Source organism: Telmatherina bonti (assembly GCF_933228915.1).
Source record: "Telmatherina bonti genome assembly, chromosome: 9".
Classification (NCBI taxonomy): domain Eukaryota; kingdom Metazoa; phylum Chordata; class Actinopteri; order Atheriniformes; family Telmatherinidae; genus Telmatherina; species Telmatherina bonti.
The window spans coordinates 28,781,758-29,025,550 of NC_136627.1; the positions used below are offsets into that span (position 1 = coordinate 28,781,758).

General features: G+C 40.3%; 1 protein-coding gene across 1 annotated transcript; it reads left to right on the forward strand.

Moving 5' to 3' along the window:
- Positions 1–115,652: 115,652 nt before the first annotated feature.
- robo1 (roundabout, axon guidance receptor, homolog 1) lies at positions 115,653–241,603 on the forward strand. The gene is made up of 29 exons (XM_079246683.1): positions 115,653–116,302; positions 131,964–132,290; positions 197,374–197,531; positions 201,877–201,997; positions 203,719–203,857; positions 204,009–204,136; positions 209,743–209,897; positions 210,251–210,422; positions 212,035–212,240; positions 213,817–213,898; positions 214,044–214,212; positions 214,293–214,459; positions 214,548–214,669; positions 216,297–216,528; positions 217,330–217,451; positions 219,050–219,221; positions 220,991–221,191; positions 224,585–224,611; positions 226,190–226,232; positions 227,902–228,056; positions 229,906–230,286; positions 230,952–231,068; positions 233,104–233,248; positions 233,486–233,716; positions 234,281–234,759; positions 234,846–235,010; positions 238,385–238,660; positions 238,745–238,938; positions 240,438–241,603. The coding sequence occupies exons 1-29, from the start codon at positions 116,242–116,244 to the stop codon at positions 240,450–240,452; spliced, it is 4,962 nt and encodes a 1,653-aa protein (XP_079102809.1). The 5' UTR covers positions 115,653–116,241; the 3' UTR covers positions 240,453–241,603.
- Positions 241,604–243,793: the final 2,190 nt, after the last annotated feature.

Consider the following 243,793-nt stretch of genomic DNA (forward strand, 5'->3'; position numbering starts at 1 on the left):
TTCAAGGCCATCTCATTTGAAAGACATGGCATGAAATGAAATTCTAATGCAATACAGCTTAAAATCAAGATGGTATAAACTCCACAAATAAGTCTGAAAATCCATCAGCACCTTTGCACCTTTCTGAACCAAGTTAGATTGCATTGTGTGGTCATCAGGGCTGAGGCCGATAAAGCGACTGTCGATCAATAACCATTTCTTATCCTCACCCTTCATCTTCTCCCCATCGAGGGGCAAAAGCTCTTTTCACAAGTGATTCTACAGATAACCACCTGTTCAAGCCTCGGTTGGTTCAATCTTCCTCCCTCTTAACAGTTTGCCTGTATTACTGCGAACCACCTCTGACTGTACATTATGTCTGCAAACCCACCACTACTAGTGGGAGGGCACAGGGTTTGTGTGTATAATTTACTCTGCTTCTCTCTTCTCTTTCTGTATCTGCTTCTTTCCTGCAGCAGTATTCGTGTACGTCTGTGTGGAGTACAAAGTCTGTGCAGGGTTTTTTGGCGCTCTGTGTTGACCACATGCGAGGAAGATGAGAAAACACAAATGTGCTTGTGTTTTGCAGACAATTATGTTTACATGGAAGATCACAGTTAGGATGAGCGAACATGCCGCGTTTGTTTAAGGAAAGCACACTGAGCGTTAAAAAATTACAAATCATGTTCAGAATGACAAGAGAAATGTTAAATTTCATCTATTTACACATGGATGTTCACTGCATTTAGTTTGAAAAACCAGATTTGTTGTTCTGACAATCATATTTAAACTCTCCTATTGAGAGAATTCACTGATGCCTCCGTTAATTGTATTTCCATAACAAGCTGGACTTGGTTCAGCATAATTTAAAAAGCTTTCACTGACCTTTTCTCACCCTTTAAGTTACTGTTTTAACAAGAACCTCTCAGAATGCATGCGGCTCTTCACACCTGGCCTTTTGCTGTTCGGTGAAAACCACTAACCTTTACTTCCACTGCGGCCGCTGCCTGTCAAGTGAAACTGAGGTGGGAATTTTCTTGTGAAATTCCATATAAGTTGAGTGGTGTTGAGACAAAATTTCTGAGCCTATTCGGACAAAATAGTCTAGAATGTGTAATTACTATGTTAGTGTGCAACACCAAACAGTAGTTTCACTATGAAGCAGTGGTTCACAAACTTTTTGAGCCACAACCTCCAAGATCGCGTACAGAGGTGTTCATGACCCCCACACAACAAATGAGTGATACATCTGATGTTTTGTCCTGCAGCATCCTCTAAATGCAAGGCTCAGAAACTGTCAGTCTTTATAAATAGTACTGTGACAAAGCACCTATATGCCCATTATCAGATTCTTCTTCTTTTTTTTTTATATATGTCAAATTCAATTAAATTCAATTCAGTTTTATTTGTATTGCGTCAATTCACAACAATGTCATCCTAAGGCACTTTATACACACATCAATTTGAGCCAATTCATAATAAATTGCCTAGCTAGGGGAAACCAACAGATTGCATCCAATCTTGACTTTGATCCAATCCCCCATCTGGCGCATGCATGAGGTGACAGTGGAAGGGAAAAACTCCTTTTTAACAGGAAGAAAACCTCCGTAGAAGCCGGCTCAGGGAGGGCAGCCATCTGCCTCCTGGTTAGGGTGGAGAGGACAGGAAAGACAGATGAACATGTACTACAGCTTTATCTAGGAAGACCTGCAGATAAACAAGAATATGCTAATGATGTCACTACAATCCAGACTTTTACTTTGTAAACTTTGTTTAAAAAAAAAAAAAAAAAAAAAAAAAAAAAAAAAAGGTCAGATTTCACAGATTGATCTTTGCATTAATTTTTTTTTTTTTTTTTTTTTACTATGCCAGCCCTGGTAAAAATCCATATTTTGCTAAATGTATGCTACTTTTTACAATTATCTGGCAACCCCCTGAGATTGGCTAGCTACCACCATGGTGGTCCCCACTCCCAATTTAAGAAACACTGCTACAAAGAGTCAGGAAATGTTATATCATTCTTGTACTTGTTATACTTTACAATAATGGCATAATTGTTGGCAGATTTTGACAAAATGTTACCATCTTGTCTTTTTTAATGCCTTTTTTAAACCTTTGAGACATTGCTGCTTTTTTTTTTCTTTTTAATTTTCAGGAATGTTTCTGCTCAGAAAACATGCTAACAAGAAGAGTCAGAGGGCTCATCACCGGGTCATTCAACCACATATCAGACTTCATTTGTAGATAGGAAGCCTTGGTTTGTTTTACAGGGCAGAATAATCCCTGCACAGTTTTAGGGACTCGGGCAGTCGACCCTGCCCATATGTTAGTAAAACCAAAAAGAGGAACAATTTGAGTTTAACAATGTTATGTACTTATGTTTACATCAACTATGAATGCAGTAAAATAATAAAATAAGCTCTTTCTATAAATGAGCACAGTCAGCTAAAGGAGGGGGATGTAGCAGGACAGAATGGTTGTAGGAACCAAGGTGTGATGTTGGAGGTTGTAATGTTAATAAATACCCTGATATGAGGATGTGCTGCATTCAAATACCATTGTGTTAGTTTTGGTTTAACTTGACTGACCTGAACTTTGATTTGGCTCCACAGGTCCAGATACACTAACCCTTAATCTGATTTCTTTTTCTTTTTCAAACTGCATTTACATATTTCTATCAAAAGAAAATCTACAAGTTTCTGAAATGTATTTCTTTATGTCAAAATAAGTATTTCAAGAAAATGCTTTCCAGGGTAAGATTTTTACTAACTGGGATTGTATCATGTATGTGTATACTGGAAAATTTGAGATGCCAGATGAAATGCTCCCATCAAACATTTGAATATGCACAAATTTTATTTAAAATATTTTACTTGGCAGTGGCACTAAGATTGCACTGCTGTTAACCCTATTTACAGAACAGTTTCTATAATCATGTACATGTTTATGCATAAATGCACATTGTAGTAAAATATTTGACGTGTCAGCAGTTGACCATATCATCTTATGAATATTCAGTAACTTTCCTACTATAAGAGGCTTTCACATAGTAATAATAATAAAATGATCTATCTTATACTCTATATTGCTGCAATACTTATTGTCACTCATAAAATCTTCCTTTTTAGCTCTTTTCCAACCTGAAAAGCTCAGTTTGCTCTGATTGGCCATAAATTGTTTAGTTTGTAGCAACTCCTCAGTATTTGCTTAAATATCAAAATGGCTGCAAGATATGTATTCACCAAACATCTTTCACTTTGATATATATAAATAACAGAGCATTAGTTTGGAGTCCTAATGAGGCTGGGGCTTTAGGTGTGGACTGAAGGTTTTGTAACGCTGTTGTTTTTTTTATATCAGCAAAACTAATATAAACAAATTTGTTAAAAAAAAAAAATCCTGCAACAGAATAGGAACATGTTTCCAGCATACTGGAATTAATATGTTGTCATGCATGTGTGTAACCTGCATGATAGACTCCTGGAATCTTGCTCCAATAACTATCAGTTTAGCACTTCTTCCAGTTGATTTCAACCTGCTGGATCAATAGCTGCATCCAGGGATCTTGCCATCCCAGCTGGAACAGACTCATGGATCAGATGTCTGTCTGTCTCCCTCTGAGCTACAGAAAAGAGGGAAAAGTCTTACTATCAGTCTACATTTGCCTTCCAGCTTATCCACATCAAGCTGGAACTCAAGACTAAAACTGGGATGAGAAATCAGACTAAACATTTTTGCTTGTGTTATTTGCACAGCTATACAACACTGAGCATCTATATCCCATGACGGTATTATACATGGTCATTTTGCTTGGTGATGAGAAATCACATTTTAATAGAAAGTGAGAATAAATGTTTTATCAGGTAAATCCCTCAGTGAGATGTGTTGGGTAATATTGTCTGCTTTGACATTTGGGACAAGGATGAAACCTGCTCTCAGTCGATCCTCAGTCAGATGGCGTATTAATCTACCCCTCTGCTGTGTGGTACCACCCCCACAACGTGCTTCTGTACCAGTGGCCTCTGAAATGGGAATCAGTGGGAACAGTGGAAAGGCAGCAGGTGTATTACTTGGAAGCAGAGGCCCTCAAGCTAAAAAGAGAAACGGCTCATGCATTAGATTACCAATGCCCCAAGCCTGTCAAAAAATGCACCTGCTTGTGGCTTGACGGTAATAGGTTTGGACATGGTTTATAATTTAATTCCATTGTAGAATTAACTTTCAATACAGGAAGCTATTAACTGGGGAGATGGTGATCTGCAGAGGATCCTTCAACGCAGTCCTGGCCAACCCATGTGGATAGTAAAACTTTGACTCACCTATAAAATACCAAATACCTATGGATTTTTCACACTATGGAACCACAATATAAATCCAATATAGACTTTATAGAGTCTCTCCCCTCTATAGACAATATAGAAGGGAATCCGTCACAAAAGAATTGAGTACAATCCGCCCAACCTGTCATGCCTTCTGCTTTATTTCCTTTGATACAAATAGAATGATAACTGGAAAGTAATTCCCAGTGAAGGATAGGTAGATGCCCCGTTGTTGGGATGGAAGTATGTTTTTTGCCAGAAAGCTGTTCTAAAAACTATCACGCTGAATTTCATGAAACTTTGAGAGGTGCAGCCAGCAAGCAATAGACCATTAAATTATGGAGATTATCAGCATGAATAAAAAAAAAAGCACAAACTAAACATGTATTTTTGTTTGCTGTTACTGAAAATAAATGCAGATGCAAACTATTACAATTGCTTCACAGAATTTTGTTTTTCTAACAAGCCATGTCAATGACATAATTGGATCCTGTGACAAGACAACAACAACAGCACAGATTCCTGCTATCATATGTATTTTGAGCTACACCTGTCTTTAGGATGCAAAATATCTGCTAGAGGAAAGGTTTTCGGGTAAGAAAATTGAAGAGAGGAGTTGAGGCGGGCCTTGTCTCTGTTTTGTTGTTATCTTATAACATTCAGAGAAAAAATAATGGAAAATTTTCTCTTTAAAGTGGAACTATTATGTGCATTTCAGGCTAGTTTATTTTTATTTCTGAGACCAGAAGGGCTGGGATTGATCGAGTTATTGTCACAAATTGCTTTATTTACTTCAGACCGACCCTCTCCGTAGGCTGTCAGATCAGCCTGTGGGCAAAACGAGTGGATTGAGACTCTTCCGCATTAAGCCCCGCCTCCCGCCACCGCGCTATGTCGGGAGCGCGCACCGCAACTGCTTTCGCCATCATATTACATTCACGTTTATGAAATGTAATATTTCATAAACACAAGGATTAGGCTCATATGAACTCAATAAAAAAACAAAATACAATGTCAACACATAGCCTACAGCCCTACATGTTGGAACCTGAATCAGACCCTGAAAACGAAGTGGAAAACAGCAACCCACAGCAACGAATGCAGCAGGATGTCTCTCTTTGGTAAACTCACCAGCCATCATTGGAAATAACTTTATCCGACGTTTTCCACCCGCCTGATGTATTTGTACATGCCCTTGTTAACCAGTAGAAGGTAACCAATCACCGAACCTTATCCCCTGGGACGTCACAAAGATTTCATAGTAGAAAAAACTCTCTAAAATGACGCGTTTTTCATCGCCATGGAAACCGAATGGAGAGCGTGCTGGAACTCAAACTCAAACTCAAACATGCGTTTAGGTGATAAAAAAACAGTGTCGTTCACACGTCTGATGAGGATTCAACGCCGTAGCACTGTAGAAAGCTCAGAAAACTCCAAATACCATAATAGCACCACTTTAAGTGAACTAACGTAACCATATATATTCATGCTTTTCTGCTCCTTTTGGATTTCTAAGTATGGGATGTGCAGTCTAGCAGTCTGAATCTACATTTCAGTCTCTACTAGTTGGATGTAAAATGTTCTATCATTTATGATGCCCAGAGGATCTGTATTGTTTTTCTAGATGATCCCCAGATGTTTTTTTTAGTACAACAGTGGTGTTCACAAATATGTGTTCCCCTCAAGACAAATCGTAATAACTTGTGTAATTCCTTCACTCTTTATGTATCTCATTACTGGGACAGAAATTGAATTTGTCAAACAGTCGTCAGGTAAAACAGAAAATAAATGACATCCCCTTCAGCCTCCGCTGTGCTGTGTTCAATCCTGCACACTAAACTAAGACAGTCAATGTGGCAGACATTATATCTGTTTAACATCGGCATTCACATCATATCTTGCACTCAGGACATAGTAGTGTACTGAACTGAAGACTCTTGTTAAAGCACATTGCATTAAACTTCTCCTTGACTGTAAAAGGCTTGTTTAGGAAAATCATTTCAGTAATGTGTATGTACACACTGAAGAATGTATTCTTGTACTGCCAGTTTGATTAATATTATATTAATGAAGAGTTTTCTTTGAGTTGTGTTTTAATTGTGGCCTGCAGCACATTTTACAGTTTGCAAATCTGCAGCAGTCATTGAATAAATGAGGAACCATCCACTGTAGGGCTTTAGACTTACAAAAGGCAAGAGGAAGTGGAAATAACACATAAAGACTATGCTGTCAACTCTGTGATCAATTTGTGACAACTACTGTTCATTGGTAAACAAGACTGTAGTAAAGGAGGCTCAGTCTTTTATTGGAGTTGGGTTGCTTTAGGGGGAAAAAAAACATTTTATCAGGCTGTATCAGATGCTGGCAGCACGCTCCAGGCTGTCATGAAGTGAGATGACAGCATCACAGTAATAAGTGGGCCAAGCAATTAGGACTGTAGGAAGAACAGAGAGAGTCTAAAAAAAATCCACTCACAGACCTTGAATTGTAACAGAAAATTCCTGTGTTTTTAAAAATCCTCAGGACAGAGCATGATTTTCTTTTTTTCTGTCCACCACAGAAAGATAGGAAAGAAGACCACCCCAGAACTGAATTCATAGCAACAATACACTGCTTAAAATAAGAGGAGATGGAAATGTATACCTGTGACACAAACTGCATATCATATCTTCATCCAGCTGTGCCCAATCCAACAGGAATTCAAACAGCTTTTTTTTTTTTATCTACGTGGTGTCCTCCCTGAAGCTCAGGGATGCAGCAAAGGGCACAGAGAAATCTAGGAAAGGGTTGGGTTCGCAGACAGAGTACTTCATGGATTATCAGTAACACACAAAGACTAAGTCAACCAGAATGAAGAACAGAGGTGCAATGAAATGATCTTATCAGCAACACATATTACATGCTCTTTGACTGTGACTGAAGGGGAGTGAGGGCTTAAACAGACAAGAATCAGCTATGCTCTTTAAAGGAAGCAGAATATAACGAGACATTCTGGAGTTGCAGATATGCTTTTTGCATTTGGATGTGAACTGGCAATTTGTTGAACATCATCCTTGTTACAGTTGCAGTGTCGACATGATAAGCAGGCGGAATATTTACATCCCTGAAAACATCAGTGGTTTGTAATACAGGGGGTGGGCGGGGAATCAAACTGTGATTCTTTTAACATGTCACAAGTCTGCAGTTAAGGTTTCCACCAGTTTTGTATAACTCAATTTTATGACAACAGATTACTACACTGAGTTTAGATTTACTTTAATGTAGTAAATGAAAGTATTAATTACCAGAAAAATAAATGCAATGTTGCTATTGCTGTCTATGAGATGTGGAGTGGTTTATCTCTGTCGCCCCTCTTTTAAATGTTTGGTACTGCATCTCATTTATGTCAGATATTTTAAATGTTTTTTTTTTTTTTTTTTTACAAATGTAGATAAAACCAAATTGGATTGACTGCTATCCATATATCATGTGTTTAGTCAAAAATATAATTATTGTAACCTTTAAAAAAAAAAAAAAAGAACCATGATAGAACATGGCTAATAGAATAGAACATAATGTCATGAGTGACATCCGAACATCGGCTTCTTGTTCAACTCAGATGCATGAAATTGGCTCCATACTTAAAAGGTATTCCATCAAACTTTTATTAGGTTGGAGGTCAGATAAAAAAAAAAATAAATAAAAAAAACTGTCATCAGAAATCATACCAACTATGGCTGTTTTGCTGTGGAAGGAAAGAATAAATCAGAAAATGTTCAGGATGAAGTGCAGGATGAGTCTTAAAATAGCCACCTGTTGAATAGAGGTAAAGCCGTGTTCATGTGTATTGGCCAATTACGTTAAAGAGAAGACTGGATTTATAAGAGTCCTTCAAATAACCAGAAAATGTAAAAAGTATTTATAGATTGAAATTTGCTAAATTATAAAAAATTGAAAAGTGACATTGTTTTTCAACGGTGGGTGTAAAGAAGAAGAATAAAACCTCTCTAAAATGGTTTACAGTTCTTTGCTAATGAGTAGAGGGCCAGAATATATCTGCCAACAGGTGCAGAAGTCTGAGACTTACCGACAACACCTGACTGCAGGGATCACAAACCGGTTCCATCATGATTCTTGTTTTAAATAATTCTGTTGAGCCACAATTGAAAAGATGTGTCAGGATTTTTATTTAAAGTGTCTCTATAATGCACATTTCAGTCTGGTTTATTTTAATATGCAAGTCCGGAAGGGAAAGAAATAGTCAAGCATTTGTCACAAATCCCTTCACTCATTTTGTATTGATCTGTATTGATTTGTATTGATCCTCTCAGATCAGCTTCTGCCAGACAAACGAACAGAGAAAGCTCCGCCCTATGTCCCGCCTGCGAGCTGCATCTGATTGGTCAGCTGCTAGGAGTAGTTATACTGAGCAGTGAAGGTGGGTGTGGCTTTCTTCTCGTGAACATGCACAACCTAGAGAAGATGATCAATCACTGCGTCCCTCCCCCGAGATGCCACTAAAATTTTGAAGTTGAAAAAACTCTCTAAAATCAACAGTTTCTGTCGCTATGGAAACCAAATGTAGAGAGTGCTGGAAGACTCAAACATGTGTTTAAGTGATAAAAACTGTGCCGCTTATGTTTGATGAGTATTCAACACTATTGCACTGTAGAAAGTTTAAAAAAACTATAAAAAGCATACCAGAACCCCTTTAAGGTTTATTTATCATTCTATTTTTTCTGCAGTGCACTGGCGACCTGTCCAGGGTGTACCCTGCATCTCACCTGACAACTGCCTAGATTGGCTCCAGCAATCATCAGGGCCTTAAATGAACTTAAATGGAAAAAGCAACATAAATTAATGTATGAATTTAGTCTATTTCAACTCATTTCATTGACAGCTGTAGTTCTTCTCCTTATTTGATAGGAGGGTGCTCATACACTTGAGTACAACTACATAGATCAGAGCTTTCTTCAATCCCCTCCTTCCTCCTTTTTTAAGCATGTGTTAACAAAATGATCTCTAGCAAGATGTGTAATGTTTTCATCATGACTTTAAAATACATATGGAGGAGTAGGATGTTGACATTGATGATGAATCACATCACTTAAGCTGCATCTGTGAAGGCAACAGAATAAGGAAGACTTAGTAAATGTACTAAAACTGGAAGAGGGCTTCAGTAAGTTTCTTCAAGCATTGTTTTCAAATCAATGTTCCCTTAAAAATATTTCCCAACGCAAGCATGAGCTGTCATCTCAGCTCATGGTTTCTACAGAGCAGAACTGCTTTGAATGTTCTCGTAGTTTTCCATGAAGCAGCTGAATGTTGTCTAAACCTTCAATCGTTTTGGAGAAACCGCGCATCTTCTATTTGGCAATAGAGACATTTTGTGGAACCTCACAGTTGGTACCCAGCCTACTGTGCCAGATGAACTGGGTAATGTGTTTTCAAATGGCATCTTTCAAGGATGTGTTCCCACCACAGGTACCACCCCCTACAGGACCTCTGTCATGCTCCATTTTCAAGTGAGGCAAAAACCTCCTACTCTGAGAGAGGTTCTTCTGAAAAGCTCTTAAAAAGAGTTGATGCTCATTAGTTAAAAAACACATAAAACTTTTATTTCTTCAATAGTGCCCTCAACAACTTCAAATTTGACAAAATGGCTAATGCAAAAAAAAAAAGGAAGCTTTCCACCATCTCAGACTTGCCTGTGTTTCTATAGTGGGAAGGGGCCAAATACTCATTTTCAAATTCATATATTTACATTTTTTAAGTTTTGCTCCCTTGCAGTACCAATATCATTTATCTTTTTTAGGCTCATGAACTGTGAAATGACACCAGTGTGCAATGTACAACCTGATATGTCTGAATAATTGAGAAGCAACATAACTGTAAACATAGCGTGTTATATACCACAACAAAAGACCGTTTGCAGCCATGAGTTGTCTAAAACAACAAACCCCTTAACAAGGACAGAGACAAGTGTCCTGCGGTGAACTGAATGTCTATCTAACTGGGACTTAAAGTTCATGACTTTTCTTTCTTTCCCTATAGAGAAGCTTTTTTTTTGTAGCTGAAACTGCAATTTTAGTTGCAGCTTCTGCAGATTTTGTTTATTAAAATTAGTTTAAATCACCATTTGTCATTAAGCAGATGTGGACATATGTTTAGTGAGAACTGTGATAACGGTGTAACAGTCGGGTTGATGTGTGCCGTGATCTGAGAATTCAGTGTGAACATGTGGACTGAGGTATTTCTGCATTTGAATAACAGCAGGGTATTTTTGGCTGTTTGAGCTGAACATGTGGTGGTCTTCCTGGAGAGATGACCTGTCAGTCTGTCTACAAGTTAGTGCTCAAGTCAACCAATGCCCATCTGAAATGGTTTCAGCTTTTGTTCCATCTGTTCCTTCTGCTGCAAACAAAACGACACACACGAAGAAAATGACTAAAAGTCACTGCTACAAGGTAACTAAAGAGAAAAAGCATGAAACTTGCCATTCATCAAGTATATGTGAAATTTAGACCTCAGTATGCCTCTGGTAAGGAGGATTGATGGAGCAACATCTTCAAACAACATAAAAGAAGACATGTTTGTCAGATCTTGGGTAAGGGTCTTGTTCACACCTCCGCCTACCAGCTGCAACATCACCAGCTCATTGAGGTGTAATAGAGGTTCCCTCAAGTTCTCACACCCCTGCATTGCTTTCCTCAATCTCTGAATAGATATTGTATCAACACAATAATCTATTTAATCTGCAATGAGTTCATATTTATGCAGAGTAAACAGTTAAATTATACCTGGCTTTTCTTCGTCGAAGCACCTGTGTGTATGAGCAAATAATGAATAAAAGATTATGGAGTGTTATTCTCTTATTCAAGATTAATGCATGACCTCATTGTGTGTCATTGCTTTCTTGTTTTTATATGATTAGCAAGTTGCAGATGCAGCCGCTTATCCCGCATATCAAGCATGGTCGCAGTAGCTGACTCCTCACTTTTCTCCACCCAGGCACAGCATGTGAATCTAAATGGATTTGAACTCTAGCTGCCTTTCGGCATCACATTTGGACATATTGCTCCGACCTACTGCGGCAAGTCACTGACTCAAGAAATGATGCGTATAAAAATAAAAGAAAACAATTTAGAAACCATCTTGCAACTTGATATCACTTCCGCAAACCTTTTCATATGTATTCATATGTATATAAAAGCTTGCTTTTATACTTTATACACTGGAAAAGATTCATGGACAAATATCGAATTATGTTCTTTATAATGACAGAATGATATCAGTGCATGTCAAAGTACTGAATACCATCTTTGTGATACTATTTGCTAATACAAGTTTTTTCAGGATAGGACAGTCCATTCTGTTATAAAAGAGACCAACTGCAGTAATAAACTAGAGAAAACTTAAACCTGTTGTAATGTGATCACATTTGCCATGACTGTTATGACTGTCAACATTATTTATTTCCTTTTAAAAGCGAACACTGTTAATTGAAGATGGAGATGGTCACTTAGTGTCAAAAATTAGGCTAACATGGAAACCTTTCCAGGTACCGGTCCACCAAATGCCAGCTCCCAAAGATAAAGTCTGATATCGTAAGATTTTTTTTTTTTCAGATGTCCCACTGACAAGCCTGGAAAGCTGTATCAGTATTGTTAATAACAAATGGAAATATTTATCTTACATCAGACTGTGAGACGGGTTTAAATAACTTCAACATCATAGACTTGTCACAAAAGATACCCAAGGAAGGACAAAGTTTTGAGTGTCAGAAATAAATAATAATTGTCACATATTTTGCCGCTATGGCCTAACCAACCAGTGCTGATCAACCCACTGCTGTTGCTAAATAATAAAAAATAAAGCAAATAAAATAAACATCGTTTAGAATCCATATAAAGAAGTGCTATGGTTGAATTTTGACGATAGTCTGTATGACATATCCTCCACCTCAAACCATTAATGTGGCAAAAAGTATGCAGCATGAAGGAAAAAAAAACGGCAAACACACATTGTAATGAAAACTGTAGTTTTACCAAGAGACAAGAAACTTATTCTGCTGTTTGGAGATGCAGCCTGCAAAACAGCATCGCAGGTATTTTAATAGTGTGGTCTGCACTCATTAGACAAGAGGTTGTGACCATGAATATCTGATTCTGGTCCCAAAGAGTTGATCACAACAAACTCAAGTGTCCACCAACAAAAACAAAAAACAAATAAACAAAGACTGAATGGCATAAGTAAAATACCAAACAAGGTCTTCAAAATAGGAATTTAAAACCTGTGGGCATTTCCACTGTGGCTCAGCCCTATTCATTCATTTATTCAGCCTTTGACAACAACACACCTGTAAAGTTTCATGACTTCTTTCTTGCACAGCGGAATTGCTTGTTGACAAGATTTGTCCAAAAACCAGCCAACATGGTGATAAAGAATCCGTCCACAACACTGAAGCCCCTCAGTCTGAATATAGAACATTATGGTTTATGGAGATTTCTCACATTGCAGTGCATTTGAGTTTTCCTCTTTGCTTAAATAACATATTTCTTTACAAAATGCTTCCATTCCACACATACCATGTTGGCTGGTTTCCAGCACATAATCCAACAATGTTAATGCGTTATAAATGATATGGTTTTAATTAGCCAGTGTACAATTGCCAAGTTCAATACTGACAACATCAGCATTTTAACTTCTAAACAAGAACATTCAAATGAATTGTCCTAAAATCAAACTTTACATCCTGTTATTAAATAATTGAGCAGATTTTACATCTTCCATTGATTAATTTATTTTGAACAATTTAGTGATGAAGCACTCAGCCACCTGATGTATTTTTCTTGCAGAGTGGGAGTTTGTCCGTGGGTTCATATGTTGGATTATGAGTTTGTGAGGAGAATTAAGATTGATCATTGTTCTCCAGTCCCTCAGGACATGACCTCTCTCCCTGTCTTGACCAGACAGACCTTGAAGATGCAGGGAAAGAAAAGGAGAAACCTGCCATTTCAAAAAGTAAGCATCTGCAGTGATTGACAGGAGGTGAGGTTATCCTCATATTTACCCTTATAGAAATACATGAGGTTGTAGGAATATAAAAAATAAACAGAAATACTGGAGCACAAAATGGCTTGGCAACTGAATAGCCAAACAGGAATAAAGAGAAATGGAAAGCATAATGCATAAACTGATGGGCTGATTTCAGAGAATGACCGAATACATAAATGCATTAATACAATATTCATTTTTAAAGCCAAATAGAATCTATTGTCCTTGCAGTATTTCCCCTTTTACAGAGAGGTTAAAAAAAAACTACTCATATAAACGTAGCAAATTATAAACAAGTCTAGACATGTTGGAACTGTATGCCAAACCTTAACCTTGCAGCGCTGCATTTTTCTGAATAATCAAAATAAACAGAAACAAACATTTTGCATCAGCAATTAGGAGGCTGTTGGTTGTGCCCTTCCTGTTAGGAAATGTTAGGTAGGTAAAAAATAAGGCTTTATTATATTCATTCATGGTCTTTCCACTGTCAATATGGATATCCACACCATTCCTGCTTCCGCTTGATAAGAATCTAATTTGAACTCATTTCCAGCTTTTTTGATCCATTGAAGTCATCCTCGACTGTGTTTTCAAAGGTTTTCTCTTTTTTTTTTTTTTTTTTAAATCCATTGGATGAGTAATCCTCCAGCAAACCTAATTAATCATCATACCCCCCCCCCCCCCCCCCCCCCCCACTCAGCCCACATCCTATTTTATCCAACACGTTTGCACATATGACCCTGTGGGGGCATGAATGAAGCTTATTCCCATTGTTGAATTACTCACAGTGAATCCTGTTGAAACATGCAAACCTCTTTATTCTCTTTAGTTTGACTGAAAAGCCCCACTGTCTGCAGACACTGAGCAGTCATCCTGCAGGGGCCACAGCAGTGGGATGTGAAACCATTTTGCGCAGGAGGATGAGTGAAAAATCAAAATCCAGGGACAAAACGTGAGGCGTTGGTGTTTGATTGCAGGCCACTAAATAGAAATTTGCTTGTTAATGATCAGCGTGATTATTCAAGTGGTTTTCAAGAGCTTGCTGCACTGTTTCCTAAGTGATGATGAACCATGCTTCAGTTCCAGGTAGTGATCAAAAAAACAGTTTTGACTGTGACACCAAGGAATGAGTCGTGATTAACCACAAAATAAACCTACGTCTCTGTTTCCAATTATTTATGTCAAGAATTGTCCAGACCTCTTCAAACTAAGCGGACTTGCAACCTAACATATGACTATCAAAATGAACCAGCAATGGGGAACAAAAACCAAGGGGTATAAATACTGCAACACAGAACAAGAAACAGGTGAGATGGGTGGAACTAAGGAGAGCAGGTGAATCTAATTAACAGGAACAAAAGGCTAAGCAAGAAACAAGTGAACTAAACAGGAAAAACTACTAAATAGGACAGAAAACCAGAAACTAAAGAGAACTAGAAACATCATGACATCTGTTTGGATAGAGGTCACGTGGGGTTTAGAAAGGGCAGCCTGAAACCAAAAGCCAAACCAGCAAGTGTGGCTGCCTGGCTGCGATATTCTGACAAAGAGTGAGGCAGTGGATAGGTTTAGCGCAGCTTTAGGACCCGGGGAGGCTGCCGCTGCTGCTGCCTGCAAGAGCAGCATGGATAGATTTGTATGCGTCTGGCTCTTCGTCCCTGCGCTACCCTCACTGTAGCCTTCAGAACCGCACAGGATATTCTGTTTTTTCACCCACAAGGATAAGTTTAACTAAGGACTCTGCTTTGATTCCACTTCACAATGGTGTGTTTTTAATAAAAACGGATAAGTCACTAGTTGTAGACCCCCTTTTTTTTTTTTGCCGGGTGTCGTTCTGAAACAGGCGCGCTGCGAATAAAAGTTTTACGAAGCCCGGTATGGATCACTTCTGCTCTTAGGTGGAAAACACGAAGCAACTGTCGCATCGTTTTTTGGAAAGGTAAGAGAAACGTTTACTTGTGTCTGTGAGACTGCTGTAAGTGAAGTGAGGCGCGCAGTTTGGTAAAAATGGCTTTCTACTCCGGTGCGGAGGAGAAGGAGATGCTGCCTGTGTGTTTCATGCAGAAAACGGCTGCAGTTGTTCTCAACATTTTACACACACTCTCGAGCTCATTGTTGGCTATGCGTAAAGCTTAGTAGCTTTTACCCAAACCGGATCAAGGCTACCTGAGCAGCAGATTCTCTGTTCTGTTGGGTCGCTTGCAGAACAAGTCTGTTGAAATCAGAAGTTTGATTTAAAAGCGCGCGGCTTCCCACTGTTATTTGACAGGTGTGTGTGTGTGTGTGTGTGTGTGTGTGTGTGTTACTTGTCAAGGCAGTCTGTTGACTGACGGACTGACAGGCTCGTGCTCCTCGAACGGAGCTGTCCGTTCTCTGTGGTGCTGAAAGTTTCCCAGCTGGCCACATGGCTTGTCGCATCACCGGAGGAGACAGGCGGGACTGGAGCTTTGTGGGGGCACGTGTCGTGGTCTTACAGATGATTTTACACCAAAATCCTTCCTTGTCTTTTGTGTCATTGTACCTGCGGGATGTGTAAGATCCACAGTTTGCGTGGGAGGGAAAAGGGGGGGGGGGGGGGGGGGGGGGGGACTTACTTCCAGCACTGAGAGCAGGATTCCAGCAGAGGCTGAATCAATACAACTTGAATCAACAGAGAGCGTTATTCTACTATTAAGTCTTATATTCTGAGTCATGTAGTGGCACCACGGTGACAGTTCTAATCTTTTCAGGGACTTTGCTGCGCCACAGTGCAGTTATATGAACTTTGAATTGGCAAAATAGAGAATTATTCTGCATGTCATCATTTATGTTTGCCACAACCACGCCAGGGTTTCCTCCAGATGGTTTCTCAGCCACTCGGAGCTGTGCTGCTGCAGTGACTGTTTTTTTTTTTTTTGTTTTGTTGTTTTGTTTTTTTGTTTTTTCTATCTTATTCTGTGAAGGACTTTTTTTTTTTTTTTTTTTTTTTTTTTTTTTTTTATAAAGGGAGGTGGATTATAATCCACGCAGCGCCTTCTGTGGTGTTGTGCTTTCTGTGATGTAGTCAGTCCTTTGTGTTCCCCTGTGAGTCTTACTGGTCTTTGAAGCAACTGGAAATGGTACCTCGCAGACTAATTTACTTTCTCGGATACAATAGGAGGGTCTTCTCTTTCAGCTTTTTGTGCTTTTCTTCACATGGAGTGATGAAAGAGATAACTGACTGGCTGGATAGTAGCCTATTACTTTACCACAGTATCTGTTGATTTTAAAGGAAAACTTTGCCTTGAATTAGCAACGTGAGGAATGGTTTTCAAGTTTCACTTTTTCCCTTTTTTTGTGAGCCAAAAATAGTCTTTGATATTGCAAACTTGGGTATCTTTAAAAAAAAAAAAAAAAAAAACTTTAAAAAAAAAAAGAAAAAAAAAGCCTTACTGCAACCACAAAGCCCTGCCATAACCACACATCCTTTTGAGCTTGTTTTGCATTTATAATTTTATGAAGAAAATATATTTTAACTCTGTCTGACAGCAATCCTGCCTATTTAATTACCCAGAACACTTTATTCAAACATACTGAATGTTAACAAGAGAAAAATATGTCAAATTATATGTATATTCAAAGGAAACAATGCCAGGAAAGAGAGTGACTTATTACCTTATTCTTGCTTTTATTTGTGGTGTCGGGGACTTTTGCTATAATAAACTGCTGGTCACACGTATGTGGTTGCCTCAATACATCTCTCTAATCCAGAGAGGCGGACCAGATATGCCTTCATGGCAAATTTGGGGCTTATCGGTTGACTTGGAATTTTGAGTGCGACAGCTAATGCAGAACATTAATAGACTTCATCTAACAGGATTAGTGATATTTAGAAATAAGACAGGAGGCAGCAAATTAATCAGACATTAATACTCAGTGAGCAAAAACTAACAACACCAACTAATGTGTGAATAAAGATTGTTTGAAAAGCATAAAAGCTTCCGTTGTTAATTTCCTCCAAGCTGCATTGCAGAATTATGTTTGCAGTCTCTCTCCCTGTTGGTAAAAAGACTCATTCTTTCTGCCTTGTATTCACTGGTAAAAGGGAATGAAAGGCATGTAAAGACCATTATAAAACTTGCACATTTCTTGCATGAGAACATTTTTTGTCAAGAAACCGATGGAAAAAAAACAACATAATAACCTTTTGTCAGGTGAAAATGATGGAGGAAGTTACCATCAGTCTCCCTTATCTTCCCTCCGCCCTTACATGTTTGAACGCCCTGAGGCTGGCCACGATTGATTTCTATTTTATTGTTTTTATTTTTCATTTCACTGCCAAAATGCATGGAATCACTGTCCTGTAAGGTTGCCTGATTGAAAATCTCCAGTTGCCCTATCATCTGTGGCTCATCCCAACAGGGCCCCCAGGCTGTGGGTCCTACATAAGGAAAACCCCGTTTCATCTGACACCCGACCTCACATGCAAAAGGTCGAGTGCTGCTAGCTGTCACCAGGTCTCATCATTTCCTTATGACATGGTTATAATGGTGCCCCGTAGATGGCGTGTCAGTCACCCATGGTGGCAAGTCAATTAGTCATGTCCAGAGGAAGGCAGAAAGTGTTTACTGGTATGATATCCTGGTTTGTATGGACACATTACAAGATGACAATTTTAAGTTTTCCTTTAAATACTTTGACATGTATGCATGTAAGGAACTGAATAAGATTATTTGATACTTTTCCACTTTGTGTTGATGACTTTGTTTTAGTTCAATATGCTGAGTAAAGGAAAATTGATTTGCACAAAACAGAAGATGATGAATGCCACTGAGATTGAGAACGGAGGAAGAGGGGGTGTGATCAAAGGCATGAATTAAGATATCTGTGGTTGTCTCATAAGGAGAATCAGCATTTGTGTTAATCAAACATGCAATCTGTCGTGTCATGTTGAGATTGATGCTCTTAAGTACCTGGAAGATTGTTCTACAGAAATGTGTCATAATGTACACTGTGTGTTCATGTGTGTGTGTGTGCTGACAGTAGCTTACAGATGGCTTGTGAACTAATCATTTTCACCGTTTCTGATCATAGCACAAATACATATGTTCAAAGTGCGAGGATACTGATGGGACTCTGGTTTTATTTATCAGGGCCATTTTCTGCTCACACATATTCTTGTTGGGCTGGCCCAGTTTGGTTTGTATTTACTTCAAGAACATACGGTCATGGAAGAGGAATTTGGGCTGCCTCCAAGTCTGTAATGCCACACTGATGTACAGCTCCATAAAGTGTGAAATGGAAGAGATAGAAAATGTAGCAGTGAGTGTGCTCAATGATTTGTCTGCGGATAAGTGTTCATTTACTGCTCCAAAACTCGCAGTAATGTAACCCACATAAAACATGATCTTGATTACTTGCAGCTGGCAAGAAGCAGCTCAGTCCCATGCCTCATTCTCCGAAATGTTTTAAAGAGATAAAAGCAATTCAACTGCTGCATGCCACCCAGTGATAGAGCAAATGCTTTGGGAGGAAGGTTTTGTGATAGACCGCTGTCCTATCCACAAGTTTGTGTTGTTCACCTGCTATAAGCTGCTTCATGCCTCTGCATCAGATGATAAGCTCCTGGCCTGTCAGCCTCCTCAGCATGGATGAGTCCATCTTACACTCAAATGGCTACTGGAAAATGTAAATGCTCAGAAAAAGCACCCTGTGAATGAGCAAAAGCCTGTACTGCTTACTGTCAGCCTCAGCTGCTGCCTTAGGTTTATAGTTTGAAAGTGGTGATTTTCTTTTTTTTATTTGTTTGAAAGGCAAAGTCAAACCAAAATTAAAATGTGCCAATGCTTAAGGCAAAAGAATGGGAGAGAAATAGTTGCAGGATTTGGTGGATTTCAACCATGACCACACATCTCAGATCTAGTATCATATTTATATGATGCAAAAATGACTATTTAACACCCATAAATACCAAGCAACACATGCACTAGCAGAGCCATGTAAGTTCTGTTGCTGTCAGCTGGCCATCGAGAACTGGCATCTTGCAGCAGCCCCAATGTGGCCATTATTGGGTAAGTCCTTTGTAAGATCTGCTGAATAAGTGCATTTTTAAAATGGATTTTCTTTCATTTAAACATAAGTTGCAGGCTTGTCATTATGTAATTTTTCACACAAGGTGTAAGAAGAATTTTAACATCTATTTAATTTAAAATGAAAACCAAAGGCACACATGATGGAGTCTGTAATCTCCACCATCACCAAGGCACTTTTCACAGTTTCAAAGAAAGTTGCCCAGATTCGCACCAGTATTTGATTGGTTATTAATTTAGAAACACCACATTGTCTTACTAAATGTCATTGTATCATCTTTTTCCTCTGTAATCTTGCTGACAAACAACCAAGTTAATGAGCAGCACTGAGAATGGATCTCATCCTTGGTTCTCACCTTGGTGGAGTAATTAGCTTTTAGTTCAAACCTGTGTTATCCAAACAACATTGCATGCACAGCTTAAAATAACATAAAAGATCCAATTATCACTCAACATGCAGCATGAAAAGTCATCCTCCTGTGCAGCCTTGTGCTATATTTTGGTTTCCTTTCTCCATAGTTTGCTACAACCATCACAGTCTGGTCAACTCTTACAGCAGTGACACCCAGACAATTTGGCAGGCTATCTGGGTTTTTTTTTTCCTCTTTTGGTAAGGTGCTGCATTATTAAGCAGGTTTTAAAATCATAAAACAGCTTGGATCCCAGCGGGAGACTCTTGCATGTTTTTCATTCCCAAGCTTTATAAAGTGTCTTTTGTGTGAGGGCTGGCCTTAACTTAAGCACAGTTTGAAATCTGGAGGAGAAAATGTTTAAACAGTTTCATTTTCACCATCAAACCCTCCTTCCCTTTAGTCTTTTTGCCCTTCTTGCTCTTCAGCTCTTTCGAGTATCTCTAATGTGACTAATCATCAGCTGCAGGGACTGTTTGGGAAGAGAGTCCCTTGCTCTTTATTTGTAACAGACTCCATGGTATCTGCTAAACAATAATAATAAGAATTATTTACAGAGCAATATAAAGGAGATTGGATGCATATTTAATCAGAAGTAACATGTACTTCATCTCTAAAAAAAAAAAAAAAAACAACAACAAGGTCATTTCTGCCGCATGTCCATGTTGGTTAGCGTGTAAGCTGCTATTTGCATGTTTTGTTTGCATCAAGCAGCAAACAGTGACAAAGTTTGTGCATGCTCAGCAGTGACAGTGTTTGATGTCAATACCCACTTCCAATTGGTATGGGAAAGGGTACACAGTTATCTGGTGTGCATTGTCTATTTGTGTCTCAGATGTGAGCGCTGCTCTATTTTTGCAGCTGATTCAAATGCATCTTTGTGCGCATCAGCTTTTACATTGTCTGTAAATGTCTGCATGTCTGTGTGAGTGTTGCATTCATCTCGCGTGTGGCTGTTTAAATTGGCGGTCACCCAAAACACCGGGCAGGTCATCACAATGAAAGCACATTGTTGTGTCTGGGTCAGAGGTAGAGACAAAGGCAGAAGACGCTGTCGGCAGAGAACAAAGCCATGTGAGTGCAGCACTGCATTAAAACAAGTAGGTAAAAGAAAGATTCATGGAATATTCTGTTCAATAGTTATATGGAAATGGGCTCTCTTTTTCATAGACCTTAGAATCAATGGCCATTATGCTTGCAGAATGGATGTGTGAAGAGTCTCTTTCTCCTCATGTGTGGACACATCCTGCAATAGTTGTGCTTTGCTTAATGATGGGCTGGTGCGGCCCCATGGACATCGTTTGTCCCCTTTAATTACCTGGAGGTAGAGATTGTTTTTCATTGTAAGGGGCAAGGGAATAGTAGTCTCCGCGACCCCCTTCCCTGAGGCCTACTGCTCTGAGCATTGATGTGGGAGGGTGTGCAGAAAAACAGATGCTACCCCATCATTTCTGAGTGTTTGTACTAATGATGAGCTCCACTAGGCTATCCTTTCACACTTTAATGGAAGTTCACTCTGATTTAAAGTCTGATTTTTATGGATGGAGAAGTGGTTTCCAATACTGCTTTTCACCAAGGGCCACACTTACTCTACAGTGGCACTGTATCTTTTTTTTTTTTTTTTTCACTCTGTCTTGTCCTTTTGGTGTTAAAAAGAAAATTGCTTTATGTCAAATCTGCTCCTGCTTGCTTTCAGAGCAAACCATGGCCAAAACATAGAAAAGGTTTAAGATATTGATCTGTCAGCAGGCAGACATTGATCGCTGCTTATTTCATTGCAATACAAAAATCTACTTGCAGACAACTGAACATATTCAGATTGGTGATCACATTTTTGCCACTACAGTTTCTCCTATTGTTTAGCTTCATGAAAGGCATCTTTCACGATGTTCTCCAAGAGAGCCAGGCTGTTCTTATTTCAGAGGCGACTGTTATTGCTCTGACAGAAGGCAAACAATGATTTTTATTGGGGATGGGAAAATCAAATCGAAAAATTGAATATCGTGATTTTTCTTTGATTTTTTTTTTGTTTCACAATTTAATTTTTTTTTTTTTGTTGACTTTTTTTCAGTAAAATAAAAATAATAAATTATAAAATGTGTCATTTTAATTGTTATTGTTGATCTTTTTACTTTTCTTTTTGGGCATTATAGCAGCAGAATGATGGTTTGACTACTGAGTTGTTTTTTTCCTAATTGAAATCAAGAAAAATGACTAGCAAAAATATGTTTGTACATCATTTTCTTGTTTTTAGTCTACAAATCAGCAATATCAATTAATTTGGAGAATCACAAATTAAATTCAACCCAAAAAATTGGAATCGGAATTGAATCGGGAGAAAAGCATACTGTCATGGCCCTAATTTTTATGATGTAAAACATTTACTGAAGCCACTCCCTTAACCTTTAGTTTTGAACTTGCAACAAAGGCACCCTTATAAAGGGTCCCTCCTTACAAATGTTATTTGAAATCCTGACAAGAGATGAAAGCAAGAATAAGAAGCACCATTTATGATGCTCCTGAACACCAAACACACTGTTTGTGTTTTTTAGGCAATGTGAAGTCTTAAAACCAGTCAGAAAAGACACACAGAGGTACAGAATCAAAAGCCAGATAAGTACGTTTTTCTTTCCTGTCCCGTGTGTGAGTGTCCATCCTGCTTGTGTTTAACTGTACGAAGGGATATGTCCCATAGGCTGGCTCTAATTCCCAGTGGTGTCCATCAGACCCCTGTCCCTTGAAGCTCTGACAGAAGGAGCTATTATTTTCTCATCGCCCCGGTGGCTCGTGTCCCCCGGGAGTGGCGCCACCACGTGACGGACAGCTTCGTAAACACAGCCGGCCAAGGGATGACTGAGTGAAAGCTGACCGCAGTCACGCCCTTGTCCCGCCTTTTCTCCCTCCTCCTCCTCGTCAACTCTCCAAACCTCTCCAAACCTTTCATCTCTGTGCATCTTTATCATGACCTGGTTCACCCTCAGCCTGATCACGTTACCTTCACCTGACATGCTGGGTCAGAAGTCGCCTGTGTCAAGACTGTCTATCCTCGCTGCACCCTTTCTCCCTAATGACCACGATGCAACTGTAAGCATCTTTGAACTTTTGTCCTCAGTTGCAGTCATCTAAACTTGTTGTCCCCCCCTCTCGTGATAGTTTCAATATTTTTTTCAGATGCACTCTATTAGTTCCTTTCATTCAGTATCATAACAACATAGCAGAGATTGCAAGGGCTGGCACAGCTCCTGCGTGTGTGTCAGTAGGTCTAACTCCTGTGTAACTAAGACAGATGACTGTGTCAAGGTTGTTTCCCCAAAGGGCTGGCATAGTGGTTGTCCTCCCAAGCTGCTCTGCTCTCACCACTTTACCAGTTTCGTTGGGGGCTCGCTGCTTATAGTAATGACCTAATGTAGATTCAGGCTCTGCAGCCAGGGACATCTATCTACATCAGGGTGCAGGAGACAGGAGCACCCTCTGGCCTGTTTGCTGGCTTGGGTGTCTGTTTGTCTGCGTGTTCTTGTCTGTTTTTTTTTTTTTTTTTTTTTATTGAACCTTTTTCTCTCTTTGGGGAAATTATATAAAAACAAGAAGAAATCACATTTGACAGATGAGTTATTCCAGATCTAAATTTTTGGTTGTATTATCTTATTTATTGTTTGCACAGTTGTGTACATTAAATGTTTTTGTCAATGAAATAGTTTCAAACAAAAATTTCTTTTAGCTTTCTATGCTGTGAACGATGTTAACTTCTAAATATGAATAAAGAATTTTACTGTTAAACTGGCATAACAAACACTTGCCATTTGACATTATATTATATTATATTATATTATATTATATTATATTATATTATATTATATTATATTATATTATATTATATTATATTATATTATATTATATTATATTATAAGAAGAGATTCCCATTTAAACAACAGCAAATTTTTGCACAAAAATTTCCATTTCATAGAAACTACTTCTCTACGGGACAACAACATTATCAACGCACAGCATTGTGGGAAGTAATTCATCATTTTAGGAGTACCTGCGCACTGTTTACATAGGTTCAGGATAGGATCTGTTTTATTCAGAATTTCTGACAAGTGTTTCATCATAATGTCTTTTCTTCTAAGTCGTGTACTCCACTGTAGCAGCAGATTTGTGATCAGAACGCAGAAAGGAAATTAGCAAGCAGATTTTCATCCTTAGTTTCCGTCTTAGTGCAGTGCAGTGATATGTTGTATAAACATCCCAGAGTGCATTTCTGCAGAACTGATGTTGTTTTGGCTCACCGTGGTTTGGATATGAAGAATAGTTTGAACTTTATGTGTGCAGAAGAAAAGACAGCTGCATGTACAACTTGTCAACTTGATCAGTGGTTCCCAACCTTTTTTCCTTAAGGACCCCCTTCATGCAAATACTAAAATGCCACAAAGCCTCCACCCAACGCTGCATTAAAACTGTGCTTGGTTTTATGCATTTATTAGCAATGTTAAATTACCAACATATAGTCTTATTTTTTAAAGAAATAAATCATCTGGCATGTTTAATGAATTTAAATTTGCAAAACAAATCATTGTTACCAGGATAGAGATGCTGTTTTCCATGACTGTATCTTCAGTTTCTATGTGTTGATATATTAATAAGGTTATATGTGTTCAAATGTGATGTAGCAGATTTTGATGACTGCATTCATTCACTTTGGGATCTGGTTTCTAAAGTTTGGGTTTTTAGGCTCCCAATATGGCAGCTCCATGTGAATTAAATGTCGTGATGATAAAAAAAAAAAAAAAAATCTTTAATGGACACATTTTGGCTAGTCTGTGTGGACATAGTCTTAATTTTTAATCACAATGGCTGTGAAAGGTCAAAGCCTTTGAGACCCTCTTGGCTCTTTGAGGGGGTTATTCTGAAAACAAGCTGGCTGTTTTTGCAGGAAAACAATATTAATGTATTTTAAAACATGTGTTAACATGCTCAGCTTTCACTGCCTGTATAACGAACAGGACAGTGGCCTATATGCTATAAATATTTACCACTTTTTAAAATTACACAGGAGAAAATTAACAGTAGTTCTATTCCAAGTCTGCACAGATTTTTAAAAAAATCTATGCTTTTTGCATTGAAATAACAATAACTTTTAATCATACTGGACTGAATGTTGTCTTGGTTTGTGAGATTTTCATGTTTTGTTTTTTTTTATCTTCTCCTCTCACACCGCAGTAAGAAGTCATAATATTCAGTTCAGCTTGTAAATTAGCAATGTTAGGAGAAAAAAGGATATAGATTTCAGAAAACCAAAGTTAATCTACCTTATTGATCGATTAAAATTGTTTTCAGTGTTTCTCCAGCTTTGCTGGAGCGAATTACACTTATGTCAATATAATTATTTTGTGCTATGAGACAAATGATATCCTCCTTGTTCTACATGTAATGACCTTTATCAACAGAAACACCTGCAATTCCCTGCATGCTTCATTTCCTGTGGATGCTTTTTCTGTCTATGCTTCATCTCTTTTTTTTCACAAACATAAATAATCATTTAGTTGATATATTTCATAACCTCCGAATGCTAAGATTTTTTAGGAATAGTGCTCAAGCAATGGCCAAGTTCCAGGAAATAAAAAAAAAGCATAATGTGCTTTTGTTGAATAAGAAATTCCTGAAGACAGATTTTTCAGAAGTTTTACAGACAGTTTAATAGAGGAGGATGATAAATTCCTGTATGGACTGATGATGCAGGCAGGACTTTTCTTCAAATATCAGCAATCAGCAGAGCGGTAGAGTGGTTGGTGATTTTTATTTTTTTATTTTTTTAATTATTAGAAAATTTACCTTCTTTCCTATTTCTGAGAGTGGAGTGACAAGTCTGCAGATCTTGCAAGGCTGTGACCTTTAAGCAGGACAAAGCTCCATCACATGCATCCAAATACATTATTGCTTGGTCTGCCAGCACATGCCTCACAGCTGACCGAGTAATGACCTGAATCCCCTTCGTCATCAATTAATCCCATTGAGAACTTGTTGGCTCCTCTCAGCTGGTTGATTTCTGCTGAGAAGAGACAACAGAACTCTTTGAACAGAATTTGGTCAGTTCTGGTTGTTGATGGTCAAACCAGAGACAAACTGTGAATTATTTGGCTCATGGATGTTAGTGGGATTAAATGTGGTTCAACTAGTTACTTTGCAAGGTAAAAAAAAAAAAATGTGGACATGCTTCCAGTTAGTTGTACTTGCTACAATTTCATTTGTGACGTTGCTCATGCTGTTATTCCCTTTCTAAACTTCCAGATTGAATGTCAGTGAACATTTTGTATTGAATATTTTAGAAATATCACATGAAGGAGCATGATTTCAGCTACAATGAAGAGATCTGTAAAGGTTTATGTGATTGTAGATTTTTCTTTGTTTCTTTGTTTCTTTGTCGAGAGACATTGTTCTACCAAACTCTTATTTATTTTACTCAAACATTAGATGTTTCATTCATGGTGATATGTTTTGTACAACAGAAATCAATATTTCCTATGTTTGTTTAGATGTAAGATTAAATCAAGTTCTTCATGTGATCTCTACAGGTAAGCCAGAAAGCAATTCTGAATCATGCCAACAACTGTAAATCACTGATACTGTCAACAACGAGCAATCATAAAACCTTCATATGGCTTTCAGAGTCCAATATAGATTTTAAAATCTTTAAGCCACTTATAGCCAACCTTTACTGTATATTGTAGACTTCCCATATTATCCCAGCTGATCACATTGCCAGCAGTGACTTGGAGTTTCTGAGAGTACAATACTTCTCAGCTCCTTTGTCAGTCGAATCTCACATCCCAAACAAATGGCTACAAGTCTGGGTTTTGGAAACAGACAGCCTCATTATTTCTTTGATTTTGTGTGATTTGTGTGATAAAACGTTGCTATTTGCGAAAGTATATACTTAAAGCTGTCTTGCATGACACTGCCAGCGCTTTCTCGCTTTTACTCTTCAGTGTTGCGAAGTGCTGTTGAAGGAGAATGAGCTGGACTCACCTTTGCAATATCAAGGCTTGACCTCACTGTGGAAAGTTTCACAGATGGATTTTGTCGTGTGAAATGTAATTAAAGTGAAGAGTTTTGTCAATCATAATTCTTTCGCAACGGCTTATTATTAGACGTGGAGATTCAGTATAATTAGGTCCTTTTCATGTCTCTGTAGCGTTAACACATTTAATAACAGAATTAAAACCTCAGGGCACAACCCTCCATGATATAGCTTTTATCATTAAATGAATCAGTCTCACACGCTACTCATAGTGTTCTTGATTGAACTGACCTGAGGACCACACAAGGAAACCACAGTTAAAATAATATATTTACTCAACTATTTGATAAATCACATAATATGAAAAAAAAAACATTTAAAGCATAACCAGAAAATATATGAGCATGATTTTTAACCATAGTTTGTATTGCAAAGAAGTGTGAAGAATGTAGGAAAATGGAGAATGATTTAATTAAACTTTTCTTTTTAAAGAATTGATTAAGTGGTGGGTTTAATTAATGAATTAGTTTAATTATTCAGTTCTGGAAGCTGAAGAAAGAATTTCAGAATCCAACTGAACTAAATTAAATGGGCTGCTCAAGAGCAAGGCCTAGATTAATGACTAATATAGAAAGATTAATTCACTGTCACCAGACTTTTGGGACTGTTCTTTTGAGTTATTCAAATGGCAAAACTAGTTAACTGATAATAAACTTGTTCTGTGTGTTTAATGCACTGCAGTTATGTGACTTAAATTGTTCCAAAATCAATAAACATCAGGGATGGAGACTAAACTAGGTAAACAAACACAATGATTATGCAGAGAACAACAAATAATTAGATAAAAACACATTGAAAAACTAAACTAGTACTTTTATTACATAACAGCAAGTGTGAATGTGATAATGTCTAATTACTGATGTATAATGCAAAAAAGCTGAAGATGTCACTGAAATTAGTGGCAACACATTCCAGCAGCTAGCAGATGTGCAGCATTCTTTCCAATCTGATGAAGTGTCAAAGAAATCCAAAGAAAATGTGTTTTGAAATGACGAAAACTGCAGAGAGAGGAATAATTTCTTGAAGATTAAAAAGAGGAAGAAGATGGTAAGTTGTGCACCCATATTGCATAATTTGTGGGAACAGATAAAGCTCTTCTATTGAAAGATATTAAATGTTTGACTATAATGCTACAAAGAACAACTGCAGAGCACTATAGACTGAAAGAGCACGCACTCTCTTTTCATTTCTGGTCTTAGAGTGCCATCTAGTGGTGATGTAAAGGAACACTTTTCTTTTTAGTTGCGATTAATAGGTACTATTTAGAGGTACTCAGCTGACTTGATATACCAAGACCATCTCTTTCTTTTATAAATAAATTACAAATAGTCTTAGCTGATACTAACTATGCTGATTTAGTTACTAACAAACAGACGTTGTTGGTTGCACCACGCAGGTGGGAGCAATGTGTGAAATCAAGTAACTTGACACAGTGTGCATGGAAGCAGCTTCAATAAAAAGTCATGTTTCACCATGAATTTGTATAAAGCTTAATAGCTTTCAAACAGTACAGGTCAGAGTTATGTATATGAGCATTTCTGTGTGTACATGCCTGTTGTGAAACACTGCCAACGTGATACAAAACAGGAAGTTCTCAGTATTAATACAGTGATGAATCGCATTCACACTGATAAGAAAGATTAAGTCTTTTTTTCAATATATTTCTCTTTCTCTCTTTCTTTCTTCCACTCTTTAAGTTCTCCGAATGTTTGAACTGGTGGGACTGAGCCTGCAGGGAGGCGGAGTTTACAATTTGTAGCCAATGGGAGCAGGCCGAGTCTGGCCGCCAAAGCAGTCCATTGGACTTGCATTTCAGTTTAAATATCAGTGTTTGTATTACAGTTACAATAGGTTGTTTCTTCATTCCCTTGTCTTGGAATGTCAAATTTAGACTTTTGTGAACAGGTCTGTAAATTGTAGGTTGTTTAAGCCATTAGCAGTGATCCACTCGTTTATCCTTTGATCAGTTATTTACCAAGATGAAATAAAATTAACAGCAACAAAAATAAGTGATTGTAAAGCGAAGCTAGGAGGTGTAATAAATGTACTGAATAAACAAATCATGTAAAATTGATTTAACATGGTATAAATCCTGATTGTAACTGTAAGTATGTTCTAAAGGTATGTGTAGCCATGAGGAAAGATACGTGTTATTTGACTTTTTTTATATATATATAAGAACCAAACATATTATCATACGAGTGGATTAATAACAAAATAAGATCTGTCTTTTTCTATATTTAATCCACCAATCTTTTCCAGATCTCATTAATAGACTGAAATGCAAGTTTTGTGAAGAATGGCCAAACTGTCCAATCTCATCATTATTGATCAGAGAACTTCATAAGTCATATCAAAAGAGATATGACTTGTGTTAAACTCTGGCATCTCTGATTCAAACATTTAATATTTGTCTAGGGTCATCACGTTAATATTTATATGAAATATTCATATTTAATAATTAATCACATTTACCTGAGAGCTCCACTCTTTGATTTAGGCAATAGGATAAAGAGAAATCATGACTGGATTTATATACTTAAATAAATCAATAACTCATAGTCATTGCTTGACTTGATCTTAATCATGACCCAATGAAATCGGACAACAGTTTAAACTGCAGGCTAGATAAGATAAAAATAATAAAATGAGGAAAAAAAAGACAAGAGAAAAAAAATTTACTAAAAATATGTTTAAAATGAGGTTCCATCAAAAGCGATATGTAAAGAAGTTTAAAATTTAAAGAGGAATTAAACTGTGGTGGTAATTAATGCCCACAAGAACAAAGAAAAGATTACAGAATCAGATAGAGCTGAATTTGATGAGGCAGAGTGCCATTCATGAAAGGGAAGATTAGGCTAATTCAATATCACCAGTTTATGATGCACCAACAATGTTGATAGGATTTGCAAAAGGGTATCGGTCTTTGGAAAGTTCCGTTAAGACCGAAGAGACGCACTTATAGCCAGTTGAACTGACAAAAATCTTTTCACCTCATGGGCCGGAATAAATGAAAATAACTTGTATAAGTTTGCTGACTGTAGCGGTTTGGCGGTTAATTTTGATAATGTGTGTTGTGGAGTGCGGGAGTAGAGTTTAACTAGTTGAAAAAAATCAATAACTGTCATATGAAGACTGTTTTGTTAAAAACAATAAAACATAACAAAAAGACAAGGATAAAACCAGTGCTTTAGGTGGGCCGGTATGTAGCGGTACGCAGTTCCAGCATTTAAATTCTATCCGTTTGCATACCGGGACTATTTTTTTTATAGCTTATGGTGCACACCAGGACTTTTACCAGCTTTCTTGAGCAATCAGTATAACCCTCCTACGACTTCACCACATATTACAACTTACATTTGTTGATTTCTATAAAAATAAATAAAAGTCGCCTCAAAAGAAATGTATTAAGACCTTTTTAGGCACACAATGTTTCCTGTAGCCCACAACATCACGCCGCACTTCACGTTGTTCACTCGCTTCTGCGTTTACATTGAAGTGGACGTGCTTTGAATGAGAGAAAAGGCAGAGAAAAAAACTATCACGGCTGTAATGTCACAAACTGGAGCAGAGTTGAGTGATGACAGTAGTACTACTTAACAGTCATTTATTACACCAGATAATGAAGGTCAGATGCTGCAAACTAAGTGCATGGCCGCTCAGTATTTTGAGTTTTTGAATATTATTTCTAGATTAACGATAAGATAATATTGCTAAGTGGCATGGACCAGGCCTAATGCTGTGAAAAACATATTTCACAGAGGAAAAGTGTAATAGTAATATACTGTTAAATTAGTCTGTTAATAAGCTAAATAAGTATAAATGTTTTTTTTTGTTTGTTTTTAACCCTTTCATGCATAGTGGCCCTGTAGTGGAAACCTATTTACAAGCTTTTTTTCTTGCATATTCATGAATGAGGAGGGTATTTTTGTAAATAAACCATTCAGTGTTTTTTTTTTTTTACAAAAATGTAAAAAAAAGAGTGCATTGTTTTTATTATTAATTCATGCATGAAAGGGTTGATGAACTTTAAGTTTATGTATTTACTTTTCAGTGTTATTTTTAATGTCCATGCAATGAGGCTTGAAGTTCATTAAAGTATCTCCATGGCACTTTGAATTTGGCAAATGTGGATTTGATTTAGAATTTGCTGTGTTTGTTTGTTTTTTGTTTTTTTTTTTGTTTTTTTTTATCATTTCTGTGCTATAAAGCTATTAATCTACAGATCAATTTATAGATCTACATGTAAGTATCAGCCATGTTTTTGTCCCATATTTACATGACAAACTGACAGCAAGTTATTAAGAGAGTACCACCACTTATTTTGTTCCAGTTAAAGCACTGGATAAAACCATGTTAAGCATTGGATTTTCCTTCAGTCCGTCTCTGCATCTTGTCTGATTATTTTTCCTCATCGGTCTCAACGAGTCTTTCTCTGAGTTTCTGAACCACCCTTGTCCTGTGGCTTTCCAGTTTCTGCTCAGCTCCTCTCCATCTGTTCTCATTCCTCCTTCAAAACTCACTCAAAACTCTGTCTGCTGTTGGCAACTTGCAAGTCGTCCACACAGAGGGGCAGTTTACTGTTGTTAGCCGGCTGCGAGCAGCAAAAGCTCAGACTGCTCAGATATAATTTGCATTTCAGAGGTCTTATTAGTGTTATAAGTGGTCCTGATTTCTTCATCTACTTTGACTCAGAGTATAACATTTAAAACATTTGTGAACATGTGTAAGTTCTATGTTAGGACCATCAGAAGATGCATGAAAAAAAGCCTTTATCATTCATTCAGACAGGATGCATGAATGCACAAAAAAATAATGAAAAAGACGCTTATATGTACAAGGAATGCTTGAAATTAATTAGCTAAATAGATTAAGATTGTACAAATTTGGATGATTTGAACAGTTTCTTGGCCTAATTGTACATCTTGCTATTAGAAAGGATGAAGATATTGTTTGACAAAATACACAAACATATAAACATTTGTTTATGTTCATCTTTCCCTATACTCCTATATTTGTCTTCTCCAGTTCTCATCTCAATAATAATCATTTCATCTCTAATCTGATCTCTATTGATCTTAGAATTGCATGAGTACTATCAAAAGAAAAAGTCTAGAGATCAAAATTAGTTTATATTTGGAAGAAAATAAAACCTTTTTTAAAGCTTTTAGAACACATTTGGAATAAAACAATTCTGTTAGATGAAAAGGAATTTAGAAAAGGGATCCAGACAACATTTTCTGTCCTTCCAGTGAAACATTAAGTATTACAATGAATGACTTGTGGTTAAAAGTCAGTCATCCCCAAGTTCCAAAAACGTCCAGCATCAGCTGAGCCAGTACTCAAAGTACTCTCTCAGGTCTGTGGACCGTCCAATTTTGACATGTAAATTCATAAAATTCCAGAGCATGATTTCCTAAAAATGCGAGTGTTTTCTTGTCTGATTCCTTTTTTTTCTCCAGAACTACATTATCCTACATTCATAAGAAAAGATTACACTTTGTCAGCATTTTTGGCATGGACCTTACACCATATTTCAGGGGTTTGTTGATTCCTCAGATGATCAGATGTGCACTGGTTTGAGTTGATCAGCTTGTGACTGGCTCCACTGGCAGATTCATGGGTAAGGATTTTTCCTTAGAGCCATGCCCAAAGTTGTCTCAAAGCTCCCATAATCAAATCTATAATTTAGTGGCAGACAAATTGTTCTCTTTCAAGAGGAGCTAATCCTCTGATGCATCTTACTATGGCTTCTTGGGTGCGCATTATCTTTTCTGGGCCCTTTGTCCCACCACAGTTTGTTACATCTCCATCTTTAATGTGGGCATTTCATGTCAGAGTGGAAGTTTCTGTAGACCCATCTTCGCAGAGTGTGGGTGTTTCTTACAACAGGACGGGCATAAGAAGGACATGGAAATATCTCAGTGGGCTTTATGTTCCTCTTTCTCACAGAAATTTAGTGCTGGTTCTTTTTCTTCCAGATAAACATCACAAGGAATTACAAAGCCTCCTCGGACCAACTGTGTATTGCTGTGATGAGGCTTTTAATGCAGTTTTGAGGATCAGCAGGCACTATATTAAGTCTGCAAAATGGGGAAAGTTTTTATCTATTCAGTTCAATATTCTGTTTTTCAAACAAATGCAGGACCAAGAATATTAAAATAGCCTTTTAGCTGGTAAAAACGAAGGTAGCTCTTTCCACATTTATATGCTTGAAGAAAAACCTAAAACTAACTTTTGTCCACTTTGACCCTATACTTTAATTGGCTAGGGGAAATGAAGGCAGGAATCTCTGTCTGTCAATGTGTGAACACTAATTAACCAGAACCTTGGAGCATTGTAATCTCTGGATTTTGGGTATCATAACGTATTAACTTTAATTAATATTGTGAGCTATGCTAGCTAATTAGATGAGTGTGCTTATTTGTGATCTGGATAATATGAATACATTTTATACGAGCTGAAATCGGTGGGTCTTGCTAATTACAGAGTATGTGATAGCTCTAATTGGTGTTTGCATGTCTGCCTGTGGATCCTAGACTATAGCTGTTGCTATCTGTACACCCGGCTTAGGCTAATGTGATGAAATCCTCATGGAGAGATGATGTGCTCTGCTGAAGGCTGACAGTCCCAAGGAGAAGGGCTCACCATGTCAGAGGATTGTTGAACCGCATACATGTTCAGGACCACTGCTTCTATCTGTCAGCAGCAAGACAGTTCAAACCCACTGTGTTTTCATTATCTACCTCTTTTCCCTCTCTCTTTTCTGCTCTGCAGCTGCTGCTGTTTATCCCTGTGTAGTTTTCATGTCTCATAACACACATTTGATCTTTGTCTGTTTTTTTCTGGAGCATGAATGTCTTCCGCTGTGGTTCGTCATGGCCAGTGGTTTGAATTTTATAAAGGAAAGCAGGAACTATTAGACCAGCTCAGACTGTACCTGAGAGACTGTTGCACGGTATCATAGAGATATTTAATGTTACATACATGCACACACACCTCCCCCCCCCCACACACACACACACACACATTTATGTATATATATTTACTGAAAGAAAAAATCAATTGCATCGAGTTTTTTCATAAACTGGAAGTTGAGTTACTCTTCTCCTTTTAGAGGAATTGACTGTCTTAATATTCTGTGTTGACACAACTTGCAAAGAAACATATAATTCACTGCGAATATGAAAAAAAGGGGTAAAGGGGAAAGAAAACATTTAGTGAGGAAAAATTTATGTTACTGTGGTCCCATTTTTAACTCTTTTTGAGTCATGTTTTGTGTTCGTGTGAGGTTCAAAATTCTGTTTATTCAGCTTGAGGCGTTCTCCGACAGCTGTGCTGAAACCAGTTCTTCAGAGGTAGAAAACGGCCTGTGAAGTCTAAAAAAAGCTGCTCGCAACCATCAGTGGGACATGTCTTACAACACGCAACACCAGGAAATGGCAGTGTGGTTGGAATCAAGCATCACAATGAATAGATGAATAACGATCTGTTATCATCATCTGTACCTTGACTGTAAAAGCAGCAGCTGCATAGATGTTATATTGAGTCTTTCTGAAAGCCTTTATCCATTTATAAATTATTACAAAGAGCATGCTAAAATTTATAAGGGCATATGGTGGAGGTGGAAGGAAATTTCCAGCCACCGTCACTTGCAGTGAATGAAACCTCTGGTTCTCTTGTCCTCTACAAAGTGCATCTGAAACACACTATTAACTTTCCCATTGCTGATGTCACTTTTTATTGCCTCGCGGTTTCAGGTCTTTCTGAGTTGGCAAGCGCTGCTGCGCTGCTTTCCAAAGCCAGATAGATGCCTGTGTCAGAGCCCAGAAATATAGCAATGACAGAGGTATTATTCTGAGGATTTAATTTGCCAGAGTGGGTTGGGAAAGTGCACCCTCACAATGATTGATGCAAAAAAAGCCGCTGTGCTGAACTCTGGGAGAATCATGTCACTTCTCACTTTTATTTATTTATTTACTTTTGTAAAGTCTTTGATTTCAGCTCTGTGTGGGAGTGCAAGAATGTAAATACACATTTAAACACCTCTATTTATATGTTTATTTGTCAAAGTTTTTATTATGAAAGTTATGAATAGGTAATATTAAACATTATCATAAAAGTTGGAGTTTTAAAGTGGTATTTGTAAATGTGTTTTATAGTATGTTTAATTTTTTTAAAGCTGCATCTCAGTCGTTTATTCCTGTGCCTGGTTATTGTGGCTGTGACAGTCTCTAAAGCAGAGTGTGTCAGGAAAAAGGTCAATGAAGAATCTAAATGCAGGAATGTGGGAAGTGGTTTCTGTAGTATGAAGAACACGTTATTTCGAGTAAAGACTCTTGTAACTCAGCCTTCTCCTGCTCATGGCGTAAGTGAAATAGAGTAATAAAGTGGGCCGTCTCATAGGATGTCATTCATCAATTAAAACTAAATTCACGGGCAGATTGGTTTCTGTCACATAATCTGGTTAAGGGTGATGCATTATAACTATTATTAATGAGATATTATTAATGACAAGGATTGCACAGTGAGAGTTAGAACCAGCCATCAAGGGACTCTGCATTGCTCTGCACATGGCAGAGGGTTAAAATTTGTGCCACTTTTGTGCAGCGTACAAAAGCAAATGGCATTTGAACATGCACTTTCTCTATTGTGCACGAGTAATTAACATTGCATAATCTACCTGCAAACAAAGCAACTTTTGTAATTAGAGTTATGATTGCAGCAGGATAATGGCAGTGATTCTACAGCTGATAATGACTGTTGTGCTCATGGCAGTTGCTGCTTTGTATGTGTGGCAGACTTGTGACATATGGGACACAAAAGGACACATCAACCAGACGGTCAGCCTTTGTTCCCACTCAGGCAGACCCAATCACTGCAGACAAATTGTGCTGTAAGCTTTCCAAATGATGCTGACCCGGGGACAATGGCTCAGACGCATGAGAATGGGTCCATAATGTAAAAAGTCTTGGCTTCTTAGAACCTCATGGACAGTGAACGTGAGCTTCTTGGTGCACGATTATGCCACTTCTCTACTCAGCCAAACTTAACTTTATCTATACATCCCTTTTAAGCAAATGTGCAAAGTTTACTGTTGAACTTACAAAAACAAAGGGAAATAACACAACAGGAGAGAATTAAGAAAAATATTGTTGAAGTTAAAAATTAAAATCAACAAAAGGAACATGAAAGCAGGAGCGGCGCAAACAAATCAGTAAAATAAATATTAGCCTGTTAAACAAACATTAAGATTTAAAACAGTGTGAGAGTTAGCATATTGAACTTAGGCTGTAAACTGGTTCCACTGGAGAGGAGCATGATGAAGAAAAATGCTTCCTCGTTTTGAGTCATACAAATTCTGAGAACCACAACCATGCTAGCATTGTGGGACTGACTAGCATTGTGGGACTGACTAGGTCTTGTAGGTCACTATGGAGCAATACAATCTTTCAAAGAAAATCATACTTGGCCATTTATAGATTTGCATGTACATATAGAAAATGAATACATTCTTTTCTAAATTTAATAGGCAGACAGTATGGTAAAGTTTCAACAACAGAAATGCAATCTTTCATGGCAGTCAGAACGCCTGCAGAATCTTTTTGGATTAATTGAGGGTGTTTCAGGAATTTCTTTGGACATAGAGTTAAAACAGTATTGTAATGTCCCAGCCAAGATGGGATGCATGCGTGGAACAGCTTTTTAGCATTCCTTTTGGAGAGAGAACCTCTGATTTTGGTAATCTCCAGAAAAAAGAAAGCTGCTCAAGCAACCTTTTTCATTTGGGAACTGAAAGACTGATTCAAGTATGCTTACAAGGGAACCAAGATTCCTGGTTTTTCAAGCAGACCACAGTTCCCTTCTTTGGTCCACACCACAGTGCAAATGAGCATACACACTACTCCAAATAAGCTGTGTTATCCATAGAAACGGGCCAAGGCTCATCTAAAGCAGACCAAACGGTGCCAGTGTGAAGGCACACTCTTACAGCTGTAACACCCCAGCTGTGGAGCTAATTGTTCTCTCTCATTTTGTTTGTAAATTGCCATGCATCATCTTCTGGTGAGGATTGGCAGCGTCCAGCCACACCTTCCTCACTTTTGTCCTGATTTGCTGTCCTGTTGATTAATTGCTGCCGCATTTGCCTCTTTCCAAAGACAAAGGCTGCGGAGTCCCCGGATTCAGCAGCAGCTGTGTCCGTTTTGTTAGACAACTCGCCCACTTGGTAAAGACTCTGCTTGTTAAGTTGTAATTTGAAATGTGTTAGATTGTCGCTGACCTTGTGCTTTTGCTGAGGTCTAGACTTGTGCTTCTAAGGCTGTGTTTGTTTGCTTTAAACGTGTAAACCTTTTGTTGCATGGAGACTTGGCCAGTTAGGTTGGCTAGCCGCCTTTGTTCTCTTGTATTTTGTGTGTCAGGATATTAGTTAATGATGCTGCTTCCTGTTGTGATTTTGGCTTCTAGTGGCTGCAGTCAGGTTCTCCTTTGTCTTGAACATTTGTCAGGTATTTAGTTTGCATTTCCACATAGTCCCTTCGATATTGCTTTTTTTTTTTTTCATTTGAGCAGCACCATACACCCAGCCCTCCTGTTTATTGTCTTTGTGTAAAGTCCATCTGCAAGTTGGGACAATAAACTCCTTATTTCTCCACCTTACATCTGGGTATCTTTATTTTATGTTACCTCTTTCTTCCCCAGCTGTGCTAAGTCATAATACATATTAATATGCATAAGGAAAAAAAATGCATATTAAAATGTAACTTTGCATAAACTTATCATAACTGCTAATTTGCATCTTTTGTCCATTGGAAAGTTTTAGATGTAATACATCTCACACAAAGTCCAAAAAATTATCACAAAACATACAGAAACATTCTGCCTTCATACGTTAAGTTAAAGATTTGTACATTTTATGTTCTTTAAAAGGGATTGAACTAAGTCTGTATTTAATGAAACTTTGTTTCATTGACAGCAGAAAACAAGTGTCTGTTATATAAAGGAAGAGATAATTTTGCTCAGCTTCTAAAACAAATGCAGTGTTACTGCTAAATAGGGTCATGTCTGTAATTCAACTAGAAAAAAATGAAAGAACTATCCATCTGTTTCCTGAGAAAATGAAATTGTCCTCTAAAGAGACGATGGCGCATTTATTCAAATAAATTAAGAGTTGTCAGAGATGGCATCTTGATAGGAGGCACTTAGGCCTGTAGCGTCAGGGGCTGTGCAGTCAGTAGGGACAACTCCATCGTGTAGCCTATGCACTAATCCATCACCGCCACAGCAAGGAAGCTCTGGGCCATGCGCTTGGCTTCTCCCTCCAGGAAATAATCAGCTTTTAATTTATCACAGATCACATTCATAAAAAGACGGATCACTCTGAGGAGACCACATGGGACCAGACCCATCTCCCCAGTCACAATGAAGTCGATTGTAAATATATATATATATGTGTGTGTGTATATGTATAATTTCTTTTACTTTCAATTCCATCTCTATTGGATCATAAACCTTTTATTTCTTTTAAAATAATTGTAATTTCTCATGTAATCGATTACAGACCTTGTAAGTAGCAGTTTAGGCTTAAACACACTCTCCATCATTAAAAGCTAGTCCACTTACCAGTCCCTAGAAATGCACAGAAAGTAGGGCAGTGACGCATTGTCTATCCCTGTGGAGTATGAGGAACATTGCTATTATGTAAGTTAACTGCAGGGTGTCTAATAGCTTTAGATTTCTTTTTTTCTTGTACCACAGTGTTGCAGTCTGAAATGTTGCCCCATCGGGGTGTGGGTGATTGATAGCTGGGCACAAGAAATGTGATTTACTCAAACTGGGAAGGACAGTTCAGCCTCCTGTCATCCACCCTCTCCACATATCACCTCAGATATAACAGGCAGGTTAATCCTTTTATTGTAATGAAGAGAAGGCACATAATATGAACGTTAGATCCTTAATCCTGGTGGCATTTTTATGAGAAAGAAGTAGCCATAGTGACAAAGAGAAGAGAGAGCACTTGAGAGGCACAGAGGCTATCTATCAAAACATGACGCTGACATAGCACAACACAGCAAACCACGCTTAATGAAATTTGCAGGTGTGTGTGTACACCATGGCAACAAACCTTAATTCTGTGGATGTCCAGCGCACATTTTAACATGCAGCGTCGGTGAAGCTCATGGGAGCAGGTGCGCTAGTTACTTTTTAATTTCAGTCTTGGCTTGGTAAGTTATTAGTTTTGTAAGTGTAAAAAGTAAATGTTTATGTCTTGACATATGAAACCATCTCACTGTGAACTGGAGTCCTTGATTCATCAGATTCAGTGTGCTATTCTCGAATGCTTGGCGAGCTATTGTCTGTGTGCTTTATAAGGCTCTTTACAGGGATATATAAAGGCAGATGATAAAGCTGACATTTGTGGTGTAAAATCCATGGATTCTGTTGAATTTCACTCTTGTGGGTTTGCAGAAGATGAGCCAGAAAAATGTTAGTGGCATGGCCAGTCTGAGACCGTTACTGCTATTCTAGTCTAACAGACAGTATGTGTCATTGTTTCTTCTGATTGACACACCTGCCAGGTATCCAGCTAAGTTGTTTTGGTCTCCCCTGTTTACCTACACAGACATGTCTCCAACTTTCTGAACTATTATATATCGTTAGGTGAAGATATGCAGCAAGTTAGTAATAATAAAGGTGTGGGAATACCAAATAAGTGTATACTTCTTCCCACTCCTTTTTTCTTTAATTAATGAATTGATGAGGCCTTATTATTTATTATTATTGTTATTATTTATATTTTTTATTATGAATAACATTTTCTCACTTGGTATGCATGTGTGTGTGTGTATGTACATATGTATGTATAGATATGTACATATATTTTCTTTTCTCACCACCTTTTGCGCATTTGAAATAAACTAAACTAAACAAATTATTGACTTAAAGCACAGGAAATGACTAAAGATATGTTGCGTTCTAATAGGATTATTTATACCAGTTAAAATCATTTTCATTGTTTTTCTCTGTTTAGTTTATTTCTGATGTAAATTATTATTTTTTCAATGAGTCAGATTTGATTTGTGTTTATAGTACTCTTTCAGGGTTTTCATTCTAGTCTAGCATGATTCTGCAATATAAATATTAATGTTTGTTCAGTTCAGTTGAAGCTTGGATCTGGTTGAAAAGGATTGTGTTTAACTCATTTATCAGTTATAATTTCTAATTCTAGTTCTAATTCTACTGCAAGTTACCAAGAAATTTATGCAACATTAAGTGATTATAAAAAGTGCAATGTTAATTAAGCCAGACTGACCTATGGCAGTGATCCCCCCCATACATGCTGTATGACTGAACAGATGGTTTGTCTGCAACACTATAAATGTGATCATTTTCTAAGGTAAACCAAATATACTAATTATGATAAAATCCCTAAAAAGGTTATATTGCTGCAGTGAAATTAATGATTCATTGCTTAAACATCTGAGATGAAAAGATAATGAAAAAGGTACTCATTGTTTGACGCTGGTGGTTTTTGGCATTTTGAATCTGGTTTTTACTGCAGCGGTGCTGAAGAAGCCTCTGGTCGAAGGGACGTAACTGTTTGTTCCATTGTGTAGAGGATTAGAGGTTAATTTTTTTTTATTGGTGGATTTTGCAACATGCGTTTTGCAAAGCAGAGCCCAGCAGTTCTGTGTTCGGTGGCTTTGAATCGCTGTCTCTGATGCTGCTGCCTCAACAATCTCTGCTAAAAGAATTAGATTTTGTACTCCAGTCACATTGAAGTTGTTTTCAACATCTTGCTGAAGACCCAAAAGGACCTAAGTCCTCCTATTTGACTGATAGGACATTCTCTGTGTGTTTGAATAACTTTATGTCTGAAGCTACTCCTTTGCTGTATGGTGTTCCTCAGGGGTCGGTTTTAGGCCCAATTTTGTTTCTGTTGTACATCACCCCTCTGAAGAAAATCATCAGCCTTTTTAAAAATGTGTCCTATCATCTTTATGCTGATGATATCCAATTGTACTTTTCATTCAAGGAATCAGAGTTGCATACACTTTCAGAGTTAATGGATTGTCTGTCAAGTGTAAAGATGTGGCTGACGGAAAATTGTCTTCAGCTAAATCCTCAAAAGACTGAAACTTTAATCATTGCCCCAGAGCAGAAAATTCCTTTAATTGCTGGCCATCTTGGTTCTCTTGCTTCATCAGTTCAGCCAAGCATAAGAAATCTTGGAGTTTGGTTTGATCAATCATTGTCCCTTGACAGCCATTCCAGACTCTTGGTAAAAAACTGTTTTTATCATTTGAGAAACATCGCAAAGCTGAGGCCAATTTTATCAAGGTCTGTTGTTGAATTGGTGATTCATGCTTTTATTTCGTCACGCTTGGACTATTGTAATTCCCTTTTTACTTGTTTTAACAAATCTGCTTTAAATCGTCTTCAGTTGGTTCTAAATGCTGCTGCGAGGCTTTTAACAGGATCTTGTAGGCGCGCACACATTACTCCAATTTTATACTCTCTGCACTGGCTCCCCATTAAATTCCGAATTGATTTTAAAATTTTGGTCTTGACGTTCAGAGCTTTGCATGGCCAGGCCCCCTCGTACATCTCTGAGTTGCTGCAACCCTACAGCTCCAGTCGGTCCCTTCGGTCCTCGGGCCAAAACCTCCTCATGGTCCCAAAGACCCGCTTTAAAACCAGAGGTGATTTGTCCTTTCAGGCAGTTGCTCCAAAACTGTGGAATGCCCTGCCTTTTTCCCTCCGTGAGATTGAAACTGTTGATTCTTTCAAAAAGCAGCTGAAGACGTATTTATTTAGACAAGCTTTTAGTTGACTGTCTTCTACAGATACAGATTTTTCAAATGTACATTTGTTTATTTTTGTGTTGTTGCTGTTCCCCTTTGCACTCTGTGAAGCACTTTGTGATTTTATTTCTGTGAAAGGTGCTATATAAATAAAATTTCTTCTTCTTCTTCTTCTTCTAAGCACTTTCAAGTAGTATTCTGCTTTGTGTCATCTTTTGATCTGTTGCCCTGTTGAACACTGGAGCATCTGCAGTCCTCCATCATCCACTTTATCACACAATATGGAAACAGTATGGAAATAAAGAATATGTTTAGATTACTTTAACTGATGAGTTGTTAGTTTTAATGATCTTACTAAACTTAGTCTTTACACCATTCACTACATTCAGTTATGGTTAGGAAATGTAAGAAAGCTGCAACATATACTTTCATTATTCAATCCTAAGTGGTAGTCGCTGTGTTTTTCAGTTAAACCAGTTGTGATTTCACTAAATATGACTTTAAATATGAAACTCCTGTTTACTAGCTATTGGGGCTTGGTACCCCAGTTATGGCTTCGAAAAGGCAAATAGGGATTAATCTGTCTGGTGCAATCCAAAGTAAAAATGCTTTATCAATGCACAAAATTTGAATGATTTAAACACATTTACCTGCTGGTGTCTATGCTGATATAGCTCTTTGGACTCATCATATTTCATTTCAGTGTCTCAGCACAAGAAAAGTCTTCACAGGAAGAGGTAACTAATCAATTTTTCAAAAGATCATGGCCACAGAATACATACAAATACAATAAAAATGATAATACAATACATAACAAATGTAAATAAGCGCAAATTTGTTCTCACCATAGTGTAATTGTGTGAGTTTTCCTGTGTGTTCATGCCTCACTACAGTTTTTTCATTGCCAGGCTGTGTATTGTGTTTCAAAAGCACAAAAACAAACAAAAAAAGTAAAAAAATAAATAAAATAAAGCAGAGATGACTGATGTGAAGTTCATTACATATCTTAAATTAGCTTTCTGTCAAGTTACTTACAAAACAGGGTATTGTTTGTACATGGAGCTTTGTATTAAGTCTAATTTGTCAGAAAGATAAAATCATTGGCCAAATTAAGAAATAGAACAACATTTGTTTAGCTCTGTGGACAATGATAAAAAAAAATCCTCAGTTTTCTGATGTATGCTAAATTTAAGTGCTTTGGTCATGAGGATGTGTGAACTATAAGAAACCGCAGGTTTTGAATGACATTGCCTTGGTTTACAATGTATTCAAAAATCAATTTGTGGGCAGTGACTGTTGTGCTGATGGTTCCTGTCTTTTGTGGAAGTTGGTCACTGAGCCAGCAGCAATGCTTCTTGTCACTGCCTGATTAATTGGCTTGAATTCATTCAGCAGTCATTGAGTCAGATAAAGAGAGACAATAAGGGCCTTTCATTGCTTTCGTACTGAACTGGTAGTGAAAGCCGAGGAAGCCACTGAAACAATCCTGTAAAACCTACTCATTTCCTTTTGATGTAAGCGGTCTGAATAATGAGGACAGAAAAAAAAAAACAGTCATTGATTGGACTGTGACGCATCTTTGCATGTTTCATGTTGTCCAGGAGGGATTGCTCAGATAAATATTCCTTTATCTCTAATCTGTTCGTTCATTAATCAAACAGTACACTGCGATGCATTGAAGTACGTGCTCAGCTCTGCACTTGCGGTCGGGTTGAAAAGGCGATCTCGCTGCCATGTATCCAACATTCCCAAGCCAAAGACCTCTGGCGCCAGCTTGTCTCACCCACTTTCTGACTGGTAATTGGGAATTTATCAGACTGCCTGCAAGAGAACGACACACTGTTTATCTTACACAATTATCAAGAAAAATGAGGTAACCTAGTCCACCACTTCTTCAGAGTTCTGGGTTGAGTTATGCACTGGAATCTTTTAGAGTTACAACAGGGACTTCTTTATCAGACATTTAGTTGGGAATACGCTCGTCATCATTACATGCAAATGGGGCAATTGTGCAAATACAACACATAATTCTTCAGCTCTTCTGTGACACTAGAGGAAAGAGGTGATGATAACGCACATGCAGCACTGCGATCCCCACAGTTGAGATCTGATATAGCCTTTTCAGCAGCTTCTCTAATTCCAAAACCAGGAAATACCCTTAAAAGGGCAACAAAGTGTTCATTGAGTATCCGTAGATAAGACTTGGAAAAAGCAAATTGGCATGCTTTTGCTTTCTGCTCCTCCGTTCCTATTAGAGAAAGGAGTTGGGAGAGATGAGAAAAGAGGATGGCATAAAAAGATGGAGTCTTGAGTAATCAGTGGCAAATAGCTGGTCTGTTTAAGGTTGCATGAATGAAAATCAATTTAGGAAACGTTGGATATTGGAAAAAGGAAAATGTAGAGGAATAAGGCTACAGTGCAAAACCTTTATGAGTATTTGTAGCATCGCGAAATGAGCATTTCTCTCCTTTTCCTTATTGCATATATTCACCTTTTTGCATATATTCACCTTTTATTGCATATATTCACCTTTTTACAGGCAATATAAAATGTTCTTTATCATCTCTAAAGATGCATGGTTTTTAAAGACTCACACTCCTGTTCTGCCTTGGAATTTATGATAAAGCAAGTCCATCATATTTTCATTGAAGCATATCCAATTCAATGAGTATGCCATGCCTGGGGAAAGGGCTGCAGCAAGAAAATCACAGCAGAACATTGGGTGAGGTCTGAAGAGAGAGTGAGATACAGTGAAAGACCAGGAGCTGCTGATGCTGCCTGGACTGCTGGATGTAATCAAACAAGAGTGAACAGGTTGCTCCACAGATGGCTGATCCAGAGAATCCTCCGATTTATTTCTGTGCTGCAGACGGTCCCTGTCACTATGTGCAGGTGATGTCAGCATGGTGGCATTGTCTCGCATACACCACTAAACTCTGACACGTCTCTGCTGCCTGAAATCAATCTGACAGTGGCTTTTGTTGTGTGTCTGTGTTCATGTTATGACCCCAGCTCACTGGGGGGGGGGGATAAAAGTAACAAACCAAATCCAAATGAAGAACAAAATAGTTTTACTTAGAATAAAGAGAAAAAATTAACTAAATTAAAAGATTAATAAACAAAAAGGACAAAGAACAAAGATTAAATCGACACTATGGAAAAACAGCCACATTAAAAAGTGACCCAAACTGCAACTTTAAGCCTCTTCTGCAAAACAAATAAGCTAAGGGCTAAAACATATGAGATAATTTGAGATACTTAGGCTATTCTAATCTAATAAAACTAAAGCTTTTATATCAGCCCTAAACCTAAACTTAGCTAAACAAATGTGTATGCTTGTGTCTGTCTTTAATGTGAGAGGTTAAACTAAACCCTGACCCAGTCGCTAGGTTCATAACCTCTAAACAAGATGAATGCAGTGTGGTGACATAAAACCACTGCAGAAACTAGCTTTTAGGCTAACACACAGTTTTGTTTTGTTTTTTTGTGCGAGGTTAGGCTCAACCTAAAACAAGTAATTACACACACAGGGCTGAACCACATGTATGAAATCACAGCAACTTTAGCTAATAACCCAGCTGCTGTTAAATCAAAGCAGGTGCAGGTAAATGTTGTGGTATTAGAGCTGTGGAACCAGTCCAGTAAGCCCCACTGGTAAGCAGGACGGAGGGACAGCAGGGGCAGGATCAAGTTCAGGCACCAACCACGATCAACACATGCTAATTTGCACACACAAACAAAACAAAAAAAAACTAATTATGAGCTAAATGAGGTACTCCGTAGTTGACAAATAGGTCAGATTGCAAACACAACTTATTATAAATCACCGCTTTATACACACAGCTTTATGGGAGCTTTAGAATCATTTCGTTTTTAAATACAGTGATCCTATAAAAATGGCAAATGAGAATATTTACGTATTGTCATGTTGTTGCACCGTTTGTTTTCTTGTTTACTGTGGTGTTACTTACTAATCCATCTTTTTTACATACAAAAAGAGCAATCCTAAGTATACAACCACTGACCATTTTATTTCCATCTTTCCCAGATTGATATCAAGTGATGCCAGGACAGTGAACAACATAATGCGTGGCACTTGGTCAGGGGCCACGCCCCTCTTCATCATCATTCTGCTCGGACTGGCTCAGGGCCAAGACGCTCCTTTAGTTCCAGGTAAGATTCTACTTCTCTGCACCGGCATGTCGACCCATCAGTGAAGCCTTCATGGTGTGTTCCATCCTCACGACTTGTCATTGTCTGCCAGTCTATGTCTGACTACTGTGTGCTTGACACCTTTTTTTTCTTTTTTTCTTTTTGGCCAAAAATCTATTTTTATTTGATTTAAGCAAAAGAGATTTTACTCAACAAGGGAGGCTTAGTATTATAAAACATGACCTCAGGATCCCCTGGAGGATACATCACCATGGGAGGTTGTGATAGGCTATTGCGTATCCAGATGAAAAAACAAAAAATAAAGAACTGAATGAATTAAATACTGGATTAGTTGAGTTTTATATTTTTTGTCTCTTAGTGCAAAATCATGCTGGTTTTGTATGAACATAAATTTACAAACAGCCTCAGTCAGCTCAGTTTTAGAATGGCTTGGACTGATGCTGCAGAGTTATTATATTATTTATACTGTGTATTTGTCTGTGTATATTTACTTGTATTAACACAATCCTTCTTGTTACCCAACGACCACTTTGTGTCCAAATTACCTTTAGAAAGACACAGCTTCATTTTTCATGTTAGACACTGCTAGTGAGAGTTGGTTTTAGTGCTACATGGAGAACATCATTTCAAAGGCAGCATTCTGACTCCACAGCTACTGAATATGATATGTGCAGAGTGAAAAGCATGACTGAGTCTTAATATATATTATTAAATGTGTTGGTTTCTGTCAAAAAATTCAAAGGTTCACTGAGGAATTTAACATCCTTGCAATAAGAAAACTTTTTAAGAACAGATATTTTACCAGAAGTACTCCACGGCTCACAGTTAGGACTTTCTTATTAATATTCCCATCAAAATGGAAATCTGCACATGGTTTATATTTCTTTTGAACCATTTTGTTTCTCTTTATTTTGTTTAAAATATTTAATTTTACATCTGTGCTGTCATGAAGAGGACTTTGAAAGATTATGATGTTTGTGTTTACATGGCAACGGCTTTGAAATGTCTCCGTAACTGAAATAAGTACAGGAGCAGTAGCTAAGTGGTTATAGCTTCGACATTTGACAGTCGCCATAGATGCACCATGCTGCTGTCTCTGTGGTTCCACGCAGTTTTCATCAGACTGGATCACATGTTTTTGCAGTCCAGCTTAGTGGAGCTGCTCTGTTCTGGCTCCTCTGCTTCCTTTTTATTACCTTTCACCTCTCATTCATTTTCTTTAACTATGGTCATGCTGTCACCCTCTTTCTCTCCGCGGTTTCTTTTGCCCACACTATCTAGGAAGCAATTTACTCGTCAAGCAGGGGGTATGTGGGTCTGTGTGCTTTGATTGTGTGTGTTGCTCGCAAAAAATACTTTCAATCACATCTTTAGGCCGTGATCTCTGACAGGCGGCAGATGGAGCTGTATTTGAACTGAATTCTGCTTCTAATGAACAATTCACCCAAACCAGATAGGGATTTCAGATGGAAGTCATTGATTTCACTTTCTGCACATGTCCTCGTAGTAAAGAAAGACTTTCATAAATATCCATACACAATGAGGCTGTATTCCACCAGGAACATGAGTTTTTCTATTGCTGTCTCCTAATGAAAGACAAATGTCAAGGCTTCACATTGATTTTTTTTTTCATGTCCTTGCATGCCTTATAAGTTTCTTTTTGTTAAAATAAATTCTAGCAGCTCCCAAAAGCAATGCCTCCCCATTTCCTTTTAGAAGACTTTTTCATCATTTGGGTTTTCTGGGGTACTTTGGTGAACCCTGTCAAATTCAAATTCATGATAGCATGCCAGTTTCCTGTGTGCACTGCTCTCACTCCGACTTACTTTCTTACTGAAACTAATCATAGTACTATTTGTAGCACTACTGTTGCATGCGTGATATGTTTCATTTAATCTTAGCGGGCATATCTTCACCAGTTTCCACCATTCCATTAGGGCTGGGCGATATATCGAATATACTCGAGATATCGTGGCTAGTCCCCTGTGCGATATAGAAAACGTCTATATTATATTATATTATACGTCTATATTATCTATGTCATATTCGAGTATCCTGTTGTCACGCAGTTGTTTTTAGCTGTGGGTGGGGTTTTCTCACTCCTCCTCGACTCTGCACCACTTTGCACAGAGAGTTAAAGCAAGCGAACCTCGTTACGTACATAACGTGAGCTACGTGCTACGTCATGAGAGGCAGCATGTAGCCACTTTCTCGCTAAATTTGGCGACTTTTTGTGAAAAGCGACTAACGACAAATCTAGCAACTTTTACAGGAGTTATTGGAAACTTTCCAGGTGTTTTGGCGACTGACTTTAAAGCGCATATTGTAAAGTTATTGTCAGAACGAGAGTCTCTCTCCGTCCTAAAACACTCAGTCGCTCCGGCTGCAGCTGCAGCCAGTCAGAGGAACAGAGAGGACACGTGCACGACTCCACCTACAGTCACAATGAACAGCCAAATCCGCCACTGATCCCGCTCCGGATTACAGAGTGGGACGTAAATTACAAAGTTTTTCACGTCACGCAAAAATAATTAATTATATTTGATTACATTCACAGCCTCTGTCACTTACTCACCTCATCCACTGTGTGTGACACAAGCATATTTATCTGGCTCGTCATGTCTCTAGAAAGTACAGAAAGGAGTGGGAATCAAATCCTGAATTAAAAACTGGCTGAAGCTGTTTATTGGAGACGATACGAGGGCATTCTGCCTGGATTATAAGACTGATTTCTATGCTAAACTCTGCGATTAAAAAAAAAAACACGACAACTCAAAAAACGTATCCATAAAGCAAAGCCTTATAATAGTTAATCATTTGAAAAGATCCCCCCTAGAGCACCTATTTTCATACGTTGCATTTACTACATCATGCAAAGTCACTTTATTTTGTTTTAAAATGACATGTTTCTGCCACTGCTTGAACTGTTCAATAAATGCGGTTTTGATCAGTTTGCTTCGTTACAATTTCACCCTTTTGGCATGAATGTTTAAAATCAGCATATCTTAATGCAGTATGAACAATTATATTTTAATAGAGACACTAAATCATCTTACTGATGTGATTGTATGCACCAAAGCATAAATTCAAGGCAAAGGTAAATATCGAAATATATATCGTATATCGTGACATGGCATTCCATTTATTTAGAGAAATTTATTTTATGGAATGTCCCTTGGGACGAACCATCTCGTTTTCGAGGGGATCCAAAAACATAAAACAATACATTATAATCAACAATTACACAAATTATACACAAAACAACATTTAAGATACAGACAAAACAAGACAAGACAAACTTACTCACTCCTACACCTCTTTATTCCAGTTCAGTGTTGCAGGAAGCTGGAGTCTTTCCCAGCAATTAGCAGGCGAGAGGCAGGGTACACCCCGGACAGGTCGTCAGTCTATCGCAGCCGTCTGTATCTTTAAATGATGTAATTGGTTTGAGTATTCAGTGAACACCTACGCTGCAGCAGGACTCGGAGTCCGCTGCCCAATCACAGGGAGGCAGGGTGGATGGAGAGTTTGCTGGACTGATTAGTATGGAAACTACAATCTTTTTGTGAGATGACCAACAAACAAAAGCTTGAATGTCTTCACTACAGACATGTCATGAATATTATCCCACAAAATTATTTGTTTCCCTCCATTTGACTTATGTTTTTATCAGTAAAGCTTCATATTTATGGGATTTTTGGGACAAACTCCAGAACATGAGATGTTTTATCTTTTAAAAACACATACGGCAAAAATCAGCTTTAAACTTTTAGGTGTTCTGAGTTGTTTAAAACATTTAGTCTCCCATGTGATTTTTTTTTCTCTAACTAAAGTGAAACTGTTCCTCTGCATGCTCTGAGTCACCCTCAGCCCTCTTTTGCACTGCAAGTCCCACTTCTTTCCTTTACATTAGTTATTCAGCTTGCACACCACCCTGAGGGTGATTAAATATGTGGTTAATACAGCACCATGAGAGTATTGAATTACACAGGAGCCACGCTGACCTTTTTAAATTACAGAAGCAATTGTGCAAGACGGCAGAGGAAGTTTATAACAGGTACTGCCAAGATGGAGCCCGAAGGAGAATGGATCTGCTGCCGCTGTCCTGCTGACGCTTTCCTTATTAGTGTTCTGCACTATAAGCACTCTATTTGACACTCTGGCTTTCCTTTCATTCTCTTGCTGCGAGTTTCATTTGACTGCAGCTTCTTGTCTCTTTGTCCCTGCATGCCATGTACACACAGCAATTAAAGCACACACACACACACACATGCATGCACACCCACACAAACTAATTTGACATGTCATTTCACCGTTGATGAGACACGTATCACTCTTGTCACAGCGCAGCTTCACCCCATAAATCTTGATCCGTGGCCATTTTGTCAGATGCATCCTAGTAAGCATATTGGCTCCGCTAAAATCTGAAGGTCGCCTCTGTTGTCTGGTTTAATTTGAAGCTGAAGCCAGAAAAATGAAGCAGTCTACTTAGCATCAAGTGCATGAGTCCGTGGAGTTGGTGCCATTTTTCCGGAGTGACTGTAGTCATCTTCAGTCCACATCGAAAGAATCCGAACGTGACTGGCAGGAACACAGCAACTGGCATAAAGCAGGGAAAGCTTTTTACCAATGAAAGGTCCAAATAAAACACAGGGACATTACTCAGCCGCTTTCTCTCCTTGCCAACTTTCAAGAGTGATTCCTAATTGCTTTTTACAGCACTTTGCAAAATGCCCAGTAATTGTATTTAGGTGAAAAATCCTCATTTCATCACTTTTGCTCTCCTTTCTCTGGGGAGAAAGTGGTGTTATTAAAGAACGGAGAGGATTGAAGACTTGGCATTTTGTGTAATGAAATTGTTCTGGTAGAATATTTATTTTATGTGTAATGATAAAATTCAGTGGCACCATTCATTCCATTGAGACATATTGAAAAGCTTTGTCAAAGGAACTAACACTTAGCTGTTCTCTGGGCTCTGTTTTCAAAGCAAACCAATCTCAGGCTTGTCAGTTAAAATTGGGTTTTGTGAATGTAGCACTTGTCAGACTATATATTACTTTGATGTCCGCTTTCTTAAGCTGCATTGTTTATCACTATGATTTAGGAGCATTTCAAAAGAATATTTGTTTATTCAGATTTAGTTTCTTCCAACAGTAAAAAGACAGCGTGGGGTCAACATGACCCGACCCGAAATGTTATAAAACCGGTTAGTTAACTTAAAAAAATGTCTGGATTTCCAGGAGCATCTTGAAAATTGCATCGTGAATCCACATTGTCATTCACACTCACAGCCAATCACAAAATTTTATTTCATACAAGCAAAATGGCAATCATGCCCTGGTTCCAGGTCAAGCACAGTGGAAGAATCTTCCATGATTGACTGTGGCTGGTGATTTTGCAGAGACTCTATCATCAGTGCAGTCGCATCCCTGCTGCTGCTCGTACATGCATCCTTCTTCTGGCGTGACATCGGTGCTCTTTTCAGGGAGACTTTTGCTCCAGTCTTCCTTACAGTGTCGTTCCATCAGAGTGTGCACAGCAGAACTCTGTGTTACTGTCATTGCTGTCCATTTTTGGGGATGATTCATTGATTGCAAATATTGCAGAGTAAAATATAAGCACTGACATGTAATTGAAAATTAATTGTGTTCACAGAGTTTTATAGAACTAATTGTTGAATTTATTTTCTGCTCAAATGTATTCTTAGTTGTATTTTTGAGCTTAAAATGACTTTATAAAAATGGATTTTTTTTTCTGTGCTGTGATGTGTGATAATATGTAAATTAATCTGTTTTGTTTTGTCCCTAAACTGGTTTAAAGCCAACAACCTTTTCATTAGGAAACAATAACAATCTGTCTGCCATCTTTGTTTTGGCCACAAAAAAAGGAGAAAGCACCTTGGTCACAGATAACCATATTGTTGGAAGCGTGTGGCACATTTCTTCTATCCTGGGGCACAGAGCCCAGTGCTTATCGTCTCCCAGCCTCTCACTCCGTCAGGCCACCATTTAATTACAAAGCAGGGCACAAGCCAGTGTTTCCTCATCATGCTCTACCCTCAGGCCACTATTTAATGATGAAAAATCAGCTGCAGTAGATTTGGGCATTTGTTCTTTTATTATTATCCTCTTCATTCTTTATTTTTTATTCTGGCCCTGTCTTTTTAAAGTGTGTGTACATGCATTTATATAAAGGTTGGTTTTGTACGTACTCAGAACCTATTTTAATCTTTTAAAAAGGGGGGGAAAGCACATATTTTGCTCACAGGTAAGAATTTAATGTCTTCAGCTTCAGTTCTTTATTTCACACCTCTTGGCAATAGCTTCACATTTAATTATCCAGCGTGACCTCATCTTAGACTTCAGCTCACTACTCTAATACAGGGGAAGATGAGCTTTAGGTCAGGTTGAACATAGAAAAGCAATCAAATGTGATACATAATTCTGAAGTAGAATAAAAGTAAAGTAAAATTACCAGGAATTTGAAATCGTACCAGTAATCAGAAATGGCTACAGTTATACTGAGATATATTCATTCCCTTCTCTTGCATCTACAGTATAAGCTCACATGCATCATGCTGACAACTAGTTAGCAAGTAAGAGATTAATACAGCTTTAGGATCTGTGTACAAGTTAAGTGGAAAGCTGAGATTCAAGGTCAGTTTAGTTATTCTGGTCTGTAGTCGAAGGCACTTTGGAAACAAAGTCTCACCAGTTTCCAGATAGTGCTATCATAAGTATGTGGTCTCAAAGGACGGCACATATTCATGACCTCATACATTGTGTAACCTTCTCAAAGATTATGTGACTTCATAGGAAAATGACTCGTCTAGCTTTGCTAAAGTTGCATGTTAGCTTTAGCAATTAGCAATGGTCCCGTTAGCCAGTAAAAGTTGGAAAACCTAATTTAAAGGTTTCATTGTTCAAATTTACATTTTATCTTTTTGACATTCAGTAGCCTGTATGATTATCAGCTTGTGGTTTATATAAATATTTTGTTCCTGAACAGTCCCATGTATTCTGGAAAAGCAACAAAACAATCATGCTAATGTCTGTCTTGTGTCGTACTCCTGTGTCAACTTAAAGTGAAACAGATGTGGCAATATACCAAGAGTTTAGTTGCACAGTTTTTGCACATGCATGTCTGTCACACTTCTTTATTTCCTGCAGAGAATATGGTTGTCTGTACACATGTATGCATGTGTGACATGAGATGTACATGCTGCAGAGTTTATTGATTTCCACAGAGACATGACACATGCACCTCTGCATCTTTTCACCCTATTTTTCAATCTGCCCCTCACATACACGCGCGCACACACATCCTCCACAGCACTTCTCTCCTGGGGTTTCCGCTGTGGAGCTGCAGGAAGGTGTCATCTCACAAATGAATTTCTCCTCACATCCCTCTCTCCATTAAAGAACCTGTTTTGGCTCCTACAGCAGTACGCAGCACTCCCCCTGCAGCTGTTTGGCTCTCAGACAGAAGCACTTGTTATTTATGTACCTTTGCCGTCTTCTGCGGATACTTGCATCTCATTCACTCAACGCACAACGCTGATTCTTTCTTGCCATAGTGTTTTCATTGATGTGCTCAAATCCGTGCATGAGTATGTTGTTTTTCATAACTTTTCAGACGTTGCCTAAGCAAAATCTTCTTTCTGGTTTGCAAAGTGCCTCCTTGAGCTGCACATCCTGAGGGCCAAACTAATCCTTAATCCTCCATAAAAACACAGATGTCGACCTTTTTTTTTTTTTTTTTTTTCAGTTCTTTGGTTCCAGGTTTGGGTAAAGCTTGCCTTGTCCTCTGTTTCCTTTTTCTTTTCTTACAAAAGCATTTATGAACCTAATACAATACTTATAAAATGCTCATAAAAGGACTTTTTTTTGTCACTCAAATGGATATTTAAAGTGTTATTTTAAAATAAATTAAATAGCAAAAAAAAGGTTAGTTTTGTCGTTCTCTTTCTCAGCATGCATCCATCTCCACAAGCCGTTCATTTAAATTCTGGACTCAGCTCTACAGATTGTGTATACTGTAGGACTGGCAGACAAACAAAGCAACACCCATGATTGGAAATCTATGAATGTACTTGCTTAGCACCGAAATGTACATTTTGATTTTGTTCAGAAATGAAAGGTTTCCAGGCCTGTTTGCTTTTTGTTTTTTTGGGGTTTTTTTTTTGGGGGGGGGGAGGGGGGGTTGTTTTTCCTTCCACTGCAAGGACAAGCCAGTTTTGACTAATCCGTGTTTGTTTGTGTACCTCTTTGTGTCCCTTGTTGATGCTGATCTTTCCTGAGTAATAGAGAAGTTAAGACGGTATGAGAAGTTTCTCACTTAAGAGAAAAGAACAGTTGGATGCAAATCCCACCCTGAAGGTTTCTGCTCTATCTTGAAGTTCTATTGAATCTGAGCTTTAAAGGCCCTGCAGCACCACTGGGTATTCTGTGCATGTAGCCTAAATGGCCTTTTGTAAAGTGCTGAATTGTGAGCTCAATTTCCCATGCACGCTCATCTTTTCCCTTTCCCATTTGAGACAAGATATTGGAGATGATCCCTCTATTCTGGCAAGTGGCCATTTTAAATGGAAGCTATTTCAGCTCTTTCATTTGTCAATCAGTCTGAAGAGTGACTCTAACAGTAGCTCAATGCGAGGCTGTAATTGTTAGCGTCCCCTTCTGCCCAGTGCACAGCCCGGTGTTTTGCATGTGAAAGGATATTGAAAGAAGACGTGATTGCTGAATTAATACTCAAACTGCCTTTTGTCTCCTTCACTTTAGCTTCTGCTGCCAGTAGACACAGAGGCACAGACATTGGGACAATCGGTGAGGAAGATGAGGAGGAGGGATTCCTAGATTCACTTTAAGACTCTTTCTTAGTAAAAGCTGCAACGTCCAGGGAGTTGAATTCACCTGTTGAAGCCTTCCTCAGTCACATCTATTGTTAGCCATTTGATAATTAGACTGAATTTATTCTTCCTTTGTTAGAAAACATATATAAAGGTCACCAGTTCTATAAGCCTGAATTAAACCAAGATGCAGAGCTGGGTAACCTGATATTTAATAAATAAAGGCAATAAAAACATGTTCACGTTTCAGATGTGACAAGAAGCCCTCATATGGAACCCATCTGCAAGACAGGTTAGAGCTGAAAAAGATTAAGTCAATGAGAATATGATACATATTCATTCATTCATTCAACTTGTTAACTGTTTAATCCAATTAAAGGTCACAGGAGCCTATCCCAGCAGTGATTTGGTAAGAGCCGGGATACACCATGGAAAAGTCCATCACAAAGCCAACACAGAGAGCCAAACAACCATTTATTCTCACACTCAGTCCCAGTTTAGACAGTTTAGATCAACCAATTAAACAACACACATGTCTTTGGACAGTGGGAAGAAGCTGGAGTACCTGGAGAGAACTTGTGCATGCACTGGGAGAAAATGTCATTTGAACCTCCCCTCAGCTGAGGCTCAAACCAGCTCCCTTGCTGCTGTGAGACCAGAGTGCTAACCACTACGCCCATGTTTCACACATGTATCTTTATATCAGCATCTCACACAGAGAAAAAAAAGTCTAAATTCTTTATAATAAGGACAAGAAAGTGAGGAACAAGTTGTGCTTCTACTTGTAAATCCTTTGTGGATTGCTAAACCCCAAATCCAACTTTTGCAAAAATAGAAAAATGGTTGCACATCTCAGTATAAAAATGAAGGAGAACAAAGTATTCACATTGAGTAGTTTAGTCAGCTCATATTACAGATAAAAGTACGCTTTTGCATTTTGTCACAGATTCTTAATCAGAGTCTTTATTTCTGACAAAGTTCATCACAGAATAAATGGAAATCCTCTAAACGCATTACAGGTGTCAGTCTCAGCAAATTAGTCATTGTCCAGTCTGCTTAATCCTCTCACAAACCACTCCCAGTCACAGCTGTGTTTTTCCTTATATATTATATCCTTATATTATATATAAGCAAGTGAGAATATTATTGCTTAGAGGCAAATACATTTCACAGCACCCCGTGATGTTTAAATGTTTAAAATCTACTTCCTAGCCTTAACAGAGGCAGGCAGTTTATTTAAGAAATACATACATTATATGTATGTATTGCATATGTATGTGTGTATAGAACCCCAGAGATTGACAGTCTAATGTGCTGTAGGATTTTCCTAACGCTGAGGAATGTGAAATGGAATATAATAGCTGTTTTCCTCATGCAGCACTTCCACACATTTTTGGTTCATGTATTGACTGCAAGGAATTTGGCTCCATCCATAAACATGAACATGTAATATGACAATATCTTCTGAAAGTTTCCATGCAAAGGCTTACCAGTATGCATCAACCGTCGAGCCAAAGCTGCCTGCCAGGTCCTGATCTACCTCTGTTCCCATCGATAACCCAGTTGTGAATCAGCTGACAGCTGATAGTGGTCTGTCAGGCAGCTTTGGCATCTATTGTGTTTTTAGGAAATGAAATGCTGTTTTTTTTATGAGTTTCCCTTATCTCCTCTTAATGTTGTCCTCCACCATCATAATCTGTACAGACAGCCTCGGCTCCAACCTCTCGTCTTCTATTTCACACACAATAATTTAGGATAATGCAGTTAGCAGATTTTGGATGATGGGGTTACTTTTTCGAAAAGTTTAACTCTATTCATTATATATATATATAAAAAAAAAAACAAAAAAAACCTAAAATATAGAAAACAGTAGCCAAACAGTATTTCTTTTCAGTTTTTTTTTTCTTCTTTTCATATGATCAATGTTTCGCAAAGTTCTTATATAAAATCATATTATAAGAGACTTTTCTCTCCTGGATGGCTTGATGTAAATGGGCCAGGTGGTCTTAACTGTAGCAAACCTTCTGTTTGATGGGCATTAAGAGATTTCCCAATGCAGTCCATGCACCAATGATCATGGAACAAGCCTGACACAGTATGCAACCCCATTTTCCTAATGTTAACGGCAGCCACATGCTGCTTTTATTAGTAAAAGAAAGAAAGGTGCTCCTGTTGCTCTCATGTAGTCTCACCTGATCAGTCCATTTTATTTAGAAACGCAAACTCCACCATAGAACCCAAATGCAGCATGACTTTAAAGCAGCATAATTTCCTAATGAGCACTGAAATCAGGCAAAGAAATTAGCCTGCTGTCAGCACTAAATGCCTCCCAGAGAATGGCGCATGCAGAGGTGGTGGGAAATTAATTTGAAACAAAACGCTAGAGGAAGAAAGATTTTCTTCGCTTATCTCTCGATGTGAACTTCACAAGGTGCAGGTTGACATTGGTTTTATTACCGAGGAGCACCGATGACGAGCTGGATGAGCGAAAGTGCTGACAAAAGGGAACGAGAAGGTAATCAGTCACTGGCTGGGTGCCCATCATAGGCGCTCAAGGATGCTGAGAGGACGCTGGCCTCTGTCATATGATTGTGTGGATGAGGAGACCTATGGCAGAGCCAAAGTGTGGTGGGGGTTAAACACATACTGGGGGGCTTCAACATTCAGGTTGGGAAGCCTTCATGCACACAGTAACACACCTGCATCCATATTCATATATTTGTTCAGTAAATACACTCTTCCACACACACAGACTGTACATTCAGCACACTTTTGTTCGTACAGACAGGTTGATGGTGATGATGATTGCGCTGATGCTGGTAGAACCCCAACTGCATTCAGGTGACTTATGTCAAGTGTCAGTTTTTCTGCTCCGTTCCTTTTCTTCCCCTCCCTCCTCTTAAATCCATATGTTGCACTTCCCCCACCGTCTGTTTCTCTGCCTGTCTCATATTAATGTCATGTGTCTGAGAACAAGGATGAGTGTAAGCCGAACTGCCTCCACTATCTTCTTGTTCTTTGCTGGGTTTTATTGGTTGTGTGTGTCACACCTTCTGGCTTTGCTGCACAATTGCAGCTGTGTACTCAACATTCACTTTTATCAGCCCCCTGGAGCTGATTGCAGGAGCCGTAGCTTGAAGGTTACAGTGTCCCTCCAAACAGCAGCCATTCAACCATTGATGTATTCTTTGCAACCACTTTGTTGCTGTAACATTAATATTACTTACTGTCTTCGTGCCTGAATTGCTTTGATGGAAAGTTAATTCTAATTGTTTGAGAGTGTTTGTTCTACCTGTTCAGTTTTTACCTACAACTGTGAAGTGAGAAGTCCTCCCCCCACACTGATAGCTGGTAAGATGCTAAAAGATGCATGTCATACTCAGTGACTAAGTAAGCATTTCATAGCTTCATGAAGTGAAATTAGTAAATTTACAAACTATTTCTCATATATAATAAGCTGTTATATTGAGATATCTATGTGTTTACTTAAAAAAAATAATGCACATTTTGGCTTATTAGGACATACTTTAAAGATTTACCCCCTGAATTTTCATCCCGTTTGTATGCAGTCTATTTACTATTGAGTCGTGTCATGGTCTTGAAGTGTTTTGAGCTTACCATGTAATTGCATCAATAAGTATGTCCCAGCAATCATATTGTAGACTGGAGGGGAATCTGGTCATTGACCCAAGTATATTGAAACCTGCATTGCTTTGCACGGCATGAGAATACTTGTCACATTACTCTGTAGGAGATCAATGTCTGAGTTATCGGCACAGATATGTTGAAGTTACTTGAGTGAATCATGAGAAGGAAGGGAGAATCAGGTTTTTTTTTATGTGGCAGCTAGTGGGTTGCTCTTTAGTTGCTGCTTTACACTTACACTTTTGCTAGTGTATGTGTCACATGCTTTTTTCTATTCCCAACTAGCATTATCTGTCAAGGATGTAAACCACTTCTTGTCCAGTGCCAGCTGCGATAGACTCCAACCATCTTGCATTTACTTAAAGGGGCCTAGACAAGAGATACATAGAGGAAGGGTCTTTTCTTTTTCTTTTTTTTATACATCTATACCTTTCAAATGTTGCCAGTCAAAGCAGATATTTAACAAATGAAGCATATCAGATAACAAATTTGACCTGCTCATGTCTACAAGTAAGCATGTTATGCTGATTATGCAGATTCATTTTATTTGTGTTATGATACAGAAGTTATCCTGGTGGGTGTAGAGGTTATTTCTGAGCCACATTACACCCAAAGTTACTGAACAATGCTCACACCAACCTGTATGCAATAAACAGACTTCATTAGAGTGTTTTGATTCTAGTGTTAAAGAGCTGGAATAGCATTTAAATGAATATGTAAATGGACAGTTATTAATGCTTAATAACAGCACTCAGAGCGAGTGTTGTGACGAATTGGTAAAGAAATAATAGTTGACAGCAGCACAATACAGCCTCTTCAGGGTCTGTGACATCATTCCTCTGGCCTTCTGCATTCACTTTTATCTGAAATTAATTACCTCCTGTGCCTTTTATCACGCTGACAAACCAGAAAGGTGTGAGGTTGACAGTGTTGACTTTATTACTGCTCATTTCCATATGAACAACAGTGCTGAAGAAGCCTTCAATCTGCCCATTTACCTTTAGTCTCCTCATAAATAGCACAGTAAGACACACACACTAAATAAGCGGTTGCACACACTTGCTTATATTTAAGACCATCATATTTCCGTAGATAGCAGCGCCTGACAAAAACTGGCAGACCTTTTATTCCCCTTTCTGTCGGGGATACATTATCAGATCATCTAGATTAGGTGCTGGAGTGTATGGGTGGGTGTGAGGGACAGGATCATTTCAGAGTTGCTTTTTAGTGAATGCAGACACACACAGGACTTTGTATGGATTGTGGCCAGGAGATGGAGGAGGTTCAGCATTTCTTATAAAGCAACCATGCTCCTCCAGACCTTTGTGTGTTGGGTGATTAATCTTCCTGTCAGCGGATTGTCATTGGTTGTATCTTTTGCTCGGTTTTTGCTTCTTCTATTTTTTTTCCACCCAAACCAGCCAAAGTTGTTAGCGTAAAGGAAGGTGATCTTTTCCAGGCATCTGTGCAAACACAACCTATGTGATTATTTGATCAGACTAAATGTTATGCTGAGAGCGCTAAGTGGAGGAGGGCTGGAAACACCCACCGGGTGGCTCAGCTTTACCTGTTACTGATTTGGGGTTGTACAACAAGAGACCCAAGCAACACAGCAAAGTGAGCTAATCTACCGTTTTGTGTTGCACATGGCCCCCTTTCGTGTCACTCTAACTTCTCTTTGTGCAGTGCAAGGTGTACTACAAAATGATGTTCAAGCCACAGTGAAGCATAGTAGACATTTTAGCATGCTGGATAGTCGAAACTGTCCTCATTGTGTGCTGACATGGCCGTTCTGTGCATGTCTGAGGCAGAAGCCAAGGGGCTGAGCTCATGTTTCCTGACCCAGCAAGCAGCAACAGCAGTAAGGACAGCATAGTGATGAGGAAACATCCACTCAACAGTTGCAGTCAAAATTGCAAAAATGCACAATTCAAAACTGTTTTCTTAAATCTGCCCTTTGAGAGGTGAATAAACAAATTTAGTGCTTTACTCCTCTATTACCAATCTTTTGTCATTTTCTATTACATTTCTCACAGCAATTTGCAAGAGCACAAGCTCAGACTGCTGTCCCTCATCATGATCTTCCTCACGGATGAAGTGGGGTTTGTTTAAACCAGATTTCCTCTCAAGATTTGAACGCAGGGGTGTCTTAAGTCAGTCCCTGAGGCCTGCTGTCCTGCAGGTTTTTCATCTATCCCTGTTCCAACACAGCTGGCTCACATTAAATAGATCCAACAGCCTGTCAAGTGAGTCAGGTGTGTTGGAGCGGGCATACATGGAAAACCTGCAGGACTGTTGCCCTTGAGGACTGGACGATCTAATGTATCAGCAGGACAGCAGGAGAAAGAAATGGCAGGAAAGTCTCAAAGTAGCAATTACAGTCTTTAATGAGACCTTTAACAGCAGATTTAACACTTGTCTTTTAATTTTATAGGAGCTATATAAATCGATGGGGATTTCTCAGTGCCATGTTTAAAAAGGCTTTAAGTTGAACCCAGATGAAGATGATGATGCTCCCTGTCTTTTTAAAAACACATAGACAGTCATTAGGGCTGCGAGTGTGTCATTGGGCTGGGGCTTTACTGGTCTGGCCAGTGCTGATTGCTCAGGGAGGCAGCTGCTGGGTTATGTCAAGGTGACTGTGCCAGTGTGTCATCCCTGGGCTCTCTCATGCAGAACATTGCTTATTTATTCATCTGATTTCTCTGTGCAATTGGTTTTGCTGCTCCCGCGACAAAGGATCAAGCCTAAATTCTCTAAAGAAACCGACTAATCAATAATGAGGTAGCTGACGCAGCACTGTGGGATGTGCTGAGAGTGAGGAGCTGACAGGGCTCACATCACTCCTGCCTGACATGTTCTCAGCACATCTGACATGTGCTGTCAAACACTGACTCCTCCCTGCTTTCCCACAACAGCGATACATACATCTGCAGTAAAGATTTACATTGCTTTCACGCCATTTCATTACTTCTTTTCTTGGGATGTTGACAGATGGCCATCTGTACAACGAGAAGGGGTCTGTTTGCTTTGTGATGTTTATTTATTCTTACCTAATATCTTACTTTGCCATCTTCTAATATCAGCATGTTAGCCAAGTGTCCGTTTTTGTTCTTACTGAAATACTGTTGTACTTGTTGCAAATTCTGCACAATCCCTTTATCAAATTTCTTAGTCTGACCACTTGCAAAGCTTTGATTCAGCTTGATTGTTTTTGGTTCATTCTTAAATTAACATCAGCTCAACAGCAACGACACCTGATCTGTTCTCCAACCCATACCCAGCCCTCCTCCTCTCCCATCCCCGATGGTTCTGCCCTGACCTACAATGCACCACTGCAGCTGTCACACATACTTATTTAGTAGTGACAATCCATCACCTCGTAAAGGTCCCATGGCTTTTAGAGTATTAACACACATTAACACTTTTCTCTATGCCAACCCCACCCCCCATCATCCTCTTCCTGCTGGTCTTCCTTTGAGCACTGATGGAAGAAAGGTGAGATAGACATTTATTGTTCAATACTATTGACCCACAGATTCAGAGTGATTTATCCACCTTTTTTTTTCCTTTTAAGTGTGGAGGTGTTTTGATCAGTGGTGCCTGAGGAAAGCCCTCGTGCTACTAAACAGCCAATGACTTCTGACTTGATTTATCTGTTGGAAGAGGAAATTGAAGAAAGCGAGGGAGAAGTGACATTCCACTCTATTCATCAATGTAAAGTCCACTTTACCCTTGGAACCGGAGTAAATCCAGTAGTGCCTTAAGTGCACCACTTTGGTCACCAGAATGAAAAAAAAAACCAACTTTCTCTGAGGGTCCAGTGTTCTGTAGATTTCCGAGAAGACAAAGACACGAGCAGATGCTTGCAGGCAAAGTAAGCCTGAACCTGTGCACCACGTCTGGAGCCTTTATTTAAACATATCATTCGGTTTACCCCGAGGTGGAGGACGTAGGGAAGGCTACATCTCTTTATACCCAATTAAGCTTGCCACAGGAGGTAGACGGTCCCGAATGAAAGCTCCTCTCCCTTGGTGCCCCATTAGAGTGCTGAGAAGCCTGTAGAAGCCAGAATCCCTGGCGAACAGAAGTCCTGACCTAGAGCCAAGGAGAAGCACTCTGGCTTCACTCACCTAAATATACAGACATGACTGCAGAATAAGAAGTTGCCTGTAGTTCAGGAAAAATTGAAGTGGCTCTTTGTACGCACTTGTGTGTGCGTGGTTGTATGTGTGCCAAAACAGATGCGAGGCTATTTTTTTTATTATTTTTAGAAATCAGACTGTCTGGGGCAGACGTTGAAATCAAGGTGAAGACTACAATGTAACTAAAAACCCCAAAATCTCAACCCAACCTTGATTTACTGTCTCAGCACATACAGTTTTAGGTTTGTCCTCCTTTCTGTCTGTGTTCATCTGTAAGCCTGTATGGACTTAAGGAGGATATATATTTAATATGTGTTTTGTTTTGTTTTTGTTATTGGAGCATCAAAAATTCCCTTGGCCATATATTTTCTCAAATCATGACAAATGTTCCGGCGTGCTTACCCAGTAGTTTTGCATCACTCATAATTCATTGTCCCCTGTCCTCCCAGCCATCTGGGATCCGCCAGCCCTAACAGTGGAAACCGAGTTGGTGCTTCTGTGCTCTCCAGTGGCACCGACCCATCTGTCCCTGCCTGAAGGCTCTTGTGTCAATCCTCAGCAGTCTTACAATCAATGACCACATAAACAACTGGGAGAAAAGCTCCCCCAGTGTGCACTTCTATCCACCTCTGACTCTGACAAGACTCTTGGTGTAGGACATTTACTTTCTACCAGAATGTCTTTGTCTTTATTTCCCTTTATGTTACCTGTAGCTCATACTGAACACAGCGCACCATCATCTTCATCAGACTTTGTGGCAGGCAAGGGAGCACTGAGACTGCATCGAGTTTGCAGTGATGATCATTGCCACAGTGACCTGGGTTCGGGTTCATTTCTAGCATTAGGTCAACCCTTTTAATACTGTATATTTCTATTTATCAGCAACCACTTTTATAGGTTAGGGTGTGGATTTGGGAACTTTTTATTTCTTAGACTGACGTTTCCTGAAAGAAAATTCCAAATGTCAAATGGAAAGTCTCAATCTTGTGTGAATCATTTTTTTTCTTCTTTAGAGTACTTAATTCATGCTTAGAGGATGATGGATAATGGGGTAACTGGTAAAAAATGGTTCCAACACCCTTTTAATTTCACCACAAGCTGCTAATTTCTTAAGATTCAGATGCTAAGTTGTGTTAGAGTGCACTGCAAAAGTGGTTAGAGGACATTTATGTAATTACAGAGGATGGCATTTCATCATGTGAGATTCCAGTAAGACGCTTGATGTGCCCACCAGTGGTTCACCGCATAGTGGCAGGAATGATTCGAGGATTCATATGCTTGTCAAAATGAGAACGAAATCAAGACCCCTGCTGACTCGAGTTTTCTTTGTCTCCTTCATGACTTTCTGGACTGTCAAGTGCACAGTTAAGAGAATGATAACTAGCTGGAGAGGAATCTTTTAATGTAAAGATCCAAGCACTGCAGGAAGATTACTCCTGTTGCAAATGTAATCTCAGCGTAGCCTCTGAGGGTTTTACACTCTCACACATCAAGACAGAGACTGCTAACTGCAGCGCTGAGTATTTAAAGCCAAAGACATTCTCACTGGCACAAAAATGGAGTATAATTGGTAATCAGGCCTGCAGCTTGTGAGACTGCTCACATAACTACCTAAATAAATAGGTTGGCAACAATCTGATGTCGCTGACTCCAAATTAGCCTGCGAAGATGGTGAGAGAATCACTGAGACGGAGACAAATTGACAGGCTAAACAACAGATAGATGGCTGGAATCTGACATTTTGAAAGTAAGAAAGGGAAACGTAGGGGTAGAAACTTTGGACACCTCCAAAGCTTTAATGCCAATTAAGATGTTGTGCATTGAAGAAAATTCCATTTCAGCCAAGGTGGTATTCTCTGCATTATTGCTTGCCCTAATGCATGTGTGAAAAGAGACAGAGAATTAAAAAAAAAAAAAAAAAAAAAAAAAAAAAACAAAGAGAGGAGAATGGTTGTGTGGGTGAGTGAATCTGAAGCTTTATTACCAGCCTATATTGCAAGCTAAATTACAAATCTTGGAGCAGTTATTCCTGCCTTGAGATGTTACTTCAAGCCTACATTTGAGTCAAATCATCCTGTAATGATATTGCTTATTGCAAATGAGGGAAGTGATGGAAGGTAATGAATGAGGCGGAGGTGCAATCCGATAAGGCAGCATCTAACTAAGAGGGTCTCTCCTTCTCAACCTTCAGCTATCCGACCCTGTCTCCCACTGCATAGACCATTATTCAGACCATAACAAGCTGATTCATTTAGGCTGTCGGTGAGTAGAATTAGATTCTCGCTTGAGCGACCATTGAGCAAAACATAAAGATGTTTTCCGCACCAAACACGCAGCATTTACATAATTTCAGCTCAGAGTTGGGGCAGCAATAATAAGTTATGATAAAACTGTCATTAGGGGCAGGAATGTGCATGGAGCAAGAGATGCTCGGCTCAAGATTAATATGGGAGCTCTCCGCAGTGCTGAAATGTCAGGGGACACAGAATAATGAGACTGGCTTTGAAGTGGTGACATACCTGTAAGAGCATATACTTATTGCTGTGTGTCTGCATAATTCAGTGTGCCTACATTTGCGAGTCTATGTATACTAATATGAAGGTCAAAATGGGTGGTCTTTATTGTGCATCAAGCACGCTGCCCTCTAACAGATTGCTTACTCTTTCCAGCAACCCATGACATAAACTGCTGTTCAAGATATTAAAGCTTAATAAGTAAATGTTTCATCTTACGTTTAGTACTCCGTATATATTCACACATTTAAATGGAGCATGGGTTGTTTGCATCATGCATCTCTGAAACAGTACCTTGATACATTTCAGACAGTCACTGTAATCTTTTTAAACTTATAAATATTGTAGACATTCTACCAAAAGTGTGTGACAACTTTAGTTCAGGTGAAAACATTATTTTAAACAATCTATATGTTCTGAGCTACATCATTCTTTTACTCATTTTTTTTATTTGCTTATTATATAGATTTGTTTTTATTTGTGTGATTAAATAGGCAGCTGCAGCTCAGAAACCTACATGAAGCTCATGGCCTGTATGAAGGCTCTTCCATCTACGGTGTGTCTCTGAATGGTTGCATCTGATAAAAGGCTAAATAAACGCATTTAAAGAGCTTTGATCAATGCCAAGGTATAAAAATGCTATAATATGGTAAATCTCATCACTTACTCTAGTTATAAAGCAGTGTTATTACCCTAGTGGGCTTAAAGTGATTTACATTGTTTTGTCCTCATTGTTATGCAGGGAATTGGCCTGAATCAGGAGTAAATTCAGCTTTAGTGTTGCCAGTGCACACCTCACTATCTAGAGGGGTAGTGGTATTGATGGTCAGCCCTGTAATTAATGGACAAGCCACTCTACCACCTGAGACACAGACACTGATGAGCATCCCCAAGTGAAAAGAATTTCAAATAGACCTCTGTGTCTGGGTGTGTATGTTTTTTATGCTTTGCATGTAATTACTAGTCTGAATGATAAGTAGAAACCGTTTAACCATGTTGGGAGGAGTTTTTTTTTTTGCACTTAAAAAAAATTTGGTTTTAACAGTTTTATCTTTACAGTATCTGATTATTATCATTCGGTTATTTAGTTTATCATGCTTTTGTTCAGCTTCTACACATAAGTTTCAGAGGTGTCTCTCATGGTAAGGAAGGCACTCCAGCTGAATGATATTGGATAAAAAGTACTACAACTCGGGAACACCTTCACAAGGACACAGCATCCATAGTAATATGCGATTTGTCACAGACAATGGCTGTAAACAGTGCATTAGATGGGCATCTACCTGGATTTAATCATGTGCAGACAAAAGCAGAAATGGGACTGAATGGGTTGTTTGGCCATTATCTGTGCTGCAGAGAAACATTTGCTGTTTGGTTGCTGCAACAGTTCACAGAAATCCGTCTTCTGTGGGACCAAAGGTGCTTTAACAGGAGGATTTTTTTTAATGAAGACTCATAACTTTATGCTCACCCAGCCACTTTATGTTATTGGCTTTTTCTAACATAGTGTTGTGACACAGGTTATTATGTCGGCTTGATCCATTTGGCTATAGAAATGTCCTTGGTTTTAAAAATAAGAACCAGTGGGCTGTGAAAAATGCATCTGCACAATTTTCCTTTTGATAGTTTTCCTTTTTTTTTTTTTTTTTTTTTAATTCATTTACAACATTAATGCATCTGAGTCAGAGATGATGAGCTACAGTAACTATGGTTTGGGTGGGATGTGGAGGCATGTTTCATCATCACCAGCTAAACAAAGATTAATTTCCTCCACTTACACGGCCTCACATGTTTGTTTTGGAGCTTTAGTAGATCAGAAGAAGATAAATCGAGAACCATTTTCCAATTGAATAACATGGGCCTGTGCACACAAATGTACATTAATGCATAGACAGCGTGCATTTATTAGCACTGATAAAATCCCACATTTCCTAACCCATATATTCTGTCATGCCCTTTCTCTTTTTTGTGGTTCAACCTAAGTGCTGCCGTTTGGCATTGATGTGCTGCATCTGAAGCAAATCAAAGGCAGAGTCTCTCGCTGTGTCAGACCGATCTCGTTCTTGACACAGGGCTTTATTGAAAAAGCTACAGCCCTTTATAGAGAGAGTGTCAATTTCAAGACAAAGTCAAGATGGCAGTCGCACAGAATCCATATTTAATAGTGGCAAACGGAGCAAACACAATTGAGAAAAATCAATACTGCTTTCACGTTTGATCATACATCACCTTTCACTGAACTACTGCTTACCTCTGTCCTTTTGTCTCCCTGAAAAAAGGTTGTCAATCTCTAACAATGAGTTGTAAACAAACACATAACAGTTCCCCTTCTCCTTGTGGTTTGTGGATAAAGCGCTGCCTATAGCTGTGTACCCATTGGTAAATAGCTGTAGAAGTGAAGTATTTAATCTGTAAGTGTAAAGGCAAACAAAGAAAACAGTGCTTTTATCTGTTTTTGACTTTATGTTAAATTTCTTTTATATTAAACACAGATTGCTTCTACAGTTGATCAATCTGCCATGAACAAAGGGAATGTTATTGAGTAAAATTTAATATGAGATGTTTTTCTTTGGGGTGTCTAAACAAAATGGGAGCAATATAATGCTAAAGCCCCCACTTTATAATGATTGAACACTGATTGTAAAGTTTGGGGTTATGAAACTTTATCTACAGGCAAATATTGACATTCCATCCATTTTATTGATTGCTCGTTGTGAATAAAAGCGCTGGATGCTGTTGAGGTCAGGGTGGCATAGTCTTCATCTCCTTTAACTTTGTTTGTCACCAAGCAGCTTGTTCAGCAGATGGGTCTTGGTGCAGACAGCACTAACACAGAGTGAGGGGTGAAGGATGACGAGGAGAGGACATGGCGAGGGCATGCACATGATGACCTGTCGACTTCTATCACCTGTCTTTGTCTGCCTTCCCTTTCTTTGTGCCTTTACCCTTCCATTCACATTCACATGCTTCATAGTCTCCCAGGTATTATGCATCGTTTGGTGATAAAAAAGGACCCAGTAATGGATCTTTTCTATATCCAACCTCAGGTAAACTGGTATGACAGCTCCTCCCTCCCCTTAGACTGAGTTTTATATTGTCTTTCTGGAACCAAAAAAAAAATTTGAGCAAAGGAATTTTATTACAGTGTGTGTGTGGGTTTTCCTAGTGCCAGTGCCATGCACCTTCTGTTTACCACACATGGATTAGGCTACTTATCTGGCTAGTGCCCAGGTGTGCATGCAGTATATCCGTCTGTGCTGACCCAGAACAAGCGGCGTGTGGTGAAAGCAGAGTTATGGTGAATGACATGGAAGAGGAAATGCCTGTCTTTACTCACTTAACAGCCAAACAGTGTACCATGACGGCCTGTGTGCTGCTACTCCTCGCATATTCGCAAATAGAGACAACTTCTGGTGATGCTGCCCATGTCTGTTTCCCCGGGACCTTGTGTTAGGATTCGAGAAGGGGAAAACTATTCTCGTGCCAGCAGGAAGATGATTGACATGGGGGGAGTTTCATAGTAATGTATAAAAATGTGCTGCTGATCGCTGTTCACTCATGCAGTGGAGCGTGCTGGAAAATACCAAGCCTGCCTCAAGCTCCTGGTCCTTCATTGGTGGCAACCCCCCCCCCCCAAACTACTACCTACCCCAATGCTTAGTCTGGTGTACAAGTGCCCATCCCTCCCCTGATTCCATCTCCTTCCCCCTCCTCCTATTGCTGCCTTGGCACGCACACTCTGGTATGCACTGAAATTCAATCAGATGCTTAATTACATCTTAACATGGGTTCCTACCAGCTGGCTTTATTCCCCCGTTTCTGATTAAAGGGATTAGAAAAATGAAATTTAACAGTGGATTTGCATATTTCTGTGAGAGTGGGACTGGCGTGTCTCTGTGGCTGTCTGGCCAGCTTTTGCCACTCCTGCTCCCTTTAGTCAATCAAATAAGGAAGGATGTGAGCACAAGTTTCTCCCTCCAGTTTTGCACACCAGGTTGAAGCAATTAGAAGAGAAAAGACATCAGCCACGTCTCTTCTCCCGATCTCCTTCTAATCACTGTGACATGATGCCCTCTGACACAGATATTCTGATGCATATATCACACCAAAAAGCAGCGTAGAAAAGGTCCAAGAATGTGTTTCTTTGTGTCTCATAGTGCATATTTCATATCTGTTGAGACTAAGCCATCTCTGTTGCTCACGTTTGCCTGATGAATGGCATACAGCAGAACCAGGTGGCTTTAGGCTTCGTCTTAATGGGGCCAAGTAGGCCCACTATCCAAGCTGTGCAAAGAAAATGGGCCCATTAATCACAGAGCCACCACCATCATCTCCATATGATTATTCTCCTCATGTGTTAGCAAACTCCTGGCTGCACAGGAATTATTGTGACATCCCGTGCAATTCTCCACACTTTCATCTTTGTTTTTTCTTCCAAATAACTTGCATCCTTTCTTTTCATCGTAATGTGTTATCTGGAACCAAATCAAATAGACCCTGGGTGGAGATCCGGCAATGCTTTGACAGTTTATTTTGTAGAATCACAACGATCCTACTGAAAGTGTAGGGCCTGTGGGTCTGTTGAATCAAACACACAGAGAGCAGCCAGTGTTAATGAGTGAAAATGAAGCAAATACTGAGATCTGACAGGTGGTACAATAATAGTGTTTAATGTTTGTACTATCTCAGCATACCTTGCATACAAGTGTCTGTTTTTCTCCTAAACCAATTAGAGAAAGAACACTGACCTAGCGCATCCGTGTCAGTATCAGTTTGGGAACGAACCAGATCAATCATTAACATTTTGCTTTTGATGAAGGACACTTTAATTAGTCCCAATGAAACAGTTTGGGGAGCACAGGCTCAAGGAAAACTCAATGAGCAGCCAGAGCTGTGGGTCAGCTGCGCCTCTCTCTCAACAGGACTCCACTGCCCCCTTTTGGAAGAGGAAAGAATATCAATTTGCTCAACAATGATCCAAACTGGATTTAAGTCAAGAAACTGTTGATGGATGATGTTGATGATGCAGTGAAAAACTGCAAAGATAATAGATCATAAAAACAGAATTTAAAAAAAAAAAAAAAAAAAAAAAAAAAAAACAAAGAAAATCTTAAATTATGTTCCCTGGTTCAGCTGCAAACAAAGAACCATGACACTTTCAATAACTTTTCTTTTAAGTAAATAATCCAAACAGAATGACCTGTTGTGCTCTCTGATTACTTTTTTTTTTTTTGAAAAGGGTAAAAAAAAAAAAAAAAAAAAAAAAAAAAAAACACGGCTGCTGAGCTAGAAAAAAAACCAACACTTTTTAATCTCTTTTAAAGCAGGTGCTGCCTCATGAATGTTTTTGTTAGGCTTTTAACTAACAGAAGACTACAATATACTCTAATATGCATACTTGTGTCCTTAAAGATATAAACTGTTTGTCAACCTGTAAATGCATCTTGTTTTATCAGAATTGTTAACAGTTGTGTCCACTTACATATGTGACTCATTTTTTGTGCGACTTTTGCACATCAGTGCTTCGCTTCTGAGACTTCATGAATTTTGTTACATCATGACTACCTTCTGCTTGTTGGCAGACTTTTGTGCAAGTTGTACCATGGTTTTTATGTGTACAAAAAAGATAGATAAATTAATAGTAATAATAGCAGCCTTTCCAACAAAAAAAAAAATAAAACAAATAAAAAAATAAAGATTTTATTATTTATTATGGTATGTAAAGTCACATCCACAAAATGCATGGTAACAATATAAGTTGCACTGTATATTTTCATTATATTGTGTATTTTATTATATACCTGTGACATAGTTGTGCACACTGATGCATGATTCCCTGTCAACTTCAAGATTATGTTACATTTCTGATTTGTTTGTAAACATTTGTTCGCCTAAAATTATTACTGACTTTTGTGAACATGTTTTTTGTTAATGAAATACAATATAAATGTGTGTGTGGCCGGACACAACTGATGGATTAAGAAACATTTCCTCAAGATGAACAGATCCAGTTAGTCTTGTGGCCTGTTTTGAGCTTTACCTTAGTTTAGAGTGCCCCCTTCTGGTCAGATGAAGTAACACACACTATTAATTTGTGCTTCAAATAACATAAAAATTGATTTACCAGAAGAAATAGTGCCATACTTTTTTTATGTGCTAAACATCCATTCAGTGTCATGTTGTTAAAGTGAAGGTTTTAAAGTCTTTAGCCCTCCAGAGATTTGTTATAGTATACAGTATAGTATAGTATCGTAGTTATTTAAAGTGCCCTTCTGTGCAACAAATTTAATATAACAGATGCCAGAGCACACACAAGTTCAGGTCTGTATATGTGAGCTGTAAATACTCATAAACACACGCGCACACACACACACACACACACACACACACACACACACACACACACTTGAATAACTTGTGCTGAGATTTGGGGAGTAAGTTTAAAGCCATAAAGAAAGAAAGATAATGATTATTTTATTGTACCCATAGCTCTGTACAAGTATTATAATTTCTTCTTATGTGAGACTTTTATTCTGTCTGATCTGACAAACCTTGAGGAAAAGAGGAATTATTATATCATTACATCAGCATTTTATTTTAACCCTTGTGCTCTGTTAGAAGCTGATGTCACTAATACTGCAAGCATTGTACATGCTCACCCTCCAGGCTGATCGACCTAAGAAAGTACTTGTCCTTGAAATTCTGAGGATATAGGATTGTGTACATCTACCTGTAAATAATTAATTCCGATCAATCGGTGGGGAAAGTGATCTTGTAGATTAAGATTGGCTGATTTACAGATCTAATCAGGATGGGGTCTAAATCAGGACCCTAAGCTTTCAGGTGTCACTTTAACACCTAAACCCTGATTCCCCCCAAGGGTCCCTACCTTCCCCGAGGTGGAATCAGTTGCTGAGGTGGCTTAACCTGATATTTACTAAACCAACACCGCCTCCTGCTGGACAATAATCATATTGCAGAGGCTGACCTCCCCTTACATCTGCAGTTATGTTGTATTACTCTGCTCTTAATACTCTTAACATCTTTTATATGACACCAGATGTTTCACCTACTTCTCATTACACAGTTCACTGCATACATGGTGCAACATAATACTCTTTAGAGACACTCTGAAGGAGAGACACAGGTCATTAAAGATACAGACTTCCATTTCTAACACTCCCATAATCATAAATGAATCTCATTCAAACAGATGTTGGTTGTTTGTTAATCAGCTACCTCGTGGAGGCAAAACCAATATATCTGTGTTAAACCTGTGTAATGGGCCTGGATTTAATGTGGATTATACATGAGACTGCACTGTTCCACATCATTTTCATATGTTGTACTCTGCAATGCATCGCTCACAATCTGACAAATATTCTGAATACTTCCCGTTACTACATCCTCACATTTTATGAAGTCTAAAAATGTCCCGCAGTTATGACTGTTGAGATTCTTTCATAAAGTCTGCATGAACATCTCTAGACATGTATACAAGTACATGTACACTATTCACAAAAAGTTAGGGATATTCAGCTTTTGGGTGAAATTTCACAACAAGCCTAAAATGCATTCAAACCTGTACAGGTGAACTTAATGTGATCTTCTCTAAGCTTTTAAATGCACATGTCCAACTGTTAAATGTTTCAATAAATTTTGCACAAGTTGCTGTTCTCTAACAAGGAGCTTAACGGCAAAAATCACGGCAGGTGTGTGATCCTTGAATTGAGCAATAAATGTCCTGGTTCAATTAGAGCTGGTGTTTAAACAGTTGTCCTCATCATGCTGTTCACATTTTGACATCATGAGACCAAGACGACACCTAACAATGGAACAACAGTCCCTTGCCATTGCGATGCTTCAAACAGGACGTTCTCAGACAGAAGTGGCCACTGAGCTTGGAGTGTCACAGAGTGTCATCAGCAGGTTGCAACAGAGATATGGAGAGACTGGAAGAGTCACAGAAAGGCCTAGAAGTGGACGTCCTTTGGCCACATCCCGTGCTGATGACCGCTACATTGTGAACACTGCCCTGAGAAACCGGATGATGAATGCCACTCAACTCCAGGCACGTTTAAGAGAGGTGAGAGGCACCCAAGTGTCACGTCAGACCATTCGAAACCGTTTCCATCAGCGTGGTCTGCGTGCTAGACGACCTGCACGGGTACCTGACCACACCACCAGGCACAGGCATCATCGTCTTGCATGGGCCAGGGAGCATTTACGCTGGACGAGGAACCAGTGGGCCTCAGTGCTGTTCTCTGATGAAAGTCGATTCACACTGAGCAGAAATGATGGCCGGCAACGATGTTGGAGACGTCAGGGAGAGCGCTATGCATCAGCCACTGTTGTCACCAGGCGAGCTTTTGGTGGTGGCGGTGTTACAGTGTGGGCAGGGGTGTCCACTTGGTACAGAACTGCCCTACACTTTGTGAATGGTACAGTGACAAGCCCATACTACCTGAATAACATCATTAATCCAGTGATTGTGCCCCTACATGAACAGCACAGGCCTAATTTCATCTTCATGGACGACAATGCTCCTGCTCATCGAGGCCGCATCATCAGGGAACGGCTGTTGGAGACTGGTGTACCTCAAATGGAACGGCCTGCACTCTCTCCAGACCTGAATCCCATTGAAAACCTGTGGGATCAGCTGAGCCGTCGTGTAGAGGCTCGAAGCCCTGCACCCCAGAACCTCAATGACCTGAGGGCTGCCCTTCAAGAAGAGTGGGATGCCATGCCTCAGCAGGCAATAAGTTGCCTTGTGAACAGCATGAGACGTCGTTGTCAAGCTGTAATTTATGCTCAAGGGCACATGACGAGATATTGAGACGTTCAAATTTTTTGTTGTGGTGTAACTACCATTGTTGTTACCTTTTGTGTTGAATGAATTTTTTGAGATGAGGAAATCAGTAGTGCATCCTTCTACTTAAATGTCTTACTTTTATGATATTATATCACTGTAGCGTGAACATATTGCATTTTCCATAAATTTCACCTGAAAGCCAAATATCCCTAACTTTTTGTGAGTAGTGTATACATGCAAAGGCTGAGAAATGAGGGAGAAAAGGAAATCTAAATTGAGAGTTTGCATGCAAATGCTTGAGAAAGTATGTATTTACTTAACAACAGAAGATTTACACAGAAACCACAGAGCACATGGTGAGAGAAGGACGCAGAGCCCGATGTTAAGTATTCAGGAGTGGTTATGGTCCAGATGGCCCTGCAGCTACAGCAGCTGTAAATCACACGCTGTTATGTGCTGCAGGCTGGAATCTTTCTGCAAGGTGAGACCGCTGACGACAGGCATTACAAAGATGAAACCAGGGCGTCAGGGTGAGAAGGGGAGGGGGCGAAAGGCATTTATCCTGTTTGTCTCAGTAAAAGAGCACATGTTATCATAAGCCTCCCAGTTTCCTTCTTATAAAGTCACCTGATATTTATCACTTGTATGCAGTCGTTCCGCATTTCTGCACCTTTCTGTGTAAAACCAATGACAACATTATTCATGCTACTTCATATACATCTTAAAGCAGATTTCATGCATTAGATCAGAGATAACCATGGTTGTACTTGTTCAGTCTCCACCAGGAATATAGATGGGTTGAATGAAAATAACACAGAGCAATCCCTGCCTTTGGAAATACTATTTCCGATTGCAGGAAGGATATAGGTGAACATAAACTTACGATACATCTTAAGATGGAACCATGAGGGCTTAAACTGAAGGTATGTAGCTACAATAAATCCAGGCAAGTTGTTTCTTACCATTAAGAAGTCTTTGCAAGTGATCACCTATATTTTTTCCTGCACACATTAACCTTCAGCCACCTTCCCCCTATGACTTCTCATTGATTGTATAGAGCTGTAGGAGGAGGAGGAGGAGGAGGACTGTGCATGTATTTTGAGGAGACGGATAGAAGGCTGAAGGCGTGGCGTTGATGGAGTGTGGGACTGTAACCTGGCCATGCAGTGAAGGTTGGGTGTGGCCCAGTTCATCATGCTCCATATATGCTGACCATAACTCATTTATAAGCACTTGGGGCTCTGCAGCAGGTGCACTAATATGCGTTTAGACCTAAACAGTATTACTGCGCATGCCAAGGCAGCAGAGCAGATCCATTCCTGGATTGTATTTACAACCTGTAGATTAGATGTCACTGTGTTGTAATTCTCATGCCGGGGTTGACTCCCCTGTGTCTGCAAATGGGAACAGATCTTGAATTCTCTTTGCTTTCTTGAGGTCAAAAGTGGGAATGAAATATGAATCTCTTAGAACTCTGGTATGTAGCTTGGAAAAAAAAAATCTGTCATCACGGTGTCACTGTACAGTCAGAGCCTCGGTAGCTGATTTATGCCCCATCTGCCTTCCTCCGAAGCACCATCATTAAAATTCTAATCAAATGCACTGAAAAAGACACAAATTCTTAGATTGCTAAGTTCCAACAAATAGTGACAGTCATCTTTCTTTATTTTCATGAGATTTGCTGTATGAAATGATATCATTATTCCAATTTTATCAGAAGAACTTTGACACAAAGAACTGATCTGAGCTTCAGTGGAGGCTTTTTGTCTGTGCACAGACACAGAGCTTCACCCTCATATTTTATGTTAAATGCCTTGTTTTGTTTTTCTTTTTCAACAATTAGACTGATTTTTCACTTTCAAAGTAAAAATGAAAATTTAACAGCTGAGTAGTTTATATTTACACCAAATTACAATAAAGGAAAAAAAAAAAAAACAACTATATTTATATTTCACTATTTTACACCAACACCTGAAGCTCCCAAGTAGTTACCGAGAAGAGGAGACTTTCTGACTGTTTGCGCTAAACTAAGCTACTATATACAAATTACTAAAATGAAAATGATGTCAGTAGCTCTCAGCTAACAGGCTGTTTCAGTACATCAGAGTAGGAGCAGATTGTCTTGGTAAAGTTAAAATGCTGAAACACAATACATCAGTGCAAGATCCATACTACTTCTTGCTTGTTTCAAAACCACATAAGAATAAGTTTCTGACTGTACATCCAAATCTTTTTCCTTTTTTTTCCACCCCTGTTTGTGAGAATGCTGCTGAGAGACAGAAAGTAGGAACCAGCCCCCTCCTCCTGAATCTCTTGCTGTGCTCCAAGCTGTGTACGAATGTCCAGCTCCTCGCCTGCTCATCTCTGCTGGGCGTCTTTGTAGCATCCATCAACCCTTCTGTCAGATCACATTGGCAGAACTTAGAGGGGCCAGAATGGGAGCATCATAAACACAATACTGGCATTGCAGAGAGGAACAAACCATGAATCTTATTCTCAAGATATTTTGTAGTGTGTTGTCTGAACACTGTCGTGCAGTAATCTTTAATTACATTCTTCAAGTGTCATATATACATTTGCATATAAATAATAACTCAAACTCCAATATAGGCATTAAATCAAACCTTTTCAAACTTCAATCTGTTCATTAAAGCTGTATATTTGGTTGTTTTGAGGCATAAAAATGTTTATCTTCAACTGGTTTAGATGTAACTTTGCATGTAAAACTCCTGTATCTTTTAACTTCATCATAAAGCATTAAAAAATGCCTTTCTCATATTCAGTAAACCTTGTTCCTGCAGGCCAGCTTTGGTTCCTGATAACTGGCTTTGTATGTTTGGATTAGTTTCTCATCAAGCTGATAGGCTGATGGGCTTTGTACATGAAGTTCTCAGCCATGACACTGACGGCTTATTTCATGTTTTCTCTTTAAAGAAAAAGAGGAAAAAACTGTAAGAGAAATAAGCTTTTAACATGAATGAAAATATACGTTATTAACCCCATACGGACCTTTATTCATCTCATTTATTATTTATATTTTAAAAAGGATTGTAGACCTATAATAAAAATGTCAGTTTAACCACAGCTTAGAAATGGTCAAATTAACAGGATTTCTGGGCTATATAACTGCATCATACCAGTGTTTTGTAAAAGATGTGCGAAACGAGGTAAAAATTGTTCGCTATTCAAGGCCTTCATACTTCATACACAAGCAAATTAAAAATATCCTGCACAAATTCTCTGTCTTCTCAGTGACACTAGATCATTGACATGTTGTCTGAACTGGGCTGATTTAGGGGTTAACCAGGTCATTTAGACAGTCTGCTACAATTCTTCACTCGAACAGCTTGATTGTGTGGATGAGGATCCAGTTGCCTGCTCTTGCTGATACACACAGGCAGAGGTTGATGTTTTCATTCAGTGATTATCAATGCTTTCATTCACTGCACTTATTTTAAACTACTTGCCATTAAAACTGCACAGTGATTTTAACCTTAAAGCCTATTTACTCTGATGCTCATCTTTTATCCTCCACATCTGAGCTGAAGAGTTGGTGAATTTTCCAGATGTTTTAGTTCTGAAGTTAAAAATGAAACTGTCATGTTCACCCCAACAGCTGGCTGCATGTAGAGCACGAGGATGCACAGGTTTAATATTGTTGGGCGTAAAAACTGATAAGATATTTGTCAAACCTTCACTCCACAAAAATAATTTGGAGATGCAGATGACGAACTGAAGTCAGTGAGACCGAGATGCATTAAAGCATCCAGTTACAGATCTGGAGTACTATTGATTCAGTTTTTATTAATAGAATATAAATATTAAAACAAAGTATTTTACAAGGTTACCATTATGATTAATGGTGACCCACTTAAAAAAGCAAACTGATGAATAATACAGTGCATGCTTCCAACAACTCTGGTTAATAAGGGACTGAGTAGGAAATTTATAATTTCACACATATTCAACCCAGCCAATACCAGATTCTGAGCTCATCATGAGCAACCAATGCTTTCTGTCCTTTTAAAATCACACAAACACAAAAGAAGAGCATCATGATTTCATGTGTATTTGTGAAACTAAGAAGGATCTTTTCTAAAGTTGACATTCTGGTACGTTTTAAACCCAACACTTTCAGACAGAAGCTGGTCCGCTTGAAGTAGCACAGAGGGCTCACACCTTCATACAAGAGAGTCTGATTGCCTTCTTAGCACATGGCAACCCACAGGAGAGCCGGCAGTCAAGACTTAGTTACCAACCAGCTAATGAACACATTTTAAACATAGAAAACATACAGGTTAAGAGAGGTTTTTAGGAACCAGTCTATGTAAAACTGGACAGAACTAATGTGAACAGGCAAGGTGCCTTCATGTATCACCTTCCCTTTGCCGTAATTACCCTCCACTTCCCTCACCAGGCGATCTCACAACACTTCACACGTTGCATCTTGTGACAAACAGTTCTGGTCACACAGGTAAACAATTCACAGCTGACAATGGCATGCGTAACTTACTTTATGGTCAGTGTGAGTCAGTGACACATGTGTCTGCATGACCCCTAATGTGCAAATGTTTCTGTTACACTTCTTTTACACAAGCTAAAACTCCCCACATTAGTTCCAACTTCAGAAGCCTTTCGGATGAGATAGGAAACATTTTCAAGAACTAAGAAAAAGACGTCCAGATGTCTTTATCCAGGCTTTTAGGACGCGCTGGTTCTATGTCCTACACTGAACTGACATAAGGCTCATCTCATACTCACAGGCTTGAAATTACATAAAATAAATTAAAACATGCTTTTCACCTTGAAAACTTGCACAAGGCTGCCTGTGGACAGTTTGTAAATTTGCCTTTAATAGCAACATACGACTGCAGTTATTGCCCCCGCATAGCATTAGTATCAGAGTGTGCACATCTCTTTGCAGGTGGCATTAGCAGTGACATTTAGTAGGTAGTAGGAGTGTTAGATTGGCATCCTGAGGGGTTGAAGTAGCCTGTCCTCAACGCAGTGGTAATTATTCCAGAGGCCTAATCATTAGAGAGCTCCTTTAATCAGACTTCCATCAGCTGCTAATGTAACACACTTAATTAGATCTCCAGGAGCACAGCCCGTAAGGATACCTACAGCAGGTTTACATGACTGACAAACAGAATCGCTTTTATACGTCAATGTCCACATTATACAGTAACAGAAGAACAGTAGGAGTTTCAAACTTAGTCTAAAAAGACATTTGATTAAGGCTGACATGTTCCATTTTATAAATGAACATGAAGCAGAAAACAGATAGATGACGTGTGTATTCTGTAAACTGTAAATGCTCATTTATCTGGCGGAAACAGTGTTTGTGTCAGAACATATCACTATTAGGGAATACATTTTACACAGTAATGAAGGGCATGTGAAAGAGACCAGGAGGGGGAAGGGAAGCGGGGGAGTGCTGCTGCTGACACCTCCAGTTTCCCATGTTAACTTGCACTCACCTGCCTTCTGACAGTCGGGGCAGCTGGAGGAAACGAGCTGTGAAACTCTAAACCTAGACTTGCTGAGCTTGTTTTTTTTACAAAAATAGTCTTTGTGGGGTGTGTGCTTTTATGCATGTGCACAGCATTGTGTGTATTTCAAACACTACATCAAGTGCGTGTACTTGAATGTAGTAGATTAAGACATATTAGGCAATGTTTATACAGATGAAGCTTCTGATGAAAAATCTGCAGATTTTCACACATTTCTGTTCATTTAGATGGACTTTAACAAGCTTAAATGTGAGTCTTGTTGCAGCACCCTCAAGCCGTTTAACTTTCTGCAAAAAACAGAATTGATTTAGAGATACTTTGTCAACTGTTGGATGTATTCATTTGCAATGATGCACTTACTGCAACACACTTCCACACCTTGTCAAACAGGTCTTTATGCTTGTCCTTACAGGGCAGGGCGGTTGGTGGTTTTGCATGTAGGTACAGCAGTTTGTCTTGTTTTCCACCTGAGAGCACATTCGATTATTTTAATATTGTGTCACAAATAAAGAGAAAACTTGTTGAAACTAGAGATCTCCGTTAGATTCTGCAAGTATCTGTATTGATAATTCAGTCATGAATGAGCATCATGGATTTTCAAAAGCGCAAGATTCATTGCACTTGAGAAATTGTTATTCACACTCCCCGCGCTTGTCTCACTCAGGCTCTCCCCTCAGTATCTCCCTTCCTCCCCCTTTGCTTGCTTTCTTTCTACATGCTCTCCCTCTCGCTCTCTCTCTCTCTCACTCAGATGCTCTGTTGACAAAGTGAAGGCTGCTCTGTTGTGAACTATCTCTGATTTATTCCATCTTTTCATATCGACACTGCTTCATGTGATGTGAGACGTGGGGTAGGTGGATGAAGAGAGAGGGGGAGGAGACGCTTCCAGTCTCATTCGGCCGCTGCCTGATGCTGGTGACAAGAGTTGGCTGCAGCTAGAGAAGTCATGTCACCATCAGTGTGGCTGTTTCACACTCTAACATGAACTTTTTCTTTGCAAGAGAAGGAACCATTTCTGTCTATTTTTGCTTCATCTGTTGTGGAAGCTGCACTTTCTGAGCTCACTTTGAAGCTTTGAGCAGGACCGCAATAAATATCACAACTCCAGGAGACAAGGAAATAGAGGAAGTGTGCATAGAGAAGAAAAAGATCAATATTTTTCAGAGTTCCTGAAATCCAGGCATACTCTGTTTTTCAGTGCTGGAATGTTGGTTCCCCAAGGAGGAGGAGGGGAGTCTGCATTGAATGTGTGACCCACTCTTGGTTGTCAGTGTCTTGACCCAGACCTCACGCTCCAGGGGAAGCTGAGGAGGACGTGTTGTTCTTTTGAATCGCAACAGACAGCTGTGTGAGACATGTCTATGTGTGGGACAGCACTCCTGCTGGCCCTTGCCTCTCTGCTGTAGCCCCAACGCCAGCATCAGAGATGGGCACAGCCAGCAGGCGGATGCCCCTGCTCTTGCTGGTGGTGCTGGTGGAGGTGCTGAGTGGAGTCTATGCACCCGCAGATGGGTCAGGAAAGCACAAGGCAAGCTGGAGGTGGAAAGGTGACAGGAGCAGTGAGTAACTCCTCATCTCATTCCTGCGTTTGGTTTCCTCTCCTTATTCTTCTGTTTCTGTCCTTCTCTTCTTTTCCATCTTCTAGCTCTCCTCGCTGTCAGACATTTTTCTCCGTTCTGTTTACTGTTCCTTTTAACTATGGGTTTGTGAGGTGAGATGCGGGAAGCACTAAACATTGTGTGCCACTTTGATTACTCGGGCTGCTGTTTGAGTCTCGGCTCATTTCTCTGTGACAGGCACCTGGATATGGGAGCGAAATAAATCATCTATATGAGGCCAACAACCCTGGCATTCACTGCCACTTTTAAAAGGTATCAATATGTGCACGTGGGTGCAAAAGTGCTTCTGCGTTTGAATTTGCAGTGAGTTGCATTTCATCCTTTTAATATCCTGTTCCATGTACTCTTTCTTACAGCATCAATCTAATATTTCGATGTGAATTTTGGTCTGGATCTCATTTATAGTCATTAATTGATCAGTGTTGAGTTGTAAAAAGCTACTTAGAGTGATGGGACTGCTCATTTCCTTCGTGGAAAAGCTGAGTGTAGCTTACAGTTCATTACATATGCTGACACATGAGTGCATGCATGTTGAGGAGGAGAGAGGGGCTTCAGATGAGCAGAGAGCTGCGGTTGTTTCAGGACATGCTGTCTCTGGGCTTTCTGCTGCTGCCTAATGGGATTGTTTGGCACGCCACCTCTGTGTGGTTCTGAGTGATGAAGTAGGGTGCATGTCCCTTTGTATCTTTCCCCTCTGTGGAGGTTAAAGGGAGATCACTATCTTGATACTGTTCCAAGATTAAATGACTGGAATGAGATGGAAAAGGCACCAAAGCAACCGAGGCGCTTGCCTTCCAAGGAGACATGAGCTGCTCTCAGGGTGGCATGAAAAGTGATGCCATTTACAGATTTGGGTGGCAATGTCATCAGAAGTTAGGGTATTATATTTACCTGCTTTCAAGATACCGTTTCAAAATTGGTGAGATTTTTGTTTCTGTCTTCAGTCGGAGCACCGTTACCGCTGCTAAAGATGTCTAAATGTGACTTTTAGAAAACAGTAAACTCTCAAAAAAGTAGATAAATCCATGAAAAGTTTAATAAAAAATCTTCAGTGTATCATTTAATTAGGCTTTTATATACTCAGAACAAAGTGAACTAAAAACTAACTTTTTAAACTTCTGAGAGCACAAATAAAATTCATTTAAAAAAATCCCTTTTAGTCATATTTGCCAAATTAAAACTTAATCTAAAGTAAATCTGCTGTTAACAGTATATGATGTATTTTGGTTCATTTTAAATTATTAGAGTACCAACATTTCAGACTGTATCTACAAACATGGTAGCATTTTTACAAGAGCTTATTGTATATGTTTCTTGTGTTTATATTTTATTTTTACAATATGTTTATTTTACAATATTTATATTTATTTATTTATTTATTTATTTATTCCTTTATTTATTTAACTTTGCTGTTTTTTTTATAAATCTCCACAAAAAAGTAGAAACTCAAGAGACTGTCAGTGCACTGCCTGAAGCCATTCTCCTTTAAATCAGGCTTTGCTGTTTCTGAGGTATTGGCAAAAAAAAAAAAAAGAAGCAAGATTTATGATGTACAGCTTCAGCTTTGTTTCGACAGATTTCATCATTGTTATATGCCATGGTGACCTCGGTGTCAGACAGGGAGGCCATGCACTAGACTCACAGTTTTGTAGTTTCAACATAAAAGTTGCAGTATATTCTCACTGTCAATGAACTTTAGTGATAACATCTGTACTTTTATAGCAGGAAAGATGAAAATCTGTTCCTTCCATGACCAAATCCAGCACATTTCATGAATGTTTTTATATCAGTTATTTGTTTTTATTCACTGTGTATTATTGTTTTGTAATACAGTAAACAGATGCCTTTGACTACTTAGAGGATGTGCATGATGATGCAAAAGTGCAGAAAGAGACTGGTGAGAGATGCTAAGGCTGAAAACAAACCCGAGCTAGTTGGCTCGTCACCCAGCCATCCTTCTTTTTCAAAGTTCATTAGCAAAGTCTTGCACGTTGTTGCAGTCATAGTGAAGTTTATTGACACTGTGTTCTTCACAATAAGCAATATGTGGTTTTAGTCTTGAACTTTACATACATCCTGATAGTTTACAGAGAGGCTCAGGGGGAGCTCCGAGTGGGAATCTCATATTTCTGGATCACTTCTTGGAGATATTTTCCAGCACCTTAGTAAAATTTCTGGAAGATCACAGAGTGAGATAATGAGTGTATGATATTACATAGCATTTACTGCAAGCCGTTCTGTTTCCTGATTAGAGTTGCTGCAACATGGTCTTTTTTTCCTGCTGACCTGCGCTTTTAATTCTTGTTGCTATTTTGGATCTATACTCAAGTATACATGATATTGATATCAACACAGAAGTAGCAATCAAGGTTTCGTATTTGCTATTATACATGCCATAAACAAAGCACAGAATCTGCCTCTGTGAGATGCATGTGTGAACAGCAGCTGTGGAGGGCATGCAGATTGTCAGCTAATCCCATTGAAAACTAGTCAAATTAGATAAACCGGTGTAGTCTGAACTTTCTTTTCTAAGACTGCATTCTGATTAGATTCCTCATGGACTTACTGAGTCATCTTAAAATAAAATATGATGCAAGATGGCTATAACTTTCCTGTATATATTCCAGTATGTGTTATCTTTTAGGGGAAAAGGTTTTGCTGTGCAGCTGTTGTTCAGAATTGCCTTCATTACCGGAACAAAATATTAATTTAACCTTATTTCATAACAAAGAAAAATACACAATCTGACCGTAGTTACACACATGTGCATAGAGGAAAGTGCACATAGTGTAAGAATTATACAGCTTTTCACAATGTTTTATTTGTAGGCACTTTTATGGAATTAATATTTATAAATCTGTGAAAAGGAACCACATCAAAGAAATCCACTACCGTGTGTGCTGTCTTTCCACTTGAATCCTCTCACTGGTTGATTATTACATGAGCCAAACTAAATAATATTTTAAGTTTTCCATATTTTTAAAGATCTGGTTACATTTATTGTACAGTAGCTTGACAGAATAGAGTCAGAGATGGAGAGGGAGGGGTAATGTGCATCAAAAGGTCCCATGACAGGATCCATAGCTCCTTTGAGGAGCTCTAGCCTCAGTTTGTGGGACACCTGCTTAAGTAGTCCAGTTACACAACATCCCAAGTTCTCCATATTTGTGTGATTGGTGAATCTGTCAGCATATTTGTTGGTCTGATTGTGCCACTGTTGTGTTAACAGCATATTTGTACCCCCCTCAAAATGGTCTGCAGGTTAGTTAATCCAGATTTCAATGCCCAATTTAAATTAAACCATATTTATGAATGTTTTCTAATTTGTACTGTAATTATATCATCGTAACCTTTTTATTGTGGCGGGGTATCATGTCTGTAATGCTAATCTTATCATCTTACCCAGTAGGCAGAAATCTGACTGATCATTAAAAAGGGAAATGGCTTCCATAAAAATGTTTCTTGCTCTATCTGAGTCTTCTGTGCAAACAGAAAGTTGCATCCTGCAGTGTGCACACCAAATTCCATTTGGCAGTGAGAATAAAGTGATATGCTTGAAGGGAGCCTGTTGATCTAGGTGATACTGTCACCAACTACTATTTGCCATCTGAGACTAAATCCTCTTTTGGGTGTGAGTACTGTTAGTGTTCTGTCTGTCAGAAGACTGTGTGTGTCTTTCATTTTGTTCACAAAGTCTCACAATCTAATTCTACTTCCTTTACAAGCTAGTAAGAATATGACCCAAATCAGAGCTAAATACACTAAACAAGATGTTGTTTTTACATGTGTTAATGTCCATATTTTGACAATTAGGCAAGGCAAGTTTATTTGTATAGCACCTTTCATGTACAAAACAATTCAAAGTGCTTTACATGAAACATTAAAAACATTACAGAAAAAAAGCATAAAAGAAAATGCAAAAACCAAAATCATAATAAAATCATAAATTATAGAAAAATAATTAAAGCAGAATTAAGTAAAAGTTACTGTGCAGAGGTCATGCATAGGCGCATGAGAAAATAATTGCTTTTAACCTGGATTTAAAAGTTTCTACATTTGGTGAAAGTTTAATCTCCACTGGCAGATTATTCCACTTGTTTGCAGTGTAACAACTAAATGCTGCTTCTCCATGTTTAGTCTGGACTCTGGTCTGGACTAGTTGACCAGAGTCTTTGGATCAAAGAGCTCTGCTTGGTTTACATTCTCTGAACATATCACAGATGTATTCTGGTCCTAAACCATTCTGGGATTTGGAAACTATCAGCAGGGTTTTGAAATCTATCCTGTGACTGACTGGAAGCCAGTGTAAAGATTTTAAAACTGGTGCGATGTGTTCAGACCTCTTAGTTCTAGTTAAAGCTCTAGCAGCAGCATTCTGGATGAACTGCTGATGTTTAATGCTCTTTTTAGGAAGTCCTGTTAAAAGGCCGTTACAGTAATCCGGTCTGCTGGAGATGAATGCATGGATGAGATTCTCCTGATCTTTCTGGGAGAGACAATTAGATATGTGTTAGATAAGCTGTCTCTCCCTGTCCACACTGCATTAAATCCCACTGTGAAGTGCTTTCTGTTACATCCATGACTTTAAAGGTCTGTTATTTACAACATGTCCTTCTCAGTTTTTGCAACTTTATTGTGGAGACCTCCAGTCAGACTGCTATGCACCATGCAGATGGATAGACTCTCGAAACAATGAACTCCTAATCAATCATTTATACAGTATATTTACAGTATTAATGCATAAAGAGAATATTAGCTTAACTTATACCTAGAAGTCCACAGAAATGGCCCACCATCCTTGTGCTGTTTGCTGAGGTTTTGGTTTGCACACTAAGCCTCATTCTTGTGATGGATGGGCAGATTATAGGATTTACTGCTGATTTGCTCTGAAGATTTCACATAAATATGACCAGCTTCCCCTTAAATAGGTTTCCCATGAAGAAGTAAATAATTCCCTCCATTTTATTCTTTTGAAAATTTTTTAATAAACATATATATTCATGGAAAGACATTGGTCGGCCCGCCTGGAAAGCTCTACAGAATTTAACCCACTGTGTGTAGTTTCAGTGTTTTGCCTTTAAACAGTCCCAATTAAACTGAGAATAAATTCTTGTGAGCACATTAATGCTTCTTGTTTTGAACTACACTGTAAATACCATTCCCAATCATTCTCATCATTTCCTACAGGAACAGCACAAAGATGAACGCGTGTACATATTAGTTAGCAACAGCAGCATTCCAGCATGTTGTGGTTTGAAGGAAGGATTGAGTGTTAATGAGCAATGGACAGGATCATGTGGTTTAGGTCAGAGGCCAGATAGATTCCAGACAGTCTCTGCCACAGACACACAGTCATCAGAAACCCAGTCCACACCAGCAGACTCTAAGAAGCATGTAGCACAATTATTATAGATGCTTCACTGTCTCTAAGGAATGCATGATATCTTAAATGGGTCCCATGAGTATCAGGTTCGAAACTTACTAATCTTACAACTGTTATACTTTGCTCAAAGTCCATCAATTCTTTTCCCACATCTAATATTTAGAATACTAATTAAAAATTTAAAGTTAATTGTTTAAACTCACAATGTTTTAGATTAATTGCTCAAAGTGTTAATGAGCTCAGAGACCCTATCTCCTTTTTTTCATGTTTTTGTCACACATTTTCTTTTTTCTCTGTCTTTTCAAAGTTCTTGGCACTGCAGGCTTTTTTAATTAGCTGTGAATCTCAATTACCGCATGTCACACACAAGGTCAAAACTGCAGAAGGTCACATAGTGGTGTAAGAGGAGGAGGAGCTGGGGAGCTGCGTCCAAATCAGTAATGATCAAATCTTTACCCCTCCACTGCTTTCACAGTGAGATGGCTCTCTAGCTCAGTACCTGTGTTTGCTTTTATAAATGAAGGATCTGCTGATACACTGTCTAAAGAATTTGTAGGTCTGTGTTGTGCTTAGAAGCATGTAGACTTTGCCTTTATGTTCACCTCACAGCGAGGAAAACAGCCTTGTGTCCTACGAGTTATGGAAAAGAATTGCAACTTTTTAGGAGAAAGAAGTAAAAAAACAGGTGGACATTGAGATTAGACATGGGCCATAAATATGGAATTCTGGCAGGCGTGGGTCAGAGTGAAAGGAAAAGGATCTGGGATTCTCAGGATGTGCAGGGTTAGGGGTCGCTAGTTGCTCAACAGGTCTTCAGAGGTTAAAAATCAAACGGTGCCTCTCCTTGATGTATTATTCTTCCTTTACACGCCATTTTTGCTACAGCTATTTTATAGGCAAATGTTTGCACATGTAAATCCCCTGCTTTTCACATGTGGGGAGGAGACGTAAAAATGACAAAGGAAAAAGAAATGGAAAAGGAAAAAAAGTCTTCGCTCTGATTTGTATTCTACTTATATACAAAGACTTTTTTTTTTTGTTTGTTTTATTCTCTTATAGTCTTTCAGCTACTCTGAGCCTTTCTGACAACTTCCATGCAGAAAAAATGTATCACATTTAAAGGAAACAACATTTAAGCATTCATTATCCGAACCGCTTAGTCTGATTAAGGGTCACAGGAAAGCTGGATCTGAACCCAGCAATCATTGGGCGAGAGGCAGGCTACTCCCTGGACATGTCGCCAGTCCACCACAGATGAAACAACATGGATGGATAATTAAAACAACAAATAGTCACATTAAAATTAAGTTGCTGCCATTTTTTAAATTAATTTATTCATGAAGTCTGCTTTTCATAAAACAGCATAACTTCAGTGACAATGGTTTACACGGGACATGACTAAAACTTCATTTAGTTTAGAATTCATTAAAAGTTTGGCATGCAGGCACGCCAAAAGTTCACATCCATTTTTATACTTACATTTGGTGTTTAATAATGAGCTCTTTAAACAAACAAAAAAAAAACTTAATATGCTGCTTTAAATGACAAAATCTAAGCAGAGATGCACAAAAAAGTGGTATTCACTCCTTGCAGTTTAGTGATGTTGGACTTTCCGGTTGGTAAGGCTGTCCAGTCTCTACACAGAGAAGTTGGACGGAATAGTTTACCCTGTGGCCGTGTTTTTCCACTTACCTGCTGAAACTTATAAAAGAGAAGCCTGCAGCTATCATCTATGGAAATAAACAAACCAGGTTGTGCATTTATGTTAACAGAATATCATGGTATATTTTCACATTCATATTTTGTTTAAAAAGCCTTTTAGTGTGTTGCATTTTGAGCGACGACTCAACTCCTCATCCTAATGAAGTTTAAGAAAGTAAATGTAGATTGAGTCCATCCAGTACAACAGCAGTACCTCTGGGAAGTTTTACAAAGCAAATCTCTCAATCATATGTTATGGCACAAGTCATAGGCAACAGTAAATCAAAGAAGACGCTTGCTGCAAGGTTTAGCTCGTGGCTGCTTTATGGCACCGAGGTGACTTTATGAGCGCAGCAGCCCTCCATCACACCCAATCAGCTGTTGTGCTTGAAAACTCATCTTGGTGTGCACCAAAGTAGCTGTAAGTGGAGCCATGATGTTGGAAAGCCTTGTTTGTTTGTTTGTTTTGTATTTTTAAGCCAGTACCAACTGCCTTGTTTACAATTTACTTAATTTATTTACTCAAGACATAAAAACTTTGGAGATTTTTACTCAATTCCCTTTGCCATGATAAGAATAGATTTTTTTCTGCAGGATTTATGTCTTTAGCTATTTTGGAAACAAGCTATAATAAATGAATAAATAAATGTAATAAAATATATAATATAAGTATAATGAATAAGAAAAGTCAAACTATCCAATGAGTATGTAAGGGTTTTCAGGTTTGCAATGAGCCTCAAGCTCCTTTGACCATATCTAAAGCATGTAAGCTTTACAAACATGCAGATCAGCACAAACATGAAAGAAGAGCTAGCCCTTTTCTTTTAGCTTTTAAAGAAAGAAAAAAAACTTTGCTGCTCTGCCTTAAAGCTTTTCTTACATTCTGCAGGACAATCAGACAAGCAGCAGAGAAAATGCACAACACATCAGGCCGGCAGTGTGTCTGGCTGACTGCAGATAAGCTTACCGCCCAACCGCAGCAAAGACGGGACAATCTGTTTACCATCTCAGACAAAAATCTGCTGGGGCCTCCTTTTTCCCCTCAGTTCACTGATGAGGTGGTAATTATAGGAGAGGCCTCACACCTCCGGAGAGGAGGGCATCTTAAAGCTGAAGTCACTTGTTATGCCACAGTTTTTTGTCATGTTGGTTTGTGGTATTTGCTTTTACAGTAATTTATGAACCATGCATGTAAAAATGGCTGTTAATATTTGTGGATTATTAGCAGCAGGAGCAGTCCTGCTTTCGTGCTGTTGGACCACTCTGATCTCCCTACATGCAGAATAGACAGAGTGGCAACTATTACTCGACATTTTTTAAATCTTTTCAAGCAGCTCTGAAAAGTCAAACATATATTTTCTCCCTGGACTCAAAGCTTGTTCCACTTCTGCTGCTATTGTAGCAATGTGAACACAATCCAGCTGTGTCAGTGGTTGGTGGGGGGGGGGGGGGGGGGGGGGTCTGTGTATCAGCATCCCTTTGCAGCTGAGACAGCATTAGCACACATCATTTCCTCACAACAATCCCCAGCTCTGTTTACCAGTATCAGCACAGTCATGATGAAAATCCATTCCTCAGACTCTGGTTAACTGGAAGCTTGTGTTTTTCATCTTCATGGGGATACTTAAGCCATCTGTTTCCTTTACACCAACGGGGCTTTTTTTCTCAGAATGGAAGGCAACAACAGCAGCGAGAGTAAAGCATATAAGCTTGAGTATAAGTCACTGTACATTCCTGATGTTGTTTCATGGTATTTCACATAGGAGTAGGCAACTTATTTAGTGGTTTTGGCAGCTTAAACAGGAGAAGAGGCCAATTAAGACTCGATGAGGGGTTTACTTTTAATCAGAAACTCCCCACCAGAAAACCTAAAGTTAGCCACTCTTGTTTGCAAATGGAAATCTGAAATGTCACAAAGTTGATAATACAAAGAAGTCTTTCTATATTTTCAGGGAGCTTATTGTTTAGTTGAGACCAATGTAGACAAACGAATGCATGTGCTTAGTTAACTTTGCTCAGGCTCACACAGCATCAGCATACATTGGGATAAAAGTAAAAGCTCAGAAATATTCTCAGACCACATGAAGGCACTGTTGGACATATTACCACCAGATGTCTGACATCGTAGCAAATGATGAGCTCTGTAAAAAACTGACAGAAATGCTGTAGGGTTTTTCCTGACTTGCAGTACAGGGGATGTACTGCTTTGAGGAACAATTGTTTATAATTTTAGTCATGATATGCATATGTATACTTTCCACATTCTTTTAGGAAGCAAAACATTCTTAATATTTTTGCACAAACAGATGGGAATACAATACTAACCATTTAAAGACCAATACATTTAGCTGATTTCATGCAGGACAGAAGGCAGGGCTGTACAATGCTGTGACAGGAGGTGTGGAGAGCTGCACTTTGTCTTTTGTTGCTTTTCTCGCCTTTTCTGGATTTACGATCAGCTTCTCTCAGCCTCTGGCCCTCCGGTGCCTCAGCCCTCCCATGTGTCATGTGATATTTCTTCTTTCCAGAACCAGGTCTGAGACCCAATTGTGGGGTATATTTAGCTCCAGCAAGTATAATACATAATAATAGAATTGATAATTATTTTATATTGACAATTAGCTCTTTAAGTAAATATTATACTGAATAATATCAGGATCATGTGAGAAATGGATAATCCAGTTGTGTTCTTAACAACTGTTTCACCTGTATGATGTTAAAGGGGATCCACATGAATAAATAGTTTATTTGGTAACATATGAAGTCACTCCTGATTAAAATTCCTTATAAATTGTAGTTTTGGATATGATGCATATCAGTTTCTTATACAATAACAATAATGATATTAAAAACGTATAAAGTAGGAGGTTAATAGATATGTTTAAATTTAATTGAGTTTTTATATGTGTAAATATCTTTGACAGGATTATGCTCAGCAATGACTAATGGCAAAGGCAGAATGAAGTATTATGACTGGTTTTATAGCAAGGCAAGGCCTATAATTATGTCATCATCTGTGCACCCTGTGGCGGGATATCAGGTGGAAACAAGCTTAGATTTAATTAGGTGAGACAATATTGTTTTAAAGGTATAGTTGACGTCAGATTTTTAGCAGTTTTTGTTGCACAATATCAGCCATTTTCCTTCTTTTTGACAAGTGATTTGGTTTGTAATTAAATTAAAAATCTTCTACTCAGTTAAAAAAAAAAAAAAAGACATTGGAGCTGTCAGTGAATTCTGTGAAAATGTATGTCTTAGCCTGTCAGACAAAGCAGCCACTGTGTTCTCACATTATAAGTCTTGATCCAGCCTTCATGCTTAAGTATTTTGACTTGAAACATGCCTTAGGTGATGCAGTCAGCTTTTTCTTCATCATAAGCCCCTTTTCATTTGACAACCTAATGAATTTTATTGCTACACATTTTAGCACATCATTTGTCTTTCTTTAAGAACAACACAATGCCAAAGGCGCTCAGTCAAGACCATGAATGGGTTTAATCTCAGCTGGCTTAGTAGCCACGTCTTCTAGATTCCTTTCCCTGTGAGTTATTGGATGTTTGGAACCATGATCCCTTGGGTTTATTTGAAACTAGGAATGACATCACAAATGTGCAAGGCTGTGTGACATACTTGAGAAGTGTCTGGGTGTCATTATCCTGCGTGATATAAAATCAAAATCAGATTCTCACCACAGGCTTGCTGACATTTCATCTTGGTTCCCGAAGCTGTGACAGGCAACAACAAAAGAAAAGCAAGATCTTTCATGTTGGTCTGCAGATTTAGGCCATCTTTACAGTCTCCTTGTGGCCTTACCAACTACTTTATACATCTGTGGACATGGTAAAAACAGCTGAAATCCTGATAAACACTCTGATACAAAGGCTGCCAGCATTTATCTGATTGTAATGCCTACAGAGTTTTTTTTTTTTTTTTCTTTCAAGTTTCAGCGGTGCTGAGAAACTGGCTGAGTGCCTGCAACACTCTTACCGCACATCTATTCAGGGCCTCATTTTCATCTCTTCTAATCAGAACTCGACATATTGAGAGCATGAGTTGGTTTATCTACACTCTGTCATTGGCCTGTGAATGGTAAGTGTGTGCTCCATTAAATTAGCATACACATGTTTCTCCCTGACAAGCACCAGTCCATGGCGGAATGAGTGTTTGTGCAGACAGAGGGTGCGTGAGGCTGTGAATAGGAGATAGCGCTTGTTGTTTGTTCAGTTTGCTTGACTTAGATGAGATGGGGACTCAACTGTGACGTGGGCAGTGACAGAAAAATTAACAAAATCATTACCATGAACCTGTTCCTGTTCATTATATGCAAAATATCCAGAAACACAAAGAATAAGAGTGGGCTGTCCTGAAGAGTCAAAGCAATGCCGACATGACTCTAAACATGTTTAAAAAGTGAATTTTGTGAAATAAAAAAATGTATTAAACATAATATTTAAAAAATCCCATGTATTTTGTCAGAATAATGCATATCCACTCATTTAAGTCTCGATCTGAAAATGGGACATTTAATTTGCATTCACACCCAGATAGTCAAGAGGACTGTTTGACTGGTTGAGAATGTCAGAAAATTTTTGCACTTTCATTTGGTTCAGTTTGCTTTCACACTGATGACCACTGACCAAGAAGAAAAATGACAACACGGCTCATTGATTGGCCTGGACCGGAACGTCATTCACTGCGATTAAACAATGGAAAAAAATACATTTTTCACTTGAATTTGTCCGTTTGAGCAGCAGGAAAAGCAACAAGTTATGTGACAAGCTCATGGTTTCTTACCTCACCGTTTCTCACGTCAGGTGTTTCGCTTAATAGTTCATTTGCTTTCATGCTGTTGACATACTGTATCAGAGTTCTGTTGCAATTAAATCCCTGCTTTTCAAGTAGACAAGAGTTCCCTTCGGTGATCTGCACCGAAGTCCATTTACGCGCTTACACTCTAAACACACTGGGCCATCCATGGATGCAAGCAAGGGTTAATTACCTCCGCCAATGAAGTTACGTTTTCGTCGGAGTTTGTTTGTTTGTCTGTGAGCAACATTACTCAAAAAGTTATGGATGGATTTTGATGAAATCTTTGGGATATATTGGCGGTGTCATGAGGAACAAATGATGAAATTTCGGTGGAGATCTGGAAGAGATCCTAGATTCTGGTTTTTAAATAAAAAGTACAAAGCAGATGCCGCTCCACTGACTGCCACGTCATCATATGCAGTGGGCGTGTGGATAATACGTGTAACTTTGGCTATTATTGGCCGATCGGTGAGACCAACCCTTCTTTCTAATTGTATGATATGGTAGAATCACGCTGATGTCATCATGTTCACATAAATGTGACCAATTGCCACCGACAAAGCAGGAAATGTTTTTGACACTGAATGACTGACATCTGCTGTCGTCCAATCAAATTGATGTCACCAGGGAAAAAATTGTGATTTTTGTCCACCTAACTACTCCCGAAGCACTATAGGAAATGTAGTTGCTTTACTCAGTGTAGTTTTATGTTGGTGGATTAAAGTTTTTGAAACAAAACAGCAAAGGTAAGACAGAATATGTAATGATGCTTTTCAAATGTGATGCATAAATTCAGCCTTCTTTTGACTCTGGGTGAGTGAATCTTGATCATAGCGACATTAAACGGGTATGATTGGAATCTGTGGGATGTGTGCTTTCAGTAGAGGTGCTGTTTGTTTGTTTGTTTCCATGCCGCTGGGTTGATACGAGGGTCCAATATTTTTGCTCACGTATTTCTGCGGACTTTGTTTACTTGGTCTTTTAATTGCCTCCGCCAAGGAGGTTATGTTTTCGCCGGAGTTTGTTTGTTTGTTTGTCTGTTCGCAACATTACTCAAAAAGTTATGGGTGGATTTTGACGAAATTTTCAGGATATGTTGGGGTTTCACAAGTAAAAAATGATTACATTTTGGTGGAGCTCTGGAATAGATCCTGGATTCTGGATCACTTTGAAGTTATGTTGGGTGTTAACCACAACATGCCTGGCGGAGGTCTACCCTCTCCGAGTGCTTTTCTAGTTTAAAATGGACCAAACATCATCAGAATGAATGCAAGTTAGGTTCACTTAACAACGTGGCAAACCTTTTAAAAAAGTTTTTAAAAAAGCAGCGGTCAGAAAAAAAGAGAGAGAAAAATAATTGCATGTCAATGGAACTATTCAGTAAAGATTCAAAACCATCCTGCACCTCGTGTTTGCTCATTTGTTTTGACCATAACACAGCTTGAGAGAAGAGAGCAAGAATAATAGCTGTGTCAAGTGTGAACTGACAGTCTTGTGTCATAACATCAAAGTCTAAGAAGGTTACACATCACTGGTGGATTTTATTTTTCCCCTGCACATCTTTAATTAAAATGTTACAGAATTCCCCTTGGCTTGCATTATTTGCCACAAAAGCCTTGAGGTGGTTACTTTGCGCTGAGGGCATGGATGATCAGGGACGGATAAACAACTATCAAGTCCTAATATCTTTTTTTCCAGCAACCACTGTTGCAGACTTGCAGTTGGAAGCCTGATTGGCCACATTACACTGCACTTAGGTGGTAAATTTAGAAGAGTTTGTCTTTGTGTTTTGAAAGCCAGACTGTCAGAGCAGCAGCTTCAGAACGCATTGCTTGGAGGGATTAAAGGCTTGTTTTGGGTTTTTGGGGGGTTTTATTGGTCTCCTGGCTTTGGAAGGGATTGCTCACATTAACATATTGATTGAATTTTCAAAGATTATACAAAAAACATTTGAATTGAGTTTGAGGGCTCTGTCTTCCCTTGAATTTTAGTCTGTGTTTAGAGCACATGCCCAATTAAGCAAATAAAGGAACAGGATGAGGTGGCAGCATTGTAGTTTGCCATTAATTTGCTGCCACCTAGAAATAAAGTCTGAATTAGCTGCTCTGCTGCTCTGTATGTTTTTGCTACTGTCATAAACCTCAAGTTCCTCTTTTGAATTACTTTTTCCTCTTGTTGGAGTATTAATAATATATTTTTTTAAGGTAACACAAGAAAAGACGTTTTAGCTGTCATTACTCACCCAGGTTGCCCACACATGCAATCGCATGGTGGCGAAGTGAAGCGTAGACTATAGCAGTTGAAAGAAGCAGATTCCATGGTGAAAAGAAGTCACGGAAGGTCACCAGTCTGTCAGCCATGATGGTGTGGATGTTGACAAGTTGTCTCTGAATCATGACAACATGTTTCAAACACCAAAACAAGTTAAACACAACAAGCACTCAGAAGCTGTTCATCTTGATTGCAGCAGTTTAAATTTTTTTCAACGTATTTTTCCTCACCTAAAATAAATCATTCACTCTCCATTTGTCTGATCCTTCTTCACCAGTCTGTCTTTTACACCCAGAATATGTTTCCATGTTTTCAGCGATGGACTTCTGGGCTTTTAGCAGCTTTATTTGCTCCAGTTGCTCTGGGATATTGGAGCAAGTTCAGACTCCTAGCAAGCTTTGAACTCTTATAACACTGGTGTTATTAAGCAAACCCGAGAAGCAACGTTTCAAGCAGGAAGGATAATATGTGTTGCGTCATGAGAAGGTGTGGGAACATGATATCCATGGAAAGTATTTTACAAAAGTCTGTTAATTCAGCATCGGGGGAAAAAACTGCCCAGAGAGCAGCTGTGGCAGTTATAGTGGGAGCTGCTAACTGGCTGTGACTCAGTTTGGCACTGAGGGATTGGACTAAAGTTCACCAAAGCCACCATGCAACATTCAGCATCCTTTCAGCCAATCAGCACCATTTGTCCTGGAACTGCTTGTCTGTTTTCCTTTTTGCGGTTGGCTGCTGATGCCCTCCAAGCAAATCTATCAGCATGCAAATTGACATAATTTTTTCATTGACATTTGCACTTTTACTTAACCACAATAAACCAATCAGGCATTCAGAGATGAATCACATTCCAGCCTTAAGGACTGACGGATCTGTATTTGCTGTGGGTTTTGTAACCAACGAGACAGTGTTTGGAATAGATACAACACACAAAACCTGCACAGTAACTGCAAATAGCTAAATCCCGTGTGCATCCACTAACATACTGGCAAGTCGGATCAGAATAGTTATGTTAGTCATTGGGCTGATGTTCCCAAATACAACAGTTAAATTTCAACTGACATTACAGGTAGAAACCACCTGCAAGACCAGTTATTTTAGATTTGCCAAGTTTATTTCCAGCATAACCCCCAACTGAGAAGCACTGCATCCCTAATTTATATAGTTTAATAGTAAATAATAGCAAATAATAAATATACTAAATAATAATATACTACAATGTTGTGGCAGCTGGTCTGACTGAACATGTTTATGTAGCCCAGAAAGGTAATGCTGTGTTTTGTTTTTCAACTGAAAATCTTATACAAAGAGGGAGAATATAACATTTGTCCTCACTGATCTGGTTATTCAGGGATAAATAAATATCTGAGCTACTTGAGGAGCTTCAAGTTGGGCCTCAATTTTAGTTTTGGCTCCATTTGTTTTGACAAATTTGACTGAACTGATTCTGTTGTTGCACTAAAACTCAGTTGTTTTCTGAAGTCCTATTTTAGACTTCTGCTCTGACTGGCCAGTAAACTTTATACTTCTTTATCAGGCTATTTGCAACTATCATGTAATTAGAAATGCTTTGGTATGAATGTACAGAAAAAATAACAGCTTTTTTTGTTTGCAATTGTTTTCTCTCTTATGAAATTAATAATAAGGCACAAGACTTGTTCATGCTCTGCTATCAGTTAATTGATTATCATATGCTGGGTTTTTGTGTGAATAGCTCTGAAATGTGATGGACATGCATGATGACATGGTCTGCACAGCTAATGCCAAGTATGAATGTTTTAGTGTGAGTAAATTATATCACTTTCACATGACAGCTGCTACCCAGGCTAGTAATCTGTTACTTAATAATCATTTTCTTACTTTGAATGTACTACTTTTATCTTTTATTTAAAACTGTTAATGTTGTTGAATTCAAAGGTAATAAAAACATTTTTTAATAGCACAAATTGACATGGTAATTTTATTTAAAAATGGAAAATACCAGCTTACAAATGATCGGTGGAATATAACTATAGATTTTACTCTTGATAACGTATACACTGCTTACTGTGTTGTGTTAGAGTGTTTTGGCCTTTGTTGCAAACAACTGTTGTTAATATGAAGCAACATTATTGCATGTAATTTATTAAACAGTCACAAAACATGTGTCTTAGCAAGGACATGCTAGATACTAAAAACAATGTCTTACAGCATTTAAAAATATTTTAAATACTTTTTTTTTTAAAAAGCTCAGAAGTAATAATTTTATTTTAACCAAGTTTTAGTAAAGCTGTACAGAGTCGGGGTTTTCTGACCTTTTATTTAAGGTAACTTAAGATGTGTGTGTGTTTATTGATTAGCTTATGTCACGCTGTTATTATAAGTAACTATGCATTAACACTAGTTAACATATTAGTTTCAATATGCTACATTTATTTAAAGAAGCAGACAGATTTTATTTTTTCACTTTGTCCAGTGTGTCTTGTGTAGACGTTCTCTCTGATGGCCTGATTAAAACCCTGTTAGTCATGCAGGGAACAAAATTGAAAAAAAAAAGTGTAATCAAAATGGAAATTAGTTTAATTTTGCCATGGAAACAGACAAAGCAGGCGGACTCATTTCTGTTTTGAAAATCCCCCCTGAAAAGAAAGAGATTTTCTTTTCTTTTTTTTCTGTCTATAATGGTGGCGATTATGAATCCAAGACTCAAAATAGTCAAGATAATCTTTTAAAGTATTTTATTCTCAGGAGTGTAGATCTGGTTTGAATGTTCTCCTTTGAGGAAGCTACTTGTGAAACCTCACTGGTTGTGCCCCATAATTAGCATTCCTGTTGACTGTTCATGTTCTGTCTGTCATCACACAAAAAATTAAACAAATGTTAACAGAAAACATGTTTCCAAGAAACCAATTTAATCATTAAAATTGCTCTGCGTCTTACAAAAATATGTTGCCTTTTGATTAGCTAGTATGAGAGGAGAGGTACTTGTCCTGCAGCAAATGTCAGTTTTGTTAACAAGCCCCAGTGTTGAACTCCGTTGTCTCGTGATTTCAGACCCATCCATCACATATATGGACTGCCATGGTCAGAGTCCTGCTGCCAATAACAAGATAACAATGAAACATCAGCTTACCTCCTTGTGCTCTTCTTTAATATCTATAAAACACTCCCAGCATTTGTCAAACTAACAACTTCAACAACACGTCCAGTTATTCAGGTTTTTATCATGCCAGGCTGGGCAGGGTCTTAAGTCTCAAGTCAAATCTAGTTAGTGGACTTGACTATTGTGCAGTATGAAAACAGAGCCCAAAGCCTGCTGCACCCGCTGAACTGGTCCATAAAGAAAGGGTTATGATGAGGAAAAAAAAGGGGGGGAGAAAGGCATGCTCTCGTGTTTGAGGAGGACTCAGGGGGCAGAATGCATAAAGGCGAGGGGGAAGGGGAGGCAAGCCTGTCTTTGTATCTTTTAATAAGGAGTCAGTTATCTGCACATGTGCCACACTAATTAGCCAGCAGGGATCTGGTGTTGGTTGCAGTCTACAGACTAAAAGGGGAGAGTGAGGCAACACTGTAGCCCTGATTCTCTTTTCCGATGCCCCAGAGGCAGCTGGGTACACCACCTGTTAATGAACTCTGAAGTGGTCCCTAATTGGACTTCTGACTGTGGACCACCCACAGAATCAGAATGAGTGTCCACATGAAGACATAAAGACTCGTCTAAATGTGGACATTGAAGGCAACACCAATAGTAACTAAGCAAAAATTTGCTGGGAAAAAATAAATTCTCTATCATTAATATTTTATGTTTCTGCCATTTTAATTTTTTAGTTGAACTTTTTAAAATGTCAATATGAATAACTGTGATCAGGTTGTGGTTGTTTGTAGTCATGTGTCCATCTTTTTGTGAGAAGAAATAGATAGATTTTACTAATTTGTTTTTGTGCAATTTACATCCAACAAAATGAAAACACCATTTGCTCAAATGCAACAAAACCAAAGAGAACATTTCAGAAAACACAACAGCAAATTAGAAGACAAATAAGTCACAAAAAGCAATATTTATCCAAACACAGCAATGAAGAAGACAAAAAGTTTGAAAATTATGTTTGAGTATGTTAAAATGATATATTTGGTGAAAAAATATTGTCTAGTTTTTACTGTTTCTTTTCGTCATTTTGGTGTTTGCTCCTCAAGAGCTTTATTAGGACTAAAATTCTGTGACAGCACTGACTTGGTGTCATGCAATCAGTGTCAGACAGTGTGTATCATCTCCTGTTGAAGTCTGTGTTGGTTCCATCTCATCTCACGTGTTTGGTAAGTCATCACACTTCCTTCATGTGCATGATTCTGGGCAACCTGCAGTTATCTTTGTTTGACTCACAGGCTGTGTGCTCATGTAGTGTTGTCAGTCAGATTCTGCTCCTTTGAATTACTGGATTGACTGAGAAGTGCTAGATAATAACTGTAGCACAGCAAGAAGCTATTTTACTGTCACATTAATTGCAACACTACAATCACAGCCAGGGGCACAATTGCTGCATGTGGAATGCTCTTTGTTTGTGTTAATATGAATGTGTCTGGTCTAAAGTGTGAGTTCAGGTCATCACGTCGTGTCAAAAGCCTGCATTGGTTTTTACTGTCAATTTTCTAATGGAGGGAGTGGCAGATGAAATGATGGGTCACCTTCCTCTTCACACTCTGGTGATCTAAAGTACTCTCCAATGAACAATTCTGTCTGACCGTCTGCTTTTTATCTGAAGCGAAGCCAGATCTCATTGAGGGAAAAAAGATACTTCCGACAGACTGACACTCACTCAACCAAAGGGTTTGGATGATTAAGATTCCGCTTACCTCCCCACCCTGACCACCCAACCCAAATTAACCCCCTGTCAGTGGTATACAAAGAGAATGGGCATGGCTGAGTGTGATTTATTTCACACAGAGCCATCATAAGGGCACAGTTGGCCTCCTTTCTCCTTGATGAGCTATACACACCCCAACCCTTATGGCCTTTCCTTTTTCTCCTCCCCCTCACTGTCCCGCCCTCACACCGCCTGTCACACATACTCAACCTGTCAATCTGCAGTCATGCCAGGCACAAAGAAAGCCCTGAATCAAAAGGAACTGATTAGCAATTAATGATGCATCATTGTATTTGCATCAGGAGTGTGTGCACAGTGTTTGTAGCATTGTCAGTCATGCAGAAGGGGACTTGTCCCTCCCTCCTTGTCCTGCCCATGTGCTCCTTTCAGGGTGCAGCCACTTATTGCCACTGATATGGTAGAGATAACTCTGTTTAACACACATACAAGCCCAACACGGGACAACAGGACGACCTCATGCTGTGCTCAGAGAAAAGCTGAAGATTGAGATCACTTACCGATCGACTGACTGAAACAAACATTTGTATTTTGTCCACTTTAGGCACTTAAACTGGATTTTACACAAGTGTTGGGACGGTGGAAGTTGGATGTTTGTTTAGTTTTTTAGTGATGTGGATATTTGGATACCAGAAAAAGAGATGGAGCTTGGTATTTCTTTACGCGTTTGCTGTCTGCTTGCGTCACGGATGCAGAGGCCTGGAGGTCTGGACCATGCGTGTGGAAAGTGTGCAGAATACATCCAGTTTCTCAGTCCCTGTGGTGTTATTGTTGACAGAGTCGGGACTCACTCAGGATGGTGCCAGCGAAGGGGCAACAGCAGCTCCTACTGCCGAACATGAAGACGACAACACTTTGGGCTACACAGGTACTGCTGCAGTTTTCCAGTGATGCTTAAGGAATCATTGTTTGGCATTATCCAACACTGTTCAAACTCTCATTCTAAAGGCTTTATATGCTCACCATGTCTGGACTTAAGGCTTTAACCAACAAGCAGGTCTTTCTACAGCCACTTTAATACCATTTTAAGCCCCATGCAACATTTAGAATCATTATATTCAGTTAGCTCAGGGTGTTGAAGATCAAGTCAGCTACCTTCCAAATCAAAGACAAGCACATCCTGAGTTTCAGACACCCTGTAGAGCAGGAGCTACCCTGTAGAGCAGGAGCTACCCTGTAGAGCAGGAGCTACCTTGTAGAGCAGGAGCTACCCTGTAGAGCAGGAGCTACCTTGTTTCCAGCGGTGAACTATAAATAAAATTTGTAGGTCTGAAGTTGCTTCAAGCATTTTGACAGAAATTTAAAGTATCAGATCCCACTTGTTATACATAATGTATGGCAAACGTACACTACATGCAAACATTTTGACTGCTGCTAAATGTTTTACATGTTTTTGGAAAGAGAATTATGTTTAAATAAGGCTAAAATCAACACAGCAAGCAGTGCTGTAGCCAATCGCTTCACAGAAAACAGTTCTGCAGGGAAAAGACTAGTCTGAAATGAGTTCACCTGAGGGACTGCCTGCCTCTCTCACACACATACACACACACAAGTACACACAATAGAATAAAGTCTGGAGAAAATTACTGTGGACACATGTGGATTCTCTTCTCCGAATGAGGGGAAAAATGTTCACAGTGTGGTGTCACAGCAAAGAGACCTACCTCCCAAGGTGATTTTTGGGACCTCACACAGCCTAGCAAGAGCCATGGAAATCAGATCAGGTGAGAAAAATCTCAACAGGGTCCATCACTGTGTTGTCTCTCGGCATCTGTAGATTTTAGTGGAAATTCATAAATAAATGAACAAATTGATACAATTATAATCAGTATTATAGTATGACTTTCGTTAAGCATGACAATATATTTGAAGAACTTGAGTCCAAAATAATTGTAAGCACAGGAAGTGCTGTTATGCTTTTAAATTTCCAATTTCATCTTAATTTTCATGCTAAATTCTTTTTGTGTGAATATTTTTTATATGTTTCTACAAGCTGTATTGCTGCTCCAATAAAGTTTGGTTGTATATCATCAAATGAAAAAAAAAAAACAACATGTACTGAAATTATTAAATGCAGCGTGGCAGTCTAGAAGGTATTGTTCTAACTTGATTTAATGACACCTGTTACAGCTCGTTCAGTGAAATACTGTAGATTAGAGTTTTAAAGCCACAAAAACAAATATTGTATGTTTAGTTGACAGAATAATTTTTTTTCATGAATTTTGAGTAAACAGATATACATCTAAATCATAACAGGATTTAGGCAAGACACATGACTTTTCAGTGTTTTGCAGTGTTTAGGTCAGTGCATTGACCCTTTCTGCAGTTTGACAGTTTGATCCTCACTGCTTAAATTCCTGCAGCTCCAGCATAATTAATGCCATTCAGGTTTTGCTAGAAAAAGGTTCTGAGTGTTATGGCACAGCAATGGAAATGTGTTTCTGTTTTAAAATAACCTAAAACAGCTTTTGTTCTCATAGTGTAAATGCAGACAATTAGTTCTTGATACAAGATACATCAGTTATAGTTTTTTTTAAAAACTTCCCAGGCTTGGATGAGGCTTTAAAGAAGAAAGTCATGTCTTATCTGCTTCACTGCATTTGGGTTCATCCTTAAAACGATAAATCTGTCTGGTGTACAGTGGCAGGAGTTCATCTTTAATCTGGCCATTTAATCCCATCTGTGCATGAAAATGAAGGAAATCGATCTGGCCTAGTCAGTGAATTGGAAATGAGACTAATGTGGCCTAATATCTCATTGTGCCACTGATAGGACACAATGGATGGCTGCCAAACACTGCATTTTCAAGGAGCGTGACTCACTGAACGGAACGTGAGGATAATCTCGATGGCTGCCAGTTGAGATGAAGTGAGAAAAAAAACCCTCTTCCTTCAAACCGTTCAGGCAACAATCCTTTAGGGTTTGGGATGTGTTTAATTTGTGTCATTGACATGTGACGTAGGTGATCCTGATGATAAAGTACATTCTTGTATGAAGTTTACCTTTTGTCTGTGCACTATCCCAAATGATTTCAATAGGAAAGCATATCCTTGTCTTACATCTGTTGCAGCACTAATATCCTTAATCTTTAGATAATTCTTTTATTATAACTAAAAACATCTGGCACAGTTTGTGACATGCTAATGTTTGCATGGGAGGCACCTGGGACTCATAGAGCCTGCTGTGAATTTTATAAGAAACTACAAGCTGACCAGTGGTTTGCAATACATTTAAAGTTGTGTTTTTTTCCTTTTATTGGTCCCCTAGTACATTGAGTGTGAGCCAGTTCTAAATTGTTTCCCGATATCAAAGAGCTTTGCACAGAACTACCCATTCATAATAAATGAGACTGGCCTGTGAGAAGCCAGTGGAATAAAGAGGCATGCTAAAATTCTTGCACTTACACTTTGCTTGCTGTCTCTTGGCAGGCAAGACACACAGGGAGGAGACAGGTCTTTGGTTCCTCTGCCTTGACATGAAAGGCTGAGCATTACCTCAGAACGCACATCAGCACCCATTTCCCTACTCTCCACTGACAGCTACCATTGCGTTTGTCACAGATCACAAAGGACGGCAACTTCAGAGAGCCGCTCTATTTGTCAGGTTATGGAAATAAAGATGGGAAGAAAGAGTAAGAAGTGAAGGTTGTCATGCTGTCATCCCTGATTGGCTCCAGACAGGAAGGGTCCAGCCTGCTGTGATAGAGCATTTTATCTCTCGCAGAAGCAGACACCCCTGATCAGCCAAAACAAGTCGTTCCCTCTCTGTGATGTATATGCACAGAACTGATGAGATATATAAGTTATGATTCAATAGACAGAAAATATTCAACACACAGTGCAAATCAGGCTACTTATAGCAAAAACTGGCATTAAATATTTGATATTAATGTTTTGTGAACACTGGAGGTCCTATACTCTTCTAACTATGACATTACATTTTAGTTTGTGGTCATTTTCTCTCATTTGAGTGGTCATTTTCTCATTTTTGGGGCAGCTGTAGCTTGGAAAGAAGAGCAATCATTTTTCAACCAAAACATTGGGAGATCCATTTCAGGCTTCCCCTGACTACATCCCAAAGTTGCTTCCCAACAAGCCTATCGCGGTATGGGTGTGTAGGAGATTGGGTGAATGTGTTATGTAGTGTAAAGCCCTTTGAGTGATCCATATAACTGGAAAAGCGCTATTTAAGTAAAAGTTCATTTACCGTTTGTGAATGTAAACCTTTCATTGTAAAAAAAAAAAAAAAAAAAAAAAAAAGCAAAAATCATGTGAGCCTGACTGAGCAGATGGAAGAGCAGATGATATCTTTTATCTGTAAAATTAAAGTGGCATGTAAAAGAGTTTATTCCTTCCTCTTAATATTTTAGCTGTAAGTAATTGGTGAGTTAGTCTGTTTTTTTGTAACAAACACAAAGGCAGACACCTTCAGACATTGTAAGTGTTTCAGGTTGATGGATTTCAGAAACAAAAAGCCTCGACTGCAGGCTGTGACAGCTCAGGGTGCCTGTTTTCTCCTTTTTGACAATGAGGTGGATTAGTCTGTGTCTGGATTTGTAGCACTGACAGCTTTACCATGGAGATGGAGAGCCATATTTGCTACTCATCCTTTGCCAACATTGCTGGGCTCTTGCACTTGGCCTTGAGTCTCCACCCTGAAAACCAATTTCCTTGACGGTGTCACCCTTAGATATATTACCCAAGAGTAACGGCAGGAGCATTGTGCCACATCTCCATCACACTAATTTCTATTCTTCAGTCTTTGTGTTCTTATTATAGTAATACAGGCAGCAGAGAGAGAGCTACACATGCAGCCACCTTCATTCTCACATATTATCCTCATTGCAGCAACAGTATTCATTTCCCAGTGCAACAACAGGGAAAGATCCACGGCCACGCCTTGAGTTGAGGAGCGATTCACTGGAGATATAATTAGTTATAACTATGCACTAATGCCCTACATGCAGCTTCCCCGCAGCATCTGAGCTGCTAAGGACGGTAGAGGGTTTTGTTCCCCATCCAATCTCTTTTCATCTCCCTTATCTGCCCCGCTTTAGCTCGACCCTGCCCAAGGAAATGGGTCTATTAACCATTCCTGTCAGGATAGCATGTGGAGTAATGTGGTCAAGAGGCACTGAAGTGGGGGTAAGATTTGAGATGGGACTTACTATGAGTGAACACAGGTCAAAATGACAAAGAGTGTTGTGAGAACTAAATTAGAATATTCAGATTCATGTTTCTAGTGTCCTCATGATAATAGGGAGGAAAATTAGATAGGGTTTTGCTAAGCACTAATAATCAGCTCCTCTTGCCCCATCAAACATACTTAATTTCCCAGTGAAAGGATAATAAGTGTTTTCCAATGTAAATGGGTCACATTCTTTGCCACATTAAGGAGGAGAAAAGACATGCTATAGCTTAGTTAACTTAGATACTTAGATTGCAAAGATACCAAAACATTTTGTTGCAGTTTTTGTTAACTATATTGTCAATATCTTGCAGTGGAGAACAGAAAGATGAAAACACTGTCTGTCATGAATGACAGTTAAATGCCAACAATGTTGCTTTTCACATTTAAGAAAAAAATATTGCAAGTGCAAATATGACGCATTTATTTCCAATCAGATTTAACGCTTTATTTTGTCAAATAGTGGAATACTGTTTGGACCAGTCAACCGGGATAAGTGTGACTGTTGTAGCCAATTTTCCCCATACAATGAAGCAAGGTTTTTATTATTTAATTAAAAGAAAAAAATAGATTTAAAATTGAATTCACTCTTCATCAATAATCCAACAGAGCATGCTTTAATTCTGTAGCCCATGCTGTGGCTTTTTAGTAGTCTGATGCAACACTTCTCTTAAATGTAAATAAACTATTTTAGCACAGCAGACCACAGAAGACCAATTTTTAGTCCAGTTTGTAATATTTTACAAGTTATGCTACGTTGCTAAAATACATCTCCCTGTTGGATACAAATGGAAACTTTAACAGCTGTAACTGAAACAGGTTTTCTAACATTGCAAACACCATAAACACTTTTTTTTTTTTTTTTTTTTTTTATTCTTTTAAGTAAATGTCTCTAATATAATCACAGAGTTACATTGGGTAAATATTGCTTCCTGTCGCCATCAACTGAAGCATCATTATTAACTGCAGACACATGTTGCACAAGCATAAATGGCTACAGAAATAGGATTCACCACAGACTCCATATTGATCTGATGTTGATGTATAAATTCAGTTAACTGCATATTTAGCCAAGTCTGCATACTCTCTCAGGTATACTGTTAAGCTAACATACGACTCATTGTCAGATGCTAACCATCATCTTGTCATTGAAGAGCAGATATTCTTATCACTGCAAGTATTAAGTGCTCTAAACTGTTAAAGTTTATTTCACATCACATAGTCTAGTGTTTATAACTGACTGTAGGTCCTCATAATTATTTGTTCATTTTTACATAATTCCAATGCTTTAACCACAGCGTCTGGAATAAAAAAAAAAGCTCATTTCAGTCCAGCCTTTGCTCTCAGATCAATTAGCCATCTTTATGAGAAAAATCATAAGAAGTTCTGCAACCTCACTATGACAACCGTCCCAGTTGAAATTACTGCAGTAACTATCAGCCATGACTGATGGCTTGATGGTCTGTAAAATCATTGCTGCTTTTATTACTGCTGATTCCTGCATAGACACGTAGCACAAGGCTCAGTCTGAACCTATTTCTCTTAGACTCTGTGCTTAAAGGAGGATTTGGAGAGTCGACAGTGTGACTGAGTTTCAGCAGGGCTCAGTGTCTGTGGGTGAGAAAGGAAATATCATGAGGTGAGGGGGTGTTGGGGGACTGTAAATCTGAGCAGCACCTGCTCCCTTGACACTAGCACGCGGTGTGAGGTCAGCAGCACCAGATATACCATATACAGTATAAATCATATTTATTTCATCCATCACGGCACCCGTTTGTTTTGGCAGCTGACGGCACTGGGGAAAGAAAAAGAAAGAAAAGGCTTTTTATTTGAGGAACGGAGAATGCTTTTAGCATGCGCCGTGCTTTTTAGATTCTTCTCTACCCAGAGTCTTCAGAGAGTGATCAGTCGCTGATGTTGGCTCTTGAGCAGCACTGAAACCGCAACTACTGAAGAATGATATTTTACTTGGAGTTCACTGGAAAGTTTCAGGAAGCAGAAATAATGCTAATAGTGTCTCCTGCTTTCTCAGCTCTGCAAAACCTTGGGCCTTCTGGTGTGGATTGTTTCAATCATTGAAACGACTTTGAATTTTAACTTTTTGGATTTGAACAAAACTAGGAAAAAAACAAAAGAAAAAAGAATCCTGAATATTTATTAAGTCCATAAAACTGCCCAATAAGCTTGACTGAGGCATAAACTTTGATTTAAACCTCATTAGCAGTGCAAATGATGGTTGTTCCATCAATCTTCTTTGCTCCAGTTTTTCCAAAAACTGACTGAATAAATGAATTCTTATTATTTTGATTTGTTCTTTTATTTTATCTGATAAATCCATGTCTCAAAATGTTATTTTGAGTGAAATGTTTCAACAGTTTTGGATGAGTTGCCTGGAGACTATAATTGATAAATTCATACCCAATACAGATGATGTTTTGGAACTATTGCTGTCCTATTCAGTCTGCATGTGTGGTTAAACTATCATTCCTAATCCACCTCATTTGTCTTGTACTTAGCATTAATTAGTTTGTCCCTCCAGAAATATACAATGTTCCAACTGGAACTACTAATACAATTACCAACTCCTGGGAATTCTGCACATTCTTGTAATATTATGCAATCAGTTTAAATGTAATGCAACATGGTCAGCATTCCTCTGCCTGACCTGATATACTGCATCATAAAGTTTACTCGTATGTTTCTGCTGATGTACATGCAGATCTGTGCAAGAGAAACATCCGTTTCAGTCAAATATTAACAAAATATTTATTTCACTAAATAATGTTGGAATATCTGAATTTTACTTTTAATGCCTCAATATGCATATCAGGCCCTGCGATGGACTGGTGAGCTGTCCAGGGTGTACCACACCTTTCGCCCGAAGACTGCTGGGATAGGCTCCAGCTTCCCTGCTACCCTGAATTGGATTAAGTGGTTAGGAAAATGAATGAATGAATGAATGAATGAATGAATATCATGAGTGTGATAAAAGATAACAGAATAAACTTCATGTGCTATTAAAGAAAATAAATGCTAAATACCAAAACAACTTCTGTACATTTTTACTACAGCTGCAACAAAATCCTGCCTGTCAAGATCATTTAGGGACAGGTTAGCAAACTGTAGCCATGAAAAGTCCATGCAAATGTAATCTATTATTATTAGGGATGCACAGATACCGATACCAACATCGGTATCGGCTCAATACCAAGCGTGTGTACTTGTATTTATTAATAATAAAAGTGTACTGATACCACAACCAATACCCCACCAGTCAAGCTAGCGCAGATGTGTTTGATGATATGCTTCGGACATGTTTTAACCACAGTCACAATAATGTTCACATAAACAGATATGGAAACAGCAAATATTGGTACCGGCAGATATTCTAATTTCCGGCATCAGTATCGGATCGGAATCCCAAAAAGTGTATCGGTGCATCTCCAATTATTATAAATCCATTATTAGAAAAAAGCTAATTATTGTGTCATTCCAACCAAAACCAGGTGGATGAAATGCGTGTAAACATGGAGAGTCCCTAGCCTCCACTTCACCCTGAACATTGCAAAGTGAGTCATTTAATGAATGGGTGTGCAGCTGAGAGAAAGTAAACGCAAAGCCAGACCAGCACATTCAGATAACGCAATTTGATTCAGATGAGTCAGGATGCTCCACTCTTGCTCCAAAATACCATCTTTCCATCCATTTTGTTTTTTGTTTGTTTGCTTTTGTGTGTGTATGTGTGCATATGTGTGTGTGTATGTGTGTAGGAGCAAAATGCACAGCACATAAACAACTGCAGCTCAAATTTTATATTGCTCTTACAATTTGTGAGTCACATGTGTTCAGGAAATCACTGCTTATGTTTCCACTTCGAGGAGGTCATGGTTTTGCTCTGGATGAGCCAGCTCTGTTCCTTCTTAGCATCTTGTCCTGAACCTCTCAGCCATCTTATTGGCTTGGCTCCAGCGGTAATAAGAACAAAAGAACCTCTTGGCTCAGTTACCCTGAGCCCGACTGTCATTGAAGCTCTGGAGTTTCTAAACCAATTAAGCCCATTAAGCATGAAACACAATGCTGTTTGTGTTCTTTGTATCTCCATGAGGGAAAAGTTCAGTCGGTCAATCAACAGATTGCTCTCATATCTTGTCTGCATGTTGTACGGAAGCAGTCAGGCATAAAAACAGCTTGAACATTGCAGAACGGAAATGCAGACTTTTAATCCTCTGGCTGAATGTTTTCTTGTTAACATGTTAAGCTTCAGATCTTCCTATACAGAACATAACTTCTCAAGAGGATAGTTTGAACAGAAGCAACTAATAAACGTTCTTCTGACAGCAGAAGCAGAGAACATACATGCTAACTTCCACAATGTCTGCTGCTGCTGTGGGTATTTCAACATCTGATTGTATTTTGATGTAGCTGCCAGGATGTTACGCGATAGCAGGGTTATTTTAATCAGCCTCCACAGGCCATGTTGAGGCTGACGCTAAACAGATGCTAATGTGAGGCCCGTTAAAAGACACAGGGAATGAGGGATTCAGTGTGCGCAGGCAAGCGGAAAAGCAACAGCCTGTTTACCGCCTCATCCTGCTTTGTGCACCAAACCTCGTTGAGGCGTCCTGCAAAGCATCTGCCCCTCCTCAACGCGTCGCAGTTCTTGCAGCAGCGTCATGCATGGGGGCATTCTGTGAACAGGAAAAAAAGATTTGTTTAGCTCACTGTCATTTTCTTTAACTCACGTCTGGAAGCTGAACAGAGACTATAGTACGGAGAAGAATGTTCTCACACGTTGGTTTATTTCTTGCAACACACTGCTTTGCATCTTACTCGCTTTGTGTTGTTGGTTTCTCGCTTCACTTTTTGGCATACTCTAAATATAATAGTGACAAAAACAATTTTGATTTTGTTTGGGTTTTTTTTAGAGACTTTTAGGCTTGTTTCTTGGCTTCATCAGAGTGGATGGGCTGTATTTTTTTCTGGTATAGAGCCCAGAGTGATACTTTCTTGGGTTCTCATGTTCAGCTGAAGGGCCAGAGTAATTGTCCACAGTGGACAAGCAGTCAAATGGTCCGACAGTTCCTGAGGTATCTGTCATAGATGTGCCAAATATATGACAAGACTGCACTTAGTGCTCACTGAAATATGTCAAGGTCTGAATATGGTGCATTTCAGTCTAACTATCCAGCTGTTTATTTTTTAAATTTAACTCTGTCTTTTTCTCGGTTAAGTCGATGACTTACGTTCGACGACTTATGATGTGTGTACACAAACACGTACTGCTTGGCATAATCATTTCTTCAATGGATTGATATGTATGAAGTCTTGGTGGACATATTTAGAATTTTTATCATTGAATGTCTAAAAAAGTCAGAACTGGTGCTATTTTAAAAATCTGAATTTGATAAATACAGCAGCTCACGCTGCAGAGGGGAGAGGAACTGAAACTATCGATGCTATTACACTCGTATACATTGATAACAATACTACACTGGTATCGATATCATTGATATCTGGATGGAACCACCCACCACTAGTTGTAAATAGTCCCATCACAGATATGGAAGCTCTTATTTCAGATCATTTGCTTTCTCTTTTACATGATGAGCTGCAGATTCAGTCCATACAATCATGAAGCAATTACTTTCCACAGGAAGTCATAAAGATGAAATATGTACGTATGTTGTTAGTAATGGATAAATGGTAGTTGATTAAGTGCCATTACATATGCTTTTAGTTACCATTTGAACTTTCTAGGCCTTTTCTTGACATTTTTCCTCACTTTGAAATGCTAAAAAAGATGCTATTTTTTTACGGACGACTTTTTCCTTCCTCTAACATCTTTTCCATCCGGATTCAAGTCTGTTTATGATCCCACAATAATTCCTGATGGCCTCCACCTTGCTTTGTCAGAGGACATTGTACTCCTGACTGTTCTCTATGTCTGCCAAGATCCCACCTGTTATCTGTGATGGGCTACTTACAGAGTGGATCTCAGCCCAAAACAGAATCAGGACAAAGTTACCCTGAAGCAATTTGTTGATTGTCTTGGAAAATCCTACACGAGCTCAATCAAACATGTCCTTCTACCTCATGTTATTTTTCTTTTTCTTTTCAGAACACCTTGGAAATGTGATACCCATTACAAGCCCACAAATACTGTAAATTTAAAATGCTACCTTTAAAAAAAAAAAAAAAAGAAAAAAAGCACTATGAATAATTAAAAGGAGTGCTTCTCAAGGACAGGACATGAATGATAAAAGGCTGTAGTGAAAGTGAGGCAGGTGGAAAGCATCCAGCTAAAGTGCCTGTGAAGGGAACTCTAACGTACAGTACCTGCGACGGCCTCCCTCTGTCCAAGGTGACTCAAATTGCTACTTCAGCAACTCTCCATTTATGCCACTGCAATTTTAAGTGGTAAAACATGAGCCTGTGAAAGGCAAAAAGAAGAAAAAAAAAACAAAATGCAACACTTGCTTGGGGATATAAAAGGAAAAAAAAAAGCTGCTCTGTCTACTGGGAAAGAGGGCTGTGTTTGCCTCTGAATAGGCAGCATCTTTTCAAGAGGGAAATGTTTTGTTTCATGCAATCTTGCTTGGTGAGATGGAAATGAAAGCCATGAAATAGTCTTAGTTGGGGAGAAGAGAATGTGGGTTCCTTCGCCTTATCCCAGCCTGGCTGTCACCCCTTCACCTCGATGCTGGAGGGGGGCTAGTTTTTGTGAGGAGGCCAACCAATCTGAAAAGGAACCCAGCGTGTAGTCTACAGGAACCCCCATCTTGCTCCATACACAGAAACATTATAAGAAAAGACAGAATGTCCACAAGCTTCCTTTGAATATTAAAAAAAGAAACTGATGAGAGATCTGAAAAAGGGCCGGGAAGATGAGAGACAGTCTCTCTATTGAGCAGCAGGATGGTGAGATGGGAAGGGGTGTGAACTTCACTGTGTATTTTGTACATGGAGATGCCCTCATTAGAATCCTATTGGATTGTTGAGGGAAACATTGTTGCTGGATTTAGAGTGATGGCCAAGTCTGTAGGGGTTTATGTATTTGGAAGAACCGAGAGACAGCAGAAAGGAGGTCTGTAGGAAAGTACAGCCATGTACTTGCAGTTTGATTCTTCGAGACTTTTCAAGAGGATCTTAGGATTGAACTTTCACTCCTTGCTAACTTTCAAGGAATATTTGTGATGTAATCACAGTGCGAGAGTTGCCTGTTGGATTCACTTTGTTTCTTCACTTCACTCTGAAGCCACTGACCCAAAAAAAGAGAAGAAAAGGTGTTTTGTATCTGCACACCTACACAGCCTGAGCTTTGCGTTGTTCACATCATCATCATGCAGGTCGTGTGTTTGCTCGTGGTGGTGTTTGCAGTGCTGGTCATGCTCGGAGTCCCCAAAGACCACACGGGTCCACAAAGGACCTATCGCCTTGCTAGTTCACAGAAGTCTCAGTGGTGCAAACGGCTGCCTAACGATCTTCACCAGAACATTCATACTTTGAGGCACCTGCACAAATGTAAGGAGGTCTCTCACAGTAAGTACAAACGTGCAGCATTACATAACCGTCATCCAAAAAACTTTGATAACATCTAAACTTAGTTTGGTTTCATGGCTGTTGAAACGTTACTTGGAGCACTTTGCAGCCACGGAGGGGTTTTTTTTTTTTTTTTTAATCCTCTTGTACCTTGTAAATTCTTGGAAGTTGTTTTGTGTGAAAACGGTTTGGCTGTGGTGTTAAAAGCTCTCAGTTTCCTCTGCCGCCGTTGCAGCTCTGGAAGGATGTCATTTCCCCGCTGGTCTGATCAAGGTTGCAGTGGAACATCACGACACAGAGACTCCCTGTCTGCAGAGCTCAGTTGTCAGAACTTGTGCACATTCTGTTTCTTTGTGCAAAATGAGAAACATGCCGAATTCCAGAAAGTCTCATGTAACAACAAAACGTGACTCTTTAGCAACGGAGGAACAGCCAAGACCAGAGGTCACTAGTACACATAAGCATACCAGACCAGGAAGAAAGCAACTTCTTAATATTTCTCATATTCATCTTATTTTCTGCAACTTGGTTGTTATATCTATTTATTACACTTAATGGCAATAAAAAATGGGCCCCATGAGTTACACATGTGTGGTTTAAGTGGTGCAGATTAATTTCTGGACTCTCCTTTTTGCTATGCTGCATTAAACATTTAAAATGCTCTCTTTTAGCAATCAGCCCTTCCGCATACCCTCCTTCTGCTGATGGATCTGAAAGTGGACTTTGCAGATAATTGCTTCTGTGTTGCAGCTCTCTGCTGCTGGCTAGAGGAAATCTAACTATTCAATTGGCAGGATTCAGCTGAGCGGCCACTTTACAGATCCAGGGCTGTAAAAAGCTTTCAGGAAAATCCGGCACATGAGGACCAAGTGAGAATGGAGCGTGTAGAACTGTAATATAATGCACACGTGGATGAATGAGAAATAAAAACATACTCGGAGCTGAACGACAGGCTGCTCTCTGCTCTCGTTACTTACAGAATTTTTTTGAATGGCAGCGCTGTGTTTAACTTTCGGATAATTGGTGCTCCCAGTTTTATTTGCATGAGAATTACTTGTACTTTCTATTTAGGAAATGGGGAATATGAAATATAAGAGGAAAGTGGGGAAAGCTATCTGCTCAAGTTTTACATTGTGGGTAGTTTAGCACAAGCTTGTTTCTGAAAGATGTCAAAGCAAATATAGTTTGATCTAGAACATAATTACCCCCCAAGTTTATGAAAGCTCCCTACTGTTAGGAAATCCTACAGCACAGGAGTCTCCATCTCTGGTACTCACAACCAGAATACCACTGTACTATAGGTTTTACATGCTTACCTGCTTCAACACACCTCAATCAAATGAACAAGTCATTGTCCAGAACTTGATAACAAGCTGTTTCGTCCATCTCATTTAAAGCAGGTGTTTTAAAGCAGAGCTGAATTTGAAACCTGGGAAACAAAGCGTTTCTCATCGGTTCTCAGGACCCACCTCCTTACATGTTTTAGAGGTAACTATACTTTACAACACCTGAATGAAATAAACGCTTATAGACAGGCTTGCAGAGAACCTGATGAGAAGTTTATTAATCTGAATCAGGTGTGTTGGAGAAGGTGCACATCTAAAATATGCAAGGCGGTGGATCCTCAGGACGTGGATTGGACACACAGGCCTATGAAACAGAAAGATAAACAAACTTCCCACTATTAGCGTCTTTTGTTGAATTAGTACCGGCAGCTTTCACTGGAGGGCGCTGTTTGGTAACAAATACCCACTTTAACAGGGAAGCTGAGCTGAAAACACGAGGAAGACCTTCAGCTCAGTCTTTCTTGTTTTCTCTACATTTTTAATCTTTTAACACAAGACAACGTGTGCAATTGTAGCCTAATTTATGTCTGAAAGCTCTAAAGAGCTCCTGGCTCTGCGCATTTGTCATGCTTTTTACGTTTCAAAGAGAGGACAGGAGAAATGAAACTGCACATTTGCAGAGAAATGCCACTTTTCCTGACCTCGGAAGTTGAACAAATAAGATGAGAGATGAGGTCAAAATGATCAGGATTCCAACATAAATGGTAAGGCCAGATTTTAATTAACTGTAGCCTGTAGGGTCCACAAAGAACAACTGAGCAATAACTGGGGCTTGTTTTCTTTGGATCTATAGTGAAATATCTTTCTTCTATAAGTTTCAAGCGGCCTAAAGCAATTTGAAGAAGTTATAAACTACATTTTTATTCCAACAGAGGCAAATGAATCGTGTTTCTTGTAAAAGCCATTTCGTTTTTTGCCTGAATGTGAAACCAAAAGTTTTAATGATAATGTTGCTTATATTATATTCAGGCATTTTCTTATGACTGATTTTTATCCTATAGCCTTTTATAATGTAAGAAATAGCTATTCATAAGTAGCCTAGTTTATAATAATGAAATATTTATGGACTGCAAAACCGCAGGAGACAAAACAAAACCCTGAAGTGTGTTTGTGTTGTTATATAATAACTGCTGAGGTCTGAAAACTTGTTCAAGCTTCAGGGAAATCAGTGGACTCGGTTTTTGGTGAGCAGCAACCACAAAGAGAAGAAAAATAAATGTTTGGGTAGTGTAAAAGTTGTTTTTTGTTTGGGCTCCTTATTGTTGGTCACACTTGAGGAAAAAAAAAAAACCCGTGTGTGTGTGTGTGTGCAGTGTGTCCCACGCTGCTCTGTGGGAGCCAGGCGGGAAGAGGTTAAATTTCCTCTCTGGGAAACATTGTCGGGTCTACGGAGGGGGTAGAAAGGCGCACAGATTGACGAAGCATTGCGCTTTCTCTGAATGAAATGCTGTGAATATGTATCCGGATTCCCCCCCTTCCGCGTGAGATTCGGTGCCTGCGACACGCACGAGGCTCGGTGGGAGTTACAGCGGAGGAGAAACGGGGGGAAGAGTGATGGAAAAGTTGCACTGATCTGATCCGGATCTGCTGGATGAGAGGAGACTGGACGAACTGGCAAAGTTTCCGATCTCAAGTGACAGATTCTAATCTGGACTGTGATAATGTGACTGCGGACAACAGCGACAGATCGGGGTTTTTTTTTTTTTCTTTTGCTCGGTTTGGACCTAAACTTTGAGGTGGACTTATGAGCCTGTTTTTGTCCCTGTTTTTTTGCACAAACGAACTAAATGATTTGAGTGAGTTCGCCTGTCTGATGTGTGAAGCGCAGCTGCGGGATGAAATCTAAGACAGGATAAAGCTTTCTGCCACTTCTCTGCACATTTTCTGACGGAGTTTGTTTTTTACATGTTAATTTTTTACATGCCTCTCATTCACTTGATCTGGACTACATGAACAAAACGTGTTGAAATTTTGGAACAGTTCCTGCATTGTTTTTTAATCTTTTACCCCCTCTTCTCACTCATCAAGACGCTCCTTTTGCTCTTGGACTTTTTTTTAATATAAATATTTCGCTTTTTATGAACCATCTGTGTGTTTCTCTAGGCTCTGGGTGTTGAGATTCAGTTTGACATGAAGGAGTGGATGTCTAAACTGCTTTTTGACTAGTTTGGGATTACACAAGAACATTTCTCATAAGAGAGGCGTTGAATGATGTCTCCAACTTCAATTGGATTTGTATTTCTGTTAGCAATTCTCCATGTGTGCTCAGGTAAGTCAGTGATCCTTCAGAAAACTGGTTGCCACTTGACCTTTTTTTTTTTTTCACACATTTGTGATTTTACAAAAGTAGAAATATTTAATTAGATCACTTTAAATGCAAAGAGCAAATGTTTTATTCAATATTTTTATTTTAACTGTAGAAAACCACAAGAAAACACTTTTTTCCCCCCAAAAACATTTGGCTTGAATTTAAAAAGGGATCATTTTAGGGCCCACCCTGATATTTGTCTCCTGGAACATCAGCTCACTTTATATGCCTTTTAACAAAAGAAAATTGACACTCTAGTGCAGTTTCCCATCTTGGCTAAGAAAGTCAACATGCAGGGTAAAGGGATTGTCCAACTTTTAAAGCTGAGCACACATAAAGTCACACATAAAGTGCTGAGGCCATCTGGGATCAGTGAGGAGAGCAGCTACCATCGGTCATACAGACAGCATAAACCCCAATGGGAACTATGTTTCCTTGTATGTCACTATTCTTCCCCTGGTTGACTATTACTGCTGAGTGCAACATTTTTATGTTTTTCTCATGAACATTTGCAGCATATGTAATTGCATTTGTCCTTTTTTCCCCAGACAGTGTTTGCCTTCTTTAATTCCGTTTTTGAGCCATTTATTATCTGCAATCGTCACCATTTTTAATAACCTTTGTTACCTGGTGCTGTTTGGATTGGTTTTTTTTTTATTTGTTACATATTTTTCCTCTTCACATATCACATGGATGTCTTTAGAGTCTGTGGACCGTGCTAGCCAGGGTTTTCCAGGTCAGTTGCTTAAAAGTTTAGAAGTGAACAACCCCATTCTTAGACATCAAGAGTGCATTTGGAATATGGGCATTTGGTGGATTTTAGATGTAAAAAGATACTTAAAAAAAGCTAGCTAAATAGTTACAGATTCAGACCTAAATGAAAAAACACGACATAGAACCAATAGATTATTCATTAATGTGAAGCCCAGGCCCTTACATTGAGGGTTGTAGCCACTGCTCAATGACTTCAGTAACAGTCAGCACAAATGTTTTGAGGGTTAAACTTGAGAAGCCTCTATGGCCTCCAAATTAGGTGTCTGCTTCCACATGTCCCCCTGAAGTGAGAATAAATGTCAGGTATTTTAATCATTCTTGTGCCCTGATGGCTTTAAGTCAATATACACAAACCACATATGTAACACAAATACAGGGTTTCTGTTCAAGGTTCTAATTTTGTTTGTGGTGGCTCATGTTCATCCATATTTTGAGTCAGTCTGAATTTCATATTCAGACTTTCCTTGTTCTCTCTGCCTGCTTTCATGAATTGGGTCTTTGTCTGCTTTACATAGGCAGAGGTGTAGTGTTGGGAAAAACCTGAGACTCCGCTGTAGGTTGAGGAAACCGTGTTGCACCTAAACAGGAAGGAAGGTCAGAGGTGAGCATTGAGAGCTTGTTGGCGGCTCCATCTGCTCAACCTTCAGCCAAATCCTGAGTCAGTATTTGGTCTGGTCCTTTGAGAAAGTCCTTCATACACCAGAGTTTCCAATTACGCCCAACTGTGGGGATGTCTGCTGATGTTTTATGGGGAGGGCTATGATAACAGGGCCTTCTAATAAAGATGGACTGGACAGCATATACTCAAAGGACGGGTCTTGGATTAGAAACTAGAGTCAGGAAAATTGGATTTCACACCACATGTCAGAAAATCTTAAAAGTTGGAAATTAACCTCTTGAATTTGCTTTGCCCTTTGGCGTAAAAACAAAACGTTTGTCCTGCTAATTAAATGGCAGGGATGTTTGAAAGCAATCAAAATCAAATGAGACAAGTAAAGTAACGTTGCTAGCCCAGTTGTAAAGCTCAACTTCTTCTTTTTATCTGTGGAATAGAAGGAGAGATAAGATGGCCTTTGCCCCCGTCAAACTTGTGATGGCTTGCTCATTGCCACTTTGGTCTGTCTGACAATTGTAAATTGATACCTCCATTGGTCGTGTCTCACCCTGTTATCAGGTGATCTGTCCTCCTTCTATACACCATGCTTGTTATCTCTCCAGCAAGTGATCATCAGACCTTAAAGGTAAGATTCAGATGAGGGCAAGAGGTGGCTGCATGCAGTAGGATACCATGGATTACTTTGAGGAGATAAGGGTTGTTAGAATGATATATACATTGACAGAGATTATATAACATAAGGAAAATATCAGGCTTATCTCTTACAGTTTACACCCATGTTGCTGTCAAGTCTTTGGGTGATTATATCCAGCACAACAGAACATATAACAGTGAGCTGATAGTCATGCTGATTTAAAAAAAAAAACAAAACAAAACAAAAAAAAAAACATGGACAGTGGGAGTGGAGCCTTGGTAATCAGCCTCAGCTTCAGCAGCAACATGCCATGCGGGTCATGACAAATTGACTCGTAAGTGCTGAAAAATTGTAGAGCCGTCCAAGAACCTACATCATAGCAGAATGACAGGACACAGCAGGTTCCACAACCAATTAATGGCCAGAGACCACAGATGAGACCCGTCTCTGTCTCTACCATCACCTGAAAGCACACTGTAAATGTCAGTGTTGTTCTTTAAACATCTCTCATAGTAACCAGCTATGAGAGTTTCATTGGTTTTCCAAATGGCCCCCAAAACTGGCAGCTTGTGAAAGTTTTTTTTCTCCACTTTTGTCTTCAAATGAAGAATCTCACACCTTTGTGGTGACAATGTCTCTGTTCACGTTTACTAATGCACATTAATCAGATCATAATCCGAACGAAACCGGTTTTACACCCTAAAATCCAGGATTAGGTAGACTTTGGCTTAGTGAAACCACATGGAGAAATGCAGCAGGGCAGTCCAGGTCCTCTTCCTGTTCATGAGAACTGCCGCTAAGTTAATAATGACTGACAAGATAAACATTTCAGTGGAGTTAGTCGGGGGGCAGATAAATTAGGCAGCGAGGCTTAATGATCAGCGTTCCTCCCACTGTGCTCCCTTTAATGGCCTAAAAACGTTGCTTAATTGGATTAATTAACAGATCCAAATGACGTCAATAGTTTGTGATTTGCCATGGTTGCTACACTGATTCGCATGTCTGCAAGGAGAATCAGGACTGACATCATTTGGTAAAGTTGGGGATACTTTTTAATGTCCTTTACGTCAACCTCTTGGTGTTTCAAGAATCACTTCTGTTTTACAAGGATTAAATTGAGAAATATTTTGATTAGTGTTACTTTATTAACTTTTTTTCTCATTATAGCTGCAAAACCAGAGTTCCAGTGAGAGTTAAGCCATCTACACTTGGGCTGTTTGGGAAAAATAACAGCTTTTGAAGCATTTTTATCGGGGGCTGACTGATATGAGAAGGCAGGCGGTATGTTCAGAATATAACACTCATGGGCCAGTATAGTTAATGCATCTTGTCCTGACAGATAACGTGGAGGACGAACACTCCCTACTGGTGCTTGGTGTACAAGTGATGAATGGCGTCCCCGTATAGGATGAAAGGTGCTGTCTGCTTTCTGTCCCAAATCACAAATGGCACGCTTTGAATTCCCACAGCTTTGCTTCCTGTTGTGCGAAATAACAGCAAACATCAAACGCACAGTTAAAGTGCATTTGCTTATAGGTTGCATAAGCACTCTTAGTTAGCCGAATATCTGCCTGCTATTGGTTTCCCCAATTGGATGCCAGTAATATAGATGTGAGCAGAAAAGAAAGGACAGGGACATGGGGTTTGTGTGGGGTGGTGAAAGAAGGCTTCAGGAATCTCTTCATCCTCTTACCCATCCCCCTCCTTTTTTTTTTTTTTTTTTTTTGTTTCGGCCCAATTTTTAAGACTTGCCTTTTTTGTGAGTGGTCAGTGCAGAGTCTTTCTTAAATAAAGCAGGCCGACCCTCAGAAAAAGCCTGTGGGGATGGGGACGGGGAGGCCGCATTGTGTTGCCTTAACAGAGTGATTGTAAGGCATGGAGGAGGGGAGGAGAGTGGTTCACGACAGGCTAAGGGTGTGTGAGGAGTGTTGAGGGGAGGAGTGCGGCTACACAAAGGCAACCCTGGGGTGTGGAGGGAGGGGGGACCAAGGGGAGGACGGAGGAGTCAAACATACCATGATACACCAGCTCTGGGAATACTTTTGATCTGCTCACATTGCATATTCCTAGTGGTCCCTTGTGGCACTGAATGTGCTGATTGGGGTGATAGTGGTGAAAAACTGTGAGGCAAGAGAGCTGGTGGTGAGGCTTTTTTTTTTTTTTTTTTTTTTTTCAAGGTGGACCTCCGAGGTGAGGTTGAGGTTGGAAGTCTAGAGTAAATGAAAGGTGGTCAGGAGCTTCAGTGTGGCAGCGAGTTGGGTTTGGAATCGTACGGCCGACATATTTCATGTATCTAAATTCTGCATGCTCAGGAACTCCCATAAGGCTCGGCCTGGGCTTGGCGTTTGCTGTGGTGGTGAAGCTATGCTACCATGGGGTGCTCTGCCTTGCGCATTTTAAAAAGCCTCAGACCTTCCCTCCCTTTCATTTTCTCCACTGGGGAGAGTGAGAGATGGCATTGAGGGCAGTCTTTCCCTGTATCCTTCTTTTCTTCTTCTTTCCCTGAGCTCAGGCCTCCTCTGGCCCTCTGTGACCATTCTATTACCACCTCGTTTCAAGGCTTGGATGCACTTTTGAAATGCTAAATCTTTCTTTGGTTATAACTGACAGGGGGAAATGCCGTTAAATAGCTGAGAGGAATAGATTAAATTAGCAGTTAAAAGAGAGACTGCTAATTAGTTGATTAATGTATGTGGTCCCTCCCTCTCTCAGCTGAACTGCCACAGTTGAGATTCCATCTATTGACAAGGATCTCTGCTCCGATCAAACATTAGTTCCCGTTTAATCTACATTTTGAAACACTTTTCTTATTTAATGGTTTGCAGTCTGTGTGTCAGGAAATCCTTTTTCACACTCCGCTCTCATCCAAAGCAGCATCAGCGCCATAATCTAGCAGTTCCAGGGGGATAATTCTGTCACACAAAAGACAGTGATAAAAGTAGGAGGGGTGTGCTCTATTTAAGGGGAAGCACTGAAAACCATAATTAATGACGAGGTGACCTTGAAATTCACCATTATAGGACTGCTTTCGGAGCCAGTCCCACCATTCAGCTGTAACCATGGTGAGGAGACTTCATATAACTGATTCCCCCCCAACATGTAAATACACAGTTACTCTGAGTTTGGAGATTAACTTTAATCCAGCTCTATTATCAGGCTTACCCACTTTATGCAAATTGCTGACCTTTTTAAATCTGATGTCACCACTGAAATGAACATTCAAATGCCAACTGTTCATGCATTTAAATACATTTGTTTTCACTGCGATAGAAAGCAGAAACACAGCTGGAATCTTGGAACAGCAAAAACAAATAGATGAATAAACAGAGAGTCCCATCTTTCACCTTTTTGCAAACAGCTTTAAACTCTGCTTTTCCGTTTTGGAAGACTTGCAGAGCTGCCTCCCTCAGATGTACAATCTTCCACCCCCGGCAGTCAGTCTCTCCTCCGACATCCGTTCCTTGTTACCACACAGTGAAAGCTCTAATTGAATAACAGTTGTAGTCTCCTGTTGAAAGCCGGGCTGCAAGCTTCATACTTCAAACTGTAAACAGCTCACAGCTCTACGCCTACTTGGCTTTGTTAATCTCACCTTTCTTGGTCCAGTAGATATTGTTACAAAATGTCTGAAGACTCTTAAAATTTGTCTGATTTCATGTCTGACATTTTATCCTGACACCCTGTGATTATCCCATCTTATTAGTCCTCTAATCAGAACTATTTGCCTGTGCTCCCTGCTTGAATGATGGTGATGGTAGTCTTTTCAACATCTCTAATCATGTTTTGCTTCCTGAGCAGCTTAAGCCAAAATCCAACTCCTTTCTTTACCCCTTAACTTTAAGGGCAGAGTTAATGTCTCTTTTCTTTGGGGTTTATTTTGTTCGAATGTTTTTTTTTTTTCCCCAGATCTGTGTAGCCTGGGCACTCATGCTTATATTTTCCAATCTACTTTTCTAAAGAAACATACATCGAACCTGAAAGATTCACTGCAAAGCAGATATTGAGCATTACCGCTTGAAAAATGTCTGGATTTGCTTTCCTTCCTCATCATACACTTTCTAAGGGACAAGTCGGGCAAAATGAGTGGAATTCTGTGGAAATGGAAAGGGGAGATGTGTTTGTACATGAAATAGTTTAGAAGACTGTTGGTGATGGGGAGATTTCCTCACTCAGGCTTTTCAGCACAGCGTTATTTTTGCGACTTGAATTCCAGCTCCATCGCTTTCTCCAAAAAAACAGGAACGACGAGATTTCCTTAGAAACTCAAATGTCAGATTCTGCTGTGCAGCCTAGAACGATGCAGATGGAAATATCTATATTTATGATTTAGTATTTTCATTAGTACGATGGAAAGAAGCAGGTTTGTTTTTTATACATACACTGTCTACCTGGGCTGATTTAAGTTGGAGGAATGGTAATTGGGGGGGGGGGGTTTGGGGACCATGGTAAGTGGATGCTGGAAAGCAGATGGACCAGTTAGCAGTTGTCTACTGAAGGAAATTTCTTTTTAATGCCAGTCTGGGCGCAGTTTCCCCTCTGTGGATGTCTAGAAAAAGACTCCTTGGCAGACTTTGCCCCTTCATTAATTTTGACCAAATATTTACTGTGCATCACATGGCAAGCTTTACATCCCACTTTCATTTTTCCAGGCCAGGTTTTGAATAGTTTGGGCCGATTTGGGTTCCATTTGGCTGGAGTCGAGCCATGCCCCTCTCAGCAGGCCCATGCTGGAGTCATTTTGCCACATGGCTCAGCAGAGACTTAACCTAGGCTACTGGAGCCAAGTTTTACTTCAGTAATGCCTCCACAGCTACAGCATGTGAGCTGTTGTTGCAAATATCCACACATGCAAGCTTGCAAACATGTGGACTCAAACTAATGTGTTTTTTGCCTCGTAAACTAGAGAACCAGAATGAAATATGCCAAGCTGGAGCTCTCAGACCCACAACCGAATTCAGATTTGCCTTATAATATATTTTGGCTGAGCTTTTAGAATTGCCTGCATGTAAGCAGTTAAGGTCATCAGCTTTGCTCTCAGGCTTGTAACATTACACTGGTCCAGCAGTAGACCTGTATCACCCCCGCAATCAAATAAATAACATTTAAAAAGCATTAGGTGCTTTTCGGCCGTGCCTGTCCTGATCCACTTTGGCATCTCTTCAGAGCTGCTCTTTTTCTTGGCAGAAAGCCTAAATGCTGCACTCTGTGTGACTGGGCTGTGCCAGTTGAGTGTGCTGCTGGTCCTTCTTCCTCCCCACTGCTCCCCAGCCACCCCACAACCCCTTCATGGCCAGTCACAGGAAGAGAAATATTGCAACCTGTCCAGAGAGTGACCTTGTGACAAGCAGACCACCTTGCCAAATTGTTATTGACACGCAAAACACAGCAGGCAGCAGTTTTTAGATTACATTAAACACACACTAAGAGATTTTATTAATATTAACCCTGTTTTGCTCTTCTCATGAAAGCCTGTTCATTATGCATCCATATAAATGTTTTTCTGTCAAAACACTATACAAATTGTTTAGCCTTAAATGCAGTTTTATTGATTTTTTTTTTAGAAGAAATCAGCAATGGGATGCTCACTGTCTCCTGTTGGGAAATAAATGTACCAGAATATTCAATTACCCAGCTTCTCCGGCCCCGCTGTTGCTGTTGAAATCCTTCATGTATCACTAAGATCTCGCTGGTCAAAGCTCATTAAAAACCAGCAATGCTGGAAAACAAACAAAAAAAAAAAACAAGAAGTAATTGTGGACTCTCCCTCCCCTGTGCTTCGTTTCTGTAATCCCCCCTCTATACTAAAAACCTTCCCTGTGCTTCATACAGAAGCTACAAGGTCTCAGTCTGGCATGTGGGATCCAAATTAATTACAGCCCCTTTCCTGAAGTTTCTGCTCAGTTGAAGGAATGACATCCTTGACACCGGTGTTCATGAGAAGTACGGGCTGGGTTTTCCTCTCAGGTCGTCACTGTGAATATGCAGGGTCAGCTCAAGGAGTCTGTGAGTCTGCCACAAGTCACACACAACCCACATTTTTGTGAATAGATTGATAGATAACAGACAGACTGACACACACATAGAGACAGACTGACTCTCCGCTTGCATCCATTCTGCTCTGTTCGGCCCATCTGCCTGGTCTCCAGAGCCAATTTGACAGGCAGCTTCCTAACAAGCATTGCAGTCTTTTTTACAGCACAGATTTCCTCCTTGTCCCAGAGAACTGATATGAGACCGAGAAGGAATTGCATTTATCCAGCAGAATTGGATTCTGCCCTCATGGCCTTCTGCAGAGTTTGACAGCTTTTGTTTGTCTCTAATGACGCTCGCTGGAGCAGATTGGCATCAGGAGGAGCTGCAACTCATCCACAACAGTGTCCCTTGGGTTTGTGTTGGAAATCCATTAATGTGCAGTACATTCCCGCCTTATGTCTAGTCACAATTGCTCCCCATTGTTTTGCTGCAGACAGTCTACACAGTTAATGTGTACATTTCAAATATGGTAGCCAAGGTTTGTTGTAACATTAATGCATTTGTTTATTTCTTATACGGTCATATGTTTTAAAGACAAGCAAAATAAAGATGCTGTCTTCAGGTGTTTTATAAGCTCCCCCTTTATGATACTCGCATCATGCCTGGCGTCCTCCAAATGTGTCGGGCCTGTTTGGGAAAGGCCTGCAGCACTAGTGGATATACTGCTCCTATTGTCTCAGACTCAGATGGGAGCCCCAGCACAGGATGGGCCCCAGCCTCCCAAAGGAGCACTCTGCAGCAGGGTCTGTCTCCCAGCTTGGCCCAACTTGCCGGGAGAGAGCCAGGGATGCGTTTCACAGCTGACACAGTCAGGAACTGAGGATGGTGCTCCAGGCCTTGAGATCTCCCCTGGTTTCCATTCTGATAAGCCATCAGTGTGAATATTCCAGAGCCTCGGAGCTTATGTTAGTAACCTTTGGCCTTACGTGGCGGAAGGAAAGCTGCTTATGCTATCACCAGCAGGTTTGTCATCTCTTTATTGCAGATGACAAATGAGCAACAGGAAGATCAAACGCAGCAGCGGTAATAAAGTCATTCTGACAGATCTCAGTGGTTTATTAGGTCCTGATTAGGAAACTAACAAGCAGATCGGGTTTTAGATGCATTAACAAGTCATATGTCTTACTTTTATTCATTAAATCAAGTTAAGACTATGATTGGATAAGCGGAGTTAGTATTATAATAGACACACAACATAATGCAGTCTTCTCAGCTCATGCTCGTTTTTCCCAGCCTTAACGGTAACAAAGAAGCTTTGTGTCGTGTTTGTGTTGCACTTTGCAGAAACCATGTTTCACTGAAATATCAATGGGGCTATTGTAATCATCTCGAGGAGTTTTGTTTCAGTTTCTTGAAGAGCACAGGCACATAAGATGTTGACTTAACAATGTGTTCGGCTGTTTGGCTTTAAATCTGGATAATTAGCATAACTTTTGTTTGACTTAAAACAACACGAATTTGGAACGAGGTTGAAAATTTACTTATGAAGTGATATCTGTCATCAAGTGCTGCTGTGGTGTAAGCAAGGTAACCATACTCTGCTCTGTTTGGTAAATGGAAACAAAGAGATGAGAGGAGAAGGAGGCCATAAAGCTATCAATCATCTCCCTCCATCACCCCACCTCGGGGTTTCTGCATGCACTCGCACACAGGGATCTAATCCTGCCTCTTAGGACTGTAAGCGATAGCCTTGGGTAACATTAAAAACAGGTTTGATCTGATGCAACTGGCAAAGTCATTCATGCGGCACATTCCAGGGTGGGATTGTGAGGTTGAAACCGTAAAAAGATTCAGTTTCACTCTCCTGTTAATGTCATCTGATCAGCAGGAGTACAGTACCTTGCCTTTTCTCTCCGTTTCCGTCTCTCTCGCTTATCTCTGCCCTCTCACTCCGTTATCTTCTCTAATTCAACAGAGAAGGGTGCCTTTTCTTTCGTATTCAGTCATTAAATTGGCCAGCCCCATCCCGAGCAGGCATGGCTCCAGTCTCCGCCCGGCTACCCCTCGGGACACGCCCTCTGCTCTTATCTCTGCCATAAATCCCTCTTAAATCCCCTAATCACAGATTAATGGGGCTGCAGATAGGGAGCACCCCCTCTGTGTTTAGCCTTCCTTATCACAGATCTATATTCCATAATTCTGCCATTGCTTAGCTGGACATGTGATGAGGGTTGTGGTGATATGTCTCCACTTTCCTGAAACACCTGCCAGTTTTAGTGTCCTCCTTTATGAGAATTTGTGACCTTGAGCATTTTTTATAGGGGAAAATTAAACCTCACCGCTGTCTCGTTTATATGATCAAATGAAATCCGTGGTCGGGATCCTTTGTTCCGTAGCAGAAATCAGAGAGAATGGCACGGCGTTGTGAAGTTGTTTTATCATTTAAGGAAGCAGACACTTTATCCCGTCTCCCTACCTCAGGGGACCACGGTGACAACCCATCTAAATTGCTTCACTGTTCCTCTCTCTCTGGAGTTCTTTTGGGCAAAAGGCATGTGCCTGGCTCCCTTCCTTTTCAACACGCACCAGCAAGATAGTAGCCATGGAAAAAAGACTGTGGAAAAACAGCGGTGCACTTATTCTTTGAGTTAGGGAAATTACTGGACCTGAACTGATTGCTGCTGCTAGGTAATTGTTTTTGGTCTGTTCTTTAGTCTGGCTTTCAGCTTCTCTCCATCTTTAGGACACTTCTTCCCGCGTAGATGTGTTAATTGGAAAGTAATAAATATAAAAAGTGCTATGCACATGATTTTGCCTGTTGGGGTACCGAAACTTTTGGATGCAAAGGGCAAAAATGTGTTGAAGGAGGGGATCTCGATCTTACCCGGTCAGTTTTGTCCCGAGGCTGCACAGAATCAGTGTTCCTCTCTGCTTTCACACAGAGATGGATTCATTCCTAAATCCCAGACTTACTGACTTTCTTAGCCTTTTCTTATGCTTCCCATATTTACAGTTAAGTTTGACAGTGTGGGTTCTCAATTAATTTATTCTGTTTCTAACTTTAACCTGCAATAAGCAGCTCTAATACAATGAATTCACATCAGATCTAGCCAAGTCCCCAGAAAAAAATGAAGCTCCGGATCAGTTGGTGCCATTGTTTGCATGATAAGTAGCCTCTTACCCATATTGTTTTTTATCAGATGAGGAAACATGCTTATCTCACTGAATATATTCACAGAACAGGAACTGTGGTTGCAGGAAGAAAATAAGTTTTGCCTCAAGAAACAGATTGATTGATTAGAAGCTGGTAGCCTTCATGTGATCCACTGGCCAGTGGCATGATTGGCTTCTGGAGAATCCTCATCATCATGCTTTGTCAGTGGCTGCAGTGTAGATTTCAGGGTGAGCAAATGCCTCGAGGCTCTTATGAATCCTTGCATGCATGCAGTGTACGGGTCAATGTCTAGGTCTGGACCCTTGTGTTGACTTTATGGATGGGTCTTTTCAGTTCAGTGTATTCCTTGATGACTTTGGGCTTTGTTATTCATTACTGGGATTGCTTTTAGAAGTGAGAGAAGCCTCGGAGAATAGTTGTTTTTTTTAATTACCTCCACAGCGAGGCAAAGGCTCCCTCAAGCATAGTTTAACTTTGTGAGTGTGTGTATATGAGCAAATGAGGAAAAAAAAAAAGGAAGCACAGAGCTCTCCAGCAAGTGAGAGGGTAAAGGCAGAAGGAGAATCTTGCCTCTGGCACCAATCGATCAGATCCTTGCAGTAGAAGTCCCAGCTTCCCTTTGGTGAGGCTGTGTGTTGCATTAGCTCATCTCTCATTCTATGTCTGGTAGTGAAGAGAGGGGGGGGTGGAGAGGGGGAATAGAAAACAGAAGAGAGGGTGGCTGAAAGCAGCAGAGAAGGAAGGGCAGCGCTTCAGAAAAAAATAAGAAAAGATTATTCAAAATGATGAGAGAATGAGATGAACAGCATGGTTCATGTGTGGATTCTGCTCTCTGTCTTTTTCTGTGTCAGGTTGGGTCTTCTGTAGCATGTAGAAGATGGAAGTTCGTCCATCACTCATCTCTATAAGCCTGTACGTGAGGCGGGTGCAGGGGGAGTTTGTTCTGTGACAGAATAATCCCAACGACCTCATGTGTCTTTCTCTACTGGTTTGGGGTAATGGAGCTGAAGTAACGGAGGGCAGTCGAAGTGTCTGCAGGGATCAGGAGGCCAAGTCTAAACACGTACATGGAAGGGATAATAGTATTGTGGAACTAATACATGCTTGCGCCCGCTCACTATTCAAGACACACACACACTCTCAGGAATCGCACATACATGTCTAATTAGGCTCCGATGTAATCCACTGAAAGTTTATTTACCTGCTTATTTTTACCAGCTTTGCTGTAACAGGATGCTGTATCCCACTGTATATTGTAGTCTCAGTCTGCACATTAATCATGCAGATCCGGTGTAATCTTCTACAGTAAACAGTCTGTGATCAAACACAGCTCAGACCACTATACAGCTCTCTTTGCAATGGGCCACATCTAAATAGTTAATGGTCCCCCATATAAAACCCCAAACTTCAGACCACTTCAAATTAGAGAGGAGCTATCTAAATCTGGGAGGGAACGGGCAAAGCAGATAGCAGCCCAGCTCTTCAAAGTCCTCTTTAATAAAACATATTACCCTGCCTTGTATGGTGAAGGGTGTTGGTAGCGGTGCAGTTGCCATGCTGGTAATGGGCCTGCATACGCTAGCAGTGTTAGCTCAGCCCTGCCTTGTTTGCATAAGGTCTGCAGGTTCAAAAGGCTGTGATAAGAGCACGCTCCAAATGAAGGTTAATTAGCTTCATGGTGCTTCAGACAGATCCAATAGCCACGGATCATGGATATGTATTTTTTATAAACTTTATTCAATGCCAGATAGTAGAGTAATTTGTCGCCAAAGGCTTGATAGGTTGCTAATTTTCCATCTGTGTCTCTCTTCCTTTGAGAAGTGCTTTACAGATAGATTTTTCATGAGCAGCACAAAAACACAGTATGGCAGGGTTTTGTTTGCATTCCTCATTTTTGTTTTGTTACATTTCCACAAAATAATAAAATGGCTTGGCTTTAATTTGATTATTTCTAACAGTTGCAAGCAGTTGTTGTTGGCATGTTTTCTGTGCAGTCATTGTTCTGCATGAATTAAATCCCACCATCTAGAGGAAAGAATTTCACTTCAATATTTTTCAGCTTGGATCTAAAAGTAAAGGTCTTTGCAAAGTGTCATCAAGTGTTTGCCCATGAATTTTTTTCTACAATCCTGAGTGGTCTTGCCCTTACAAAGACCTGAAATAAATGTGTCTTGATTTACTGCAGTTGCTAAAATTAGTTTCATATTAGATGAGTTGAAGGTAACCAGTATACCCTCATTTTATATTTTACTTTTACTAATAATATAGTTTACCAAGTGTAAAGCATTTTAACCAGGAAATTCAGAGGCTCTGTAGCCTGGTAAAATTAAAAGAAGGCTTTTAATCAAACATGTTCAGGTAAAAGTTATTAAGATATATAAACAACAATGGGTTTGCAAAGAATCATATTTATGTGACTGTTTACAATGATCTTGATGACTTGCGTATTATATCTACGACAATATACTTATATAAAAGAAATACTAACTTTAAACCTAAAAGCCTGGTAAAATGTCATGGGCGCCAGTGCTGTGACAAAAAGCATGCCTTGAAATGCTCTGCCCCTCATGATGGTTTAATTTAAAAATGGTTTCCTTTATATGACTTGCAAATATGCTGTTTCATGATCAGCTTGTTATTACTGTATCTCTCAATAACAACTGACACAAATGAGCCAATTCACCATCATGTCAGTTACGTATTAGGCCATAAATAATGTTTTAAAATAGAATTTTTAAAAAATAGTTTGCTTGTGTTCACTGTTTGGGTCCATAGTGTTTGGTCTAATACAGTATATTAAAAAATGAAAAAGTACACTTCAGCTTTTGAATGCTCTCAAGTAAAAGCAAAGACTGTATTTTAAGCCCTGTTGTGTTTAGTAAAAACAGTTGAAATATGAAAAAGTATTTGCTGTGTCCAAATTTCTGAACCTAACAGTAAATGTGGAAGCGTGTCTTAAAAAATTAAAAAATGAGAAGCTGATCTTTTTGTAAAATCGGAGACAGAACGTTGTTTGAATGAACCGTCCCCAGAGTCAAAGTGCTGATGGAACGAGCGATAGCAGCGAGTCTCTTTCAGATGATCACCATCAATCAACTCATTTTAGAAAAAGTCCACACAGCTCTAGCCTCTCATTATCGCTACTTTCAGCTCAACTTTGAACAACCTCGTGATCATGATGTCCTTCTTTGGGATGCTGGATTAATTATATTTCATTGACCACACTACACATTTGCATTAAAGTGATTAATCTTTCCACAGAGCTGTCACTAATTATGCTGACTTTACCTAAAAATGTGGTGACCAGGAGAACATGCCTCCTCAGCACCAGTATTCCTGGGGAAACAGGGGATGGTTGGCGCATAAATGAGGCAGTGTGGTGAGTTCACGGGATGCTGGTTAAATTAATTGCAGGCCTATGCCTCCAATTAGACCTGACTCTCTCTAATTGGTGCTGAATGGGCTCCAAAGGCTTATACTGGGCAATATGGTGCGGATGGGAGAGCTCTTTCTCTACGACGAACACAGACTTTGTGTGTGGACATACAGCACATTCACATCGACGAAGTTCCACCCTTCAGGAATTACCAACAGGAAGCTCATTCGCATGTAAAGCAGGTTTGATAGCCACAGCTGACTGGTCAGAGAGCGATAGTAATGACCAGAGATAGCACCAGGGTGTTAACCCCCTTTGGCATTGCTGCTGACACTGCATTATCTGCTTCAGTAGTATAATGTCTTTTCTTCCTCCTCCTTTGTCAGGATGCTCTGAGTTGTAACTATAGCCTATCTTTAATCTCTTCGTTTCCTTTTACCTTCAAGGTGTGGCATTCCTGTTTACAGTTGCTTGTCTTCTTTTCTGCTCTTTGATGTGAGAAATGTCACCCAGTCCCACTGCTGCAACATTGTAAGAGCTCTTACTGTATTTGAAGTATGGCCTTGTTTATATCAGTCATTTAATCTTTAAGACTTACATCACCATGTTTAAAGTACTTTAAACAAAACAGTTTAAGACTTTTCTTGTACTTTAAATGCTGCATATTCATATTGGTGCAGCCAAATTTCTAGAAAATTTGTTCTGGTCTCTGTCAGACTGATCCCACACTCCGCCTCATTAATGTTGAGGTCTGGGCTCTGGGGAGAATTCATCACTTCATAAGACCTGTTGTTACTGATTTTCAGTCCAGTTCTAAGTGTTGTTTGGAATAGTTCACCCTTTTCTCCCCATTTCCTTTCCTTAAGAAAGGCTTCTTGACAGCCGCACTTCCACATAAACTATTTCTGATGCAGTTTCAGCTCAAGGGTCACATGCTTTTCTCAAGTCCTGTCTGTTCTTCTCTGGATAACCTGCATCCTACTCGACAAGGAAGTTCACAGAAATCCTGGATAACAATTAAACATGTCTTCAAAGATTCTAGTAGATTTACACCTACACTTCTGTCGTTGTCAGGATCCCGTCTGCGCCAAGAGGACACCCCACCCAGGATTGTAGAGCACCCATCAGACCTGATTGTTTCCAAAGGGGAGCCTGCCACGCTCAATTGTAAAGCAGAGGGGCGGCCAACCCCAACAGTGGAGTGGTACAAGGATGGTGAGCGGGTGGAAACGGACAGGGACAATCCCCGTTCTCAGCGTATGCTGCTTCCCAGTGGCTCGCTATTCTTCCTTCGCATCGTCCACGGACGACGGAGCAAACCGGATGAAGGTTCCTACGTCTGTGTTGCTCGCAACTACCTGGGAGAGGCAGTGAGCCACAACGCCTCGCTGGAAGTAGCAAGTAAGTACAGCATGCATTCCTACATATTTCTTTTTCATCTCTGCTGTGAGCGTGAATGAAGGCTTTGGGTTCAGATTTACCTGGATATCAGGCTCAGGTTTCATTCAGCGTTTCTGCTCCTCAATGTGTTCATTGAGTTGGATAGTCTCTCAGGAGATGGGCAGGATGTGTTTGGCCTGCGGTCTCTGCTGGCCTGTGGAGCTTTGGGGGTGAAGTGGTCTGATCATTCCAGGGTGAGTGGCTCTCTAAAGGGCTCTTGGTAGGTGGTCAGGAGCAACAATGACAACAAAGCCCTTTCTGTTTTGGCTCTGCTTCTGCTTTTTGTCAGAGAGATTCACAGGAGGTTTTATATTAAAAGGAATGCAATCATTGCATCTGTGTTTAGTCATTGTTCAGTGTGGAACTTCCCCTCTCAGTTCACTGCGATATCAAAGATGACTTTTGTTTAATGCACTCACACAGTGACAGGTTAACGTTGATGTAAAGTGGATTTAATCATCTTTGGAGTCGGCAAGCGAGCTCTGCCTACTAATTGGGAGGATGTGAGGATGCGACGTACTGCAGGAGGATAAAATAACTTTTCCAAACGTTTCAGCTATTTTTGTAGCTTGTGTCCCGTGTTGACACGTTTGTCCCCATGATTCTTAGGAAGCTGCTTTCGTTAGTGAGGTCAGTTCTTTAGATATATTATCTCTTCGCTCTCTTGACTGGCTGAGAGTCAGGGCTGAGCATAACAGCTCGGATATCAACCGCTCCTCAAGCATGCCCAGAGGCTGTCACCGACCAGCTCACTGTAATCTAATCAAGATGGAGGCAGAAAGAATGGGGCGTGTGTGTGTGCTTGAATGTGATCAGGTGTGAATGACTGTGGAGTGTGATGGTTCTTGGACCGAGCCAAAGCTGCTGATGTAGTTTTGAATTCAAGCTGGACTTTAGATGAGTGGAAAAATCTCCCGATTTGCTTTGCTTTTCTGAATTTTTCTTTCAGTTTTTACTGTCAGCTACATAAAATGGAAAGTCTCCCAGATGGTCCAGGAATGAGTTGGTTTTGGTAAAGATAGTGTCTTGTAGGGCAGCATGATTCTGGATAAAAAGAGAATCACGATTTTTTTTTTTTTTTTTTTTGCTTAGAATTGAGATCACGATTCTCTCACGATTTTTTTCCAATATGAATATTTATTGCATGTATTACCGGCACATCAACTTTGCAACAGCTGACACTGAACATAAAAACAATAAATGTCTTTCTTGTCTTCTCTTACACACACAGACACACAGAGAGAATAATTTTAATAGTAAAATTTTTGAACAATATGTTTTCTGTGCATAAGGTGATGAGACGTAGATATGTTTCTTAAAATATAAACAACAGGAGGGTTGGACATGAAGCTAGAAATTTCACACAGCAGTCCTATAGTTAAATTTGATATTCTAAGGTGATGACTTCTTGATTTTTTTTTTAACGATTAATTGTGCAGCTCTAGTGTCTTGTATAATACAGTGGATGCTCCTTGCCTGGCTTGGCAACATGCAAATTATATGTAAACACTTGCATAGCTAAGTTTCCATACATCTTAAAGCTGAGAATATTTCTAATTTAAGCAATTATATGCAGTTTTTATCTCAATGGTTTTTTTTTTTTTTTAACTTGAATAACAAGAGCCTTGGCAAAAAGCTCAAGGACTGGACTACAGAATACCACTGGCTCAGCCTCAAGTTTGGGCTGTTTATTCTGTATAAGGTTCAAACAGACCAGTAATGACAAGCCACCATGCTCCAGCTCTCTCTCCCCTCCTTGCTTAGCTGGTGTCTCTCACTCTCCTCTCTCTGCAGCTCATTCCTAACTACATATAATTATGTTGTCGGAGCAACCGGGATGGAATCCTGCCGACGAAGAAAGGCAGAAGAAAAGGAAAAAGAAAAACAGAAACCCTACGATTTCTTTACAAGGTTACATTTAAATTCAGAGTGAAGAAACGACAAGCCATAAATCTGACTCATGATATTGTAAGAGTTTTCAAGCATTTTAGGTTCACTCCGATGCCTAAAGAAGCTTGTCAAACTGAGTGTTTTACATAGTCAAGGGGGACAGCCACGCTTTCAATATCTAATGAAAATCCCAAAAAAGGAAGTCACGGTTTTAATTGTGTTTACTTTGTTTCACTCTCTCCAACATTTCACTTTAAAGGCTAAAAACACAACTTTTTGGAAATGTTATTCCAAGAGCCCGCCTTTTTACAGTTTCCCTTACTCACCAGCAATTGTTAATATAATCCAAGTTTCAACAAGTCCCTGTTTTGCCAGGCTAGGGGAGCTAACCCAGTTTGTTTGGCTTTTCATTAACCACATGTACAGTGCAGCCCACAATCTCTCTATCTCGGCCTCTTAACCCAAAGCCTGGACTAATGCATTTACCATGAATCCTGTTTGCATTGTGTATTCAAACAAGCTTAGGACTGGATTCTTTTCCTATTATGTTCTTGTTTTCACTGTATTAGAGATGTCAGCGACAAATAATGAACTTCCTCTGTGCTTGAGGACAACCAGTTGATAAAAGAACAAAGAGTAAGGCTGCTTAGAAATGTGTCGCATCGTCACATGTGCAAAAATGTTAGTTTCCACAACTTCAGTCACGATGCCGTTCAAGTTTTTTGTGCACTAAACAAACAGCTCTAAATGTCAGAGTGAGTTTAGAAATTCTACTTAACACAAACAAAATGCATAAATTCTTTAATATTGTGGCGTTTTTAAAAACATATTTTACAAGTTAATGTCATTATGAACCGTTGAAAGTTAATGAAACTGTCCCTTTCAGATTGAAAAATATGTCTTTTCTTGTATGATTTATCTGTTTGGTGCATATGAACACAATTTACAGCCAGTAAATATCTATGAGGAATTACTGACCGCTACATTTAGCTAGAATAAGATGTGTGTGCTCCATACCATACTCTGTGATAAGTTGGAAAAGATTCCTTTACCCGGCGCAGAGGCCCCCGAGAGGCTCTATGAATAGCTTGTTTCTCTTTCCCTGGATGTAGAGATAGTAGAGTGAGGTAATGGACGGCACACTGCTCCACTTGAGCAGGAGATAACCTCAGGGCTTGCTGTCTAGTGGCCTGGCTGACTGCACAGTGCTGACTGCACAAGCTTGGCTTTAGGCCCTCCCATGCACACAGATGCCTCTCAGAGTTTACTCTTTAACAGCCACTAACAACACAGGTGAAGGGATGTTTATGTGAATTTTGGTCCACTGCGTTGAAATCTTCTCAAAGTTTATCTGAGAATCTGAATGATGTTGATGCTGCTGTGAGATCTCCGTCACCGCGTCGCAGACAGCTGGCTTCGTTGACTCTCTGACTTGCCTGTGTGTGGGGGTGGGTGGGGTCTCGGTTTGTCTGACAGATTTTCAGTCATCTGCTGCGTGGGGGACAGTTGGTTGGCATGCGCCACTCTGAAGGAAGAATGGCTACCTCCCACTGATGTGGGGGTCTGCCTGTCGTGCTTGCAACCAGATCTTTTTTTTTTGTTATAACTGTTAACTAAATCCCTCCCAAGCTAGTTGTCTCCCCCTGATACACAACATTTGAGTTTATTTTATCTCACATTTTTTCCCCCCTTCTTTGCATTTATATACTCTTATCTCTTGTCGCCACAATTTCTTCATTGCCATCAGCTGAAAATGAGCCAGCCCTGCTTGTCATGATGTTTCCCTTTTAATAAGTTCATAAAAGAGCAAGACTCTCTTTCCTGCTGTTTGTTTTAGTTATCACGCACCATTTTTTTTCGTACCAGCAATCATTATTTCCAAAAGTAGAACAAGAAGGTGAAGAAGAAAAATGAAAGCAGCATAGACCAATAAAAGAAAACAGGATTACTAAAGTCCATGAGAAGTGGCTCTGAGCAGGCTGGCAGGCCGCCAGCAGACCAGAGGCAGAGTGTGTTACAGCTCTGTGGCAGTTATTTGTCTCAGGGAGGTTTGCAGCAAATTGGCGCAAACGGCACAGTCAGGGTCGGCTTCATGAGTCAACATACAACTGAGGCGTGGGCTCCACACCACAGACGCTCCTCTTCTCCAGCCTGTTTCATGTTGGAATGCAGACCTCTTCCATATTCTCAAAACACAGTAGTGTGTGTGGCTGTCAATGCTAAAAAGTCTGTTTCATCCTGGTGTGAAATGGTTTGCATGTACGATGTTGGCAGTAAACCAGATTCTTTTGTTCCAATTGAATAAATCAGTTTTAATGTTGTTTTTTTTCCATCTTCTGATGAGCGGCGGCTGGGCATGTTCTGTTGTTCAAGGCTATTTCAATCCACTGTTAACCTGAAGATTACAGCTAATTGAAAACAACTGTCTGATTTCACTCCTTGCAATTCACAAATGTCTATTTGAGAAGCCTCTGCAGGGAAGATATGTTTAACACATTCATTTTAATTAGTCTTCAGAGTAACAATTTTTGTCACACACGTTATGTGTGGTCTGTTGAACCTCGAATACTTAGCACTTCAGGATGTTTGCATAAATTAATGCAATTTGTGTGATTAAACCTGGAATATCCATTTGCTGTGTTAAGTTGATATCAAAACGCTATTTAGGGAGGAGAATTTTTACAATTATAGCATGCTTTTCTAGACGTGACACACATTCTTAGAGCTATTTGCTGACATAACTGGCTGTAGATGTTGTTGTCACTCCCAGCAGTGACTCTTTTTCCAGAGTAAGTGGGAAAAGGTGGCCATGTCTCCTTCAGCCATGTTAAAATGTGTCTTGAGTCAGTAGGAGTTTCAGAACATTCTCACCAGCATGCAAGCAAGCATAACCTCGCCCACACACAGCCCTCCTCACCAGTGCAGGCAGGGTTGAAAGCCAAGAGCTGAAAATGCCCACCATGGGAAAACGTAGAGTAGCAGCAGATAAGAGCCAAAGCAGAGAAGGAAAGCTGCTTTTTTTCTTCCCAGACTTTTTAATGTTTTACATGTTTTACAGTGAGCACTGGCATCGAGCCGAAGGATAATACAAATCCAGCAGAATGAGAGAAACTAGAATGAATGGACTGGGTTGCATAAGTATGAAGGCTTCAACAGAAACACGATGGGCGAGGCAAGACTTCCTGTGTTTGGAGAGTGTGCATGTTTGATTCTATCAATCTGTCAGTGTGTGTACACTGCTTTACTAAACAATGCCTAGTCGAGCGGTGTGTGAGGAAGACATGCTATGAGCTGAAGAGGCAGGTGTACAGACATGGACAATGGAGCATGTCAGTCACTGCATGCTCTACCTGTCAGTCTGTCTTTGCTCCACCCACCCACCTCTCCAAAAGTACAGCAGACTTGTCTTTTTAAATGGCAGATAATAAAAAGCTGACCAGATAATCATGAGCAGACATTTGGGGTAGGGGTGGGGAAATCGAATTTAAAAAAATCAATTATCAGTATTTTTTGCTTCACAATTTTAAAATCTTTTATTTATTTATTTATTTTTTGAAATATTGATATTTTTTTTTTCAAATAAATAAAAGTAATCCATTGTAAAATTTTTGTCATTTTTATTATTTTTATTGATCTTTTTACTTGTCTTTTTGGGCATTATAGCAGCAGAATGATGGTTTGGCTACTGGGTTGTTTTTTTTCCAAATTGAAACCAAGAAAAATCACTAGCCAAAAAAAGTTTTGTGTATATTTATTGGTTTTTAATCTACACAAATCCGCAATATCGAAGAATTGTGAGAATCGCAATTTAAATCGATTCCCATAAAATTGGAATCAAATTGGGAGAAAAGCAAATCGTCTCAACCCTAATTTGAGGGGAAAATGGTGCAATGAAACAGTAAACTCACATGTTGTGACGAACAGATAAGGTTAATTTTGACGTGGTTACTTTATTATTCTAGATGTTTGAGCTCATAGAGAAGCAGACAATGCAGTGCAGTAGATGTACTAAACACAGGCATTTCACAGTGACATCCTCTCCTCTCAGTGTGCAGTCATGTAGGAAATGCCATGTCTCTGTTAACAAGTAAGTGAGGTTGACTTATAGAGTCCACTTTAACCACTTTCCTCTGTTTTTCTGGAGGGATTTGCAGTACATTGTTTTACATATGATGACATTACCCAGATATCTTGGGGAAGTCTTAAAAAGTAGAACTACTAGACTCTGATCTATGTCTTGGTATCTGGACAATTCCCTAAACTCCTGTGTGTTAGGGGCTATTTTTTTCCCCTGGTTGCCTCAGCGACTGCTTATTCATCTCTCTGTAATCCCTGCCTCTGGCTATGCTGCAGAACAGGAGCGTGGGTAGAATGTGTCCCCGTGACAGTGAAGTATGATATTAACGTTATGAAGTGGCTAGTCTAGAGCAGATAAGATGCAGTATGCGAGCTCTTAAGTCCAGTGGTCCTGTTCATCCACTCAGGACAACTACTGATAGCAGAGTACTTTCACTTCTCCTGCTCTTAAAAACTATTTACCTCTAACTATTTACGTTTGTTTCTGTGTGTAGTTTCAGTGTACTCAGAGTGTCTTTGTATATGCATGTGTTTATCTTTTTTTATCATATTGTATCCCCATTTGCATGACTTGTTTCTTTGGCTCTGTGCCATACATGCTGAGCTGTGTCACTGCTTGTGAGGAGCAGACGAATAAATGTCTAATCTCCACGTCTCCTCCAGAGACTTGGGTCTTACTCTTGTTGTGAGGTGTAATCTCCTCTTGGACTGAGCCCATCCTATGGCCGAAGAAGCTACATGTATGGGTGTTTTTGTGAATGTGAAGCTTGTGCATGCATGGTGTTATCTGGTCATATGATGAGGTTTTTCTGCTCTGCAGACATGCTCTGCTTATTAAACCTAGTTAAGCCCTAACTTGAAACCTTCCATCTTGTGCTTCGATCCGAAGCGATGGAGTTGTGGAGGATTAAGGAGTTTGGAAGGTAAAACTTAAAATAAAACTTCAACCAGCATTTAAGATATGCTAGAAAGGTTCTCAAATGTGGCAAACTCATTTACTTAGGTGAGCGAGCGTTTATCTTGTTATGGTCTATTTTCCCCTGCTATTTATTATTTATGCCCCCATTTTAATCGATTAGGTGATGTTTTTCTTTTACTCATTGTGTTTTACGAGATAAAGCAGATCACCCACTGACACAAAGGTTGTTGCTTTAGTTCCCTACTTGTTCAGCTTCAGTACACATTCTCAGCATCTTTGAGCAAGATTATTGACTTGTATGCCTAAAGTAAAGTATATTAAGGCCTTCAGGTACTAAAAAAGTTTTAAATGAACTCAGAACTTCAAAGCAGCAGTTTTCAAACCAAAGGGTGACATAACAGAAGCTTTTCCTGCTTCTCACATGCACACCAATGTCTTTCTGATTTACAAGTCTTTAAAAAAAAAAAAAGGTGTCATGTTGGATGTGTGTCCAAAGGTAGCCTGTGGTGTAAAGTGCTCTACGTGTTTGACAGGCCTGGAAGAGCACTGCAGAAATGCAATCAATTTACCAAAAGTGTGCATGTGGGATTCTAACATTCATATTTTGGATAGATGTGTAATTTGCATGTATTTGTCATGATGAGTGGTGGTGGAGGTGTGGACCCAAATGTAGGACTGGAGGCAGGAATGCTGAATCTTAATGTTTAATCCAAAAGACTTGACACAGTAAGCTAACAAACCGAACCCAAAGGCTATAAATACTGGGAAACCAAACAAGACACAGGTGTAGTGACTGAACTAAACAAGACCAGGTGAACTTAATGAACAGGAACTCAAGGAAACAAGACACAAAAATGAACTAAACATGGAAAAACTACAAAATAAGATAGGAAACCAAAACTGAGAAAAACACATGAAACGTCACATCGTGACATATTTAGAATATGCAGTTGCCAAAAACTGAAGCCACATAGAAGCTGATTGTGCTCAAATTTAACAGACTGATAACATAGGAGACAATTACTGTCATGCTTGTGTAGAGTCAGTCTTTATATATGATATCATACCTTACAACATACTTTCTCCTCTTTTCCCGTCATTTTATTTCCATTTCTTCCTCTGCTTTACGCCCACTGCTTCTTCTTACTTTATCTCCTGTGATGTGATATCAAGAGGGGGTCTGAAGCAAGGGAGTTTATTTCTAAGATCACTGCAGAATAAAGAGGGAAGGGGAGAAGTGGGGGGGGTTTAGCATGTTGCTGAGCCTGCAGCATGACGGGCATCTCGAGCTGGTGAGGCAAGCAAGTAGACCCAAACACTGATAATGATCTGCCTCTTGCTATCGGACTACAAATGAGACGCAGTCTTCTTTTTGCTGACTGTGGATTGTCACAGCCCTGCAATCAGTCAATGACAAATGCAAACGGGGAATACGTGATGCCATTCCATTGTCATCTGATCGTCCTTCGTTCCTGTGGCAGCTGATTTGGTCATTACAACATCTACTGGAGAAAACAAGTTTTCACAGAAATAAAGTGCATCCAAAAATAGCAATGGTAAGACTGAAAGTTGTTGAAATATTCAAACTTTTCTAGTCCCAGAAATTCAGTTCATGCTCTGTCATGTTACAAATAAAGGGACTATTTTCATATAGATTCTGCACTAATGATAAAGAACGCGAAAAGTTGAACGGGAAAAGAAATCCACTGACACTATCTGCAGTTAAAAATAGACAGATCAGATCTGTTTGACATGTTAGATCTGTCTTACCTTACCTTGTGCTGTGTATGCATTTCAGGCTTATCTACATGTGCAGTAGATATCCTCAGTGGAAGGTATGTAAACATATACAACAGTCTAATTAGGACCATAAGGAGAAGAAGAGCTAGACTGAGCAGTGATTAGAACAGAAACACCCTCACCTCTTCTTTGTGCCTGTTTGACCTTTCTAAACAGGGTGTGGCAAAAGCACAAAAGGATCTCCGTGTAACCATATACTGGCAAAGAGCTGGATAAAAGACAGACAGGGGGACGTCATGTGTAAAAGGAGAAAAGTTGAGAGGACCCATTGAAAATTCAAACAGTAGTCAGTGTTGCTGTGGGTATGTTTGAAATAGCTGACATCTGACTCAGTGAGACCCGGTATTGTATGGCTATAGTGCTGCTGTTAGGCTTGGGGGTGACATTTCTATTCTTCCTTCCAGATTTCTCCTATACTAGTATCAGATTCTAATCTGTCAGTGTTGCCTTGGCTCCATTTAGCAGATCAGCTCTCATCTGATGGATGACATAGAAAGCCTTGTATTGACTAAGTGGGATATGGCTAGTCTCCTTCCCAGAGTTCCTCTTCTCCTTAAAAATAGCAGGTTGACACTTGCTGATGGTAAATTTTAACACTTATTTAACCAGTATTCCTTCCTAGCTCTTGCCATATTTGCACTGAAATGCCAAACTTGCTGCAGTTTGTTGTACAAGTTGTTTCTCATCTCAAACTCTGAACCAAGTCAACTTTCTCTCTGGGTGTAACCCACTAAGTACAATGTGGCAGCAGATAATCTCAGGACCTGGCCTTTGCGTCCAGCCACATTTTTTCCCTGCCAATGGGATTAGTCTAGAGTGCAGACACTGCAGGTGAAGCCCTAAGTTAATTTACCCCACTGTTTGGAGCTTTAATAGCTTATTGATTGTCTGACAGAGATGCAAGAAGCAACATAGAAGGCTACAGAGAGGGGAGAGAATAAGTTAATCATCTCACTGTGTGTTGCCCAGATTTAATCACATTACCTAAGGTTCACCACTTCCATGTAAATTCACTTTCCATCTCTGAGGAGGTGGAATAACTGCTCAGACAGAGAGGACCCTGCTGAGTTTGTGAAACCTTGCCTCAGCTGCACTTTGGTCCCTCTAGGCCTGGTACTCTCTGCCCAGCACCCGCCTCAGTCCTGTGGGATACAGGGTCCCAGCGCAGGGGTCCAGTTTAATTCATGCTAAGCCGCAGGGTTCATTTTAACTATGCTACCCAGTGTTGACCTCCATCTGCTGTAGCACTGCTCAGGTTGTCTGAGCAACATCAGTCTGGCCTGCACAATTTAAACCAGAAGTCCCAGGCAGCTGGTAAGACCATCATTCATTTATTGTACAATGCTTTCCCCTGCTAACTACTCCTGTGCAGTGTGTGTACAGTATGAGCAGGAAGGCTGTTGAATGTGTGCCTCACAGGAATTCTGGCCCATTACCACTGTCCTCGTATACACATTTTCAATACAGCCTGTTACCTGGAAACGGAGCATGTATCTTTCATTTGACTGGTGGCCCACTACCTCTCAGAACACATCGAGAGCATGCATCCTTTAACAGCGAGATTGTAAGGCTGGCATTAATGTTTGCGCTCCATATTTTGTTTAATCCCAGCCACACTAGTTAAGGCTGATTTTACTATCTTTTAAAACCTAAATCTGTGGCTCATAATGCTTTGTCTCAGGGTTGAATCAGGGTATCATGTTGGTCTATGTTAACACAGAACGCAGCAGAACCGGCTTAAGTGTGACTGGGCTTTGCCCATTCTTGAGCCTGGCTTCTATCAGTCTGTCTGCACCAAAATACTTAACTCACCAAAAGCAAAACACTGGCACAGGGAGAAGAGAGGTGAAGGAGCGAGATAATGTAAACACAGAGACGGAGATGTTGACCTCACGCCCCATCGCATACACACCCTGTCACAGAGCTGATGGCGGAATTCCTCAGTGACAGCAACAAGACAAACGTCTGGCAAAACTGTCCATTTTCGAGCTTAATCGGATTTCATCTCCTGCAGGTTCGAACAATTCAATTACTCTGTCGTCAAAAACGCGCCTCTACGCGATTCAGAGTGAACACGCAAAATCTGGTGCTTTGAGATCAAACGGGCAGAAGAAGAGATAGGAAGGAACAACAAAGACAGGGATAAACTGTCAAAGAGAAAATTGCAGACAAGCTGCCATTAAGCACGGGATGAGAGGGAAAAGAGGAGGCTCCAGTTGGACAGAGAGTCTCTCTTGGCTCATGAGGGGAAGATAAGGGGACAGGTGGTGTTCTGTTCTCTCTAAGATCTCGGACAGCTGGCAACTCTCTTGCTATAAGCGAGCGCAATAGAATGCATGTGTGCGTGTCTCTGAGAGTGTGTGCATGTTTGTGTGACATTTGTTTGTAAGAGAATGTGTGTTTATAGCTACATGTGTCTGCATTTGGTGGTGGTTAGAGCTCTTGCCAGCTGAGATATCTCCCTAAACTCAGTCTCAACTCTGACACCATTTTTGTTGTGTTTTTCCTGCTTTTTTTTTTCTCTGTTCCTGGCAGCCATGTGGCATTGGTCCATTTTACATCTGTTTTACTACAATAGTTCCTTTGTGCTAAGAGTTTGTTGTATTGCAATTATGAGTACTCTGTATATGTGTTTTGTGTTTCTGGAAGAGCAATGGAAGGTGCACAATCACATTTCGCACATTATCCCAACCAATCCATCCACCATATTCTAAGTATAACAAAAAAAGAGAAATAAAAACACTCTTTCCATTAAAAGTGTTTTAAAAGTGTTTTAAAAAGCGAGCTTATCTTTTCTGCAGCAGCACATTTCTATTTGTATAAGCTTTGATTTCTTTTCGAGGTATTTTCTTTACCAAGGTTACCGTTTATGCATGCTTTTACATTACGTGCTATCATTATGAGAATTTTAAATTAGCCAATAGGCAAAATATTCCTTTAAAAACACCACTCGAGTGGTCAGAGGACCAGCTAAACCATTAGCTTCCAATGCATTATATAGTTTACCAATGAAATCAAAGTTGGATTTCTAAGAGCTGGGGAGGACGGTACCATGCAGGATTTAGCATAGATACCCCCGACTGTCCTGCACTGAACCGTAAAACCATCAACGATTTCATGACCAGTGAACACTTTTCCATGAGCAGCATATGCCAGGATAAAAGATGAGCCAAAACTAGGGACTTGAAATTCCTGTTTGCCTGACTGTATGTAGTGTATGTGTACTTTGGTTAGTTCAAAGTTCTTCACTGCGTTGGCTTTGGGCTCGTTCCATATACAGCCCTGTGTTTGATCTGGCGGTGTAGTGGCCTCGGAGAAGGGCTCGTGTCATCTCAGTGGCAGACTGCTTTTGTTTGCAGAAAAGAAAAAGAGACGATCCAGAGGCGGTTATTTGCTGTTGGCAAACACAGGCTATCCTCAGTGGTGAAGTACTCGGTTGCCACTGTGGCCTGACAGCTGGCTTTCATCCCGAGTGCTGCAGAGATTGTTCACTATGCAAGTTACTCTTAAATGTAATTCAGGCTCTGCACGGCCATCACGCTCTGGTGGCGAATAAACATTCCCCCCTCCAGCATTGCTTTTGGCCACCAGAAGGAGAATTCATTTCCTCGACCGCTATTGATTGATGTCAACTGTTATAAGTGGTCTCTTTTTTTCTGTGTTTTGCCAGTGTTTCTTTGAAGTTGCTGTGATTCCTTTCAGCTTCCCACCTTCAACAGAGCAGTTGGTCTGCACCTGATCCACTGATGTTTCATGCCCCACGGGTCACCCTGAATAGGCTTCCTTCTCTGTGGTGTGGAACTTTTTCATATGCAAAAATTAATGACCCTTCTGTAAGATGAAAGAACTCTCGTCCCCACCGCCATCTGTATCCATCCTGAATTTTTCTCCAAATATTTTATTCCCTATATGTCTTGATTGTAAGCCACACTCTCCACCACGTTTGAATCAAGGAGCGGGGAGTAAATGTTTCATCTAATCAGACAATAGGCCCATAACAACATCAAATGCTCTTCCAAGACCATAATCATGCTGGTGTTCAGCTCACTGGGCTCGCATATTTTGTCATTCACGCATATTGACTGTGTCAATTTTGCTGTTAGCTTTTTTTTCTCCCCGAAAAGCACATCTCATCAGGTAATCACTGAAACTGAAACAGTTTAATTAACGATTGTTGAGACAAATCTGACTTTCAATGATTTCTAATTGCGTGGAGTCTTTCACACTTACAAACACATCACTGATATTTTCATTTTATTTTTCATTATTGCAGTTTCCTTTTTGAATTCATGGTTTGAAATCTGCTCCTCTTTTTGAAACAAATTAGTGTTAAATTATCTGCCTTAGCAACAATTTGCAGAAATTGGTGTTTCAAATCAAGATCATACCCTGCTTGCGTTCACTTTTTCACAAGTTACAAAAAGAATTCAGATGTTGCTCTTAGTTTGCGTTGTGTTGGGGAAAAACAAACCAAAAAAGGTTTCCTTTCATCCCTTGCAAGATTCCAGCTATTTTCCCTCAGGCGAAACCACATAAAACCATCTTTGTCCTCCAGACACAAGTTATTTTAGCTGTCGTCATATAACTATAAATGTATACATTTTCAACATCATCTGTTATTCATCTTGACCATAAAGTTGTAAAGCATCCTATAACATTCACTTTGGTATGTAGGATGCTTGAATAAAGGCACCCTTCACTTTGCTGTGATGGAGAGCTGCACGTTAAAGCCTTTGCTGGCTTCTGATGACAGTGTGTGTCATTGTGTGGCTGACACTCATATAGCAGAGTCCGAGATTTGTAGAAACTTTAGCTGCCTGTCTTGGATTGTTGGAACTGTGTAGATTTCTGATGTTTGGGTATGGTCTCACATTCAGGTTGTTGTTTTTCTCACTTAATTAAAGAGGCACAAATGCAATGCTGAAAAGAATAGGACGTGTAAATGATGATGTTGCCCACAGAGGCTGAATCTGTAAAACTATTCAGGTGAAGAAAATCTAGGCCATGTTCTCAGCAGACACCTTTTTTTGTGCCATGTTGTCTGGAAGCTGTCACAAGGGTAGAGATCAAGGTGAGTATTCTGCTCATTGCAAACAGCTCTGAAGCCGATGGCCATTGGCTGCTCATCCCCAAGGGCAGGCGGGCAGAGAAGAGCATAAACCCTTAAAGCAGGTTTTAAACAAACAGCTGTGGAGACTGTGTGACTTCCGCTCTTTTTCCCTCTCTCTCTCTCTCTGCTGCTCTCCAAAACAGTGCCTGAGCTTTGCTGTTTCCCTTTCCGATTTATCTCTGCAAGGTGAGATAAGACTCTCCCTTGGTTCAGTTGCTAATCCTTCAGCCAAAATGGGCATCAGTGTTGCATGTAGACAAAAGGTTTTCTGGATGGAAATTGTAGAGTACACAATAAACTTACGCCCCTAATACCAATACTATCTACCTTTTCCAAGGAATCCAGTGGAGCAGTACAAAGATACTTTATCTTAACAGGTTTCTCGTTGGTATTAGAGTTCTGACAATATCTTTAGGGAGACTGGGAACATTCAGGGATTTGATAGGTTTTCTGGTTTCAATCTAACTTTTTTTCAGCATTCCAAACACAAGGATTGTAGATTTTAGTTTTCAATTTTTTCATCTTATTAGAAGCATCATGGAAAATTACATTAGCCATGACCAGAACAAAGTCTTGACGTACACAGGACAGAGGTTATAGCCATTGGTCAACTTTTATGTCAAACTAAAGAGACTGTTGGGCTTTACTCCTGAACTATGTTAAACAGATGCTCACGGAGGGGAATTTTTTAGAACAAAGTGAGATGCATGAGACCCAAAGGAAAACATTTCAGCAGGAATATGTATCGGTGTTTAAGTGTGTATGTGTATTTGTATAGGTACGTGCGCTCAGATGCGTTTGCAAACCAGAAAGAATCTAATTCATATCTCTGACAGGATGGTATCCATCAGGAAGCTTCAGTACTGTCCTTTTAACGGCATTGGCCTCTAACTGGATGACTGAGTTACACATCTCTGAACCAGACCGCATCGAAGATCGCACAATGTGACCTCTTAGACATGAACAGAGCCTGAACATTGATGTAAGACGGTGGTTTCGCTATAATACGTCCAGCAATGCTGAACTGCACCAGTTGCCCTCAGCTGTCCTTTTCCTGTCATTATTATCCCCTTGATCATGATCCAAAGAAGTGTCATCACATATTTCCAAGTACTACAGGGATTGGCATTGGAATAATGAAATTTTGTTGTGCTATGCATGTCACCGAGTGTGGAATTTCACTTTGGGCGATGAGTGAAAAGTGATAGAGGTAGTGTGTTAATAGCGTTCAGCTGTAGAGCATAAAACTGGCTGGATGTCATCAAGCTAATCAAATGAACTGCGCTATCAAGCAGAGATTTAATGAAATACTCCAACTGATCCCCCAGTTCACAAATAGAGCAGCGCTTTTCAAGACTCTTCAGTTATATATGGAAGCCAGCAGCACTGTGAGAAGGACTTAGTGTCTGAAATAATAAAAGATGTGAAATAACCTGGTAGAGGATCATTCATTTTCAGAAACATCCACACCTGTCAAGGATGCTGTCAGGGAGAAAACAATGTGAGATTTCCATAGACGCGCGGCGTAATGTTGAGCAATGGAAATGGAAGCTTCCGCTGCATCTCTTTGATGCAGCAGACAAAATGCAGAGAAAGAATCTCTCTAGAGCACTTATGTTCAGGATACATCTCTCCATCTGAAGCCCTGCTGCCATCATTTTTAAGAGGGTCTTTTGCAATATGGACCACCATTTATATGGTAATACATCCGGAGTATAAGGACCACTAGCACAACCATATTCTGCTGTTTCCAGCCCTGTGCCATCAGTGTGGTGCTCGTCCTTATAACACAATACTTATTGAGAAAAAAGAGTAAATAAAGTGGAGTCCAGTTTCTGGCCTCTGCAGTGTGATCTTGGTGAATAACCTCAGCTGGGTGTCTGCTGGCAACTGGTATCTGTCAGTGAGAGAGCTGGAGGTCCTCAACCTTCCTTTCCCTTTCTGTCTGGCCTTCGTTCTTACACTTTAAATCCTGTCTTTCCTGTTTCTGTTTATAAGCTTAATCAATTTTGACCACAAGCCTGGGTAGAAAGGCAAGCAGATACTTTTACTTTCTGTCTTCCTGAGCCCCATTTCCCCACTTTTCAGCCAGCGGACAAGCGCTCTTTATAGGTTAAAAAATAATCACTGCTGCTTTCAGTGGAGGGGTGTCTAATTGAGCACAGGCTGACCCCTGGATGTGACTGTAAAGTCTGGTTTCTGTCCCTGCACTTGTTTGTAATGGGAAAAGTAGGCAGAGATTTAATTCATCCTTATTTTGGGATGTTTGGTCATCCAGCCTGTTTTGCATGGCCCACCGGAGAGTTAGCACTCTTTAGACAGGTCCACAACATAGGGGCCCCACTTCCCTGACACACTTGGGGGAGATGGAATATAAACAGCTCACAGACAGGACTAATGGTGTAAAGAGGGGGAGTAGTAAGAGCTGTCTTCCTCAATGCAACTTGATGCAGCATACTGTGGGGAGAACTGTATTTCTGCAAAATATTTTACTCTTTAAACTGAAGTGCAAAGTATCATATTTATCTCAGAAGAATAGTACCATAGATAAAGTCAAAGTACAGTTTATGCAACTTGCTGACCAAAAAAAAATGATTATAAGACCTTTTGTAAACAAATCTGATGGCATGCATGTGTTCTGGGAAGTGACAAGAAAATGCCTCTTAGTAGGTTAAACACATCTGACATGGCTACGACTGTCTACTTTTACATGTTGCATGCTGTCAAACACTGAATGATGGCTAAATCTGCAGGCCTGTATTAGACCTAAGCCACTGTGTAATTGAATATTAGTTAAATCCTTGCCATACTGCTGAGAGTTGACCTAAAAAAGGCAAATCTGTAATTGGAGTTCAGTGCCACCCTTAGGCACTGCAGCTGGCCTCCTGTTTTTGTATTTATCTTAATTTAATTATCCTATACTTTTATGTTGATACATGTCACCTGAAACCAGACTTTTAAAACGAGTGTGTGGACTTTAAAGGTATTTAATATTCGAATTGTTTAGAATCTAGATTTTCAGCTTTGCAGTGCCTTCACTGGGATGAATGCAGCGGCTCAGACATCTGGTATCATTAACTCCTACTCTGTGTGTGCAGCATATAACCGTGTATAAATAATATATCAGAGCTGGTTCTGTTCATATGTTTCTTGTATTGCCTCAGCCTGCCTTCTGAGCATTTTTTTCTAGATCTATTTGCATGTCAAGGAAAGGAAAAGAAGAACTTTGGTATTGTAGCAGATTTTAAATAAATAAGTAGAGATCCGGTCCGTATAGAGAAGGATTTTTCTATGCATTTTCTGCTCAGCATAGACCTACCTGATTAATGCAGGGGGTTATTTTAGTTGCGCCATGTGGACATAAGCTCTGCTCAAACTGTCAAGTTATATGAGAAAACATCTCTAATTAAAATCTATGTTTTCCCTTCGCTTTTCTTTGTATACGTTATCTGCGCTTGTTCTCTTGGGAGCAAGATAAATTACATTAATTAACTTTACCTCGAATTTAAACATTTTTTTTCTCCAGTTAGTGATATTTGTAGCTGTTAAGCTGTGACACTAATTGAAAGGCTTGTTCAGCAGAGAACAGCCAGAAGACTTCACAAAGTCCATCTGTATCACCCTTCAGTAAAGTCTCCCCATTACACCCGCCCTGCAGATGTCTGCTGCAGCTGTTCCATTTTATCCTATGTTGATGTGCTGAGGTGTACGCCCCTGAGTGGTGTTGAGGGAATTTTAGCAAATACTCAGGTCAGTGGTCTGACTGTCCCCCCAGCAGCAGCCACAGCACACAGGAGAGAGTGAAGGAGAGGGAGCTCTATCATCTCATTTCAGCAGTAGGAGCATCTTTTGTTTTGTGGCCTTGAGCCTCATGAGTTTTCCCTTTTGATGGCTTTCCTGCTGCTTTGTAGTCCTTAGCTCATTCAAATTATACCATTTCTTTGCATAAACAGCGATAAGGGATATAACAAAGATGAATAAAAGTTTTTTTTTCCTCTTGGAAGCATCCAAACATGAGAGCCCCAAGTTCAGAAAGCACCAGGCGGGACTGTAGTTTTTGCGCTTTGTCCTTGTTTTTTTTTTTTGTTTTTTTTTTATATTGTCATCATTCATCCACTAAACTTTTTCAGGAAAAAAAAAAATCCAATGCCCCGATGGCATCTTTAAGAGATAATTCAAGTAAACGAACTAAAGGTGATGGAAACATCCCTTGGCAACTGTTTTTAATGGCTTTAGGTAGAGTTTGGATTATTTTTTGGGGGGAAGGGAAGGAAAAAGATGTGATGGATGTGTGAGGAGATTCTTCTTAACACACTCAGCAGGATTGCAGGATGATACAGGCCACTTAGTGAGCACACAGGAAGGAAGGACACAACTTTTTTTTTTTTTTCCTTTTTGTTTGTTTTTCTTTTTTACTTGTTTTTCTGTTATTTACTGAATCTGAATGCCAAACCTCCATCTGCTGGAGTCCCCTTACAGCCGTTCTGTGCATTCATTCTGACACACTTCCCTGTTTATGCAGCATATTATGAATATGTAAAACAAAATTGGAGTGGAAGTTGAAAGCAAGGGCAGATCGGTAAATACTGCTGCCTATAGATGTAGGAAACCATTTTTCCTTGTTAGCTCAGGCTGTTTTCTTTCTGTCTGAACATCTCTCAGTCCTGTCTCCTCAAGCAGAGGTGAAATTGACATTTACCCCTCCAATAGACAAAGCAGCAGTAGAGTGAAGGGGGAATGAAGGGAGTTGCTGGCAACTCTGGGGCACAGGCCAGATGGATTAACTTGAAAGGCATGGCATTGTAAACCAAATTCAAATTAATCCTTCTTATTGTGTCCCCTGATGGAACAATGGGTCTTTCCTGGGCCTCAGAAAGACATTGACGACGCTGAGGGAAGAGTCAGGCCTTCAGCGTATCCAACACTATTCACATCAGCGCTCTCAATTACCTGCCACAGAAACACAGCTCTTTCTAGACCGACTAGTTTACCTCCCATAATTCAAGGCAAAACCCATGAACTGAATATATTTAAATGTTAATTTACAAATTTCATCTTAGAGTAAATATGCACATCTGGAGGCTGGTTTCACTATCTGCCCATTGTATGCATATTTTTTTCCTGCTCTGACTTGTATTTTTAATGCAAATGCAAAGTCAGGATTTCCATATAAAATAGTTCTCGTTCTCCAAACCATTTGACTCTGTCCACTTTTTAAGAAGAGGGGGCTTGGCTTTTCCCCCTGTGGGCCTGATACAACCTAACAAAGAAAAGTGAACTCCAAGAACCCCTTCTCATAGAGAGAAAAAAAATCCCAGAGCTATGCCTTTCATTTCACCTAAAATTCTATTTTTTTTTTACCTCTGATTCATTATGATTATTTTTTCAAATAAAATCTGGTCCAACTGTGTCTGCAACTTTCTTCTCCATTTTAATTGTTTCCGTGACCTATGATGTTTCATATTTTATTTCCTTTAGACACTTTTATGGGAAAGTCTGTCTGTAAATCACTATTAAATTCCTTCTGGAAACACTTCTTAATTTTCCCTCCTCCCCTTTCTTTGAGTGGGTGTCTGTGTGCTTTTGTGTGCGCACAACACACAGTAGAATTAGGACAAGAGGTCCCACTGTTACAGCTTGTATTATTTGACAGAGCTATTCATTAATTATCTTCTTGGTGCAGTCTTCCTTATCGCTCATTGTTTCCATTCTTTGTTTTTTGCTTCGAGCACCTTGTTCCACACGGTTCTAATCCCAACTCTTTGTTCAAACATTTTGCCTCTCTTATATCCTTGGGAATCTCTGAAATAGTGGGAAGAGCAGAATACACCGGGCTACTATTAGAGTCTGGCTTCTTTATTTTACCAAACTTCAGGGAAACTAGAAGCTTTAGTGACATAAACAGTGATTGTGTTCAGCATGAGGAGGGACAAGCTGAGCACAGAACTGATTCCTGGCTGTCACTCCTACATCTTTTTTTTTTTTTTCTCTCTACAAATCCTTCCCAGAGGCTGTTTGTTGCTGACTGGCTCCGAGGACAGATTAATGTTGTGTTTAAATTGGACAGAAATGTTTAGATTTATCACCAAAGGCTGTGAAGGAGCTACACTCAGCATTTAACCCCCCCCCCCCCCCCAACACACACACACACACACACACACACACACACAAACACGCATACACACGCACACCTCAAATTTCTGAATGTCACACGTGCTGTCTTTGCAGCAGCCCTGGTCTGTTGATGGTGAACTAAATGATCCATAGCGGTGTATATAGACTGCAGCTCCTCTCATTGGTCACAGACACTTGCTTTTTATTGAACCTACCACATTAGTCCGTACAAATGTTGACTCATGTATTATGATCAAAGCCTCTCAGAGCAATGCAAGTCACTGCAGTATCATTTAATGTGTTGACTCCCGTCCTCCCCCGGCCTTCACTGAAAATAGTTTTGGTGTTCCCATCCCTACGCATCAGACCCACAATCCTCAGCTGCTGTAGCCCTCCATTCTGGAGCCATTTTCTGAGGTTCTGTCCCAGAGGTGACCCCTCTGGCATCTAGCACCACAGTCTATCTGGCATTACGTTAAACCTCAAATGGTTTACTCACGGAGCTATTAATAAAAACTCCACTGACATGCACATGGGTAATGGACAGTAAGACTGCCAGTCAGTCAGATTACACATGCATGAGAATTAGAGACAGTGGGAGGCTGAAAGTATGCTTAAATCTGTTTGTGGAACAGAGCTGAAGAAGGGAGACGGGGGGGGGTCAACAATATTTGTGCCCTTGCTGAGCGCTTGGTGCTGTGATGAATGGTGTTGTAGCATTTTACAGCCCTTTACATTCCTCTGTCTGGACTGTTTACTGTTACCACACCTCACTTGTGCGTGTGTAGTGGTAACCAGCATGAGTAACACATGGCGCTGTCATTGCCAAGAACATTGCCCCAGTGTTGTTCTTCTGACCCTTTTTCAAGCCTAATTCACTCCACCGTCTGCACTGGTTGCATTCCAGTGGCATAGCTTCATTGCATGAAGCTCAAGAGATCTGAGGTGTAAAAAAACAAAGCGGTGTTGCAGCTGTAGGGGGGAATCACTGGACACAATTGGGGACATGACAGAGGGGATTTAATTTTCAGCGGCATTTTAAACCATTAGCTACTGCCTCTTTTTCTCGTTGCCCAAACTCCAAGTTGCACAGCTGTATGTTTTCTTTTTGTGTGCGTGTGTGTGTGTCGGATAGATTCCATGGCTTGTTAAGGCAGGATTTAGTGTCAGTAAGTCCACATTAGCTGCAGAAAGGACACTGACCTCTTCAACTGTAATTAGACAGGGCTGGGGGGGCTTTCAAGCCCATCCACAGATACGAGTTCCATCATGATGTGTGGACATCAGTTGATTGGTTGGGGACAGGTGAGGATAGCAGTTTGACCTTCAGTGTGCTTGTGTGAATGCATTTGTGTAAATCTGTGCTGGATCAGTCCTCTGACTTGGATCTCTGTCTCCACAGAGGATCTGTTGTCTAGTTAGTGAGAGGATGATGCTTCTAATGTTAAGTGAAGGACAATAGCTGGTGTTCCAATGCTTTGGCCTCAGACAGACTGAAAGTCCAGTCTGGATTTCTTCACCTGCTAAATGACCATCAAGTGCTTTAACTTGCTGATGTTGGAGAATGTTAACAACCGCGAGGGAAACATTTGTCAGTTTGAGACAGCCCTCCCCACCACAACTCTCACCCCCCCCCCACCCCTTTCTACCAGCTTGCTATCATGGCGCCATCCTGGCATGGAACCCAGTTACCGTTTGTGGAAAGAAAAAGGAAATTCAGTGTTTTGTGACTACTGTGAAATCATCAGAGTTGGAGGTAAAGTGGGGGATTATGATGGGATCGGGCCATAGTAGTGCACAGTGACTCGGGGAGATTCGGGGGAGTAAGATGGAGGAGTAACTCTTCCCAGAAGAAGGCATTGAATGGATTTTTAAAGCCTGTGTAATCATCTTTCTCTTTATCTGCTGTCCTGGAAAACCACCTACTTTTCTTGTCTTTCTTGGTCTTTTTTTTTCCATTTTCCCATTGGTGATCATCAATAATGCATAGTTTTTGCAGTTCCTTGCTTCACATCTTTGCTGGTACGTTCTCTCTTTGCTGTCACATTTATCTGTTTCTGGCTGGTTTTTTTTTTCCATCTTGCTTTTTGGAGTTGTTTATCTCCCTGCTGGCCTTTTCGCAGGTACCACAGCTGTGATGCACAACACACTTTCAAGCTGTTCACTTCTTTTTTTTTTTTTTTCACCTGTCTGTTATCTTTCTTTACAGCATCTTTTTTCAGGCTTGTTTTACTCAGAATTCTTTCTTTTGTATGATGAACCGAAAAGTGGTTTCTTTGCCACTGTTAGCCCACCAACACGGTCTGTTTTCTTTTCAGCCCTGCCCCCCTTTTTCTTCTATTTTCCAGCCTTCATCCACTCTGCCTTTCAGATTTTCCTTTGCCTTAATGTTCCTCTTTTCCCTCTAAATCTGTATTTCTTGATTCTTGTTGGCATCTAGCAGCGGTGCAGATTCTTACTTTTCCTTTAGTTCCACTCTGCTGGAAGACTGGAGCCCTTGTTGAGGTGTTGTTGTGGTTGTTGGCCCAGGCTGTTTCTCAAGGGGCTCCTTCAGCTTGTCTCTCCTCCCCTGAGTGTCCCTGGCCCCTGGCCCTCAACACCCACCCCTCTTGCCTCTGCCACAAAGCTGCTGTCAGTTCATAGTCCACATGTGTCAGGCCCAAAGCCCTTATTTAAGACCCAGGCCTTGCTTAGGCGTCACTGTTCTAGCAACCGATGGTTCAGCACGAAAGAGAGGGTGTAGGCTGCTATTCAGTAGCCGGAAAGGCGCAGAGGAAGACTGGACAGCATAAGTGATGGAAATGAAGCAAAAACACTCACATTGGAACAATTGCTCTCAACCCAGCTGACACTTTGAACTCTTAAAAAAAAGTACTTTTTGTGTGAAGACGTAGAGAGACTATTCACCCACACAGAGTGCCCCCAGTTCATGAAGCTGTTTAAAAAAAAAAAAAAAAAAAAGTGTGAATATGGTAGTTTGGCTAGAGGGGACAGTGGAGCTCAGCCAGACCCACACACAACAGCCTCTCTGTTAGACTGTCTGTCTCTCTGCAGTACAGGAGCCCAGACACATTAACAAATACAAGCCTTCAATAAAACACCACCGCTGGACAGTGTTCTGCAAGCTCTGCCAGTGGTCTGATAGGCTGTATGTGAGGCACAGAGGAGCCGTGCCATTCATTCCTTTATGCCCTGTTCTAGGGTGTTTTCTTTATTGGGCTTTTGTGAAACAAGGATGACTCATTCCATATCTTAGAGTGCCAGTGATTTTATTTCTTAAACACATGCTGCATTTAGCTTCATACACAACTTTTTAATTGTTGCCTGCTGATCTTGACAAAAACCGTGACCATTCGTCTTGCACACGCTGGAGACGTTCAGCAGTTTGTGAATGCTTTGAGGTGACGGAGTCGTTGCAATGTAGGATGACTAACTAGGTAGAGATGACTGAGCCTGTCAGCAGCTCCTTAAAGTCTCTGTGTTTGGGGTTACAAGCAACAAAAGTCCTGATTGGCAATCAGTGATGAGTGCTAAACAGACTGTTATTACAGGACTAACAGGGCCTTGATCAGCCACTGTGGAGCAATAGGCACACCGAAGCTGGACAGAGGAGTAAGGGACAATCAAGACACCAATATAATTGTTCTTTGCCTTCTAATCCTACCTGCTGTTGCTTCATATAACTTGGAACTTTAAAAAAAGGAACGTCTCACAAATGAGAGCCTGGTTTTGTCCTAACCTTCAGATGAGCACTTGAGCATGGATGGTGGGCAGGGTAATGATGGTTTCCACAACCATGAAGGGAAGCAAATCCATTTTAGTTGTGGGAGCAGAACCAGCAGCAGTCTGTGGGCAGAAAGGAGCTAAGATGAAGTAAAGGGGCGATAGGGCAAATTAACGTTGTTGCCAAGACTCAGTTCAAGCCATCGTTCAAGTTTCCTCTCTGCGGTCAGAAGGCAATATTGGACATGAAGTGTTTAAAATAAAATGTCCAGCTAAATGCTGGTGGATGTTTGTGCATAATATCTATAATGGTAGACATTTGCTCTGGCAAAGTTGTATTTTTTTTGTGATTTCACATTTCATTACTTCCCAAGCCCATAATATTAAATTGTGAGCTTCATGAGGTGGTTTGGTTTTCAGTGGAAACTTCTCTTTATTTTTAATGTGGTATGTGTTGATTTTTTTTTCTCCTAATTTTCCTATTACAACAAGTCTTCACCATACAAAACATTTCTTTTAAATTTCTGTGTGGATTTTATTTTCTGCTCACAGGTATTTTCACACAAAGCTCCTTGTGTTCCTTTCTGCTATCATCTTTTAATTAATGTATCTCCCAGAGCACACAGTGAGGAGTAATTATGGACTAATAACATTGAAGGTCAGTGGATTTAATAATTTATTTGTTCATCTGTTGTAAAGATCATTTTATTTATGCTGCTAACATTTGATTGTTTGGAGACAGCTCCACTCCAGACCACTGCCACAGCTTTGTATGTTGAGTGGAGGCAATTATGGCCACAATAAAGAAGCCATTGACACATACAGCCATTGCTAGTTTTTAAGACCTAGGTGACCTTGCGTTCCTCATGCACCTGTGTAAAGTGGCTAGCTGCTTCAGGACATGGTTTAGGGGTGCTGATGGCATGTATAATATCAACAGTGGTTTGCTTCTTAGCGCAGGCTGGGTCACTGCCTAAATGAGCTGCAAACACATTCATGCTTTTATTGGTTCTCTTGCATTAATTTGCCCATGTGAACACATTTCTTTAGTTTCTTGGCTTTACTTGAACTTGACCGTTCCTTGAGTCAAGTGCTTGATTGTAGCTGACTTTATGTGAAGTTTTTTTTTGGTTTTTTTTTAGTTCTTTAATAGGACATTCACAACATATTTACATGCACAAATGCACTTAATCCTCTTCCACATGCCCACACGGTCCTATGCGTAGAGGAATGGCTAACAGAAAACCACATGCCCTTGTACATCAGTAGTCAGTGGGGTTTCTGCTCAGCATGTGTGCAGAAGCCCACCTTGACTCTGTCGTGTTTTCCATATAAAAGCTCCAGTGTGGTGGGCTCCTGCTGATGGCAGGGTAGATGCCTTGTCCTACAGCTGTGGATGTGGGCCTAATCCTCTCATTAACCAGCCAGTACTGGATGTCGATAGCAGTTTGGCACTGAAACAGGATGCAGACCCCCTGTTTTTTCACCACAATCTGACTTTGAGTCTTCTGATTACTATACGCTCATTACTGTTAATGGATTGCTGCTGCTCCTTCTGTGTGTGTTTCAAGTGCACATGAGGTTTTTCCTGTTTCAAGAAGGCTCCATTCACATCAGTTGTCTTTTTATTGAAGACTGATGAGAGATGCGATGGTGCAGGGCAATAGCCTCAACTGTGTCCTACAAGACTTGTAAATTCCATCTGTAGAGTTAAAAACAGTCACTAATCATCATGATAAAAATGGAAAAATCCTGGTAACATAATGCTGATACAATCATTAACAGACCCATTCTCACACACTGCTTCCGTTTCTCCTTTGTCGTTCCATATGAGTAGTTGGGAACTGCTACTTTCATGTACTCTACTCTCCGAAGTGCCTGTGACGTGATTATCAGAGGTCCTAACAGACATTTACAAGCCAGCCCATGAAATAACAAAATGTTAAAAACATTCTTGTAAATTTTCCAAGAAGCTGGAGAAAAAATGTGGGCAAACTGACAATCGAGGAACAGTACTTAAGGTACTCAGAGGTTTTGCACGAAAACCAGAAAACCTTCCCTCCTTTGAGAGCATGCTTTTGTTGGCACTCTGCTGCACAGACCCGAGACTGGAGCTGCAGTCAGATGTGGCATGTGTTAAAGAAACATCTAAAAGTACCTTTTGATTTTCCTATTTTAATTGTTCATTGACAAAGTATGAATAACTAATGTTTTTCCTTTTAATATAAGTCAAGATTTATTAAGTTTTCCTAGAAGAGAATGGAACAGATAGATACTGCTGGCTTTGGGCCAGTCATTGACAGATGAAAGACTGGTGGATGTGTGTAATTCTGAGTGCGAGTTTGACTCTTTGAGCATGTGTGTGTCTGTGGAGGTCATTCTGGGCTTCCTGTTGACAGCTGCAGGCTGTGGGCAGATTTACTTCGTGGCAGATGCTGCTAAGGGACACAACTCAGTCTTAAGTTTATGTTATACCATTTGGCTGCATCTATTTATGGATCAGCACTATACAGTATGGATAGGTAGACTAAGCAAATCTGCTTTGCATGTCTTGACAATTTTTGGTGCATGTTTTTGGCCCTGGGTGTGAGTACTGTTGGTATTCATTGGTTCCCGTCATTACTGAACATTCACAGGAAGACCCGGCTGATTTCCTTCTTAGCATTGAAAAATTCTCAAAAGAATCACTGTGGCGTTCTGGTGACTCCTTTCATCTTCTCCCCTTCATTCGGACCACGTCGCCTTTCATGTTACAGTCATGCTTAGTGTCTTTACAACATGTCGGTTGTAATTTGTAGCAGAGTGTGAGATTTTGTGAAAGAGGATAAATCTGGATATCCTCAGAAGTTGAGTGAACATGATCACAGTTCAGAGTTTGGAGGAATGGCCGGACTTTCTTTATGTGGGTATCAAATGTCCGTTTTTGTTTGAATGTGCTAATCCACATCCTAGAGATCTTCATAGATAGAAAGCAGGGATCCTCTGACCTGCTCAAAGGCTCCATCATCTCAACTTTTTCTTAATTTGGACTGAAGAAAAACAGAATCCTACTGAGTGACTTTTGAGTTGTTATGTTTTGGCTGTCTGAGAAGAGGATCCCAGACTTAAAATGACAAGATGCTGACCTAAAAGTCAAACATGGGTTGGTCACCAAAACATCAAATGAAAAAGCCCTTTATGTCCATATGGTCAGGAAATGGAAAAAACATTGTCTAAGTAAAGTCTGAGTCTAAATGAGAAACAAGTAGCTAAAAGAAAGGGCTTTTAAATTAATCGACTTTTTCTAAAACACTGAAAACTCTTTTCAGACCTTCAGCTGCTTTCTTATACTTTTGTCCCCAGACGCACACAGAGCCTGCCAACCAACTGAGCAGGTTAGGCCATGCTTTGAGCTGAGAGCAAGGATTCAGTTTCATTGCTCAAACATTTACCATTTTGTTTGCTATGTATCAGCCTGGAGTTTGACAAAGGCCACCATTGTTCCAGAAGGACATTTTTTCCCTTTTCTTCTTTTCCTCAAAGCTTCGCTGCTGCACATCCGAAGAGGGCTACATGACATAAGTTTTGCTTTATGCTCAAAACAATCACAACTCTATTGTGACGAGGCAGTTTTGCTTGCAAGCCTTTGTGCGGAAGAACACATGAAAGGAAGAAAACTGAATGGTTGCAAGTTACTCAAAACCAGCACGACACATGCCAGTGTTTTCGTCTGCTACTGTCTAGGTTTAATTTTAATGTCTTGGCTTGTTCAACACTTCCTTTATTTATAGTCTTTGGATAACGATGGCCAATTCACACATTGGTGGCTTCAAATAGCAGCGAGCGAAAATTTAAAAGCTGAAACTTATATTTCCAGAAATAATGCCAAGAAAATGTCAGGGAAACGTGGACAGCACGCAGGCTCAACGATTCCTGTTCTATCAGGATCTATTGAGTGCAGCTCACTTTGGATGGTGAACCACAGCTTGTATTTTAAAAAGAAATATGTGCAATCACTTCTTGTAGCATGTAGTTCACACAATCGTTTTCTATAAAAACATAAGAATTACATTAATTACTTAATATGAGAAGAACCTTCTGATGGCAGAAAAATTCAGTCCAAAGAGGATTTCACCATTGAACCACTTTGTGCGCTGACGTCAGAGTTATGCAATTTCTTCAGTCTGTGCATTCTGAACTTTCATATTTGCCCTCAGTCTGTTTGAGGTTCATTTCATCATGCATGTGTAAATGTTGCTCTGCTTGAGTAATTCAGCCTTAATCAACATGCTTTTGCCTGAATGAGCTTTAGCATAGAACATGCTGACAGAGAAACATGCAGCATATCCAGAATCTCTATTTTGAATACAAATTTTTAAGGATCTGTATGTTTGTTGTACTGTGGTTCCACTTAGAGACACAGGGAGAGGCTAAATGAAAGGCAGACTGTTTTCTGTGAGCCCTGTGGGGTTAGCAGTGTTGACGAACAATATCCTGGTTCCCCTGGTCCATGACTCTAAAGTGCCTCTCAGCTACATGACTCCCTTTTCTCTCAGCATCACTCTGTCATCATAGTACTTATGCAGGTCCCCTGCTATGACAGCTGTCCTTTCATCAAACATGCCCCTTTCAGATAGATGAGGTCTGCATAACAGTGACATGGCTTTGTTGGCAATATTCAGGGTGAATGTTTTAGGTGGTTCATTGGATCTTTTGGTTGTATGAAGTAGGGTTTATGAATAGATATGTTTTCAACTTCTTCCAAAGCCCTATTTGAAGCTTGACAGTTTATTCAAATATTCGCTTTTTTTTTTTTTTTTTTTTTTTTTTAGTTTGATATAAAAAAATGCTTTAGGAACCTCAGCTTCCTCTTATCATTTTTATTTTAATCAAATATGAGCAAAAAGCTTTTTAACCTTGGGCTGAATATCTGTCTACCTGCCAAGTTTAAGGATTTTGGTCCTGGCAGGCTGAATATAATCAATATGGCGTTGTCTTCCTTTTGAACATTGACCACTGATTGGAAAGTACCTTACTTTTAACTTTTCACTGCCTCTGCCCTCTTTTTATCACCCATTAGTCTCTTATCAGGGCAGAGTGGCTCTTGTATTGACCTAGCGGGAGAGGCTTTGGTCTTCCCCTGAGCACTGAGCTCACACTGCTTGCTGTCCATTGTTTGTCAATCTGAGGGGATCGATCAAGCCATGCTGACTCAGTGTCCAGAGGTTAAATGTCCAAATGTCTGTTTGACTGATGTATTCTCTCTAAATGACTGTAGTTATGCAGAGCCCTTTTGAATGCTCGATTCACAAGTTGGATTGCAGTCTGGAATTGGTCAGACATCACAGTATTGCTATAGTTTAGCTTCAAATACAGACTAAGTTCTGAAGTTGGAGTAAAAACTTATTTTTTCCCCTGTCTGTTGTTTATAAAGAAGTGTAAAAGCACTTGCCAGGGGATGGCGTCTTTTACCTTCATCTCCCCAGGAGTTCGTTTTCTTTGAGTTACATCATAATCCTTGTATTTTGCACATACTGAAAACTTGTAGAATACACTGTTAGATATGAAAAAAGAAAAGTCTGTGTTTTCAAAGAAACAAAAGAAAAAAAGAAAATCATTTGGAAAATACTATATATGAATGTTGGAAGAAACAATCCTCCTTAAGCAATATTAGTTTCAGGCTATCTTTCTACCTGTAGATATATCTGGATCCATATCACATTGAAAGGTTTAGGTTTAGGGCACTTTGCACAAAAACAAAGCCAAGTTGTAGTGGGTTGTATGATTGGATGATTGGATTTTCCACCCTCCCTGGACTGACTGTAATATCTGTCTTTATATATATATATTTTTATAAGTGGTTCTCTGAATGGAGTGCTGTGAACCATACCTCTATGTGAAAGGGAGCAGAAGGAAATTTGGCCGAGCTCATCACAGAGCTCTAGAAAAAGATGCACTTGGTCAAGTTATTGATTCCCCTCTTCTCTACTTCTCTCACCCCGTCTCTCTAACCACCCATCCCTCTTTCTCTCCACAACAAATTGCTGATGAGCCTTCTCCCCGCAGACCTGCCGCCAGCCACAGTCGGCGTTCTCTCCGTCCATCTCTAGCCCTGCTAGGCAGAAGATTTCTCTTGAGGCCAAGGGGGAACAAGGCATATTCTGTTACAGGCAGTGCGGGAGAAAGAAAAACGTACTGTTACTAGATATGAGTGAAATCAAATCTGTTTGACTTGCCTGGCAGCTATGACCATTTTTCATGCAGACAGAGAATACCAGGATTGAGTGTATGGAATGCAGTGACTCATGGTGCACTTGACAGATTTACAAGACCGTCGCTACTCGATGCAGATCTGATTACAAATTATTTTATTTCCATAGAGATCAGGTTCGGAATTGAGTAAGATTAGCACATAAATCTGCAAAATGTGCAACACTGATCATTATAATAGGGCGTCATTTGCAGTTAATTGCAGGTTTTCATTCTATTTTGCAATCCTAAATACAAGATTTCTCAATGCAAATAAATTGACACAACTACGTGCCAACAGAGGCGATGACTTTACTCTTATTTTGCATTCATGTTTCGGATTTTACATTTGAGTTGGAGCATTTGCATTTTTTTTTGCCTCATTTGGTTTTGCAAATTATCATGTCATACTTAGTACGCAGTTAGTTGAACTAATCTTGGCCATACTGTTGAAATGATTTTGTTTAAGTTAGCAGGAGGACACGTCCTTCGGCAAGGACTGTGTTTCATATACTGCACAGCAAATTTCTGCAATGAACGTGTGCATATCAGACAGAGCAGAGCTTATTCTAAGCTACTCTCAGATGTCTGAACTAACATTCAGCCTGCACTTCAAAGGCTTGTGGGTGTTGATATACGGCCCTCCTTAGTGTGTATCTGACAAAACTGAAATTGCAAAGTGAAATACAGGACAAAGAAAACAATGTGCATAAGCAAACCATGAGTTGGGACCCCAGAACAGCTGGCGATGTGTCGTGAGGCTACAGTGTTTGCTCCAGCAGTGTGACAGATGTGCTTTTATTGTCGATGTGTTTCGTGTGTGTCTGAGTGGTTTGATGAGTGGGTAGAAGAAAGAAAGAGAGGTGGGACATTGTGGAAGAAGAGTTTGGCCAATCATGTCATTATGTGCACTTTACGGCTTGCTTCTGTCACGTATAATGTCTCAATGTTATCGTTCTCTTACCATTACATCGTCATTTTATATAAGGTACTTGACCAGCACATACTCATAGGGCAAGCCCGAGTGGTGAACACAAAAGAGGAACTTTAACTAGTGAAAGCATGTACAATCATTACATCTCCTTTCCTTGGCTGCTTCAGTTTAGATCCTACTCACACACTTCCTTGTATTTCTCCCACCAACATGCTGGGTAGCTGGCTTCTCTACTAATTGGATGATGCTCTATGTGTGTGGAGCTCAGTGTCCTGCCACCGCCCCTCTTGGGTAGATGTGGTGGATGTAAATGTTCCAGCCTGTAGGCTTCATCATCTGGTATCAGTCACTCTGTAATTGGAACAGCCCCAGTGGCTCATTGCAGCCGTCCCAGGCCCTGGTATAACCCCACCCATAATCTTATAGTGGATACGGCTCTACATTCCCAACCATATGTGGAGGAAGATTTTTGGAGGGGCAGGAGAACGAGTAAAAGGGGAAAAAAGGAGGGAATGAAAAGAACCACAAGAGGAGGAGCGTGATCTCTCGGTTCCTGTCCTGGTCCTGATGGCATCCTTCTGGTTTCCAGACGGCTCACCCCTTCCTGTCCTCCCACACTCCTCAACTGCTACAGTCCAATGGCACTAAAATGATTATGAATTGATCCCACTCTGTGGAAATCACTCTTTACCACCCACACATTTGGTTATACTCTTCAAAGATGGGGGATGGTGTTATTTTTTTTTTTTTTGTATTATATATATTTATATATTTTTTATTGAAGTCACATAAAATTTAGTGATTTTTAAAAAAAAAATAAAGATCTACTCTATATATATATATATATATATATATATATATATATATATATATATATATATATATATATATATATATATATATATATATATATATATATACATATATATATCTATATAGTTTGATATATAATTCTCATTTGCTCATGGGTATAGTTTTTGTGGAGATGTGCATAATGTGCATGTGAGCGATCTTGTGTGTGTGTTCTTTATAAAAGGCAGCTTGTGGAGCTAATTAAAAGGCCTTGTGTAGGACAGAACCATTCATCTTAGTGATGGGTCCAAGCTGTCACCCCACCGTCCTGTGGGGGAATGAACCACTGCTTCAGGGATAAAGGACACAACTCACATTCTTTGTCTTTCTTACTATCCGAATATTCAGGTCAAATGTCAATCCACTTTTTTTGCTTTAATGTATTATGGTAAAATATTCAAAGGACTTTTCTCTCATCTCTTCTTCACCACACTGATGGAAAGACACTCCCTCCTCTTCTCATTGCCCCCCCCCCATGATTGGTGACAAGAGCAGTTAATGTTAAGATGTGCCGCCTTTGACAGCAGGATGAAGATATGCACAACTCTCCCTCTAGATTTTCTATGCTCAGCAGGCGTTTTGGATCACAGGGCAATTTTATTATCTGTGATGGGCCTGACAAAGATTGCTGGCATTGGAATTTGTAATTGATGCCTTTTTAGTATTCATCTGAGCCCTGAATATCCTTTGCCCTCTACTGACTGCCCCCTGCCCCTGCTCCATGGGTGAACCCAAGCTGCCTGTCCTCTTGCCCTGTCATTACTGCCCCAGGCCCAGGGGTGCTGCCAAGCCACCGAGAGGTGACGTCTGTGGGTCAGAGCACAATGATGTCTCCGCCTGCAGTAACATCCAGTTACATGGTTTAAAATCGCATATCGCATTTCCATGCATGAGAAAACTTACTGTCTGATATTGATTACAGATGATGGAAATTGATTGAGCTTCTCTGGCTTGCATAGCATTATCTGTGCCTGCAAACATGTAACTTGCTAAATCTGAAGCAGCCTACACTTCCTGTTATAAGACTGGACGATAACAAAGGCTCAACGGTTGTTGGGTATGGTACAAGAAAGAATGAAGAAAATTGGCAAGTGTTAAAGGCGAGCGGTAAACCTGCATGAAATATCCTCCATTTGATGTGTTACAGGCGAAGCGCTGAAATGTTTGGTTATAGTTCCCTCCATGCGTCACAAGGTCATCCTATGTCTCTCAGCCTCTTACCCTGAAATGTCCTCCCACCAAGCATTACTACCAGCTTCACTTTGTGGCTCCTCCATTTTAGATCAAATTACAATAATTACCTGCTCTTAAAGTTTCTGGCACACTGAGCGCTGTCTAAATCCCCCCCAACTCTGCTTGAGAAAATACAGCACAGAATGTAACTCCCTTTTTATTTCAAACCTAAGATCTTTTGGACAAGTTTTATACAAAGGAGACTGTAGATAAAGTCAAGAAGGATCTTAACAGCTTAAAGAAAGCATGCAGGGACAGAACAATACACCCATGTTTGTTCTTGGAAAATGAATGATGTGAGGGTTAAAACTGGGCGTTTCTTTCTGGCCCGTTGTTGCTTTTTCTTACTGCATGTGCTGCAGAGCACCTGCACAGCACGTAAAAGCAACACATGTACGCGTGTGTGTTTTTTTTTCTGTTTCCAGGGGAAGAGGTCTATCCCTGAGGGGTCTGTTGCGCTGAGACACATGGGGAGCAAGGGGTCACTGGGGAGGGAGGGGAGCAAGGAGCCCTCACCTCCACATGAACCTTAAACTATTGCGAGAAGTGAGTAGGGAGATAGGGGGTTGAGACTTGAGCTTGAACATACGTCTGCAGGGCCTTAAACAAATGATAGGGATTTCCTCTGCCTTTCGGACCACGTCTGACTGTCTAAGACATTATCTTCTATCTGTCTGGCTGGTGTCTTGAAGAATGGCAGTATCCTGTAGCTGCCCCTCTGCATACCAATAGTTCACAAAGATAATGAGCAGAAGCTGAAAAATAAAGTCAAGAAGATCAGAGGAAATATTGGCAATAGTTGCAGAAAAAGGTTTTCTTTCATTTTTTTTTTCCTTTTAATGGCATTCCTTGTAAATCTTGAAAAAGTGTGTTTTCACTGCAAAAATATGTTTCAGGAAATGAGGCAAATTTCTGGTAAAACTATATTCTTTAAACACAACACACATTTGACTCAGGATTTGCCTTTAAATCTGAAAATGTCAAAGCTCTTTCAAAGTTCGATACATTTTTTCTCTAAAATCCTGTTTAAATACTTAATATCTGTTGGATATTTCCTGATGGGATCTATGTTGGAGCTAGAGCTGTTAATGGAGTGGAGCAGCATGGATCTCTCCACAGGGTAGGCCTAATGTCGACAGCCCAGAGATATGGGCCTCAGCGGTGTGTGCTGCTAGGTGATGGATGGACGTAGCCCGGGTTAAAGCAGGGTCACCCTGTTTGTTTTGTTGTGTTTAGGTGGAGTTGTTTGCCACACTTCATCATCATGCCTCAAAGTTTGATGGCATGTGTGCCACCTCTCTTTCCCTACACACCTCCCACATGACCTCCTACTCACACACACACAGTATTGCATTCAGGCGCGAACTCCTAGATAAAATAAGGTTCGTTGAAAGATACTTAATCACCATCTCCAGGTAAGTGTGAATGATTGTAGTTCCTAATAACTAATTGGTTCCCCCTGGCTGCAGTTAGCTGCATATCTGCAGCGTCCTGCTGCACTTACTAGTCTCTTCGTCCATCATCAGAAGATCCTTGAGATTCCCTGTCTGCCTGTGCTCATGCTATTATTCTTGACTATAATGTCTTGGTGAAATGAAGTCTCCTTGGAACGGCGGAAAAAAATCCCTTGATGGAAGTGAATATAGACTTGTGAAAGCGGAGGAGTAGTCCCTTTACCCTGCCTATCATCTCTCTCATCACCGACTTAAATTGTTCGCAAAGCTTGCCCTTCTGACCTGAGCTGTCTTGACTAAAGCAACATATAAGCACCACTTATCCAATAATGGCTTATAGTTTTATAGTTCACACTTGCATTAATAGGAGAACTACTAGGATAAATCAGAGGGGTCGACTCAATGACAGTGCGACTCCTATGTAGAAGGTTAAAGAAGATGCAGTAATCTCCAGTTTGGGTTGTTTTGCTTATAGCTGCACAGCTCATTGAGCATGACGGGCTCATTTTTAGCCGCGCTAACGCTAATACAAGCAAATCTATGGAGCATTTTAAGCATTCACAACTAGTACAGTTTGTCACATTTATCTTCGGACCGAACTAAAAAGTTCTCTCATATTGACGCCATGAAGATTTTCAGGCCAGATTGAAGAGCTTCTCTGATCAGAAGTCCCCTTCAGCAGGAATGAGTCTTCTGAGCTGGTATTACTGCAGACCACAGTCAGTCTGAAAGGCTGTCAGACTATCTAGTCCTCTCAAATTATTCACATACTTATTGCTACAGGTTTTATTTAGATCATAACACAGCTACAGACATTACCTTTGATTTACTTTAGTGTTTTTTTTTTTGTTTTTGTTTTTTAATTAAAATTTGCTCTGTTATTAAGATCTGATGTGTATACAGCAACTTAATTAAACCCCACACATTAATAATGACTATAATCGCAATAATGGTCTCATAAACAGATTTGTTATTGGAAAATGTAGGCAAATTCTTCTCACTTTGGTTTTGGTTAGACTGATGTGAATGCAGGCCAGTTCACCAGAAAGCACCAAGGTTCTGTGTTTGGACACATTTACACCAGTTGTTTTTATTTGAATCCCAGTCTGTTTGCTTGGAAAGTCTGCTTTGTTTGGAAAGAGCAAACTCATTCTGATTTGGTTCAAAGAAGCAAATTCTGTTCCCCACCTAATGCTCAGAATCAGAATACTTTATTAATCCTGATGGACATTACGGACACGAGCCATCAATACGCCCATGTTTTGGGACAAGTAAATAAGAATGTGTAAAATGAAAAATACCATTTGTGCCACTAAGGCATTGACAATAACTGGATTAATGGATTAGATAAGAATATTGCTCTTCCTTTATTAACAACCATTGTTTTATGTATGCTTTGCTGCTTTTTTTTTTTTCAGTCCTTTCTTGTTTTAAAATAGTTTGTGTCATCATGCTATCATGTGTTGACTTTCCTCCACATTGCTGTTTTTGTGCTTTATATATTCTCAACAGCTGCTCTTTAGGTGTGCTTAACTTACAGTTCCAGTGGTTGAGCTGGTCATTGGCCAACAGTCAGCCTGTTGGGAAGTCCCTGGTGTTCATGTGAAGCGCCACATTGCTCATCATAAGCATGTGTACCCACACAGGTTCTCCTAGATAAACAGAGGTTTCTTGGGTTGTTAAGATTATTCTAAAACATTAAATCAAAGGCTGCTGTTCTCTCTCTTCCCTACCTGTGTGGGCAACTGATCTCTTCTACGGCTCCCTGTGGGAGCATGTCAGATCCTGCTGTAATGAAAGTAAATGTAATAGCCTTCACCTGGAACAAGGAAGATCACTGGGCCATATCCTCACTTTCACGCCAGAAAGCCCCCAAATAAACTTCTTATATGTTAGCAATGGTCCCCTGCAAGCCCTGTCACATTTCTCATCTAACCCCGATGTGGCTTGGCTTAGTTCCAGCATGTCAACCATAGCAAATTATCACATAAAGGGTGTAATCAACACATTTTAGTTGGAGCTGCGAGTTGAGGTATGCAGCATAGTGTGTATTTATGGTAGACTTGTCTATCTCTATGTGTGTTTTATGAGCAGATTTGGTGTTTCTCGTTTAGTCTTGATATGTGACAGACTGTATTCCTGCATGCAGATGGACGAATATATTTGTGTTTCCTTTAGATTGTAGTGACAACTCACTCTTATCCTCTGTGTCAACTTTGTGCACAGTTGCCCATTATCAGCAGCTAAGTGGTCATCACACATCTGGATTAATCCTCGTTTTATAACAAACAACTTCCTTTTTAACTTCAAGAAAAGTACATTCCCCACTACCTCTTTCTTGGGTAGAATCTTACTTTGTGTATCCAAGGTAGCAGTTGTTATGATAAACTTTGTTCAAAGAGGCAGTTTTCTGAAGGATGAAAGCATTCCCATCATACACATCCCTTGGGATGCAGATGCTGTTAAAACAGGCCTCCTGCTGATGGAGCTTTGGGAGATTCTAGAGACCTTAAAGTCAAATAGGAGGGAGGGCAATGAAACCGCAACACAGGGAGAGATGTCTATAACTACCAGAAATGTGTTCTCATCAAAGTGAATATTTCCTCTTTCCCCCTCTCTTTTCATCTTTTATATATATTTTCTGACAAAACATCTCTTTGAGACTTCGTTCTCCACCAGATATGTTAGTGATAATTAGCTTTACAATAAAGAAAGTAGCAGGCATTTAAGGATTTCCTCCTTCTTTTGAGCATTTCTTTTCAAGGGAAACTTTGGGGTAACTTTTTTTTTCTTGTGGGAAAAAAAAATCAACTGATGTCAGAATATCTGTGAGTTATTCCTTCCTCTTCTCTCCCTCCTTAACTCACTCATCTTTCCACACGCTTCTGTGTGTGCCTACTCATTTTGAAGCTCTACTCTGTCATTACCTGGGACAAAGGTGGGTTTACGGTGTGCTTCCCTGCATTCTGCTTCTGTTTGCTCTGAATGTAAATAATCGTCATGCTAGATGAGTGCTGCTTCACATTATCAACTCCCTGTTCTTATGTTGGCATTCTCTTTTCTTTCTGCTGCTCCATGAGGCAAGCAGACACAACTGGGAGTGAATGGTGCTTACACTCAGCTGTGTGCTCCTAATCACAACCAGTGCAGAGCATAAGCCTCATGAAAAAGAAGCAGCCAATGTGCTGTAGATTGAAAGAGTATTTTCCTTACTGACTTTATTATGAAGGGAGATGGTTAACCTTCTTATATGCTAGATAAGTGTAATTACTATGTAAGTAATGAGTTATTCATTACTAGATTGATCAAGTGCTTTGGTTGGTGTAAAACTGGCTCAGAAGAGTTCATGTTTGTTTTTGTGTAAAGTCTGACGGACCATCATCGTAAGGTGAGAGTTCATGACTTAAAATAAATCAGTGTGGCCTGTCCTTTTCCACACTTTGTTGCTAAATCTCCCCTTAAATAACCTGTTCCAAAATGTGCATCCTTATAATGCTGGGTCAGTCTGCATGTGGCTTAGACATATGCACAAACTAGTTAAAATTTTCTATTTTAAACTCCCCACCCCCAGGATAAAAGCAAGGTCAGCAGCATTAGACGTGAGCATAAACAGACGTTTGAATGCTGTTCTTTATTTAGACAGGTGCTGAAAGGGAGGTAGGTGCATCCAAGCAATGTTTTGTGCACATATTTCAATCAAGCCATTATATTTCCAGGCTGTAGAACCTCACTAAATCATCAGTGGTGTCTTTCTCATGGCACTTTTCACAGTTTATTATGCAAATTGAAACTAAATAATGCTGCTGTTTGGCAAATGTGCCGAACGTGCATTTATGTGGCTGTGTACCAATGGGTGTTTAGAAAAATCCCAAGATTTAGGATTTGGTTTTCAAAACAAAATTAGTTACCGGGCTTGTGTTTCAGTAACACATAGCTAATCTGCTCTATTCATGACTTTTACATGGCTTGCTACAATTTTAGTTAAATAAAAAAAAATTAGTTTTGGAACATACAAATTTAGACATGAGCAGGAAAGATAGCTGTTGCTGGCCCTAAAACGCTAGCTTCAGTAGACCAAATCTCTTTTGTGCCTTTATTTGGTTGGATTAATAACCTATATTCCTGCCATCCAGCTCAAAAAAAGCCAGCTTTTTAAGGATGGACGCTGCTCCTATCTTTACATGTCACCTTTTTATTCAGCTTCAGACTGTCTGGAGTTGCTGAACACCAAAAGGCTTCTTTGATTTGGTGAAAAAAACCACAGACAAAATGTGTATAACCTCCTAATATGCTGGAATAAAATCATTTGATTGAGTTGTTATACATTAGGTGATTTAGTCTTTACCCATGTCGTGTGTGTGTGTTTGTGTGTGTTGCTCCTGGTGTGGGATCTGTGAGAGTGACAGTTAACAATCATCCTCCAATTCAGCACCGTAGGGGGCCATTTTTTCTGCCATAATGTTACTAAAGAATACACTCTGATTATGTTAACACACACACACACGCACACAAGCTTGCACACTAAAATATATTCCGGCATGATGAATTCCTGTCACCCAATTTTCTCCACTGATCAAGCAGACAGAGGCATGTATTGATTGTGGTCACCCACAGATTATAATCAAAAAGCTTGTCCTTTTAGCTGGAGGCTGCAAAAGACTGATGCCTGGCTGTAAAATTCCTGAATCCTAATCTGTCCAGATGCCACCCCGCAATCTTCTTCCATTCTACATCCTCTGCTAATACATCTTGTTTACCTGTCACAAGTTTTAATAGTGTCCTTTGAGTTTTAGGAAAGTGGCTTAAATTATTGGAGCTATTTGCTTCTGCATTAATCAAACAGTATTACAAGATGAATGACTGAGCGGATGCCTCGTGCAGTTATAGTTGCTGACAGAGAAAGAGCTATTTTATTATTGTAGAGCATCAGATTGATTTATGCATCATGTGCTTTTAGACTTTGGACCAATTTTTATTGATGTCTTCATTTGATGTCTACACCAGCACACTGAACAAACTGCCGCTCCGCTGATAATTTACTAAGGACCCATCTGTGGGTCTGCAATCATTTCACTCTTCATGCAGGTCACTTAGAATGCAAAGAGCTCATTAAGTGCACTTTCCTTTGTATTATTTCCTGCATTATAAAAAAGAAACATTTCAAATATTGTAGTTTTTCATTAGCCAAGCATGATTTATGTGGTTTTTATGGCTACGACAGACAGTACGGATGGATTACGTGTAAGTAAGAGGCCAGAGGCAAGAAAATTAGCATCAAGAGAAATAAATGAATGTGGAGAAAATTTTGAACTATTGCACGAAGAAATATTTTCTTGCTACTTATTTCAGACTTTCTCTTCTTTAATATACTGTAGCAACATGTGTATATGGAGCTAAATTTTATTTTAGTAACATGGAAGTGGATTTGCAAGAAGAGGGTAGTAGCCTCAAGGGCTAAAAGACTGATGACCCAATTCTCTTCCCATTTACTTTTAATTTCTCCTCTGATGTGATGTAAATTGTGTTGCTTCGCACATCGCCGAGCACCCCTCCGCCATCACTCCTTTCGCCAGCACACCATCTCTCCTTAAGAAGTTTTGTTAAAGACTGACCACTGATCAAGCACCAAGGACCCTCCCAGGTCAGACTTAAGTGCCCTTTTGACCTTTTTCTGCTCAACTCCAAATTATGATGTATTAAAGCACAAAGAGCTACTAATGGCTGTGCATGTATTAAACATCTGCCCTGCTCCTTGATCAAAGGGCCATTTACAACAGGACGTTAAATATGCTCGCAGGAAGTAGTGGTGAGTAAAAAAGGTCAGGGGTCGAGGCAAGCGTGTGAAGTGGACCTGTGGCTAATTATTGGCTTACGAGGGCCTTTGTACTGGTAGCCAGCTGTAAGACTAGAAAACTGTGGTCTTTAATATCCTGTTTGCAGCCCCTAAATGTTTCTCTGTATCTTAGAGGAGCATTCCTGAAGGACAGAGATGGAGGCAGCTGCTTTGATGATGATTGGGCATGTCCCTTAGTCTTGAAAGCAGATGATAATCTGCAATGCAGGTGCCTAGACAGAGAATGCCATGCTCTTGATTGCAGTAAAGACTTTTTTCCCATCGCCACAGAGTGTGATAGTAGAATGACAGTCGGGCTACAAGGAAAGCCACGCAACGCTTTCAAAGCGAGCGATCATTGTCTCGGATTGGAGTTGTGGCTCCATTCCTGTGGTGTCAGAAATTATACAGTTGGTCTGAAACGACAGGATCCGTTGTTTGGACTTGACTCTGCCACAGAGTGCAGTGCTGTTTAGCTCAAAACCCCTCAATTTGCTTAGACTTAAATGAGACATTGAGAAGTCACCAGACATTCCTGGAGTGAGTGAGCGATCACTCCACATTGTCAGGGCCTAAAGATGAGAGAGAAAAGCAATCAAATTAAATGAGTTGGTGCAAAGGTCTTTGGGTTTCCACAAACACTGACAGTATTTGCTTAAAAATGAGGCCTTCTGAGAATCGTTTAGGTTTCAGGGGATTTTTTTTCTTCATGCTTGTTATGGGTGAATGGCTGAGCAATACTTGATTACACTGACTGCACATTAAATCGTTTTGTCAAGGTTTACTTCAATCATTTTATTTCAAATATGCGTTGAATTTTTTATTTTGATATCAGCCAGTGGAATTTGTTTAGCAGAAAGGAGGAAAATAATCTAAAAGTAAAGGGAGTTTCACTGTTTAAGTACAGTTAACCTGAACGTTTATCTTCTGAACATTAATAAGTCATGGAACTTCTGAATTAGAAAGCTGTAATGGATGGTACTTAATTGTTCCATTTATCTTTGCTCCAGATGTGCTAAAGGATTTGGGTTAAAACAGCATCACTTTTCTTTATAATGAATTAAATGTCTTCAGGAAGACAAAGCAGACGTTGTCTTCCTCTTTGTTTACTCCTGGTTTTAATACCCAGTCACTTTGACAAGTTTCCTGAAGGGAGATGATAATTGCAGCCAAGCTCACTGTAAATTATAATAAACATTATGAGCACTTTCAGTAGCAGAGAGAGCTTTTTGCAACAGTATACATGTCATTATTTATCAACTAATAACCTCATTAAGTTTAATTCAGTCTGGGAATTGGCTGGCTGCAGTTACTGTAAGGTTGTAATCATCATTTTTCTTGCAACGACTGTTACCAGCAGAGTGTAATAACATTATTATATTTCAGTTGTCACTTTTACACAGCCATCAACTGTTTTTTCAGTGAGTTTTTAAAAGGAAAAAAATTATCATTTTACCGAAATGTATAAAAATTATGCTAAAACAAGGATGTTTCAGCAATAAATGCACTTATTGGTTTCAGATATATTAGGTTCTGTGCTAGTTAGAATTACAGCACACGTTCTTTGTGAGTTAAGAAAAAAACAAATATCCCAGTTTGTGATTACATTTTAGGAAATTTGTCCATTTGTCCCACACAAATTCAGAATTTTTAAGATTAGAAATTTTTATATAAAGCTTTGTTAAAACACAAGCAAAGTCCTTTCCAACAGTGATATGACATGAAAACTTGCTTTCCAAGTGAGACCAGTAACTGTTGTTAGCCATCTATGACAGTGCAAAATGCAAGACCAAAAAATGCAGAGGCCTCTGTCGTTGTTCAACTTAGGCAGATGGGGCTACACTGCAGTTCATTTTCAGCTGGAAGTGATCCATATTTAAAAGCTGTGAGCTATGAGGTGGTATTTTTATTCTTAAATGTGTTTAAAAATTCTATATTATTTTAATACAGCAAGCTCTTCCCAACCAGCAGTCTGTGTGTTTGTGTGTGTGTGTGTGTGTGTGTGTGAGGGAATCACATTCCTGATTCATGTGTTCTCTGTTGTTGCAGCCTGTTATAGTATGTATGGAAGTTCTTGCCATGCAGTCGAGCTAACTCCCATGATTCCTTAACTGGTTGAACCATATTCTTATGCAAATAAACCTCCCACAAAAAGAGGTCTGTAGCTAGCGTCCACATTGTTCAGGTTTTCTAAGCACAAGATGCTTGAAAGGCTCCAAGTTGGGTGTCTTTTGCAGTATTGCCTCTGTGTTTTAGCTGAAATTCTGCAGCAATATAGCAACTTTTAGAGGTTGTTTCAGTTTCAGTGTTGGACATGAAGTGAGAATTAGCAACTTGATGCTGTTTGAAGAGACTTCATTTTCTGTAAACTTAAATCTGGCTTTGAAGAAAAATGCTTAAAAAATATATGAAAAAAGGAATTTGGTGGAAAAATTGGAACCTTTTCATTTTTAATTTTGAATTCTCAGTTTCTCTTGATGTGTCTTTGGGCTGTTTTCTGTCCAGCTGAAGGTCTCTTTGTGGATGCATATTGTCTTTGGCAGAGGTTTCCCCACCCTTTCCTCTAATTGGCTAGCTTCCCTTTCTCCCAGCCTTCTGGATAATTGGACATGCAACCCCAGCCTTCAAACCCCCAATCATTGACTCTCTCCAGCCTCTACTCCATTCCATATACTTCTCATCCCAGTATGAGCCTCTCTGTGGACCCCTCTTCGACCAGTGGATCAAAGGGAATATACAATCTAGCACTGCCCAAACACTCCGCAGCTCAAGTTGATCTTGCCTCTCTCACAATACCAAATATCAGTGCAGCATGAAATGAATTTTCATGTCCAGTTGTGTATATTACAACCAACATCTCCCTCTACTACCTGAATCTCTAGAGACAAAGCATAGCTTCTCCTGCAATACATGAAAAGAGGTTATTTATTTCAGCGGTGGAGGGGCCCTGTTGGAATTATTCATGAGGGGTTCAATATCAAAATATTCCACTGTGCCCTGGCCCTTAATAATTCATACTTAGCATTCGCCTTCATTGGTATAGAGAGCTGAGGACTCATCCGTCATTGCAGGGAGTCAAGATTTAACCAGTACCCAACCCAAGTGTTGGTTGGCAGGGGTTCACAAAGGTAAAGCAGGAGGGAGGGAACAAAAGGAGGCGTGTGGTTTTGTCACTCTGATTAGCCACACACACATACACCTCCATCTCTGGAAAGGCTGAGCTGTTGACCTTTAGGAATGGACCACTGGCTTCAGATTGAGTGATTGAGTCTGTGCTGGTGTAAAACACCTTTATTAGGAATGCTTGGCATGCTTCAGCGCTTCTAATTATGAAGAATGCAAAACAACAGTCATGAGAGAGATGAGTGCTCATCTTGTACTCACAGGCTGCTTGCTTTGTGTGACCCACCACAGACATTTTTGCCTCATTTCCTAATCGTAAAGATCAGCCACGCTCTCTGCCTTTGCTTTGTTTTGCGATATTTTTCTACTGCACCTGAGTATATGCCAGCCACTGCCTGTCATTCTCTGGAGCTTTTGTTCTGCTGCTAAAAGTGTTTGTTTTTTCAAGGTGTAGAGTATCAACCCGCTGCACAAATTTGACAGCAGTGTTCTGCAGTTACAGCACCAAGCAGCCAAGCATTGCTCCATGAAGAGCCAGGTCGCCAGACAAATTCCATCTGCATTTGTGCTCTTTGAGGGGGAGTTCAGCCAATCCCTGAAGTCCATAAACAAAAATTAAAGTATCGTGCCAGAATAGCGAATGCCGATTTCGAGTTTCTCCCTGAAAGCAGCCTGTGATATTCACTGTTTGTGTGCAGCTTGCCTTGAATGTGTTGGCATTCCAGTTTCTGGTAATATATCCATGCAAGACAAAAACCCTTGTAACATTATCAGATTATATTCATACCTACTGGGCAGTCAGCAAAGAGGGGCACGATGTGTAAGCTAAGGAATGAAGAGTTTGAGAGCAGAGAGGGAGTCCCCAGAGATTCTCCCACTGAGTGACTTAGCTTCTTCTTTTTTTCCTGAAGCTGCTGAGGAGGGAGACGGCAGTTCCACCTCCACCTCCTGAACTGTCACTGAGAGACACATTAGAGGTCCAAAGACCAAAGATAGGGCGTCTTAAAGGAGGAAAGCGAAGACTCTTAAAAGCCCATTAGTATAGGCAGTTACAGTATGAAACCCTGTCAAGCAGACCTGGTTATCTGTAAAACATCACAGATGTTATGTTTACATAAGTAAAAAAGCACATCATCTGCCTAATGGCAGATTTTTAATCTCATTCACTTTTACCATCAAGCATTCATAAAAGGTCTATTTATTTGGTGGCAGCCAAACATTACCGTTTTCCTCAAAAGAATGTCTTTGTGTCCACCCCAGTAACCTTGAGGCTAATGGGAAGCGGGGGTCAGTTTGAGGATAAAAAAAAAGGAGGGGGGATGTCTTTTGAAGGGGGAATATAAAATAAAATGATGGCATACAAGACTAAGGATTGCAAATGAAAGCAGGAAGAAAGGCAACATTGGAAACCTGGAGATTATTTAATATCTGGATGTTTATCTCCATCCTTGTTTCTGTCTCACTCTTCCTCATTTTCATCGTCCATTCTGAGTTTCTCACATCTCTGCAGAAATGAATTCCCTTTTTTCCTTGCAATACAATAGTCGGCTTGGAATTAAGGATTTAATACCCAAAATGCATGCATTCTTGAAGCATTTTTTTTCCTCTTGTGGGAAATGAGCAGAGTGACAAGGGAGCGAAAAATAAAAATGGTCTCAAATGAGGTCCAGGTGTGCAAGTAATCAATTTCATGGAGCTTGGTTTTGCAAGGCTGCATGCTGAAGGAGTCTGTCATAATTGGGCCACCATTTCAGACAGGTCGCAGTTTTACAGCTTTCCTTTTGGGACATGCACATTCCTTCAGTGGTCCATAGAAATCACACACCACTGAGCACAAATGGGACAGATTGTTTTGAGGCATTTCCTGGTTACCCCCATGTTTGGAGGACTACTAGAGACTTGTTCATTCATCATAAAGTAGAGGCTCTGCAGAGTACCTTTCTCTGACTGTGGTCAACTTTATCACAGAGGAGAACTGTTTTGGTGTTTAAAAGATAAGCTGTCAAGTTGTCCAGATGCTGTAAAGCTAAAAAAAAAAAACAAAAAAAAACTTTATTTAAGCTAAACTTTAAATAGATTAATTTCCTAGAAGTGATCAGTAAAGTGATCAGACCTAGAAAATCTTCCTCCATGCTGTCATTTTTCCACTTTCCTCTCATCAAAAAGGATGTAAAATATTCTCAACTTTATCAAATGCACAACAGCAAATACTGTGAACCTTTTTTAAAAATGCTTTAACATAAAAATCCACCAAATAATTCTGTCTTGCAATTTGCATTCCCAGGAATTTTCATGTGACTGTCTGGGAGACGTTGTTGATGTCAAAAATTGTCATTACAATGACTCGCTGCTTAAATTATATGCTCTAAAGAATACTTAATTAAATTAGAAAACTTCATCTTAATTGCTTTCGATTTACCATTGCAGCTGGAGGAGAGGAAGAAGAAAGTCAAGAGGAACTGACATGTGCTGGCATCCTACTCATATCCGCTGATACACACATTTATGCCGACTGCACACAAAAGAACATGCATCTCACAGTCTATTTCTTTTTCTTCCACCCTGCGTTAATGGTTCCAATTACTCTTTCAAAGACTGCCAACACTATACCTTATGGTGAAGCAATTGTGATGGTAATTCAGTTGTTTTTAATAGACACTCTCTCAATAATGAACCTGTGGGGGGGAAAGATTTTCCAGACAAATTGCAGCTCATATTGTAAACGTAGATTATGCTAATGTGAGGTGCAGAGAGGTTGTCGTGTCTCGTGAGGTAGGAGGTGTCATAAGTCTCCCTGTATAATCAAGGCAACATTCGTATAATTGCCCCCACTTTTGTCCTCTAATGGGAAGTGAGGGGTTTGCATGTGGCATTAAAGTGTGTCACCGTGTGTTAAAATAGCAGAGAATGGACATATTTATGTCCCCCACCGAGATACAGTATGGCGTGTTTCACTTTTCTGCATTGTTTAGTAATCACGCTTCAATCTGGCTGTACTGACTCACTGATGACAACACAGCAGATGGCTTTGAAACTTCTGGTCAGCACTGAAGGACAGCTAAAATAATCTTAGTAAAAATGTTTCTAATGGACACATGCTCTTTGCTTGTCTCTCAAACAGCAAAAGGGTTTCCTCCCTCCTCTCTCACAGGTTACTGATCTCTGACACTTACCAGAGAGGAACTGGGGATGGAGACCACCAGACATAGAGGAGGTCACTGTATCCCATTTCACCAGCACAGATGAATAGATCTGGGGCAACTCAACAACACTGCCCCCCAGACTGCCTAGGGCACCATGGTCCAGAGAAAAGAGGGAAGGAGAGTACAAAAGAATGACTGAAGTGCATTCCTGAAAGGAGGAGAGATGGGATTGAATGACAAGGAGGACAGGGGGCCAGTGGTGACACTGGCAGCCAGTAGGATCGAGTTTTCACTCTGAAAAGCGAGTTCGGTAAAACAATGACTTTGGCATCTGTCTGGAAGGTAGAAACAGAGACTGGGATCCTGTAGTGTTGAGTGCCGAGGGTTCACTGGAATGCCTTTAATGTAACCCTGCCTGCTCTCTCAGTGGATACTCCAAGGTTCTCCTTGTACAATGGAACATAAATCAAACTCTATTGCCGCTTCAATTAAAGTACTCTCACCAACTCTGCTGCTTCCTTTTGTTGTTGAAAACAAGGTAAGAAGTTTACGGTGAATAACTGAGGATGACTGAGTGCCAAGATGGCTCATCTTGTCCTCAGGCCATATTCTACATTAGATAAAGATCAGCATTCTTCCACTCTTACGTAGGTTATGTAGGTCATGTAGCCACAGCAGTTCAAGGAGATTTGAGGCCTGCTGCATTTGTTTTATTTCCTATCACTCTTTGCTGGGATTTGTTTCTGTTTCTGCATCTCGTAGACATAATTAAATCTCTTTCTCCACCTCATTTATTCTGTACTTTCCCCTCATGCAGCTGAGATTAAACCACATCAACACATCTGTCAGGTTACTACCCTTACACTAAAACTGCTAATGCAGTCACACAACAGTGCATGTTTGCTTATTGAAAAAGAAACTTATGGATTTCCGAAAAAGAAATTAACTTTTTTTTTTTTTTTATCTGCAGTTGATGCATACTTTAATGGCAAACCTGATATTTTGTAGTAGGTGTTTTATTCTGCCAAGCTTACAAGTGCCTTTTTCTGCCCTACATGTCATATCAACACCTCACACAACACAACATTGGTGGGTTCTTCTCCTGTAGTTACAAAAACCTGTTACCAAGTTTTTGTTTGAACACTTTGAAGGAAATTTGGAAAACTGGAACAGTTTTTGCTTGTTTTGTCCTTTTTGACTTGCAGTATATTGTATATGTTATTTAACCCGCATATTGAACCTTTCTGCGGTTCCTGTGATGTTTTCTGTTTGAACAAAATACATATATATATATATATATATATATATATATATATATATATATATATATATATATATATATATATATATATATATACATATATATATATATATATATATATATATATATATATATATATATATATATATATATATATATAAAAGTATAATGTCACACAGCTTTTGTTCATGCCTTGACTTCATATCATGAGGTAAGTTATCCAAAGCACTTAAATAAAGGCAATTGGACTCTTTTTCCTGGGACATAGTATCACCTGTCTGCTTTTCAGTGGACCAGTTTCTTTATTTGGTTTGCAGCAGAATATGAATGCACATTCATGCAACTCCAAATGACTGCATTATCCGTGTAAGTGGAGCAGGTTTTGTTTAAAGCAGATCGAACAAGAACAAGACGAATGTGCTCTCACAGCCTATATCTCTTTAATTCAGTCTCACATGACATGGGTGGTAAAAAAAGAAAAAAAAGTTTGTCAAACACAAAATGCAAGCAACAAGAAGCAGAAAGTTTATTTACTTAACAGTTGACTGATTAACATTGAAGATAGAGTACAGTCATAAAATAAGGCACGTGGGCCCAAATCGGATGTTTAAATAGGAACATAATAGCGCTCTTTGTCTCACATACACACAAACAAGCTTACTTATTCACAGAGGAAGTGTGACTGCAACATGCCGGAAAGAAGTCAAGAAAGTCATCCCTTTGACACCCGAGTTAATTTTTCATTGAGGAGAAACTCTTGTCATGACGTACAGAGGTTTAAGTGCCTTGTTATGGTGGGAATTATCAGAGACAGACATGTATATCAGTCAAGCCTGCAGTGTGTGTGAGCGAACACATGTCAGCTGTGCCCAGTAGCTCAACCAGAGACCTCCACACCCTCCAGATACCAGTGGTCTCCACTATCATTCTTCCCACTGCTGATAACGGCTGGTTTGTTGGTGGTATTCTGTGAGCTGCAGGGAAGGGAGCCTTGCCCCAGCGTCCTGGCTACTATGGGACAGGAAGGGGGTAAATGGTGGCCAATTAGCTTTGATTTCTGGTCAATTACTGACTTTCTTTGTCTACATAAGTGTACATTATCTTTGAGGGAGGAAGGAAGCTATAAGATAGCTTTCAGGGAGGGATTCATTGAAAGTTCATGTTTATTCATATCCTCCAATCTTTGTAAAAGTGTGTATTTTTAAATTGATTTGAAAAGTAGACTGAAAAATCAGTGTTGAGCTTGTTTCTTATTAGAGAGATAATTTTGGTGCTTTGTGCTGTGGACTGACGTGGTTGCCATGGGAGGGGGGAACACTTGCTTGGCTTTGCTGGAAAGGAAATTGAAAAGAAACAGAGCAGGAGTCAAATATCATGAAATAATAGCTGACAGAAATGGGGAAAGGCAAAGCGTAGAGGCAAAGAGAATTATTTTCTGCTTGGCTTCCAGATAAAGAGGGAGATGAAGACAAATATATCATGACCACAATAAATGTAGCATCGTGAAGCCAGTTTAACTTTCAGACTGTGCAAGCAAATATGTCTTCTGTGCAGCGGTTATTGTTAGTTAAGATTGGGCTGACTCGCTTTATCCTGCAGAATAACACGAAATCCTACTGCTGTTTCCTTCGAGGAATTTCTTCGAGTGGGATTGTTATCACAATTCATTTTCTTTTTTCAAGCTTTAATTTTTTTACTGTTTGTCTTTGCTAAATGAGATTTAGAGCTGAGCGCGACATCCTGGATCTTGTCCATTTGTCTGTGGCCTTTGTGTTTTATGGTGACCTGCCAAATTTCTGGGCCAAAATGAGAAGCTAAGTGCAAACCAGCACTGTTGTCTTACGCTGGGCCTTCGGGCCATGGGTCAAAGGGCGGCTCACTGGAGCTTTTCCGTTCTGTTATGACACATAGACATTTGCACGCTATAAAGGCACAAGTGGCCAAGCTGACATTATGGAATACAAAAACACATCGGCACAATGAGGGCTCTCTTAAGTCCTCACACGTAGTGTGGAGTGGGGAGCAGTCCATTTTGACTTTAATTGTGTTGTTGTATCCATTAGCCTAGGGTCATTATGGGCTTATGCAGGGCGTGGGTGGATGAGATTCATACGCGAAGCAGTGACAGGGGGCTTTTAGTGGACAGACGAGAAGGTGGAGAGCCTCCTTCAGCCTGTGCATACCTCTTCTACCTCATTTGAAGTGGCCACAGATTGCTCTTACAACACCATTCAAGTTGATCACAGCCAGTCCTCATTTCGGCCATTTCAAACAATGGCTTTTGTTAGTGGTCCTGACTCATTTTAACAATACTTTGAGAATATTAGTTGCAGATTTCCCATCAGTGCTCAGCTTACACTTGTGTCTGTAAAGCAAGTTTGTGTAAAAGCTTCAATGAAACAGAGAGGGAATCACGAGGTCAAGTTGGTGAATTTTTATCCATTCCTAGAAGTTATTAACTTTCTTCCTCTTTTCTGGAAAAGTAATTTGATTTGGATCAGGAGGGTAAGTTTTCGTGGATTGGATCTTCCTCTGTAGCTGGCTTTATGCCTGTGTGTGTTGGAGGGGACACACCACAGTCTTGTGTTTGTGCATTAGAGACTAAGAAAATAGTAAAGGTAAAAGGAAGAACAAAGCCTCATACATAACTCATACATACATAAGCATCATATAGTGATTATTTTTACTAATGATCTCCTCATTTACAAATGAGGGCGTCATTAATGAAGTCTTGGAAACATGAATGTTTGACAAAAACATGTAATAAACTTTTCCTTGGAAACCGAAACCACAATCAGAAACGTTAAAGGAATTAATCAAATGAAAACTCGCTCATTTCAGTCCAGAGTTCAAGCTGGAGTAGTGGTTCTGTTAGATGGTGTGACAGCTTGAGAAATATTCACCAAAAAGAAAACCCAACAAACGCTTTGACTTGGTGTAGAAAACCCCTTTAATTTTCTTTTTAAAAAAAAGTTTAAGGTATAACATCATGCAATCAAACATTGTCAACAGTTTTCACACATTTTAAACATGATTTGGAGGAATAATGGGGACCTAGCTTTGAGTTTAGTTTTTCTTTTCCTCAGCCTTTTTTCCCTACAGTCTCAAACATGTCTGCAAGGCAAAGAGCCCCAGAGAGAGATCATGAGTCATGAGTGTGTAGAAACATACTGCATGGTCTTGTCTGTCACCACAAGCAAGGATGTGCCTCTGTGGCCGGTTCAGTCCCCACTGACTCCCACAGTATCACGCTCGGGCAAGCACAGCAAACTGCCATGATGTACAGTAAGAGACACTTGATGTGCCAATGACGTGTTCTTAAGGAGGCAGGGTAAAATATATGGTGACAGATAGAGGGTCAAACACTAGAATTGGAAGGACAAAACACTAGTTGAGCGTTTAACCACATGATGACAGAGCTAATGGTTGCAACGTTTTTGTTTACCAGTCAGGGTTTCCACTCTCTTGGGCTTGATTTAGCCTTGTCAAGAGGCGAGGTGTTCACTTTAACACCACTCATTCACGCTGACGTACTCTGTTTTCCAGGCTCTGCTCCAGTTTTCTTCTCTGTCGACTTGACTAAACACTTATGTTATTCATCCCAACAGATGGATGTAAGAGAAACAAAATATTGAATAAATTAGACAAAAATCTGACAGGTTAAAGCAAAAAAAAAAAAGAGTAAATCAGAGAAGACAGCAGATGTAATATGCTTGATGGGACAAGTCAGCCATCAGTTGCCTCTAAATGATTAACTGCATTAGGTTGTGTCATATTTTACAGCTAGTTTATGAGGATGATTTTTAAATAGTGACACAGAGTGAGGTGTGGGTGTGATGCTCTGATGTAAAATCTACCACCTGTGTGGTGTTATCACTCCCCAAACCCAAACATGCTATAGCTCTCAGGTCATCTTCCAGGATTGTTTTTCTCTCTGCTTCTCATGCGCGTTTTTTCGGTCTCTGTTTGGATATGTGACCCCATGCAAATGAACTTTGCTATGAAAATTAGGCGGATCGAATCTCAACAGCTACGTGCTGCTGAATGAATCCTCTTCAGGCATCCTTGCAGTTTGGGCTTTGTGTACGTCTCATGTGAGCACCTTGTCTGATGTGGAATTGATGGTCAACCAAACACTTTGTTGTCTTTAAAAGCTCTGGTCGACTCATCTGAAAGTCGTCTCTCATCACAAAGGCTGCGCTGAAACCGCAGAACGATGCGAGTGATAAAAGAGGACCTGGAGTATTGAACTCGCATCCATCGCCACTTCAAAGACCAGGAGAAGCTAAAGGAGCGTTTCCTATTGTCTGTCATGCAGGTGTGTTGCCTCCCACAAGCTGTGGAGGTCCCAGAAAGCCGCAGAAGAGGGTTTGCTCAGATGCTATCTCTCCCAGATCCAGACAAGGACTGGTGGGGACACAGACAATAGAAGGCGTGTGGACAGTGGTGTGTGTTTGCAATCAGTGCTCAAGTTTGCGAGCTGATCTGAATGTTTGCAGGCAAAAAAGCATTTTGTTTTCAGTTAAGCTGAAATATGTGCAGTGTTTACAGTAGGTTTCCTTTGGACATAATGCAGGCCAGCTGTGCCAGCTTCATCCCTCTCTCCAAAAAAAGATGCAGATCAGGTGATAAGAAGATTAGAGACTCTGTGCTCTAGCTAGGCTTTTTGTTTATTGTTAGGTGTCTAAAACTTCACATTTTTCATTAAAAAAGTATTTCTTGTTGTTTTTCACGCCGATTTCACCATGAACACTTCACACATGTTGCAGGTGTGTGTTCCTCACCTGTTAAAGTACAAGCACTGCCTCCAACAAATACAATGCTCAACTCTAATACTGGAGGAGTATTTTATTGATGTCACCCATATGACCCGGGCTTCCCGGCAGGTCTCGCCCACATGATGTAAAAGGCTCTGAACTATTTTGCTTTGCTTCATACCAAACTAAATGCCCTCATGTGGTGCTCCAGAGGGCAACAAGCCCCATCACATCCAGGCCTTGATCTGCCTTTTCTCCTTTTGTTGTCCACAATGTAGCTTTTTCGGCTGCACATATTTTGGTCTAGGCAGAAACTAAACATGGATTTATTTGATGATGATGATGTGTTTAGAGGGCAGGTAGTGGCAGAATTTTGGCGAAAACTCCTCGTGTGAGGCATGTTGCTTCATCTCAGAGATACGCTGAACGGTGGGAGAGTTTTATCTACTTACTAAAATATGTCATATAAAGGCAGAGGATGTTCAGTTTGCTGAATGAGATGATGATGATGATGATGGTTCCAGGGATCTAAAACCTGTATGTTGATCTCATATTCCTTATCTCTGTTTCCACCAGTTGGTCCACGTCTATATAGGACTGGTCAGTATCAGTTTTTTATTTATTTTTTTGAACAGAGGAGGTGTTTAAAGGCCCAAAAACAAAGAACACATTCTGTCCATCATTCTCCATCTTTGTTTCTGTCATGTTCTTGTTATATTTCAAAGAAAACCGCCAGAGTTTAGGATTTACCAAACCAAACCGTCCAGTTCGTGGACCCGTTGGTGTAAATGGGGCTTTACCACCTGCAGCAGCCTTCATGTTTACTTTAGTCACTTGCTTGTTTTAAACCCCTCTCAGCTGCTCGGTGAGTACAGTGCACCAGTTGGCTCAGTAGGTGCTAACGAGATGTACATCTAACCACACATCCTGGCAGCTCCTAACACGATGCTGTTTGTGTGCACACACCCCACTCCAAGTGTGCCATCAAGCTGAAAATCTACATAATGTTTAGTTTCGAAAAAAAAAAATAGTTTCACTTTTTAAATAACCCACACTGTTGAGGTTTAAAGTTATTTGTCCAGCTTTGTGTTGTTTCTTTTGTACTCTGATTTGGAAAGTGTGCACAGATTGGTTCTTAAACAGTCTATTTCATGCATCTCCGCGTCTGCCACGCCCCCAACACTCCTCTATCTCCTCGCCCTCCATCGACTTATTTTTCAATTTGTCCACTCTCCTCTTTCTACTCCATTTGATAAATTCCCCATCATTTTGTCAATGACTCACTATAACATTATGGTGTTTTGCAAATACTTGGTTTTGAAAACAGGTTAAATGAAGTAAAGGTAGAGAAAAACGTAATTGGGAGGATAAAAATGAAACAGTATTAACATTCCTGCTTCTAGACACTTTTGCAGAGCAAAGTTTGCAACAAAAATGACAATGACAATAAGCTAAAAAAAAGTGGCACCCAAAGGATGACATGTCCCTATTAAAAGAAAATTGAAGCAGATGATCTTTTATAATTTCATTATATTGTGCATTTGGTAGGTTTCTTACCACCCTAGCTAAAGCTTTTCTTGTACCCTAAAGGATTAACTGCCAGAGGAATGTGATTAGATGTTCATATATTAATTTTTCAGCTGTGGATGTTTTGAAGATCCATCAGCAGCTGCATTACAGAGGGAGCCTGTAGGGGTAGGATTGAAGAGATATGAGACGGCTATTTAATATTCTCTTTGAATGTCCGGTCAAACCAGCAGATGTCCTCTGTTGGCAATGTCTCCACATTATTTTTTAATGTGAAAATGTCTCTTTGCTTGTCATCATCCTGACAGTTATCACTTGTGGTTGTATAGCTTTTCTTTACAGGATATAGACACCACGGCATCAAAGGCCTAAATGATGTTAACAGATGTGATTTTTAATGGACAGCTGGATGAGTTGTTTTTCATCAGTCTTTTCTTTTTTTTTTTTTTTTTTTTTTTTTTAATACCTTCCTGTGGACTGAAACAAATATTTTCTTGTGGGTTTTGAAAGATGATCTTATGAGCTTTGCCCAAAAGCTATTGAAGGCAGACTAAAAGTACAGAAATATGGTAAAAAAAAAAAAAAAAAAAAAAAAAAGGCAGCTCAAGATGTGTTTGCAAAGAAATCTCTATCAGCCTCCTTTCTGTTTATCAGCTTGTTCTCAGACTACCAAGCTTGAATTCTGGGAGTCTCTACAAGAGGCACTCAGTACCTCAGAGGAGGAAAAGATTTGTCTTCCACCTCTATAAATCTAGTGGATATTTTGGAGTTCTCGAAGTTGTGTTGGTGCAGTAGCTTTAAATTTCCCATTCTGCTGGGTTTGGCTTGGAATCCCGGAGAGAGACGGCATTAATCAGCTCACTAGGATGTTTCAGGCATGTTAACAGTAGCAAAGTATCCCATAAAACAAAGGAGAAAAAACTATGGAGAAACTATGGCATAACATTTTTGTCTGCAACCCGTCAAATGAAAAATTAAAGTTGAAAAATCCAGGATTTAACGTCAGCTGTGAAAACCGTACACCGTGTTAATTTCACAGGGGGTCAGTAAAATTTCTGGCGCATTTACAAACCTCTCCTCTTGGCCTCAATTTTGCTTGTTGGACAAGTTGACAAGTGCAGTGAAAACCTATAGCAGCAAAGCGCTGGCAGTGATCGTGCGGGAAAACACACACTCGCTCGTCGGGCGAGTGCTGAGGACGAAATTCCAGCTCTGTATCTCTTTCTGGTACACGATATCTGACAGCATTCCCTCATCCCATTCTTTTGGGTATCACTTCCCACTGTAACAGATCCCCTCTTTGATAGGGTTATGGAGATCTTTTCATCTTCTCTGTATGCATCTGGGACAGTTTAGGGTCCATGTGGAAACCATTGAGAAGAGGACGGCAGCCGATCGGAGAAAGATGTGCCCCTCCAGAGCTGCAGCATATGTCTGGATACCAGTACTCTTATTTGCTTAGGCTCACCCTCTTTAACATTCTTGTATTGCTCAAGAACAGTCACGTCTCTTACTTTTACCTAACCTCTACAAACATTTCCTCTTTGTGTCCCTTTTTCCTGCCCTCTCTTTCCTCCTGTACGCCTGGTAAAGTGATCGGGGAGGAATCAGGATTGTGGAAATGAAAGTGGCCATGACGAAAGGCTGAGGGATCTGCTGTAACATTACATTTGGATCCCCTTGTGTTTTTTTTTCTTCTTCATTTTCCTGTGAGCCTGCCTGTTTCCCCTCCACACAGCCGCTATCGTATTACTCTTCCCCAGTCACCTCTGCAACAGCCACTGATGTAATCCTAGTTTATGGTCCTGTCCCAACCAAGACACCGTTTTCCACAACAATCACTCACTCCTACTGTTTCCTAAGCTTCCATCAAATTAGACTCTGATTGGAAGCTAAGTGTATTAAACTGAGATTTCCATTACACTAATTATAGATAAAAGGGAGACTTTCTAACTTCTCTGGTTTAAATTAGTTTAGTTGACATGTGCTACGGAGGCATCCGCAGCCTACATGTCCACTGGTTCTCATTAAGAACACATTAATAAGGTGTAATGCAAACAGACTGGCAGTAAAGTCTTTTGGAAGAGCTAAAAGACAAGCAAACACATCTAACTGCGCATAGATACGGATTCAAACATAAGAGACTTTTAACCAACTTCCGCTGTAAATGTGAAAATTGTTGTGTTTTAACTTGTGAGAGTTCCAGCTGACATGAAGCGCATTCATAGTAAATGCCTCATCTCACCCCCCCCTGCCTGGCCCTGTTTGCACAGCCTCGCTATATAATACCGCTGTATCACTCTGCAATGTTTGTGGATAATATAGCTTTGTTTTGGGAAGAGACTGGGGAATGTCCTGTTATCTGGATGCAAGATCTCAGAATAATAGTGAAGTGAAAAGATTTGCAACAGATGTTTGTACTCCGAAATGCTCTGCAGAGGCCAAGCAGGAGGTCAGATGGTCCTCTGCAGGCAAGCGTGCTGTGTTTATGGATTTAATTTCTCTGATGGCGTGAGTAAGCCAGCTGACAGGTTCCTGTTACAGAACCCCCTCCTGTCCAGGATCATGAGTTATTCACCCTGCACGAATCAGTCCGTATCATTGCATGTCGCATTCAATTAGGAGCATTTGTGATGACTTTGCTGTCCTTACTGCTACTAATTCATTTATCCATCGCTGCATGTTCCTCTCTGTCCCTTCACCTCCTTTGCCTTCGTACACACGGTACGCAGATGAGCACGCAAACAAACACGCATGTAAAAACAGACGAGCAGAGGGATTTCAGTTCCGCAGGAAGGAAAACAAGTCGCCCTCACATCTCCTTTCTCAACGCTCCTATTCAAAGATGCCGTGGCTGGTCTGGGCTCTACACAGCTTCTTTGTCATAATAAAAATGAGGAGGGGGTCAGATCTAGAGGAGGTCCTGGCGGGGAGGGTGAAGGGGGCTCCAAGGGCCAGGAATGTTAATTGGGAAGATTGTTTTAATAAGGTCCTCATCTTTGCAGATGCTGGGAGAGGGTTAGCTAGCGGGGGCCACACAGACAGGAGGGTAACTCACAGGGAGATATTGTCAGAAAACATAACTGACACCACATGAAGCGAGCTGTGAAAAAACTCCCAAGTAAAGATGTTCCATTGTTTTTGGCACGTCTATGGCTGCTTCTTGGTGGGTAAAGGGATTTACAGTAATTAGCTTTCTATGGAGACAAATGTGCAATCTGCATCTCCACGCCAGTTGCGTGTCATTTAAAATCCTGTTATGCTGTGAAGACTCAGACTTGGACCGAGCAAAAGCAGAGAAGAAATTACAGCAGAGAGCAAAGACAGAGTATTCATGAATGATCTTTTTTTTTTATTCAAGCAGCAAAATATTTTTTTCCACTTAGCTTAAATGGCATCTAATCATGCAAATATCTGCTTTGAGGTTTGTAGACATCAGCCATTATGATGCCCCCCCCCCCTTTCTCCAAAATAAGCCAGTCTTGTTTAATGCTGCAGGACAAAAACATCCCATTCCAGAAAAATTCAAATGCATCAAATATTTCCAGAATTTCTTCCCCCGTTTCAGACGAAGCTCAAATAAGGCGTTCTTACAGAAGCAACCGTTCCTCAAAAACTCAAATTTAGACTTAATTAAATCAGCCATAACTGTAACAAGAGGGTAAAAAAGGCACATTAAGAGATGGTTCTGACATGCTCCTATATCTGCACCGTTGTTGGCAAATTCTGAACAACTGAGACGAGATTTGTCTGGTGCTGGTTATTCCTGTGTCTTTCAGTTTTACCAGGATACCATTGGCTAGAGACTTCATTTTGTATGTGTGGTATGCACGTTTTGGCTGAGTAGCAGTCATGCTGCCTCTGTCTGTGTGTCAGATGGGAAGAAAGACTTAAAGAATGAGGGAACATAGAGTACAGGTGTACGCGTTTGTGTGTGTGATAGTCACCTCTGCTCTTTTGTGTCTGTGTGCAGTCAGCTACAGCCTTGAGGCTGCACGGTGAATGATTAGAGCCAAGTTATTAAATTTCTCAGTTCTCCTCATGCTTGGGGAATTAACAGCAGAGCTCCACCTTTTGGATGTCTTTTAAAACGTCTAACTCTTGTTGCTTATACGTTTTATATCTATAAAGTTCCATCCAGTTTGTGATGCCAGGGTGGACATTTAATAAGAGTGTTGCTGTGTTGCTAAGTTGGCTTTCGTAGCAAACGTGGTGCAAATGAAGGTAATTGTCTGCTTGTAAAGCATATTTACTTAACTGCTTCTCCCACCTTTATCTCCCTCATTATTATTTTACTGCTTTGTGAACCTTTCCCAAAGCACTGTTTAGGGATGGAAACAGAAGAAATTCCATTGGCATCAAGTTCATGATCTTTAAATGTGGAATTTATTTTTTTAAACTCTGCCTGCATGTAGCTAGAAAACTGCACTTTAAACAGAGCACTTAGTCACTACAGTATTCAAGGCTGTGTTCCTACAGCAGGTAACAGGCTCTCCCTGAGAATCAGAAGAGAGTTAAATCACTTTCATATGTTATCAGATCGTGTGGGTAGATCTGTCAGAAGCTCACAAATCCACAAATGGCTCGTCAGTGTTTTTCAGTCATTAAATTAAATGTGATAATTCCATGCAGATGTTATTACACAGTTTGCATTCTGTTGCCGGGTGTTCCTATCTGGGTTTTATAGGATTTGTATTTTTCCCTTGTAACATATTTTGTTCCAAAAGAAAGACGGAGTACTTCCTGAGGTCTTTTTTTCCCCCCCCTTCTTCTTCTTCAACATTCCTGCCTGTGTAACTCCAGCACTTGACACACTCTTTATTTTAGCCCAACTTGTGCTCATACGGCTCTCCAATCAAACAAGCACTGTTTATTGAACTATGAGGTGCCAAGTCACTCACTCACTCAGTCACTCACATAAACCTGCCTCCCCACTGCCCTCCATGCCTTTCACCATGTTCGCCAAACACCATCTCTCTCTTCAGGCCTGACGAGAAGAGTTATGACCATTTAAACAAACACAGGCACTCAATGGCCTCTCTGTCTGGGCCGCTGTGGGGCAGACTTTCCTTTATAGTGTGGCGTGTGCTTGTATGTGTGTTGGGAAATACCAGTGTTTCTTAATGAAAAAGTGTAATTTCTGTCAGATATGAATAAAAATGAGCTCTGTGTGTAAAGCAAAACATAAAGAAACTAAACAAGTACAGACAAACACGGACATGTCCCCTTCTGCGCCATTTTTAGGTCTGTCCTGCCTGATAGTGCCAGGTTTAAGCTGTAAACACTTGGCACAGTGTGGTGTGCATACAGAGCTAGCTCAAGCTAGCTTTAGCTAGCTTAATTGTTTTACACTCTGGTTGTTTTGGCTAATGTCCAGCACTTTGTCCCAACTTTGGTTGTTTTAAAGGGCTTCATAGATAAAGTTGAGTTGAGGTATAAATGCCCTCATAGGCGTACCCCTGTGAGCAGGGCCTGCCTGATTCCCTCGCCTACATGGCGTAGTATCTGTTGAGCTAACACACGCCACTGATCAACACTAGTCCCCATCTGATCACCAAAACCACAAGTTTCTTTATTCAGTGCAGTTTTTACACTCCAAACGAGCCTCTGTGACATATTGTCTCCACCATAGCGAGTAAAGCTGTGTGTCCACCGTGAAAAAGCTGCTAATTGACTTTCCGTCCCATTGGATTTGTGGTGTCAGCACATAATTTAACATCGCATGCACCACTGGCATATGATGCAGTGTGAAATAGGTCATGCTCATTTTACAAATTTCTGTAAGATTATGCTTCAAGTGCGGCTAGCTCCGTAAGCATGCTCAAGTGCACGTGTCTGACATGTTTTTGTTCCATTCGCAGGCTCTCTTAGTGGAGTTTAACTGGGGCATCCTGCCTGTTCAGTAACAGTGCACTTGAGGCTGGATGATGACCTCATTGCATTTAGGTCATGCAGGTGCAAACCCTAAAAGCCAGTGGGGTAATAGTGTCTGTTCCTGTTGACATATTTACGGGTGTCCACCAGAGTTCTTGTGGTCAAGCAGGCACTTAGGCTGTCAGGCATTTTAAACTGATGCGAGACTGCAGATGTGACCCCATATGAAATGTCATGGTTGTCTAGAGAGCCATTTTTTTCAACATGATTTAACAATATAGAAATTTGGACATAAATTAGAAATCTTTAAGTGAAATCCCGCAAAAACAGCATATTTAGAAGTTTAGAACATGTAATGGCTTAATGACAAAGTACACAATTATTATTATTATCTCTCCTTGTCAGTTTTATATCTAGGTTTGTGTATGACTACAAAGCTGTGAGGTTAATGGCCTTACTCCTCTATCTCAGACAGCATTATGGATACGCTCGGTGCGGCTCGCATGCTGCTGGATAGCTGGAGAGGATTGGGTATGTGCAGGGGTGGACATTAGGGCACAAGCTCAAAGCCAGACTGAGAGAAAGAGAGAAATTTTGAGGGTTCAATCTCTTCTCTCTGGCAGTGGGGTCGGGAGAGGGGGGGCTTAAGGGAATGAGAGTTATGAGGAAAGTTGTGTGTTTCCAGGGTACTGTTATAGCTTCACACCCGCCAGCAAAACTACAGATTTATACGGTGCAAACAGACACACACGCTGTTACACACGCCTCTAGCAAATAATCCACCTGCAGTGGGGGTGCAGCGGGTTGACGTGCCATCACTATAAGGCCGTGAGCTGCTCACCGTGTTTGAGCTCAGAAAGGGGTGATATAAAGAGGTCACATGCTGAAAGGAGGGAGAGAAATTTCAAGACAAAAAGAAAGGCTGGAGTTGAGAATGAAAGGTGTTCGTCTCATGGACCAGAGCTAGAGGCAAGGTGGAGAGCATCAGGAAGGAGGTGTGCAGTATGTCTGCACTGTGAACAGGGCAGGCTTTTCCTGAGGCATAACCACTGCGCATGAAGGGTCAGGGGATTTCTCTGCTACAGAATTACACAGAAAGCAGCATTAATGAGTTTTAGACACAATGAATGTGATTAGATTTCCATGTTTTCATCTTTTTGTTTGTTCATTTTATTATATATAATCACAGATGTGTCGGTAGTGTAGAATACAGCTGTGCCAGACAAAGCGAACAGCAGAGCATGTGCAGCGTAATTGAAGTTTTAAAGTGATGAACCTCTGAAGCTGCAGGTTGGTTTGATGTTTTCAGTGCTGCTCACCGTGTTGTGCATTTAACCGCATCTCATATCTTAAGTCTTAAGATATGACAGTGTTGCAGCTTGTGAAGCAAATAAAGTTGAACTTAGACTACCTTCAGGAGACCAGGATGAAAAAAATACAGAATCATTCCCCCCTTTTTTTTATTTCCTTTTGCTTGTCTCATTATACATTATGCTTTGCTCGTGGGGTTAGTCGTGACCATCCTGTTTCAAGGAAAAATCCAAAGCCAAAGGCGAGACCCATGCTTTGTCTTTGCAGGATTGACTCCATGTGCCTTCTGATAAACCGTTAATTCCCTGTTGGGTCTGTTTTTGTATCCTTCCAAAGATTTGCGGGGAGCTTGTTTTACTTGGTTTAATTTCCTCAGAACAAAGCTCATCTGATCTTCCCACCCAGACTTGTGTGTGGCATTAAGTCTTCATTTTCATTAATGTTGGAGGGGCAGCACGGGAATCTCATTTTAATTTGACATTTAAACATCTGTTTTCAGTTTCCTGGAGAAAAGACTGCATGCACATATGTGTCTGTGTGTGTGTGTGTGTGTGTGTGTGTGTGTGTGTGTGTGTGTGTGTGTGTGTGTGTGAACACAGGACAGCTTGTGCGGGTGATGAACCTGGGAGTTTTCAGAGTCGAGAACAGCCATCTCAGCTGACCTTTAAGGAAGGTTTGAATTCAAGAAATGATGGCAGCTAATTGCGTTGGTGTCAGCGCAGCTCCGGTTCTGCTACTGTGGACCTTGGGAGCAATTTGTATCACAGTAAAGTGGAGCACGGCTGAAATAGATTTTTGATGCTTTAGATCTAAACCCCTGCTTTAATAAATGTGGTTATCAGGATGTCTTGCAGAAAGGCATGTCAGGAACATGAGATGACAGTGTTTTGTTCTGACACCACAGAAAAGGGGAACTGCACTGCAGAGCGGATCACTTTACCTTGACAAAGCGTATTGATATCTGTCCAGGGCCGGATATCCACCCCGTTCCATCCCATCATCAGCATATTTGAGCAAAGCCAGAATGGACAAAGCAGCGTCTTCATGCTGGGACCTGTGACTTTGGCCCATTTCCACATATTAAGCTAGAAACTGAAAATCTCTGTATACACACTAATACACACACACACACACACATATATTGAGTTTGGCCTCCATGTTAATAGCCCAGGAAATATTATCTGCTGGGGGACAGCTGCAGGCTCACTAGAGAGACAGAATGGTAGAGTAGGCTCATTATCCCAAACACAGATACAGACCACACCACACACTTACACACTTTCAGGACAGCACTCGGTGTGAGAGCATTTTTCTTTTCCAAATCATGGTCCCAGAACGGTAAGAGTGAGACGGAGCAGGGCGGTGTGCTGTGTGCATGCAGGAAGGAGCTTTGCTAGCTGCCTAGTTTAGGGGTGGGGGGGGGGAGGGGGCAACGAGGAGGCAACGAATTCTGCCACAGCTCTGGGTCTGTCAGGGCTTCTGGCAAAAGAGTTGGGGCTTAGTACCCCATCCAGTTCTGGGCCAGTCTGTGTGTCTGACAGACTGTCTGGCTGCCTCTGTCTCCTCCTCGCTCGCGCTGCCTCCATCCCAGAGGAATTTGTTTTCCACTACGCAGATGTTCAGGGCTGTCTGCTGCGCTGCACTCAGCTGTGTTTATAACAAAGAGGTGTTGGTTTGGAGGAGGAGGAGAGGGCAGTGAGGTGGGGGAGCGAGTGCCGACGAGGAGGCATAGAGGTCACTGCGCTGTTGGTGTAAACATTGAACGATGCCAGCTCTCCCTCAGGCCTTCAACAAGTCGATACAGCATTCCCCCCCTCCATCTTTCACTTCCTTCCACATTCCCCTTTTTACTGTCCGGAGAGATGGATGCATGTAAATGTTGGCTGAAAGAGTTACAGTGAGGTCAGCGGGGGAGATGGAGACCCCACTGAGAGGAGACGGTGCACGGCTAATGTCACTATTAAAGTTTCTGAGCTCACTCAGCCATACGTTTATATGACTCTGTATTAGCCCGCACACTTTACTTTTTTCATACTAAAGGCAGACTTGCAGTAATCCTCTTCAGAACGGAATGGCTTTGCTGATGGAAATAACGTGTTTCTTCACATGGAGTTTGTGCTCTAATGGATCGGATGTTTGGTGTTTACTTTTCTTGTTCCTGAATGACTCCATGTGTTGTTAACTGTAAAAAAAAAATGAAGTCACCACACAGCTGCACTGCCGAGGGTGAGACGCATCAGAGAGAGTGAAGCAAACGAACACTTCAAACTGCTTTTTCATCTCTTTAAAGAGCTCTGCTAATAGATTTGTGGATGCACTGTCCAGGCTTCTTCAGCAGTGCCAACAGCAAATATGAGGCTTAAATTCTTAACAAATCATCTTCTGATCATTTAGCTGTGCAAGTGTGATTAACAGCGAAGAACTGTGGATGGATCGCAGCTCACCTCAGATGGAATAGTCTCTGCTACAAGAAGCAGCAAGCCGTATCTGGAAATGGGATGGACTCATTAAGTGCTTTAAGGGTTTACTCAGGAATTTGTAAACTGTCAGTAGATGAGGGGTCCTTTGGTGAACCTAACTTTGATCAGTGACTGAGGAGCAAGCTGAGAACCGTGAGACAGTGGACAGCAAAAGCTTGTTTATAACAGCAAAACACACAAAATAACTTGCAAGCATACAAGTTAAATCCTCTTTTATTAATGGAAGGAAGCAGGACTGCATGCACACCATGCACACTGGTCTTTATTTGTGCAGCCTGATTTTTCAGAATACATGCACTGTTTTCATGTTTTATATAAATGTGCATTAAAGCTGGAACAGTGATTACTGGGATAGTATCTGCATAAGGAAGCTTGCAGCTTTTTTCATTTCTGTGCATTGAATAAACGTGCAGTTTATCTTTAAGACTGCAGATGTAGAGTTCATTGATATGCTGTTCTTCTGCCCTCAAAGTGGATCTGCTTTGATCTGTCTTGCTGTGATATTAATATGATATTCTGATGAGGCAGGTAGACTGATTACTTCAGGTGTAGTAGATTTTGTAATATTACATCCATGCCCCCAAATGGGCATCAGACTGGCTCAGTTCATCATTTTTAATCTATTCAGCATCAGATTTGTAGCAATGAAATGGATCTGAGATCAGGAGGCTGCAGACCTCTCGTATCTTAATAAAAAACCCAAGACGGTGTCATCTTTTTTTTTTTTTTTTTTTCTTTTTCTTAAAGCACTTACAGCTGGGAAAATCTATGCAAATAAGACTCATATTCTGTCTATACAAAGACAGGGATGGCAGATTAGATCTAATGTTGATTTCCAACCATGTCGAGCAGAACAGGAGCACGAGTACAGGGGATGTAAATGTAGTGTTGGAGAGATGAAGAAGTGATGATGGAGAGGTGATAAGGAACACATAGTGAATGTGTGTATGTGTGTGTGTGTTTGCAGTTATACCATTCATAGGTCTGTGTGGTTCAGTCAACGGAGAGGAAGGTCATGTTATTAAAAATGCTGATGATCACCAGTATGTGTTCATCACTGCTGTTGTGAAGTGTACTGGCTGCAGTGGTAAAGGGAAAAGAAGTTAAGTAAATGCATAGATGTCTACACACCCTGTAGTATATATAGCTTTTTATATCTTTATAAATATCACAAGCGGAACATTAGCAGTGACGTGCCATATGTTGTCAACTCTGCAGAACTTATGTTGTATGTTGAAACACAGCAACTGCCACAATCTGCTGTGGAAACTATGCTTTCTTTTCCTTTTCTTTTTTTTTAACTGCACAGTCTTTTACTTTTTAAATCCATGCTGTACTTTTTCCCAAACTAGGGCAAGCTGACATTTTGTCAATCATTCCTCTCTTCTCTGTTTTCTTCAGTTCTACGTGATGACTTCAGACAAAACCCGGCAGATGTGATTGTGGCAGCGGGGGAGCCGGCAGTCCTGGAGTGCCAGCCTCCTCGTGGACACCCAGAACCCACCATATCATGGAAAAAAGATGGCGTAAATATTGATGACAGAGATGAGAGGATCACTGTAAGTATTCCACAGTATATTGCTGACCCTAAATCTGCTGATGCCTTTGGGAACAACGATGATGCGGATCACTGTGTCCGTTATATGACGCAGTGATTCACATCGAGTTTGTTTCCACCACTTTATTGAGCGATTGTTTTGTTTGGATTGTTATGTGCATATAGCTAATTTCAAACCCAGAACACCCCCCCACCTCTTTGTTGTCTACAGCCTTTAATAACTGTGGTTAGTTAGTCTTGCTTCATTAGTCAGCAGCAGTGCATTGATTATGGATGGTGTGCTGATGAGATCAACCAGGAGGAGCATCTCTCAGGAGGAGAAATGAGCTGACCAGAATCAAAAGAAAGTTGTGCTCAGCAGCAGCAGCGGCCGAAGAAAATCTAAGCAGCTATCTACATTTGATTTAAATCCAGCTTTAACTACAACAAAAGCACAGCCAGCACAACAGCAGCAGTCGATGCAGTGTCGTTCGCTTACTAAACATCTCAGTTGTATAATTCTTGCTTCAACCAAGCATGTATTTGTAGTTTTCTTAAAACAGGCCATTTTTTTTTTTGTGATTTGATAATCCAGATGTGCACATGGGTTTCAGGGATGTAAATGCGCTGGCTTGGCTTATGCAAGGAGGAAATGAGGAAGTAGTTGGAGCAGTGGGTTTGGATCAGACATTTTCTGGAGAGTTTGTAGCACCGTCTTGGCTGCACATTGTTAGTTTTTGAATTTGGATGTGCTTTCCCATGCTGAGATTATACTGACTAAAGCAGTACATTCATTCATTCATTTTCTGAACCTGCTTAATCTGAATAAGGGTTGCGGCGGAGCTGCAGCCTATTCCAGCAGCCTTTGGGCAAGAGACGGGGTCAAAGCAGTACAGTTAAAAAAAAAAAAAAAAAAATCACATCTTACCTAGTTAAAGAGTAAGATAAAAATGAGGATGTTTTAATCTGCACTGCTTCTTAGGGCTGGAATATGTGCACAATGCATTTTCATTGTTCAGTCCATCATAACAGTCATTTGTCACTGTTGCAGTAACTGTCATTTACACAGTGAATGACAGTTTAGGTTGGACACACAGGCGTGATTGCTGTTTAAAATCCCCAACAGCACAGCTATTTGCTTGTTGTTTTTTTTTTTCTAAACTACAGCGCGGAAGAAAAGAGTCTGTGTTTGGCTGCTGAAGGGCATAATTAAACGAAACGAGCAAATAATCTAGTTTAAGAGAATTAGATCATACAGTAACTATCCCGGAGTTTAGTCAGCAGTCAAGACAGTCGTGATAAGCATAAAAAAACATTTCGCCACAGTGAACTCTTGTCAAGCGAATGAATTTATTGTGTCTCTTGTGTTACACAGACATCAAAAGAATTTAAGTTGGATATTTGATCTTCTGTAAAATAAAAGAGCATCATAAATCTACTCCGTCTTCTTTCCTTTCAGTGTTGTTCATCGCCCAAAAAGTGTCAAACTGCAACTTTCAAATGTAAAAGTGAAGTACTTTGAAGATAAAGCAGCCTTGTTTCATCTTTGTTATGCATAGCTCTCTGTCTCACACGCACACGCACACACACACACACACACACACACGTCCTTGCTCATGAATACTATTAACTATAAACACACGCTTCCTATTTTTCAGTTTTGTGAATGTAATGCTTGAGTAAACTTTGTGAATACTGTTGCTATACCACAGACTAAACGCTTCAGAGTTGCGTCATTGTGGCCGGCGGCGGTGTGGGGTCTTCTGTGGAACTGAAAACAGGGTCAGAACAGCTGCTGTAGCTCACTGTAAACTTCCTGTCAAGCAAAAAAACCTCACAGACTGAGTGTTCCCAAATGACCACTTAAAAATTCATGCTAGACGTCGTTTATGACCATCTGAATATGTGCAATCGGTCGTGTTGACAGATGCGAGTCTGAATGGTGTCCCCACGTTAACAGCATTGGGACAATCATGGGACGATGTCCAGAGTTTGTTTATGTTACAGTAAATTTGCTGAGTGAATATAGGACCACAGAGAAGGACACAGAGGTTGACTTTTTTTTTTTTTTTTTTTTTTTTTTTTTTTTTTTTTAATGTGATGAACAGCTGAGATCGTTAAAGCCCCCCCCACCCCCCCCCCCCCACCCCCACCCGCCAGCCTGCATTGTAATGTTTGCTTCAGTTCAGTCCTCCTCCCATGCAACATGCTGAAACGTGCAGTCTCCTTGGTGATCTCTGTTGATCAGACCAAAGTCCCAAACCACCTGCAGTGGGGATTTTCTCTTTGCACCAGGATGAGACGTTTTACAGGACAGAAAGACTTGACTGAAATTCCCTTAAAGGAAGAGCTATCGGGGGGAGCGCCTCCATATTTCTCTTTGTTTCGGTTAGCTGCGCATAAACGGCAATGACATGCTGCGTGCCATGTCAGATATATTTATGACTTCATGTGGGGCAGGTTTTCAAGGTTTCCCACAGAGCTATGAAAGCTATGAGAAGTGAGGTTGTTCTGTAAGCTTATAATGCTTCTTTGCCGCTCGCAGTACCTCCCCGTGTTCCTCCCAACTTTAGCCAACTGGTCTTTTTGGAACAAATGGAGAAGAAAAAGCAAACAGGAAATGGAAAAATGCTAGTATTTTAGCGTGCACCAATGTCTGCGACGAGCTTATCATCAGAAACAGCTCAAATAGAGCACGTTGTCTACCTTTTGTGCAGTAGTTGAGGCTAATTATCAGCTTGGAAAATGAACTGCTGTGTGAATACTGACAGAGATGGTGGTGAATGAGGGGGTTTTACATTATCAGCTATGCCAAATGACATGAGACAAAAGGGAACGGGATAGAGCCATCTCTCTGTAATGCAGGAATAATGGTCAGATTGTCGGGGGCTTTTAGCCGCCACTGTGCCATACTGTGTTTTGTTGAGAGGATATGCATGCAGAGAAAAAGAGAAACCACTGCTGTAGCCATTTACGTTAGCCAGCTCTCAGATTCCCTGCTGCTCTGGCACTCCAAATATGCCAGGGGAGAGTGGGAAACTACAACATACACACAGCAGTAAGAATATGGACACACTGGACAAGGCCCTAAGTGGATCCTCATGTCGAAGCCCTTTGGAAGCAACAGTACACCCCCCCCCCCCCCCCCTTTCTCTGCTGCATGGTCTGCCCTGACCTTGGGCCTTTGTGAGTGTCACAGTGTTTTAGCTGTTAAGCCTTTTCTCAAACAAACAGTAACATAATGATACTTCAAACCCCTCCAGCACCACAGGGTGCCCTGAATAAGCCCGACTTGCACAGCCTCTTCAGCTCCTTCTGCCTCCTGCTTTAGCATGCATTTTAAACAGAGTGAAGGGTGGAAGAATCCTTGTGAACCAGAAGAATGTGTCGTCAGTCCAAAGTTGTCCTTTATATCTGGTTACCCTTTAAAAAAATGTGATTAAAACGTGTTGTATCAGCATTTAAAGTGCTGGGATGTACATGAACTGAGAAATGATAGTTTGTGTGTGTACATACATGGCTTAACGTGGTTGTCAAGGGTAGGGCAGACTTCTGCAATATTGTGTGTCAAGTTCTCTGTCAGTGGCTCTCTAATGAGGATATCTGTTACATGCTTGCAGGAGGTTGTGCTGGTCTTGAAGGCTGATTTGTGCATTTAAAACCTTAAGCTCCATCAAGGCACAGAGATCACCGGTGCACCACGCTATTGTCTGTTTCTGCACTGACTGGCATGGTTGTCAGCTGAGAGCGGGGCTCAGGGGCCTGTGCTGGGGCCAAAGTTGCCTTTCTGACTGCCTGAGAACAAAGCATCTCCTCTGGCCTGTAATCAAAGCCCTGGGAAATAACAGACATGACATTCACCTGGACAAGCACACATTTACTGTCGGGAGTATGTTGCGTTTACATCTGCTTCGGTGTGGGTTTGCTTGCTGTCGCTTGGAGAAAATCCAAGAAGTCTCTTTTTTTTTTTTTAAACCTTCCAAACAGAATAAATAGACAAAACTGTCCTCAAGCTCTTTGAGATGGCTGGAAGAGTGCTTACCCATCCTGCAGTGCCTCAGGTGTTACCTCGGGGAGTTGCTGTTGGGTTAGATTTGAAGTGTTCTTTGGCTCAGCCTCCCCTTAAGGAGAACTGGCAACTATACAAAATGGCAAGAATAGAAATATAGAGTATAAAAACACTGTGGAGTAGCCTTAATGTGTGTCAGTATACTGGTTGCTCATTATTTATCACAATCCAGACAGCTTTGAAGTGTTTTAGCTATGCTGTTTTTTTTGTTTTCTTTGTGTCAACTGAGTTTTCAGATACTAATAATGCTGCTTTTGCCTCCATGTTTAGCCTCTCACCTCCTCTTCTATTCTCTCAGATACGTGGAGGAAAGCTGATGATCACAAACGCCCGCAAGAGCGACGCTGGGAAGTATGTGTGTGTCGGCACAAATATGGTTGGAGAACGCGAAAGTGAAATAGCTGAACTTACAGTGCTGGGTAATTAACCTTTATTCTCTATTACAGTTCTTCACTCAGCTGTCTTCACTCTCTCACATGCACACACATGTTTGCACATGCCTTTCTGTTCAGCAGAACCCAGAAATAAAGCTTTCTACTGTGTGCCTCTCATGGTATGAAACAATGCTACTGACCCTTATCAGATTGAGTGTGAGATGACCAACAATCTCATACTTAACTTTAATTTTCATCTGCAGCTTCTCTTTGGTGACCGGCTGCACCCTATTTCACCATGAAAGACCTCTGACTCAGATACTCTCCTCCAGCAGAGAGCATGTCCAGATGCCAAGATTTTTACCTTGTGTGCTTGTTTTTTTTATGAGAGAGCTCTTAAAATCTGTCAGAAAAATGGAAGCTGTGTTCACTTAGTGAAGATAAATAATTACATTGCTATAAATCAAGAATAAACAAGGGCAGCTCTCCGTTTTCAGTCCATGAACCAACCCAGAAACTGGTTAATAATCAACTACCCTGGTTCGTTGTCAGACCTGATACCTCATCTGATGGAATGTGTTCTGAGTAGCTATAAAGAGAGTTTTAATTTAGCCTTGGAGATTAAAGAAAAGAAAAAGGTAATAAAAAGAGATGTAGCGGCTGTAAAGTGTTGGCATGCAGCGATGTGAGAGTCCAAGCTTCAGTATAAGTAGGTTATAAGATGACAGAAGGGTTTCTGTGTCAGGGCTTGTGCTGTGACATGTCTTCTGTTGATTTAGTAGCTTGTCATGCATTGTAAAAACCATAGAAATGTGCACTTAAGCAGTTAGTTTATAGTTAAGCAGTTAATGCTCGCTGACCTGGCTTTAAACTGGTGAACCATCATTTCCATGCTGTACTTTTTTCTTTTATGGTCACAGATTAGCTAAATTATTATTATTATTTGTTTTATTATCTGTATTAATAATTAATACTACTAGTTATAATAATAATACTATGATGGTATTTGACAAATGTAATATATATATTAACAGTTGTCCTCATGTATTTATAAACGCAAATGAAAGAAAAGGCAAAATTCACAATTGTCACTGTTCAGATACTGAAAAAGGTAATGATAAATAATAGAAAGTTAGCTAAATTGTAATAGCAAAATATGACTTTGCTTTTTAATTAAATTTTTAAATAAACTGACTTGAAGATAATAAATAAAAATAACAATAAATTGCCAGACAAATTCGAGCAGTGAACCAAAATACTTGGTGTGTGTGTGTGTGTGTGTGTGTGTGTGTGTATGTATATATATATATATATATATATATATACACACACACACACACACACCAAATGGTAGCAAAAAAAAAAAAATAGTAGCTTAATGTTTGTTAATTTTGGTCACTTTCTCTATATGTAACAACCATGACTCATACGGCCAGAAAATAAACCAATGGTTTTTAACTCTTGACTTTAAGTTATCCAAAACTTTATTTATTTCCTAGAAATGTTTGCAACTTTTTGCAAAATAATTAATTTGGGTGTTTTTTTTTTTTTTTGTTTTTTTTTTTTTTTTGTGACATAAAGAAAGAATAGCACTTTTCACCAGTAGTGTCCTCTTTAAACTATATCAGACTAAAGTTAGATTTACAATGAATCAAATCTACAGATACAATATTTTCCCCCAGGAATGAATAAAGTATCTGTGATTTGATTTGATAATAGTTTTTCTGCTTTGTGACGTTCAACCTGTGTGGTTTTAACTTGTGCAGAACGTCCCAGCTTTGTACGGCGTCCAGGCAGCCAGGTGGTTTTAGTGGACCAAAGCGTAGAGTTTAGGTGCGAGGCCCGTGGCGACCCAGTTCCCACTGTTCGCTGGAGGAAAGACGATGGTGATCTGCCTAAAGGAAGGTATGACTCATAACCTGTTCTCCTTTCATCAAACAATACCTCTCTCCCTCACCTTCCTCTTTGTTTGATCCAAAGCTCACTTTTGTCTGCAACTTCACCTGTTTTTTGAGCTCTGTCAACATTTGACACATGAGAACTTGTTTTAATCCAGATTTGAGATCCGCGAAGACCACACCCTGAAGATCCGTCGTCTGACCTCAGCTGACGTGGGCTCCTATACCTGCATGGCAGAGAACATGGTGGGCAAAGCAGAGGCATCAGCTACGCTCACCGTCCACGGTAAGCAAGAGCACCGCTACCAGTCTGAGTTTCCCACTCTGCTGCTGGACAGTTCTATTATTCATGGTCCCTTGAACAGCTGCTCTAAATTCATTCCCGTTTGGGGTATTTTTTTTACACCTTTATTCAAATGCAATTTATCCTGCCTCAGTGCAATAATAGCCAGCAGCTTTGCTACAATATGGTCATCACTTTAAACTCTTCTCTCTCAATTAGCTGATTGATTTCTAATAAAAAGAAATTCAAAAATCTATAACAACTACAGAGTTGTGCACGAGGGACTTGAACAACAATTGATTTCATTTGCCAAGTGGCATTTCTCCAGAGGGTCCTCCTTCATGTTTTAGGACTTACAGTACTATTTGTGGAATATCTGTATGTCTCCAGTGGCCTTCTCCATTGGACCTCTTATTAACACAGTTGGAATATAAAGCAGCTGGTCACAGAGTGTGAACATTCAGAAAGAAACCATTCAGGGAAACTGGGGGGTGGGATCACCCCAAAACTCTCCTGAGAATCAGAGGAACACAGAGGCCATTTAACGCCAAACTAATAGGAATGTCGGGAGTCGGGTGAGACAAGAGGGGAGGGGGAGGAAGCTTAGAGCATAAAGGATGGGGACTGGATGGAGGTTTACCGAGCATGTTGGTGTTGGAGGTGGCTCACCACTGATGCAGAACGGGTTGGGAATTGGGGCTGGGGGCAATGTTGCTGAAGAGGATTGGGAGGGGGAGGATTTCTGTGGTGAGGTCAGTCATATTAATGTCACCACCAGCAGTGTGCAGAGCAGAAATTTAAAGAGACAAGGCAACTCTATTCTTCTGCCAACCCTCTCACATGCAAACACAGATACTTCATCCTCACATGGCCACCCTTAACAATTATTTCTTGCTTTTCTCTGCAGGGCAGCCATCATTTGATTGGTTTGAGGTCTAAGATTAGGGTCACCTGCCAATACACCCATCAATATATCTACTCCTCTTATTGCTTTTTTTCATTCTCTCCCTCTCTCCCGAATGAAAGCTTAGCTAATGAAAGAGAACAGAATTGATGTATGGCTCAATAAGCTGTTCTCCTGACTTAAAATCATATTTGAGATGCAAAGACCTCCCGTGTCCTCAGTGGAAATTAAATGTCTAAACCTGCAGCCAATTCCCCACCGCCTGCATGAAAAAGCAAGGCTCTGACGCGCTCTTCATATATGATGGCTTTCAAGCCCTTAATCTTGTAGGAGTTAAAAAGAAAAAAACAAAGAGCAACATAAGTTGCAAAATAGAAAGAAATCAAGTTAGTTAAATAAGTTGCTGAGTGATTCCTGAACCTCTGAGCTTTGAGAGTTTCTTGAACCATTTCCATCTACTTTCCAGATCTGTGTGTTTCATCCAGTCCAGGATTCAGAGAGGCCGTCGAGGCTGTGGGTACTGAGTAGTTCACCTAATTAAAGACAAGCAAGCCACAGTCCCACGCTCGGAAATGACATGCTTCTAATTACAGAGGCAGGCACAGGAATGGAAAGAAAAGCTGGGCAATTGTAGGTCTAAATGGGCCAAAGTAGAAGAATCAGGATAGTAGTGAGATGTCGTTGTAGTATTTGGGGTGGGGGTGGTGGGGGGTATTGTTAGTCTGTCGGTTTTGGGCATTTCTGTCAGCCTGTATCAAAACTGAAAGTTAGGCAGGCTTGCTTAGCCTCTGAATAAGAACAACCGAGCCGCTGAATTAAATAATTCAGTGGTGAAGAACTGCTGGCAGAGAACTACACCACATTATGATTAAGCCAGCATTCTAGGCTGGAGAGGAATTAGTACAGATATTCCAAAGTTTCGGAAAGAACAACAAAATTAAATCGAATATTTAAAAAAGGAGATTTGCTGTTTAAGCATCTCTGTTGTTATGTAATCTCTTTATCCTTTTAATGCAAAAGCTGTTTAAGAAATACAGCCATCTACATAATATTCAGCATATCACGCTTCAGAGCAGTCAGAGCTGGACAGTTTATGAGACAGATCTTGTCCTCTGTGGACAGTGTTTCACACCTTCCACGGTCAGATTGTCAGTGAACAATGGCAACTCTGTGGAAGTGGCGCCTTGGGCTATTTTTCTTTCACTGGGCCCTGCTCTCATTTACTGACCTAATCAGTGAATTACTGTTTAACATGCATGTTTGTCAGCCTGCTACACCTCCTCTGGACTTATAAATATGTCATGGGAAATACTCTCATGATTGATTGAATAAACACATAATTGGCCAAGTCACCAGCCATATTTGTACCGTAGTTTCATTGTAAAACTGTTAATCTAAGCCACATGAGTGAAGCAGAGACAGGCTTTTCAGCTTTTAATGAAGGTGTGCATTTGTAAATCTGTTATCCTGGGAATGCAATAATTATCCATGTGTGGTGTGGTTAACTAATATTTAGCATAACTTCCTAGTTATATAATTGCATCGTTTCAAACTACATGGGACATAAGTAAAATTAACTTTTTTCTCTCAACTTGTTAAGTTTGTTGTGAATTCTAATTTATGTGGAGAAAACTTTGGAATAGAATTATAGTCCCCAGAGCGGTGTTACTAATAACCCATGGAAATGGTCTGGAAGGAGGCTTGGAAGTGGTGCCAAAACAGAGTGAATGAGAGCAACTTTCTCGTCAGCAGTCTGTGCTGTTACGTTGGTGATAAACACCAAGATTTGGTTGGCAGCCACATAAAGACCCAATGTTTTGTACAGGTTATACTATATACATCAGAGATATACCTTCACAGATATACTCTTTTAAAAGTGGTTTAAATATTTTTTTTTCTTATTTATTAATTTGGTACCTATGGTTGTCATGTTACTACAATTATCAGAAACAAATGTAGATATAATGTCTAATTATTCTTTAATATTATGAAGTTACATATTATCCATATAGACATTTAATTTTCTTACACTATTAATTTTTACATTAACTTTAATCAAACACATTCATTTTTTTATTACCTTTACAGCATTATTCATAAAATGTTTTGGTCATTTACAGATCATCATAAAAAAAATTTTTTTAAATCCTAAAAAGGGAAATTTTGAAGGTAAATCTTCATACTTTATTTACCTTATGAACAAAGTAGTCATTCTGATGTAGGAAGCTGTTTTCCTTCTGTTTACTTCATCATTACTCTAGAATTGCCATGTTTTCTGTGTCACAGGTCTGAATGCTGGGTTTATTTGGAGAAAAAAAAAAAAGAAACTGGTTTAAATATTTAAATGCAAAGAGTGACTAACCCTCAGGTGTCTTTCCAAATCCCATGGACAAATCTGCTGCTCAGATAAGTTTTTAGAACAACAAAAACGCTCATTTCTGTTTTGTGATCTTAACGGTTGAGAGGAGAGACTTTGTGCCTGGCTGTCTGTGAAGTTTAGCATCTTGCATGACACAATTTTAGCATCAACTGCAATCTTTTTTTTTTTCTAACATGTTACTTCCCACATGCCCACGCTTTAAATACTAGGAAGCCATATTTTTAGTTCATGCAGAATCTCAATGACAGATGGGACTTTCAGTGTCTCTTCTTGTGTTTATGGCCGGACCACTCAGTCCATCACCCTCCCTATCCTCATTAATATCTCTGCTGTTGTCCACCATAGAAGTTCTGCCTCCTGTTGATGCAGAGGCCAAAAGGCTCAGTGTGTTCTTCTTGGCCAGTATGATCAGTTTATTGATAGAAGCCCACAATCAAGTAGCTAGGTCACATATAAGATTCAGCTCTCCCTCCAGGTCTACAGCTGTGATCACATCAGCATGGGAGAGGTAAGGTCTCTCAATTAAAGGCTTAGACACACATGAATGAATGTGTGGAAGTGTTATAGGAAGGGTTGTGTATCCGTGGGTGTCTCATGATCGTGTATTTGGAGCTTCTCGCTTACAGATAGTCATAAGCGACTTGTGTTTGGAGTGTTTGATGTGCGTCTTATCTGCATTTTAAAGGCCAGCCATAGGCAGGGGAAGAGAGGGGGGGTTGGTCATTATTCTGACTGACAGCGTTTATGTTTCCGAGGGAGCCGCTGAAGCAGACAGATTAGATAAGGTGAGTGATTGGCTGGGGGAGATTTATGACTGCAGAGTGACAGTTAACATTCACCTTGTGTTTTTATGGACAAAGCTTAGACATGCAAAGCTATGTTTGAGAGACTGTGCACGAGCTGCCTCTTCTGCCTAAATACCTCATTAGGGTGCTGGGATGTTCACCTTCACACAACACCTGGACAGCAAGGGAAAAACAAGGCATGAAGGTGCTGTGCAATAAACATCTGTTGTGTCCCTGTATATGTGTGTTTCATGTCACTGTCCATGTGCCCTTTTGCAAAATGTTATGTCATTTAATGGAGCATTTTTTCCTGTCCTTGAGCATTCAACGACAGTAACGTTCAGTATTTTCTTATGAATATGCATGAATGCCATTCTTATAAACCTCAGTGATTATTCTTATCCGCTGATATGACGCAGTCCCTGATGTTTGTGTCAAGGATGAAACATGATGAGGCTTTTATTTGCAGGATGATAATAACATGATTTTTTGCAACCATGGACATCACACTGATGTTTTACTTATCTCTCTTCTTTTTTTTTGTCTTGCTGTTTATTATTTATTTATTCATCCCTGGTTTCTTTGTTGTTGTGTTTTGTTTCTTTTTTTAGTCGTGTCTGGTAAGTTGAAATGTCATCCGTCACCTATTCACCGCCCTGACAGAGACAGGAAGCTGTCACAACCCCCTTCCATCCTCCTCTCATCACCTATCCACCCTACAATCAACACTCATGTTTCTGTTGTCATGGGCAACAGTGACAAAGGATATTAATGGGTAAAAAAAAAAGTAAATAAAAAAGTTCATCTTGGGCCTCCAAGGTAAAACTGCATCATTTCATTTTATTATTTTCTCCTTTTATGCATCCACAAAGACTCATCTTATTCATGGATAAATTGTAGTTGTATTCCAAGTGACAGTTTTCAGATTGCCTTTTTCCATGTGTCACACAGCTTTTGTTTAGAAAGGGAAGCATGTTTGCAGAGAAATTTAGAGTGATTTTAAACTGAATAGGACAACTGGCTTGCTACTCGACCTCTACATTTAGGTCCAGTATTTTCATACAGACCAGTGCCACCATCGAGCTGACATTAGGCTGTATCGCCACTCTTTATCTGAGGTGGGATTTGTCATTAAAATGCATGGATACTGCATTCTGGTTGGGGACTGCGCTACTGGAGATGTCAGCATTGGACAGATGGCTCAGATTTATTCCCCATTTCCATGTAAATTTTAATGGTCCATGCCCTTGCCAATGCAAATGAGGGATAGGGGAATAACCCTTGTTTTTTTTCTATTCATTACATCTATAATATGCTTGCATTTTGAATTTTATCACTATACAAGTTAATCTGATGTGCACATACCATGCAAAGTTTTGACAGAGAGTCAAATTAAAAGGGAAAAAACAGAAAGTAGAAAGGTAATTTGAATGTTTAAGTACCTTTGCCAAACGTCCTTTGTCGTTCATTCAAATATCCAAAACCAATGATGACTGTAAGGGTTTGATGTCTGTTGTGGTGTGTCATGGTGTGTATTCAGTGGCTGACCACTCTCCCGGTTGTTCTGCAGTGCCCCCAGCATTTGTGGTAAGACCAAGGAACCAGTTGGTTGGAGTTGGCAGAACTGTGACATTCCAGTGCGAAGCCACTGGAAATCCACAACCGGCCATTTTCTGGCAGCGGGAAGGTAGTCAGGTAAATGACACAAACATAATTCAGGGTATCGTTTTAAAACACTTTTCATGAATTTTGCCAAATATGCCAGCAAACTGATTCCAAGCATGCCAAAGACAGAATTTCTTCTCACCTTTACCTGGTGTTTAATCTCGGGTGACATTGCCCCCATATATGGAGTACAATGATAAAAAGTTATTGCTTTCAGTGACTACATCTCAACTTGTTTCATCACACTCTACATTGGAAATTTTGGACCAATATATTCCTCGCACATCCATCAATTTTCCAATAAGAGTTTCACAAACTTTAAGCTGAAGATGCTCTATGTAACTTTTCTAATCAAAGATTTGCTTTGTTTTTGCCCTTAATAGAACCTGCTGTTTTCCTACCAACCTCCTCAACCATCCAGCCGGTTTTCTGTGTCTCAGACTGGGGATCTGACTATCACTGATGCTGAACGCTCAGACATGGGATATTATAGCTGCCAGGCACTCAACATTGCAGGCAGTGTGATCACCAAGGCTCTGCTGGAGGTCACTGATGGTAGGCTACCTTTTTTCTTTTAAAAGAATATGCTTTCTGCATGCCACAAAGTCTCAGATAGATGAGTGGAGTGATTTAGGAATTTCAGATAATCTTTGGCTTGTGAGTATAATGCTGTTCGTCTGTAATTTTGTGGCTGTGCTCGAAAGCATATTAATATCCGTATTGAGGTTTGTGAGGTTTGGTCTGGCCTGTTCGATGTGTTCCTGTCAGGGGTAGAGACTCTCTGGTGCCTGTGCACCCAGACCGTGGCTCACTGTTTGGCTTCTCCAGCTTCACACTGGCAAACATATCCTTCTGTATTCCACGGTTGGCTTGCTGCTGTCTACCGTTGGAAGACGATGGCCATGTGGTGAGGTCTGGACTGGGTTCTCTAATTACCTTCCTAGCCAATCCCTGTCGGCCTCGTGGACCATCCATGCTTCACTTCCACCATTCCCACAGTTATCTGTGCAGCTTTTACTTTGTCTATGACACACCTAGATTCATCCCTTCATTTACCAAATGTCCTTCTTCATTTACGGCCTCCAACGGTATGCTCCACCTCTCCCTCCTCTTCTCTCTCTCTCTCATTCTGTCGAGCTCTCTGGATAATAATAACAGTTATTAAAGTGAGCAGACCGCTCTGAGGCCACCACTTCTCTGCAGGCAGATCTGGTAATAACAGGTCATGCTGACAATATTTTAGTAATTGCACCATCGCCTGCACAAAAGCGGAGACAAAGCAGACCACAGATTGCACCGCAACGCTGTTCTGAAGATCTATGCACACATGCATACATCATTATAAGTTGCCTTTACACTGCGTTGGATATTAATTTGACTTCTCTCCACTGAATGCAATTTGCTAGTAAATCAGTAGAGCTGACAGAAGTGGTCATCTATAGTGTTATGAATAATGATAATGATCAGAAAAGGAAGACAACCTATAGTTGGAGCATGACGAATCACACAGAGGAGACTAAACAAAATGGAAAAATGTTATTGGTTTACTTAATTAAAGTCCCTCTTACATCATTTCCTCCTGTCACATGCTCCAGTTGTTTCTTTCTGCATGACAATATTTCTGTCAAATACATGTTTTTTCCTTCATGCCTTTGTTTGTCTTTGGTTCTTACAGACTGAGGCGGGGAGGAGTTTCATCATCCTTGTGCTGATAGCGTTGCCTGTTCTGGCTGTATGAATTTGTTTAAACCTCATTCTTTTGTCTTGCATTTGTTGTTTCTCTTGTTTTTTTATGACTGGGGGAAGGGTCCCTGAAATGTTGGCTGCAAACATTCAAATGCATAGTGCTGGACGTCTGGTAGATCCGCAGCGAGAGGCAGTTCCATTTTAATTACGGCCTTTATATTTGGCAAAGATCAACTCCTGCTGCTGAATGATTAGAAATAGTTTCCAGTTCTTTAAAATTGGATTTAATTCTTGTCCTTGCAGTTTTTAAGTTCTTACATTGTTGCAGACAGTTTGTCCAATTTTCACCATTCCATACCTTTTGTGTGTTTTCTCCCAGCTGGACATAATTGTCTGAATTCCAGTTTCCTCTCTCCCAGGCACACCAGAGTTGCAGCTTCCACCTCTCCACATAATTGACCATTCTGCTTCCTTTCCACAGTTGTGTCAGACCGCCCGCCACCGGTTATACGACAGGGCCCGACCAATCAGACGGTGGCTGTGGATGGTACTGTGGTCCTCAACTGTGTGACATCTGGTAACCCCACCCCCACCATCCTGTGGAGGAAGGATGGCGTTTTGGTGTCCACACATGATTCCAGGGTCAAACAGCTGGACACAGGTGCACTGCAGATTCGTTATGCAAAGGTAAGACACCCGATGGGAAGTGCAAATATGCTGACATATATGAACTAAATGTATTGTGCAGTTACCTGTGATGCCCTCTAGCCTTTGGTCATTTATAAACTTGTAGAAATGAAACTCATTTCAACATGGCATATATTCTATGCTGTTTTCTGTTCTGACTTCTGTATTTGACAACTTTAAATGTCTAAATCCACTCAAACAGACTTCAGATTTGTCCGTATCACACCAGTAATGTGTTTGGCAAACCCCTGCTGGTTGATAAATAAAGCATGTGTTCCTGCCAGCCACCAGGCCTCGGTGGGCTGTCACTCAGTTGTCCCGGATTTGAAATGGAGTCTGTGAAGTTGAACAGTCTGTAGCTGCCATCAGTCAACATTCACACCGGGTTTCATGTGCGTGATGCTGAATACTCTTGGGCAGAGACAAGCAGGGGGTGCTGACGTGTCTCCCAGATGAAGGCGTCACGGGGTCAGAGTTCACGTCAGTTTGCGGAGTTGTGACGAATGCTGGCATGTCTTGTGGTGACAAGATTGCAGTGATTGGGCTGCCGGTGAGAGGCAGGCAGGAGGCGACGCATCAGATCTGCTCTCGTTCTGAAGGAGAAAAAACTCTGCAGGCACTTTACATTAATGGACTTGTCACTTCTTCCAGACTACATTTTAATGAAGAGGGTTTTGATGCGTGGGGTAATTTATTTCTTACTATGGTTTTGTGAGTGTTATTGTTATCAGGTTTTAATAGATTTCCTTCCTACCAGGCCAAAAAAAATACACACCTTGGGGGTTGTTGGCAAGCCCCGTTTCCATTATTCAAACAGCTCTTCTTTTACTGTTTTTTATTTAGCTCATACATCAGCGTAGTAGCCCTCAGCATACTATGCATTATGAACAAAGCACAACAGAATTATTTTTCTTACACAAAGGCTTTTTCTTCAGTTGACAAAGCAGACTTTTAAAAAATGCAGCATCAACTTTGCCAACAGGCTTCTGCATGTGTTTGGCTTATTACACGTCGACCAAGCAGAAATCCTCGAGAAACTTCTCAACTATTATTAGCTTTGGTCTAAATCCAGTTCCAGGTGTTAGTTTGTGAGAAAGTACTTTGACTAAGTTTCTCATAAGCCTCTGTACTTGGGATGAAATCAAAATGACATATGTTTATTACCCAGTCAGGATCTACTGTGTAATGCAGATTTAAATCTAATTCACATCATTTAAATCTCTTTTGTGATAATTGTCGCCACATCTGTTTTTACTGTACATGGCAAAGATAGAAATGGTCTCCAACTGGTGTATGAGGCTGCGAGTATCTTTTCCATTTGACTAGGAATGGTTTACAATTTGGCTCCTGGCGCTGCTTTTACCCAGTTTCTGTTCTAAAACTGATGATGGTGAGATTATCAGGCAATGACAGGTGTCTGAAACAGACTCCATCCAAATAACAATAAGCAGAGCGGCTGGTTGGCGAGCGACTGTGAGAGTGAGGGGGATGGAGAGTCTACTACCAGTTCAGAAAACAATAGGACACATTTAAATAATTTCCATCTAACCAAATATCCGCTCCTCCCCTCCTCCAGCTCAGTGACACTGGCACCTACACCTGCATTGCCTCCACACCCAGTGGAGAGGCCTCATGGAAAGCCTCCTTAGAGGTCCAAGGTAAAGCAAACCCAATACTGTATCCAGCAGTGACATTTATGTCCATCAATGGGATTATTTTTCTTTTTGATTACGTAGGAGACGCTTTAAGGGATGTCTGTCACATTTCCACCATACTTTCACATTCTCTCTATTGTACACTTAGAATTTGGAGCCCCAGTCCAGCCAAACAGACCTACTGACCCAAACCTGATCCCTAGTGCCCCCTCCAAACCTGAAGTCACAGATGTTTCCCGTACCTCCATCACACTCTCCTGGAAACCCAACCTTAACGCCGGAGCTACACCCACTTCCTACATCATAGAGGCCTTTAGGTAAAGCTTACACAATTGACCATCAGTAATCTAATAATTATATGGCTTAAATTTGAATTCTTCCTGCTGCGTGTCTACAGTCATGCTTCGGGGAGCAGCTGGCAGACCTTGGCAGAGCATGTGAAAACTGAGTCATTTGTACTGAAGGGCCTGAAGCCCAGTGCAGTCTACCTCTTCTTGGTGCGAGCGGCTAATGCCTATGGACTAAGTGATCCCAGTCCTATCACTGATGCTGTGAAAACACAAGGTTAGAGGTGCATTCTAACATGTCTGAGTTATATACACCGTAGAAGCTCTTTTAGTGCATTTTAAAATCTCTGTGGCCTTGTACGCAGATATTCCTCCAACTAGTCCAGGTGTGGACCATCGTCAGGTCCAAAGGGAGCTGGGAGAAGTGGTCATCCACCTACATAACCCCACCGTTCTTTCCTCCTCATCTGTCAGGGTGCAGTGGACGGTAAGTATGGTTTTCTCCAGGCATGTGCTATTATCTCTATTTTTGGATAATCTAAAGCCTGGTAACGATTGGGATGGTGTTGTTCTGGTCACTGCTTAGCAATGCTAATTTACCACCATCTTAGTATGCAGGAGATTAACTCTGCAAAAAGGATCCTGAAAATCAGCCCAATTCCTCTTTATGTCTATCTGGTATGAGCCTGAACTGGTCGACACGCAAGAAAGAGGAAAAATCAGCAGCTTTTTCCACAATAAACCGCCTTTAGAATTAGACTACAATGGCCAACCTTCTGCAAAGGGCCAAGTTGTACTGTTTGGCAGTGTGTGGCGTGCCAGCCTGTGCCCTCCTAGATTGAAAACACTTGACGACTGTTAAAACAATACTACTGAGAAGGAGGAGACGGCCAACTTATGCTCTTAAGTGGAAATGCCTTACAGATGTTAAAAGGAAAAGGTGGGCGCAGAAGAAGTGCAACTGGGAGCTACCCTGTGGTGTTTCTGTGCTGAATACGGGATACTAATGTCTGTCTGTAACCAACCTGGTTGGTGCGTCTTTCTAAGACAGTACTATAGATCACGGAGCTAAACATCCCATAGTAGATATTAGTCTGTAGGATGAGTCACTGAAGGGTAAAAACAATCTCAGCTTTGCCTTTTGACAGAAGGCCACCCCCTTCATTCCCAGGCATTATGAAGTGCCACAGTGAGTGATGAATGGGGCTGAGGAAACGTGAAAAGGATACTGACATGTCAAGACTGATTTAAAACATTACTGGCCAGTTACTGTGTCTTACTGGAATGTACCAGTAAAACACATGACATGACGGAGGCTGACAGTGTAGTTAAGTGGCACGGTTTCCTCGTTTTGTGGTGTTAAATTTATCCCCAATGTGGAGTTTCTTGGTTTTAGATTTTCCTTTGTGCTGTGGTAAAGGATTACAGTTTTCTGGCTAATGAAGACCACCTGAGCTGGCAGCATATTTTACTGAGAAGGGATAAAGAAATCACTAAAATCTTTACAAGCCAGCACAGCTTGCCTTCCACTGGGACTCATAGGGATATTAGCATGTTGGTTAGTAGTTATTCTTTTCTTGCACCAAGGTAAATCACAAAGCAACATTAATTATCCCTCAATGAAACAAACAAATCCCTTCTCTTTGCATTTATGTGCTATTCGCTCCATCAGATGGAATTTATTTTATTGTACTGTCGGTTTTCTGGTACGTTAAGTGAAAATCAACACCCCCCCCCCCTCTTTATTTCCTGACTTCAGCAGTCAGATGAGAGCAGGACGGGATGAGACAGACTGTTCTGGGAGTCTGGGCCCTATTTAACCAGCTCCAGACTTGGAGGAACCTTTGGCCAATGACCTCATAGTGCGGTTTGCACAAATCACTGCTGCTCCAAATGGCGCATAGAAACACAGTCAAAAGAAGAGATGTAAATGTGGATGAATAAACAGATGGGCAATGTGATGGGTTAGCACCCCATTCCATCTAGTGCCTGCTATATCGGTCAGACAAATCCATTTTTGTCCAGCGATGCTCCGGTATGTTTCTTTGCTGCATCATTTCCCACTGTAAATAATAATAAAATCAAGCTGACTGCATCTTTGTGCCATTTTTCAGGTGGAGCAGCAGTCGCAGTACATCCAGGGCTACAAAGTAATGTACAGGCCTTCGCCAGAGGGGCAGCAGAAGAGCGAATGGGGTGTGTTCGAGGTGCGGACCCCTGGAGAGGACAGCGCTGTTGTGACGCAGCTTCGAAAGGGTGTCACATACGAATTCAAAGTCCGCCCCTTCTTCAACGAGTTCCAGGGAACAGACAGTGATGTCAAAATTGGCAAGACGTTGGAGGAAGGTGGGGGGATGTGGTGCTCTGAGGCTTGCATGCGTGCTTACATGTTTTCATGTGTACACAATTTTATATGCACAGCTTGCATGTGTGAGAGCAGACAGCAGCTGTTCGCAGGAGGCAGTGAGGGGCAGGACGGTGGCTGCATTATGTTCTGTTCAAATGTGCCGTATTCAAGCAAGTCTGAGTATCGAACCTCATCCAAAGCAACTGCATGCATGTGTTTCACTCATTTTTCGTGGGGTGTGGTTGTGGCAGTTGAGGTTTGGTTGAAACCCAACAGCAAATTTTCATTTGTAACTAACAGTTAGGAGAAATGTGTTTACTAGTGTGTGTTTGTGTGTAGGAGTGTTTTGATCTTTTTTTTTTTTCTGCTGGGTTTTCCTTTGTTCCCAGTTTTGTTGATAATTGCTTTTGGAGCTCCAAACATGTTTGTTCCCCCATAAGAAGGAAAAAGCGTTTTTATGTTGAGTTCACAATTATTTCGGTTTGATTACTCTTTGACCACAGGTTGCTATTCACACACTACCATATACTCCACCATCATTACTCACTGGCTCTGTGAAGCAAACTGTTATTTGTTTTTACTTACATACAAAAGCACGTATATGATTGCAGCTAACAGCATTGTAATTTCCATGATTAGTCAGTTGTATGTTCTCACATCAGCCTCAGTCTCATGCGGCGATAAAGGATAAATCCTGACAGCTAAATTGCTTGTGGAAGCCTGAGATACGCTGAATGCAGTAACAAAAAAAGCGTGTATCATGTATGAACATTTTTTTTTTCTTTGTCTATCTCTGCCAGCCCCCAGTGCCCCCCCTCGTGGGGTTACAGTGACAGAGAGTGGGGACAATGGGACTGCCATCGTCGTCTCCTGGCAACCCCCTCCAGAAGAGGAGCAGAATGGGGTGGTCCAGGAGTACAAGGTAACACACACACACACACACACACACACACACACACACACACACACACACACACACAAAAAAAAACTAAATAAAAGGGAGCCAGTAGTTACTTTAGGTGTGAGTGAGTGACACGTGCTCTGTTAAACATGAAGGAGAGACAAACGTGAGTGCAGACAAAAGAAAAAAAAAAAAAAAGACAATGCACAGACATGGGAAGGTAATAAATCCCTGGTTAAGGCGTACCTTTGTGCACACATCACTACACCTTCTGTGTGTGCTGACAGACACTCAGAAACAGGATAAAGAGTCAAACGCTGAGGAGCTCGGGGGAACAGTTGGGAAACAGTGCCATCTGGTGGAAGAGGCAGATTCATACAGTTTGTGGCATTCCAGTAGAGTTGAGCAACTTTACCAGTTTTCTCTCTATTTATCCAGTAGCAGTGATCACTTACTGGTCTTGGTTGTTTTTTTTTTTTTTGTAAACACTAAATATGTAGCCTTGTATGTCACCATGTCAGAGGAGGAATTTTTGCAAACACGTATTCAGATACTAATCAAAAATCAATTCAATTAGCTTTCAAAGATACCAAAATTGTACCAAGAACAACACAGTGTATCTGAGGAGCTGATCAGAAATATAAATTTTAATTAATCTTCAGGACAATCATTAAGCACATATTTGAAAAAAGGAGAATGTGTTTAAAGAGAACTAAAAATGAGAAGAAGCATGTTTGGTATTCCACTCATGTCATTGGCCAATGTGTTCCTTCTCCAGCACATCTGAGTCGCCCCCCCCACCACCCACCCAATTACTTGACACAGTAATCCAGGTGGCCCATATTTCATTGCTACTGTTAGGACTACATCATCCACTCATACAGTATGCTGTGGAAGTCCTGTATTTTAATTGGAAAACCCTTTTGAGTCACGGGGAATACAGATGAGGGGTGGAATGGGAAATGATGCAGAGCCTGTGAAAAAGTTAAGTCTGTTAATTTTCCAGGTAAATGTTTTCTGCTGATAGACTTCAGAGTAATTTCATGGTTTTTAAGTCCAGTTTGAGAGCGCTCCCTACTCATTACTGAGCCCCGTCCCCAGCGGCACTGTCACTCACTGCAATTTCAGGACCCAGAAAAAGCCTCATGTAGTACACACCAAAGGATGTGAGCTTATTAACATAGTTAAGTGGTGGGAGGACGTGGAGTAAAGCAAGTAAAACGTCAGTCTTTCAGCATGTGGTGGTCTCCCTGCTTCATTCCGAAGTGAATGCACACTCCTGTTTGTGATCTGATCTCTGAGACCTCCTGCCCCCCCACCAGGCAGTGACAGCTCTTGGCTTCTGTTGAAATTTGGTTGCGGGCTTGATTACCAATCACCATTTGTTTTTCATTGGTTTCTGAGTGCTCCGAGACGCGTTATGGCTACCTCGGCTTAAGCTGCTGCCCATGTTTAGAGCAGCCTGTAGAACTGTTATAAAATAGTTTTCCTACCTTTCAGATGTAACTTAATACCCCCCGTGTGCTAAAATGTAATAATGGCAGATTGGTGGCAACAACTAATGTCAATGTTGTCATGAAAACCTCATTTCCACTTCATGTTTGTCTCTGTTATGGCAGATTTGGTGCTTGGGGAATGAGACTAGGTACCACATCAACAAAACAGTTGATGGCTCAATGTTATCCGTGCTGATTCCCGGTCTGGCTCCTGGGATCCTCTACAGTGTGGAGGTGGCTGCCAGCACCAGCGCAGGCCCCGGGGTCAAAAGTGAAATCAACTTCTTCAAGCTCGGTGAGTTCTCTTCTTCCTGATGGATATGCTACTGTACTTTTGTGCTCTGCCAACCCTTTCAGCTGAATGAAGCCCAATCACTTGACAAATAATTATGGCATTAACTTGTCCATCTCAAATAAAGACCTTTTTCAGTAATATGACCTTCTGCCAAGTAAACACACATTAATTTAATTCCTTTCTTTGTTGTATCAGACATGTGCAAGCCTCTACCTGTTCCCCCTTTCATTATCAACATCTTGGTATAAAGCTGTAATTTAGGTGATTGCTGTTGAACACACATAATCAAACGTGCCATGAGGAGTGTGATGGGTTTGAATGACGGAGGGCTTTTACGGTTTTTGTGCTGCTTGATAAGGTTTTCGCTACAGTAGCTGGCAGTGTGGGCAACGCAGGCACATCAAATTCCAGTGTTTTTGAACTGCCTGCCGCACCCTTTTTCACTTTAGTCGGGACTCAGTCTTCTGCCTGTGTGCGGCTTCAAACAGCAAAGACTACAATGAAGCCTGCACCGTTGTCTGTAGCAGTAAGACAGGATTGCTGTAATTTATCTTCATTTTTCATCCTTTCTATCCAGATGGACAAATAATTTTGAGATATTTTGTAGCTTTTTATTCCCCTCCGACACATTTTCCAGGATTAGGCAGAGAGAGAAAACAGCTCCATCTGGTTTTAAATGTGTGATTGAGTGGGCCGAGATGGGCATGAAGAAGCATCCGCTGTGACCGATACAATTTATCTCACTTGAAGAGTTCCTGTGGTGATTGTTGCCATGTTGCAACACTGGAGTGGAACAATGTGCCTCGGGGACCAGCGCTTCACCCAAATGCATTTGTCACACTCTGAGCTTGTATGCGTCATCCCAGTTTAGATACCTGTACAGTCCCTTGTGGGCTGCTTAGTCACATCGGTTCGCTCTGTTCCACCGGCCTGACAGAGCCACGAACTGAGAAGACAGACATGGGAAGAGAGGCAGTCAAATGGAGACGTAGACTGAGACAGAAAGATATGAAGCATATGAAAGGGTAAAGACCGGCTTGTTTGGGTGGAAGTATTTTAGCCTCTGGCGTTGGAAGATGGTAGCAAAGCACGGCTACAACATGAAAGACTTGAGAAACAAAGATGAAGACAAAGTAACAAGAACATAAAGAAATTTTGAAAATGGCAGAAGGCGGGGCGAGTCAGAGAAGTCTTTCATGTATGGGGCATGAGGGAGAAGCAGATGAGAAAAACAGACTGGAAGCAGGTTGCTGTGAGCAGCTGCACAGACAGCATCTGCATGCTGGATTTCACAGTAGAAATGGCTTCAAGGCATTCACGCCTCTGTCTTTCACAGTTGTTCCTCAGTTTGCTAATTACTGTGGTGTCTGTATTTGAGTATGATCTCCGTGGATTTGTTTGCATGATTAGGACCCCACCGCCGCTTAGTGTGAATGATGCTTCATGTGTTTTTTTTGGGTTTTTTTTTTAATCCAGTTCCACATGGATGTTATGGTACACATGCTCTGTTTTGTTGCTTTTGTCTCTTAAATTATTGAGGAGAAAAAAAAAAAAAAAGCATCCATTTCTACAACTGTTTGGCATTCCCCTGCTGAGCATGAAGCAAACCGGCTCCATTACCTTTTATTTCAGGGTTTTGTCTCACTGTTTAAATCTCAGTCATTGAATGTTTCACTTCTTACTCACTTTGCCATTTTCCATTATTTTATTATCAAGGGGGCCATTTTTAACGATTCCTAAACCTCATCTTGATCTTTCCTCGCCCTCAGATTCGTCTGGGCGAATTGAAGAAAGTTTGAAGCCGGAGAACCCGCTGCCCCAGCAGATCTCTGACATAGTCAAACAGCCGGCCTTTATCGCCGGCATCGGAGCGGCCTGTTGGATCATCCTCATGGTCTTCAGTATCTGGTTGTACCGACACCGGAAAAAAAGGAACGGCCTGTCCAGCAGCTACGCGGGGATACGGAAAGGTTGGTGCAACAAATAAATCTGACACTGAAGACTGTTGGGCTTTGCCAGTAGAGTTTGGAGTTCCTTATTTTATTTCCAGATTGCAAAATTAACTGAATTAACATCAGTGTGTTAGTGTGTTGTTGTTCTTGCTCTTTGTTTGGGTTTTTTTTTTTTTCCAAAAAATGCTGCCAACATACCTCACATCCTCTTCATCCCACACACTTCTTTGTGGTGCGTTTAAAGTGACGTGAAACAAACACTTTCCAGCAGAGTTCTTGTGAGCTCCCACTGAGAGTATCGCACGATGACATCTTGTATTTCTTTTTCATACTTCAGTCATGCTCGTTCTCCCAGGGTGTGAAGAGCATTTTCAGAAAGCACCTTCTGAGGTCCAACAACTCCCCTTTCAGCAACTCCCCTCTGACTGCAGGAGATAGGACAGTGTACTGGAATTATCTCCCTTTATCGAGGACATGCTGACATTTTCACACGCTTAAAGTATTTTTGTTGTAGTTGTGGAGAAAAAGGCTTTGGATATGGAGGAGTTAAGCATTTTGCAATCTTGTGAATCACTCCTGTCTTGTTTTGAAAGGCTGAGAAACTCTTGTTTACTAGGGCTGCAAAGAAAAACTAGTAGAGTTGCCACAACGTGACCTAATGGGTTTTACCTGATTCAACTTAGAGTGACAGGGTTCATGACATGTCCGGCCTCTGCTCGCAGTAGCTGGAGTACAAAGACAGCCATTAGCCTTTCCTCATTTGTGTGTGAGCTGGCTTAATGTGTGGCCTTGGGCTGTGCAGCTGCTGCTGAGAGCTACCTGCTGTATCTCTGCTTCTTGGCTCAGGTTTTACACTGACTCTCAGGGTTAGAGGAGATCCACCCTTCAACCTTGATGCACAAACAATGCACTGATTTAGCTGTAAATCTGCAACCGCCTCACTGAAATATAAACTATCCATGTCCTAAATCTTCTGCAGCCATACCTAATGGAAATTGTCAAGTGAGAGACATCTCAGTTAAGTTCACATTTGCAATTACCTGTGTGGTCTGTAATGGTTAGAACCATTCTGTTTTTGCTTATGTCTTATATTACAGAATGCATAAATGACCTGCGGTCAGGCGTGAGGGGAGATCGCCTTGTAGAATGAGGTTACCCTTTGTCCCTCTGTGATTCTATATGTTGATGTTACTCAGATAAGAACAAAAAAAGGAGCTCTTCAGGGGAACAGTAGGCAGACATGCTCCCCCCCACCCTCCCCTCGTGCACTCAGACCACAAAAGGCCACGGTCTTTGTTGAAACTGGTAACCAAGAATGTTTTTAAAGAGTATAATTGCAACCACATGAATGTACAATCTGCACTCAGGGTGAAATAGGTTTTAGGGAACTCCTGTGTGTGCTAAAAGGTTATGCCCCTCTTGCCTATAACAGAATACACATTTTATTAAGTGAACTCAACTGTTGTGTTTGCTATTAATACTAAGCTATTGATGCTCCACGTCTGTCTAGAAAATAATAATTCAAGTTACATCAATTTGCAGAACCAAGTTCATGTGATGCAGCAGAAGTCCTTAAAAAAACAGATATCCCAGATCCATTTAGATAGATAGATAGATAGATAAATACTTTATTAATCCCGAAGGAAATTGTGCAGTTGTCCGTTGCTCACATTCATAAAACAGCAAAAGAGAAAATTTAAAGTTTAAAAAAACCAGACAAATAAATAATTCAACAGCATTAAAAGATAAAGTGCTACAGGTTAAGGTGCTACAAGTTAAGGCACTGAAAAAAACAAAGTTCAGGACTAGTATCAGTCTCTCCTGCTCCTCCCTGAAGTGGCTGCATTATACAGCCTGATGGCACGAGGGATGAAAGAGTTTTTTAGTCTATCAGTGGAGCAGCCCAATGAGAGAAACCTGGAGCTAACAGAGCTCCTCTGCCGAGAGAAGACAAGATATAGGGGGTGGCTCTGATTGGAGAGGATTGCCCTGATCTTAGAGAGCGTCCTCTGCTCCACCACCTTTTCCACAGAGTCCAGGCCGAGTCCAACCACAGAGCCTGCTTTCCTTATGAGCCTGTCCAGCCTCTGAGTGTCCCTCTTTTTAGCGTTGCCCCCCCCCCAGCACACAACAGCATAAAAAAGAGCACTAGATACAATCGATTGGTAGAACATGTACAGTAACTTTGAATAGACTCTAAAGGATGCCAGCCTTCTTAAAAAATACATCCTGCTCTGAGCCTTTTTGTACACAGCATCTGTGTTAGCTGCCCAGCTCAGACTGTTATCCAGCTGCAGCCCCAGATATTTGTAGTTAGAGACCACCTCCACCTCAGATCCACTGATGTTGATGGACTGTACAGCAGGGGGCGCCCGGCGGAAATCCAGCACCAGCTCCTTTGTCTTTGATGTATTAAGCTGGAGCTTGTTGTGCTGGCACCACTCCACAAAGTCCTTCACCAGGCCCCTGTACTCCCCCTCTTCACCCTCCCTAATACATGCCACAATTGCAGTGTCATCAGAGAACTTCTGCATGTGGCATGTATCTGAGTTGTACTGAAAGTCAGAGGTGTAAAGAGTGAAGAGGAGGGGCGACAACACCGTGCCCTGAGGTGCTCCAATACTGCAGGTCAATGTTGAGGACCTACACCCCCCCCACTCGGACAAACTGTGACCTATTAGTCAGATAGTCTGAAATCCAGGTCACGAGGTGAGGGTCCACAGCCATGATGTTCAGCTTCTCCCGGAGAAGGCTGGGCTGGATGGTATTAAACGCGCTGGAAAAGTCAAAGAACAGCATCCTCACCATGCACCCTCCAACATCCAGGTATGTAAGGGCACGGTGTAGAAGGTAGAGGACAGCATCCAATCTGTGAAAGGAGCATCTGTAGAAGTCCTGCTTCACAACGAGAGCCTGACTTTTGTATTTTAGTCACATTTCTCAGACTGTTTTGGGTTGCCCCTGTCTCCTCTTCAAAGGCATTCATAACAGAGATAAAAGCTTTCCAACAGCTGATATCTTGTTTGAGCATCAAGAGGAGATTCAACCATGATTAGAGGATTCTGCTGCTTAGTTTGTTGGCACAAGTCATTTTATGACATAATTGTTGGAGGAAATAAACGGCAGTATTCGTCTTCTCAGACTTCTTGCAGATGGAGACTTGGGTTAAAGTCAAAGAGAAACATTTTTAGCAAGCCTGTATTTATGAATCCCAGTGTGGTGCAAAGTTGCATCAACTGCAGTGCTTTCGACCAAACCCATCACAGGATCTACATCCATTTATTTTCTTACGGCCATTTTTTTTTTAACAGTGTACTGAATAAATTTGTCAAAATTGTTCAGTTTTATTCATGAAAGATTCTCACGAAGTCAACTCCAAATTGAACAACTTCTCTTCTTGTTCCTCCACAGTTCCATCGTTTACTTTCACACCAACAGGTAAGCAAACCTCTCTTCTTTTTTTAATACTAAACTGATATGTTGATGCTGCAGTTTGAGCTGTTTCATGTTTTGTGAAGCATTTTAATGTATATGTTGTTAAAGACGCACCACTGATCTGCACCTTCTATTGATAGCAGATTGAACACTTTTGCTTGCACCCTACCTGTACTGTCAAATCTCTCCAGCCGCTATAAGACAGTCTTATCTTGACTCTTGTTCTTTTCCTTTCTTTCTTTCTTTGTACCCTACGATAACTTCCTCCTGCCTTTCTTGCTGAATGAGTCACACTGTGCGTTTAAAATGTTCAATGTGTCTATATTTGTTTGAAAAAGTTGTAGAGTCGTTTCTCAGCCTCAGGACGCTGCTGGGCAGCAACAGCTCCAGAAATCTACATAACACACGTCACTTTGCCATCAGAGAAGTCCAGGTTGCAGAGTTTCTCAGTTTTATAGTGTGACTTTAAAGCAACTTGCATCTGAAGCTGAATAACTGCCAGTAAGATGAATTCATTTGACTTGAGCAAATAAAAGAGAAAAACAATCTGCATAGTTACCTGGAAGCTGACATCTTACCAACATCTTTGTTTGCATGAAGACTTGATGCTAAAAAAAAATAAAAATAAAAAAATGGAGGAACTGAGGCTTTTAAAAGTGGTGTTAAGTTGATCAAAGGGCTGCTGACAGTTCAGATGAGATTCTAAAGAGTAAAACACAACCAGCACACCATTAAGACAATGACATGGCATGAAAAGTATAAAGGAGCCATCTGTGTCTGTCATTTTGTCTCTGAGTGTGTATTTCACATGCAAATCTGGAATACTTTGTCTGTTTGAGGCGTGTTATAGCTGTAGATGGAGGAAGTAACTGTGAAAGACAAAGCTGCACAGTGTGTCGGTGACTACACTGGCTAATCCTGTCTGTGCAAAGTTTGTATCAGTCTTTTCAGTAACACTGCTGTTTCTGTCCTTGAGGCATCCTATCAGGTGGAATAATTTCACATTCTCAAGCTTATTTCTTTCCCTGCTGGAAAGCTTGCAGATGTGGTTATGTTGGTCACCTGAGGAAAAAACTGAGATACTTAGTATAAACAGGACTTAACGGTGCATCAGCTGATTCTAATCTAGAATCAGACTGTGATACATCTTCTGGGAACATAAATGCAGACTCAGACTACATTTCCTGTTATATAAAAAGAAGAGACAGCACAGCCAAGGCCCAGCCTGCTGCTTTCCCACTGACTCTCCTCATAGGGTAGAGATTGTAATTAAAGTTGGAAGTTTATCTCGCTTTCACACACTGCCAGCTTACAGACCCTTGAAAGAGTCCAACTTGCAGCGCTGGAGCTTCAAACGCACACAACCTGAGCCAGACAACCAAAGAGCCCTGCATCTTTGTTCTTCATAAGCCTCTTAGGCGTCCTCCTCCTGCTCCTGTTGCTTTGTGTGTGTGATTCAGCCGAGTTTACGTCACACACATTTATGTTGTTCACCTGAACTGATATTTGATTATCATTTATTTTGAACCAAATTTCTAGTTGCAAAGATGATGGTGTAATTTGTTTTTCTATGTTTTTCAGTGGCATATCAGCGAGGTGGGGAAGGAGTCAGTAGTGCCGGAAGGTAAGGTGTTTTTTTTTTTTTTGTTTGTTTGGTTTTTCATAGGCCAATAATCTTGATTACATTTTAGAAATTAAATAATGATTTAATTAAAAACAAAAGGGTATTAAAATAGCAGGAGATGAGAAGGGCTGGGCTTGTGTACTTTTTTATGACAAACACTAGGGGGAGAGCTGTGCCTTTCTAAAGAGGCGTAGGGCAGAGGAGGGTGCACTAAGTATCAAATAAAACTACAGGAACAAAGACCGATGCAATCTGCCAGGAGCCCATCCTCATCCCATATGGTGGAGAACCCCATCCAACCGCAAGGCTGTGCCATAGCATCACCATTAAGCAGTAATGGAGATGCATGCACATGGCCGCAAAAAGAACACCTCCACTATGGAATGGTACATTGTGCAGGGAGAGAGTATGCAAAATCAGATTAGCCAAAACTCATTTGTATATCATGGCCTTTGGCAAGTTGTCCCATTGCTGGTAAATGGAAAACACAGACCAAAAAAAAAAAAAACTACAGCTAGAGAAAACATGCATTTAATTATTACCCCCTTACTACTCAAGAGTACAGAGTGTGCTTGATGCTGCACTGTAAGTGTGTGAGTGTTGTTTATGTGTTAATGAATAGTTAGCTTGAAGCCATCAACAGTAAATCCATATTCATTATATTACCCAGTCGCATGATTGAATCCCGTATGCAAGTGAGGCTGTGTAAGCTCTGCAGAAAAACAATGGTCGTTCAATATCAACATACAACTGGCGGAGTGATTGAAGAGCTATTGTGAGATTGTATTTGGCTGTACAAGACAAATGTGTTCATTACCCAAAATGAATCCCAGAAATTAGTCATTTAGAGGGGGGTGGAATGAAGAAATGTAATTCAATGCTAATTCGGTGCTGGGATATGCAGACTGGGAGTCGTTCTGTGCAGATTTGAATACCCAAACAATATATGTTCCTGCTAAAGCATACTGCCTTCCCTTTGTATGCTGAATTCATGTTTCTCTTTTTTTTTTTTTTGACACTTAGCGTTCAGTTTGTGCTCATGTTGTAGAGTAGAAACCTGTTAAATGAGGGATCGTTTCAGTCACTATAAAACAGGAGCTAAAACACTGGAGATGTATGGCCAGACTGTAATGTGAAACAGGCCCTCAAAAGCTACTCCACATCTTTTTTTCTTTTTCTGTGTAGATAAAACACATCTAGTCAAAGAGATACTGTGTGTGTGACATCACGGTATCTGCTCAGGGAGCGCGTGTGCTTCACTGACTGTTCAGGATGTGTATTTCACAACTTAGGCTGTGAACGTTATCTGCTCGTCTAATCCAGGCAGATCGTTAATGCTCACGAGGGCTCAGAGAAAGTGTCATCTGTTGTACGCAAGTTAAGCACACAATCTATTTAGCTGGGCTCTTTTTTTTTTTTTTTTTTTTTTCTTTCTTCAAATATTTTGCCTTGACATGTGTTTGGCCAAAAGGCAGAAAATACTAAAGCCGGATTTTCAGTTGTCCTCTTCTCAGCTGGATAAATAAACTCCACATAATCTTCTCTTTCAGATACTATGTTCCTGCAGGTGTTTCGGTTCATTCATTTATATGCCATTGTGGCATTAGTCTCTTACCATTGTGAACATTTAGTCTTTTCTTTCTTTTCTTTTCTTTTTTTTTTTTTCCAGGCCTGGTTTGCTAAATATTGGGGAATCTGCCACTCAACCCTGGCTGGCTGACACATGGCCCAACTCCTGTTCCAACCACAATGACTGCAGCATCAACTGCTGCACTGCAGGCAATGGCAACAGTGACAGCAACTTAGCAACATACAGCCGACCAGGTTTGTCATGTCTCCCATATATGTAGGCAGCAACCAAAATAGACACTCCTCCCAAAGGCAATGTTGCAGTCTTTGACAAAATAACTGTAGAGATAAGAAATGTGGGAGCTGAGGGAATCTGCGGTGAAAAAGGAAGTAGAACCTGATATCTAGGTTAGCTCCCTGGGGATTTGTGTGCATCTCTTCCTTCTTTTGGGTCTCCGCTAGAAAAAAACCTGAAGAAATATTAGGATAAAGAGCGACTGTGTGCTTGTGTGTTTGATTTATCTGAGGTTAAAGTAGAGCTGTTTTAGGCTGGAAATAAAAGGAGTACGCTGAGCGGGGCTTATAGCTCGACTCGGTTGCTAATCAAATTGCTGTGCTGATTTCCATACAGTTGTTATAGCCGGTAATGTAATTTCCCCTAAGTGCTCAGTTGTTTAAGAAATGTGCAGCGGGCGAAGAGGTCAAGGCTGGACTGCAGACGATGGCCAGAAGCAGGAAAAGAGAATGATGGAGGGAGGGGGCGAACCTGCACATAGAAAAGGAGAGGAAATGTGGGATGAATAACAATATGCTTAAAAAGATATGGACAGGGGTGGGAAGAGTGAATGAGATCAAATTAAGAAGGGTAGGAGAAGAAAAGACACTTGGAGAACATCACTAGGTGGTCTTTTATTTTATTTAATGAAATTGTCAACAAAGAAAGGTGAATTTGGCGACAGACTTTTATAAACTGTGGCTAGAATATATTATTCTATATATATTGAACTATGAACGGTGCAGCTTGGATGGCAGGACTTAATGTTATTAATGTTCAGCCATGACCAACAAACCAAACCATGGAAACTTGGACTGTAATGAAATGTTTTATGGTCTAAATTATGCATTTTGGGACTATGCCTTTAATAGCAGCACATAATTCCTATCCGGCTGTTCTACCTACTATCAATCCTTCCACTCAATAGTTTCTCCTGACTTCCAGCCTCTCCCAGTGAGGATAAATAATTCATTTTGCAGACTTTACAGTCAAGTTTGGTTTTTATTTCAGCTAATCACCCCTCTGAGGTTGAACATGGTGCGAGATGTTTAACAGGGAATAACGGGCTAAAGGCAGCCCTCACTCCTTGCATGACACCCTGCTGTATGACACTAAGGAGCTTGCCAGTGGTGTGCTTTGTGTGTGTGTGTGTGTGTGTGTGTGTGTGTGTGTCCAAACTAAACTCTGCGAACATTAAGAGGATCACTGACTAGGTGACAGAGCAAAGAAATGGGAGTTAATGTCCCTTTATCTCAGTCATAGGGGCGCTTTCATACACGGCCCTTTGAAGTGTTCCATGCAGCTGAAATGTGAGGTGCATGGCACAAGCAGTGTGTACCTATGGCCGTCTTTGGTATTTACTGCAGGGTTGGCTCTCAGATCTGCTGGAGGATTTGAATATTTTATGAGCCAGGGAAAATTGGATCTGTCAGTGAAGCTGTGTTTTTACTGCATACCTCATTCCATGTCTTTGATACAGACATGTCTCCCTGTCCCCCTCAATGAGCAAAGATGCTCCCACTGTCAGCTGGAAAAGAACAGAGATAACAAACAGACTGAGTCATCAATGTGACTAAGTGAAAAAGTGTAACATCACCTGTTTTATTCACCTACAATAGTTTACTACAGCAAACAAAGCTGAGGCTTGAACAGAAGTAAAAATGTCTCTATATGGTGGACAGTGGTCTTTAAATGCTATAAATGGAAATGTCTTTCACTCCAGCTCTACAGTATAACATATTATTTGAGATCTTTGACCAAACTGGCTTGCTGCTGATCCGCAGTAAAACAGAAAAAAAGACTGACTAAATACCTCCTCATGTTCTCCAGCCGACTGTATCGCCAATTATAACAACCAGATGGAGAACAAGCAGACCAACCTCATGGTGCCAGAGTCAGGAGTCTATGGAGACGTAGACCTGTCCAACAAGATCAATGAGATGAAGACCTTCAACAGCCCAAACCTAAAAGATGGCCGCTTTGTAGGTCCAGGGGGTCAGCCGACGCCTTATGCCACTACACAGCTCATCCAGTCCGCCATCATGGGCAACAACATAAACCCAGATAGAGGGACCGGAGGGAGTGGAGGTGGACTCGGGGGTGGAGGGGAAGTGAATGAGAAGCACTGCTGGAAGCCCCCCTCAGTCCAGAAACAGGAGATGGGCTCCCAGCTGCAGTACAACATCATGGAGCAAAACAAGTTAAACAAGGGTGAGTGTGTGGAACAGCCAGCAGCCGTAGTTGCAAAGGTCAACTTCGAGCCATGATCTTCCTCCACTTGATTTTCCACTCTGTTCTCTCCTCTCCTGGCTCTTTCAGCCTCACTGTGGACGCCTGTAGAAGAGTTTCATGCTCATTCCCCCCTTGGCTCTGTCTCAGTTCTTTTCAGTCAACATAGACTTCATCACTCTTTATTTCTGCTTGTCTGTAGAAACATTCACATAATCCTTCATCACTCTTCACTCAGTGGTTTGCTGCTTGGATTGCAGTCATCTTATGGTATCTTGGATGCTGTATTATGAAGATTTATCCGTGGTGTTTGATATAAAAAAAAAGACAATTCAAAAATCTTTGAGTGAAGTTATCATTACCTAGATGTACCTGCAGAAAGGAACCACGTCTGGTGTGATAGTTTTGAGATTTTGTGCAGATGTTGCATGTACCCATTTACCCACCTGAAAATCATTAAGTGCATGTTTCTTGTGAATCCTAATTCATTGTATGTATAATTTCACATTTCCAGAGTGAAATGGTGGTGATTTGTCCTTCATTTCCATGTTTACAACAAACTGGATGGGTTACTTGAACTGTGCTGGCTGACCAGGATGTCTGCCTAGGGCTGCACTAACTATACAATGCACTCTCTCCACCAACAGATCGCTACAGAGGAGGAGACAGTCCAATGCCAGCAACCATCCCCTACAACCAGACTCATGACAGCCACACCGGAGGGTCTTACAACAGCTCTGACCGAGGCAGCAGCAGTACCTCCGGTAAGAAGGCCAAGTCAGAAGCTAACGTATCCAAACATTATCTTCTTCAAGGTCTTTAAAAATCTGACTGTTGATATTTCATCTTTTTATGCAAAGTACTACTCAACTTTGCTGTCAATGCTAATACTTTATTAACTACGGAGGCTACCACATTTTCCAAAAATATTTCACCATTATTACCATTTTCATTTTTTGTGGCAATGTACACCTCTTAATACTCTTGAATGATGGGAGAATTTCCTCTCTTGGAGCCTACAAGTAGCGTGGTGGAATGACATAAAAAAAAGCCTTTTGCTGTCTTGTCAACGCCCAATACGGCCTTACTGACATGTTGTGCTTCCACTGTCTCATTGGGTAACAAGCTAGCACAAGCTAGCAAGTGAGTCTGCAGTGTAAAATGAGGAGAAAAAAAAAACCATACAAAACTGTACCATTTCCATCTATCCATCTTCTGCTGCTTATCTGGGGTCGCATTGCAGCATCCCAAGCAGGAAGGACCTGACTTCCTTCTTCACCAGTCACATTAGCCAGTTTATCAGGGTGGATCCAGAGGCATTCCCTGACCAGCCAGTAGATATAATCCCTCCAATGTGTCCAGGGTCTTCCCTGGGGTCTCGTCCTACAGGGACGTGCTCTGAACACCTCAGCAGTGAGGCATCCAGGGGGTATCCTAACCAGATGTCCTAGCCTTTACCTGGCTCCTCTTGATGCAGTGGAGCAGCGACTCTACTCTGGGCCAATCCCAATTTATAATTTAATTTAGCATTCATTTAGCATCTTGTCTCATCTGAGCTATCTTTAGTGAACGTACATTTTAAAGCAGTCGATTTGTTGATCAGGCATGGTGACATGTTGCCATGAATCCAAATTAAGCTGTCACATGATGTAGCCATAATGCCTAACTGTACAAGTTGATGAGGGGAGTGTGTTATAATCTGGTGTTGCTGCAGTTGGCTGGGTCCAAGTTTAGCAACATTATGTGCCCAAAGAATGGCCGACTACTTGAACATACTGAATTCCAGGTTATTCCATCAATGCATTTTTTTTTCTTCCCTGATGGTACAGGCATTTTCCAAGATGACAATGTGACGCCAGGCTTAAATTATAAAAGAGTGGTTCAGGGAGATTGAGACATAATTTTTTACACATGGATAAGCCACCACAAAGTCCGACCTTAACCCCAATGAGAATCTATGGGATGTGTTGGATATGTATAATGAATAGCAGTGTGCCATCAAAGCGAGTCAGAAGCATCAAATTTTAAGGTTGGAGATTTATCTGGTGTCACTTTGTTTTTTTACATGTTTTTACCATCAGCAATATATCATTCAAGAGACTTGAACATTAAACACTTTAAGCCTAATTTGATTTATTTCCACGCTTAAGAAAAGCATACAAGATGTTAAAAACAAATGCAGGCTCTGTGTTTTGTTTTCTGGTCCACTCTGTTGGACAAGGATGTTTAAAGCACATTATTTATTTAGGTTTTTTCTGTTTTAGTTTTTTTCCCCTTGCTTGTTTTGCATTTGTTCCTTTAACTGGTTTTAGTTAAATTCTCGCGCGGAGCAGCCTAATTTCATCAGGGCCTCAATGTCACTCTGTGGACAAGAACAAATGATTACATATCGCAGACGGCATGCAACACTGCCACCTTAATGCCACGTATCCATTCTGGTATTATGTTTGAAGTTCAAGCCATTAAGAAGAGGCCTTTAGTGTTCGCTGCACATCACAGCTCATTGGTTCACAATTTTAATAGTTTGGCATTAATTGGAGCCTTAACTGCAGTTTATTTTTTTTTTTACCTTTCTTTTTGATACTGGTTTATATTCCCATTGGGAAAAAGCTGGATTTTATATTATATCCTACCATTTATTTAAGCACTATGTGCACTCTTACATGAAGGGTTGCATTAGCCTCTGCACTCTCATGTAAAACTAGATTTTCTGTCTGTCAGCTTCTTTATAATTGACTTTTCAGACAGATTTAAGTATTTGTATCTGAAAGAGTCTCCCCCAATTTCTTCTTTGGACAGGGAGTCAGGGTCATAAGAAGGGAGTGCGCACCCCCAAACTACCAAAACAAAGCACAATGAACTGGGCTGACCTTCTACCCCCTCCTCCTGCAAACCCACCCCCCACTCGGAACACAGAGGAGTACTCTCTTTCAATGGAAGAAAGGTAGATAATTTCACCTGCATGCACACAATGTATTTAAATACTACTCCTGCCTCTCTGCTGTTTATTGCTTTCATTCCAGTATTTGCCTCAGGGTTCTGTCTATTACCGCAAGGTTCATGATAAATAGAAGAATGGCATGAATATTTAGTGCATACTTTTCGTGCTTCCATATATGAAAGCATTTATGTTTCATTGAGTGATATGTAGCTAACAAGGAACGTTTGTGTCCGCGGGCAGCTGTGATCCAGACATGCAGTGCCCTATGCCCCCCTCTCACATGTACCTGCAGCCTGATGAGCTGGAGGAGGAAGAAGAGATGGAGAGAGGTCCCACTCCTCCTGTCCGCGGGGCAGCCTCTTCTCCAGCTGCCGTATCCTACAGCCACCAGTCCACAGCCACTCTCACTCCCTCACCCCAGGAGGAGATGCAGCCGATGCTCCAGGATGCACCAGACATCCACGAACGCAGGTAAACCTACAACACAACCAGTTCTAAATATGAGCCAATAGACTGTGCTGATGTTCTAGACATGTATAGCTTTTTTTTTTTTTTTTTTTTTAAAATGACTCCATATTCTGTACATTGTACTGCACTGACAGCAGTTTTTCAAAAGCATATCTTTGCTTTTAGAATGATTTGTTACCTTGCAGAATGTCATTTGTTACACTCCATTTCAGAACAGAATGAAAAGCATTTAAAATAATGTCACTGACTAAATTTAGTCCAGTTTATTTTATGTCAGTGATAGAGATTGTGTTGTACGCAGCTGTACACAGAAACTGTGGAGAAACTTATCTGGTATCATGCAACATTGTAACAGATTTACATCATTATTTATACTTCAGTGTTCAGGTTATCAAAACTTACCAAATGTCTAATCTTCCAAAGCGAGCATCACCTCTTATTGTAATAAAAACATGCCAAGTCAGCATTACTCTCCAAACATATGATCCCTGTGAGATTAATTTTCTATCCCTTAATGATCCTATTTTTCCAGAAATTATGGTATACTCCATTACTTTCTTCTTGCAGGCGCCATGCTGTGAGCCCCCCACCCCCTCCAAGGCCCCTCTCTCCCTCACACACATATGGGTACATCAGCAGCCCACTGGCACTGGACACTGACGGCATGGAGGAGGAAGACATGTTGGAAGAGGAAGATGGTGATGACACAGATGGAGAGGTGGCCAAGATGCACTACCACCACACCCATCCCCACCACCCCCAGATGCACGCGCGACGGCTGCTTCTACGAGGGCTTGAACAGACGCCTGCATCTAGCATGGGCGACCTAGAAAGCTCTGTGACCGGCTCCATGATCAACGGATGGGGGTCAGCCTCTGAAGAGGATAATGTCTCTTCAGGGAGGTCCAGTGCAGTCAGCTCATCAGATGGATCCTTCTTCACGGACGCAGACTTTGCTCAAGCAGTTGCTGCAGCCGCAGAGTATTCAGGCCTCAGGGTGGCAAAGTACCCCAATTCACAAGGCCACGAAGTGGGAGGAGCTTCAGGTAAAGCCAGTTGCTTCAGCATGAAATGTTGTGACAAGAATTCTGATCAATGGCAAAAACAAACATTATCTCTTTTCTTTTCTCAGCACGAAAATACCAAATAAGCCAGCCAGGCCACCGTCCTGGCAGCCCAGTGTCTACAGACAGTAATATGAGTAGTATGGCAGCTATACACCGGAGGCCTCCTAAAAAGCAAAAACAGCATGCTGCAGGTCATCCAGGGAATCAGCGACGGGAACCCTTCAATGAAGGTACACAAATAACCACATCTATTTCGCTTAAAACTCCGCTTTGCTTCAGTGTTCATGTTGCATTTTTTTTTTTTTTTGTCTTGTCCAGCACTTAGGCAAGCAGAATGATGGTCTGGATGCTGTGTTCTGCTGAGCAAATTTTCTCTGCCAAGGGAAGCTTTATAGATATAATGATCCCCTTGACTTTATGAATTTTTATTTTATTTCTATATTTATTTTGTATTGTTGTTTGAATTGTAGAGTTTGTACTGCTGGACCAGAGAGGACAGACGAAAGACAGAAAGAGAAAGGAGAAAAAACACCTCATAAGAAAAGTGAAAATGATAAAGGGAGAGAAAAAAAAAACTAAACTAAAAAATAACCCAAAAAGAAAGAAAACAACATACAGATGTATACACATACACACACACACATACATACGTACAAACATATATGCACTTGCCAGTATTAACACATATACATACAAGCCAACTTTAGATCATAGTAACTAAACTATGAATCTAAAAAGTTAAATATAAATGAGAAACAAACAAATGAGAAAACTAGTTGCTATTAGTGAATAAAACTGCGTGACGACTCGGTGACTGTGTCACATGCAGAACATGCAGAGTGGAACGTGTTCCGGAAAAGGTGATCATGCCAGTGCTTAAAACTCCGCTTTGCTTCAGTGTTCATGTTGCATTTCATCCAAATGAATACTAGCTGAGCAAAGTCACTTCAGCAACTACGACAATCGTGACTTTTTCGTGCAGTAAGCCCCATACCACCTTATGCACCATAACCACTCAACCATACCTTATGAAAGGATAAAATTCCTGCATCTGCAAACTCTTCATTGATTTCTATTAGGTCATTTGAAGTTCAAGTTGTTTAAAATGGTGAAAATTAGCTTTTGTAAGTGGCTTTTGGCTTTCACAGGTGTTTGGTTTTTTTTTAGGTTTAGAAAAATAAGCCTAAAATCCACAGACAAAAACCTGCTATCTAAATGGTGTAAGCAACAATAATTTTACCTCCTACAAGAGTGAGGCTTTAAACATTTTTCCTGTTTAAAAGGAAATAAACAAATACAAAATACAAAGACAACAGTTTAGCTGCATCCCACTAGTGTGCAGAAGGCGAGGTTGATTCCCATCGATTCCCTGGAAAGATATGGAGCAAACGAGTGCAGTTTGCTCTGGCATCATGTTTGTAAATGACTGAGTACGGGTATGCTGTGAGCCAGAGTTTTAATCATCTTCTCTCATGTGTTAATGCACATGCATACATGGCATCTCTCCTAATCTGTGGCGGTGCTAAACAGACCGGATGAGTGGTGGGCTGCGGACCAGGGCCATGGTGGGAAAGCATGGAGAGCTTGCGTGCTCAGGGGAGTTCTGCCCAGCCTGCCAATGCAGACACCAGGATGCATCTCCAGTCTGGCCACTAATGAAATTGATTCAGTTGTTGTGAAGAGCCACCACACACAACAGGGGCACAACATAAACTGAGCAGGCTAAAAACAGGAACAGCTGCACACAGAAGGAAAAGATTTAACCTTGTTAAGAAAAAGAGCAACCGACTATTTATGGCATCATTGTTAAACACTGAACCCTTCCACTGGAAATCCCATTTTTTCCTGTTTCCTCTGCTTTCATCTTGTGAGAAGATCATTTATTAAAATGTATCTGTATGTGAGTGTGCATGCTCCCTCTCTGGTGTGTAGTGTGTGTTGTCCCAGAGCTGGCTCTCCTCTTAGTGTCAGGTGTCCTTGAGTGTTGGAAGCACTTGACAGGGAGATTTAATATCCAGCTCGCTGGGAGCCAGACCAGCTATATAACTGCAGAATATCCAGCCCCACCACCTCCTGCCATCATCCTTATATCCTGGCTTCTTCCTCGTCTGCCACCCCTCCCTTTGGAGTGATCTCTCCATCCCACTCCCCTCTCTTCTCCTTGCATGCTCTCCTCTGTCTTTGTTTGAGTGGGGAAGGGTGCAGACTGACAGCGCCGCAGTTCTGTCTATCAGTGCTCCTGCTGATTGCATTTGATCTGAATGGATTGTTTTTCATTTGGAGGTTATTGCCTCCCCTGCCCCCAAACAGCATCCCACCCCACATACTCCGTCTGTGGTCTAGAATACTACTGCCAAGGTTATAGGTGAAGGAAGGTGATTTAATGACATTTAGAACACAGAAAGTGTGTTTACTTGTGTATTTCCATCACTTCTGCGCTCTACAAACACTAATGACAGCCAAAGAGGCAGGAAAAGAAATGAATGAATAAGGGAGTGAACCAGCATCCTGACTTGCCCATTGCTGACCTACTGGTCATTTCACTCGTCTGCACAGTGGATGTTAAAATACTGAAGTTATAACCCTTTCCTGTCTCTTCTGATCCGTCTTGGCCTTGTCTACCTAATTAAGTACAAGCCCTCAGATTCATCCTCCTTGGCAAGCTCAGAGACACTTTTCAGACATGAGTTTGGTCCTCACTGATATTTCCTCATAAATCTAACAGGCGCTCTGCTCCTCCCTTGTTGTGAGCTGTAGCTCACAGACTGTGGCATTGATCGGACTCCGAGGCAGAACTCTGGAGGCAAGGCAGATATTAAGAAAACTGCAGATGCCTCTCTGCTGTATGAAATTGACCCTCCACTATTTGTATTCAGGAGGAGTGGGTAGAGGAGGAGGATAATCAGAAAAATCCACTGAAGCTGCTTGTTTCAGCCAACAAAAACATCTGCCTTCAGTGTTTAAAAAAAAAAAAACAACAACCTTTGATTCCTCACAAAGTCCAGTTTTTGCTAAATCTATAAAGCCTGTGAGATTGCCAGTGGGAGCAGACAAAGTGTAAATGGTAGCACTCACCATGTTTCTCAACTTTTTAATCCTATGTGGATTATAGGTTTGGCTGCCAATAAAACCATCTTTTAAGTTAGAAGCTGATCAGAAGATGAAAAGCCATCGATTGAAGGTCGACAAGGCTTTTCGCTCGTATTTTGTTTAGATAGTTGTGTGATGTGTCAGAGGCCAGGTGGCCCTCTGGCTGGTCTCATATGAATAATGGCTCAAGGACAAGTAGCATTGATTCATTGACGGGGGAAGTGGAGGAGGCCAAAGAGCCAGCTGCTGACTGTCACACTCTACTCTTCTTCCTTCTCTACTGCCTCTTGCTCAAATCCTACAGTTCTGGCCAGATTCATGCTGTTTCCCATCCGCATATGTCTGTGTTTATACACACAGCACAGCTGTGTTTGTGCATAAACTGACAGATATTACAAACTAAACTTTCACAAGTTTACAGTATTTGTTTACCAGTTTTTTTGCAATGACCGGAAATGCATAATAAAATTTGTCTGAAGTTAATGTGTTCTCGCATATTGTGTTTATCCATCAGATCTCCCTCCTCCACCCATTCCACCTCCAGCAGTGCTTAAGTCCCCAACAAATCCTTCCAAGGTGGCTTTGGAGGGTCGGGGAATAATTTCCCCCAAAGCAGGAGAAGGCCGAGACAAGCGAGGAGGACTGGGCGGCCATCGACCACAGGAGGGTTTAGACCCCAGAACCAGTTCATCTGAACGCAGAGACGCTCAGGACAGACAAAAGACTGCTCATGGAGGGAAAGGGAATAAACATGAGAGTAGCACTGCCAACAAGGCACGACAGCACGCAGGTACAACAGCTAATCTGTGACATAATTCATCATCTTCATGAGGAAGATTTTAAGCCTCAAATCTTTCAAATGTTCTGTCTCCAGGTTCTGAGGACATTCTACCCTATAGTCGACCACAGTTCCCCACAGTCAACAGCCCTCGAGACCCGAGTTCCTCCAGCTCCATGTCCTCTCGGGGCTCAGGGGGTCGGCGGAGAGGCGAAGGAGGCCGCAGGAACCCTGCAGACATGAGCATCAATAGCTCAGTAGCCTTTCAACAAGGAGAAGAAGAGCTAGAGGTAAAATTTCTCAACTACACAAGCTAGCCATAAGCAGATCACAGTGACTGGGACTCCGACCTTCATGACTCTCTAAACTTGCACTGTGTAGCAACCATAGACAGTATATGGAGATGAACGTGGCCTCCGTGACGTCACCCATAGGTTTCTGAAGAGCTGAATTGAAGCTCGGTGGGTGGTTCCTACCATCGCCATCTTGGCAGGGGCATGCACGTCATCTCACCCCGAAAATACAAATATGGGAAAAGAGGTGGAGCTGAGAGGGGGGCTGAGAGCGTCATGGTGGTTGATTGACATCGAGCGAACTCTGAGCTTTCTGTAGCTAAGAGCTAATCCGGAGATAACTGGAGCTAACCAGCTAATGGAAGTAAAAGGGGCTAAGTCACGTTGTTGATCGGCTAAAAAACGCGGATGTTCTACGTTCTTCTGACTTGAAGACGGAGATTGATACCTGTCAATCAAAATGACACACCCCCAAATACGCAGAATTTTGAGATTAAATCACTTTTAAACGGGCGCGTTAGAAAAAAAAATTCCTGTTTTGGAGCCAGCCCCTAGCGGATGAAGGGGGAACTGCAGTTTTATGCACTAACGCATAGGCTTCACTTTTAACCACCGGAGGTTGCCGCTTGGTAGCGACGCTATCCATTACTCAAGATTCAGCTTGAATTTGAGGCTTCAGAAGTAGAATTACTTTAAAACTCCAAAGTCAAATATGTAAATAATACTGCCACTAGTCATGTGACCACATTGTCAGGAAATCTCCACAGTAATCCTACAGCCTGATCTCATGGTAAATAGGCGAGAAAAAAAAAAGAATAGAGATTTAATGCTTTCTTGTCAATATCCTGCATCAATACATACAGTAAATATTAGTACATCATCTCTTGCGATCCATTGCAATCACCTAATGCAACCTTTCATTTCAAAAGGACTGGTTCTGTAAACAGTTAAAATATGAGCAAACCAAAGGTATCGCCATAAGGGTAATATTTTCGAACAGTATCACCAAAACATTAATGTTACTATAAAGAAAGGTCAATTGTAAGCAGTCATACGTGTGCTAGACCTGTGTTCCTCATTGCGCGGCTTGCGAGACGCAGGCGGCTCACTGACTCGTGAAGCAGCCACTGGCTTTTTGAAAATGCTATCTAAACAAGTCACAGTGATCCTCAATGGTGCAGTTTTCTCCACAAACAAGAGCTGCAGGCTGCTTGCAAAAACTTTGCTGTCCCAACATCCCTAACTGACCCTGTCAGAGTTGCCAGTTTTGGCTAATTTCAGCTGCACCGAACTCCGCCAACGACTTGCTCCATTGGTAGCGCTGTATATATGTTGAAAAAGAGGGAATTGATGGCGGCTCTCTTCTTGTCTGAGTATATTGAGTGCGGCTCTTGTTGAATTAACAGTGAGGATCACTGTGCTAGATGCGCATCCCAGAAGATTGGATCCTAACCGCATTGTCCTGTTTTGTTCATTTTTTTTTTTTTCCTATCCAGATGGTTGAAAGCTGAAGAAAAGACAAAGAGGAGGTGGAACTGTTCAGATTTTCCCATGAGCGGAGCACCATTGTTTCTCCTATAATTATCTCAGTATTTCACCATCATGTCGGCTGCCATCATGCTGTGCATCAAGTGTTTCTTTAAATCGGGAAGACAAATGTTTGTTTTTTTTTTCTAACTTATCATTTTAAGTCCATTTAAAAAAAGAGAGAGAGAAAAAAAAAAAGGAAAGTGCGATGATAAAAGAACAATGAAGTCATAACAAATTATGGTATATTTAAGTTTGATTCCAATGCAATATGGAGTAAGATCCTACTCCAGACATTGTCATGACTCAGCTTGCCTTGACAAGAACTTTTTGGAGAGCCCATACAGTCAGACGTTACTGTAAGAAAAAAGCTGCAAGCAGAGAGAGAGGAGAGCTGTCTGTAAATATACATGTCTACATAATGTCTTTGTTTTACCCATTGTGGTACCTCAAAAATTGTCTTCCTTTTTTTATTTTGCAGATTCTAATTTTATTATGCCAGTAAATATAATTATTTTATCATTTCCATCCATGTGGTAAATTGCTATATTATTTAGCTGCCCCAAGAAAGTGCCACTTTGGGAATTTCTTTTTTTTTGTAATGCACTGTTGTGTTATGTGTTGTCATCAATGTTTGTTATTTGTTTTACTTTGGTTTTAAAAGCACAATCACTAAACTTTATTTTAAACCATCCTATCTATTAACCTTTTTGTCTTACTGGAGGAAAAAAAAAGTATGACAAAAGAGTCTAGTTAATCCTGATGATGCTGATGTAGGTAAAGGTTGCTGTGCTTGAAAGGAGACTGCTTACATTGTGATTGTCTCCCTCTCCAGTTCTGACGCTCGTTCAAGTGATGACAAAGACCGTTAATGTGAGTCATAGCTGCAATGTAAATATCCTTTTCACAATGACCATAAACTCAGCTATTGCACATTAATCGAAATGGTTGTGTTGCCTACAAAATGCACTTAAATGAATGTCAAACACAGGAAATTTGTCACTTTGGGAATCTGGAGAGGTTGTTCATTGAACAAGGGGAGTCTCTTTTCTCGATACAAAAGGGCTGATTGAGCCCCGTTTTAAGAAGAAAGGGTGCTGTTGTTTATTCACAGGACATTGCAAACATTTGTTTCGTAAAGTAAAAAAAAACTGAAAAAAAAGGATGAATAAAAAAGTTCAAACTAAAAGTTCAATTTGTCATCTTTTCTGAACAAATCCACCATGAGTCACCCAGCACTTCACACTAAACTTAAAGTAGGGCTGCTCAATTATGACAAAAGTTATCACAATTATTTAACATAATTATCCGGGATTTTTAAACAACGCTGCACGTCGTGGTGTTCTTGACTCCGTGTCGCGCATTGTAATAGTCGGTTCAGAGTTGTTTAATCCACTTTTACAGGAACTGTTTTACATTGGCCTCAACATATGTTTCATGCCAAATAACCGCTGTCAGGCTACAGCGCATTTTTCTCATTCACCTGTTAAGACAGCTGATTAACGTGTTTCTATGGTAACGCCCTGTAACGGAGGGATATTACATTGTTTAACTCGCCGAACTATGCATAGGAAAATAATGCAGCCAGTTCTCACTGACAATGGTATAAACTATGTTATTTTGAACTTCCACAACCTACTGCAGTTATTCTACATTAAGCTGGAGCCGACAGGAGTCTAGCCGCCTGGGAGTGCTTTAGGACAGGGAGAGGCTCCCGCTGCTGCTCGTTTGCTACAGTAACTGCAGAACAATATGTGCCTTTAAGTCAGTCGCCAAAACACAAGAAAAGTCTCTAATAACTCAATAAAAGTTGCTAGATTTCTCGCTAGTCGCTTTTAACAAGTCAAGTTGGCAACAGTGGCTGAATGAAACCAAAGCGGCTGTGGGAGGAGTTTACAGCACAGCGCTGCAATGCCAGTGATGCTCGATTAGCAACTGAAAACAGCAGGAGAGGAAACTGCCAAGAGAAAAACAATCGCACCATTTTATTTTTATGATTGTTGAAAACCCAGATCGTAATTGAGATTAAAATCCGATTAATCGCCCAGCCCTAACTTAAAGCCTATTCATACCATCCAAAAACAATATTTAACATTCGTTTCTATGACTTTAGCTAGAGTTGGGTTGCCATAACGGCAGGATAGGCAAGGAAGTCCACAGTCCTTACAGTAGAAAGTAGGGCTGCTCGATTATGACAAAAATTATAATCACGATTATTTTGACTGAAATTGAGATCTCGATTATTGAACGCAATTATCCTTTTATCTTTAACATGATTTTTTTTTTAACATTAAGTCGTGACTTTTAAAAAAATGTCTTTAGAATTCCACATATTTTAGAAAAACAAACAAATATCATGAAGCTTTTTCTTGACAAAGTGCAAATACTGATGTAAACTGAATAGATAAATATAAGTAAGGATTAAACAACGCTGCGCGTCGTGGTGTTCTCGACTCCGCGTCGGGCATTCTAACCGTCTAACACATGGTTATGAGTTTGTATTTCTTTTCTACAACATTTGCTTAAAAATAGGAACTATTTCATGTTGGCCTGGATGTGTTTGTATGCCAAACAACCGCTGTCAGGCTCCAGCGCATTTCTCTCATTCACCTGCTAAAAGACAGCTGATCTGAACCAGTTGATTAACGCGTTGCTATGGTAACGCCCCGTAACGGAGGGATATTACAGTGATTGACCCACTGAACTACGTGTGCATTTATACGAAAATAATGCAGCCAGTTGTCACTGAAAATGGTATAAACTATGTTTTAGTGAACTTCCACAACCTACTGCAGACGAGTGCTTTAGGATGGGGAGAGACTCCCGCTGCTCGTCTGTTACAATAACTGCAGAACAATATGTGCCTTCAAGTCAGTCACTAAAACACCAGAAAAGTCTCTAATAACTCCAGTAAAAGTTGCTAGATTTGTTGCTTTTAACAAAAAAAAGTCGCTAGATTTAGCCAGAACAGTGTCTGAATGAAACCAAAGCGGCTGTGGGAGGAGTTTACAGCATAGCGCTGCAATGCCAGTGACAATCGATTAGCAACTGAAGACAGCAGGAGAGGAAACTGCAAAGAGAAAAATAATCACACCCTTTTAGTTTTATGATCGAAAACCCAGATCGTAATTGAGATAAAAATCCGATAAATCGCCCAGCCCTAGTAGAAAGCAACATTTCTTTAAAACAGCTAACTTTCCAAAATAAACAAGCCATGATATTCTTACTAGTTTGAGTAGGATTTGTTGGTATACTATATAAACATCTCTACCATCCCAAAGCAAAGAAAACATTCAAACCCAATTCCCAAAAAATGTACACTGTA

Coding starts and splice junctions, on each gene's coding strand:
- robo1 (XM_079246683.1), top strand. CDS start 116,242: ATGATGTCTCCAACTTCAATTGGATTTGTATTTCTGTTAGCAATTCTC. Junction 210,423..212,034: donor TCTGCTGGAGGTCACTGATG/GTAGGCTACCTT, acceptor TCCTTTCCACAG/TTGTGTCAGACCGCCCGCCA. Junction 216,529..217,329: donor TGGCAAGACGTTGGAGGAAG/GTGGGGGGATGT, acceptor TATCTCTGCCAG/CCCCCAGTGCCCCCCCTCGT.